The sequence below is a fragment of the Mauremys reevesii genome, linkage group 3, assembly GCF_016161935.1.
Source record: "Mauremys reevesii isolate NIE-2019 linkage group 3, ASM1616193v1, whole genome shotgun sequence".
NCBI lineage: Eukaryota > Metazoa > Chordata > Testudines > Geoemydidae > Mauremys > Mauremys reevesii.
The window spans coordinates 180,338,045-180,626,402 of NC_052625.1; the positions used below are offsets into that span (position 1 = coordinate 180,338,045).

General features: G+C 42.0%; 5 protein-coding genes across 23 annotated transcripts in view; 3 read left to right on the forward strand and 2 right to left on the reverse strand.

The window, feature by feature from the left end:
• Positions 1–23,130: 23,130 nt before the first annotated feature.
• Positions 23,131–38,452, forward strand: SLC66A3 (solute carrier family 66 member 3). Its single transcript, XM_039531629.1, has 7 exons — positions 23,131–23,293; positions 29,308–29,390; positions 29,466–29,535; positions 31,448–31,505; positions 32,437–32,557; positions 34,532–34,573; positions 36,529–38,452. The coding sequence occupies exons 1-7, from the start codon at positions 23,154–23,156 to the stop codon at positions 36,615–36,617; spliced, it is 603 nt and encodes a 200-aa protein (XP_039387563.1). The 5' UTR covers positions 23,131–23,153; the 3' UTR covers positions 36,618–38,452.
• A 6,834-nt stretch (positions 38,453–45,286) lies between these two features.
• On the reverse strand, positions 45,287–221,938 carry ROCK2 (Rho associated coiled-coil containing protein kinase 2). 5 transcript variants are annotated; one of them, XM_039529811.1, is made up of 35 exons: positions 221,130–221,938; positions 137,652–137,733; positions 132,007–132,107; positions 122,057–122,194; positions 120,397–120,657; positions 111,266–111,410; positions 104,088–104,226; positions 102,135–102,226; positions 101,111–101,270; positions 100,441–100,504; positions 99,912–99,923; positions 97,111–97,199; positions 96,517–96,565; positions 95,460–95,595; positions 95,230–95,321; positions 94,699–94,945; positions 94,338–94,444; positions 93,088–93,247; positions 87,946–88,106; positions 87,079–87,263; positions 85,667–85,736; positions 84,663–84,766; positions 84,367–84,553; positions 79,958–80,051; positions 79,751–79,845; positions 78,771–78,950; positions 78,329–78,497; positions 77,728–77,904; positions 73,901–73,971; positions 72,446–72,534; positions 69,430–69,508; positions 68,908–69,169; positions 67,944–68,157; positions 48,600–48,699; positions 45,287–46,749 (listed from the first exon to the last, which is right to left on the reverse strand). In XM_039529811.1, exons 1-34 carry the CDS (start codon positions 221,274–221,276, stop codon positions 48,612–48,614), a joined length of 4,446 nt encoding a protein of 1,481 aa, XP_039385745.1. In that variant the 5' UTR covers positions 221,277–221,938; the 3' UTR covers positions 45,287–46,749; positions 48,600–48,611. The 5 variants fall into 5 exon arrangements, with proteins under 5 accessions (XP_039385745.1, XP_039385749.1, XP_039385748.1 ...); XM_039529815.1 differs by lacking the exon at positions 221,130–221,938 and adding an exon at positions 179,775–179,793; XM_039529812.1 differs by lacking the exon at positions 45,287–46,749 and adding an exon at positions 50,771–50,839 and having other exon boundaries at positions 48,645–48,699; positions 221,130–221,937.
• Positions 221,939–253,172: 31,234 nt separating this feature from the next.
• E2F6 (E2F transcription factor 6) lies at positions 253,173–270,693 on the reverse strand. 8 transcript variants are annotated; one of them, XM_039529845.1, is made up of 9 exons: positions 270,566–270,620; positions 268,438–268,492; positions 262,365–262,503; positions 261,946–262,080; positions 260,485–260,701; positions 259,905–260,063; positions 259,062–259,176; positions 256,534–256,681; positions 253,173–253,934 (listed from the first exon to the last, which is right to left on the reverse strand). In XM_039529845.1, exons 4-9 carry the CDS (start codon positions 261,965–261,967, stop codon positions 253,930–253,932), a joined length of 666 nt encoding a protein of 221 aa, XP_039385779.1. In that variant the 5' UTR covers positions 261,968–262,080; positions 262,365–262,503; positions 268,438–268,492; positions 270,566–270,620; the 3' UTR covers positions 253,173–253,929. The 8 variants fall into 8 exon arrangements, with proteins under 8 accessions (XP_039385779.1, XP_039385781.1, XP_039385780.1 ...); XM_039529847.1 differs by lacking the exon at positions 270,566–270,620 and adding an exon at positions 270,242–270,289; XM_039529846.1 differs by lacking the exon at positions 270,566–270,620 and adding an exon at positions 270,059–270,110.
• A 42-nt stretch (positions 270,694–270,735) lies between these two features.
• GREB1 (growth regulating estrogen receptor binding 1) overlaps positions 270,736–288,358 on the forward strand; it is a 191,611-nt gene continuing 173,988 nt past the window's right edge. For all 8 annotated transcript variants that reach the window (XR_005596082.1, XR_005596083.1, XM_039529835.1 and 5 more), the window contains exon 1: positions 270,736–270,909. The gene's annotated coding sequence lies outside the window, so the exon portion shown is untranslated. The remainder of the gene's footprint in view (positions 270,910–288,358) is intronic.
• Positions 273,250–275,548, forward strand: LOC120401183 (golgin subfamily A member 3-like). Its single transcript, XM_039530838.1, is given in 2 exon segments — positions 273,250–274,992; positions 274,995–275,548. Coding segments are annotated over 2 exon segments (2,232 nt in total). The 5' UTR covers positions 273,250–273,314.

Sequence of the window (288,358 nt, forward strand, 5' to 3'; positions counted from 1 at the left end):
TTTGAAATTATATTTTTAAGCCTATCTAGTTGTAAATGTAACAAAAGTTTTTCTAAGAGCTTGATTATGTTACACTTATTCATACAGTCCCCTTGAGGTTAATAACTACATCCTTATTCAGAGAAGTTTGTGCCAATGTCCTCTCAGCAGCTGAGACTAGCAAGAAATAAAAATACTTTGAAATTTCACACTTATGCCTTCATGTCATAGGTATGCTCACAAATCACTGAAATCCTCTTTCAGCATATTTTACAATGGTTTGGCTAACAAATAGTGATCCTAATTCTGCAGTCTTTACACAGGCAAGGCTCCCATTGAACTGCCAGATGGGGTCTTCTACTAAGTACTTGTACTGATTGAAGCATGTTTATGCAGTACAAAGCAAGGTCCTAATCCTGCAAACATTTATGTACAGAATTCTACTGTGCATAGGCCTATTGATTTCAATGGGGCTACTTAACCTTAAGCGCATGAAGTACATCAGTAAGCGTTAGCAGGACCAGGGCCGTCACTGTGTTACCATTGCAAAAAACCCTGGGTAAAAGCAACAGCAGTTTTACAGAAAATCTTTGTAAGCATATCTGGGATTGTGCCAAAGCATACAGGGATTTTCAACTTAATCATGAAAGTGCACAGCTTTAGAATTAACAGTGCCATGCACTGTTGCCAGATTACAATATTCCAGAACTTTGTTGCCCAGATTCGATGTGTGATTATGTTAATACCTTGACTTTCTGATTAAGATAATTGAAAAGGGGATTGAAAATGGCTTTAAAATGCTGGTAAGTGGCAATTAAATATTAATAGCTTATTTCTTCCCCAAAGGTACTGAGCACTCACAACTCCTGTTGAAATCAATGCAGGCTACAAGCACTCAGCATCTTTGAAAAATCAGGTCATAAACCCATTTCACTAACAAATGTCTGCAAGGGGAAATTGATTGCTTAGAAAATAAAACAAATAAAGGACAGTACAGCCTTGATAATCTGAGCGATGCATGGACATTTTGAATAGATCTGGATAATCAAAACTCTAGAAAATTACCAGCCAGTAAATAAAAATCAGAGTCAAACAATATCCTACCTCACCCACATATTATCAGCCCTCATCACATCCTTCCTTTTGCAAAAGCCTGGTAAGATAAGATGGGTTTTGCAGCTGTTTTCTGTTGGATCACAGAAATCCTCTTGGGAACTGCTACCCGATGTGCCAAGACTACTTCTGTCCCCTGCTTTCCCTGCCAGCTTGGGACCTCAGCACCCTGTCTTGCTGAGCCAGACACTCTCGTCTGCTCCAACAAAGACCCAGGGTCTGAATTACTTGCCCCAAAACTGCAGGTGTACGTGAAAGCAGCTAACAGAAGTGTGCTTGTCTTTAGCACTCAGATGCTCAACACCCAATGGGGTCATAGAATCATAGAATCTCAGGGTTGGAAGGGACCTCAGGAGGTCATCTAGTCCAACCCCCTGCTCAAAGCAGGACCAAACCCAACTAAATCATCCCAGCCAGGGCTTTGTCAAGCCTGACCTTAAAAACCTGTAAGGAAGGAGATTCCACCACCTCCCTAGGTAACCCATTCCAGTTCTTCACCACCCTACTAGTGAAAAAGTTTTTCCTAATGTCCAACCTAAACCTCCCCCTCTGCAACTTGAGACCATTACTCCTTGTTCTGTCATCTTCTACCACTGAGAACAGTCTAGATCCATCCTCTTTGGAACCCCCTTTCAGGTAGTTGAAAGCAGCTATCAAATCCCCCCTCATTCTTCTCTTCTGCAGGCTAAACAATCCCAGTTCCCTCAGCCTCTCCTCATAAGTCATGTGCTCCAGCCCCCTAATCATTTTTGTTGCCCTCCGCTGGACTCTCTCCAATTTATCCACATCCTTCTTGTAGTGTGGGGCCCAAAACTGGACACAGTACTCCAAATGAGGCCTCACCAGTGCTGAGTAGAGGGGAATGATCACATCCCTCGATCTGCTGGAAATGCCCCTACTTATACAACCCAAAATGCCATTAGCCTTCTTGGCAACAAGGGCACACTGTTGACTCATATTCAGCTTTTCATCCACCGTAACCCCTAGGTCCTTTTCTGCAGAACTGCTGCCCAGCCATTCGGTCCCTAGTCTGTAGCAGTGCATGGGATTCTTTTGTCCCAAGTGCAGGACTCTGCACTTGTCCTTGTTGAACCTCATCATATTTCTTTTGGCCCAATCCTCTAATTTGTCTAGGTCCCTCTGTATCCTATCCCTACCCTCCAGCGTATCAACCACTCCTCCCAGTTTAGTGTCATCTGCAAACTTGCTAAGGGTGCAGTCCACACCATCCTCCAGATCGTTAATGAAGATATTGAATAAAACCGGCCCCAGCACCGACCCTTGGGGCACTCCACTTGATACTGGCTGCCAACTAGACATGGAACCATTGATCACTACCCATTGAGCCCGACCATCTAGCCAGTTTTCTATCCACCTTACCGTCCATTCATCCAGCCCATACTTCTTTAACTTGGTCTAAACCCAAATAAATCCGTTTTACCCTTATAAAGCTTATACAGGGTAAACTCATAAATTGTTCGCCGTCTATAACACTGATAGAGAGATCTGCACAGCTGTTTGCTCCCCCAAGTAGTAATACATACCCTGAGTTAATTAATAAGTAAGAAGTGATTAAATACAGAAGGTAGGATTTAAGTGGTTCCAAGTAGTAACAGACAGAACAAGGTAAGTCACCAAGCAAAATGAAATAAAATGTGCAAATCTATATCTAATCAAACTGAATACAGATAATCTCACCCTCAGAGATGCTTCAGTAAGTTTTTTCCTCAGACCGGACACCTTCCAGGCCTGGGCACAATTCTTTCCCCTGGTACAGCTCTTGTTCCAGCTCCGGTGTTAGTTAGGGGATTCTTCATGATGGCTCCTCTCCTCCCTTTGTTCTGTTCCACCCCGTTATATAAGGCGGGAATCCTTTTGTCCCTCTCTGGCTTCCACCTCACCTCTCCCTTCTCAATGGAAAGACACCAGGTTAAAGATTGATTCCAGTTCAGGTGCAAGACTTCAAGACTTCATTCCTCCCATCCTGACTCACAGGAAGGCTGCCTGCAAACAGAGCCATCCGGTCAATTGCCCTGGTTAATGGGAGTCATCAAGATTCCAAAGCACCATTAATGACCCACACTTTGCATAATTACAATTGGCCCTCAGAGTTATATTTCATATTTCTAGTTTCAGATACAAGAGTGTTACAGTTATATACATAGGATGACCACACTCAGTAGATTATAAGCTTTGTAATGATACCTTACAAGAGACCTTTTGCATGAAGCATATTCCCGTTACATTATATTCACTCATTAGCATATTTTTATAAAATCATATAGGCTGTAATGTCACAGCAGCTTACTCTGAAACGTCAGCAGACGCGGGCTATTTCAGGCCAGCTGGGACTCCAGATTCTAAAGCTGAGAGCCCCTTGCAGAGAATCCCCTGCCAGCAGCCCCCTCTTCTTTAATGTGAGGATGCTCCTAGTTGAGCCCCTATGCTGAGCTCAATGGCAACAATATCACAAAGGAAGAGTGGTGCTCTCTAAGGTAGGCAGGTGCTAAGTCATAAATCCTAAAATCAAAGCTAGCACCTAAGGCTAACCAAAAGGCAGCCAGAGCTAATCAAGGAGCTCTTGTGCAACATGTCCGCAGTGAGATGTCTTTATCAAGAAGGCTTAATCAAGAAGGCTGTCGCATTCTATACCAGTTTCAGGGTTCAAATTTATCTGAGGCATAGTTCCACATACTCTGCAGTGGTTCAGTCTAAAGGTGAGAAAAGCATGGATGATGGATCCACACACTAGAGAAATGATTGCAACCGCCAAGCTAGATGGAGAAAAGCAGTCTTGGCTCCTGCTGCTATCTGGTCATTTTAGGGTATGTCTACACCAGAAATTAAGGTATATTTGGAATGTGGTAGACATACCAATGCTAGCTTTAATCTAGCTAATGTGGTAACTATAGCAGTGAAGACATGGTGCCTAAGACTCCGGCATCAACCAGCAATCTGAGAATATACCCAGAGTCCCTGGTGGGCTTGTAGTGGGGCAGCTAATCCATGAGGTCACATCATTATTACCAATGTTACCTGAGCCAGCTAGATTAAAACTAATGCAGGTATGCACTTGCAGTGTAGATGTACGCTAAGAGTAGCTGGGGATCTAACCAAAACTGCAGACTGAGTTAACGACTGAGAAAAGACAGACACAAACTCTCATCACAAGGGCAGATATAATCCTCACCCTATCCACCATTTGCTTCCCTGAATCCAAAAGCATCATTTCTGTCACATCTCAAGTAAACATTATACTCCTGGGTGAATTCTGTGCCAAATTTTTTTTAAAAATTCTGCACACAATATTTTAAATTTTGCATATTTTATTTGTCAAAATAAGTCAATATAATCATGCCAGTTTCAATTATTTTGGTAATTTATTTCAAAATACCCATCAGCAAGTATGTCTGTAACAATATAGACAAAAAAAATTAAAAGATTCAGGGGATTATATTTTTTTTTGGACAAATAGATTCCTTACTAGGCATATTAATACAAAACTCTGAGTAATAACTCATTGAAACTACAATACAGAAACATATTTTCCACACCCCTCTAAAGCAGTACAAAGGCTTGGAGGAGTCAGGAGAAATGGAGGAGCTGAGGCCTTGGAAGAATCCCCTGCCAGCAGCCCCCTCTTCCTTAATGTGAGGATGCTCCCCCATGCAGACCCTGGCACATCTACCCCTGTTCCTGTGTGTCTCTGCACCCCCTATCTGCTGTCCCCAGGTGTCCGTGAATCCTGCTTCCTCCATCCCTGTGTTGCCCGGTAGCACTCCTCCCAGTCAGCCCCTGGCTCAGTGCTGTCAGCCCACTAGCTCCTGAGATTGTGCTCCAGTTTGTACCTCCAATAGCCCTTCTGAACCCCAGTTTGTGACCACCACCACCACCAGAAGCCCTGTGGTGTGTCCCACTCTGTCCTAACCTGGCTTGGTGGGCAGGGCAGGGTGTTGTGATGAAGGCAGCCTGCTGCTGGCTGTTCTGGTGCCACAGTGGCTTCTGGTGGATGAAAGGTAGAACTGCAGCACTTCTCAGGCAGAATGTATTTTCTGTGGGGAAAAAATTCTGCCCCAGACATGAATTCTGCGCATGCACAAGGGGCACACAATTCCCCCAAGAGTAACTTTAGCTAGCTAGCCCTCATTCATAGTAATGGAGATTGCTATATATTGAAGATCAGACTAGATTATCATAATGACCCGTTCTGGCCTTAAAATGTATACATATAATCAATAGAAATTCAATGTGATTAATAGATCTTGAAGAAATGACACTGATGGAGATAAATGAGATTTGAATATTAGATGCCGAATTGTATTGTAAATTTTTGTAAGTGTTCTTATGGTATATAGTTATGTTCTTCAGTTTTATAAGCTTTGCTGTATTTGTTGCCAGATCCAAAACAAGAGATTAAACATGTTAAGACCATTCATTTTTCATATTTCCTACAGTTAGAGAACATGTACCAGTAAGAATATTACTCTCATTCTTCAGCTTGATAAAGTGTTTTCCCTGGTGGATTTTGGAGCACTTTAACATTAGTGCTAACTGAATGCACTCGGTAGATTCTAATGCTCCAAAAATTACATATTTTGTGTGTTCTCATTTGAAGCCCTGCTCATCAAATGTAAAGAAAACATCAATGTGAAATCTACAGTATTTATACAGCAAAACACCAAAGGTATTTGGTATTATCACTTTGATAAAGTCAGGAATATAATTCTCAAAGGGGTTTTGTTAATTTTTTTAAAACACTAAAAAGATTTAGTTTGTGGGGTTTATCTCCCATATAGTTCAAAATATAGTGAAACTGATGATGACGTAAATCCAATCATGTAGCTTAGAAATGCTTACATTTAAATTCCACATTTTCTGCCTTTTAAACATATTATAAAATAAAACTTCATTGTGTAGAAGTCATTTCAGTAGGTCAATAAGGGCACCAGTCCTGCATGAACAATAAAAAGGTAATAAGATTCCTGAAATAAAACACACACAAAAGTTACATATGAACAATTAGATGCCGATCTATAATAGAACTGGGCTGGGCTTTATATATAGATAGCTATTCTGGTTTGCCTCCCACTTATATACAGTAATGTGTATACAGCATAAAGATCTGAATCAACAATCACCCTCAGTCAGGCACACTAACTCAAATAGTCATGCCAAGACCAATACATGTTTTTAAATTAGTGGTAATTTGCCATAACCTCTTAAGAGGTGGGCAGGCCCAAACATCCTCGTTCCACCCAGATCCAAGCAGTACAACTTTCCTAAGGGTTTCTAACATAAAAGCTCTATTGACTCCTTAAAGAGACGTGAACAGTAACTCTTGCTCTTATGAAATGTACGTGGATCAGCTGGCTGAATTCCTTGAATCCTGACTTTCTTTCAAGGATCTCACAAGCTCTGCATCTGCAACTGTGGAATTGTATAGTTCTGTAAATCACAGCTCTCTCTTTCCCAGAGAAAACAAATGGCAGACACGCTTCATCTGACTTTTATCTTAACTCTCAAAATCTCTCAGGAAAGTTATAAGCATCCACAAAACCACCCACAGAAGTTGTGTATGAAAGTTACGTAAAAATTGGGGTGAGATCCTTGCTTCAATACAGCCCCTTTGCGCTACTTTAGTGATGCAAAATGGTTGCAGAGTTCACTTCCTCAGCTTCCAGGAGAATGCTCTCGAGTAGGGGAATCCCCCAGGTGGCATAAATGGATTGATACACAACATTAAAATGTAGTGTTGGAACCCAGAGAAGAAAATATTAAACCAATTATCCTGGGAGACAGCTTAATTCAGCAGAGGAGATACAGAATCAGGACACCTGGGTTCTCTTCCTGGGTTTGCTACTGAACTCCTATGTGACCTTAGGCAAGTCACTGAAACTCTCCCTGCCTCTGGTTTCCCATCTATCGACTCCCTGATTATCTGCCTTTGTAATACAACTACTTTGTCAGGTCTATGAAATTAAAGGTGCTGCTATATAAGTAATATAGGTAATAATTACTGATGTAATTGAGAAACAAAGACAATCCAACCCAACAATTTATTTTACGAACATCAGTGACTGTTATAATGTTTATTAATAGCTATAAGATGGTTATTTTTCTTAGAATCTACATGAAGTGAAAATGTTGACAAGAATCCCCGTGAAGTAAAATTGCTGTATTACACAATGCCTTGGCACTAGCAGTATTCTACCAGTTAGAGACAAGCCAGCCACAGAACCACAGACCCAAACACCCTCAGTTGGATTCAAACCCAACTTCTGTAGCAGGCTTTTGCTATTCAGTTTTGTGAGAGAGTTCTCCAGGTGAAGGAGAAGCAATTACGTGACCCTTGGGGTAAGTTTGTTGGCTGTACTGTGTTTGTGGTGTGATTGCTGCTTGACTGAAATACACTGTGTGGTCTGTTTGTTTAGGGGACCAGGTGCTGAGCCTAGTGGCCCGCTAGGCAAGGCTCAGAGCTTCTGTCAAGGCTGATTCCCCACTCTGGCACTTCAAGTGCAGAAGGTGGGGGCCTGCAAGGATTCTACAAATTAATACTGGCCACTCCAGGCTTGTGTTAAACTCCCAAGGTTACAGTTTTTCTTTGACCTTGGCTTGGTAGATGCTGCCAACACCCAAGTGCAGAACCCCTTTGAGAGCCCAGGAAGGCACACTTGGGAATTCATTCCTGTGGGGTACCCTCGAGCCCTTTCAGCCCCCCTCCAGGGAAGAGCTGAGAAAGAAAAAGGAAATCAGCTGTAGGCCCCAGCTAATTAAACAACATGTGCACAAACCTCTTCAGGCAATGATCGATGATCTCTCTCCTGCCATCCATCTCCATCCTCCTCTGAGACAGAGGCTAGGGACCCATTCTTATCCATCCTGGCTAATAGCCCATTTATGGACTTAGCCCATGAATTTATTGAAGAAGAACTTCCTTTTATTTTTTTTAAACCTGCTGCCTTAATTTCATTTTTCTTGTATTATGGGAATAAGTAAATAACTTTTCCTATCCCACTTTCTCAACATCACTCATGATTTATATACCCTATCATGTCCCCCCTTAGTTCTCTTTCCAAAACTGAAGAGAGTCCCTCTTTAATCTCTTTTCATATCATACCCTCTCTAAACCCCTAATCATTTTTTTAGTTCTTTTCTTTCTTTTTTTCTTTGCTAGAATATCTTTTTTCCAATGTGCATTACTTTACATTTATCCACATTAAATTTCATTTGCCATTTGTTGCCAATCACTTAGTTTTTGTGATCTTTTTGAAGTTCTTCTCTGCTTCTTTCTTAACTTACTATCTTCTTTCTCCAGATCATTTATGAATAAATTGAATAGGATTGGTCCTAGGATGACCCTTCCTTTGTTCCCTGTCCTTTAACCAGTTCTCAATCCATGAAAGGACCTTTCCTTTTATCCCATGAGTGTCCACATGTTTGTTGACCCTTCAGAAAACTAATAGATTAGTAAGACACACGATTTTTTTTTTACAACCATGAACCTATTTTGCTCAGAGTTTATGTTTTTTTATGTGTCTGACAATTTTATCTTTTATATTGTTTCAACTAATTTGACAGGTTACAAACCTTAGTTAATAGTTCCGCAACTTCACATTTGAGTTCTTTCAGAACTCTTGGGTGAATGCCATCTGGTCCCGGTGACTCTTAAGACACAAAAATCCAATTCTGTTCTTAAAAAAGGTAATTTTTATTACTAAAAAAAAAAAATACATCTGAGAACTCAAGCTGTGCTGTTGAGGAAGATGAAAGTCCCAGGGAAGGGAGAAACATCCAACTAGAACAGGTGCAAATGATCCCATTATTGGGACCCTCCTTCCAGATGTCATCACGGTATCCTCTCGCACTGAGGATACCTCTCTGGGGGAGGGAACTCCAGTAATTAGAAAGAGACAGATATTAGTAATGGGCAATTCAATCATTAGAAACATAGATAGCTGGGTTTGTGATGACCAGGAGAATTGAATGGTGACTTGCCTCCCTGGTGAGAAAGTTGCAGATCTCTCAAGACATCTAGATAGACTTATGTGTATTGCTGGGGAGCAGCTGTGGTCATGGTACATGTAGGTACTCATGATATAGGAAAGAATAATAGAGAGGTCCTGGAGGCCAAATTTAGGCTGCTAAGTAAGAGATTGAAGTCCAGGATCTCCATAGTAGCATTCTATGAAATGCTTCCAGTTCCATGTGCAGGGCCACTTACACAGGCAGAACTACACGGTCTCAATGCGTGGATGAGACAATGGTGTAGGGAGGAGCAGTTTAGATTTATTAGGAAGTGGGGAAACTTTTGGGAAAGGGGAGCCCATACAGGAAGGATGGGCTCCACCTAAACCAAAATGGAACCAGATTGCTGGCACTTAACATTAAAAAGCTTGTTGAGCAGTTTTTAAACTAAGAGCTGGGGGAAAGCCGACAGGTGTGGAGAAGCACATGGTTCGGACAGAGACATCCCTTAGGGGAGGATCTATTAATGGAGATTCTCCATGTCCTAGTAAGGAGGAGAGGATGGACGATGATAAAACAGGGGTAGGATCTGATGAGAAACAGTCAAATGAAAAAGAGTCCCATTCAATTACATGACGTAATTGCAGACAGCTAAAAAGTGAAAAGTTTTTGAAGTGCTTATATACAAATGCTAGAAGTCTAAATAATAAGATGGATGAACTCGAGTGCATCATATTAAATGAGGATATTGATACAATAGGCATCACAGAAACTTGGTGGAATGAGGATAATCAATGGGACACAGTAATACCAGGGTACAAAATATATCGGAGGACAGAACAGATCGTGCTGGTGGGGGAGTGGCACTATATGTGAAAGAAAGCATAGAATCAAATGAAGTAAAAATCTTAAATGAACCAAACTGTACCACAGAATCTCTATGGTCTAATTCCATGCTCTAATAATAAGAATATAGCAGTAGGGATAGATTACCGACCACCTGACCAGAATGGTGATAGTGACTGTGTAATGTTTAGGGAGATTAGAGGGGCAATAAAAATAAAAAACTCAATAATAAAGGGGGATTTCAACTATCCCCATATTGACTGGATACATATCACCTCAGGATGGGATGCAGAGATAAAGTTTCTTGACACCTTAAATGACTGCTTCTTGGAGTAGCTAGTCCTGGAACACACAAGAGGAGAGGCAATTCTTGATTTAGTTCTAAGTGGAGAACAGGATCTAGTCCAAGAGGTGACTATAGTTGGACCGCTTGATAATAGTGACCATATAATTACACTTAACATCACTGTGGCGGGGAAAACACCACAGCAGCCCAACACTGTAATATTTAATTTCAAAAAGGGGAACTACACAAAAATGAGGAAGTTAAACTGAAATTAAAAGCTACAGCCCAAAAAGTGAAATTCCTGCAAGCTGCATGGAAACCGTTTAAAAGACACCATAATAGAGGCTCAACTTAAATGTATACCCCAAATTAAAAAACATAGTAAGAGAACCAAAGAAGTGCCACCCTGGCTAAACAACAAAGTAAAAGAAGCAGTAAGAGACAAAAAGGCATCCTTTAAAAAGTGGAAGTTTAATCCTAGTGAGGAAAATGGAAAGGTACATAAACTCTGGCAAATGACATGTAAAAATATAGTTAGGAAGGCCAAAAAAGAATTTTAAGAACAGCTAGCCAAAGACTGAAAAAGGAATAGCAAAAAAAATTGTTTAAGTGCATCAGAAGCAGGAAGCCTGCTAAACAACCAGTGAGGCCACTGGACAATTGAGACGCTAAAGGAGCACTCCAGGATGATAAGGCCATTGCGGAGAAACTAAATTAATTCTTTGCATTGGTCTTCGTGGCTGAGAATGTGAGGGAGATTCCCAAACCTGAGCCATTCTTTTTAGGTGACAAATCTGAGGAACTGTCCCAAATTGAGATGTCATTAGAGGAGGTTTTGGAACAAATGGATAAACTAAGCAGTAATAAGTCACCAGGACCAGATAGTATTCACCCAAGAGTTCTGAAGGAACTCAAATGTGAAATTGCAGAACTACTAACCTTAGTTTGTAACCTATAATTTAAATCTGCTTCTGTACCAAATGACTAGAGGATAGCTAATGTAATGCCAATTTTGAAAAAGGACTCCAGATGTGATCCCAGCAATTTCAGGCTGAGACACCTAACTTCAGTAACAGGCAAACTGGTTGAAACTATAGCAATGAACAGACTTATCAAGATACATAGTTGAACATTATTTGTTGGTGAAGAGTCAACATGTTTTTTTGTAAAGGGAAATCATGCCTCACCAATCTACTAGAAGTCATTGAAGGAGGTCAACAAGCATGTGCACAAGGGGGATCCAGTGGATATAGTGTACTTAGATTTTCAGAAAGTCTTTGACAAGGTCCCTCATCAAAAGCTCTTAAGGAAAGTAAGCTGTCATGGGGTAAGAGGGAAGGTCCTCTCATGGATTGGTAACTGGCTAAAAGATAGAAACAAAGGGTAGGAATAAATGGTCAGTTCTCAGAATGGAGAGAGGTAAATAGTGGTGTCCCCCAGGGGTCTGTACTTGGCCCAGTCCTATACAACATATTCATAAATGATCTCGAAAAAAAGGTAAACAGTGAGGTGGCAAAATTTGCAGATGATACAAAACTACTCAATATAGTAAAGTCCCAATCAGACTGCGAAGAAGGATCTCACAAAACTGGGTGACTGGGCAACAAAATGGCAGATTAAATTCAATGTTGATAAATGCAAAGTAATACACACTGGAAAACATAATCCCAACTATACATATAAAACGATGGGATCTAAATTAGCTGTTACCCCTCAAGAAAGAGCTCTTGAATCATTGTGGACAGTTCTCTGAAAACACCCACTCAATGTGCAGCGGCAGTCAAAAAAGCGAACAGAATGTTGAAAATCATTAAGAAAGGGATAGATAGTAAGACAGAAATAATATCATATTGCCTCTATATAAATCCATGATATGCCCACATCCTGAATACTGTGTGCACATGTGGTCGGTCCATTTCAGAGAAAATATATAGGAATTGGATTAGATTCAGAAAATGGCAACAAAAATGATTAGGGGTATGGAATGGCTGCCATATGAGGAAAGATTAATAAAATGGGGACTTTTCAGCTTGGAAAAGAGACAACTAGGGGGGAATATGATAGAGGTCTATAAAATCATGACTGGTGCAGAGAAAGTAAATAAGGAAGTGTTATTTACTCCTTCTCATAACACAAGAACTAAGGGTCTCCAAATGGAATTAATAGGCAGCAGGTTTAAAACAAACAAAGGAAGTATTTTTTCACGCAACGCACAGCCAACCTGTGGAACTCCTTACCAGAGGATGTTGCAAAGGCCAAGACTATAACAGGGTTCAAAAAAGAACTAGATAAGTTATTGGAGGATAGGGGAACCAATGGCTATTAGCCAGAATGGGCAGGGATGGTGCCCCTAGCCTCTGTTTGCCAGAAGCTGGGAATGGGAGACAGGGGACGGATCACTTGACAATTACCTGTTCTGTTCATTCCCTCTGTGACACCTGGCATTGGCCACTGTCGGAAGACAGGATGCTGGGCTAGATTGAACTTTGGTCTGATCCAAAATGGCTGTTTTTATGAATGGCAAATGAACTTTCTACATAAAAGGGACAATGTCCGAATTTAATATGAAAACCCATTTAAAGGGGTTCAGTGCAAACTACTCACCTTATGTGTCTTATCTCTATTTTTTAATCCTGTGATGTTTTTCTATGTTAGGATCTTAATAACCTACTTCTTAGCTAGCTCAGCTAACCATATTATTTTAAATAACATGCCAATCCCCAGAGTGGCTTACAGATGCCAATACAACTGCTCTGCTGTTACTGAATAAGCTAGTTCACAAAGCAAATACTGAGTCAACAAGTTGTATTTTTGCTTACAGTACTTCCATTCAAAATTCTGTGAAGCTTCTATTCAGCCTAACATTCAGCAGGCCTTTTGTAAGCACAGCAATATTCTCGTTCTGCCTCTAAAAACTATACGGCACATAGTACACGTAAAACCACTTAACTGGCATGCAGCCATCGACATTTTTCTTTCACAGTATCATCTACATATGGAACAAATAGGAATCTGCAGGACAAGCCACCAAATGCAAAGGATGCCAAGTAAAAAAGCATTTGGAAGACTATTAAAAAGTGGAGAACTAAAATAAATCATGTGCCCAAGACTCCTGGTTTTCCAGGAATGTCTCGTTTTAGGTGTTCTGACTTTCCAGTAGGGAGAGCAAAAAATGTTCGTTTTGTTTTGTTTTGCAGTTTTTGCTAAACCCTAGCTGGCCTGAGATAATGGTTATTTGCCTGCCGGGCCTGCCCACTTCCCCTGCCTCCTCTAGCTCTGCTGTCACACAGCTGCACTCCCAGTGACTGCAGTGCAGCTTCTGCCCTCTGCCAAGGGTTGTCAGCAGGCAGGGAGTGAATAGCAGCTGCCCTGTCAGATCTGCTTCTCCCCACCCCCAACTAAAGGCCAACACTTCAAAAGGTATGTGTTTAGGGCCCCAGAGCTCATCTGATCCTGTTATGCTGAGAGATGCTTGGCTCACAAACCTCTGTGAGATTGGGTCAGTGTGAACATTCACTTCAATTAACATAAAACTGTTAATCAGAAGCCCCCACAAATAAGACAAAAAACGGGGGTTGTGATCTCACCCAGGAGCTTAGACTGAGTGGTTGGAGAGGTTGTGCTGAGAATTGTTCTCTGTTTATGTGCCTGAGGGAAGGCAAAAGATTAGAGAAGACAGAACACACAACAGAGAGCAGACAAGAACAGAGAGAGAGAGAGAGAGAGAGAGGTGCAGAGGCAAAAAGCAAGAAAGCCAAGCAGCAGCCTGTGAGTACTGCATTACTTTGGGAAAAGCCAGAGAGAGAGAGAGAGAGAGATTTCGGGCCTGGCCTCTGGTGCTGGCTAAACAGGCTTGAGGCTGTAAGCCAGGGGTAGGCAACCTATGGCACGTGTGCCAAAGGCGGAATGCAAGCTGATTTTCAGTGGCACTCACACTGCCTGGGTCCTGGCCACCGGTCCAGGGGGCTCTGCATTTTAAACTTAATTTTAAATTAAGCTTCTTAAACATTTTTTAAAAACCTTATTTACTTTACATACAACAATAGTTTACTTATATATTATAGACTTATAGAAAGGGACCTTCTAAAAACATTAAAATGTATTACTGGCATGCAAAACCTTAAATCAGAGTGAATAAATGAAGACTCGGCACGCCACTTCTGAAAGGTTGCCGACCCCTGCTGTAAGCTAAGAAACTGCTCCTTTTTTCTTGTTTTTTTCCTGCATTTGGAGAAGCAGTACTTTGTACATTCCTTGTACGTAAACAAGAATGCATCAATTTCCACTTCCAACTGGCACATCACCAGGGCCCTGAAATTTGACTAGCTGCTTGGGTTGAAAAGGGGACAATACCATCAGTAGGAGATCATCATTCACATGCTTGGAGGCAGTATTGCCATACCCAAGCACTTAAAAAGGCAGACTCCCAAAAAGCATGAGATTGGCTTTAAAAATGGGTTTTTTTTTAAATAATATTTAAATAATTTTATATTTGCTTCTAGCTTTTAAGACATAGCATGCTTGTTTTCAAACTTTTCTCCACAACCATGAGGGGTAGAACGTTACTCTTGTTTTAAAATGAAAGTTGAGAGTCTCACATACTGACACAGCTCTACATGCTTTAAGAACCACCAGATATTGAAAGAGTTACCAGCACTGCAACAGGGAGTAGACTGTCACCACAAAGCCATCTGCTCCACAAGACGGGCAGAGACAGCAGCAGCAACTTCACCCACAGCTGCTAGAGTGGAGGAGGGAAGAAACTGCCCTGCCCAGACCAAATACCTCCACATTGCCCTGCCATATAACACTACCAGCCCTGTCCCAACTAGCTCAATTTACACTGGAAGAGCAAATTGGCCAAACCACCACAGCCAGGTGGAGTTGGGGTAAGGGGCCTCTTACCTATTGTGCCTTTCCTCTTCAGGTAGCTGGTGCATGTGTGGATGGGACTGATAGGGCCTCCTCTGCTCAGCCTGCTATACAGTGCTTTATTTGTAATGAAAGAGGTGCCAGGGCTGAAGCAAATTTTTTTTTTTACTTTCATAACAGATGCAGCAAGCCCAGAGGTGCCAGAGGTACTCAGCTACACGTAAGCAGGAGAATGGTCCTGCTATTGGGGGGAACTTTCCTGGCTTCTCCACTACCCTGGTGAAATGGGCTAGAGAAAAGATCTGAGTCCTCGCTTCCACTTCCTTTACCCAGAGGCCTCCCTGCCCTTGAGGACTCTCCTGTCTGGCAGAGTCCTCGTAACCCCAACAAGGCTGGGCCCAGGATTCCTGGGGGGCTCAACCCCCAACCCTGCTGTGGTCACCTAGGACAGGGGCTAGGGTGTCCCCACTCTGGGGTACTCTCTCTGCACTGGCCTCCTCCCTGACCCACTGATCATTTCATACAATTTAAAGCAAATACAAGTTGTTTAACAATTAATTAAAAAAAAAGAATAAGGAAAAATGGGAAAGGTTAAAGGAAAACATCACCCTGCTCTGTGGCAGGGAATATTACAAACAGTGTCTCTGGACATTAGGCACTTCACACTCTGTTCCTTGTAAGTCCCAGGTCTCCTTCTCAGGGCCTGGCAGTGCTGAAGGGATGCTGCAGGTTGGACACTTGGCCACACACCTCTGGGTTTTGCACCGTCGGGTTAAGATCCCCCTTGACTGGGGGTATCTTTCTGCACTGGGCCCTTTGCCCAAGGTCCCCCCTTGGCTGGTCCCAGTTGCTCACCACACCTGGCTCTGTGGCTGGAGCTCTGCTCCCAGCACAGGATCTGCTCTCTCCCTGGGCTGTCTCTGGGTCTGTGGCTGCAGCTCTGCTCCCAGCACAGGATCTGCTTTCCCTGGGCTCTCTCTCCGGCCCCTCTGGATCTGGCACAGCTCTGCTCCCCAGCTCAGCTTGGGCCCCTGCTTTCTCCTTAGTTCAGCCCCACTCTGTCTGACCCAGACAATTCCAGCTCATATGGAGGCCAGGACCCCCCCTGGCCTCCTGACTCCCTATTAGCCTGCCCACCCTGTCAATCAGGCACCAAGGCTGACCTAGAGAATTGGCCTCTCCCCATTCTTTTAGTGCTGGGAGCTAGCCAACCAAAACACCCCCACTGAATGTTAGTAAGGGGGCAACAGTCCCCTTACATACAGATTGTCTTGGATTTTTCCTCTTTTGGGTAGCAGATGTATGGGCTGGGGGCCACCACAGCTGCTCCCGATGGACCATGTGTTTGGACAGCAGGAAAGGAGGGAGCTTCCAGCTGCTACTGTTGCTCCTGCTGCAGCAGGCAGGCTGGGATTTCTTCCACTGCTAGTATTGCTCTCTGGCAAGCTGAGGTGGAGGGTTTGACTGGTGCTGTTCCTGCTCTTTGGGACACACCCCAGCCCGTGGTGCAGAGGGCCCTGTGTGTGGGAGAAGGATCTCCTGGCACCCCAGCAGATAGTCCTGCTTACTTGACACCATATCGGCAGAGGGCTCTCTGAGGTGGGCTTGGTGAGGCATCACTCACAGAATCCTGTGAGGAATGGCAGAGTCTGAGGCTTCCCTTCTCCCAGGCTAGAGATCCGCCAACCTGAAGAAAGGAGAGGAGGCTGAGAAGGAAAGAAGCCCCGCCACCCTAAAGACCACCAGTGCATGACCCCTGCCTGCCACCCCAGCAATAGATGGGTCTTGGGTGGGAGTTTCCAACACCATCCCCTCAGGCAGAGGACACTATGTTTGAAGGAGGTGCTTCTTTCTCTGTTATCCCAGCAAACTCCCCTGCTAGGATAACAGGAGCCCCTCTCCCCCAAGTCCTCAGCTCTCACTGAACTCAATGCCTTCCAAGGTGCACTCATCACTGCACAGGATAGGGGTCTGCAGCGGAGATTCATTACACTAGTGATGAATCTGTACCACTTTGCAACAGGAGGCTGTGCAGCTGAAGCTCATTCACCCTTGTCTCTGACAGGCTTCAGGTGGGAATTCTAGGCCAGTCCTACTCCCCACTGAAGTCAGTGGCAAAACTTCCATTTGACTTCCATTGAAGTATGATCAGGCCCTTGTACCTTAAAACGTTATGCCTCGGGACAAGTGAAGCTGCTTACATGAAAATGGTGCACTCAAAGGGCCAGCAGAGCCTGGGTCAGAAACTATTGGCACATGACAGCAAACCTGGGAAAAGTCCTGACTCTCTATAGACCCAGTCACATGAGAGGCAACTACTGCTCTCTGGTGCATGTGTGGCTTCTATTTAAACACCCGGGGGAACCAGATACAAGCATTCAATGACAGAATGTGGCTCTGAATTTGTAGTTTGAATAAGGTAATAACTATATATTTTGCACAGATTTCAGGCCAATATTCTTTATTTTCACCCACTTGCAAAATTAAAGGCTGTTTTTTAAAATTGGAGCCCTCTCCGTTACCATGCTAGGTTAAGAGAACAAATGGAAATAAAAAGCAGGTTTGAGTTCCTGGTGAAAAAAAATTGTGACTCAGATCATCATTCTGGTTTAGGATACACTAAAGATAATTCTAGGCCATTATCAGAAAAATGGTTTGCTATTGAAAGCTTATTTTCTTTTTTCTATTTAAGATCGCAATTAGCATTGAAGAATGCTCTTGGCTTTCTTATTTCTAGTGCAGTAGTGTTTAACTATGGGCCATCTGCTACAAAACAGGCAATCTGCCCGCTGAAGATTAGAAAAATGTAAAGACTTGAAACATAAATTGTAATTTAAAGGGATACTCTCCTTTTCTGCAAAGTATTGATTGGGAGAATCCTATATTTGGTACAAAGTAGAACAATTTGGCCAGAATGGCAGGCAATCCAGACTCAATGACATGAACAAAAACTCATTGTCATATTAGAATTTGAATTAAAAATGTTTTGTCCTACAGTAGAGCAGTCTGGTTTTGTGATGTGTGGTGTTCTATCTAAGCTCCCAGCACAGCTTAGAAAAGTGACCTGCAAACAGATGCAAAGCAATGTCATTATATAAACAGGACAAGGAAAGGCAGTAAATCATTTTACTTGTTTGATTTCCTGTCCTGGAAGACAAAAGGTATATTTTTAAAAAATCTGCAGAACTGACACATTAATCTGTTTTAAAGGTAAATGGATACAAGAACTCATATAATAGATTCAAATAAAAATATGCTGGTGAAGGTGTATATATAATTTAATGAGTTCAATTCACATCCTTGATCACTTTATGTTTGGTAGACTTCACAGCAGCATTGGATAGTATCAATCACGGTATCCTTTGACATGATATTTTTGAGACCAGAAGCTGCATTTTTAGGGTGAGGCAGATGATACCTTAAATGTCTTCCTGCCATCCTCAGAATATCTGAAACGCTACAGACATGGCACTATGGGCCTGGTTTTCAAAACTGCTGAGAGGACTTCAACTGAAGCTGTGGGTGTTCTGAAAATCAGATCTATAATAAACATTACCACCAGGTTGAGACTTCAACAAGAAATATCTGGAATAATTGATTAATAGTTTTCATTTATTTCAAGGTTTGACTTCTTAAATTCTTTATTTGCTCCTGATCAATTTCTGTCCTCAACAAAGTAGCATGTATTCATACAGACAGGAAGTTCAAACCCATTACCTTTTTCAAGATCTCCAAATTCACTTCTCAGAATGCTCTGTAATTAAAGAGTTTTCTTTCTTATTTTTTATGCATTTATAGTTTACACCCTTACAAAAAGTTATCTGTACAGATTTATATTTTTTCCGCGTTTAATGACCATTTTACTTAGGCAGAGCTGTGACATCCTGGCCCAAATAGAGTGTGCTTCTCTTTTTTACCACTGACCTACGAGTGTGGTTGGGTGATTTACATGTTAAGTTCTTGGAATGTTGTTGCTTTACATCATCAACACCATACAAGTTAAGGTAACTGGGATGGATGCAAGAAATCTGTCTGTCCATCCTATTTCAGGGCCAATTGAAAAACCCTTGTGAAACAAACAAAATACCCATGTAAATTGGTAAGCTCTTTGGGACAAGGAGCATCTTATTGTTCTGTGTTTATACAGCACCTAGCACAATCAGGTCCTGGCACATGATGGGGGTGTGATGAAGTGGGGGGTTTTCTTGGGTTTTCTGTGTTTTCCAGTGGGTTGCATGCAGAGGGAGGGGGACTCAGTGTCCCCGGGTGTTACTGGTTTAACGAGGTGAGGGGAGAGGGAGTTTGTTACAGAGGACCAGAGAGGGAACTTGGGCACCTGGCCGATGGGCTAGAGGATGGCGACCCCAGCGACTGGTGACCCGGAGGCCCAGCTCAGGAGTCACAGCTGGTTCTGGCCAGTGGGAGGACAATGGGCTGCGGAGAGAGGACCTCGGTGACCTGACCAGCCGGTTCCAGCCAGAGGGGCCAGAGGGGGGCTGAGAGGAGAGGAGACCCAGGCCATCCTGTTTACCACCCTGTTTACGACCTGGAGAGAAGACAATGGACAGAGGGGGCTTGGAGCCGGGGATATCGGAGGCCCAGCTGGGAAGCAGGGGGGCTCTGGGCTGGAGAGGGGGAGCAGGCAGAGCCCACCTGGCTGCAGGGAGACTGGGATGTGCTGTGCTGAGGGAGGCCAGGCCTGAGGCCCTGAAAGTTTCCTGTGCTGTGTTCAACTCTCAATAAACCCTCCTGTTTTATGCTGGCTGAGAGTCGCTTTGGTCTAGAGAACAGGGTTGCATCAACCCCTTCGGGGGTGAAGAGGCCCGGGGGGTCCAGAGCACGTGGACTCCCTGAGGGGGTCCATGGCAGAGACGGACGTGCTAAGGCTCAGAGAGGTGCGGCTCCAGGAGGTGGAGGGGCCTGACCCCGAGAGTGGACCCCTGAGAAGGGCTGTCTCACTGAAAGGGGAACCCCCCACAGACCGCAGGTGGCCATGAGTGAACACTATCTGTGAGTCTGTGACAGGGGGCTCCTAGTCCTATGCTAATATAAATAAATAATAATAATAATAATAATAATAATGCTAAACAAATGTGAATAGGTTTTGGCAACAAGATAAAAAGGAAATGTTACTTATGCAGATAGATCCTCACTACCAAGGGAACATTCTCCAACAAAATCTGGTTTAGTGGGACCAATCTGACACTTTGGTAATTTAGGACACGTGCAGTGATCAGAGAAAAAGGACCCTAGATCTAACTGGGTAATTACAGTAGGCGCACAACCTCTGGTGGGTCACTCTAGCTGTAACAAGTTGAGAGAGACAGGAGGGCTTAAAAAAAGCTGCACTTTTTAACACTGGGGTAACTAACACAAGCAAGCGATCCTGAGGCAAAAACCGTGAAGAGCAGGCACTGCAGTTTTACAAGATAAACTCACTGAGGCTAGCTCTCTATCCCTCCTTGGGGTTGACCATGGCAAGTTTACCTCATGATAAAATTTAAGTGCCCTGAGGTAAAACAAAACAAACCCACAAACCCCACAGCTTTTTTAGCAGTGAAAACAAACCTCGAACAGTAACAGCTCAACAACTCTAGGAGTTGAGGTTTAACTTTTTGAACTTCCTTTCTACCTGTTCCAAAGTGATACTAATGTCAAGCTTGACATTAGTGATATCTTCACTGCAAAAGGTTTGTTTTTACATTGAGCTAGCTACTTTAATGTAAAATCCCAGTGAAGCAAGGCTGTGTACTCGTCACCTTTAGGTAGCTAGTTAAGATCAATCTTATAGCTCATCCACACACACTCCTGGTGTTTACCCCATAACTACCACAGTGCCTTGTCTCGGCTGGATTTTACAGCGAGACGGATACCTGGTGTATTACTTAAACCAATTTAAACCAATATAACTGCCAATGTTTATTGTTCCCAAAGTCACCTATCCTGGCTTCCCCAGGATCATCCCTTTTTTTAAAGCAGCTGTCTCTGGAAATATGGAAGGGTGCTCAGTACACACTGCCAGCTGTCCAGTTTTCTGGGCTCAGGATCACCCCAGATGGCCCAATTTTATTGTACCTTAGAGGTGGCAACCCTATCTTGTGCGCAGAGACCTCACGACAGGCACATTGCATACAGTGAACCTATAACAGAGTCTCGTAGGCAGGACATGCTATTGGGCTAGGCAGACTGACCTCAGGCAAACAGAACCAACCTGGGCTGTTACCTCCTGCTGCCCTGGGTTTGCCTCCTTCATTCTCCTAAGAACAATCTGAATCTCTCCCAGCATATCTTCAGGGGCTCCATGGTGCTGAGTTGTAGCCCCAAGGCTGGCCTTGCCCTGTTTGTGTGCTCAGGGCTTGCCGTGCTCACTGCTTACAGCCTCCCCCAGCTTCTAAACAGGAGTTTGGTGCCAGCTGCTTTTTTGCTGTTGGAACAGTCAGAGGCTGGAAGGAGCCTGGGCCCCAGCCACACAGAAGCACAAACTACTCTCCCTCCAGTGCATTACCCACCCCTATCCGTGCTGGAGCTGAGTGTCAGGGCAGCCAGTGCAACGTCTCCCCCTCCCGCAATCTGTGGTAGGAGCCAGGGCTCTCTAGTGCAAACTCCCCACCCCGCCATTTGTGCTGGGGCTTCAAGCCAGGGCTCTCCAGTGCACCATCCTCCCCCTCCCCATCCATGCTGGGGCTGGGACTAGGGTGACCAGGTGTCCAGTTTTCAACCAGAACATCCGGTTGAAAAGGGATCCTGGCAGCTCTGGTCAGTACTGCTGACCAGGCCGTTGACTGCGGCTAGGGTGACCAGATGACAAGAACAAAATATCGGGATGCATGGGAGGGGAGCCGCCACTGAAGCAACACAAAAAAAAACAAAAACGGAATGCAAAATATCGGGACAAATGGCGTCCCAACCATACATCGGTCGTGACATGGGACAAACAACTAAATATTGGGACAGTCTCAATTTTATTGGGACATCTGGTCACCCTAACTGTGGCACTGGCAGGCTCCCTGCTAGCCTCTGCTCCACACAGCTCCCGGGAAGCAGCGGCCAATGGGAGCTGTGGAGGAGGCGCCTACAGACGGGTCAGCATGCAGAGCCACCTGGTCATGCCTCCGCCTAGGAGGCCAGAGGAAGGACATGTCACTACTTCTGGGAGCTGTTTGAGATAAGCACCACCCAGAGCCTGCACCCCTAACTCCCCCCGCCCTCCAAACCCCTCATCCCTGGCCCCACATCAGAGCCCCCCCCCCCACACACCCTAATCCCTCCTCCAGCCCAGAGCCACCTCCTACACTGAGCCCCGCATTTCTGTCCCCACCCTGGAACCCATACTCCAACCCCCTGCCTCAGCCCAGAGCCCCCTCCTATACTCCGAACCCCTCAGCTCCACCCCTCAGCCCGGAGCCTCCTCTTGCACCCCAAACCCCTCATCCCTGGTCTCACCCCAGAGCCCACACCCCCAGCCAGAGCCCTCATCCTCTCTCCTATCCCAACCCCCTGCCCTATCCCGGAGCCCCCTCCCACACTGAACCCCTCATTTCTGACCCCACCCCAGAGCCTGCACCCCTAGCTGGAGCCCTCACCCGCTCCCAGTGAAAGTGAGTGATGTGGGTGGAGAGCGAGCGACAAAGGTGGGGGGTGGCGGGAGGGGGGCCTCGGAAAGGGGGCAGGGCTGGGGTGTTCCCTTTGTGCAAGGAAAATTGGCAACCCTAGGTGGGAGGGGAGCCCTCAGGGCCCTCCAGCGCAACGTCCTCGCCCGCATCTGTCCCAGAGAGCTCCACTGTGCCACAGCCCCTCCCACCCACTCCGTGCCAGGGCTGGGGCTCCCAGTCCCACAGCCCCCTCCCCGAGGCAGTGCCGCCCCCAGTCCCACACAGCCCCGCCAGGCATTACCGTCCCCAGTCTCACAGCCCCGGGAGTGCCGGGGCCCCTCTCCACTCTGGGCCCTGCTGCTGCTCCGCTCCCGTTCCGGATTTGCGGCGTGGCTCCCCGCCCCGGCCGGGCTCGGGCTGGCCCCGCGGCGCCTGCCAGCGGAAGGGACGGGACGGGACGGGAAGGGAGGCGCCCCGGGGACCGAGCGCGACGCGGCGCGATGGAGGCGCTGCTGGGCCTGGCCAACTGGAGCACGCTGCTCGTGTGCATGGTGATCAAGCTGCCGCAGCTGGTGGCCGTGCTGGCTGCCCGCTCCGCGCGCGGCGTCAGCCTGGAGAGCCTGGTGCTGGAGCTGAGCGGGTAAGACGGAGCCGGGGGGCCAGGCCCTGCCTTTGCTGCCGGCCTGGGCCCGAGGGACTCCTTAGCACGGGGAGCTCGCCCGCCCGCTCCCCTGGGGCCCGGCCGGCTTCACACGCCGGCCCCGGCCTCAGGACGGGTTGCTCCTCAGGCTGAAGTTTACTGAGGGCGGGTCCTGGCTGTGAGCACAAGGAGGGATGCGTGCCCAGCTCATGAACCCTTGTGGAAAAGGCGGCGCCTTCCCGTAGCCCACCGAGAACTAGCATCGCTCCCCACAGCTTCAACGTGCAGCAACTTCCCAGCCCCCCTGGCGGGCAGCCAGGGGTCCCCAGCCCCGGCGGAGAAACGCTGCACCTTCACCACCAGGATCACCGCAGCAGCGAGCCCTGGGCTTCAGGCCAACAGAACGGGCTGGTACCTCGTGTACTTTCAGCAAATGTTTTAGAAGTTTCCATTCTCCAGAAAGCATGTTTTAAGTGACATGGGATAGTCCTTGACCTTGGTTTCATTCTTAAAATAGGCCCCAGCACAGGAGGCTGGCTGCCCTAAGCTTGCCCGACTTCAATTGGAAATGGAATGCTGCTTTCTCAAATTAAAAATCCTTACTTGTAGGAAGACAAGAATATTCAAACAATTAACCTTTTATGAAATACACTATTTGCTATATAAAGATCCAATAGACGTTGTATGTGTGTGCTTAAAAGTAAACCTATTTTGGCCCAGGCTCATATGACTTACCTTAAATGTTAGTCAACAGTTAGTGCTCAGGGCTAGCAGTTTTGAACTCCTGGTAATGCCAAGATTCCCCCAGGGAATGGTAATCAATCAAGGTTATTGATTCATCCTTGCAGGCTTATTTTAAAAAGCCTTGACTTGAAAAGCTATGTATTTATGGAGTTACTGTATGTAACTTGACCTTCCTACTGTTGTCCCCTTTATCCACTATCCCCCACTCACTCAATTATCTTTCTCCAACAGCTGTTGCATCCTGTCTTAATTTAGACTGTAAACTCTTTGGAGCAGAAACTGTCTTTTTTATTTGTGTTTACACAGCACAATGAGGCCCCCAATCCTGACTGGGACCTCTGGGTGCTACTGTCTTACAAATAATAAGCAGAGAATTGTATGCTCCCTTTTTGCAATAAGTTTGCTCAACTTTGTAAAGTGCATGCAGCTGCTCTAGTGCTATTCTCATCACAAGCACTTGCAAGAAGTAATAATGATTTCTAAGCTGACAGACTCAGTCATACAGGTGCTACTGCTCTTTACTGGCAGTGCTTTATATAGAAGGAGCTCATGCACTGATGTTCAGATCTGCTGAACTAGAGTCACAACTTTTGGATTATGTTTGAGAGTAAAGTCATTGGTAAACGGCAGCCTACATAAAGATCTCTGAACCAAGCCTCCACCTTCAATCCAATCATTCTTAGAAACTCACTTCTGCTATGAAACCTACAAGAATAAAATATTTTATTATTATTAAAGTTCAGAGTAGGACTGGAGTGTTAAGCAACTCTTAAAGAGGAATCTTAAAAAAGCTGATCTTATATATGTAACCCTGCCCAACTACACCCTATTCTACCCTCTCAGCTGTTCTCATCCTCATTTGTGTGGTGTCTGAACTCTGGATTGTGAACTCCTTGTGACAGGATCTGTCTCTATCTCTTGTGAGAGGCATCAGCCACTGCTTCAGTTGCACTACAAATAATAAAGGACATTGTTTGCCTCCTTTGCAATTTAGACCTGTCTACACTAGCCTCAGTTGTCTCCAGAATTGGCCACTTCATATGTCTTGGGTGGCACCAATTTGCAGCATCTGTCCCTAAGTGGCTAGCTGAGAATTCCATAATAGAATAACTGTTATTTGGATGTAAATCATAAAGACAGCATTCAGTAAAATATTTACCAGCATGTTGTAGGCTTGAATGGAAGAATGGTGCTGTTATTAAGACAGAAGGCTTGGTGTCACAAGACCACAGTTCAGTTCATTGCTCTCTCTCTGGCTTCACCTGTAGCTTTGTGCAACCTGATTTCTCTCCTCAGTTTTCTTATCTAGAATGGGGATAAAATTCCTTACCTATCTCACAGGAGCATTTAAAGAGTATTGTGTAGAAGGAGCTGTGGGAATGCAAAGTATTATGCAGTTGCAGCTATTAAAACAAATTATAGTAAAAAAAACCAAACCTATTTTAAATATGTTGAATAAAAAGGAACCAACTAACATTTCAAATATTCAAAACACGGGTTTGTACAATACACTCTTTTAGAACTGACAGTGGTATTGTATCCTATCTTGTGGTTGGTTATAACTGAATGCACCCAAGTTATTTTTAATCAGATGCACCATATTAGCATGCTGAATTGTATTTTGTGCGTTACAGGATGAGTGTTGTTGCATTGCTTGAATTAATGACTGTTCACTCACCTGCTACCATTTCTTCCTACCCAAAGGAATTAAGAAGAGGCATTGTTTGACTTGAGCTGTATACTGGGTCATTATATAAATAGTATTATCTGCTTGCTGTGTCATAAGTAACCATACTACTTAAACAGGCTTCTCCCCACCCCAGAGGTGTCATATTTAGTCCTCTTAAAGAAAAACACAATGCCTATCAAAGAAACAGTTCAACTGTTAAGCTCTAGTAACAGTGCAGTAAATTAATCCTTACTTGTTAGGAACCCCTCCTATAAATAGGTTTGTTTCTAACCAAAACAAAATTGTGTGTGTTCCTGCATGTCAGTGCATGGTAGAGAGAAAATCTATGAGTGACTTTCATTTGCAAAGTATGACTGTTCCCCTTGTGTGAAGTTGCTAGGAACAGCTGACTGCATATACATTGCCAACTCTCCCAACTTTGCTAGAAATGTAGTTTTAGTTTGAAGAGTAACTATATAAAAATGGCATCTTTTCTCTTCACACATCTTGGTCTGTTCAGGGTCACAGCTGCTGACTGGTCCAGTTTTGCAAAGCTGTAAGCACGCATGTAACTTTATGCACTTGCACAATCCTTGTTGACTTCATGCTACACACTCACTTCAGTATCCCCAGGATCAGGGTCTTTCTGGAGGAGTAAGCACTGCTTTTTACTCATTAGCTCTGCAGATCTAATATAGCTAAGAACAAGTAAGTTAATTACATACCAATTGCAGGATCAAATTTATGTCCTCTCACCCCTTTCTCCTAGCATATGACTAAGAGATTGTTTGACCTACAGAATTATTACTGGTACTGATGCATGAATTATATGGAAACAGCCTATCTAGCTAGCCCTGGGTGAGTAAGCAGGACTGGCAATTAGAAAATATCATTTATTTGTGAACTGAGCAGATATGATCAGCAAGTCAGAAACGCACACAAAGCTACACAATGCTATCTCACAGCATTACTTTTCAGAATAGAACCTTGCATTAGGTGTCAATACCAATGAGACAGTGGTGCCAAAATTTAAAACTTTATGTGTACAAGGAATACATGCTGTTGTGTGGTATTAAGGTTTTATGGGCAACATTTGGGATTGGCCTGGAGAAGCCACACATGCAAGTGAGTTCAAACAAATGCCAATACATTTTATACCACATACCACCACAACATAGATTCTGCTCCTTTCATGTGTTTTACAGGAAAATTATTTTGGGAGTGTTTTAAACAGTTTTTTATTTTGAAAGTTCATTGGCATTGTTTCTTGTGCCCTTCTACCTATAAAGTCACCTGATTTAATTACCTTGACTCTAGTTGTACTGAACTCACCTCAGTACTAGAATACTCTAGCTTAGCAGTTCTCAAACTTTAGCAACCCAAGGACCCCCATTTTAATTTAAAAATTTGTGCAGACCCCCCCAAACCTCCCCTGCTCAGCCCCAGGCCCTGCCCCCTCCCAGCACCTCCTGCATGCCCCTGAACAGTTGTTCTGTGGCATGCAGGAGGCACTGAGAGGGAGGAGGAGTTGATCAGCAGGGCCACCGGCCCTGGACATAATTCCGTCCCCTCCCGAGCACATCCCATCCCTGCTCCTCCCTCTCCCTCCCAGTGCCTCCTGTACATCAGGGAACAGCTGTTCCCCCAGTGTGCGGGAGGCACTGAGAGGGAGGGGGAGGAGTTGATCAGCAGGGCCCACAGACCCCCTGGAGTACCCTTGCAGACCCCCAGGGGTCCACAGACTCCAGTTTGAGATACGCTGCTCTGGCTGTATGTGGGGCCCCTCCGTATGCCCGACTCTCTGAATGTCGTTATCATGCAAGAGTATATGACACAAATACTCCAGAAAGTTGCCCTAGAGCAGGGGTCGGCAACCTTTCAGAAGTGGTGTGCCGAGTCTTCATTTATTTACTATGGGCTAGTCTACACTTACCAGCCGGGTCGACGCGGTGAGTTCGACTTCTCGGAGTTCGAACTATCGCGTCTAATCTGGACGCGATAGTTCAAACTCCAGAAGCGCCGCGGTCGACTCCGGTACTCCACCACTGCAAAAGGCGGTGGCGGAGTCGACCTTGGAGCCGCGGACTTCGATTCCGCGGTGTCTGGACGGGTGAGTAGTTCGAACTAGGGTACTTCGAATTCAGCTACGCTATTCATGTAGCTGAACTTGCGTACCCTAGTTCGACCCCTGCCCTTAGTGTAGACCTGCCCTATGATTAAAGGTTTCGTGTGCCAGTAATACATTTTAACATGTTTAGGTCTCTTTCTATAAGTCTATAATATATAAGTAAACTATTGTTGTATGTAAAGTAAATAAGGTTTTTAAAATGCTTAAGAAGCTTCATTTAAAATTAAATTAAAATGCAGAGCCCCCCAGAGCGGTGGCCAGGACCTGGGCAGTGTGAGTGCCACTGAAAATCAGCTCACGTGCCACCTTTGGCACACATGCCATAGGTTGCCTACGCCTGCCCTAGTGTCTAATAAACTTTCAGCTGGAGTTCAGGTGTTAGTGTTAAGTCTTAAATGGTTTAGGATCCAGTTACCCAGGGAACTGCCTCTCTCCCTGCTCCATACTGCTACATTTGAGATCAGTAGGTACTGAAGCTGGAGCTCTGTCCTACAGTACCTCTCCTTGACTATGGTATTTGATTTCTTCTTGGTGGGCCAGAGTTTAGATTTTTACAGGAGGCTGGGGAGTTAATATGATATTTTTTTGTGAAAGTTTAACCTGGAGTCAGGGAAAACTTTCTGACAAAGATCTGTTATGGTATGGTGTAGTCTCACAAGGGACTACAGGGGGGAGGGATAGCTCAGTGGTTTGAGCATTGGCCTGCTAAACCCAGGCTTGTGAGTTCAATCCTTGAGGAGGCCACTTAGGGATCTGGGGCAAAAATTGGTCCTGCTAGTGAAGGCAGGGGGCTGGACTCAATGACCTTTCAAGGTCCCTTCCAGTTCTAGGAGATTGGTATGTCTCCAATTATTACCTTAAATACCATTGCTTGGAACTTTTAAAACTAGATTTTTTACCACACTCATAAAGATCCAGTAGGAAACAAAATGCACAATCCTGCACTGACAGTGAGACACTCTGGATGGTTTAGTATATATTTTCCACTTCAAGGTACTAGGATTCTGCAGTTATTCAGCTTTTTTAAACAATTTTTATTACCTCTTTTTAAATTTGGATCATCATAGGTAGGATTATTATAATAAATTGAGAAATCAGAATTATTCCAAAGGCAGGTCAAGGAAGATTTCTCATAGATTGGGGTTTAAAGACCTGAAAACTTCTTTTCCTTCTCTTGTAAATAGCAACTGTTTGAACTAAACTTTTCAGACAAGGTCATTGAGACCTTTGTGCGAAAGCATTGGCCAATCTGTACATGTTGTCAGTTCACGTATATATTGAAATAGACTGCAAGATCTTCAGGCCTAGGACTTTGTCTTCCTGAATGTACAGTTTGCACAATGGGACCTGGATTCTGCTTGTGGCATTTGGGCATTCCCACAACAGACAGGTTTTTAAAATGAAATTGTCAATGAACCTATCTTGTTATAGTCTCTGTGGGCAAACAAACTGTTCAATTTTGTTCTCTTTTAGTTTCCTTGTGTTTCTAAGATACCAGAGTTACTACAGTTACCCCCTAGAGACTTATCTGGAGTACCCCATCCTAATTGCACAAGGTAATACTTTTGTCTTGTTTTATATTCTACCTTGTCCCTGACTTCCTAGCTGTAATGACTGAACTTTTCTTTCAGATGTCATTCTCCTGCTCTTTGTTCTGCATTACAGTGGCAACATGAAGCAAGCTTTGCCTTACATAGTCATGTATCCTTTGATGTCTACTTGTTTCTGTTTACACAGCACTTCGAGCAGTTCTTAGACAGAAGACTAAGCATTTTATCTCCTATTGCCATTGAAAACCATATTCAGCCACCTTTTAACGTGCATTTCTTATTTGCATGCAACTTTCTTAGATCCCAGTAAAACCCTTTATCCAGCATAAACTACATTGGTAACTGATTTTACTGGCCCCACAACTGAGGAGGAATGAGACTAATTCATAATTTACATTTGTGTCAGATACGTACAATGGAAAATATTAAGCTTCTTGTAACTCTTTTACACACATTACGTCAACAGTGACTTTTAGAAGCTCCTTTGAAAAGATGTACAGCTTTGGGTTTACATTTGGCACTGGACGCTTTGGAGCAGGGCTTGAGAAAATTATCAGACAGCCACCAGAGATAATGAGGGTGGGGGAACCACCGGCAGTAGTGACTGCTGAGAAGGTGACGACCCTGCCATTCCTGCTGCTGCAGAAGGGGAGAGGGCTGGGATTTACACCAGCATACTGTCTTTGGGCTCCATCTTTCCTAACAGCTTCAGTCTGCAGGTATGTGTTAAATGTGAAACTCCACCTGCTCTATCTTCTGGAGGGCAGAAAGAGAGGTGGTTTGGTCCTGGGTTTTTATTATCTTATCTTCCCCGCCAAGAGCTCCAAGTCTTCTGGCTGTTGCTGTTAGGGAAGCTCTGTAGTGCTCCTCCCTCAGAGTCTCCTGGCAGGATCATGCAGGGCAGCGGATGGGTGGGTTTCTTCTACCCTGCACCTCCCATTTTTGTTGTTGTTTGGCTCCTCCTCACACGTGGGTAACCAGTGCTGCCACTTGCTGCTGCTTTAAGGATGGACATTATTCTTGACAATTTCACTACTATTCCTAGGGTTTTGAATAGCAGCAGTAAAACAGTATTGTTAATTTCACCCTGCTGCTACCTGCAGACTTGTGCTATTGCAACATTATATTAAAATTTGTAATAAATAAATTACAACACAGTGGATTTTTAAGATGCTGCTACTGATAGAGCAACTTATTTGAATTTTACAAAACTGCTATAAAATATTGAAAATTATGGTCCTGAACCTTAACCAGGTACACCTCTACCCCGATATAACGTGACCCGATATAACACGAATTCGGATATAATGCGGTAAAGCAGCGCTCCGGGGGGAGGGGGAGCTGCGCGCTCCAGCGGATCAAAGCAAGTTCGATATAACACGGTAAGATTTTTTGGCTCCCGAGGACAGCGTTATATCGAGGTAGAGGTGTATGTGACTTTATTCACATGAATAGCCTGATTGATTTCAACAGGACTACCAATGTGTTTAAAGTTAAGCATGTGCCTAAATGTTTACAGAATCAAAGTTCCAGGTTTGTGACTGAAGTAATTATTCCAGAAGAGTGACTTTTATTCCAGAGTAATGTCCACACAGGGAGCTATTCTACAATTGCTATTACAGACTAGTTTATTCTTAAATAGTTATTCCAGTCAATTTCCTAGAGTTGACAAGGCGTTGGTGAAAATCCAGCCCTCAGTTCCAACATCCCCCAGGGAAGGGGAGTGTATGAGGACTGCTCTGTTGTCCCCAGGACCCTGCCACAAGGGCTCCATCTTTTGAATTAGCCTCTGGGAGGTACAGTGATTGCTAGTGAAGTGCTGACATGCTTCACACCTCTGCTTACTTCTAGAGCTATCCTGGGACCACTGCTGATCCGATTAACTTTGTTTTACTCAAAACTGTTTTACAACATTATATTTTCTCTATAGAACCTGTTTCAGCAAGAGTATCTTCTATTTTCAGTGAGATTAGGAAAACATAGCTAATATCCTGACCTACAGATTCTTAAGTGTTCAGGTGCCCACATAACTCTAAGCATTATGAAACTTAACCCAAGGTAAGATTTGTGGGAGGATGGTACTTCCTAACTCTGCAGAAATGGATAATAGACCTGGCCATGGTAAGTAGTAGCTCTTAAGTTGCAAGTGTCCCCATATATATGTCATCCCTTTCATAGCTCCATTTATCAGTGAAAAACAATTTTAATTCTTTTTATATACAGTAGAATCCCATTTATCTGAGCTGCCTTTATCCGGCTCTCCGTATAATCACCAGCACACGCAGAGGAATATGGGAAATTGATGCTTCAGCCCGGCTGGCAGGGCTCAGGCTGACAGCTTGTTAAAAGCTCATGTTAGTTTTCTTGTTAATAAATGAACGAAACATTGTTTACAAGAAATAAGGGTTTATGTATTTTGTAAGTAGATAAGATGCTTTTCCCAGAGGGGTCAGCTAGTTTAAAAGCAACTCTGCATCTTAAAATAATGGATAGAAAGCTCTTTGCCCATTCTCCTGTTTATCTGAATTTTTGATTATCCGATCTGGCCCCAGTCCTAGTTAGATCAGGTAAACAGGGTTCCACTGTATTTTATAATTTATTCTGGAAGGTGTTTTGAAAATGAACTCTTATGAGCTGTGAATGAGCAGTTTCCAAGTACTGCTTTGTCTCTCATCTCTATTAATAGTTTGAGAACATTCCACTACCCCACGGAGCACACTTAGTTTAAAAGTAACTTTTGTTTTAAGTTGCAGTCACCAAATGCAGTAATTGTTACAGTTCACGTTTTATATTTCTCTTAGAGCCTGTACCACAAAACTAGACCAATTGGTTTCTGGTCAGTTTCACTTTGTTTCATAGTTTCTTAGTAAGATTCTGTAATGTTTGGGATGCAACCAATGAAGGCATTTTTTTTAAATGTCAAAAGTATTTCTACTTTAAAAAAAAAAAGAAAAAAATAAAGTATACATTTTAGGCCTAAGCTAAATACTTTCTTATTAGATGGAACTAGAAACAGCTGTCCTTTTCTTTTTTTTGGTATCCTTTTCTGCAGAATTTGTGTACGTTAATCAGTGCAGCAAGTAAATTTGCTCAGCTGCGGTGTCTGTGGCAGACAAGAGATTCCGGACAAGTGAGTGCCCTGACCTGGAGTATGTCTGCATACACATGTGCAAGTAAGCAACATGAATTGGGTTTTGTATAATAAAGTGACCGCCGCAAAGCCATTACTGTTCCTAACGTATCTGTATCTGCAGCAAGAGGCCTTGTCAAACCCATAGTAAATCTGAATCTTCCCCAGGGTAGCTTTCTATATTACACTGGACCCTCGCTAGAACATGCGTCTATATAGCGCAAATTCGCATATAATGTGGTTGCGGCCATGGATCCCAAATTTAATTACATCTCTACCTCGATATAACACTGTCCTTGGGAGCCAAAAAATCTTACCGCGTTATAGATGAAACCGTGTGATATTGAACGTGCTTTGATCCACCGGAGTGAGCAGCCCCGCCCCCCAGAGCGCTGCTTTACCGCGTTATATCCAAATTCGTGTCATATTGGGTGGCGTTATATCGAGGTAGTGGTGTATTTTAATTGCAATTCATTTTAATGTGGTCCCTGCTTTAATGTGGTACCGTGCATGGATCCCAAATCCTGCGTTCTAGCGAGGGTCCAGTGTATTGTCTGAAAGTAAGGATGAAATCCTGACCCTATTGAAACCAAAGGGAGTTTTGCCATTGACTTCAACCTAGTCAGGATATTGCCCTACGTTTAATTGTTTGACCAGATTTGAATGTTATCTTTCTTTAAGAGAACAGGTTCTTTTATGCATGATATTTCATCTCTGTTACTTTTATGCAGAAAGGGTCTCAGTCCTTAAAAATATTGAAAATCCAGGCTCGAAAAATATCAAATTTGTAGCTGATATGCATTGCAATTGTCTTCTTATTTTGTCCTCACAACTTAACATCCTAGTACTTTCCATTAGTTAATTACTGTAATACCAGATAATTGACAGTATTGGAACATCACTGATCAAACATAATATGGAGCCAAAAATCACACTTTTTTCTTCATTTAAATAAATGATTTACATATAATTCTGTATTTCATTAGAAAGAAGCTCTCGTCTTAAAGGATCAAATGAAAGGATCTCAAGCCATTTCCCACCAATAATCTTAAACACATAGCACTAATTCAGGAAAACATTTAGAAACATTTGTTAAACATTAAGTCATGTCATGTCATGAACAGGAATGAACTTAAGCATGTTCCTAAATCCAGGCAATAACTTCTATAGGGTTCTGGTGTGTAGGCTAGTTATTCTAGCCAACTCCTGGTAGCAGTTCATACAAAAGGGCCTGCTACAACTGTTAATTAGAATTGTCTTTTGCAATTATGTCTTGTATTTAACTCTTTTAGAAAATTACTGCTATAGCTTCTGATCTTTACTCAATTTGTTTTTAACTTACTAAAATATTTTATAATAGAGATATTGTGTCAGATCACTCCCATTGTGAGACATGATATTGATCAAAAGATTAAGGCCAGAAGAGACCATTAAGATCATCTAGTCTGACCTCAAGCATTATACAGGCCCATGGAATTTCACTCAAATTCCTGCAGTGGAGGGAATTAATCTTGTGTATAGCGTGAGAGAGACATGGACAGAGACATATGGGCATATATAAATTCTCCAATACTGTAAACTGGTGAAATTTTGCTCTAGTTTTTAACTGGCAATTTGATATAGAAATTCATAGCCAGCTGACAGACTGAGATCAGCCACCAAAAGAGAGAAGAAAATGGTAAATAAGAAGTAAGAGAAGCAATAAGCTTTTGCCACGGCTTACTTGGTGGCAACATTTTTCCATTTGAAAATTTAGAAAAGTTCCAACTATATCATCATTTTGTTTTATTACTTTCAAATGAACTCTTAAAAAGAAAAGAAAAAGCGAGCTCAGGGTTGGGGCTTCATTGTTGAGGCTAAAGTAAGTGGGGGGTACGTTTAAGATGTGGATATTTGTGTGGTATTTTTTTGCTTGATTTTTCTCTTAACTGCAAAGCAGAGGTTTCATTGTTTTTAGTAGTTAGATGCATCAGCAGATCTTCCCTGGCATATTAACCACAATTCCTTTAATTTACAGCAAGAATAGTTACAACTGTAATGACCACAAATGATCTTATGGGTGAGTAATATATGAAATTGTCTTCATTTCTTCACTGCCTCGCTATCCAAAGATAACAGCAGCCTGTCCTGTTTTGTGAGCAGTTATCCGGTTCTCAGTAGAATAAACTATGTAGCTGAGTGGTTTATTCCAGCAAGGGAACTGGATTACTGCTGAGAAAACAGCACAGGGCTATTATTACGGCTAGGAATTTAACACCCATGGGGAAGACGATGGGAAGAAAAATCGATATGTGTTCATCATAGAGAATGTTGGCAGTTTAAAAGGCAGCTTCTCCTCAGAGAAAAAAATAGATAAAAAATTTTGCTTAATTATGGAAACGCCTGCGTAAAGGAAAAACAAAAATCCCTTTTCTGTTGGAACACATGGTAATTGAGTAGTGACTTTTCCCAAATGGATAAGATATCAGAAACAGCTGCTTCTCTCTCACTGGTAGACTTGTGTATTTAAAAAAACCCACCCTTATTCAAGAACTGTAAAACTATTTAAATTATTTGTACTAGTTTAACATTTGAAGGAAGTACATGAATAATGAAACTTACATTTGGCTGAAAGTAATGTAGATTGCTGTCATGCTGTCACCAACAAGTGTAGTCAAGTAAGAGATTGGCTGACAACACATGGAATTCAGATACCATGTGATGGGCACGTTAGACAGAATAAATTCATTATAAAAAAGGGATGTTTAAAATCAGCCTTTTACCGTGGGGGGAGGGGGAGATGGACACGACAAAAAACAGTGCATTTGGGAAAGTGACCCTGCCTGTTGTTGGCATTTCAACTGCTCAAAGTAGTACAATCCAAAATGTCAGTGGAAAATGACTAAATTTTCACATGGTAGAAAGCAGTTTTAGACAATGGAAATGAGTAAGTCAGTATTTTCAGTGTTTTACCAGAATGAGCAAAGGAAAACTGCTCCATCCTATTAACCAGAGTGAATTTTAAAAGGACATTAGTACCCATAAACTGCACCAAAATGTAGCGCAATGAAAAACAGATGGGAGCAGTGACATTTGGACTTAAAACAAAAATGTGGCCTGTCAACTGTTTGAGGGTTGAAAGCTCACACTGTTTTTTCCCTTATTGTTCTTGGTTACTCCATATTTAGTGGCATGCGGTATAGTGTATTTATAAATAGCACCAGCTCTTAGAAAAGTTTTTTTTTGTATATTTCAGTATATTGTTTAATTTCCTAAAATGGAACAAATGGGACAGATACACATGTGCAGTGTTGGGTGAACAAAGAAACTGCTTCTTTGATTTTTCAAATAGTTTTTGTAGCCTTACTTCAAAAAAAAAAATCTTAAGGTAATCAAGACATTGAGAAAATCTCATTGTTTCTTTCAAGTTTGTGTCAGATTTTTGCCTATTAAACTCTGTCAATTACCAATAAATGCTTACTGTTAGAAAAAAAATACCTCAAGCCTGAACTTAGACAGTTATTTAAATAGAATATTACATATGTTTATATGCTCCTGTTAGATGCAGGTGATGAAAAAAAATAAATATACATTGTGTGAATTTAAACCAGATTTATTAAGCTTGCCATACAGGGCAAGTTCATTTTTAATATCAAAGTGATTCAAAGAAGCAGATTTACATTAAGGAATATAGATGTATTTATTTTTAAAATAATTCTGGGTATTACTTAACAAATCACCATTCAGCAGGTGAGGATACAGCTGCCAAATTCATTTCCCCTCTCTCCTCCCCCACCCTCCCCAACAAAACACAAACCTAGAAATTATTTTCAGAATTTTTGATGTCTGACAAACAGGTTCCTTAACACAGTATTTTGAGGCAGTCCATTAAGGAGTTGTGGAAGGTAAACTGTTCAGATTGTACATTAGTAAAACTTTGTGAACAAGTTATTGTATCCTGTGGAAATGGCAGCAGTTAATGTTAGCATTCATGCTTATGACATTTTATTAATTGAATGTTTTTCTCCTTCTTAGTTCTAGTCCGTTTCATAATCATGCTGGTTCTTAATATATGGGTCACAGCCACAATATTGCGTTACCGGAAGACTGAAAAGACTGATTAGATGACAGCTTCTCTCCAGCTGCAACATATGTCAAACACTTTGGACCAAAAAATACAGTAGAACCTGAACAAGAAACCTCCATGTCCAGGCAGCCTTCTGTATGCCACCTGCCTCATATTATCCCTTAAAAGATTAAGTACAACATTGCTTATGTTTTATTACAATTACTACTACTTAACAAAGCATATTTTATTAGAAGTCAATTTTATTGGTCATTTAAGACAGGTTTCAGTGGTACCTGATATTTTCTCTGGGCTTTTTTCTTCTTCTTCTTCCATATTTTGTACTATGTAGATTCCTCTGGTTTTTATTCCTGGCGGAATTCTGTGCCTAAAAATTCTGTGCACAATATTTTAAAATTCTGCATATTTTATTTGTTAAAACAACATTATATAATCACGCCGGTTTCAATTATTTTGGTAATTTATTTCAAAATACCTGTCAGCAACTATGTCGGTACCAATACAGATGACAAAAAAGATTCCCCCAGGAGTAGAGAGTTAAAAAACCCCTATGACAACCCAGTTTCTGTTTCTCTGCCCCCTCCACCCCTGAGCCCAGCCACAGGGCCAGACACCCCACACAACTCCCCCCAGCCCAGACATCTGCACTCCTCCCCACCAGAGCCCAGTGGGGGCACCCACCAGCCCAGACACCATACCCCCCACCCCCAAGAGCCAGAAACCCACACCGCCTCCCCACCAGGGCCAGGGCACCACCCTGGTCCAGACACCTGCACTCCCTATCCCCCCAGGGCCCAGCTGCAGGGCCAGACACGCACGCCCCAGACACTCACATCTCTCCCCCCAGAGTCCAGTCGCAGGGCCCCCAATCCAGACACCCACACTCCCTACCCTCCAGAGATCCAGAGGGAGAAACAGCTTGATGCTGGGTTCCAGACTCATACAAGAAACTCCATACACCACCTCCTTCCTTCAGGGCTTGCTGGGAACTGCAGCTGCTGAGAACCCTCCAGCTCCATTCCCGTCCCCCCGGCAGTGGCTTAATGAAAGTGCAAGATAACTAAGGACCACCCATCCTGGGCTTAAATTCTGAGTCCAACCCTGGGTTCTCCCCCAGCTCAGGATTAGTCCCTTGACCCTTCCTCCCCACCAAACTCAAAGAGTCAGCAAGCAAACTTACTTCCACTGCTCTCCTGGCCCAGAGCTTTCCCAGCTCCTTGACTGGAACACTGGCCTGTCTGGATTTACCTTCTCGCTTGGCTCAAACTCAGTGGGTAATTTTTTTCTGTTGCTCTCTGGCCCTGAGCTTTTTCCAGCTCTCTTCCATCATCAGCTCTTCACTACTGCTTCCTTGGGGAACTGCAGCAGCTCACTCTCACTGTAGGGACCTTCTACCAGATCCCAGCTGCCCCTTATTGTCTCCTTTTCCAAACTTCTGCCAGACCCATTTTATAGACCAGGTGTCTCCTCTCCAGTCCCATTAGAAGGCAGTTATCCAGGCACAGGTGGATTAGGCCTGCTCCTTTTTAAAGGGCCAGTACTCCAGCTCAAGGAGCCCGCTACAGTCTTAGCGAACATACAGCTCAGGCACTAGAGGCTTCTGCTTTAAGATCCCAATGATGCCAGGTTCGATCTCCACTGCTGATGACTCACCTCGGTGCAGGACATTACACCACCATAGGCAAACTGTCTCTCATATGGGCTCACCTACTTTCTAATAGAATCTGACGTAACTCCTTCTGTTATGTGGTTCTGCAAGTTTTCTGGGTTGTAAGATGCAAATGATGTACTTGAGGTTTTACTTTTACATTCCACTCATAACGTGCTTTGGAGCAAAATATCAGGTTTATTAAAAGAGAGATGTTTGCGTAATTATTAGCAGTGACTTGTGACATTTGTCTGTTGGGAATTAATACTACAATGTTTCCAACCAGCAATTGTTATATATTATTCTGACATGTAGCTTGCCTTCTTTTCTCCCAAAATTACGTTCTTCAGGTAAAAAAAGCATCCTCTTTTCAAAAGAGCTTCTACACCGTTATTGATTTAGTCTATTGATCACTAGGGGATGAAGGCCTGGTCCCATGGCAAAACTTCCATTTAATTCAACAAGATCAGGATTTCACCCCAGTGTGTGAAATCATAGGCATTAATCCAGCAATTAGATCCACAGAAGTAGACCCATGTACCTTCAATGTGAGCCTGAGGGTCTGCTTCCATAGATCAGATTGCAGGATCAGGACCCCCAGTTCCATAAATTACAGTAACTTCATAATATTAAAGTATTTTTGCCAACCCTACAGGTATTTTTAATGCCTTTCATTATATTTCAAAATCAATTACTTGGCATTGACTTAATGGAGCAAATGCAAAGGTAGATTTTTAGCTTTAAACAGTCTGTACAAATTTTCAAAAGTTTCTCTGTTGGCTGTGCAAAGTGTGACTATTTAAAAAAGTATTTAAAAAATCTTTTCCTACTAAGTAAAAACTGCATAAAACCCACTTAAATGTGTAAAGAAGCATCAGTTTTTCTGTTCTATAGTAGCACATGAAAAATGTCATTTTCAGCTATTTTTGTTAATATTAGATATCTTACACTGGATTTTTAATAATATGTCCCATTTTTGCAATAAAAAAAGCAACTTTTATGACATTTGTCTTGATCTTGCCATCATACACACACGGAAAACTGAACATTTATTATACATACATATTTATCTACATGTTTAACACCTCAGTGTTGGAAGCATCATGCTGTGTCTTTTTTCCTTCAACAGCGGTGCATTAGAGAGCTCCCACAATCAGATGTCTTGGAACTTCCACCACTAGCTCACTATGATATGGGATGATTTGGGGATTAGTAATGGATTATTTGTAGAGGCATGTGTTTTTCTGGGGAACAACTTCCTCCACCTCCATAATGAAGAGAAGTATCTCCTAGTTCAGTGTGGGTCATGGGTCCCCCTTAGGGAGCTACAAAGGGTTCATGGGGGAGCCATGAGTGTTTGGAAGGAAAAATTGAATCAATATGCCTGTTTTTGTCTTTTTTAAAATAATTTTTCTAATTAAGAGACTACACTAGTCCGTCCCTTCAGACATTTTAATCAGGCCCTCCAGCTCCTCCAGGGAAGAGGGGTCAGGGGCTTGCCCCGCTCCATGCAGCTCCCATTGGTTGGCAACCGCAGCCAATGGGAGCTGCAGGGGCAGCGCACCACGCTGCCTGGCCTCACCTCTGCGTAGGAGCCGGAGGGTGGACATGCCGCTGCTTCCGGGAGCTACTTGAGGTAAACGCCACCCAGAGCCTGCACCTCAATCCCTTCCCACACCCCAACACCCTGCCCCAGCTCTGATCCCCGTCCCACCCTCTGAACCCCTCAGTCCCAGCCCGGAGCCGCCTCCTGCACCCCAGAGCTCGCACCCCCAGCTGGAGCCCTCACCTCCCCCACATACCTCAACCCCCTGCCGCAGCCCAGAGCCCCCTCCCACACCCTGAACTCCTCATTTCTGGCCCCACCCCAGAGCCCGTACCCCCAGCCAGAGCCAGAGCCCTCACCCCCTCCTGCACCCTAACCCCAAATTTTTGTGAGCATTCATTGCACACCATACAATTTCCATACCCAGATGTGGCCCTCAGGCCAAAAAGTTTGCCCACCCCTGAAATATAAATATACTAAATATGAAAGAGAAAAACAGGGTGGGGATTCATTAAACTGTCTTTGGAGATGCCATATTGATCAACATGTTATTAATGACCAACTATTAACACATTTGTCTGGATTGTATTCCCTGCAGTTGAACATGAATCTCCAGCTACCAATTAAATTCAAAACCCATTCTTGGGAATAATTGACTCTGTTCCAAATAAATATCTCAGCTCAAGAAAATCTCTTAGAGTTGTGAAGTCATGACATGCTGAAAGCCAAGTTTGCAAATCTACCCAACCAGAAGTTCTGTTTCTGTTAAAGAAGTGTATGAAGAAAACAGGCCCATTCTGCTTACAAAAATCTTAGGCCATGTCCAAACATGACAAAGAATCCGTATTTTCAAATTATAGTCTTAAAAACCCAATTTAGATTGGATTATATAATCACACAAACTATGTAGATGAATAAGGTCACAAAACCATCCAAACTCTAATGTCCTGAGTCAGTTAAAAAAAAACAAAAAACAAACCTGTATTTGACTGTGGAAGCCTCCAAGTTTTAAAATATCTGTAAGGGAGTTACAGACTATTCTCCTTGAGCCACACAATGTCCCAAGATATCTTCTCCTTCCCTGACCACTGTGGCAATAGTGATTGCTGAGTACTGAGACTCTTTTCCAAGCAGGGAGATGAGCTCTAAAGAAGATAGAAAAAAGCATTCCCACAGGACAGAACAGGCTTTCTGCAGGATATCACAGATTCACATTTGAGGAATTTCACCTGATAAAACTTACTTATCCACTGTTAAGATCAACTCCTAGGTTCTTTGATACATCACAATCAGTCCAAGATTTGAAAAAGTTCCAGAGCTGGATGCGACTGCAAGTTGAGAGGAGCCTCCATTTAACTAGTCCTCTGCACAAGGCATGATTGCAATCCCCTTTTTCAGAAGGAACATTACTATCCAGTCATTCTTCCTGCCAGTGCATATGGAGCTAAAGAAAAAAAATGTATTGAAGATTTGGAGCCACTAGACTGAATGTCACTTACTTCTTGTGAAGGACCATGAAGATATGGAAGTCAGTGGAAGCGAGGTAGTCTTCCAGCTCCACCATTATGCTTGCTATGCTGGTAACTACCATTTTAATTATTTTCTTTGTTATGTGCTGTTCCATCTCCTCCCAGTTTCTTGAGAGCTACATGTAACAACAGATTCCTGTAAATCTAAGCAGGTAAACTGGAATTTGCTGCTTTAATCTCTAAGAGCTTATCTACATGTTGTTGCAGAGTACGCCTGAGGAGTATTTTTTGTAGAGTACACAAATGTGTTGCCCTAATTACCCAGTGTAGACCCAATTATGTTAATGTGAACTAGGTATCTGTTAGAGCACACCAGTAGTATTTACGTGGGGGACTTAGAGCACTCTACCTATCACACTCCTCTACAGCACTTTGCTGTACTATGTAGACAAACTTTAGCAGGTGACACATGGTGTTAATAATCCCCCCACTTTTGTCCCCAGGGACACTGGACTTTAGAATGCAAAGAGGTAGCTCCAAATATATGAAGCACCTCCATAAATTGGAGGTATTGAGAGTTCGCCAAGATAATCAGTGTGACAGGCTGACATTCCTGCAATATCCTGAATAAACCTTACTGAATTGAGTTGTTTATATAACGAGCTTTAATACTTTTGGGGTTCATTGTATTAAAAATGCAATTGCATATGTGTTATTGTGGAATTATATATATTTAAATTCTGTAGGAGACTGACTAATGCAATCTCTGGCAAGTATTAGGAACTTCCAAGGGCTTTTTGAAATAATACATGTGAAGCAGATTTCCTAGGAAATACCTGAGTGTAAGGGAATGCAAATGACCCACTTTGAATACCCCCTTTTGAAACTGTGCCCTGAGGATGAAAATTAATTACCTGGTCCTGGAAACTCCAGATCAAAAGTCCCCTGAACAGAATAAAGGGTGAACAAAACTTATGAGTGTGCTTGTTCTGAGCTGAAGCTGTGATGAACTTGTGATCACAAAAGAAACCCCTTAGGTGAGGTTTGGAAGGACTGCTCCAGCAAGAGCCCATGTTAGGGTAGAGCTGATCTCTGGTAAGATTAGTAGCATGTCTGTAGGTTCTTTTACTGTTTACTCAGTAGTGGTTTTACCTTAAAGAATCAAATAAAAGTTATTTTGTGGTAATTTATAATTGCTGACACTCTCGCATCAGTCTCTCAAGAGAAAGCAAACAGGTGCACTTGGGCAGCCTGCTGGGATTAATACAGTGAAAGCCAGGAACACTGCAGCCTGGAAATACCCCAGTCAGAAGAGAGACAAGCAGGTCTCCACCCAAGACGGGCAATGACCGGGGTGTTAGGAGCCTGAAAGTGGGTGCGCTTGCTTGACCATTGAGGGGAGTTACACGTGCTGTTGTCCTGAATTGTGACAATCAAGATTCCCTGTATTCTGTAGACTGCTGGCTGCCAGTATTTACCCAAGGCCAAAAGAAACATTTCCAGAAAACCTGCCAATTACTTGCCTCTACTCAAATCAGGAAGAAGAATAGCCAGCCACTGGAGCTCACACAGGGAATCTGAGGGTACATCTAGACTGCAGTTACTAGGCATGATCGCCGCTTGAGGCAACATACCTGAGCTAGCTGTAATCTAACTAACCGAGGTCCTGGAGCAGCGCAGCCATGGCAGTACAAGCTTCAGTGTGGGCTAGCCCTATGACAAACTACCAGGGTTATAAATGGGTTTAAGCACCCTGCACGGACTTAGCTCTTCTGGGACCCAAACTAGCTAGATTAACATTAGTGCGGGTATGTTGGCTGGAGCTGCAGTCAGACCTGTGATTACAGTACAGACATACCCTCAGTGGGACTGGTCTTTAATTTCAGACTACCCAGGTCCTTTTATTCCCAACAATGTTCTTGAGAGCCTGATGTAGGAGTTCACCAGAAAGAATTTAAACAATGGCAAAACAAACTTTCCAAACAAATATTGTGAACAAATATAACCTACCATAGCTCCACTTTACATTATGCCAATGGCAGTAGCCTTTATTAAATAAATAAGCGACTGCTGTATGTTGTGTCTTAATCACTTAATCTTGTTCATAGAGAAATGCTTTTAAAAGAAAGTCAAGTTTGCAACGACTGTCAGAATTAGTAGAACAAACAACATGGTCTTGGCAAGTACTTTTGAAACTAACTAAAGGATGAGCTATCCCAATTCTGAATAAAACAGATGCTACATGGGCTATGGAGAAGTGTGATTGTGAACAGAATGTACAAAGCAAGCTTCCAAAGGAAAAGGAAGCTGATATGCAAGTACGTCTACAGTGATTGTAATTAAAATCTTTATAATTTTGCATGTCAGTTTACATTTTTAGCAGGCATCCTAGTTTTCCATGATAAAAAACAAAATTCTCCAATAAAAAAACCCCAAATCTATTTTTTTGCAGTTAAAATGAAATGCTGAACTTCAGTTTCCCTAGCCACAATACATATAGGTAGCAGTTGAACACAATGTTTTACTGATATACAGTAGAACCCTGTTTATCCAAACCTCCACTACCCAGCTGTCCGTATTAACCAAACCATCAGCTGCCTGATGTTGTCAGCCCCTGGTGGTTCTGTTAATACAGAGAGCTGGATAATGGAGACTTAGATAAATGGAGTTCACTCTATGTTTTTATTTTTTCACAAAATGTAAAAACTAAAGAGTCTTTGTAAAAATGTAAATACCACATTTTTCCATGGCAAACGGATTTCTAAGATCCCTGATAATTAGTGTTATTCCTTAGTACAGGGAATAATTTGGGAGTTCCACAGTAACATCAGTTACTTGCAAGGGCAAAACTAAGTACAATTTACTGTCTATGTAACAAACAACTATTGTGTACTGTACATGCAAACACATACACATCTCAAAGATGAGGCTGGTAATCACAGTATATTCTCTCTTTGGAGGATGGATATTTCACAAATGATTTTTAAGGTTAAACTATAAAAATACTATCTCTCAGAGGCCATATTATCCCCTCCTATATGAAAAGCCACATGAAGTAACTTCTTATGAGGAAATCCCCAGGATGATTTCTTTGTGGAGATTCCCTGTAACAGGATGCTTGGAGTGGGGTATTGTTCCTTCCACAGAAAAGCCACTCCAAACTTGGCAGATCCCTAGGGATTCTTGGGAGGCTGGGGCCATCCACGTGGAGACATTGCAGTGGCTGTGGCCTCAAGCAGCTCCTAGGCCTTGCTTACCATGTTGTCATGGGAGCTGTGCTGCCAGGGACCTCCTTCTGGTCTTAGATAGATTTCTTTACACTTTCCCCTTAAATGACAGATTTCATTTTCACACGATCATGACAATTGCTGCCTTTTATGTATAAATATTACAATTAATTACCAGCTTTGTCAACATCAGGAACTATTTTACCTTACTCAGATAGTTTATTTTATATATATATATATATATTCTCCAATTCAGAACAGGATAGAACTTCCCACAATGTAACAAAATCTTTTATATAAAATATTTATGCTTTCAGTGAATGGAAACAGTTTTATTGTATACATTTTAAAATTTTTGTTTTGTATGCAAATATGCATTACCTAAAATATGCTTTATTTCAGTAAATCACAACAAGCAGGGAAAGGATACACAGCTTTTACTGTGCATTGGGCTAATACTTTAACTAAAATGATATATACATTTTAGTTTTAAGTTTAAGAATGCACAAACATTTTAGGTTGAGAATGCATAAATATAAAACTGAATGCAGACTGGGTCAGTTACATTTTATTATCGCTAATACAATGTAGCTACATTCATTTTCAATACTTCTGTGGTTCTAAGTCCACTCTTCATGATAGTGTTATACAAGTCATGGTCCTATCCTTTGAACATCTCAACACTGTTCCCAAAGAAAAGATCAAGTGAAATGTCTTCCTTCCTTGAAATGTTAGATCATATTTTTAATTATCACACTACCACACAATATATAAATATATATATATATAAAAAAAGAGACCAAGTAGGAGGCTAAATATTTTGTTTGTTTGTTTTACTGTCAATATGTTTAACATAGCATCCTGTAGTTGTATAAAACATGCATTTTCTGGGATAATTATGAACACAGCATGAACGAGCCCACATAAATTATAATTTTGTACAAGTCCAAGATAAAAAAAAAAATCAGATTAAGTGCCTCTGAGGCCCTTTATTCCCAGCTATAAGTTCTCAAAACACACTACTGAAATATTTTTCTATGCCTAGGCTATGTGCTAGAGAACTGGATTCAAAAATTTAAAATACATCTACAGTCTGTTTTAGTTTTCTTTAAAGTTTGTGACAGTCCTTGGATATTGTACTGTGAAAATGTAAAAATAGTCACAGACTTTTTTTTCCAGAAATAAAAACACATGTAGGAGAGTACGCAAAACAAGGCAAAATGAAGTTTCATAGCACTTAATAAGGGTAATATAAAGTCAATGACTAATATTGAGGTTTGTAAAAAGGACTGGATGAAAAGTTACATGTACACATGAAAGTTATATTAGTTTCAATACTATCAGTAATTGTTTCTGTAACCAATACTCCCTCCCACCCCAAAACCAATCAATATACATTCAAAATAGGCTGACATTGATATAATTGTGTGTAAAAATAGTGCACTATTTTTTCTGCCACAAAGCAAATTTGTATCCTAAGAGCTGGTAAACATTCTTTTTTCCTTAAATACAGAGAATGGGCATAGACCTTGAAAAAATTAAATTAAGGCATTCAGATAGGTAAAATAGGACTGCCCATTATGAAATAATTGAAATGAGTATGTACTTCAAACATCTCATTATACTAGCTGCTCAACAATGACATGCAGCTTTTGATAAACATGTATGAAAGATATTAACTTCAACATTATGGCTTTACACAAGTGCATAGTTGCAACTGCAGTAAGTAATGGTATCTGATTAATATGCATAAAAAAATAAAGTGGAAAGTTTTTTTAAAACCCTTTTGCAGTATTACAGTACAATATATATACACAGTATAATGGTCACTTCTTAAGGATGCAGTCTATACCACTGTGGTGGATCTTTCCCGCCTTCTTTTCCGGCAAACATGCTGGTGGCATCTCTCTATCAAAGTTGAAAGATGGATTTCTTCAGTTTTAATTTTCACTCTTCTTAGTTCTTTTGTGAAATGTAGTGTGTGTGTCTTGCCAAGATAAACTTTTTTGGAACAAGACTCTAAAAGGTTACCTAAAGTATCCTTATACTATTACCAACAGTCCTCATTTGATCAGTTACCCCAAGGGATTATAAAAAACCCCTCAGAGATTAGTAATTTATATTGCAGCAAAAAATTGTAAACCTCTGATATATATAGCACAGTCTCTCAGGAAAATATATATATTTTAATAAATTTTGGGATATCATGTTTCAGTCTTGTTTTAATGAGAAGAAAATTATCACCTTGAATAGTGACTGCATTCACAGAAGGCAGTTAGCTGAAAAAGAAGAAAGGTTTGGTCAGTAAAGGCAATGGACCTTCCTCTTCTGAAAAGAGAAATTTGCTCCAAATTTTTATTTTAAATATGCACTTCTGCACACTTGCAACAAATGCTATTTATTTGCACTAAATAGCATTATGTTATTTAAAACCACTGTATCCTATGCACTACAATTTCAAACTTATTCTGAGATTAAGACAATTACATTTTACTGATACTAATAATTCAGTTAGTTGAGCATTCTCCTGAGGGAATTCTGCACCAAAAAATACAAATTCTGTGCAAAATATTTTAAAATTCTGCTTATGTTATTTGTCAATAAATAATTGTGGATGCTTCAGCATGGCAGCTGAGAGCACAGGCCACAGGCTGCATGGAAGAAGGAAGCCACCCTGCAGCTCCCCTCCCCCGCCAGGACACATACTCAGCGGAGAGGCTGCACCTAACCATGACACAGCGCAAGGGCTGGACCTGCTCCAGAAACACCTTGGAGCCCTGCCCCGCCACGCCTGGCACACTGGGTGTGGGCAGGCAGGCTCAGACCAGCAGGATCCAAGTGTGGAGGGGCTTAGTGTGGGGGGATCCAAGCCTGGGGTTGAGAGGATTCTGTGTGGGGCAATCTGGGTGAACATGGCTCAATGGTGGGGTCCAGGTCCCTGAATATACAGGGGCTCATTGGGGAGAGGGGTTCCGAGTGCAGGGACAATGGGACTCTGCAGGAGGGGTCCAGATGAAGGTAGCTGGGGCTCGGCAGAGGGAGTCTGGCACTCGTGTGGGGGAAGGGGTCTGAGTGTAGGGGGCTCATCGGGGGGTCCGGATGTTGAGGGAGTGGAGCTTGGTGGGGTGGGGGTCTGGATGGTTCATTGGGATGGTCCAGGTGCACAGGGAGTGGGGCTCATTGGGGTGGAGTTTCAAGTGTGTAGGGCTCAGCAGGGAGTGGTCTGGATGCGGGGGCCTGGGACTTGGTGGGGAGTCCAGATGTGTGTGGGGGAGGATGTGAGGTTCAGAAGGGGGTCTGGGTATGGGGGGCGGGAGTCCAGACACATGGGAGTTGGGTGGATGGGAGAGCAGCTCCGCATACAGTGACCCCGCCCCCCATAGTTAAGAAGCAATGGGGGCAGGAAGCAGGGCAGAGGGGTGTGGGGCTGGGGGAGGTTTGCAAACTAATTAGATCATTTTCAGTTAAACTAGTTTTACTTAATTATAAATAGAACTGCTTTATATTTACAATAGCATTCAAGGAATTCAGCTCGGTGCATTAGCAATGCAATTTTACTTAGAATTTTTTCAAGTGCATTGTTAGAAACCCAAAAAGCACAACACTACAGAGCAAAGCCAAGTCATAAATCTGTATTTCATTGCACTAGTAGGAAATACACAATGCAAAGCTCTTGTTTCAAGTCTGCTAGACATAGACAAGTCACTTTACACTTTAAAAAGGCATTTTTACTGCAAACCGACATATCTTCAGTGAGTCAAAGATTAAAATGTGACAATTATTTTTACATCTCAAAAATGGTTTGTTTGCAGAGGTTAGCAGTACTACCACTCCTATAAGTATATTCTCTGACAGTAGCAGTTATCTTTTTTCCCACTCAACTGGGGCAGATAGACATGATTTCTGAACAGAAAACTATAATTAAACTCACGTATGTAAAAGGCAAATACACATTTTTAGTTAAAGTGACTCCTCTGAAAATTGATCTTTTCCAAACTGAATGAAATCTCATTTTTGAATGCATATTAAAAATGAGATCTCTCATACTTTTTCTGCTTTGAAAAACAAAACCCAACTAGCATGCTCTATTCAAAAGGCAAACAATGCATTCCTCACTACTTTGATTTACCCTTTTACATCTTCAGAAATCAAAAACATCGTCATCACCATCAACATCATCAACATCATCAAATGACCAATCCCAGTCTTTAAATGCCAAATCAAGCAATCTGCAATAGGAGGTTTTGATGTTTAAAATGGACTACTCTTTATTAAAATATTCTAAAGTCCAATGTTATTAAAATTATCACTATCTATTACAATACTGCCTTGTGTACACAGTCTTCTGATTTAACATTTCATGACGTGGCATAACAAAAAGTGGGTTATAAATGAGGATTAATCTTTAGACAAAAGTTTTCATTTCTCTATACATAGTCCATGGCCATGCTAAATGTGTGTCTGTGTGTGTAATCTGTTTTAATCAACTAGATCAATTTAGTGCTCATGTAGATCAGTATATTTTATACACTGGAAATTTAACACATAAATCACTAGATTCCATTTTACTAATTCATATGACTCTTTCAGACTAAAGTCAGGAACCCTTATTTTTGTAACATTTCATAGAGTTGTTTTAAAAAAAAAACTAAAGCTTCACAAGGGCTAACTGCCATCTTGTCTTGATGTTGCAGTTCTTGACTGAGCTGCAATTTTATGCTCATCTGCTAAACCTTCCATGAAACAATATGTGAGCCACTAACAATTGTTTCAGCTCATCTAAAGAGCTGATATTTTATGCAAATCAAGTTTAATTAATACTAAAGCACTAAAGGGATTGGTCTGTCTGGATTTGCAAACAAATTAATGTAGATTTTACCATCCAGCATTTAGGACTTCATCGAAAGCCCAATAAAGTCAATAGGGGTCTTTCCATTGACTTCAATGGATATTGCATCAGGCCTTTAAACATGACAAAGCGAGGATGGAGGAAAAATACTGACCTAAATAAGTGCGTAAATGAATCCCCTCTGGCATAGTGTTTAAAATGAAGCACGTATTTATTCTAATTAGTTTACGTGTATTAAATATGATGGGTTTTGAGTTTTGTTTTTAATTTCTTTAACTTTCAAAATATGATGACTCACTGAAGTTTTGATATTTATTTATTCTATGAGCTGTAAGTGCTGTCATTCCTGATATAAGAACAGGAGTACTTGTGGCACCTTACTTATAGCAAATATTAGATATCAAGAAGAAAATAAGTTGTCATTTATGTGGGGAAGCTCAGGTTAATCTTCCTTGCCACGATTCAGTGTCTCAATGAAACTGATAATCAGAAACTACACGTAGTGTATGTGGAAATGGTTTGCTTTCTTTTAAATTGTTAAAAAGAACAGCTGTGAGAAACTTAAAGAAACTATCTGGACATTCAAGTCTTATGAGGGAAGAATCTTCATTCTTAATGAAGAATACAAAAGAAAAATATACATTCCATATTGTAAACTCTTGCAGTAAGAACCTTTACAGAAACACACGTCAAACACAAACTGGCCAAAGCATTCACACTAATTCACAAAAAAATGTGTTGACTATCTGATAAAACACATCAAAAATAAATCTGAACTGAATTGATTTGACAAAGAAGCACGCAATAGTAAGATGGATGTGATGACCTCTCAGGCCTTTTCCATCTATGACTCCCATGATTTTACAACATAATTCAATACTAAATACATTAACTAAAAGCCATAATCTGGACAGTGCAGTTGCAGGAATAAAATGTGTAAAAGAAAAAAAAGATACGCAGAATACATTTTGTTGTTGTTACTCTGACATACTTCAGATTTCCCACAGTATATTTAATTATGATATCCTGGCCAAATTCATCCCTGGTGCAGCTCTGCTGAAGTCAGAGTTGCACCAGGGATTAATTTGAGCAATTATGCAGTTACCTTAGGTGAAAATAGCACCAGACTTAATTTTTTTAAAAAACCACATCTGTATTAGGATACAGAAACACTGTATACAGGTTATGAAGGAGAAAGATTTAAAACAGCAATACACAAGCAATATATAAAATCCAAAAATGACAAATATGTTTAACATATGTGCCTGTCATTCAGAAAATACATATACTTATATAAATTTTTTTTTTCAAAAACTGGATTACCAAATGTGATTGATTGATATATATATAAATAACTTTCAAAATATTGTCATTTACAGATTTTAAGTGAATTCTCATGGTTAGTATGGTCAGCATGCTCACAGGATGAGACACAGGTCCCTATTACTTACTGTTGCTATGGCAAAATACACAGTATAGAAAAAAATCAGTGAAGAATGATTCGAAGGACAGGGCCAGAGCTAAAAAAAATTAGTAATAAAATGTAGAAGTAAATATTATTACATGTACTATGTTACATGAAGATTTTGTTAAAAAAATCATGACGATGAAAGTAGACTGTTACATACAACGTGAAAATCTTAACTGAAAATTGATGTTGACAAGTCAAAGTCTATGGTTTGCTTCTTTAGAGCTCAGTAATACAGCCTGGAATAAAAAACAGTTACCTACCTTTTGTTATTGTTGTTCTTCGAGATGTGTTGATCATGTCAATTCCAAATAGGTGTGTGTGCACCACATGCATGATCACTGGAAGGTTTTCTCCTAGCGGTACCCATCAGGTTGGCTGTGGAGCCCGCTGGAGTGGCACCCTTATGCCAGTGAATATAGGTCCCTGCTGACCCGCTGCCTCTTCAGTTCCTTCTTGCCAGATACTCCGACAGAGGAGAGGCGGGTGGGCCTTGGAATGGACATGAGCAACACATCTCGAAGAACAGTTATGAAAGGTAGGTAACTGTTTTTTCTTCGAGTGATTGCTCATGTCAATTCCAAGTAGGTGACTCCCAAGCAGTACCCCCAGAGGAGGGGTCGGAGTTCTCCAAGCTGCCGATTGTAGCATGGCTCTACCAAACACAGCTTCATCTCTAGCCTGCTGAGTGATGGTGTAGTGCGATATAAAGGGGTGAACAGACAACCATGTCTCCGCCCTGCAGATGTCCTGAATGGGGACTTGCACCAGGAATGCTGCAGATGAAGCCTGTGCTCTTGTGGAGTGTGCTGTCAATGCTGGGGCCGGAATCTTTGCTAGGTCATAGTACGTTCTGATGTAGGCCATGACAGAAGAAGAGATTCTCTGAGACAAAACAGGGAGACCCTTCATTCTTTCGGCAATAGCGATGAAGAGTTGCGCCGACTTCTTAAATGGCTTTGTTTGCTCGATGTAAAAGGCTAAGCCTGTCAACATCCAGGGAATGGAGCATGCGTTCCCTGTAGTTGGTGTGTAGCTTAGGATAGAACACTGGCAGAAAGATGTCCTGATTCATGTAAAATTGCAAAACTACCTTTGGGAGGAAAGCTGGGTGCGGCGGCAATTGTACCTTGTCCTTATAAATCATGGTATAAGGGGGCTCGGACATCAAAGCCTTGAGCTCAGACACCCCCCTGGCTGATGTTATAGTCACTAGGAATGCCACTTTCCAAGACAGGTAGAGCAACAAGCACGTTGCTAGGGGCTCAAATGGAGGGCACATGAGCCTTGAGAGCACCAGGTTAAGACCCCATGGAGGGATTAGTTGTTTTACTTGGGGGTACAGTCCGTCCAGCCCCTTGAGGAAACGGCCCACCACAGGGTTAGCAAACACTGAGCGTCCCATTGAGCTCTGATGGAAGGCCAAGATTGCTGCCACATGCATCTTTACTGACGAAACTGCCAGCCCCTGTTGCTTCAGGTAAAGCAAGTAGTCCAAGATAAAGGGAATCGAGGACTGCAACCTTTATGGAGGGACCAAATGGAAAATCTCTTACACTTTGCCAGATAAGTGGCATGAGTGGAAAGCTTCCTGCTGCTGTGGAGACCCTCCCTAACCAAGTCTGAGCAGGTAAGTTCTGGCGGAGTCAGCCATGGAGTTTCCATGCTGTGCGATGGAGAGACTCTAGGTTGGGGTGCTGGAGGCGGCGGCCATGGCCCTGTGTGATCAAGTCTGGAACCAAGGGCAAAGTCATGGACGTATCCAATGACAGGTCCAGCAGCGTGGTGAACCAGTGCTGACATGGCCATGCTGGTACGAGGCCTCCAACTGTATCAAGTGCACAGCTTGAGGGCTTCCTGGCACAGGGTAGAGGAGCGAGCACCACCCTGTCTGTTTATATAAAACATCGCTGTGGTATTTTCTGTCAGTACAGATACACATCTGCCCTGTAGATGGGTTTGAAACATCTGGCAAGAGAGGCGAACCGCTCGCAGCTCCCTGATGTTGATGTGCAGTGAAAGTTCTGCCTGGGACCAGAGGCCTCGTGTCCTGTCACCCAGGTGTGCCCCCCCATCCCATCACTGACGCATCTGTGACTGGAGACAGCGACAGCTGAGGCGTGGAGAAGGGCATTCCTGCACATACCGCTTGTGGGTTGAGCCACCATTGGAGAGATTCAAGAACCCTAGGAGTAAAAGGGACCAGTCTGTCTATGTGGTCTTGGTTTGGCCTGTAAACTCGGGCTAGCCATGCCTGAAGAGGATATAGCCACAACCTGGCACACTGTACCACATCCATGCAGGCAGTCATATCCCCGAGCAACTTTAGACAAGTTTGTGGCGTCATAGTGGGGAAATCTCTCAAGAGCCTCTATGACAGTGCTCATGGTGAGGAAACGAGCTTCCGGGCGGAAAAACCTTGGCCTGAGTCGAGTCCAGGAGGGCTCCGATGAACTCTATTCCTCTGTGTAGGGTTTATAGTAGACTTTTCCACATTTAGAATGAGACCGAGCCTGAGGAATGTCATGTGCACCAGGGTTACATGGTACTCCATTCCTACCCCGTCTCCTGTTATAGTCTTGCCTCAGCTGAGAGGGGTAGAAGCAAGGCGGGGGCTGAGCCTTAAAATGCTTTCTTTGTGGGGCTGGCATATGAAGCCCCAAAGACTTTAAGGTCTCTCTAGAGTCCTTGAAACTATGGAGCCTAGAGTTCGTCTGCTCAGCGAAAAGACCCGCACCATTGAATGGCAGGTCCTGGATAGTCTGTTGGACCACCGGGGGGAGGCCAAGACCTGTAGCTACAAGCTGTACCACATGACAATGGCCGTGGACATTGTACAGGTGGCCGAGTCTGCAGAGTCTAATGCAGCCTGCAAGGAAGTCCTTGCAATAGTCCTGCCTTCCTCCAGAGCCGCCCCAAAGTCAGAGTGGGAGTCAGATGGAAGTAGCTCCTTAAAGTTGGACAGGGAATTCCAAGAGTTAAAACTGTAGCAGCTAAGAATTGCCTGCTGATTGGCGATTCAAAGCTGGAGCCCCCCGGTGTAATAGACCTTACGTCCAAAGAGGTCCAGCTTCTTTGCCTCTTTAAAGTTTGGACTGGGGCCCTGGTGACCCTGCCTTTCTTTTGCATTGGCTGCAGACACGACCAGCAGGCCCAGCTGAGGGTGGGTGAAAAGATATTCAACCCCCCTTAGAAGGTACAAAGTACTTCCTTTCCACCCCTTTAGCCGCGGGGAAAAATGGAAGCAGGTGTGTGCCAGAGGGACTTGGTAGTAGTGTGGATGGTCTTGATCAATGGCAAGGCCATGCTGGAAAGACCTTCTGGCGTCAGAATGTCCACCATAGGGTCCATTTCTTCTGACACCTCCTCTGTTTGCAGGCCCAGATTTTGGGCTACTCTTCTGAGCAGCTCCTGGTGGGCTCTATTGTCCAAAGCTGGTAAGGAGGTAGATGAGCTCACTAGTGCCTCGTCCAGGGAGGAGGATGAAGAAGCCCTCATAGGCATGGGGTCCTCCTGACCTTCCAACTCACGGAGGTCCTCCCATGCAGGAGCTTCCTGTGCAGTGGCAGATGCGGTGCCGGATGCGAATTTGGTGCTAGGTCCAGTGCCGGCCCAGGTGCTGGGCTTGGAACCCCTTGGAGGTTCCCTCGCCATGGAAACAGATGGAGGTCCCCATCTGTCCAAGGCGACTGAAAGGGACCTGGGGCTTGATGATATGCCCATGGGGTTCAAAACGGTCACTGAGCAGGTGCCTTCCACTATGGTGGCCAGGGCATCATCGGAAGTTGCTGCATCTCATTATGCCTGGAGTGACGAGACCGGTGCCGGCAGCATCTGGAAACATCTGACTCCAGCTCCGACTCTGAGGACGAGTCTGATCTCAGTCTCCACAGCGGTGCCATGAGGGATGGTGCTGGTGATCGGTGCCAAGGCGAGGACGACTGGTGCTGTAGCATGGCCCGTTTGCCCTTGGATAGTCTAGGCCCCCCTGCAACGTGCTGGAGCTGCCAGTATTTTGGCTCTGCCAGCTCCGGGGAGTGCTCTCTCTGAGGTCCCTGGCAGTCTCGAACATGTCAGGAGTGGACAGCATGTCCAATTCCCCAATTTGGCTCTCCCGTCATGGGAAGTTCAACGGGACTGGACTCTACAGTTCCCCCTGGGCAGCCGGAATCAATGGTACCGGCTGTCCTTGAGCAGGAGCTGAGTGTCCCGACGTGGGACGCACTTTGCAGGCACCCTCATGTTCCACAGCTCAGACAGTTGGCGAGCGCTCCTTTTTGGCTCTTCTCCGCTTCTTATGCGGCACTTGCGAGTGAGATCGGTGCCAAGTAGTCGCCAAACTTGTCTTCAGTGCCAGAGAGTGTTGGTGCTGCGGGTTTCTGGATCCAGAGTTCTTCACTGGCACCACAGCCTCCCTTACTGAGGCCAGAGTGCTCTGCACTGAAGTGCTGGGCTTGGATCCTGATGTGGTCTGAGCTGGCTGGGGACAGACAGCCAACTCCATAAGGAGGAGCTTAAGTCTAAAGTCTCTCTCCTTATTAGCCCTTGGGCAGAAGCTCCTGCAGATCTTGCACTTGTTGGTCTGGTGGGCTTCTCTCAAGCACTTTAAGCATGAGTCATGAAGATCTCCTCCAGGCACAGGCTTCTGGCAAGACCGGCAGGGTTTGAAGCCTTGAGACCGAGGCATGCCCCGGTCCCCAGAGGGGAGTAAGAAAATGGGGAGTGGGGGGGGGGGGGAGAACCCCCAACAGAAACTTATCTGCTAACTAACTAACTAAAACACTAGAAAACCTACACTAAGTAGAACTATATACAATACAAGAACAAGTGTTCGTTGGACAAGAGCTTGCCCAAGGCAAGAGAACAAAGTAGCTCCAACGACCGTCACTGGTGGTAAGAAGGAACTGAAGAGGCAGCGGGTCAGCAGAGACCTATATTCACCACCATAAGGGCGCCACTCCAGGGGGCTCCACAGCCAACCCGATGGGTACCGCTAGGGGAAAACTTTCTGATGATTGTGCACGCGGCACGCACACACCTACTTGGAATTGACTTAACATTCTTCTGCAAATGATTGCTCGACTACAATTAATATGCACATAAGTCATCCTGCTTTGCTCCTGAACAGTCAGAAGACAGTACTGGCAGGATTCATGATTCAATCTGATTACAAACTTCTGCTTCCTGATTGGTTCAGGATTTTTTTTTTTTTTACTTCTAACTTTGTCTACCATTTAGAATGTAAATCTAAATACCATGGAATTTATTTCATGACTACAATGGAAAGCATTCTAGGTATTCTGAAAGTATGCCAGAATGTAACGAAGTCTTCCTGGGATGAACATCAAGATTTATTGCCACTCAAGTTATATACTGTTTTAAGCTTCACCTGTGTCAATATTTACTTCTCACGTCAATAAAGCTTGATGTTCACTTCAACATAATCAATATCAGTTTAATAAATTGGGCAAATATGGACTAGACATGACCATCAGAAGGCTACTAAAATGTTCAGGTTTAGTGAAGGGTTTTTGGGGCATAGTTTTCTAACTGTTAGCTTTAAGGACTTGGGAGGAAAATTCATTTACAAACATGTTTTACTAGAGATACTCAACTGATTATAAATACATGAAAATCCTACCGACATCAACTTTGGAAAAGCTAGTGCTTTAGCAGAGGATATTCTTCCAAGGACTTTTCTCTATTAGAATAATTCCTTAGTGGATGGTTTGCAACTGACGTACTCTATGTATTTTGCTGATATACTCATACAGTTTGACTGGCTTTGCAATAATAATACAAATTTAACTCTGAAATAGGACTACTGGAGCTTACCTTTTGTATCATCACTGATGGGTCTAAAAGTAAATTATTTACAAGTTGTTACCATGGTTATGATTTTGTTGTTTTGGGGTGCAAGAATGGTCCTGGCACCACACTCAGCCAAAGAACTGAAAAGCAAGTCAGTGACCATTCATTTGAAAGAAACAAGTTGGTTAAGAGTGGGGGAAACTCAGTTACTGCAAGAGCAGGCAAGGTTTAATCCTCTGATAGCTATTACCGTAAAAGTTTTTTGGGGACTATAAGACTTAACAAATTTTGTCCCTTTTCTTTTTACAAGTATCAATGTCTCTGTAACAAATCCACTTGCTGTATATGGGCATAAATCATGATTTTTTTCTCCCCTGTTATACAAGTAAAATTTAATGTGAACTTTTCCTATAAATAATGGACAGCAGAGAGAATCCCATACAATAGGGCTACAAGATGTTACACATAGTTATCTAGGATTGTAAAATAAAATTGTGTTTCAGAAATACAATGTGATCTATATATAAAGATCAGTGAGGTGCATACACAAAAAAGGGTAGAGTTAAGAGTTAACATTCAACTGTAACTTTTATATTTCCTGACTTTAGTGTTTTATTTTAAACCGTCAACGTTCTATTCAATCTTAATGTTCTATTAACACAGGGGTTTCTTGTACAGTATTATATACAAGTAAGTTCCAGAAGCTTTTTCTCAGAATATAATTTGCATATCAGTAACGTAAAGCTGAAGAGAATGAATATGGGTGTATAACCCAATCAGATAGGGCAGCTCTCATTCCACTACCTCCTATCAGAGGACAGTCTGTGTTAATGGGAGTTGTGGTTTTCAGAGAAACAAACACCTTTGTTAGTACAGGTTGAAAATACATCAGAATTATTCAACTGTGATGACCCAGAGAACCACACAGTGACTTGCCTGTCTGGAGAGATCTGCAACCTTCACACGAGACATCTAGATAGGCTTATATGTAGTGCTGGGCAGGAGCCAATGGTCATGGTACGTGTAGGTACCAATGACATAGGGAAGGATAGGAGAAAGGTCCTAGAGGCCAAATTTAGGCTGCTAGGTAAGAGACTGAAGTCCATGACCTCCATGGTAACATTCTCTGAAATGCTTCCAGTTCCACGCGCATGGCCAGTTAGACAGGCAGAACTGGAGGGTCTCAATGCATGGATGAGACGATGGTGTAGGGAGGAGGGGTACAGATTTATTAGAAACTGGGGAAACGTTTGGGAAAAGGGGAGCCTATACAGGAAGGATTGGCTCCGCCTAAACCAAAATGGAACCAGATTGCTGGCACTTAACATTAAAAAGGTCGTAAAGCAGTTTTTAAACGAAGGGCTGGGGGAAAGCCGACAGGTGCAGAGGAGCACGTGGTTCGGACATCCTTTAGGGGAGGATCTATAAATGGAGATCCTCTGTGTCCTAATAAGAGGAGAGAATGGAAAATGATAAAATACAGGTAAGATCTGATGAGAAACATCAAATGAAAAAAAGTCCCATTCAATTACATCATCTAATGGCAGGAAGCTAAACAGTCACAAGTGCTTATATACCAATGCTAAAAGTCTAAATAATAAGATTGGTGCCTCGTATTAAATGAGGATATTGACATAATAGATATCACAGAAACTTGGTGGAATGAGGATAATCAATGGGACACAGTAATACCCTCTGAAAAGTAATACCAGGGTATAAAGTACATTGGAAGGACAGAACAGGTCGTGCTGGTGGGGGAGTGGCACTATATGTGAAAGAAAGAGTAGAATCAAATGAAATAAAAATCCTAAATGAACCAAACTGTACCACAGAATCTCTATGGATAGTAATTCCATGCTTGAATAATAAGTATATAGCAGTAGAGATATATTACAGACCACCTGACCAGGATGGTGCTAGTGACTATGAAACACTCAGGGAGATTAGAGAGGCTATTAAAATAAAAAACTCAATAATAAGGGGGGATTTCAACTATCCCCATATTGAGTGGGTACATATCACGTCAGGACGGGATGCAGAGATAAAGTTTCTTGACACCTTAAATGACTGCTTCTTGGAGTAGCTAGTCCTGGAACACACAAGAAGAGAGGAATAAATCAAGAATTGCCTAAGTGCAGAACAGGATCAGGTCTAAGAGGTGAATATAGCTGGACCGTTTGGTAATAGTGACAATAATATAATTAAATTTAACATCCCTGTGGCAGTGACAACATCACAACGGCCCTACATTGTAGCATTTAATTTCAGAAAGGGACACTACATAAAAATGAGGAGGTTAGTTACACTGAAATTAAAAGGTACAGCACCAAAAGTGAAATTCCTGCAAGCTGCATGGAAACTTTTTAAAGACACTATAATAGAGGCTCAACTTAAATGTATACCCCACATTAAAAAAACATAGTAAGAGAACCAAAATAGGAACCACCGTGGCTAAACAACAAAGTAAAAGAAGCAGTGAGAGGCAAAAAGGCATCCTTTAAAAAGTGGAAGTTAAATCCTAATGAGAAAAATAGAAAGGGGCATAAACTCTGGCAAATGAAGGATAAAAATGTAATTAGGAAGGCCAAAAAAGAATCTGAAGAACAGCTAGCCAAAGACTCAAAAAGCAGTAGCAAAAAAAATTTTTAAGTACATCAGAAGCAGTGGGGCAACTGGATGATCGAGATGATAAAGGAGCACTCAAGGACAATAAGGCACTGAGGAGAAACTAAATGAATTATTTGCATCAGTCTTCATGGTTGAGGATGTGAGGGAGATTCCCAAACCCAAGCCATTATTTTTAGATGACAAATCTGAGGAATTGTCCCAGATTGAGATGTCATTGGAGGATAGCTAATGTGATGCCAATTTTTAAAAAGGGCTCCAGAGGAAACCCTGGCAATTACAGGCCAGGAAGCCTGACTTCAGTACCAGGTAAACTGGTTGAAACTATAGTAAAGAACAAAATTGTTGGACACATAGATGAACATAATTTGTTGGGGGAATAGTCAACATTGTTTTTGTAAAGGGAAATGATGCCTCACCAATCTACTAGAATTCTTTGAAGCGGTCAACAAGCATGTGGACAAAGGGGATCCAGTGGATGTAGTATATTTAGATTTTCAGAAAGCCTTTGACAAGGTCCCTCACCAAAGGCTCTTAAGCAAAGTAAGCAGTCATGGGATGAGAAGGAAGGTTCTCTCATGGATTGGTAACTGATTAAATGTAGGAAACAAAGGGTAGGAATAAATGGTCAGTTTTCAGAATGGACAGAGATAAATAGTGGTGTCCCCTAGGGGTCTGTACTGGGCCTAGTCCTATTTCAGATATTCATAAATGATCTGGAAAAAGGGGTAAACTGTGAGGTGGCAAAATTCGCAGATGATACAAAACTACTCAAGATAGTTAAGTCCCAGGCAGACTGAGAAGAGCGATAAAAGGATCTTTCAAAACCAGATGAATGGGCAAAAAATTGGCAGATGAAATTCAATGTTGATAAATGCAAAGTAATGCACACGGGAAAACAATCCCAACTATACATATAAAATGATGGGGTCTAAATTAGCTGTTACTCCTCAAGAAAGATCTTGGAATCATTGTGGATAGTTCTCTGAAAACATCCACTCAATGTGCAGCGGCGGTCAAAAAAGCGAACAGAATATTGGGAATCATTAAGAAAGGGGTAGCTAATAAGACAGGAAATATCATATTGCCTCTATTTAAATCCATGGTACGCCCACATCTTAAATACTGAGTGCAGATGTGGTCGCCCCATCTCAAAAAAAATATATTGGACTTGGAAAAGGTTCAGAAAAGGGAAACAAAAATTATTAGGGGTATGGAACAGCTGCTGTATGAGGAGAGATTAATAAAATGGGGACTTTTCAACTTGGAAAAGAGACAACTAGGAGGGATATGATAGAGGTCTATAAAATCATGACTGGTGTGGAGAAAGTAAATAAGGAAGTGTTATTTATTCCTTCTCATAGCAGAAGAACTAGGAGCCACCAAATGAAATTAATAGGCAGCAGATTTAAAACAAATAAAAGGAAGTATTTTTTCACAGAACGCAGAGTCAGCCTGTGGAACTCCTTGCCAGAGGATGTTGTGAAGGCCAAGACTATAACAGGGTTCAAAAAATAACTAGATAAATTCATGGAGGATAGATCCATCAATGGCTATTAGCCAGGATGGGCAGGGATGGTGTCCCTAGACACTGTTTGCCAGAAGCTGGGAATGGGCAACAGAGAGAGTTGGATCACTTGATGATTACCTGTTCTGTTCATTCTCTCTGAGGCACCTGACATTGGCCACTGTCGGAAGAAAGGATATTGGTCTAGATGGACCTTTGGTCTGACCCAGCATGGCTGTTCTTATGCTAGTGAAAAATGGCATTAAAAATTTAATTGTATTAAAATTAACCTATAATCTGATTAGGTCTGAAATCTGAGATAATTTAAAACTGGTATATCACAGAGGGAAAAATCAGTCTGTGGCTGATTTAATTAATTAATTTAGATCTACCATTCCAGTCCTAAAATTCAAAGGGTTAAATTAAACAATTATACTGTGTTGTCTCATCACATTCCAAAATACTACGGGGCCAATTTTAGCTATATATTCACGTATCACTACCTATCTTCTTAAGACAGATTCTTGTAGTTCTGTATGCTTGCTCAGCTGCTGATTTTACAAGTTACATAGATGATAACACACATCTGAGATAAGGAAAGGGCCCAATCTGAACAGTTCAGGCCTTCCTTAGTGTTCTGTAGCATTTGCTAACAAGCAAAGAGGATTATGGACATTAGAAGTATAATAAGTGTATTGTTATTGCATGGCATCACTAAAGGGTAGAGAAGTTAAGGTGGTTTGTGCGCCTGAACTATGTATTTCCGTACTTTAAAATACCTGGATTCCTTTTAAGTGTAACCTTGACTCTGAATTTTGCATGTGTAATGCTTGGTTTTGTGATAATTGCAACAGCTCTCTAATGTTTTTTACTCTTAAATTACTCTATATCACCTCAAACTTTAACTCAATTTTAAACATTTTTTTTAACTGGGAATATATGTAGGGCCTGACCCAAATCCCAGTGAAGTAAATGGAAAGATACCAATCATAGAATATCAGGGTTGGAAGGGACCTCAGGAGCTCATCTAGTCCAACCCCTGCTCAAAGCAGGACCAATCCCCAGACAGATTTTTGCCCCTAAATGGCCCCAAGGATTGAACTCATAACCCTGGGTTTAGCAGGCCAACGCTCAAACCACTGAGCTATCCCTTCTCTCCAGGAATAGCTTCTCTTAAACATGTAACTTACCTCCATTTTCCTGCAGCCCAGCTGAACACACACAAAATGTTAAGTGTAAGAACTGGGTTTTCAGTAGAAATACCAGACAGGCAGTAAGTTGCCTGCACTTTCCCACTAAGGCCTTCAATATTTTGGTATAGTTGAAGTTCTAAATCACACAATATAAATATATGAAGTTCTATTTCTAGAAGGTTGGGGTGGAGTGGAATCTTCAAAATCTTCAAAAAAGTAACTGTACTGCTGGAGCATTTTTAGTCCAGGAAAACTGCTAATTAGACTGTGATTCTAATAAGCTATTGGATAGCAAAGTAGTAAGTACCTTTAGAACTAACCTAAAAGGATATTAAAAATGAGATTAGTTTATTGTTTTGCTTTTGGAGTAAATTTATCTTTAGTGCATTCAGCATTAAAAACTAAGAGAGAGAGAGAAGGAAATATGGCTTTTCCTGCCTCTACACTGGATTTCAGCAGGTAGCTCCCATGATCTGAAACTAACAGACTTCTCCATCTCCCTCAAAGATAGATGGGGTAGAGAGAGAAATCATGTGTACATGATTAATCTGTGTGCCTGTGACAGAAATAAGAAGACCAACAGAAAGAGGCTAGAACCATCAGTGAAAGAAAAATTAGTACAGTAACTCCACACTTAAAGTCGTCCCGGTAAACGTTGTTTCGTTGCTGATCAACTAAAGAACATGCTCGTTTAAAGTTGCGCAATGCTCTCTTATAACATTGTGTGGCAGCCGCCTGCTTTGTCCACTGCTTGGATGTTGAAGTGATGTCTGCCTTTCAGTTTACACATTGGAACCAATACCAGAACTGACGTATCCGTGCTCCTCTGCACCACTTCCTCCTGCTGAGGTGGTTTACTTGGGTCTAAATCTTCAGAACCCATGCACAAAGACTCTCCCAACTTTGAAGAATGCAGACAGAGAAGGATCTCTTGTCTTTAGGGAAGCTTTCAGAAAAGATTTGTTTCTATGCTTGTGAGAAGCCCCTTGCACTCATGAGAAGCCTTCCCCTTAGGCTTGGAAGTCTTAGCTTTGACCCTGGAGCTTGTGCTGAGAGGAGCACAGTCTTGTTGACTGGGGCCAATGTACTTCGGGGGCAGAGGGGAGGCATGGTGTGCATTTCCATGGCCCAGATCTGATCGGGGTCTCATAGTCTTCTCCATAAGATATTTTCTAAACCTTAGCTCTCAACTTTCATGAGTTCTGAGAGGGAGGAAGAGGCCAATATTGCACTTAGATGAGATGTGAACCCCACCTAGGCAGTAAAGGCAGCGTTGGTGTTCGTCACCCATTGAAAAGGAGTGGCAGCAGAAAATGCAATTCTTGAACCCTGGGACTCTGGGCATAATCCTAACTTCCCTGGGAGGATTTCCAGGAGGCAGGGAAAAATAACTAACTACACTAGTAGTTAACACTAAAAGAATAAAATACCAAAACTATTTACAATATATTTATAGACCAAAGGAGTCAAGGGAAGAAGCTGTGGACACAGAAGATTCTAACTTAGGCCATGCAGCAGTAAGAAGGAACTAGAGAGGTGCCAGTCTGCCCTGCCCCTTATGCCCTCGGTTCAGAACATGAAAAGAACTGTGCATGTGCAGCCCAATGGACACAGTTTAATAAAAATCTCCAGACTGAGGTGCATGGTGCACATCTGTACCCACATCTGAAATATACATAGGGACCATTCATTTGAAGAAACAGTAATGGGTCTTGGAATGTAATTATAAATGAAGAATCATCATCGAGCAGGTGTGTTTCTAGTGCAGTCCCACAAGGATCTCCTTCTTGGCCCTATGCCATTTAACATTTTATCAGTGATCTGGAAAAAAACAAAATCCTCACTGATGAAGTTTGCAGATAACACAAAAATTGGAGAAGTGGTAAATAATAAAGAGGAGAGATCACTGATACACAGCAATCTGGATCACTTGGTAAACTGGGTACACGAAAACATATGAGTTTTAATATGCCTAAATATAAATGTATACATCTAGGAACAAAGAATGTAGGCTACACTTACAGACAAGGGGGACTCTATCCTGGGAAGCAGACTCTGAAAAAGATTTTAGGCTGGAGGATAGTTACCTGAACATGAGCTCCCAGTACATTACCACAGCCAAAAGGGCTAATGCAATTCTTGGACGCATAAACAGGGGAATCTAGAGTAGGCATAGAGAGGTTATTTTACTTCTGTAATTGGCACTGGTGCAACTGCTGCTGGACCACTGTGTCCAGTTCTGGTGTCCTCAATTCAGACGGATGTTGATAAACTGAAGATGGTTCAGAGAAGAGCCACGAGAACATGTAAACAATTAGAAAACGTATCTTATAGTGACAGACTCTAGGAGTTCAATCTATTTAGCTTAACAAAGAGAAGTTTAAGGAGTGACCTGATCAGTCTATAAGTACCTACATGGGGAACAAATATTTAATAATGGGCTCTTCAGTGTAGCAGAGAAAGGTATAACACGATCCAGTGCTTGGAAGTTGAAGCTAGACAAATTGAGATTGGAAATAATGCTCAAGAATTATTTTGGGGAAGTTCTATGGCCCTGTGTTATCCAGGAGGTCAGAGTAGATGATCACAATGGTCCCTTCTGGCCTATCAATCTATGAGCAGTCTTCAAATATATTAAGGCTATTATAAAGAGAATGATGATCAATTGTTTTCTATGTCCACTGAAGATAGGACAAATAGTAATCAGCTTAATCTCCAGCAAAGGAGATTTAGGTTAGATATTAGGAGAAAAATCTCTAATTATAAGGATAGTTAAGCACTTGAATATGCTTCTGTGAGAGGCTGTGGAATTCCTGTCACTGGAGGTTTTTAAGAAGAGGTTAGACCAACACCTGTCAGGGATGGTCTAGGTATACTTGATTCCTGCCTCAGCACGGAGGGTTGTACTAGATGACCACTTAAGGTCCATTTCAGCCTTATGGCTCTATAAGTCTACAAGACATTAGTGACTTCCTGGCATCTGTGTCCTACCATCACTATGCTGCTTAGCAGGGTCTTTTATTCTGAAAAGCACATTTGTTGAAAACACCTCTTTGTTATCTATCATGGTTATCAATTGATAAAAAAGGATGGGGAGTCCTGCTGCTCTTTATCAGAAACTTCTCTTTGTTCCCACAAAGAACTCTGAGAACTTGGCTGAGTTCTGTGCTCTTTGAGTCAGAAGAATCTTTTATATTTATATCAGCCCTTGTGTTCTGGAGAAGGACAATAAAAGAAAGTACAGTCCCTACTGAGGAGTATGTTCTCTTGTTCTCTGGAAGGAACACTTCTGAAGTGTCAAGACTCCAAGTTTTTCAGCAATTAGATGCTAGAGATGAAGAGACCATCCCTTTAAGTGGGACTCCTTTCTCAGGGCACTGAAGATGCAGGAGACTGGCTCTTGCAGTGCTATATCTGGAGGAGAGGGAACTGTGGTGGGAAACAGCTTGACAACTCCATTTATTCTGCACTAAGAGTGATATAAAGAGTAAGGGATATAGAAATTTTTCCATGCAACTGTCCAATGGACGGGCTGACATAGTTGGTGGGAAATGGACCAACTACCACCCTTGAATCCTAAAGATTCACTGCCCCCAAACTGTGGCAAAACTTTAGGATGGCTGGGGGTGAGTGGGTAAATAATAGTACTTGTGCCTGGAAACACAGGATGAAAAGTAGCCTAAAGAGAAATATCTTCTGTGTCTTTTAGAAAGTTATGTAAGATTGACACTGAGGGTTCTGAGGACAGGAACAGTCCTGATGCCAATTCTTCCTCACATGTAGATGGACAATAGAGAAGGTAGAAGTAGCCTATTTACTTAAACACTGGGTGAGCTTTAACAGGAATACCCAGCACTTTACATGTTCAAAGGGCTCTTGTAACAGTGACAGACACACACACACACACACACCATTGTTAAGGTTGCAAAGTCAAGCACTCAAAAGTTAAGCAATTCCAGAATTAAGGTTGCCTTAAATTCAGCCCTCTTGTGAACTGGCATTATTATAGGGACTTGAATTACACAAATACATGCTCTTTTTTCCCCACAGAACTCCTGCCTCATTCAGTGCACAGACAATGAATCAGTGTTGTGTAATGAATGAGGTTGTTGTCTGTCAGATCCTTACTTCATTTTTTTGCAGAAGTTGGAATGTGTGGGGTGAATGAGGCAGATGACTCCAAGAAGAGAAAGGATGGTTTCATGGTGAAGGCAGCTGAACCCTGCCCTGGAGAAAATGAATTCTATCCTTGCCTCTGCCAGAAACTTCCTATGTGATGACGGGCAAGTCACTTATACCAAATTTTTCACAGATGATCATTAATTGTGTTCTCCTCATTTTCTGGCTTCTTCAAACCATACCTCAAGGTTTCAGGTTGGGAAGTGCACATTGCAACTTTTAAAGTAAGTGTGTCTGTGTGTCTACTGTCCTAGATTTTTCAAAAAAGCAAACTGAAAAAACACAAATTCCATCCGGTGGAATCACACTGACACCCACAATGGTAATTAGCAGGGTTGGAACCTTTAGATCCACTGCACAGATCTCTGTCATTTGACCTAACAGAGCAACTGATAAGAGTCATATGTTGTCATCCTCTAGAACTAGAGTAGAGGGCGGAGAGAGACTTTTGCCGGTGGGTTTTCACAGATATTTGTAGACAGCACAGGAATGGCGAGATTCTGGAATCTCTGATTCCATTACCCCTTGCCCCAATCTCCTCACTTAGCCAGCCTGTCTTTACAGCCCTGGATTGCTCAAGCCAATCCCTGTCTCCTTACCCAGCCAGTCCTAAACTCACCCTCCAGGCTCCATATCCAAGTCCCAGTCTCCCCCTCCCCACCATGACTCCCAGTCTCTCAGCTCAACCAGTCCTATCTCACGTCCTGAGGCTCACTGTCACTGTCTCATTGTCCAACTAGTCCCAGTCTCCCCTCCTACTGTGCACTGGCATCCCTGTCCCTAACTTTGTTTCCATCTTGGCTCCCAGTCTCCTTCCCTGGCCAATACCAGTCTTCCCCACCAGACTGCCAGTTCATTTCCAGCCCCAACTATCCCCCAGCCTCTCCTTCCCACATAGCTCCTTGCCCCAATCTACTCCTTCTACTCCCCCACCTCTCCTCTGAGGTCTGGCTCTTGTCCCCTCTGCATTCAAGTCAGATTGCTCCTCCCCTACACTAACTAGTTTCTGGGTGCCTCCACAGAAGCAATGAGAACACAGAAGAACCACAATGGCCTATAGGAGCACCTGCAGGGAAAATCTTACTCAGCATCTGCAGCCCTGAGATGCAGCATGGTCAGTGCACACAGAATCTTTAGAGAATTTAGATGCCAAACTCTAACAAGTCTCTACTGAGCATGTGTAAACTAAGAATTCTCAAAGGCTTGTAAATTCGCCAAATTTAGGTCTCCCCCAGAACAGCAAAAAGCACGTTCCTGACACAAAGGCAACCAACATTGACAGATTTAAATTCCCTGCTCCAAAGCATGGAGGCACTATTACCTCTTAATGAAATACCTGTAAGAACTTTTTTAACATGAGCAAAACAACATATTTTCCCCCAATCTCACTCTCTGAAACAGATGAACTATTTTTGCTTCAATGTTCCCAAGACACTTGGCATAGGAAATTTCAGCCCAAATGGTTAAAGTTTCACAAAGTTAAAAGCAACTGAAAACAGGATCTTATACTGTGAAGCGTCAAACAACCTTACACGTAGGTGAGTGCTACCAGTTCTGCCTATTATATAAACACATACAGTAGATTTAATTCAGAGATAGGCTCATTTAAATAAGGAAATGAAACATGCTTTTTCACACAGCTTTCTTAATATTTTGTATACTGGAATTCACAAAAGATGGTCTCACATTTCATTAGTCATAGTATAAATACAAAAGGAAACAAAACAAACAAACAAACAAAAGATATCTTTGTGAATTGCCCATAACACTTATATAATACAAAGTATCACAGTGGGAAACTGTTTAAAATCATCATTCTTTAATAGCAATTTTTGTGTTACCTCGGTTTGTTTGGAGGAAGCTGTCGGCTTGGCCGTCTCATAGACTGATTTGGCTGTACCTTCATGGAAGTTCTAGGAGAAGATCGAGCAAAGGGGTCGGGTGCTGGAGGCTTTTTTGGAATTTTTTTCACCAATCGGCTCACCCATTTCTGTTGTTCCTCTGTAGAATTAGCTAACAGTAGTAGATTCTTTGCAGTTGAAATATCATAATATACTGTAAGATAAATTTAAAAACAAAATCTCATTATTAAATTTTTTTACATGAGCTCACCTTAAAAATTAATGACCAGATCCTTGGGTTCTCATAAATTGCACAGAGTAGAAGTCAAGTGGTGCTATACAAACCCACTATAAAGCTAACACTTGGGCTGTCATGATCACGATGCTACTTTGGGTATAGATTATGCCACAGCACCTTTAACATTTCCGCCAGAGGAGCCTTTCCAATCTATCCACAGGCTGCACTCCCTTCTTATTTCTTCCATTTGGAGGATAAGGGGATGATTATTCTCCATGTTACTAAGGAAGCAGGTATACAAGGAAACAAACATATCCTGTTACAGCCATTTCATATGCCCATAAGAGATATTGAGCATAGAGAACTGTGGAACTCAGCCCAGAGGGAGTAACTTTTCTGAGTGTCATAATCTGTATTGCAACATACACTGACTTCTCTGTCCCATACCGAAATGCAACACAATCCACTGAGTAAGTAGCCGTTTTGGATAGCCCTTCCCTATGATGTTGACAGCACTGAAAGTATGTGGCATACATGTCCCTGTGCTGGCTGAATGTCACTGTATTGCAGTGAGCTGGTCTTCCCTAACAGAATCCTGATATGCACCCAAGGATCTGTCACTCCAGCAGTTGCTACCTTTTACCTTGAGCTCATCTGAGATCACATCATTATGAGAAACCTGTATCTGAATTATTCCCTGTAGTTAATTGGCAACCATATATTTACCTTTGCAAGGTGCTATAATCTCTTCCTTTTTATCCATGTGATCTTTGTGACATTTGATATGGCAGCGGCGGCACTCTAGAGCAGGAGGAGGTTTAAACATGTGCCACAGTGGCTTCATACAAGCCTCACAGTTGGTTGGAAAATGATACAGAGTGGGTATAAATTCATGTCCCTTGTGGCAAATGTAATTTGATTTCTCCCCCATAGGCTCCACAGGAAATTCTGGTTCCTTCTTGCTTTCTCCTTCATTAGCATACAGAATCTAGAGTTAAAGCAAAATAACCACAACATTCATACACAACGGGTGTAGGTAAAGGGCAATTATTTAGTTAGCAAAAATTCAGGAATACAAATTAGAGTAGGTTAGAATAGATTTTCTGACAATTTATATGATCTACTTTTCTCACTTGTACTTGTCTTCTTTAATAAAAAAATTAAAATATTTTGAAGCATCTTGCATTTATTTGCATAAAGAATTTTACCAGTTTGTTTTTCTAAAAATACTAATTTATAACTACATACCTGGAATATCCTAGGAATCTCTTTGGAATCTGCTCTGTACACATCGGTCTGTGTGACTGGCCGGACGTGGAACAATTTGCTGTAGAAGCAGATTTCAAAGAAATAAAATAATAATAATAAAAAATTGATATTAGAGTATTATCTAATTATTAAATGTACTGATTTAATATATACAATTAATTACAGAATTGTATTGTATTGTACCTTAGTTAATAAGGTACATCAGTGTGATGTAAAGATTGCCAACAAACAAAATTCTAAATCCACTTTATTCAACTCCTATTCCCAACTCTACATATCAATCCCCAACCCTTATCAATCCCCAACCACATAGCAACAAGAGCCAAATTAAATCTGAATAGCTGCATTCTGCACTTGTTAAGCAGAATGTTAGGAACCACTAAAAAGGATTAGATAATAGGACTGAAAAAGTCATATTGCCTCTGTATACATTGACGGTACACCCACACCTAGAATACTGTGCAGTTCTGGTCACTGATCTCAAAACGATGTATTAGAATGGGAAAAGATAGAGAGAAGGGCAACAAAAATGATTAGGGGTATGGAACAGCTTCCATATGAGGAGAGATTAAAAAGACCGGGATTTTTCAGCTTGGAAAGAGGCGATATGATAGAGGTCTATAAAATCTTGACTGGCATGGAGAAAGTGAATAACAAAGTGTTATTTACTCCTTCACATAACACAAGAACCAGGGGTCACACAATGAAATTAATAGGCAGCAGGTTTAAAACAAACAAAAGGAGTATTTCTTCACATAATGGACAGTCAATCTGTGGAACTTGTTGCCAGGGGAGGCGGTGAAGGCCAAAAATATAATGAGGTTCAAAAAATAAATAGGTAAGTTCATGGAACATAGGTCCATCAATGGCTATTAGCCAAGATGATCAAGGATGTAACCCTATGCTAATGTAACGCCAATATTTAAAAAGGGCTCTAGGGGTGATCCCGGCAATTACAGACCGGTAAGTCTAACGTCAGTACCGGGCAAATTAGTTGAAACAATAGTTTAAAGAATAAAAGAATAAAATTGTCAGACACATAGAAAAACAAACTCTTGAGCAATAGTCAACATGGTTTCTGTAAAGGGAAATCGTGTCTTACTAATCTATTAGAGTTCTTTGAAGGGGGTCAACAAACATGTGGACAAGGGGGATCCGGTGGACATAGTGTACTTAGATTTCCAGAAAGCCTTTGACAAGGTCCCTCACCAAAGGCTCTTACGTAAATTAAGCTGTCATGGGATAAAAGGAAAGGTCCTTTCATGGATTGAGAACTGGTTAAAGGACAGGGAACAAAGGGTAGGAATTAATGGTAAATTCTCAGAATGGAGAGGGGTAACTAGTGGTGTTCCCCAAGGGTCAGTCCTAGGACCAATCCTATTCAATTTATTCATAAATGATCTGGAGAAAGGGGTAAACAGTGAGGTGGCAAAGTTTGCAGATGATACTAAACTACTCAAGATAGTTAAGACCAAAGCAGATTGTGAAGAACTTCAAAAAGATCTCACAAAACTAAGTGATTGGGCAACAAAATGGCAAATGAAATTTAATGTGGATAAATGTAAAGTAATGCACATTGGAAAAAATAACCCCAACTATACATACAACATGATGGGGGCTAATTTAGCTACAACGAGTCAGGAAAAGATCTTGGAGTTATCGTGGATAGTTCTCTGAAGATGTCACGCAGTGTGCAGAGGCGGTCAAAAAAGCAAACAGGATGTTAGGAATAATTAAAAAGGGGATAGAGAATAAGACTGATAATATATTATTGACATTATATAAATCCATGGTACCCACATCTCGAATACTGTGTACAGATGTGGTCTCCTCACCTCAAAAAGATATTCTAGCACTAGAAAAGGTTCAGAAAAGAGCAACTAAAATGATTAGGGGTTTAGAGAGGGTCCCATATGAGGAAAGATTAAAGAGGCTAGGACTCTTCAGTTTGGAAAAGAGAAGACTAAGGGGGGACATGATAGAGGTATATAAAATCATGAGTGATGTTGAGAAAGTGGATAAGGAAAAGTTATTTACTTATTCCCATAATACAAGAACTAGGGGTCACCAAATGAAATTAATAGGCAGCAGGTTTAAAACAAATAAAAGGAAGTTCTTCTTCACGCAGAGCACAGTCAACTTGTGGAACTCCTTACCTGAGGAGGTTGTGAAGGCTAGGACTATAACAATGTTTAAAAGGGGACTGGATAAATTCATGGTGGCTAAGTCCATAAATGGCTATTAGCCAGGATGGGTAAGAACGGTGTCCCTAGCCTCTGTTCGTCAGAGGATGGAGATGGATGGCAGGAGAGAGATCACTTGATCATTGCCTGTTAGGTTCACTCCCTCAGGGGCACCTGGCATTGGCCACTGTCGGTAGACAGATACTGGGCTAGATGGACCTTTGGTCTGACCCGGTACGGCCTTTCTTATGTTCTTATGTTCTTATTATGCTCTGAGTGTTGCTTGCTTCTGTCTGTCAGAAGCTGGGAATGGACAACAGGGGATGAATCAATCAATGATTGCCTGTTCTCTTAACTCCTTATGAAGGATCTGGCATTGGCCATTGTTGGAAGATAGGATACTGGGCTAGATGAACCATTGGTCTGACCCAGTAAGGCCATCCTTATGTTTATGTACCGCACTTGTAACCACAGCTGAGTGTGTGATACAGTTTCCCCACTCTGTGCCAAACTGTAGAGGACATGAGTTGTTACAGCCCCCAGCTATAAAGTTTTGGCTCTTTAATTCAAGCTATAGCTCCTCAAGCTCTTAGTTCTGGAGGTCTCTAGATCAGTGCCCAGTGTGTCAGCCAAGAGGGCAGTGAGACACACTGAGTGACCTCAAACTGTAGTTTAAATAACATATGACAGCAGAGTCATTATCAGCTCTCAAAAATATTTTCTAAAGTTGTTTTCTTTTCAAGCCATCTGCTAATGTTCACCTGAAAGTTAACCAAGTAATGTATACCATAATCTCCTGTAATAATACTTACTCAATATCTAACACCATGTAGGGGTTAGAATGTTCTTTATCTTGTTCACTATCATAGAACAGAATCTTCTTACTGCTTACAATTACATACTGTTAAAAAAGATACACAGGTATTAACATAGCAACAAAGAATCCTGTGGCACCTTATAGACTAACAGACGTTTTGCAGCATGAGCTTTCGTGGGTGAATACCCACTTCTTCGGATGCAAGGTATTAACATAGTTCTTAAAATACAGGCTTTATCTCAAGTATTTATTTCTGTCAAGTCAAATACTTCCATAACATTATTTCATAATTTTATTATTAATAGTCAATAACAGCATGGTAGTTTGGGTCTACACTTTGAGCACAAAGAAAGTCATACTTTACATCACAATGACATAAAATTGTGATATTTGGTAACAAATAACCTTTATATTTTTAAACACCTATTTTAAAAAGATGAAAGGAATGGAACGCAATAGAACTGCTAACAGGATACAAAGCCTTTGGTTTCTATGTTAATAGCTTAATTTTGACTCTGATTGGTTCTGTACACAGTGAACAGGTGTCCTCTTCACAAAAATCACCACTGTTAGCACATTTGTTGGTAGTCTCAATAAAGGAGCCAAAGACTGAGTAGATAAGAGAAAACCTCCCACCCAAAAAGTTGTCCAGAATAGGCACGTTGGTAAAGTAGGCAGAAAGAGCTGACCCCACCATCACCTATGCTATAAAAGTTCTGTGTTTTAAAAAAAGACATCATGGAAGCTTGAAATACACCACAGACTGAAACACCAGCAGTTCAGGGAAGACATCCAGTTCTTTATCTCCTACCTATCCTAGTGTGTTGTTGGGATCAGCACCTAGATCAGGGGTCAGCAACCTTTCAGAAGTGGTGTGCCGAGTCTTCATTTATTCACTCTAATTTAAGGTTTCGTGTGCCAGTAATACATTTTAACCTTGTTAGAAGGTCTCTTTCTATAATACATAACTAAAACTATTGTTGTATGTAAAGTAAATAAGGTTTCAAAATGTTTAAGAAGCTTCATTTAAAATTAAATTAAAATGCAGAGCCCCCTGGACCGGTGGTCAGGACCCGGGCAGTGTGAGTGCCACAACAATCAGCTCGCGTGCTGCTGGTAAGAAGAGGGAAGCACCTGAACTCACCTCTTCCTCCCTTATCAAGGGTATCTGCCCTTGGATTATGTCAGTTCATAGATTTAGGATCCTGTTCAGACTCCTCACTGCTAGATAACCAAACAGTAAGCCGCAGATGTGTAAAAAATATCTACTCCCACCTGTACCCTGACCTAACAGACTCAGACTTATCAGTAGTGATCTGTGCATGTACTATCTACAAGACTGATTAGAGAACATATATTTAGAAAAGAAGTCACACATCTTTAAAAAGATGCAACTAATACAAAATCCAGCAAATCTGTTAAGTAGAGGTCAACGATTTATATTTCTCACCTTTTTCACCCATCCAAATTTCTTAGTGTTATTTCGGACAGGTAGTGATAACCAACCCTCTAATCTCGATTCTGCAAATAAATATTAAGTAAGTATTTAAACAACACACATTCATCTGAGACCACCCTGCATATAAAATAGCCCTTTTTAAAAAAAGAATAAGGCAGACATACAAATACCATAACCTGATAAGCAAAATGCCTTGCAACAATTATCACAGCAGATTTTTCAGGGACAAAAAGCTGTATTGCACAGCCAATACTAGCAAATAATGCCACTCAAAAACTAGTAATTCAAACTAAAAAAAAAGAGTCAATGTCTCACTATAAAAGTATACTATCACACATGCATTCTCTTTAGTAAAAATAAGACAAAGACATTTATGATTTTTAATGCCTATAATTATTTAACTATCAGCTTCCAGCCACTAAAATTGCTTGTGTGAAAACATTAGTACACAATACACAACACTCAGTTTTAGGGGAAAAAAAACTTCTAAATATGAATACACATAGGCAAATACATATTTTAAAGCCTGTATATTAAAGTTTGTAATTAATACACACTACATATATACTTTTATTATACAAGTTTAATATTTGAGGAAATGTATTGATTTTCTGTGGGAGTTGTAGTGGGTTATAAATAAAATTAACAATTTTCCTGAGTAACAGCAATAGCTAAATCACAAGAGTTTTGACGTTATAATTAGAACTTCTTGCTCTACATCTTTCCTCAGAACCTGGGTAAATCACTACAGCTTTCTCACCAGTAACAAGAAGTCAACCTTTGGCTAACCCTTTTGCCTTTACTGCATTCAGTATACTCTCATTGAGCCGCTTAATAAGAAATAACTTTTGCTGCTAGTTTCACACAATAGGAATATTTTAAACCACCTTTTCTCTGAAGATTTCAAAGTGGCTTTACATACATTAAGCCTCAACATCTCAACTGTAATTTAATATTTGTTTTGTGGTAAAAAGCCAAAGATCAATCAGGATCATGCTCCCACTGTGCTAGGCACTGTATCAACACACAAGATCCCCCTGCCCCTGCTTACAAACTAGTTGAAGATAAGAATGTGTCTTATTTGGGAGGTAAGTAGTATTAAGCAGAACTGCTTACCTGCAATAATTGCTTTCTGATTATCTATATCAGAAGAGATCAGCATACTTGTAGATCTCTGCCTCTGCACAGGAACTCTACATTCAGAGTTCTAACGCATTTGATTTTAACAGGGGCATCTTATTCCAGCAGCCTATGCATGGAATGTAAAATGCCCTGGCCCTGTAACCACCAGTTCCTTTTAAGCAGGTGGTGAAATCATTCCTATGTGTACAAATGGGAACTGAATAACAAAGAGATAAACTTTACAGAACCCTCAACATCGTGGAGAGAAAGGTGGGAGAGAGGTTATCTAGTGTGATGTATACATTATCATCAGAGTATATTGGTTTGTTTGCTGGTACCCTTAATGAGGATGCATATTTTAATACACACACCAAGTACATGGGAAGCACTGCACATATATTTTGCCCCATATGTCTGGCTTGTTAGGTAGCAATGAAACAATTTAAATCTTCAGCAATCAGCTTAGTGATGGATAACTCATGCCTCTAGCACAGGGGTCGGCAACCTTTCGGAAGTGGTGTGCCGAGTTTTCATTTATTCATTCTAATTTAAGGTTCCGCGTGCCGGTAATACATTTCAATGTTTTTAGAAGGTCTCTTTCTATAAGTTTATAATATATAAACTGAACTATTGTTGTATGTAAAGTAAATAAGGTTTTTAAAATGTTTAAGAAGCTTCATTTAAAATTAAATTAAAATGCAGAGCCCCCTGGACTGGTGGTCAAGACCCGGGCAATGTGAGTGCCACTGAAAATCAGCTCACGTGCCGCCTTCGGCACCCGTGCCATAGGTTGCCTACCCCTGCTCTAGCATCAGATGTGGCTCTTCACGGCCCTATATATGACTTTTAATAGTCTCAGTGGGTTTGCCTGGAGCTACTCTCACTCTGCCTGATATCAGACAGAACAAGCAGAATGCTACTGAAAAGAATACTCCACCGTATGAAAAGAACGTATTTACTAAGAAGAAACATTCACATACTACTCTCCGACCTCTAAGAATTCAGCTAGAGGCGGGGGGGGGGGGGGGAGAAAGAGGTGATTCCTCCCATTTTACTGCTTCTGGGGGTTATTCTCTACTAAGAGAACAGAAGAAGTGACATGCAGTTGTCCCTTACCCACTGTCAGTGCAGCTGCATAGTTTAAATACTCTTCATTGGATTTGCTGCTAAAACTGGCTCCACCCCAATAATGGCTAAATGCTCTCCCTCCATAAGTTTTTCCACATACAGGGACAGGAGAAAAGCCGCTGCTGAAAAATATTCAGCCACCTCCAGGGAAAGGAATTGGGAAGAGAAGCTGGGTTTGGCTAGGTCCCAACAAGAACTGCTCAAGGTGTTTAAAAAATCTCTGTCAGTGGAGCTGCATAAGCATTCACCTGCTTCTGTTGTTGTGTATCCCTATAGCATGTTTCCCAGTAGCAGAAATATGAGAATCTAGTCTCTTTCCCCTCAAACTGCATCCTTCGTCTGGGGGCAGGGACAAGAGAGAAGAGAACATATTTCCTAGGAAATCCTCCTGCTGGCAGCTTAGATTTGCCTGTATACTCAATGGACATGAACCATGTTTTATCTCAACAGGGAAATGTCCCAGCTCTGCCTTCTTATCAGAAAGGCAACAGATGTGATTTACTGAAGTCAGTAAGTAATTAAACTTTTCTTAAACCCGCCTAATTTGGCCTGAACTCTGAAAGCCCTACTGATCTGACATGGGTCCCAGGATAAAAGTATAGTGATTATAACAGCAGCTAGAAAGAGACCAAAATCTAGTTTGTGTTTCTTTTATAAGGAGCACCAGAACATAGAGAATCTACTTTCGTCCTTACCTTCGTGTGCTGACAATATTCCAAACTAATATTTACCCTATGTTGAGAGTTAATCAAATAAACAGCTCCATAATCAAATAAATCTTTAGTCAAATATTAGATGTCACTATGGTAAAAAAAACCCCTCACTTTAGTACTAGAGCGCTGATCCATAGAGTATGAGTATATTCACATACAATTAGTTCAAAATACATAATATATGTTTATAAAAAGAGCTATCTTTCACCAAAGCTGTAAATAATTATTTTCTTCTTGCTGCTGGAAAAGTAAATTTTGATAACTTGCTACTGCCTTTTATGCTGACAAGGATCCATAATGAACACACAAATCTTATGTATTAGGGACCAATTTTTCAAAAACAGCCTCCAAGTTTTTTGTGTCTTAGTCATGTGACATCCAACTTTACGCAAAGAATTTGGGCAGGCCAAAATTGGATTTGCACAGGCAAGTAGTATCTGTATTCACAAAGTGAATGGCTAGATATTCAATTATTTAACTGAAGTAGTTAACTGCTCAACCGGAACAAATAGATAAGGCTTTGGATACCCAAAAACTTTGAGGTGCATAAAGTTAAGCACAGACACTGGATAGAGATTACTTTGGACATAGGGCAATAAAATCACCTTACAAAATATTTCTACAAAATGATTGTTTTTAAACTATAAGTCTGATTTGGTTGCAAACATTGAACATTTAGAAAAAAACAGGCCAACTCTTTGTTCATGCAACATTCTCTTTAGTATGTTCTGGATTACAACTTGTACTTCCAGTGCTTTTGACAAAATTATATTAATGGTGTTAGTTATAAAAAAAGGCCAAAAGGACAAAGTTAAAACAAAACGTAAGTGCACCAAATGGTTTCAGGGATGTCACCTGTGCTATCAGGTTCTGAAGGGATGTGTACACAAGACAATGGTTCTTCCTCTGAGTCAGAATCAGAGTCGAGAAGCATGTGAGAACTGGAAGGCTTAGTGGCAATACTGACAGAGGTAGAAGAATGCTGGTAGGTAAGAGACATGGACTCCATAGTGTGGGATTGAGTGATATGGACTAAACACCCAGCACAAAGGAGGAAAAAGGACAGGAGAGTTAAAACAGAATCACTAAAAACAGAATATTAGTTTTTACATTTTATCATTTAATACAGTATTTACAAAATGAACATATCAATTAAGAGAAAAAATAGTTCGAATGAGAAACAAAATGTAATCTTTTAATTCTTAAACAATTGAAATGAACTTTTTAAAAACAATTTAAGAAGAAAGAACTAAGTGTAGTCAAAATAAATATAGTGTATCAGTTAGTGCATGGATATTAAATGCTATCAGATTACTGAAAAGGTACAAGGAATTACAGAAAAAGCAAGGAAGTCATGGAAGCATAAGAATGCCGTTTAATACTTTGATTTCCATGAAAAAAAAACAACACTATGAAACTGATAAAGACAGGAATATTAATAAAAAAAAAATCATACCAGGGAATCCATCGTCTGCCTCAGCATCCCCAGGTCCACTGCCTATGCTGCTGCAGTCTAGGCCAATATGTATTGACTGGAGCTGTGAGCGAAGTTGTTCAATGTCGCTATCCTTGCTGTCAAGTGTCATCTGCAGTTCGATTCGTATCTGGCTCTCCTCTGCTATTTGCTGTGAAAATAATTTGAAAAGGTTTGCCTTTTAGTATTACTGTTGTACTCTATAATTTCTTATTTATAGTACTTTCTTGGTGGAATGAGGACTTTACAACCAATCTTGAAATACACAACTATTTAATTTCTTTAGCTGCGTCATCCCTAAGATATGGAAAATGTATGCATAATAAATATGACATCTTGGAATAATTTGAAACTCTGTTTCAATTGCTTAAACAAATTTAAGAACATTTTTACTGCTATTTATTGCTGCAAATTCACTTCTTACTGCCTGCATTTCATTGATCTCCTTCTGATATTTAATCATCATCTGAGTTAACTTTTCACGTTCAGATTTCAGTTCCATATGCAGTTTCCTATTCTCCTTTTCTTTCCTCCGCACATCAGTGTCAGCTCCACGTTTGACTGGATCTTTCCGATTCATGATCTCAGCTAACTTGTTTACCGCCTTAAAACAAAACAAAACACAGAACACACAATAAAGCCTCCACAGGTAAACAACAGGTACAAATACTGTCCTCTCTCCGACCCATGATTAGCCTCTATTAAAATACTTTACCCATGAATACAAACATATTTGTGCATTTCCATCTAAATAAAATAATTTAATTCTGTGGATGAATCAAGTATTGTAAAAATGATAATGAACATTTCACTCTGGAACAAAGTACTTTAGTTCTTTTACATACTTTCTTTAGATAGCCCAGTTAGTTAGAAGCCAAATACAACTCTGAATTGGAATGTCTAATATGCCTCTAGGATGCCTAGAGCACAATGCAGGAGCACAAAATCTGACACAAAGTCTAGTATCCAAACTTTGGCAAAGTTTATTACCAGATGCTTCAGGGAAAGATGAAAAACACAGAGGAAGGTAATTCAGAGTTGCTAACAATATAATTTCAATCAAACTAAGTCATAAGCAAAGTACATGTCAAAACTACCTCCTCTGAATCAAACTAAAGGATTTATCAGGATTAGGGATTTATACTGGGCTAAATCACAGTTGGACAAACTGTTTTATTCAAGCACCATGTATCTACATTACAGGTCTGCACCCAAGATGTGCAAGTTTCCCTAAAGTAATCTGGTTTAGGGAAAAGCTCTGAGGATATAAAAATTGCGTCCAGGCTTCAATGAGTGCATACAGCTGGTTTATAACTGAAAGCAATCATTCCATTTAAAAATCCACTGCATGAACTGTATATTATTCCAATTATCATGATCATCTGCTCATTCTTTTATACTTACCTGGGTTTTCAGTGTTCTCTCATTCAACAACTGCTTCTCAAACTGAGTTTTAATAATTGTTGTATTTGTTTCTTCCTCTTTTAGCCTTGCAATTTCTGCAACAAGGTAATAAGAAATCTGTAATGGCTAATTAGAGAATTAAGTGGTACACTTTTTGAGAACGGAAGCATTTTCAAATTAAATTCAAGTTGTGCAGCGAACACTCACGTTCTTGGACTTCTTTCAGTTTATTATTCAGTTCCTCTTTCTCATTAGCAAGATTAGCCACATCACTAGTTAGTGTCCTATTGGCTTCCTCCAGCTTAAAAAAAAAATTAAGTATATGTTACCACACAACAAAAAGTAATGCAACAGATTTATTTGATTACTTAAAAGGAAAATACATCAGAATGAGACCATGGTAAAAGAATAGAGGATTTGGCGTAGGAAGAGAAATGGGAGGCACAGAGGAGAGAGTGACCAAGCAAAGGTATGTGAGCGACCGGGGGCATGGAGGAGAGAGAGAGGAGCTAAATGAAAAATGTTGTAAAGATTGGGAGATATGAACAGGAAGAGTCTGCCATCAAAATCAAGACACTAACAAGCTCAGGACTTGGCAGAATACATGAAAAATTACAGCCATCTGGAGGCGGGAGACTTCTAAAGAGAGAATGTGCAGGTTTAAGTGCTATATGGAGTTGAGAAACTTGGGACTGAAGAGGGGGAAAGGAGCTCACTGCAGCAAATATTTAGAATGAAAAGGAACTAAAGAAGAGTCTGCTGAACGGGAGAGCAGGAATATAAGCCGAGTCAGAGAAGCACGAGCACAGAGCTGAAGATAATCATATACCGACGTGTATTTCTTGCAAGACAGAGCAGGCATTCCATAGACAATTGAAGGAGAGGGTTAAGTTTAAGGGTACGTCTACACTACGGGATTATTCCAAATTTACATAAACCGGTTTAGCAAAACAGATTGTATAAAATCGAGTGTGCGCGGCCACACTAAACACATTAAATCGGTGGTGTGCGTCCACGGTCCGAGGCTAGCGTCGATTTCTGGAGCGTTGCACTGTGGGTAGCTATTCCGTAGCTATCCCATAGTTCCTGCAGCCTCCCCCACCCCTTGGAATTTCCGGGTTGAGATCCCAGTGCCTGATGGGGAAAAATCATTGTCGCGGGTGGTTCTGGGTAAATGTTGTCAGTCACTCCTTCCTCTGGGAAAGCAACGGCAGACAAGCATTTCGCGCCTTTTTTCCCTGGATTGCCCTGGCAGACGCCATAGCATGGCAATCATGGAGCCTGTTTTGCCTTTTGTGACTGTCACCGTATGTGTACTAGATGCCGCTGACAGAGGCGATTCAGCAGCGCTACACAGCAGCATGCTTTTGCATGACAGCAGAGATGGTTATCAGCCATACTGTACCATCTACCATGCCATAAATTGGCAATAAGATGATCATGGTTACCAGTCCTTTTGCACTGCACCATCTGCTGCTGTTATAAGTGCCCCTGGCTGAGATCAGCCGGGGGCGCAAAAGCCAAAATTGGGAATGACTCCCTGAGTCAATCCCTCCTTTTTGGTATCTAAAAATAGAATCAGTCCTGCCTACAATATGGGGCAAGTGTACTAGAGAACCAGTGTGTCATAGAACCAGAGAGCACAGCTGCTCTGTGTCAGATCCCGCAGAAATTATGAGCTGTATGCTATTCACAGGGGGTCCTCCTGCAACAACCCCACCTGTTGATTCCGTTCTCCCCCAGCCTTCCTGGGCTACCGTAGCAGTGTCCCCCCACTTGTGTGATGAAGTAATAAAGAATGCAGGAATAAGACACAGTGACTTGTTAGTGAGAAATGAGTGGAAGGCAGCCTCCAGCTGCTATGATAGTCCAGACAGGACATTAAGCAGTGTGGGGGAGAGGAGCCCAGCATCCCACTGCTAGTCCAGGGACAATTGAATCTTTTCTTTACACATGAAGGGCGGGGGCTGATGGAGCTCAGCCCCCTGTTGCTATGATGAAGACGGTTACCAGCCATACTGCACCATCTACCAGAAAAAATCAGGAGTTTTTTACACAGGCGCCCATGGTCGACCTCACTGGATGCTAGTCGGCATGGTTACCAGTCCTTTTGCACTGCCCCATGTGCCAAAAGGCTGATGATGACGATGGATATCAGCCATATTGCACCATCAGCCACCCCTGGCAGGGCGGGGAGTGAGGATGTTGGTGTCGACTGCTGCAGCATCGCATCTATCTGCAGCATTCAGTAAAGATAGGGTGACATGTAAAAGAGTCAAGAGAGGATTTTTCCCTTTCACTTCGGGGGGGGGGGGGGGGCATAAATTGCCGAGCTATGCCCTGAACCACCGCGGACACTGTGTTTGACCCTAGAAGCATTTGGAGCTCAGCCAGGAATGCAAATGCTTTTCGGAGACTGCAGGAACTGTGAGATTGCTTGAGTCCTCCAGTCCCCGCTCCCTCCCTCCATGAGCGTCCATTTGATTCTTTGGCTTTCCATTACGCTTGTCACGCAGCAGTGCGCTGAGTCCCTGCTATGGCGTCTGTGTGGAGAATTTTTAAAAATGATTTTGAATTTCGTCTTCTGTAACGGAGCTCTGATAGAACACATTTGCCTGCCCTTACTGCGATCACATCCGCATGGTCCATGCTGGAGCTCTTTTTTTATTTTGATTTTTAACTGCATCGCCACACGTGCTGATCGGAGCTCCACGCTGGGCAAACAGGAAATATTCAAAAGTTCGCGGGGCTTTTCCTGTCTACCTGGCCACTGCATCCGAGTTCAGATTGCTGTCTAGAGCGGTCAGTGGTGCACTGTGGGATACCACCTGGAGGCCAATACTGTCGATCTGCGGCCACACTAACCCTAATCCGATATGGTAATTCCGATACTAGTGCTACTCCTCTCGTTAGGGAGGAGTACAGAAATCGATTTAAAGAGCCCTTAAACCGGTTTAAACGCGTAGTGTAGACCAGGCCTAAGATTGGTAGGGACAGAAGAGCATATGGTTATGAATAATCAGGGTTAATTCAGATTTCAGAGATGTGGAGGAGGAGGCAGATTTTAGATAATGATCTGTGAGAGCTGGAGAGAGGTGATGGAACTGAAGTACAGAAGGTTTGTGTAAATATGAAGGGCAGGTGAGGGGAAAGGAGAGACCCATGTGAGGGACACAGTGGAGGTGAAGATCCAGAAGATATGTGTGGAAGCCCAGGGGTTGAAACTGAAGAAACATTTCAAGGAAGGAAAAGAGGTAGTTATCAAGTTTATTCCATCCAGTTAATGATGGAAAATGCAGACCACATGCCTACTGATTAACAGAGATTAAGTGGGTCATAGCTCCACATTTTGGGATGGGACTAAGAATTAATGAGACACTGCAAGAAAGCCCGTTCTTAATTGAGAGTGCTGGCAGCTCCAGCTGCTTCTTGCTTTCTAGAGGGCCCGAAGGGCAGAGAGGGTGACCTACACCTATATGTTTAGCACATTAGGATCAGAAGATATAGAATTGGCAGGCCTGGATCTTTTCTCTGGAACTAGCTAATAGATCTGAATTCTTCCTAGGTTTTAGCCTACATTTTAGTCACTGGTATTTTTAGTAAAAGTCATGGACAGGTCACAGACAGTAAACAAAAATTAACGGCCTGTGACCTGTCCATGACTTGTACTATATACCCCTAAAAAAAACTTGGGCCAGGGGGCTGTAGGTGCTCGGGGGGGGAAGGAGAAGCAGCCCAGGGGCGCCACGGGTGCTGGGCGGGAGGGTTGGTGGGGCTGCTAGGCTCCTTGCACGGCTCCAATGATAACTGCATGAGCAGTGCCTGCAGGCAGGGGCAGCGCACAGAGCCCTCTGACCTCTCCGCCTAGGAGCTGCAGGGACATGCTGGCCGCTTCCACGGAGCCCTGCCAAGGTAAGCACCGCCCCGCATCCCAACCCCCTGCCACAGCCCTGAGCCCCTCCCAAACCCAAACTACTGTTGCTGTAGGGGATGGGGACATGGTGACCCGAGAGTGCCCGAGCAGCGGCCAGTGTGGCTGGCCAAGAGGCTGCCCAAGCTGCTCGGGCAGCCCTGGAGCCAACCACTGCAGAAACCCTCCAGCCACAAACCCCTCCTAGCCAAAGGAACCATCTCCTAGGACGTCATGTTTCAGAACGACTACGAATTTTTATGGCTGAACTACACACATCTGAAAAAGTATGATTTAGAATGGAAAATGTGACAATCTTGATTATAGCAACATAAACTGTACCATCATGCACAGATTTTTATATACAACTGAATATACATACATTCTCAGTTTTGTTTCGATAGGTCCAAAGTATGGAAATAACTATTTTTGCATCCAGATGTGAAAAATATGTAAACGGAAAATGTTTCTCAGTATTTGTAATGATTTCTAAATTTCAACTAAACAATATTAACCATGTAATGGCTTTTAAAAAAAGAAATTCATGATCTCATACTGCTTTCCTCTAGTCCACTTTAATAAAAATCCAAAAATCTTTCAAGCTGCGTATTTCTGTAAGCCTCCATATGTATCTTTGTTATAATGATTAAAGAACTTTTAGCATGCACAAAAATATACCACAGGAATTATGATGCAGATTACTCACAGATCCTATGGTAGCATCTTTCTCAGTAAGTTCTTGCTTATGCCTAGCCATCATCTCTTTAATCTCCAATTCTTTCATGATCTTCTCTTTTTCCAAATCAGAGTACTGTTCTTCAGCAATGGAGCGAGCAAGTTGCTCTGAATCAGCTTTTGTCAAAGTTATCTCAAGTTGTGCAGCCAAGGAGTCTCTGCAAATTATTGAAAAATAATTAGTTCAGAAACTAAATGAAAACCTTTTCCAACTGAAGTAAATATCCTGATTTTCTGTATGTATACAAATAAGTGGCAAACCCTCACCTCTCATCTTGTAACTCCTGTATCTTTTGCTGCATTTCTTTACAAAGTTTGGTCTTTTCTTCACATTCCTCTTTAAGCTCACGAACTTGGGTCTTGTACAAAGTCTAGAATTTTAAACAAAGAAAAGGAAAGAAAAAGGACTTGCATATTCTAGCTTATGGGGTATCTGAATGAATGAGACAAGACCATGTTAAATCAAAAATCCTTTAATACAGCAAGAGGCCAAGCACTGCAGTCTTGTCTCTCCTAGACCTGACTTAAGGCAGCAATACTTCCCAAAACTGTTTCTTTCACCTTCAATGCATGCACCCTCTCAAAGAGCCTCCATCATCGTCACCCTCCTGAAACCCAGCTAGTGGGAAAAAGCGAAACCATTGAAATCCCCCACAGCCACCAATACATTCCTCCATAAATGTGGTGTGCTGTCCTTACACTATGATTAGAAGTTCAAAAGTATGTATGCATGTACAATTTATAAACCCACATACATACGTACATGCTTTTTCAAAGTGTTTTTTTTGTATTGCAACATAACTCATTAAATATAGTTTAGAAATTTGTTTTAGAGAGGTTTTGAAAAAGCACTCCTTCCAAATCTATAACTATTAAGACAATTCTGCATAAGCTATCATGTCCATTTGATGGAAACATAACTAACAATCAAGAATTATTTATTTGTTCACATACAAAGTTGATCTCCCACAGAAATACATCTTTTTATAAAGATTTTTAGTATTTTAAGCTGGCAAATAAGTCATTTAATTGCATGACAAATTGAATCCTTTTCTTTCTGTTTATGCATTGTTGTGACAGATCCTACTTTTCCACAAGTATCTGCAGGGTAGTTTATGTGAACAAATTTCAGACTACATGAATGTTTGCAAACTGTTCATTAAAAAGTATTTGCTAGTCACTATCTGAGATGCAACTGTTCATCTAACTTAGATGGTACTGTTTCTGCTCCTTAAAGACTGGATTGGTAAAACAAAAACTAAAATACATACTGAGAAATATTGTTCAGCTTCAAGCTGGTCTTGTAGCTCTTTCATTTGTCCATCTGCATCCTGACGTTCTCTGTAAAGTCATAAAACAGTGCTCGTAAGCAAAATTTGTGAAGATATTCCAAACAACTACATAAGCACAGAAGGCTGTGTGCATGCACACACATCTGTAAAACTCTCTTATATCTTAGCGTCCCCTGATCAAAGTATGGTCTTCTATACCAAATCCTGAGGGATCCTCAGTCCCCCAAGGTCTCTCTTGTTCCCCTATTCTGCCTGGACAGCTATGAATACTATGCTCTCTTCCGAGCTGGAAAGGTTAGTGAAAAGCCGTTTAAACTGACAATACCGTTACATGGGCTAGCCAACAAGAGACATTATTAAAGCAAATAGTCATTGGCCTTTTCTCTCATCTCCATGCAGGACATCAATAAAGTGACAATCCGAGCTCCAGAACCTCAGGCAGTCTGAGTCACAAGACAGACTTTGAACCTTAATTTATTGCTCTTCATAGTGTAGATTTTTTTAAACACACCCATTATTAAAGCAACTCATTCAATCACTTGTCAGCAAATATGAATGATAATAGTAATACTTTGCACTTCTTCCATCAGAGGACCTCAAGAGTGCTTTACCAATGGTACTGAATTAGACCAAAAGAGCCTCCACGTAACTGTCATTTTACAGATGGAACAAAAATGAGATCTTTCTAACACCTATATTAGTCTTGCCTTTTCGGCCACAAGACCATTCTTGCTCCAGAAAACATGAATTGATAATTACAGAGAACAACAAATCTCATATGAAACAAACTCCCTTTCCCATTTTTTTTTAGTATAATAAAATATTTCTTTGAATTAGTGGTAACTGATTAGTGTTTGTAAGTCACACTGAAGATGAAGTTACTAAGTGCTAAGACTATCGTCTCATTTTTAGCTGCAAATTTACAGGTGTGCTATCATTTTAGTCTGATTCCAATGTAGACTCTCAGGGAAAGCTAATTCTAATCAGCTTTTAATTTATATCAAATCCTAACATGTTCCTTTATGCCTTCACACAATCTATTTTTTGGAAAACAGCATTTCAGAGTAGCTTTCTATTGAATCTACAGGTGTAACTCATGTAGTCAGGATTTTCTTTTTTTTTTGTAAGGTCTTTGGGGAAGCAACCATCTCTTAGTATGTGTTTGTACAGAGCCTATTACAATAAGGCCCCAATCTCTGCCAGGACCATTAGATACTACTACAGTATAAACAACAGCAAACAACAATCAGGAGTGTCTATGATACGGTTGATTTTGTATAGTCAGGATTTTATATACACATGGCTCTCAAATTTTGCATAAGATAGATAAAAAAGCAATTGAATTTTTAAAATTAAAGAATTAAATAAATCTGTGATGCTGCTCTACTTACTTGCGGAGTTCATTATTTTGCTTTTCCAAGCTCAGTTTGATTTCCAGGAGATGGTTATTCTCTTGTTTTAGCTGTTTCTCTGACATTTTCAATGTGTTGACTTGTTGTGTTTGCATCTTCAGGTCATTCTGCGTGAGGCAGCGCTTTTGTGTTTCCTGTTCTATTTTTAATGTCAAGTTTTTAACCTGAAAAATAAATAAATGTCTCTCTCTTTCTCTTTTTTTTTTTGGGGGGGGGGGGGTGTTACATCAGAGGAATTTTACAGACATGTACAGTAAGAACAATATTTACACTTTCACTGATTCTCTATTGTTTTTATTGTATTAACTATGAACTACTGTATAGCACAAACATGTCTTTTTTGGATGTAAAGATTATTCTATAGCTAAAATTATCTCTAAGTACAATAAGCAAGTTTTTCACCCTCATATTAGAGAATTTTACATTCCACATATCAAATTTTTCTGTTTGTCACAATGTTGAAAAACTTCAGAAAATGAAACTTTACACTGTAAGGAAGCCTTCCTGCAACCTACAGAAGTGAATGAGGAGATATACTTACTATTATTTTCATTTGTTAAGATTTACAGATACTGCCCATAATCAGGGAGAGGGGAGATAGCTCAGTGGTTTGAGCATTGGCCTGCTAAACCCAGGGTTGTGAGTTCAATCCTTGAGGAGGCCATTTAGGGATCTGGGGCAAAAATCTGTCAGAGGATTAGTCCTGCTTTGAGCAGGGGATTGGACTAGATGACCTCCTGAGGTCCCTTCCAACCCTTGATATTCTATGAATACTTTTAAAACTGGAACAAATTTTACAATATCCAAAAGATTCCAATTCAGACTACTTATATAATTGCTACTTACATCTTCATTTAGTTTATCCTTTTGTTTAAGCAACTCATTTATTTTCTGTTGAGACTGTTTGAGATCACAGTCCAACATAGAACACCGCTTTTCAATTTCTAACAAGCCGTTTTCTACTTTTTGCTTTGAAGCTCTCTCCTCCAACAGCTTCTTTTCCATTTCTGTGAAATAAGAGAATTTAAATGTGAAGTCAGTAAGAGTTGTAGGTGCTCAGCCCTACTGAAAATAAGGACACTTATTTAGGTGCCTAGCTATGGCCAAAATTTTAAACTTGGGTGCCTAGAATTTAACATACTTTGGATTCCTGTGGGATGAAAGGTACTAGATGGCATGACTGAAACTGATGATAAAATTATGAGACACACAAAGGACCAACTTCTGTTGGTGAGAGAGATACGCTTTTGCGCTTATATAGAGCTCTTCTTCAGGTCTGGGCCACACAGGCAGTGCCCCTGACAATTTCAAATCACAGTTCAAAAGCATGGAGGTACTAGAGCTGTTCAAAAAAACACTCACTAGACTATTTTTAACATGAGCAGTAAGCACAATGGTGAGTCAATAATACCAGGTGGTTCAGCTGGTGCATCAGCTGGCTGAACAACTTGAACTTTTGCCATCCTATTCTACGTACCATTCCTGTGAAAATCTACCCAAATTTGGCCACATAATAAGCCTTTGAAAAATCACAGCTCATATATACTCAGTAGAGACTTCAATTTTGGCAGCTAAAATCTCCAAAAGAGTCCATCCTGAATGAGTGTGCTTGAGCATCTCACAGTTCCTAATATAAATCAGACTGCATATGCTCCATCCCCACAGAGCAACTGAGCATGCTCCAGCTCAGGACTACAAAGGAGATGCCAGACTTCCCTGGAATGGCTTTTCCCAGCTACTCTGGTCCAGGTTGGGGCTGGACACTGGAACTGAGATCAGGGAGCCTGTCTCTCCTGAACTCTCAGTCATAGGTGCTGAAAAAAAATAGTGGGTGCTCAGCACTCACCAGCCACAGCTGTTTGCCACCCCCCGCTCATCAGCTGATGGGGGGGCAGTGCTGCTGCCAAATAGCTGATGGAGGCAGGTGTCACCATCAAACAGCTGTTTGGCAGCTCAGGGAGGGGCTTGGGGGAGGATGGAGAGTGGACGGGGCCCTTGGGGAGGGGGCCGACTGGGGGATGGGAAGAGGCAGAGTGAGGACAGGGACTTGGGGGAGAGGGCAGAGCAACAGCAGGAAGAGGCAGAGTGAAGGCAGGGCATGGGGGAAGGGACAGAGTGGAGGCAGGGCCACAGGATGGAGCACCCCCGGGGAAAAGGAAAAGTCAGCGCCTGTGCCCTCAGTTATTCCCCTGCTGGTACCCAGGCAGCATGGAGGAGGAAAACGATCAATTTGAAAAAAAATGATCAATTTGAATGCAAAAGGGACAAAAGCCAGATGCCAATGCTCTGGCGGAAGAGTCTAAAACATCAACCACCACCCTGAGAGCATGCTTTGCCACATTTTGTCCCTCAGTCAAAATAGCATTTGCCAGCCTTCTTTTTATCATCTGGCAAATCCTGAACATACAGAATCATCTTCTCCCATAAATGGAACTGATAATAGGCCATCATCACATGGCAATGAACCACCTTAATAACAAGGGAAGACGGAAAAAAACACCTCTCCCCCAAAGGTATCAATCTTTTCCCCTCCCTGTCAGCTAGACTGGAGAGGACCTAAGTCTGTTTTTGGTAGCAGCCACAACCAGCAAACTGGGCACAGGATCGATGAAAAGAAGAAAACCCCTAATGAGGGATCCAATACAATTTGCCAGCTTTTTTGGAAACAGGCTGACAGGAAGCAGGAGCAGACCAAACAAGCTTAGCAAGCTGTAAAAGACCATCCGGAATTGACAGCGATAACCTATTCCTGGAGGTAGTCCCAAGTATGTTGAATACTGGATGGGAGGTTTCCTCCACAGCCACAGAAGGTAGGTTCAGTGTGGACTCCATGCAATGCACCAGGTCATGAAACTGCAAAGCATTCTCAGAAGGGGAAGAAGCAAAAGTCACATCTACCTCAGGTGACAAATCAAGATCAAAGTCATTTGCTCTTGTTCAAAAACAGGCACTATCTCTTCATCCTCTTGTTCAGCCAGAGCTGCCAGATCAAAGGACTGCTGAGCCACTGCATCCTTATCAGAAGAAAAATCACTTCTCCATCCAAAAGGAGGATGATTCAAAAAATTCTGTAGTGGAACCCAATTGGGCAATGGAAACAAGAACTGCCCATAGGAGGAAGAGCAAAGGAGATAGGGAACACACATGAAGAGGCATGAACTGGAATGATTCAGGTTTCTTAATTCTTCCTTTATCCTCCTCTAAATGAGGACCTGATCTTGGATCACTAAGGAACACTTCTGAGAGAACAATGGAACTGGAAAGTGGAGAGAGATAAAAGGTGAGAAAGATCTGCTAGGGGATCCTGTAGACTTAGGAGAGGAAGCAGAGATGTATACTGAGAAATACTCTCTTCTGCTCTTCTCTTTTTTCAAGTGAAGAAGATACAGACTGCACAACTGATGATGCATGTCTCTTCCTCACTGCCATCTTTCAGGTATCTAAAAGGGTGTCATAAGGAGGAGGGAGAAAACTTGTTCACCTTAGCGTATAAGGATAGAACAAGAAGCAATGGGCTTAAATTGCAGCAAGGGAGGTTTAGGTTGGACATTAAGAAAAAGTTCCTAACTGTCAGGGTGGTTAAACACTCGAATAAATTGCCTAGGGAGGTTGTGGAATCTCCATCTCTGGAGATATTTAAGAGTAGGTTAGATAAATGTCTATCAGGGATGGTCTAGACAGTATTTGGTCCTGCCATGAGGGCAGGGTACTGGACTCGATGATCTCTCGAGGTCCCTTCCAGTCCTAGAATCTATCAATCTGGCTCGCTCAGATCCAAGGAATGCTAAGACAAGGGAAGGTGCATCCCAGTCACCACTGTAGAAGTCCTTTTCGGATCACAGACTCTTTGAAGCCTGTCCCACAGACCTAGGAAGTACCATATCCAGATAAATACTCAACTCTGCAGCTCTGGTCTTCAAAGTTGAACCCAGAACTGCTCTGGATTTTAGAGTTGGAACCACAGAGGCCACATCAGAGTCAGACCGATCCAATAAGTCTAATGTACAGGATCTGGCACCGCTAACAGTGACCATCTTCTTCACCTTCTTTCTTGGAACTGATGGAGCCAGAGCCAAGGGTCTAGGATCCTTAGAAAGCAGACAGCCATTTTCCCACCAACAATGCTTCAAAGCCTTGACAACTTTAACAGAAGGATCTGGAGTTAGAATTGATGAAGAGCCCGACATCCTGGAACTTTTAGGCAGCTTGCTTACTGGAGAAAGCCACAGGCACCAAACCTAGTCTCTTAGGCTTCACATCTGATGACCACCCAAGAACCAGAGGGTTTAGCAGCTAGAAGGTACTTAAAGGAAGTACTTGCATCTATTCTGCCCCTCTTTGAACGCTCTGGGCATGAACGTCCAGCAAATGAAACACACAGAAGGAGAATGACCTTCCCCCAAGGACTTCAGGCACCTAATATGGTTGCCCGACACTGGGAAGACCCATGAGCATCAAGCATGTCTTTTAAATCCCATTTATTTTTCTTTGGTTCTGCCATAACACGGAACCAAACCTACCAACTCTACAAAAGCATCTACACTTATTACTATACTTAAATTACACTACACACTAAAAACACCACCACAAAAACTATCAAATGTACTATCAATGGAGAAAAAACCCTGGATCTGAATGGATCAGAGCAGTTAATTTCCATTTAGCATAGCAGTTGAAAGAAACTGAGGTGGTAGAGGACCCCCAGCACTCCCTTATATGGCCTCGTGCTCAGAATGTTCAAAAACATTGAGGGGAAGTATAGGAGAGGGCGCACAACTGCTCCAATGAATACTGCTTGGAGAAGGTTCTAACGTTAGGCACCACCAGGCAGTGAAATACCCATAAGTGGGAATACACAGAGCCATTCGAAGAGGTTAATGTACATGACACGCAGTGACTGCCTGGACTAAAATCCTTGTATTTATCTCCAGAATAGCTACCAATAGGGCAGTGCAAGAATCCTTAAATCAGGCCTGCACAACATACAGCCCGCAGGCCGCATGTGGCCCTTGGAGGCTCACTGTGCGGTCCGCGGGGGGATTCTAAATCCTGCGCACAGGGCGCTCTGCGGGCAGCCCAGAGCCCTTTGAATCCCGGCCCGCGGCTGGGATTTAAAGGGCTCAGGGCTCCCCGTGGCTGTGGGCAGCCCAGAGTCCTTTGAATCCTGGCCGCGGCTGGGATATAAAGGGCTCAGGGCTCCTGCCACTACGGGCAGCCCAGAGCCCTTTGAATCCTGGCCGCAGCTCCGGCAGCCAGGCTGAGGCTGGGATTTAAAGTGCTTGGGCTCCCCTCAGCGGCAGGAGCTCTGGGCCCTTTAAATCCCTGCCCCAGCCCCGCAAAGCTCCAGGTTCCCCTAGCCGCCGGAGCCCCGGGCCCTTTAATTTGCCCCTGAGGGCTCCCAGCCACCTCTTCAGCTGGGAGCCCCTGGCTGATTTAAAATAAAGTATCACCTCCCCACCTCCAACCTTCCTTTTTGGCCCACAGCTGTTTTGGTGGGGCGGTGCTGGGGAAGGAGGGTTTGTTTCCGCAAGGCTGGGCGGCGCTGGGGTGGGGTGTTTCCACGGGGCCAGGAGGTGCTGGGGGGTGGGGGTGGGGGTGTTTCCGCAGGGCCGGGGGGTTTCGGCCCTCAGCTGTTGTCTTTGGAGTAATGTGGCCCTCGCCGCTTTACGAGTTGTGCAGGCCTGCCTTAAATTGTTCCACCAATGTACCTTAACCCTAACATGCAGGAGAGGATCATTCAAACAGCATCCACATTCAAACCTTGGCCACTCTTGGGATGGTCAACGTAGGGGAAAAACTGTGCCAAATGTGATTACTTTACGTGATCTGAACAACTCTAGAATTTTTAATGTATATACAAAACTCCTGAATCAGCTTCCTAATGTGATTCAGAAGTGTATAATCTTATAAATTTCAACTTCACAATTAGCATTATAAAACTTATATTATCTAGGTTACATAGTTTTAAAATTAAGATTGTATGCATACCTTTCATGGCTTCAGACTTGGCTTCTTCAATAGATTCATAGATTTTATTTTTGTCTGCTAATCGTGCTTTTGTGGCTTTATGTTCAGCTTCTTCTTGTTCTAGGTTCTGCTGCATAACCTTGAGTTTATATGTCATGTCTATTTCCATGTTGCTCTTCTCCTGTTGAAGTTAGAGGAAAAAGGAAATTGACTTCCTTGACAAAACAATTATTCTTGACTGCAAACTAAGGCTAAAATAGTTATGAATAGTAGTACTATGGAGCATGGACTAAAAGGCAATACACTGACAGAAGAAGACATAGTCCATGTTCCAAGGAGCTTACAAATTAAGACATCTGTCCTGCAATTGATTTAGTGTGGGCAGAAAAAGGCACTGCATGGCTGCAATGGTACTCCTGTGTAGAAAATTACTGGATTGAGGCCTAAAAAGGGAGTACTATGTCAAGTTAAATATGGTTCAAAATGTAGAATTTGTGAAAGCAAGGTTTTATAAAACTTAATATCAATAGAAAAGTTTTCATAGATTTGATTAAATGCTATGAATAAGTTTAATATAGTAAAAATAAATTTGTACAGAACTGTAGCTTTACATGGTACTTTACAGAGAAAGAAAATAACATGGTTCCTGACTAGCAGACTTTATAATCTAAGTGAGAAAAACATAGAACATACAAATAGAGAAAATGTGGCAAATGTTAAAGCAAATAACATAGTGCAAATCGCATCCTAGAATGCAGCAAGTAAAAAAGCTCTACACTTCAGCAAGTTCTGATTTTTAATGGGGACTAAAACAACCTTGTGCACAATACAGCCTACACAATAGAGCATCCCTATAACATCTAATCTGCTATGGGCAATCTTTTAATATGTTGCACAGGGAGCTTTCTAAGCAATCTGTGTAACACACCAAGAATGAATTCCTCTAATACATCGGGGTCCACAGACTACATCTAAGATTTCCGAAGGGGTCCACACCTCCATTCAAAAATTTGTAGGGGGTCACAAATGAAAAAAAGACTGAAAACCACTAGTCTAAGATATTCCTCTATCTTAAAAATACATTTATGCATTTCCTACACAGGCTGAAAATTATTTAAAGAGAAAATTTAGGGAAAAAAAGTTACCAATTCAAGTAAGTACCATGGAGCTTCAATCTGACTCAAGTTTAGTTTCCATTAATACTATCATTTTATATTCTACCTTTTATACTGCAAACCAAGTGTACATTCTACTTTAACATGTGTAGTTACCTTTTCCAAATCTGTGAACTTCTCTTGTAATTGTCTCTTCTCCACTTCTGCTTTGGCTAATGTACTCTTTCCATTTTTTACTTCTTCTTCTAGGCTAGATATTCGACCTAAAAATGTCCAAAATATCAACCAGTCAGAAAAAAAGTTAGCTACAAAAGTTAGAACAAATACATTCACATGTAACAGGTGATTCAGACGTGTTAGCAACATTTTACATCTACTGATAAAATTTTATTAAGGAAAGATACAATTGACTTGGCCAATGTATTAAAATTAGTTACAATTCCCAGATCAAATAATTACACTATACTCTTTTGTATTTCTGAAACATGAATCAATGTAGACATATTTACTGTAATACCTTGTAGATCGCTGATAATCTCTGACCCATGACTTCGATCTCTTCTTTCAGATTCTAGGGCTGACTGAAGATTGATGAAGTCCTTCTCAAGTTTGAGTTTAGCATTCTCCAGCATGCAGTTTTTATCTTGTAATTCTCGATTATTAGCTTCCAACTGCTGGATTTGCTTTGTACTTTCGGTCTGGTTCTTCCTTAACCTGGCTGCAGTATCAGACTCCGTGCGTAGTAAAGCATTGGCTTCATCCAGCTATTGATTAATGAATGCAGATTTTAAACAACTAAAATGCAAGATGACCATCTCCATTACAAATTAATCAACAATTTATGGACTGAAGGAAAAAGAAAAGTATGGAAATGTTTTCTAACATTACATTAGAAAACCAACACTTCATATTAAAAAGCAACTTCTGTAACTACTTGCAATTTTCTTCTGCTAAGTAGGAAGCCTGAACTTCAATAGCCCATTATAACAATGACTTTACATTAACACACACACACACACACACACACACACAGAGAAATATAACTTGCCTGTCTTTGTAGCTGATTGATTTTCTCATTTGATATCTGAGAGTTCTGATTTCTCCTTTTTAAATCTTCAAGCTGGTCTTTCAAACTGTTAACTATAATAAAATAATCATATGTTACCTCCATCACACACTGATTCACAATTTTTAAACAGATCTTACCAACAAAACAACAGTTCTGTTATCTTATGTTAAAATCCCCGTGTACCACGTTTAAGGTTCTGTTCCACATACCATCATTTTCCAGATTGCGTTTTTTATCTGCTTCATGTTCTGCTTTCCGCTGGTATTCTGCATTCTTGTGCTGAAGAAGAGCCTTCTCTCTTTCTAATTGCCTTAATGCAGATTCTACATTCTTCCTTGATGTTACCTGGAGATAATTATAGTTAAGTTCAAATAAAATACACAGAACCATGGTATTACTTTAAAGATATAAAGGATAACTCATGGATTCCAATTAACTTACAAATACACAAAAATGTATTCCATCTGCTTGCTGTATACACACACTGTAATACTTAACAGCTGTGTTTGTATATAACTGCAGAACAATACACAATTGGCAAATAACTGTACAGTCATAAAATTCTATTTCTAAGGAATCTGGATAGTCAGGAGATCAGCAATGGACGTGAGGCCGGTTCAAATCCACTCCAGACTGGCAGTGCCTGAAAGCTGTTATCATATGAAGGCTCTGTTGATGGTCTAAGTTAAATGACTGTGGGGGCTTATGTCTAGTTTCCAGTGACCAAGTATGCAATGAACAAGCATCATCAGCAAAACTGGCAGACTCATCAGCAAAACCAATGATTAAATGGGCATGACAACTAAGCTATATTCATCCCCTCCAGAGGTGGTTCCTGAACAAGAGTTGAGGCACAAGGATGGGGCAGTAGAGAGATGCTTGAACTGCCACTACCTGTTATCTGCTCTATGGAGGGAGTATTTCAGCCTTCAACACTATCAACCCTGCATCTTTAACTGGAATTCAATTCACACACATTTTATTTAAATGCTATTTCTCTACAAATTATTAACTAAGGCACAGGACATAGTAAACATGATTCTGGAATCAATTAAATAATGTAAGAATCACTCTACCCTCCTCTTGCCAAGATATTGCAATAGTGGCAGCACATTTATGCTAAGGTATACTGTGAGAACATAAACTCATGTTCTTGTGCCACAGTTCCATTATTACTTAAAAGTTGGTGTATCCTGAGAAAAGTAAACACACCTAACACATATAAGAACACAAGCTATAAGTACAACAGAAAATACACTGATTTACCTCTTCATCTAGTTCTTTCACGGTCTTCTCTAAACGAGCATTAACAGACCTGAAAAATATGAAAACAAATATTAGAAAAAAGGTAAACATTGGTTATAATGAAAAACAGAACAATGCGGATGTGTCTTGTGAATCCTGCTTTAAGCAACCACACAAGCACTGAGAAAAAAAATAATTTGTCCAGTAGAGGTGGTCTTCTCTAAAGATGAAACAAAATGGTGGTCAGGGATGCAACTCCATGCTCTGGGTATCCCTAAACCTCCGACTGCCAGAAGCTGGGACTGGACTACATGGGATGGATCACTCAGTAATTGCCCTGTTTTGCTCATTCCATCTCATGCATATGTCACTGACCACTGTCGGAAGACAGGCTACTGGGTTAGATGGACCATTGGTCTGACCCAGCATGGCCACTGTTATCTTCTAAAGGTAGTGGTAATCATATGGGGCTAACAAATTGGCTGTATAAAATGGGATCTCCTTAGAGGAGCTGGGGTCCCTTAAGTATACTTTTAATTGTATTTTAAGTTTTTAAAATGGAAAATTAAAAAAGGTTTGGCATAAATATGCCAAATATAAACCGCTATCTCTTACCTGCACTTCTGTTCTAGTTCATCTTTGGCTTGTATTTCATTACTGAGTTGTTCTTCTAACTTGCTCAGTTTTTTCTGAAACTGTGCAAACTGTCAGAAAAAGTATGGTCCACATATAAAATACTAGCACATAAAAATGCGTGTAGTTCAGTTAAATAGCCAAGACAGATGAGCGATGAAAATCAATATAATCTTTCAATTTAATCTTTCAAAATTATTTCTCAGCCAGTCACCACCACTGGATTATTGGGAATTAAAGTTACATCTCTGCAAGATATTAATGCTCATGAAGATTCTTCATGAAGATATCCATAGAAACAAAACTTGTTGCATACAGTAGTAAAATAAATCTAGCCATCACAGTATTATGTGCTGCATATGGTGAGCCACAAAAGCTCCACAGGAATAGAATGTTGTTTCTGGCCCTCTCCTTTATTCTCTCTAAACCCAACCTTCGAGAGCAGATTCTTTGGATTAGTCGCTCAAAATAAATAAATAAAATAAAAAAAATCTATCAGGCATATGACCAAAATGGATGACATTTTAAGAATGCCTCTAACCATGCTCAGGTAGAACACATCATGAAAGAAGGTGAGAATTTCTTAGTCTAACACTTGCACAGAACCTAACTTGTCCCCATTACATTTTGGAAAAACACCATATTGCCAATTCCCAGCATTCTAAAACCGTAAGTCAATACACAAAAATTCATGAGACTGGGTTAAAAATCATACATTTGGGAGTTTTTAATTGCCTTCTGGGCTTCTGAGTCTATAGGGTTCATGTTTTCAAACTTTTTTCTGCAACCATGAGGGGCAAAAACATTTTAAAAAAAAGCAAAATTTGAGATGGCAACAATTATATGACTCGAGGAGCTGGGGCATTAAGAAAAACATGAAATATTGTGAGATTCGTGATAAAAATTACAAGAGTTGGCAACACAAATATAGCATTTTATCAGTCCTTTGTATTTTACAAATCAGAAATATAGAAAATAAAAGATTTGCTATTGAAATGTACAATTGAAGTTACTATGTCACATAGGGTCAGTCCTGGGGCCAGTTTTGTTCAACATCTTTATTAATGATCTGGATGATGGGATGGATTGCAGCCTTAGCAAGTCTGCAGATGACACTAAGCTGTGGGGAGAGATAGATAAACTGGAGGGCAGGGATAGGGTCCAGAGTGACTTAGACAAATTGGAGGATTGGGCCAAAAGAAATTTGATGAGGTTCAACAAGGACAAGTGCAGAGTCCTGCACTTAGGGCGGAAGAATCCCATGCACCGCTACAGGCTGGGGACCAATTGGCTAACCAGCAGTTCTGCAGAAAAGGACCTAGGGATTACAGTGGATGAGAAGCTGGATGAGTCAGCAGTGTGCCCTTGTTGCCAAGAAGGCTAATAGCATTAGTAGGAGCATTGCTAGCAGAACGAGGGAAGTGATTATTCCCCTCTATTCGGCACTGGTGAGGCCACATCTGGAGTATTGCATCCAGTTCTGGGACCCCACTATAGAAAAGATGGGGACAAATTGGAGAGAGTCCAGCGGAGGGCAACGAAAATGATCAGGGGGCTGGGGCACGTGACTTATGAAGAGAAACTGAGGGAATTGGGCTTGTTTAGTCTGCAGAAGAGAAGAGTGAGGAGGGATTTGATAGCAGCCTGAAGGGAGGTTCCAAAGAGGATGGAGCTAGGCTGTTCTCATTGTTGGCAGAAGACAGAACAAGGAGCAATGGTCTCAAGTTGCAGTGGGGATGGTCTAGGCTGGATATTAGGAAACGTTGTTTCACTAGGAGGGTGGTCAAACACTGGAATGGGTTATCTAGGGAGGTGGTGGAATCTCCATCCTTAGAAGTTTTTAAGGCCCGCCTTGACAAAGCTCTAGCTGGGATGATTTAGCTAGTGTTGGTCCTGCTTTGAGCAGGGGGTTGGACTAAATGACCTCCTGAGGTCACTTCCAACCCTGATATTCTATGATTATATGCTTGGCTCTAAAACCACTGGAAGAATTCAGCAGATACTGCATGCAATTTTAAATGGCAATAGCTTCCTTTTAAAGAACACTAGAAACTCCTAAGCTGCACAGTATGATGGAAAGGAAGTACAGAAGCACAGGATGTATTTATTTTCATGTTTGCATGAGCTTTTTCCTCAGCTGTTTTTAAAGGTTTAAAAATTAGCAAACCCTCACAATTTTTAATTAATGGCACAATCCCCTTGATTTACTAAGAGAGGGCTAAGATCAATAGTGGTTAATATATTTATTTATTTTGATATACACAAAAATCCTATCAGACTTTCTGCCATCTTAGTGCATGAACTCAGTTGGCAATCCACAAATACTGAATAAACCTTCCTGCTTCAAACACTCACTCCCCTACTGAGGGTCAGTTTTATGCTTATAACCATTCCTTCACCAGTACTGTGTGAAAATTTACTTTTCCAGCCCTGGACAAATTAGCGATGAATCACTTAGATGTGGAGCCAAAATCTACAACGTTCCCTGGAGCAAAATCTTTTGTGGTGAATAAAGCCTTACACATTTATTTGCAAAATAAATTCTGGTTGCCAAATAGGAATTAAAGGTAACTATAGTATAAATCTGAATGAATATTAACCTCATTTCACTGATAACTAACTGTACGCTCTCTTCTTAAAAGCAATTTACAAGTTCTTTTATTCATAAACAAATTAATCTATTGTTAACAGTTTACTGGGATAAACCTTTAAGATATTACTTAATGCTGACAAAAAAACCCAACTATCTTAATTTCTTTCATGATTCAAAATAATGCACCTACCTCTTTGCTGTCCTATAAAAAGAAGAAAACATTTTTTTAATTGTGAGCATTAAAAAGGAAAAGTACAGGAAACATTTCCTACAATTTTTTTTTTAAATGGTCTCACCATGCTTACTAAAATTTCAGACTTAGAATATTTTATACTTTGAAGGTTATCATGGAATCTAATCATGTTTTAATTACAAAATGTTAAAGAATTTACAAATATTTGTTTTATTACATTTTCAATGGTTGCAGAAATTTATACAAATGTTAATACAACTTTTTTTTCATTTCTAAATGAAACTAATACTATATAAACACAATCCTTTCATCTAAAATTTATACTGCACAATTTCATGTAGTAGTTTGACATTTTCATGTTTACAGATGGAATCTCTGTCAGTAATTATACAGAAATATTCTAACATTAAGTAATACAAACTAGCTATTCATAACTGGATATTGTTTAAATCCACTGTGCAAGTCTTAACAGACATAGCAAAATAATGTAAACATACATTAATGTTTATTTTTAAAAAGTACTTACCTCATTTTTCCTGGATTGCATGGATTCATTTTCTCTGCAAGACTGAGGAGAGTCACTTAGCAACCTGTCGGAAAAAACCCAACTCTTATTCAAGTTTTCAACAACTCTAGCAACCATGCCAATCAACTCATTTTAATCAATTCTCTCAAGTCTTAATCTCTGCTAGGCTATTCTCTGAATGAAGCTATTTTTATTCAGTACGAGTTTTCATTTGAATGTTCTCTTGGCCAAAGTGAATGTTCTGACTTTTTCAGTTCAATACAAGTTTCTAATGTTTAAATGAATACTTACAATAGTTCTGTAATTATTTAGATACAATACACATGACTAAATAATGCAAATTCAACATAAATAGTAATGAAAAGAAACAGCCTTAACACAATGTATGCCCTAGTTGTACACTTTTTTCTAAAATTAGCTAACCCAAAAATCCAGTATATATGCTAGAGCACAACAGCAATTTTATAAGTTACTACATAAAAATTAGAAACATCCAAAAAATGGCATATTTTGATAAATCCAACTTAAACTCCACATTTCAAATATTCAACAAGAGACAGAACTGTGCCAAGTGTAAAATTAGATGTGTGTTTAATGCAAAAGGAGAGGAATGTAATAAAATATTTTTCAACTATATTTGACAAGATGCACATTAAAATACATCACATACAGATTATCTCGATAGTAGGTAAATCCTATAAAAGGCAGCTGGTTTCCCACAAAGGCTTTGGGGATTGGAAAGGTTTCCACATCTCCTTTGTCATCCTCAACGTCATCAAAATTACTGCTGTCTATGTCACTGCTAAGCTCAGGTACAACAGGAGCAGCAGCTACAAGGGAAAAAATAGTCAGCTTCACGGTAAGAGTCAATATCCTGTGATGGATATATCAACACACTATATAATGAAAGGTAGATATGGCATACAGTAATTTCATGATTTAATTTATATTATTTATCACATAGCAGATCCATTAATATCTCTAGATTAATAAAATAATTTTCTTTCTATACCCACATCTGACAAAGTAAATATTTTGAAATGATCTGTTACCACGCAATACAAAATAATAAAAAAAAATCAGTTTGCTGAGGCAGACAGTTTTTACTGCACAAAACATACATTTTCTAAAGCATCCGGATTTAGGTCAGATATTTAACCCCAATTTTATCTTAACTATATTAAGAAGCTTCAATAAGTGCATCTGATTACAGAAGTTTTGACCAAATGGTAAACTGAAAGAAGCTACATTTTTGCCAGGGGCAATCAAGTTCTATGAATTTAAACTATTCTAAGTGGTAAGTTAGATTGTACTCATACAAACTTATACAACTTCAGAGGTAAGTAAGTTAGGAAAGTACAACTGATTATGTAGTCATTTGTTAAAATAAAATCAGCAAACTCTGTTGTTCAAACAAATGCTCTCTCTATATATTTACAGCATGGCAAAAAGAGAAAAAGGGGTATTTATGAACCCATATTGACATATATTTTACTATAAACAAGAAAAATAGTAAGAAAAACAGTTTGAGACACAAGACCCCTTGAGAGAGAAAAAAAATTACTTCACTTAACAGTTTTGTACAGTAAGCAATATTTTAAGTGTTTTACATTTTTCATTTCATACAGTTAATCAACAGTAGCTATTTATGCAAATATTGAACACGTTAAAAATATAAACTACAGTTCACTTACTCTCTCGAATGTTATCCCAGTTCCATTGATCGCTCTTAAAGAAAGGGTGCTGTTTAATTTCTTCTACCCCACTTCTCCCAAGTCGCACCTCCCTAAACATAGCAATTAACCCAATTTCACATTAGAAAAATCAGTACTCCATTTTTGTTAAGTAACTTGTGACTTGCACTTAAGTGCACAAAGACTTTAAACAAAATTAAGGTTCAAAGAGATGTGGGCAGTCAATGTAATTCAGGCTAACTTTGATTAAAATCAACTCATCTGTCGTTTCTCATATTAAAAATGCTCCCAGTTTCTTAGCAGGCACTCTCTCTGCACGTACTAAAATGGCTAGAATTCTGAATCTGCCACGTGTGGAGTAAAACATTTTTCCATCTAGATTTTGTGTAGAAAGGGAGCACACAGGCACAAGTTTTAAATAAAAAAAATTAACTGCAAACTTAGAAAGTCTGCCAAACCACATGACAAACCTTAGGACGCAAATGAAGGGAAGTCTGGCTTAGTACACAGAACGGTTATTCAAAATCCCAGTGAAATAAATATTTCAAAACTTCTATCCTCCTCCCCTAAAAAATAACCCTTACATGCCTTTTGCTTACATTTGCAACTAAGTCACCAGGTGGCAAGTTTTAGAAGGGACAACAAACTTATTCTTTATATAAGACTATCTTTTAAGATAGCTCTCAGAACATAAAAACAACTTATGGACTTGAACAAATAAGTCACATGATAGATGCTCATTCCTTCTTGTCACTTTAAGTGCTTCAGTAGTGATCATGTATACAGAAAGAGGGCATCTGTTTTAAATAAATCCCCCAAGCACATATTTAATATAAACAGGAAGATGTACACACGCGGGGGAAGTACTCCTGGACACTTTTATATTATTAAACTCTTCTCATATATCTCCTCTCCACCTTGTAGTCATCCTAGGTCTTGAACAAGACAAATCCCTACTAAAGCAGCTCTTTCATGAATGGTATTTCTTTAGCTGCATGCAATCTTGCTCAACAGACCACACAGTCCCTCTTTGAAATACAGAACTAGTATATACCACCAGATACATATTTCTTTATTTAGGTGTTGTTTTTTAAATCAATCATTCTACACGGTCAGTTACTGGGCTAGATTCTCCACTGTGACCAAGTTCTGTTCAGCACTAGGGAGTATGAGGGCACCAGGGAATTAGTTATCCTTCCGATTCTGTATTGTGTAGCTCTTGTGGTCATTACAGCATCTCCTAGACTGTCCTAGTACATGGCACTGGAGGATGAGCATAACAAAGCATAGGTGAGAGGGAGGTGGAGGTGGCTGGGGAGCAAGAACAAGCTACATCAGCTTAATACCAATGAGGAGTTCTACTACACAAGAGGAAATCTCATCTAGCAGTTTACATCCAGAATCATTCCCCTTTCTGGGGAATTAGCTATACTTGTAAATTGTTACCTCAAAATGGATTTTAAAAAGCATATGAATCTCTTCTAAGAAAACTGGAATAACTCTCTGCATAAAATTCTCTATTTGTGATAATGTATTTATTTTTATTATTATTTACTGAGCGCTAACGACATGCTCAGTGCTTAATGAATACAAGACAAGTTGGTCCCTGCCTCAAGGAACTTACAATGTATTTCAAACATTGTTACTGTATTTTGGATCTTGTTTGCATGGCACTAGGGAAAATTTTCTTTGCGGCAATTTTGAATTCTTAGGAAGAGTGTGGACAATGTAGTTGTTGTTACAGAAGTACTCATAAAAACACTACTTTTAGTTAAACATAACATAGAGCTTGCAAAACAGCCAGCCACTAGAAAGCAGGAGATAATGTTAATTTCTCACAAAATGAGAATGATTTAGATAGCACAATTAAGGGAAAGGAATCCATTGTTCTAGGATACCGTGTGTTTGCACCCACTATAAGAGAGATTGTACAAATGTAGTAGACGCACCTACCTGTCAGTTAAAAAGTCACAGATGAGGTTCTTTGCATGCTTAGAGATTTCCACATCATCTGGGAAACTTAATGAATTCTTGTGATCCATGATTTTACTATACGTTCCTACCAAGGAGTCTGCATAAAATGGAGTGTCCCCTAAAATAAAACATGCATAAATGTTAAGATTTTAAATTTAAAATTTAAGTATTTTAAGATAAACAGAGAAAGAGGAAAGCAGACCTATAAATTATAAAGTTCAGGCTTATTCTGAAAAGTGGCTCTATAAAAACGGGATTGGTTGATCCATGTTCACTGTATCTCTTTTTTTTTAAATCACATGTACTCTGTTAACAACAAAAACTTTTTTCACCCTAAATGCCCGCACTACAAACTAAGCCTATGCCCAGGGGAATCAAGCTAGGATATTTCTACCATAATTACTGAAGTTTCTGCACACCAAAACAGATCTGTCATACTCATACAGTGTCTTTCAATTATGCCATCAGTGACACCTTTGTAAAACCACTAATTTCAAGGGACTTGGATAGGAGTAATTGATTGGAACCATTAAAACACTTCGGTTGATGCATATTATGGAATAGAATTCACAATTAATTCTTAGTGGGGTCAGTTCTTCACTTCTAACAAGAACAAACAGGACTCAAAATGTATTTGTCACCAAAGTGATCAGCTAACACTCTGAATATGCGAAAGAACAGATCCATTGACCAAGAAGTGGCCATTTTTACATAATTCTCTTTCAGAGTTGAAACACACTTTAATGAAAAAGAAACCTGAGGAATATGTTTAGTGACCAAGTTACCTATTTTGTCCATCAGCAGAAAAACATTCAGCAGAAAAAAAAGCATTCTGATTTAACAGACTCAATAAATTATCAGCAATTAGAACATTTTCACCAGGTGGAAAGTGTATTAGTCTCCACAAACTAATACACAGATGCCATTTTGCTCTTGAGGAGGATATAAAAGAGAAAGACCAACACAAGTAGGCTTCAAGAAAGAGAACAAGTTAATTGACACTAATGTACATGCTAAACTCTCAGACTCTGCTGTGACCTCCCAACTAGTCCTCGTTTGGTTCCTACAGAAATCAGATGCACAGATTCCATGGTCTACCAATGCTCCCTCCTCCTTCACTCTAAAAGGGTCTTCTCTCCTCTTTTCTCTTCAGCACCATCATAAAAGGCTCCTATCAAGACCATTCATCACCACCCTAGTATCCCCTCAACTAAGGCAATCCCTCTCTTGGCAGCCCAATTTTCTGCTTTCCAACTAGTACTTCAGCTTTGCATCTAATGTACAATAAAATGTAATACAATTTCATTTGCTGTAGCACCTTTCATATAAACTGTAACCCAAAATGCTCTACAGCCTTATTTTAAATATAAATTAAAATTGATGAACTCAGAAGCAGAACTATTAAGAAATAAAGCCAAGAGAGAACAGATATTTTCAGCTGAAATTTGAAATAAGGAAATCAACAAGGCCAGAAGATTCAACAGCTGTTCCTGACTGCAAGAGCTGCAAAGGATTTTTTTTTTAAACACAAAGTGTCCACAAGTGTCTTTTTATTAACAGAAGGAATGGAGGGCAATAGAAAGAAGGATTGTTTGACAAACTAAAGAAAGTCTGCTGCAGTGTTCCCTCTAATTTTTCCTTACCCACTTGCAGAATGAATTTTGTTATGTGCACCAATATGGAGGTGATGTGTGACATGTCACCTTCATATTGGGGCACATAACAAAATTCTTGGGGTGGGGGTGGGGCCGAGGGGTTCAGCGTGTGGGAGGGGGCTCAGGGATGGGTCCGGGGATAAGGGGCTCAGGGCTGGGGTGCAGGCTCTGGGGTGGGGCTGGGGATGAAGGGTTTGGGGTGCAAGAGAGTGCTCCAGGGCTACGGCAGGGAGAGAGGACTCCCCGCAGTTCTCTCTCCTCATAGCATCTGCGGGGGTGGGGGTGCAGCAGGTTGGGGGCTAGGTGAGAGGCACCTCTTCCCTAGCCGCAGCAGGTCCAGGGCTGGGTTGGGGCTGAGGGAGGGGCACCCCTCCCCTTGCTGTGGCAGGTCCCGGCTGGGCAGGTTCCCGGACCGCCTGCGCAGCACTAAATAGGCTGCTGCACTGCCGCACAGTTTACAGAGAACTTAGGTCTACTGAGGTATTTAAAACGGAAAAGGTAATTTTGAACTGGATCCTAAAATTAATGAGGTAGCACTGGAGTGGTTTTAAGATGGGGATGATATAAGCTGAACTTTGTGTGCGTGAGAAGGCAAGCAGCTATAGTCTGCATATCCTTGACGGGACTTGGTGGTGAAAAGAAGCAATCTGCAACAGTCCAAGTAAGAAGAGAGGAAAGCATGGATGCGGACTTCAGTGAAGTTGGACTTTAGTCAGTATTGTACATGGGTAATGTTGCTGAAATGTTGGGAAGAACATTTACAAATATAGATGCAGGAGGAGTAAATTAGAGAGAAGCAAGATATCAATTATATGTATTGTCGGGTTCAAGTCAAAGAGGCAGATTGATGATGCTCTTATTTAAGAGAAAACACTTATATGTGTAAACATTTAGTTGAATGAAGTTGAGCCACAACTCAGTATAAGGAGAGAGCATGCACAAGCAGGAGTCATTGAAAGGTATCAAAAGGTAGACGTAGTTGAGTATCATGACTGTAAAGTAGTTAAAGGCTGAAATAAGATGTCTGAGGAGAAAGTAGATGGAAAAAGCAAACTGACAACCAAACTATTGTGAGATACAAAGGAGCAGGAACGATGGTGTAGAGAGATGGAGCAGTCATCAGCAACCAAAAAAGACTGGTTATACAAACAACAGTGGATCCAGGACACGAGGGGGAAAGAGAGGCTCATGTAACTTCCATATGAAGGTAATGCTGGGAGACAAAATGATTCACACTATCAAAGCCTTAACTAAGGTCATGAAGAATGAACAGAGAAAAGGAAATATCAGCAGTAAGGGCGGAGGAACTATAACCAGGTTAAAACCTAAACAGAAACAGTTATCTCATTCCCAGGAGAGGAGATGGGAGAACGGGAAAAAATCTAAGGGGAAAAAGGAGTTCAGAAGAGCTGGCAGTTTATCAAGGAGACAATACTGAAGGAAGAACTGCAAACTATCCTGATATGAAGGAAAGATATTATGCAGTATAGCTGCATCAGGAGCTCTTCAAAAGGGAATCCTACAAGAAACAGAAACATAGACACATTGCCAAGGATGATCACAAAAGAATAGCACAAGCATGTAGGGACAAAATACAGAAAGGCTAAGGCACAAAATGAGTTACACCTAACAAGGGACATGTAAGGCAATAAAAGAGAAAAATAAAAGAAAGTGAAGGTCTACTACATAGCAGGGAAGAAGAAATAATAATGGACACCATCAAGAAGGCTGAGACATTTAATGCCTATTTTGTTTCAGTCTTCTCTAAGAAAGAGAATTGTATCCAAATGCTTAATACGATTAATATTAACAAAGGGTGGGGAGGGACACAAACCATAGGGAAATGAAAAGTTAAAGAATATTTAGGTAAGTCAGATATATTCAAGTGGGCAGACTTTAATAAAATTCACACTAAGAGGTTCAAGCCTTAAGGTAATAGCTGAAGCAATCCCGGAACCATTAGTGATTGCCTTGGAGTGCTCATAGGGTATGTCTACACTGCAATTAGACACTTGCAGCTGGCCCTTGTCAGTTGACTCGGGCTCCCGGGACTTGGGCTGTGAGGCTGTTTAATTGTGGTGTAGACGTTCTGGCTTGAGCTGCAGTCCGAGCTCTGGGACCCTCCGACCCTTCAAGGCCCTGGACTCTGGGTTCCAGCCCAAGCCCAGATGTCTACACCGAAATTAAACAGCCCCACAAGCCAGAGTCAGCTGGCATGGGCCAGGTGCAGGTTTTCAATTGCAGTGGAGACATAACCATAGAGGAAGGGTGAGGTCCCAGAGGACTGGAGAAGGACAAACATAGTACCTATCTTCAAAAAGGAGAAGAGGACCCAGGTAATAATAGACCAGTCAGACTAACTCTGATACCTGGAAAGATACTGGAGCAAATTATTAAACAATTTATAAGCACCTAGACCAGTGGTCCCCAACCTTTTTGTCTGGTGGGCACCAGACAAAGGACCGTGGCGGTGGTGGAGCACCCACCGAAATGCCGCCGAATTTCTGCGGCATTTCGGCGGCGACGCCTCTCGATGACGTCACTTGTCGGCAACAAGTGGCGTCATCGAGAGGTGTTGCCGCCGAAATGCCACCAAAATTCGGGGGCGACACCTCTTGACGACGACGCTTGTCGCCGGCAAGCGGCGTCATCGAGAGGCATCGCCGCCGAAATGCCACAGAAATTTGGCGGCATTTCGGCGGGTGCTCCACCGCCAGCCAGGACGCGGGCGCATTTAGATGCGCCCATGGGTGCCATGGCGCCCGCAGGCACCACGTTGGGGATCCCTGACCTAGAGGATAATAAGGTGATAAGTAATAGCCAACATGGATTGGTCAAGAACAAATCATACCAACCCAACCTAGTTTCCTTCTTTGATAGGGCTAGTGGATGGATGGGATTTTAGTAAAGCTTTTGACACCATCCCATATTACAGTCTTATAAGCAACTAAAATGATTAGGGGTTTGGAGAGGGTCCCATATGAGGAAAGATTAAAGAGGCTAGGATTTTTCAGCTTGGAAAAGAGGAGACTAAGGGGGGATATGATAGAGGTATATAAATCATGAGTGATGTGGAGAAAGTGGATAAGGAAAAGTTATTTACTTATTCCCATAATACAAGAACTAGGGGTCACCAAATGAAATTAATAGGCAGCAGGTTTAAAACAAATAAAAGGAAGTTCTTCTTCACGCAGCGCACAGTCAACTTGTGGAACTCTTTACCTGAGGAGGTTGTGAAGGCTAGGACTATAACAGAGTTTAAAAGAGAACTGGATAAATTCATGATGGTTAAGTCCATAAATGGCAATTAGCCAGGATGGGTAAGGAATGGTGTCCCTAGCCTCTGTTTGTCAGAGGATGGAGATGGATGGTAGAAGAGAGATCACTTGATCATTGCCTGTTAGGTTCACTCCCTCTTGGGCATCTGGCATTGGCCGCTGTCGGTAGACAGGATACTGGGCTAGGTGGACCTTTGGTCTGACCCGGTACGGCCGTTCTTATGTTCTAAGCAAACTAGGGAAATGTGGTCTAGATCAAATTGTTGAAACGTGGGTGCACAACTGGTTGAAAGACCAAGATATCAGTGGTTTCCTGTCACACTGGGAGGACTTATCTAGTGGGATCCTACAGGGTGTATTCTGGTCTAGTACTATTCAATAGTTTCATTAATGAATTGGAGAAAGGAGTGAAGAGGATGCTTATAAATCTGCAGAAGACACCATGCTAGGAAGGGTTGCAAGCACTTTTGAATTCTAATCCTGTCCTCCAAACAACCTGGATAAATTGGATAATTGGTCTGAAACCAACAAGATGAAATTCAATAAAGACAATTCGAAGTACTACACTTAGGAAGGAATAATCAAATGCACAAATACAAAATGGGAAATAATTGGCTAGGCAGTTGTACTGCAGAAAAGGATCTCAGGGAACTGAATACAAGTCAACAACGTGATGCAGCTATGAAAAAAAGGCTAATATCATTCTTGGATGCATTAACAGGAGTGTCATACGGAAGACATGGGAGGTAACTGTCCTGCTCTACTTAGCGCAGATAAGGCCTCAGACGACTACTGTGTCCAGTTTTGGGTGCCACACTTAAAGAAGGATTTGGACAAATTCGAGAGTGTCCAGAGGAGAGCAGCAAAAATGATAAAAGGTTTATAAAACCTGACTTATGAGGAAAGGGTAAAAAAAAAACTGGCATGTTTTCTTCTTCAGAAAATAAGCCTTTGAGGAATCTGATAACAGTTTTCAAATACGTTATGGGCTGTTATATAAAGGATGGTGATCAATTGTTCTCCATGTCCACTGAAGGTAGGACAAGAAGTAATCAGCTTAATCTGCAGCAAGGGAGATTTAGGTTAGATATTAGGAAAAACTCTCTCACTATCAGGGTGGTTAAGTACTAGAATTGGTTACCAAGGGATGTTGTTGAAACCCAGCCATTAGAGGATTTTAATAACAGGTTAGACAAATGCCTGTCATGGATGGTCTAGGTATACTTGGTCCTGCCTCTGTGAAGGAGAATCTTGAGGTCCCTTTCAACCCTATATTTCTATGGTTCCAAAAGACACACTGAAACAAACAGGAAAGAAGCAAAGAAAAGACTAGCATGCAGAAGCTAATTAGCATATAACAAAATTCATTCTGCAAGTGGGTAAGGAAATGAGGTGTGTGTGTGGGGGGGGGAATTAATAGAGATGGAGAAATGTGGTAATTAGAAGCATCACACACAAGATGGGCCATAGGAGAGGAAAATATATACAAAGCATGAAGTATCATTAATTCTCCCAAATGAAACCCCACATTAAAGAAAAAAAAAGAGCTAGTGAGCCCCTCAACGATAAAAGCTCAGACTGTCAAAATACTGGTGTTCCCCACATTTCATTTGATAGTGTACTGGAGGAGAGGAAAGAGGTCCCAACCACAAAATAGAAATGAAAATGACGTTCTATCATGGCACTACAGGACAGACTTAACACATTAACTATTAAAGTACATTGATTAAATTGTTCCTGGGATGCAACTTACTAATTAGCCTTCATTAGTCAAATTCTCTTCTTCCTCAGAGGAACTAACATTTCAATGACTGCAGACTTGGGAGGAGCTTTCCTGCCCCCAGAACCTTAGAAACATAATTGTTCCTGCAGTGTTCCCAGAACATGCTGGTATGGATAGTGAGTAATCATGCTCAGTTCCAGACTCCTCACCAGTGCTCGGATACTAGACTACAAGGCTGGTTTACAACCTGGGATGGCTAGGGTCCTCTATAATGGCTCTAATATTCAAATACATTACATGTCCTAATGGTCCAGTGCTTTACAATGGAAAATCCTGACTGGAGAGTACAAGAATTAGCCAAAGGCAGAAGCAATCACAGCCTGAACTGTCTTGATGTACCCATATGTCTTACTTGTTGCTATATAAGGATAATTGAATCATAAAAGCGCTTGAATAGAAGTTTCCAGAAAGGGGGAATTAATGAATTAAATTATTACTCACCAACAAGCATCTCAAAGAGAAAAACTCCTACAGACCACCAATCGCACTCCCGTCCATAGCAGCCATCACCTCCTTGTGACTTCAAGACTTCAGGCGATATGTAGTCAGGTGTTCCAACAGCTGTATCACAGCGAACCATACCAGTCTATGTAATTGCAAAAAATTGCAAGTAATAATCCATTTAATTGAAACAATACAATAAACAGAGTACTTCACCAAAATTAAAATTAACCCATTTATGTTATTTTGAGAAAAACATGTCCCAAAGTAAGTAGTTTGGGAAACATTTAAGGCCTCCAAAAGTTCCTATTCCAGAAGTGGTTTCTGACAAAATGACTATTCTTGGTAACTCCTATTCTTTTTTAAAGCATATCTTTCAAGATTGAAAAAAAAATTTAAAAGGAAATTCAAATGACTTCAATGGGTTTTGGATTAGGCCCTAAAAGAGCAGACTGATACAGACAACTTTTTTTTGGTTAGGCACTAAGTCCAGTTGGGGTCTGAGTTTTTTTGTCTTGTTTTGTTTGTATTTTAATGCTTGAGACCAATATAAATTAAAGGAAAAGCTATTTTGGAAGAATGGGACGGTTAAGCGCTACAAGAAAATACATTTTTTAAAGCCAAGCACAGGTTTTATCCCTAAAAACACCTGCTAGTACCTCATTAATTTAGCAACATAAAGGCCCTGACTATCCATACTCCTTGCTCCTAGATGAACAATCAATAAAAGTAGAGTCAATGTCAGGTCTGCTAGTACACTGGTTCAAAGTGATACGAGTTCAACTTCCCTAAATTCAAGCTTCAACTAGGTTTATTCCAGCGAGTCCAGATTTGCTGTGGCCCGCCAAGCTCCCCGCGCCCTTCCTGCCCCCCCAGAGTTATTTTCTTCTTCGAGTGCTTGTTCGTGTTGATTCCAGCCAGATGACTTCCAAGCTCTACTCCGGAGGTGGAGTCGGAGTTAAGGAATTGCTGATTGGAGCACCACTCTGCTGAAAGTTGCATCATCTCTAGCGTGCTGTGTGATGGCATAGTGAGAGGTGAACGTATGCACTGAGGACCAAGTAGCTGCCCTATAGATTTCCTGTATCGGGACCTGGGCCAGGAACGCAGCTGATGAGGCTTGTGCCCTTGTGGAATGAGCCTCCACTCCAGAAGTCTATGCCACTCATCCTGGAGTACCTTCTGCACCTCAACCAACAAGGCCTGGCAGCATCATCCAGCAAGGTACACCTTGCTGCTATCTCGGCCTTCCGTCCGGGCACGTTTGGATGCTCCAAATTCACTAACCCTATGGTAGGATGTTTCCTTAAGGGACTGTTATGGATATATCCTCGGGTTAGACAGTCTCTTCCAGCATGGGAACTGGATCCTCTCCAGATTAATAACAGATTTCAGAGGAGCAGCCGTGTTAGTCTGTATCAGCAAAAAGAACAGGAGTACTTGTGGCACCTTAGAGACTAACAAATTTATTTGAGCATAAGCTTTCATGGGCTACAGCCCACTTCATCGGACACATAGAATGGAACATATAGTGAGGAGATATATATACATACAGAGAACATGAAAACGCGAGAGTTGCCCAACCAACTTAGCCTCATTCTATGCATCTGATGAAGTGGGCTGTAGCCCACAAAAGCTTATGCTCAAATAAATTTGTTAGTCTCTCAGGTGCCACAAGTACTCCTGTTCTTTTTCCAGATTAATGGGATCCCCAATTCGAACCGCTGGTGACTTGCTCCCTTCTCTACTTCTCATGGAAGGTAGCCTTCCTGGTCACCATCACATCAGCCAGGAGAGTATCAGAGTTAAAGGCCTTTACCTCCGATACATCCTACATGGTCTTCCACAAGGACAAGGTGCAACTCAGACCTCACACGGCCTTTCTCCCTAAGGTAGTGTCACAATTCCATAGTAGCCAAGACATTTTTCTATCTGTCTTCTATCCCAAGCCCCACAACAGTACCCAAGAGCAAAGGCTGCAGTCATTGGATGTTTGGTGGGTTTTAGCATTCTACATCAAGTGCACAAAGCTGTTCAGAAGGTCGAACCAGCTGTTCATGGCAGTGGCAGACCGAATGAAAGGACTCCTGGTCTCATCTCAAAGATTATCTTCCTGGATCATGGCCTGTATCTGCATGTTATGAGTGGCTAAGGTCCCAGCCCCTCCTCTTAAGGCTCATTCCACAAGGGCACAGGCTTCATCAGCTGCGTTCCTGGCCCAGGTCCTGATACAGGAAATCCGTAGGGCAGCATGCACACCCGACTGGAATCGACGTGAACAAGCATTCGAAGAAGAACAGTAAGATTCCTCCTTTCCATCCCCCACAAATCCATGCTGCTATTTTTCTGGGCTCTTTACATAAATGAACTGTTAATACACACTACTGGTAAAGAAACTCAAGGCTAAAAAGAAAAATAGGTGCTAGAGAGGCATGTTTTACAGAAGTCATCCTGCCAACATCAATATATTTTTACAACTGGGACATCCCCAGGATTTGGAGACATTCCAGAACTATGTCCCTGTGTCTGATTCTACAGCTTCTTATATAAAATATTTCCTCCATTCCATTCAGTCTGAGACCATCTAAGCCTATAAAGACTTAAACTTTAAAGTATTTTTTAAAAAAAACCACCCTAACTTCTAGGGGTCAGATAGTAGTTCAGTCTTGATTCCCAATCCAATCCTGGAGTTTCTGCTACAATTACTTACACGAATGCAAACACTTCAGACTTTAGAAAGGAATTAAAAGTCTTATTATAGTTCAATTTCCTTAGTAGAAAAACATATGAGTAATCTTATGGTTACTATTTTTGTACCCCCCAAAGAAATTACTGATAGGTCCCCTCAACTTTGTGGGTCAGTATAATTTCATACATATTACTGTTTTACTATTAGCTCTGATTAACAATAGAGCTTTACAATGCTCTCAGCAGTCTTTGTTCACCAATCCTTTAAAATATACTACTGAACTAGTATTCTTTTGGTTCAAAATCAGGAGCCCTTTAAAAATAAACATAGCATAAAAAATGGTTACTGACCTTCCATAACTGTTGCTCTTCAAGATGTGATGCTCACGTCCATTCCACATTAGGTGTGTGCACGCTGCGTGCACCATTGCTGGAGATTTTTCCCTCAGTGGTATCCATCGGGTCAGCTCCAGTGCCTTCTGGTGCCCCACACTTATGCGCCAGTATAAGGGGCGCCGCCAACCCCGCACCGTCTCAGTTTCTTCTTGCCAGTTAACTCTGACAGAGGGGTAGGAGGGTGGGTGATGGAATGAATATGAGCAATACATCTCAAAGAACAATAGTTACAGAAGGTCAGTAACCGTTTTCTCTTCTTCGAGTGCCTGCTCACATCCATTCCACATTTGGTGTCTCACGAGCAGTACCCAAAGCAGTGGGCTCAGAGTTCATGCAGAAGAGGACTGCAACTCTGCTCTGCTGAACCTCACGTCATCACGAGACTGTTGGGTGATGGAGTTGTGGGATGAGAAGGTATGCATTGATGACCAGGTTGCAGTCCTGCAGATGTCTTAGATTGGATTGCTTTCAGCAATTCCAAATACAGGAGGTTATCCAGGATGATATTCTCTGGGCTGAAACTGGTAGGCCTTTCATCATCTCTGCGATTGCCACAAAAGAGTTGTGTGAATCTGTGAAACGGTTTAGTCTTCTCAAGGTAGAAGGCAAGGAGATGCCTAACATCCAATGAGTGAAGCCACTGATCTTCTGAATTCTTGTGAGGCTTCGCAAAGAAGACTGGCAGTAAAATGGCCTGGTTGCTATGGAACAGCAAAACTTTGGCAGGAAGGCTGCATGGGGGTGCAGCTGGACCTTCTTCTTGAAGAACAAGGTGTACGGTGGTTCTGATGTCAGGGCCCTGATTTCAGAGACCCATCTGGCTGAAGTAAACACTACCAGGAAGGTGACCTTCCAGGAGAGAAGCAACAGAGAGCACAATGCTAGCGGCTCAAAGGGAGGACCCATGAGTTTTGATTGGATAAGTCTAGCAGTGTGCCAAATCAGTGTTGGTGCGGCCATGCCAGGGCTATAAGAATAACTCTCACCTTGTCTTGATTGATTTTCAGAAGCGCCTTGTGAACCAGAGGAACTGGTAGAAATACGTAGAATAAGAGCTCTGTCCATGGAAGCAGGAAGGCATGGGAGTCCAGGCTGTGCCCAATGCAGCGAGCAAAACTGATGGCATTTCCAGTTCTGCTTGGCTGCAAACTGGTCAACCTAGAGAGATTCCCCACCTTTGAAAGATGAACCTGATGACCACTGGGTGAAGGGACCACTCATGGTCAGAGGAGAAATATCTGCTGAGGTAGTCTGCCAGGGCATTCCAGGCTTCCAGAAGATGAGAAGCATTGAGGTGGATGGAGTCCTTCATGCAGAAGTCCCATAGACAGATGGCCTCCTGACAGAAGGCGGAGGAGCATGCTCCTTCCTGCTTACTGATGGAGAACATGGCTATGGTGCTGTCAGTACCTGCATTAAAAATTAAAAAAAAAAAAAAAAAACTACCTTGCCTACAATCTGGGGAAGGAACACTTGGCAAGCCAAGCAGATGGCTCTGAGCTTCCAGACATTTATGTGCAAGGAGAGTTCTTCCTGGGACCACAGGCCCTGAGTTAATCAAGGTGGGCTCCCCAACGTAGGTCTGAAGCGTCCAAAACTAAGGACACTGATGGCTGGAGGGTGACAAAGGGAACGTCCGCCATTACCATCCGGGGGTCCTTCCATCAGTCAAGGGAGGCAAGGACTGGGGCTTGAACAGCAAGCACAGAGTCCAAGTAGTGACTGTTCAGAGAGTACATTGAAGCTAACCACGTCTGCAGAGGCCTGAGGCACAGCCTTGCGTGCCATAGCATGTAAGTGCACGTGGCCATGTGCCCCAGTAGCTTGAGGAAAACCCAAGATGTTGTGATCAGTTAAGCCATAACCTTGGATATCAGGTCTGACAAAGTCTGGAATCGCACCCTTGGAAGAAAGGCTCTGGCCTGAGTTGGGTCAAGCACTGCCATGATAAACTCTATTCTCTGTACTGTAATGAGTCGACTTCTGTTTGTTTACTAACAGGCCCAGTGCTTGGAAGGTGGCTTGGACCAGGCTGATGCTTTTCTTTACTTGAGCCTCTGAATGACCCTCAATCAGCCAGTTGTTGAGATATGGGTAGACTTGAGCGCTTCGCCTTCTGAGAAAGGCAGCTACCACTACCATGCCTGTCGTAAAAACCCAGGAGGCTGAGGACTGGCCAAAAGGGAAAATGGTGAATTGGTAAGGAGTCTGGTTTATAATAAATCTGACAAATCTTCTGTGGCCATGGAAGATAGAAATGTGAAAATAAGCGTCCTTCAAGTTGAGGGCCCCTGGATCCAGGGAGGGAATGACTGAGGCCAGGGAGACCGTGCGGAACCTTAGTTTCTTGAGATAATTATTGAGGTGATGCAGGTCTAGGATGGGGAAAAAGCCCCCCTGGGCCTTTGGAATTAGGAAATATCGGGAGTAAAACTTTTTCCCACTCAATTTTCGAGGTAGCCCTTCCATAGCCCCCACTGGAAAGAGGATCTGCAGCTCCTGGAGTAGGAGTTGCTTGTGAGAAGGGTCACTAAAGAGGGACAGGGATGAGGGGAGGGATAGAGGAGTGGATGAAAACTGCAGAGTATAACCATACACCACTGTACTTAGCACCCAGTGGCCTGATGTGATGTGGGACCATGCCAAACTGAAGTGACAGTCAGTCCAAAAACACAGGAGGGGCAAGGATCCGAGGTGGAAACTGGTATAGCGCCCTCAGGCACACCTTCTAAAAGCCTGCTTGGGTCCAACAGAGTAGCTATGCGACCCGGCAGCGAGGTTGAGGTGGATGGGAGCAACTGATGGCGCTTGTAACCTCTGCCCTTTCTTTTGTACAGGTCCTGTCTCAGTGGTGGAGCCAAGCAATGGGCTGGCTGTTGAAGCCATACCTCTCCAAAGTGGGAGAGAGAAAAGACGAGGTCTGCCACAGGGCTCTGACCAGACTCATTACCACCTTGTTAATGGGTAGGGCCACCTTAAATGGTGCTGCTGCATCTAGAATGTCAATGAGGCTGAGAGAGAATTCCGAGAGCTCCTCAGTCTCTAGCCCCAGATTAGCTGCTACCCGCTTCAGAAACTCCTGATGGGCTCTAAAGTCACCTTGCGGCAGTGAGCCACTCGGTCCCAATATGTCCTTGTCTGGTGGGGAGGAGGAAGAAGAGGCCTCTACTGGAAGGCGAGGGTTTTTTTCTCATCTTCAGTTTTAATTACCGACATGTGGCCCACGTCTTGTACATCAGTACTGGGAGTTGGTGTCCAGTGCCAAGCAGAGTGAAGCGGGATCCCACCCCTCAGAAGCAGCCGAGTAGGACAGGTGAGAAGACGGACACGGTACTGAGGGAAACCCCCATGGGTTCCTGAATGGCCACTGCATAGGCCAATGTTTCCCAAACTGGGGTCGTCGCTTGTGTAAGGAAAACCCCTGGCGGGCTGGGATGGTTTGCTTACTTGCCGTGTCCGCAGGTCCGGCTGATTGCAGCTCCCACTGGCCGCGATTCGCCGCTCCAGGCCAATGGGGGCTGTGGGAAGCGGTGGCCAGCATATCCCTCGGCCTGCACCGCTTCCCACAAGCCCCCATTGGCCTGGAGCTGCGAATCGCGGCCAGTGGGAGCCGCGATTGGCCGGATCTGAGGACGTGGCAGGTAAACAAACCGGCCCGGCCCGCCAGGGGCTTTCCCTACACAAGCGGCGTCCCAAGTTTGGGAAACACTGGCATAGGCCATTGTCCATCTGGCCAGGTGCTGGTGGGGGGACCTGCACTGAGGTCCAGCAGCACATAGGGCAGGTACCAGTGGTGGCTCTTGCGCTGGGTGTAGGGTTCCACCTAAGACTCAGACAACGAGTCCTCTGGAGGTGACCAAGGGGAATGGATCTCCTCACTTCCGCCATCTGGTGCCGAAGGTCCGGAGACCAGTGGCTGAGGCAAGAGGAGTTAGTCCAGCAACCATCAGGGGCGGTAAGAAGGAACTGAGTGGGTATGGGGCCAGTGGCGCTCCGTATACCGCCACATAGAGGGTGCTGGAGTCAACACGATCGATACCACTGAGGGAAAAATCTCCAGCAATAGTCCATGCTGTGCGCATGCACCTAACATGGTATGGGTATGAGCAAGCACTTGAAGAAGAAAAAGAAGTTAAGGGTTCATATTAAGCAGATCAAATACTATTTTTACCTTATTTCAATTAAAAGTAAAACGAGGCCCATTATCACATTAAGGTTAGTCTCAGACGACTAAACAAATTTGGCTTACTGCAAGCAAAGTGTCAGTCAGGGTTCTGAATATCTATACAGGGAAAGGATCAGAGAATCTGTTCAGAGAATGGGAACCTGGAAAGCCTTATAGAATTTGTACAATGAAAGATGCAAAGCCTGAAGGCATAAGCCACCTAATATGTAGCCTAATAATATCAGTTTAGATAGGGTGGTCCAATCGGACATTTACAGCTACAAGGTTCCATTATATTTTATTTATTTATTTGGATTTAACATTTAAAAGAACACTTATTCAAAAGCACCCTGAAAATAATTAGACTTACAGTAACAACCTGGCAACATATATAACTAATATAAAAATAAATTAACTCTGCCAGTCAGCAGCCTTACATAATCAAATTAAGTGTACATAAGCTATGCCAGTCCCAGGATATTAGAGAGATGAGGTGGGTGAGGTAATATCTTTTAGTGGACCAACTGCTGAAGTTGGTCCAATAGAAGATATTACCTCAGTCATCTTGTCTCCCAAATAATCAAATTAAGATAGACAACCCATCTACCTGTGGAATAGAATCACTGTGGCATTAACAAAATGAAGTAACTAAATGATGCTAGATATGAAGACTATTATATTTATCAATAAGCTTATAAAATACCATATGAGGAAAAAAGACACCAGGATTTCAGAGTACATTTGCAGTTACTATAAAAGGGTATTACTCAAAAATATATTTAAAAAAAAATACTGGAGAAAAGAAGTTAAATAGGTTGCAAAGGAAGTAGAACATATTTTGTATGTATACACAAATTGTATATGCAAATATACGCAAATTCTAGCACAACATAGCAGAAGAAAGCAGTAAAGTAGTATCCTTCAGGCCAAAATAAACTTCTGTTAAGTCAAAGCTGATAAAACAAAGGAACACCAATATTAAAATATTAGAGAGACATTTTTAAACGAAGGGTAATGAACATAACACTTGTGCATTCACACAAAGTTCATGACAACTTACAGTACCTTTGTAGAGTAAAACACAACGGGAGGAGGGGAAATATGTGTAATTACAGAGTAATTTCACGGTTTACTTTTTACTCTTCACTTAACAAGAACAAAGTGTAAACTGAAAAATACAGAAGATTTTAAAAGTCTGCTTTAAAATGTTATTAGTAGTCCAAATAAGGCTTTTTTATAGCCATATGAGTTTATCTTGAAACTATCACATTAAAGAATGTGGTCCATTAGGCAGTACATTTTAACATGTGGACAATGAAAAAATAGAATATTTTGAATACTAGCAATAAGCAGTCGCAATCAGTGCATCACACTTCATTAGTCACTTTACTTTAATCTAAATTTTTAAGTTGAAAACCACTAGGGGGTGCTGTCGGAGCAATTGTATATAGTAATGAATATATGGGACTATGTAAATTGTTACCCCATCAGTAACAATTTCATTTATACCAAAGTGTCAGTTTATAAACTGCTCCAAGATTACTAATGTTGAAATTAGGAGTTGTCTCATGAGCAGTTCAAACATTTGGCTAAAGGATGAACACAGAGAAATTCATAAACATACATGCTCCCAGAAATAACAAAAAGTAGGTCTCTTTCCTTTGTCGCCATCCCAGAATAGTTTATTATGAGCCAATGTTACAAAACACAGAATGTCCCTCCCTCTACTTAAAATTAGATAGCAAAGAATATTCTGCCAATCAAGAAGCTCAATTAGCTGAACATTCCTTTATTCCTTACATCCCTGAGTAATTTACAGTAAAATAAAACCTGAACATTCTCTATCTTTGTGGTAGATAAAATATTTAATTTGCATACTTACTTCATCCATTTTCATACAGGTGCCAAAATCTGCCAACTTTAGATGCCCATGTTTATCCAAAAGCATATTGTCAGGCTTCACATCTCTGTGTATCAAGCCCATGGAGTGAATTGCATCCAGAGCAAGGACAACTTCAGCTGTGTAAAATTTGGCCCATTTTTCAGGCACATCATAATTGCTCATAAGGTTTACAAGATCTCCACCCGGCATATATTCCATTACCATGTACAAGTATCGGTCATCTTGAAAGGCACAAAAGAGCTAAAGCAGAAAAGAAGGAAAATTACTCGAGGGATGTTTGAAAAAGCAACTATTTTTCTATTATGGTTTCATGAAACTCTGTTCTTAGATAATCAGAGATTTTCAAGATTGTTGTAAGGCAAGTTCAATTTTTTTTAAAGTTTCTAATAAAGACTTTGCTTAATTTAACAGTAATCTAACATCTGCTAAACCTTAAAACTGCCTTATCTCACAATCTTAAAAAACTACTAATTTCTTATTTATTCCATTTATTAAGTGCATCTCATTCTGTTTCTCAGCATGAAACCCAGTGTAATGAGGCATCACTGAAATGTCAGCTCCCTCTGAAATACAAGTACAATTCAGAGTACTGGAAATAGCTAAACAGAGGCTGGTGTCTCTAAAATTGCTTTGAAATTTCATTTTTGTATTATGTTATAGCTCCTAAATATTTACATAATTATTATTTGGAACTCATTACTGCTGTTTTCCTCTAACATCACCAAGCAAAAGTAGAAATGATAAATGCAGGTTAATGTGTCTGTGAAGCGGAGATGCATGAAGTGATTAACTTTACAAATAATTAAATATAGCTTGGTATATATTACAGTTAATATTTTAGGTTACTAGTATATTGAAAGTAAGTTTATTTTAGAGGGTTTCACTGAATGCACTCTAGGACTTTCACCTCTAGATCCCATCCATTTGAAAACAGCCCAAGTAAGGCCATGCCATTATTATGAAATTGGTCAGTGGCCAGTATCAAAATGAGATGGCTGTATTTACCTTTTACATACAGAGAATCACATCTACACACTTGAAAATGTTTTAAATTATAACTATTTAATTCTTAAATTAAAAGTGCCAAGAATTTTTTCCTGCATTTAGGTTTTCATTGTTACAGATTATTGAGGTACACGGGTGCATAAATAGATACTTTATACTTAAATCCACTTTCCTCCTCCCTAATATATTACATAATGACACAATGCAATGTTTGTGACCTCATGATTGAGCCACATTACAAACACTAATAAAATTAATCTGGCAGAATAGATTGGTAGAAAAAATTTCAGTTCGCTCACATATTTTTGTAACTGCAATCTGACTCACAATTTTCCCTTTACACAAAAATTATTACAATTTCAAGTAGAGTACACATTTGAGGCTGTTTGAAAATTCCAATTCATTTTATACTGCAGCTGAAGTGATCAAGCTAAAAGTTAACCTATCAATATGGACAAATATAAACTAAAAAAAAAATCACTGATCCTGATTCTCAACTCAGTTGCACTGGTGTGATTTCTAAATTGAGATCAGAATCTGACCCATTATTTGAATTTATATGCATATTCAAAACTGACCCCAAAATTAAATACATTTAACTTAAATTTAAAAACTACAGAAAAACACTCCTTACTTGAACCACCCAGGGACTGTTGGCAAAGGCCATGATATCTCTTTCTTCCCAGAAAAAGGCTGAATCCGATCTTTTTATCATTTCAAATTTACTAAGAAGCTTCATTGCATAAACCTTCTGTGACGTTTTATGGCGAACCTGTTGGTTAAAAATGAGAGAAAAAATTGTGTTTTTAAAAACAGAGCTTTAAAAAGCAAAGTAAAGCTAATTTCTTACCTGCTAATTGTTTTCTGTGATGGTGGCAAGTCCCCTACATCAGGTGGTCACTAATCCAGATTTCTATGTCTGCAATTTCTAGGCAGTCAGGAAATCTGTAACTAGTTGAGAACTTCCAAAGCCAGAGGAAAAAACCTTATACTTACTTCTAGCCATTCTGCCAGAGTTTGTTAATCAAATAGGGTAATTTAGAGGGTGTCTATACTGGAGAAATATGAAAGAAACAAACAGGCAAGAGTAATTTGTTCTTCACTGATATGCTGCCACCTTTATAAACAATGGGTTGGCACGGCAGTGACCTGACCTTACTCAAGAGAGACCCTGTCTTTAATGAGACATGCACCAAGCTTGAGATTCAACTGGGAGGTTGGTACTGAGAGAGATTTCTTTTGAAACTGCTCCTTGAGTACAGAACATCCAAATAGTCTAGAGCTCTTAATAAGAATGGAGATAAGATCGAAGTTAGCTGAAATGCTCCTCCCTCCCAAAAGACTCACTGGTTTAAGACAGACAACCCCAGGAAGCCAGCATCTAGTCAGATGGATTCCTATGTCAACTGATTGAGACTATTACTGCAACAAAGCACTTGGAGAGAGGTTCCTGAAATTAGTCTTAGAACTTTGGAATTTCCCAAAATTCAACCGCAACAGTCTATCTACTCCAGCAAGAATGACCGCTAGCAGGAAAAGGGCATGAAAATGACTGACAGATGACAGAGATATAACCATATACTAGTGACAGCCACATCCTTGAATTAGCACTGCTCAGATCAAACTTCACAATGCTTTTTGAAAAGGTATCCAGATCTAGAACAGGCTAAAAATAAGATGTAATTACTGAAATATACTTTTACTGCAAATTCACACATGTAAATGGTGACACTGAAATCTAGCAATCATTGACGAGTCATTTTCATCCACCCATTTAGAACACACATGGCTCACACTGAGACAACAAAATAAACCAATACCTGAAAGCCATCAGGGCATGTGGAACAAGGGTAGAGGAAAAACATATTTTTACATCTTAAAGAATAATGGTTGCAATCCCTCGTACATTTTTATTCTAACAAGTTTAATTGCAGATTTTAATATTCACAAATGTCTCTTTTTTAATAATATTGAGCTTTTTGTTTCAATAGTACTTGGGGCAGTGAGTTCAAAGCTTAATTATACATTGTTCAAAATATATTGCCTTTCATTTTATCTTTTTTAATAATATTGAGCTTTTTGTTTCAATAGTACTTGGGGCAGTGAGTTCAAAGCTTAATTATACATTGTTCAAAATATATTGCCTTTCATTTTAAAATGTGTTGATTTTTAACTTTATAAGATATCATCTTGTTGTTCTACTACAATAAAAGGTAAATAAGAACACCTGAATGACCTTTTCTATAGATCGCATTATTTTATATATCCTTGTCACATCTTATATAAACTGTCTCAATATTTCCATGTCTGTAATCATTTTACTTGCCCTTCTCTAGACCTCTTCTAATTCTGTTATATTCTTTTTGAAATGGAACAGCAAGAACTGCATTCAAACATCTCATCTATCAATAATAATATGGTAACATTACAGTGTTAGTCTCTATCCCAGTAGTCTCCAAACTTTTTTGATTGTGCACCCCTATCAGTAAAAAAATTGAGCACGCACTCCCTGCTGCGCCGGCTCTACCATTTTTGCCAAAGCAACAAAAAAACAAAACAAAAAAACCACGCTCCTCCTGCTGCGCACCACCAAGGATCCTCTTGCGCACCCCCTGGGGTGCACCCACCCCACTTTGGAGACCGCTGCTCTATCCTATTCCTAAAGCAAGCTAACATTTGGGTTTTTTTGTTGTTTTTTTTAAGCCAATGCTGAGGAAATGCTTTCATTGAACTATTCACAGTTATACCCTAAACATTTTCCTGAGTTATTGCAACTAATTTAGAACCCAATATTTACGAGTAACTCCACTTGTTCCTTCCAGCGTGTTACTTTACATTTGTCTACATTTAATTTCACCTGCTTGTCTTGCCCAATTGTCTAACTTTGTTAGGCTCTTCGGAAGTTCCTCATAACATTAGTCTTGAGTAGCCTAAATTGTGTCATTTGAAATTTTACCGCCCCAATGTTCACCCTCTTTTCCAGTTCATTAAAGTATTAAAACAACGTCTCACTACAAATCCTTTGGGCAATCCACTTTAGTCTCCTTCAATTGACCATTTATTCCTATTTGTGCTCCTAATCAGTTCCTCAATCCATTAAGGCTCAAACTGAATAAATGGTCTAAAACTTGAATTACAGTCTAAATGAGAACTTGTATCACAAAATCTGGAATAGTTCTGGAAAACTCTACAGTAGGCAGAGTTTGGACACACAACCTGTGGAGATATCTGATAATTCCTGTGACATAAAAGAGACTAACTGGCACTTTAAGGACCCACTAAAGGCTTTTAGTGTTCTTAAAGGGATAGATTCAGACATTATGACACAATATAGTATTGAAGTGAAACAAATATTCAAAGGACAGATGTCTGAATTCTCCTAAAGCTTCTTTTGATGACTAAAACAGATATCTGAATCATACAGAATACAAATGTATTGCATCTTAGATATATGCATGCATCTCCCTTTTTGGTTTTACAAAAGGGATTCAGCTTTCTTTTACATAGTAAATAACCTAAATTGGTAAAACCAGTATCAGAAGGTTAGAGATTTGATTGGTGTATTCCAGGACAGACTATTTAGTAAAATCAACTAGAAAACTATTGATCAGTTAGTGACCAATTAAGTTATGAAATTAAACATTGTTTATTTTAAGGATGTATCGATTTGCATAACAGCATATATCTTATGGTCCTATTGATCTCATAATAAAGTCTTTAAAATGTGCACAGCCTCTTGCCTCGCCTGTAACCATGGAAACCTCAAACAACCACCTCATTCTGAGCAGAAAAATAATCAAGACACAAGACACTCTGGAAAGCAGCCAAAACATGTCTAGAAACATCATTAGGTATGTATACACTATGTTCTTGAATACATGAGCTTTGTGCTGCCTAGACAGGTATGCACATTTTAGGGATCAGCCTCTTAAACAGCCTGTTACTAGGCAACAATTTTCTAGATGGTTAGCCCATGGGAACGGTAGATTTAAAGAAATTACCCATATGCTGCAATACCTCTGAAGTATATACAATTTAAGGCACTAAGGAAATGTCCTCACATAAGATTACTTGGAGAACTAATTCTTTTCCCATTCCAAATATCAAAATAATGCATAGAACTGCTGAATGCACTGAAAGCTGTATTACATACACCAGAGCTTCCATAAATCCTTTTGCTCAATTGCAGAAGAAATATTGGCACAGAGGCCCTCAGAGAAAAACCTACTCATCAGAGGAATTGGGACAAAGCTTCCTAGGGTCAGCCCTAAGTCATGCCACCAGTTTATGATCCCTAAGCAATCACTCCCTACTGGGGAATCAGAGTAGCAGTTCTGCGGTTGGTGTGGCATGCACAGCAGACTTTATGCCAAAGGAAAGTTTCCTGCCACTAGAGAAATTCTCCACTGGCCAGTTACAGGCAGAAACCAAATCCTACGTAGCATATGTGGAGTGCAAAGCAGTGCCAATGGAGACAAGAATCTGTGTCACTGACTGGGCTGGGGGTGTCAAATTATCAGGTGGCTAAAAACATTTCCTGAGAAAACTGCAGAATACATCCATTATCTTGGTCAGCACTGAGGAACAGAAGTACCTCAAGACAATGAATAACTGTGGCAATGACATATCCATAGATTTGCTGTGTCCTGAGCAGGCCATGTGTGTGAAAGGACCTAGGGGAGATCTTTCTTGTAGTATCAATATGGCCATCAGTGAAGCAACTAATTTACAGGCATCTAAGATGAAGAATTATCAAGCCATTTAATCAAAGCAGTGTGTATGTGTGAGCATGTATATATGTATGTTCACTGCGGTGCTAACGTTTGTCTAGGCACCCGTGAAATTGTCTTATGCTGTAAACTGCATCCAACTGCACTGAAATGAGATGCCAAAGTTGAAAGGAAACTTATATCAAAATATAGGGGGAAAAGCTGTCAAATTTCCTTCATGTTGCCACCATGCACTAAAGCTAGTTTGATTCATGTATGCTTTCTTAAAGCATCACAATTACTCTATAGCCTGGTCCCTGCTTTATTAATGAAATGTAAAACAAATTAATGGTGTTTTAAAAGACAAGTCTCCCCAAGACACATTCTGCTACCACATAAGAGGTGCACTGAAGACCCTCCCAATCACTATATCAAAAGGCAATCTGCATATTGAGGAAATGTTGCAGCTGTTCTAAATAGCTTTCTCCTTGCATCAAATCTAGTACTGATAATGGTGCCAAGTCTTGTCATGGAGAGATAAACTTAAAATCCTAGGGTGCAGAAAGGTTTTGAAAGTAACATAAAATTAGGGTGACCAGACAGCAAATGTAAAAAATCGGGATGGTGGTGAGGGGTAATAGGAGCCTATATAAGAAAAAGACCCGAAAATTGAGACTGTCCCTATAAAATCGGGACATCTGGTCACCCTACCTAAAATATCACAAGATGTGCTGCTGATGCAATAAAGAGGTAAACTTAGTTAAAGCTGCTATGAGATGGAGCCAGAGTTAGTCTCCTAACAGAAGATGTTTCAGCTTGTAGAGACAAAAGACACATCTGCTCCTTTTATCTAGGCTAGCATTGAAGCATGCACCCCGCCAGCAGGCAGAGCAGATGCTATAGACAATGCACTACATGTTTAATGATAACAATTAAGTGGTAGCCCATTTACACACATCTTGACCAGTGTGGTCTTCAGGAACTCCATAAGACTGCAGAGATTTAACAGTGAAATTGTACAATACAGATCTGCTATGCAGAAACACTGACTACCCAAAGGTATGGTAAATGGACCTAACATACTCTGCAACTAGGGGTAGGCCTTTCCCTACTGTGTACGCAGGGAGCTCTTACGGTAAAGGATTATGCCAGTCAGCAATATTGCTGGACCGTAATCCAGTACTTTGTGATAAGGCACAAGAAAAGAAACACAGGAAACCACTTATATTTGAATTTCAATCAATAAGATTTTCCCCCAAGAGAAAACAATATGCAAAACACATACTGAATACACATTACCCTCCTTCGTATAAACTATTGGCCATAATCTAAACATGTAATAGTCACTACTCCTCACTCAGTGCATAATAACAAAAACTGGCAGTTGAAGATGCATGCATCCTATTCACCCTCCCATCATCTGACTTCTACATTCTGAGCTTGCTCATCAGCTATTGGTCTCTCTACACCCAAAGCTAGAATCCAAGAGTGGAGTTTTATTACTTTTGGAGTATCAGAAAATTGTTTTTCCACCAAAGTCAGAGATGGAGACCAATTGGCTCTGGGCTCACTCTGAATGGCTGACATCTGAGTACAGGAGAAGGGTATTTGTTAATCTATGCACAAGACTAAATGCCACAAAATGTGTTGTCCCCAGCTGAGTAGGCAGAACATGGAAATTGGGGAAACTAATCCCCATTAGCTCTCCTTTCTTGGGGAGCTTTCACATAGGAGCTGCAAATTTGGGGGGAATTGGCTTTCACTGCAGGATGACCCTTCTGCTAGACAGGTTAATGTGCCATCTTTTTGGCTTGCTTTAGTACAGAAATATTTATGATGCAGAACGGTATGCACTGTTCAGAGAAAATGTAAATGTTTTGGCTTTTGTTGATTTAATTCAGATCTTCAATCTTATTTTACTCATGGTGGAGAAATTAAAAACACTCTCACTATTCAACTTGGAAAAGAGATGGCAGAGGGGGAATGAGATAGAGATCTACAAAATCCAGAATGATGTGGAGACAGTGAATAAAGAAGTGTTTACCCTTTCACATAATACAAGAATCAGAAGTCACCCAATGAAATTAATAGGCAACAAGTTTAAAAACAAACAAACAAACGTAATTCTTCACACAACTCACAGTAAACCTGTGAAACTCATTGCCAGGAGATGTTGTGAAGGCCAAAAGTATAACGGAGTTCAAAAAAAGAATTAGGTAAGTTCATGGAGGACAGGTCCATCAATGGCTATTAGCAAAGATGCTCAGGGATGCAACCCCATGTTCTGGGTGTCCCTAAACCTCTGACTGCTAAACGCTGGGACTGGATGACGGAACGGATCACTGGATAAAATGCCCTGCTCTGTTCGTTCCTTCTGAAGCATCTGGCATAGGCTACTGACACAAGACAAGATACTAGACTAGATGAACCACTGGTCTGACCTAATGTGGCCATTCTTATGTTATTATGGTGCCCTCTGTTTTTAGAGCCTGCCAAAGCAAATTCCTATCTTGGTTGTAAACTGAACTATACGTTTTAATTATTGCAAATCATCATCCATGACTGTTTGAAAAGACTTATGATAATATTCTGAATGCAACAGAAAGTGATGGGGCTTAGAGTTCAACAATTTCAACTTGTATTGAATCTTCTGAAGTCAAAATGTCTATGTATGCCCTCATCATGACTAATGTTAGCACAGAGCCACGAATAGTATTTTTCAGTTCATTGCTATTCTAGATTCAGCAATAGGAGCACAGAACATTATGGTTTTTATAGATTATACAAGGCTAATAACTACAAAATTGAGTGATTTTTAAAAAATTAGATATATAGCATTCATAGACTTTTTGGCAGTTTATAAACACCCTTATAGTAGAGCAAATACAAAGTCTAAATTATATCATTTAAAAATAATGACTTGAGATGTATTATTTTAAGTTAGAATGAAATTATAAAAAGATCTATGTAAATCTGAGTGTGTCAAAATTCCCTCCCTTCACCTTCAAACAATTATTTTAGGCCTTCTTCTGGTGAGTTTGCTGAAACCAATGCCAGGTCAAAAATACATGTATTTTTATCTGCACATATTATGAATATTAACACAGATTATAACATTCATTTCCCTCTTCCTCCTGTCTGATGGAGGAAGGACTGTACTCCACACATGCCCATTTGCACTCTGGCTTTCTCTGCTAGCCCATGAACCAAGTACATATCTACAGCACCTCTCCTAAGCACTTCCCGTTTCTACGGTCAAGCAAAACAAAAAAATCTCTATTAGAAGTATTGCAAAATAGCACTTGATATGGGAATCGGTAGTGGAAGACAGACTGAATGGAGGCGTACTGGGAGAGTTTCCTCCTTATAAAATTATTTGCAGCAGCTCCTCTTCTGTCAAGTGGGCCTTAAGATGTAGTTTCTCTCCTTCTACCACTGAGCGCAGACAGATTACTCAATACCTATAGTGCATCTTTAAAGATCTGATGATAGTCATCCCTGCAATGCCTATATTTTGTGGGCTCTCCGTTAACTCTGCTGAATCCAAGCAGAGCTCACCTAGAGGTAGAGTGTGTAAGAGCTGCACTCTCACATTGTCACACAGGGATGACCTGGCCAAAAAATCATTGCTTTTTCCACACTGCTCACATGAATCACGTCCAAACTTGCAAGTTACCCATTAGTAAGGCTGCAATTTAGTCACAGAGGTCCTGGAAGTCACGGAATCCATGACTTCCAGCAGCCTCCATTACTTCAGCTTGCAGTGGGCAGGAGCTGCAAGGTCCCCTTGCCGCCCGCTGGGGCAGCAAGCAACCCCCATCTCCCTGCCACCAGGGGCATCGTGCAGAGGAACCCCAAGTTCCCAGCGGGTGGCAGCAGGAGAACCCCTGAGCTCCCGGCCGCCAGAGGTGGCAGGGAACCCCCGAGCTCCCGACCACAAGAGGTGGCAAACAGTTCTGGGCTGCTGCAGAGGAACCCAAGCTCCTGGCCCCCATGGGTGAGCTCCCAGCCCCTGCGGGCAGTGGGGGATGCCCAGAGCTGCACGCAACAAGGGTACCCCGCAGCCCCCAGCTGCTAGAGGCAGCTCCTAGTCCCTGCAGCTGCCCTGCTTGAAGTAGTGTGGGGATCCGCAGATCCCCATTTTGTCATGGATATTTTTAGTAAAAGTTAGAGACAGGTCACTGGCTCCGTGAATTTTTCTGTTTTGCCCGTGACCTGTCCATGACTTTTACTAAAAATATCCGTGACAAAATCTTAGCCGTACCCAGGAGTCATACAAATGTTGTTACAGTTGCTATTTTCTCTCTCCCATTTATCTTCCAAACTATTATTTCACTTTGGAAAGCATTTTTGGCATATTCTGCATGTAAGACATTATCCAAAAAACTTTATTCTATTTAAACTGCGACACAATTTTTTTTAGTTACAGTAATTTTAATGAGGAATCCAGTATCTAATTAAGACAGCAATACATGTATTACTAAGTATAGAGATAGGGGATGAAAACTTTTTCTAATTATTTTAACCAGGCCAAATGTGTATTTACTGGTCAAGACATATCAAATCTACAATATTTCTCTTTGAAAATTAACCCAGCTTGCTGCAGGGGAAACCAGCAATACAAACAACAAAAGTTGTCACGAACCTTATGTATGTGCCCTGTTTTTCCTTCAACATTCTGTTTGTTAAAATACTCTGGATAGTTTTCTTGGCTCTGTTTTTATTATTTCACCAGCCTTGGGAACTGCTAGCAGTTTTATAAATGGACTGTAAGTGTCTAATTTCATTGCAGCTTCTCTAAGTATTTCTACATCCTTTCTTGAAGTGTTATTTTGTAACTACTTACAGCAATGCTTCTTGGCAAAGAGCAAACATTCTTTTTTTCCCCTCTTCTTCATAGGAAAAAAAAAACAACTATCACAAAGCTGTGAAATGTAAAGGCACTTTCCAACACAGATCCCAGCTGGTCCTACATCTATTATATTTACAACAAATTTTTAAAATGAGAAGTCTGTGAAAACATATGTATAAAATTTAAAGTAGGTATTTTATATATATTTTACACACACACACACACTTACTTTTAATTTTAAAATTGTTGATTTATCCTACAACAGCACTTGGCAGCCTTGGCCACATCAAAATCAATTGCAAAGGAAACTATTGATGACCCAAATCAGCAGATGGAGTGTTCTGTAATCTCATCTTTACATAAATTCCTAAATAGGTATTTACATTGGGTAATATACCTTGAAAACAAACTATTTGGATTTTTAAATTGGAAACAAAAATTAATAATAGAAATTTGGACTAAAAACCTTGTATGTAAATAATATTAATTGAATGCATTATAAAACTGTTGTCCCATGTACCAAGAGCAAGAGAGAACTGTGGGGAAAACATTCTTGTTGCACTATTGACAGTTTACCAACAAAGGAGGTTTCCTGATACTATTACACGATAGTTACCATTTGTGGCCAAGAAAAAACATACTTGGCACAAGCTAAATACTTTGAAGCTGCCCTAGGTAAGGGAAACAGCTTTTCAATTCTTTCCCTTGCAACGCACAATTATGGTTAACTATTTTAGAGGTCTCATTTTATGATCTTCAGTACACTACTAAGCTTCAGCTCAAGAAAGAGTGTTAAGGATATATTGTGAACATTTAATTCCCTTGGATTTCTTTATGCCACAAAGTTTATATTTAACAAGGAATTTGATACTAAATTACAACAAGCAAAGAATTAAAAAAAACTATATCCATGTTTGAAAATGTGCATACTTTCTATTAAAAGTGTGGCACTAACAGAGTATCTAGTTGGTGCAATAAATCTAGCTGACAAGTAGTAATCAGATGATGAGTAGACATTCTTACCAACTGTACTTCTCCAAAAGCACCTCTTCCAATCACCTTAACAACATCATAGTCTTCAGCTTTCATTTGTAAAGCTCGAATTTTTTCCACAATTTTCTCATCTAAAACAAGTTTAAAGAATGATGTCATAAAGACAGATCTGTAGCAGTGTGCGAATAGCTCTGGTAATATTTGTCATCCAGACAATAAAAACAAGCCATTTAAAAACAAATGTTAAAATTTTCAACTAACTTCTACATTGTCTTTAAACCATTTGCTCAGAATTAAAAGCCATAATTGCAGTCTTTTTGTATTTCTTCGTAAGAGATGATAATTCAACTGTTTATCTGTGAAAATTAGTACTATTCTGATTTCAGTTGTATTTTACCTAATGCCTTAAAAACATACACTTTTCAAGCCTCCAGAAACATTTTTGCAGTTAAAGACCCAATATGACAATCTTAAACCTTTCAAACTTTCACTCCTTTGCCACCTGCTGTGCTGCCACCATCCACTAACATTTTTTGATAAGGGTGGAATATTAAAGTACACCTCTACCCATAGGCGGCAGGTTTGTATAATTTTTGGTGGGGCCCAAAATGGTGGTGCCCCCCCGCTCCCGCCCTGTAAGCCGATATAAAATGAAGCTACAACGCGTCAGTGCCACAAGATTACAAGGGTCAATTAAAAGTGGAAAGTCAGAAGCAGCGCTTGCCTACTTCAATATACAGTATTATATTTTGTTGCATCTGTTGTGATGAAGTGGGAATGTTCTTAATATTTTCTCTGAATACTGTGTGGGTGCCTCAGTTTCCCCTGCAAGATGCCAACTGAAGGTGTTGGGGACAAAGAGATCAGGTGGCCTCCTTGTCCAGAAGAGACACAGAGGCCAGAGGAGGGAGTGTCAGTTTGGAGCTGGCTGGGGAAATTGGGAGAGACCCAGAACTTGGTTCTGGGCTCCCCACCCCCCAAGATGGACCTGACAGAGGGGTTCTGTTTTCTGTACCAACAAGCTCTGTTTAAACTGTGTTCCCGTCATCTAATAAACCTTCTGTTTTACTGTCTGGCTGAGAGTCACATCTGACTGCAGAGTTGGGGTGCAGCGACCTCTGGTTGCCCCAGGACCAGCCTGGGCAGACTCACTTTGGAAAGTGCATGACATGGAAGGGCATGCTGAATGCTCCCAGGTCAGACCCAGGAAGGTGTAAGCTTCTTGCCCTGGAGACAGTATGCTCCGAGAGAGGAGGCTCCCCCAGAGTCCTGACTGGCTTTGTATGGAGATGTTCCAAAGCATCACAGCATCCCCTTCCACACCGTGCACTTCCCAGAAGTCCGCACAGGCATTGACACTCCCTCCTCCGGCCTTTGTCTCTTTTCCAGGCATTAGGAGGCCACCTGATCTCTCTGTTCTCCAACACCTTCAGTTGGCACCTTGCAGGGGAAACTGATTTGGGAGAAATGAAGTAAAAGCTGCCCAAACCGAGCTTGAGCACTCCTGAATTTTGAGGTGTTCAAATCTGGAAGGCAGGTGCTCGGGGTGGGAGAGGGCTGTGGGCTCCATGGGGGAGCATGGCAGCAACTGTCTGGAGCTGCATGGAGCCAGATACGCTGGTCTGAGTGGCACAGTAAGCAGTTTGGGGGTTGGAGAAGAGGTAGGGAGTTCCGGGGGCAGTCAAGGTACAAAGAGCAGGGGAGTTGGATGGGGCAGAGGTTCAAGGGGCAGTCAGGGGACTGGCAGCTATTGGTTAGGCATGGGAGTCTAAGAGGTTTATCTGGGGACAGGTAGGGGTGCGGTCCTGGGGGAAGTTGGGTGGGGTCTCAGGAGGGGGCAGTTGGGGACAAGGAGAAGAGAGGCTTAGATAGGGGCTGAGGTCCCAAGGGGCAGTTAGGGGCAGGAGTCTCGGGAGGGGGTAATTGGGGAACAAGGACCAGTGGGGCTTAGATAGGGGTGGAGGTTCTGGGGGCAGTTGGGGCAGGGGTCTGGGGAGGGCAATCAGCAGACAGAGGCTGGGATTCAAAGGGCTCTGGGCTGCTGGCAGCGGGGATCCCAGAGCCCTTTAAATCCCAGCCCCGGCTGGGAGTCAGAGGACTCTGGGCTGCCTGCAACCGCAGGCAGCCCAGGGCCTTTTAAATCCCAGCCGGGGCGGGAATCGGAGGGCTCTGGGCTGCCCGCTGCGGGGAGCCCAGAACCCTTTAAATCTCAGCCTGCTGGGATTTAAAGGGCTCTGGGCAGCCTGCAACCGCGGGGAGCCCGCAGCCCTTAAAAAATCAGCCGCGGCAGGGAATTAAAGGGCTCTGGGCTGCCGGCAACCGGGGAGCTGAGACGCTTTAAATCCCAGCCGCGGCCGGGACTCAGCGGGCTCGGCGCTGCCCGCTGCGGCGGGGAGCCCAGACCCCTTTAAATCTCAGCCGCGGCTGGGATTTAAAGGGCTCTGGGCTGCCTGCACCCGCGGGGAGCACAGAGCTTTTAAAATCCCAGCCGCGGCCGGGAATCAGAGGGCTCTGGGCTTCCCGCTGCGGGGGGGAGCCCAGAGCCCTTTAAATCCCAGCCACGGCCGGGAATCAGAGGGCTCTGGGCTGTCTGCTGCGGCAGGCAGCCCAGAGCCTTTTAAATCCCAGCCGCCGCCGGGAATCAGAGGGCACTGGGCTGCCTGCAACCGCGGTGAGCCCTGAGCCCTTTAAATCTCAGCCGCGGCTGGGATTTAAAGGGCTCTGGGCTGCCTGCACTCGCGGGGAGCACAGAGCTTTTAAAATCCCAGCCGCGGCCGGGAATCAGAGGGCTCTGGGCTGCCTGCAACCGCGGGGAGCCCAGAGCCCTTTAAATCTCTGCCGCGGCTGGGATTTAAGGGCTCTGGGCTGCCTGCAACCGCGGGAGCCCAGAGTTTTAAATCCCAGCCGCGGCCGGTAATCAGAGGGCTCTGGGCTTCCCGCTGCCGCCGGCAGCCCAGAGCCCTTTTATTCCCGGCCGCGGCTGGGATTTAAAGGGCTCTGGGCTTCCCGCTGCAGCGGGGAGCGCAGAGCCCTTTAAATCTCAGCCGGGGCTGGGATTTAAAGGGCTCTGGGCTGCCTGCAAACGCGGGAGCCCAGAGTTTTTAAATCCCAGCCGCCGCTGGGAATCAGAGGGCTCTGGGCTGCCTGCAACCGCGGGGAGCCCAGAGCCTTTTAAATCTCAGCCGCTGCTGGGATTTAAAGGGCTCTGGGCTGCCTGCAACCGCGGGGAGCCCAGAGCCTTTTAAATCCCAGCCGCGGCCGGGAATCAGAGGGCTCTGGGCTTCCGTCTGCAGAAGGCAGCCCAGAGCCCTCTTATTCCCGGCCGCGGCTGGGATTTAAAGGGCTCTGGGCTGCCTGCAAACGCGGGGAGCCCAGAGCCTTTTAAATCCCAGCCGCCGCTGGGAATCAGAGGGCTCTGGGCTGCCTGCAACCGCGGGGAGCCCAGAGCCTTTTAAATCTCAGCCGCTGCTGGGATTTAAAGGGCTCTGGGCTGCCTGCTGTGGCGGGCAGCCCAGAGCCTTTTAAATCCCAGCCGCAGCCGGGAATCAGAGGGCTCTGGGCTGCCTGCAACCACGGGGAGCCCAGAGCCTTTTAAATCCCAGCCGCAGCCGGGAATCAGAGGGCTCTGGGCTTCCCGCTGCAGCAGGCAGCCCAGAGCCCTCTGATTCCCGGCCGCGGCTGGGATTTAAAGGGCTCTAGGCAGCCCTGGTGGCGGCGGCGGCAGCCGCGGGGGGGCGCTCCAAGCAGGGGAGAAAAAACATTGGTGGGGCAGAGCCCCTGCTTGGGATTGATTCATGGGGCTAAAGCCCCAGAGCCCCATATAAGTCGGCGCCTATGCCTCTACCTCGATATAATGCAACCTGATATAACACTAATTTGGATATAACACGGTAAAGCAGTACTCGGGGGGGGGGGAGCTGTGCACTCCAGTGGATCAAAGCAAGTTCAATATAACGCGGTTTCACCTATAACGCGGTAAGATTTTTTAGCTCCCGAGGACAGCGTTATATTGAGGTAGAGGTGTATCTAGCACATTCAGCAGCATAGCAGGTACAATCTGCTAGGATGTACCTGTGAGGTTCAATAGCCATCAAGTGGTTAAGCATACTACTGAATATGTTTCTTTCACAACAGGACCAGAGAACAGTCTCTGGTCCAGGAACCCTTTGTGGTTCTTTTTTGGGGTTGCCCCTTTCCAGTCCTTCCTTAAGCAGGAATCCCCAGCTCTTCTTTTTAGAATGGGGCTGTACTACTTTCTCCCTACCCGGGAGTCTCCCCAGCTCTCCTCCATGGAGCTGGGTTCTGTTAGTCAGATTTTTCTAGGAGCTCTCAGGTCTCCTCTCCGGAAATGAGTTCTATATTAGGCAACTGGGGGGCCTTTACCAGCTTCTGCCCCAGCTAGTCCCTTTTTCTTAATTAGCATTCATGTTGCTCCGCAAGCCAGCCTTTCATTGCTAGTATCTCCTGGCATCTGTTCTGCCGTGAGAGAGGAGGCCACCTTTATGCTAGTCCCTTTCTCCCAGGTCATTCTCAATTGGTTGTGTGAGAGGGGAGCCTTGCTCTACCCTCTCTGCAAAGCTCCAAGCCATAAGTCCTTAAAGAAACAGTAATGTGATTTTCTCCTGAATGCTTCTTACCCCCAGGACTGCTTCCTCTCTCCAAGTGTCTCCCAGATCCTTGTATATATAATCAGATCTTTCAATCTCTTAAAGGGCCAGGCCACATAATGGGGTAGGCAGACCATTAGACCATACTACCCTTAAGGGACAGATAACCAAAGGAATTTTTGCTCCCCAGACCAGAGTTATGGTTCCTCCTTTTATTCCCTGGCTTATGCATGCTTTTACAGGACACTTTAACATTTGAAAGGAGTGGGTATCCCCTGATTAGTTGCAAATTCCCTCCCCCACCACCAAACAAGCTTGAGTTCTAGTTTAGAAATCAGTTTTAACTAAGCTAGTTATAAAAACTGCATCAGCTAACACAGCTTTGTCTATACAGCAGCTCCAATTGGTTTTAAAACAAGACTGAATTTTGGGGAAAATTTTCCTTGCATAGACAACAGCTATGTTTTGACATGGCTTAACAGAGTCGTATTAAATTTGTTATTTACATGGCAAATATGCACCTAAAACAAACATTGCAACTAAACGACCATACTTTAAAATCCATTTAAGATGTGGTAGACGGACTTTTCTGAATTAAAAGTATAGTTTTATTAAAAATTTACATGACAGTGTATGCCATTTTGAGTAATTACATACTTATTTTCTGCAGATTACAATAGAACCTCACTAACTGCAAGACTTGTGAATTAATGAATTTTGAAATTGGTACTTAAGCAAAAGATAAAATAAAGTAAGGATAATGGATCATAAAAATACTCATTTGACTAGTATTGTTTTAATTATTGATAATATTTTAGTATTGATCAGTATACTAATAAATACTTTGCAATACATTTGTAAGAGTAATTAAATTTTAGTAATGAAACATCACAACAGCAATGTGCTCTCAAGTATCTACTGAGAAGGGAATGCTGTTTTTAGAGTGCAGGCTCTGTTTTGTGGTGATTAGCAAAGTGCACATAAGTAATGTATAGTATTTCTTCACATTCAGCTTCCAAGACTGTTATAGTGCAATCATGACAACAAACATGTTTAAGTGCAACTTACATCTATTTAAGAAATTATCTATGTTCTTGTTTTTCCTCAGTGCTGGAAAATCCAGATCAAGGACCAAAGAATTCAGGCCATCCTGTAAAGAAATAAAAATAACTTAATTGTAAACATGCTTCTAGAATTTCAAAATTAACCTCTGTCTTAAAACTATTGTAATAAGTATGGTTCTATATTACTCAAGCACAGACTACAATTCCATTATGCAAATAGTTATCTTAATGAACACAGAAGGATTGCACAGGTACAAGGCAGCAGCATGTGTTTTAGAATTCTCCCTCACTGAAGATACCATTTCACTGGATTTCTGATCTTGAATCCGGACTCCCTAGGACAAGACAAGCCAGAACTTCCCTACATCTTAAAACGTTTTCGTTCTTTGAGGCACAGTAAGGCAATCCTCATTCTGATATCAATTGCCAATGCCTCTGTACAGTATGCCTCTGTTTCAGTAACTTTTATGAATGGGAAGCAAAGAGTTCCCCAAAATCGAAGTATAATAGAAGTCCAAAGAATATTTATAGAACAGAAAGAGTCTATTAAAAAAAGTTTAGTTGTTGAAAATATTACTTTCCCTTATCAACACAGACGGGAAGTAGGACAGGTGATTGAGAATCTAGTCCAATGACATCTTCAGAGAAGGAAAAATGAAAAATTTATCCTCTAAATAAACCATATTAACTGGATTCCTCCTCTTAGAAACCAAAGCTCAAAAGGCTGTCTCTCAAAATACATAAATTGTCCAATCATGAAGAAACAAAGAAACCGCTAAAGGGAGTTTCATGTATTCAGAAGAATCAGAGGTCATCCAAATCCCCCATCTACAGAAGCAGGCAGGAGAGCTGAGGGGAAATGCTTATCAGGTGGGAAACAGCCAAAAGGTAGAACCAATATGGTCCTCAAGATAAGCATAATGAAAGATTTGTGCTACAACATAGATACATATAAAAAAGAACACACATTCCTTCTCATTAGCATAAATTCAAGAGTTAGGCCAGATTTTTGGTCCAGAAAATGTGATTATTAGGGCTGTCCAGTGATTAAAAATTTAATCATACGATTAATCGTGCTGTTAAACAATAAGAGAATACCATTTTATTTAAATATTTTGGATGTTTTCTACATTTTCTAATACATTGATTTCAATTACAACACAGAATACAAAGTGCACAGTGCTCACTTTATATTTATTTTTATTACAAATATTTGCACTGTAAAACATAAAAAAAATAGTATTTTTCAATTCACCTAATACTAGTACTATAATGCAATGACTTTATCATGAAAAAAATTATGTACACTCCAGAGCAGTGGTGGGCAACCTGTGGGCCGTGAGACTGTTTATATTGACCGTCTGCAGGCACGGCCACCTGCAGTTCCCAATGGCAGCAGTTCGCCGCCCACCACTGCTCTGGAGAATACCAGCACCAGAACCACTATCTTGTGTTTAAATGTACTGACAACAAACTTGTTAAATTCCAAAATTTTACCAAACTGGTATTTCTTCAAGGAAAAAGGAGTTTGTACAAAACTGACCTGCTATGTCAAAAGAACATAGGGGAAATTAAGCTACAATACCCATCTGGTAAAGTGAAGAAACAGACTGACAGAGTCAGAAGGGTACCCAGAAGTCACCTACTACAAGACAGGCTCAACAAAGAGAGTAACAGAACGCCACTAGCCATCACCTACAGCGCTCAACTAAAACCTCTCCAGTGCATCATCAAAGATCTACAACCTATCCTGAAGGACGACCCCTCACTCTCAAAGACCTTGCTGGAGAGGCCAGTCCTCGCTTACAGAAGCCCCCCCAACCTGAAGCAAATACTCACCAGCAACTACACGCCACACAATAAAAACACCAACCCCGGAACAAACGCTGCAACAAACCCCGGTGCCAACTCTGTCCACTTATCTATTCAAGGGACACCATCATAGGACCTAATCACATCAGCCACACCATCAGGGGCTCATTCAACTGCACATCTACCAACGTGATATATGCCATCATGTGCCAGCAATGCCCCTCTGCCACATACATTGGCCAAACCGGACAGTCTCTGCGCAAAAGAATAAATGGACACAAATCTGATAGTAGGAATCATAACATTAGAAAACCAGTAGGAGAACACTTCAATCTCCCTGGTCACTCAATAACAGACCTAAAAGTGGCAATTCTTCAACAAAAAAACTTCAAAAACAGACTCTGACGTGAAACTGCAGAACTGGAATTAATTTGCAAACTGGACACCTTCAGATTAGGCCTGAATAAAGACAGAGTGGTTGGGTCATTACAAAATCTAAACCTAGTTTCCCCCTACTGTTACACCTTCTTGTCAACTGTCTGAAATGGGCCACTCTCATTACCACTTCAAAAGTTATTTTTCCTCCCTTGGTATCCTGCTGTCAACTGAATTGTCTCGTTAGACTAACCTCACACTGGGTAAGGCAATTCACATCTTTTCATGTATTTATACCTGCTCCTGTATTTTCTACTCCATGCATCTGATGAAGTGGGCTCTAGCCCACAAAAGTTTGTGCCCGAATAAATTTGTTAGTCTCTAAGATGCCACAAGGACTCCTCGTTGTTTTTGCTGATACAGACTATCACGGCTACCACTCTGAAACAAACTACGTTTAACATACTAAATAGGTTAGATATGAATTAGCAAATTCTCACCCTAAGTGATAAATAGGTTGGCAGATTCTTAAAGCACAAGCTGCCTTTCCTTTGCAGCTTGGATTTCCCAGGTTTTCATACACAGGCTAGAAATCCCTTTAGTCTGGGATCATCACTTCCCCCAGTTCAGTCTTTGTTCCTCAGGTGTTTCCAGGTGTTGTTGTTGTAGGGAGAGTGAGGTACCATCATGATGTCATTTCCCCCTTTTATATCTTCTCACTTGCTGGAAAGCTCTTTTGCTGTGACCTGGGTCAAACAGTTCCCATTGTGTAGTGCTACCTCTGAGAGGTTTCTATCATACACAATTCCTTGTGCTTGTGTGCATTTCTTCAATAAGCCATTAAACATTGTTTGGCCTTTTTACTGTTATACCTGAAAGGCTGCTTGTGTGTGTTTTCACATGTTTCAGTAACACATACATGGTCAAACTTCATAACAATGACAGCACATACAATCCAATGAGATATTAATGTTTAGCAGCTCAAGACTTTTAGACTAATACCTCACAACACATACTTTGTACAAAATCTATCCTAATTATATGACAGTGGTGAATAAAGGGGAGCCAGGGTGTCACACCAGTTTCCCCAAAGGAAGAGGAGAGAACTCCTGATCTGTTTGCTTGCTCCTAACACACTGTTAAAAGCTGTCACCGCTATCTTCCAGAAGTCTGACACCATGATGTACTTTTTGAAGGAACTGCAGACACAACTGAAGCCATACTCTTAGATGTAGTCTCCTTGTGAAAAACTTATGAGAAGCCTTAACTGACCATAAATATACCACCACAAACATGCAGATTTCAATTCTGTAATTTCTACCTTTATAAATTTACTATCATAGGAATTGCTATACCAGATCATACCCTTAATACATCCAGTCTAGCATTCTATCTCCAATAGTGGCCAGCATCAGATGGTTCAGAGGAAGGCACAAGAACCCCTGTAGTTGGCAGCATGTGGTATGTTCACTAAAAATTTAGATAATCCACTTACGTAAGTTTTTCCGAACATTACTCACAAACACCTCACAGACACTATTTGTAATCTGGCACAATAACTCACTCACTTATACGAATCAACATTAACCATGTACAGAACTATCTGCAATGTAGTTTATAAAACAAACCACCTTAAACTACTCAGCAAAACAAACAACCAATACACAGTCAGATTTAAGGCTGTTCAGAATGCATAATGTGAAAGGGAGACAGGTGAGGCTAAGAAGTGGAACTGATGATCTAAGTGCAGGTGGGGGACTGTCACTACCATTTTATAGAATCCAGCACAATGGGGCCCCAACTGCAATTGTGTACCACAGTGATTGGCTACTAAGGACTACCAACAATACAAATAATAGGGCTACAATTCCATAAGGAGGTTCTGATGCTGTAAACCTCAACCATCATCTGATTTTGTCATCCCTCAGAACCCCTCAGTTGACTACAGATCCATAATTGAGCCTGAATTTATCTTAGATACAGATCAGGGATGTTAGTTACTATATGTACCTGCATAGACTCAATAGTAAAACCGGTTCTTTTCCCAAACACCAACAGTCCTCCTAACTCCACTGCTCCCTGTATGGACCCATATCTCCTACTTGCTCTCCATTTATTGTCACTGTCCCAGTTCATGGTAACTGCACCTGTATTTCCCTTCAGTGGTCCACCAAAGGCACCCACTCGCAGGTTTCCAACTCCCCAGTCATTGCCTCTCCTTCGTGGAGATTGGCATCTCACTCTCATTTGACTGGGGTATTTGTAGCCTACACTGTTCCCTGGCTTCACTGTGTTATTCCCAGCAGAGACAGGCTGGGTTGCTCAAGCATACCTGCTTGCTTTCTCTTCAGGAGACAATTAAAAGGCTGAATTGCTACAATTATAAGTTACCCACAAAGCACTTCTTATACAAGCAGGGGCAGCTCTAGACATTTTGCCGCCCCAAGCAGGGCGGCATGCCGCGGGGGGCGCTCGGCCGGTCGCCGGGAGGGCGGCAGGCAGCTCTGGTGGACCTCCCGCAGGCGTGCCTGCGGAGGGTCCGTTGGTCCCACCGTCTGCTGGTCCCGTGGCTTTGGTGGACCTCCCGCAGGCACGCCTGCGGGAGGTCCACCGGAGTCGCCTGCCACCCTACCAGCGACCGGCAGAGCGCCCCCCCGTGGCATGCCACCCCACGCACGTGCTTGGCATGCTGGTGCCTGGAGCCGCCCCTATATACAAGCCTATTTTATCCTTAAGGTAAAAGCATGACAGAGAAAACATATCAAAAACAATAAAAGAACCTGCACTCATGCTAATAAGCTTACCAGAGAACATCCCAACTTTACCATGGGCTCTGGCAGAAGCAGTCCTTCAAACCTCACCCAAGGATTTTCCTTTGTGATCACAAGTTCATCACAGCTCCAGCTCAGAACAAGCACACAGTCTTATGGGGCTTCAGTAGCCCCAGTCTTTCCATCCTACCCTAAGGATTGGGGCCCTCCGTGGACCAGAGGTCTTGTCCGTTTGCTGGATCAGGAAGAAGGCCCTGAGTCACATTAAAACCAGGCTATTTATCCAAAAATCCTCTCTTTGTCTGTTGGTTCCTGGAGAATCGAGTTTGCACTAGCATATGCATACCCCTCCAGGGGTTGGCTTCAAAGGGCTGATAACAGAGAAAGTATATTAGCAAACCCCTCCAACTCGAGAAGGTACATTTAATTCCATAACAACACATACACAATTAAATTTTTAATACAATGGGCCCCCAAAGATATTAACCCTAATTCAATAAGGTTTAACTTAAGAAGTTTCTCTTAATTCCATAAGGTTTAACCAGGATATTGTCAGTCTGTCACAGTCACTGTAATTTGTTGGTTTTTTTTAAACTACTACTCCAGAATCTGTACAAGTTGGAAGAGAACTGAAAATTCCAAAGGCTCTTATGTAAATTAAGCTGTCATGGGATAAAAAAGGAGTCCTCATGGATTGAGAAAACTGTTTAAAGGACAGACAACAAACAAAGGGATTAATGGTAATTCTCAGAATCAGAATGGAGAGGGTAACTGTGTTCCCAAGGTCAGTCCTACCAATCCTATTCAATTTATTCAATTATGATCTGGAAGAGAAAGGAGTGGTGGTAAGTGAGGTGGCAAATGATACTGAACTGCTCAAGATAGTTAAAGATAGAAGAAGACAGAGAAGCAGAAAAAAAAGAACTTCAAAAGACAACAAACAAACAAATGGCAAAAAAATGAAAAATGGAATATGATATTTAATGTGGATAAATGTAAAAAATAAACTAAAAAAAAATACAAACTATGATGGGGCTGCTACATAGCTACACTAATTAAAAAAAAGAAGAGTTAAAAAAGATCTAGTTGTTTGAATGATAAGATCAGTGTGCAGGTCAACGAAAAAAGCAGAGCGATCAAAAAAAGGAAAAAGGATAGAGAATCAGACTGAGAATACTAGATTATATTTATTATATATATAAATCCATGGTTATATAATCTGTGTACAGTGTACATCTCGTGTCTCAAAAAGATAAAATAGCACTAGAAACTCAAAAAAAAAAGAAAAAGAAAAACTAAAATAATTTAGGGAGAGGGAAGGTCCCTGGGAGAGGAAAGAGGAAAGAGGGGAGGACTTGGAAAAAAGAAAAAGAGAAGAGGGGACATGAGTGGTATATAAAATCATGAGTGATGTTTGAGAAAGTGGATAAAAAAGTATTATTTATTTCACATAATATAAGGAAAACTTATCACCAAAATGAAATTAATAAAATTGATATAAACAAAGTAAAAAAAAAAAAAACAAATAGTTTCTTCAAAATTCAAATAGCAACTTGAACTCTTTACCTGGAGGAGGCTGTGGGCTAGTTTTAAAGGACTAGGTTTAAAAGGGACTAAAAAGACTATAAAAATGTTTAATGGCAATGGCTATTAGCATGGTGGGGGGCCATGGTGGTCCCCTAGCCTGTGTGGTGGATGGAGATGGATGGCAGGAGAGAGAGATGGAGGAGAGAGATGGATGAGATATCATTTCACTCACTTGCATTGGGGCACCACCCTGTGCCACTGTGCATACTGCCAGAGATGGATACTGGATGTCTTGGACTGCTGGTCTTTCTTACTTACTTCTGGCTATTTACAAACTGCAAGGTCTTTTTGCATTATATTTTTTTTAAATGAATGGATTAGTATGTTCAATCTATATCCTATTTATAGATACGGGGGGGGGAAAAGGCATCAAATTATACATTTTAGTGACACTGTACCAGAAGGTCCACACAATTGTAACAGTTAAATGTAAGTTATCAACATCACACTGTGACATTTTAACAATGTCTTACGGTGATGGGGTGTACCAGGCCCTTTCAGGTCCTCCAGACAGCCCTGCGCTCCTACAACACTCCACCCCAGAAAAAAGGCAGTAGAGTGGGGTCCTCCTCGCGACCTAAAGAGGCTCAAGGAAGGACCCTGTTCCTGAGTGACTGAGGAAACTGCAGCAGCTGGACAGAGCAGTAGCTGGCTGGGACACAGGAGGAGTGGAAGGTACAGACACTGCGGAGAAACCCTGCCTTAGCAGAGGTAGACTCTGAAGCTCTCCAGGCACAGAGGCCTGGGAGAAAGAACCCCGACAAGAGCGAGAAACTTGTTATAAGCTCACCAAGTAAAGAAGCCTGTGAGAAAGAACCCTGAGAGAAGAGGGCAGAGATTATTACTGAATCTCTAGGCAAGGAGGCCTGGGAGAGACGCTGCTTAAATGAAGAACAGGCAGAGGCTGTTGAGACAGAGTGGGAAGCAACCCAGGCAATGCAGCAATAGACAAAAGTGAAGGAAGCACCAGGTGACTGCTAGTTGTAGGGTCCCTGGGTTGGGGTAATGGGCGGGCCTGGGTCCCCCAACAGGCAGAGTGGCCAAGGAGACAAGTTTTGGTTGGCAATCAAGAAGGGGGCAAGTGCTTAAACAGGCCCAGAGACAGGACTCAGGACTTCGGGAAGGGGCCAACCTTTTGTTGGACTATGCTACCCTGGAAGGGGTTTGTTTTCCATTTGTTTCACGAACAGACTGCATGTGACTCGGCTTTAGGGCTGAGTCACTGAAAACCCATCTAAAAAGAGAAACTGCCAGCAGAGGGCACCAAAAAAACAGGCATGCACCGGGCCAGCAAGAGGCGCTCGTGAGTGGCCACACCTTTACACTTATGTCAAGGAGCCTTCTCTTCAACCCACCAATTCCTATATTTTATGAAGATTGTAAAATTGTATCGCTTTAATTATGGCAAATGTACAATGATTAGCTCTTTCTTCTCCCAGCTTTCCACAAATTCTGTTCATAAAAATTTAAACAGCTTTTACATGTAGCTGCCAATGAACAGTCATAGAAATTGAGATGAAAATTATGCCACCTAGGTCCATCCTAGATCACTAGAAATCTTACTAATTTCGGATGTCTATCATCCACAAAGTGCAACAACAAAATCAGGCCTGGTGAAAACAAGCAGCATTTCAAAGTCTAAAGTTTATCTTTGAAGTTGCATGTTTGTTTTAGGTGATATTTATAATTTTTTTTAAATAAAAGTAGAAGCTAAAAACAAACCCAAAGGCCAATATTTCTGTGTGTTTGCTTTATTCCTGGGAGAAGTGGTAGAAAGAGTCTTGTAAAAGTTCTTTCAAAGGAAGCAAATATTAAGGTTCACAAAAACATTAAACAAATATGAGGCATTTCAAATACGTTTTATTGTATGAAAGACCTCTCTATATTTTAATACTTGACCAACAGATGTTTTAAGCTCTAAACTGTTGCTGAAAGGCATCTTTCACCTAAGAGCATTAAATTTGTATTACATTTATGAACATTGATGAACATGCCTGGGTCAAAAGATTATACAGTAAAACAGACCATCCAAACTGAAGATAAGTAATCCAGGAAATGACATCCTCTGTCTAGGCCTCATAGATAAGTCATTCCTACCAGGAAATATGTTATTAAAGTGATTTCACTGTTCACTTCCTCTTTCTGTTATTACAAAAGGTTTAAAGCCATCAGAACTAAAAATAGCAGGAACCAAATACACACATTGTTGGCAAAAGCAAAGGCAAGCCCAGTCCTATCAAAAAAGATCTACTTGTGTAAATTCGCTTAAACACTCTTTATATTGCATTTCTCCAGCAGACAAATCTAAATTAAAAGGTTTTTTTCAGCATTCTCCTGCATCAGAAGAGAGGATTTCCCAGAACAGATAGCCCCTAGGAATCCACTTTGAAAGCAGCCCTCAATTTTGCCTTCTAAGCAGGCATCTTGTACAGTCTGAAGACCTAAATAAATGGAGGAAAAACTAAGTAAGGGAAAGCCTTGGAAACAAAAGAAAGAGCTAAATATATGTGTTGTTCACTCTGACAAAGACAACTGGGGAGAAAACAGAAGCCACAAAACAGCCAGTCAAATTCTCTGCTACTGTATATTTCAAGTAATCTCATTGAAATCAGCGTAGAATCTGGCCCCACCTGTGTTGGCACTTAATTCTAAAGTTATAATGGCTGGTTGAGCCTGTTTGGGGTTTATGCCTACATCAACCCTGTTCAGCTGAATGGCCCGGCCTACTCAGATTTAGGCCCCGTCACACTATGAGCAATAATGTCCCTCCAAAAAAAACAAAAAACAAACACACACACACACACACACACTATTTGGGCAAACATCAAACTCAGCGGAGAAAGATTAAATACATATTAGCAGGTGAATGTAGATTGGCTTCAATTTAAACTGGTTGAATTTATACTGCATAAAAAAAATATGAGGTAAACAAAAACAGATTCCATACTCCCACATCCCTAACTTGAATTGTGGACACGACAGAAAACAATACCAGGAACCAGAAAAGGTTGGGAAAAAAATAGAACTGTAAAGAAAGTGTTAGTGAGAAATGACATCTTTTATATATTTTTGCCTTTGTTTGTGGAAGACAATTTTAAACCAAGAATTAGACTTCTGCATTATTTTCACCATAATGAATCTAACTTTATGAACAAAGAATTTTGTCTGTTAAGTGGTATACTGCCCCAAGGGAAAAAAAAATCATATAATAGTTTACCTGATTAAACCAGAACAAGAGTTGGCGGATGCCAAAACATCTTTTCATAGTGCCATCATGTACAATACCAATTACATTTTTAGTGTTTTCAATTCATAACTAATCTAGAAAACAAAATCATCTAGGTGACTTAGAAGCACAACTACTGAAATTATAAACTCCTAAAAATAGAATATGCATTTTTAAAATGTATGTATACTTGAACTAACAATCCAATGGCTTTTTAACTGATTAAAACCTTATAATATTTCCCGGTATGGATTTATACATGAGACCATAACATACCCAACAGACTTTTCAATGGTTTTGGACCTGCTGGAGTGATTTCTTCTCTCCATGTTGTGGCAACTACTATTAGAAAGCAGGCTAACAGCCATATAGCAGCAACAGGACAGGAAAGGTGGTCGAGTATTTGTGGGACCCTGAGCTCTAGAATTAATTTCACAACTTGGCTCACCAAAACCTGATTTTAAATTACTATCAGGACACTTTGGAAGACTCATTTGTTCTTCTAGGACAGGGGTGGGCTCCGGGGCCCCCATCTGGCCCTAAAGATATTTTAATCAGGCCCTCGAGCTCCTGCTGGGGAGCGGGGTCAGGGGCTTGCCCCGCCACGCGGCTCCCGCAACTCCCATTGGCTGGCAACTGCGGTCAATGAGAACTGCAGGGGCGGCGCCTGCGGATGAGGCAGTGCGCCATGCCTCTGAGTAGGAGGTGGAGGGGCATGTGCTGCTGCTTCTGGAAGCTACTTGAGGTAAGTGCCACCCGGAGCCTGCACCCCTGACCCCTTCCCATGCCCCAATCCCCTGCCCCAGCCCTGATCCTCATCCCATGGTCCAAACCCCTCGATCCCAGCCCGGAGCCTCCTCCTGCACCCCAAAGCCCACACCCCAGTCGGAGCCCTCATCCCCTCCTACACCCCAACCCCCAATTTCGGGAGCATTCATGGCCCACCACACAATTTCCATATTCAGATGTGGACCTCGAGGCAAAAAGTTTGCCCACCCCTGTTTTAAGATTTTCCTGAAGCAAAATAGTAAGTAGAGGTACGTGAAGGAAATGATGGAGGGGGCTCTAATTCCAGCAACATGTACTGTTGGGAGGTTTTATTGTTTTGGAAGACTATTTGAAATGTTAATAATTGTTTACAGATTACATTATTTGAGTTTTAACTGTATGGAATCTGGTAGTTTAGACTTGTGACTAAAAATAAATGTATTTAAATATATCTGAATGTAGTCATCATCTACAAGTAAATATATATTTAGACATTTAAACCATGTAACGTAGATACACCTCTTCCCCAATATAATGCGGTCCTTGGGAGCCAAAAAATCTCACTGCCTTATAGGTGAGACTGTGTTATATTGGATACAGGACGGTACGCTGTGCCGGACTGGACCGGCTTCCCCAGTGGTAATTTAAAGGGCCCAGTGCTCCAGTCGCTGCGAGGAGCCCTGGGCCCTTTAAATCACCGCCAGAGCTCCAGCAGCGGGACTCAGGCAGTGCTTTAAAGGGCCTGGGGCTCCCTGCAGTGGCCAGAGCCTCTGGCCCTTTAAATCCCTGCCTGAGCCCAGCTGCCGGAGCCGGCAGCTGGGCTCGGGCGGGGACTTAAAGGGCCCGGTGCCCCACATGAATTCGGATATAACACGGTAAAACAGCGGGGCTCGGGCCGCGCTTTAAAGGGCCCGGGGCTCCCCGCTGCTTTACCATGTTATATCCAAATTTGTATTATATCGGGTCGCGTTATAACGTGGCGTTATATATGGTTCTTCTCACAGATTTTGCAATTGGACAATATTTAAAACATTTTTTCAGGGATTTGTATTTATTTATTTGACTATTGGGGAAAAACATCTTGATTACCATTTATAGGGGGAGGGATAGCTCAGTGGTTTGAGCATTGGCCTGCTAAACCCAGGGTTGTGAGTTCAATCCTTGAGGGGGCCACTTAGGGATCTGGGGCAAAAATTGGTCCTGCTAGTGAAGGCAAGGGGCTGGACTCGATGACCTTTCAAGGTCTCTTCCAATTCTAGGAGATTGGTATATCTCCAATTATTACGTTTATAGTACAGTAGCACATACGTTCACCACTCAGGGATTAGCATCCTCTTAGGCAGTGTAGACAGAGAGATACAGCCTCTGCCCTAAAGAGCTTACAACTTAGTTTAAAATGGAATTTAACAGGTGAACAAAGTAAACAAACTGGAGGAGAGGGGCGAGAAGAAAGAGAAGCAACAGTAGATTCATAACTTACTTGTTGAACACAGTTTTTATAGATAATTCATATTTCCCATATTACAGTGTTAGTTAGCAATAAAGACTCTAAAAAATTATATACATACTTTAGCCAGAAATACTTCTATTAAATATTATTTCCAATTCTATTAAATGTCACCATTTGTCTCCTCCCACAGCTCATCTGCTGCCATTTTTGTCCTCAGACTCCAGTAATATATAACAAATTCTATGTCTACTTTTGCTGTGACAGTGCAATCACAGAAGATCCAGTCATCTAGTATAACCTGTCCTGAGCCAAATGTCACTATATTTATAAATTCCTTAGTCGGTTTTAATTTTTGATTTAGCATTGCCTTCAAAAGAGTAGACAAGCATAAAGATGCACTCAGTCCTAAATTAAAATCTTAAATAAATAAGTAAACAGTATTATGGGTAATTTATTTCCTGTTAATTTGGTTTCTCCAAGGTTTCCAATAGCATATCATACAACAGACTTCAGCAGATGGACACAGGAAAGCTGATTATTACTCTCCCACATAGGTAACTGGCTGTATTAACTCTGTTGAAGGCTTCCCAAACAACCAAACTGAATTTACTAATTTAATTTACAAAAAAATACATAAATTAAAAAAATTTTAAAAAATCAAAACTAGAAGTAGAGTTGGAAAAAGAGAAACTAATGTTCAGGTTTCAAGTTGTACAAAGTATTCCTTTCCAATGCTGACAAGTCAGAAGATATTGATAATTTTTTTTTAAATTTTAACTGATCCACCAGTTTAGTAAAGCTTTCTGACAATGGTCCAGAATATAGCAAGTGAATACGGAAAGTTTCAGATTACAGACTACAATGCAATTTTAGTCCCTACTAATATTGGTAGAACGAGACTAGAGTTTTAATTGGAACGTTTCCCAGATAAACTGTAAACTTAAGTAAACCATTATGGTCTAAACAATTAGCTTAGAGTACTATGAATAAATACATTTTACAAGAAGCAAAAGAGTGTAGTTTAAACAAAAGTATATGCCACTACCTGTTTTAAATTAGAAAATGAACAGATTAGCAGCAGCAGGAAATAAAAAACACATTTTATTTCTGCACTAACATGGAAGCATTATCAGCTAAGAAGCAGAAAATTCCTTTAATCCTCAGAACTTTACAATAATTATGACACATTTACTGATAGAAACATGTATAAGATTTTGTTTACAAGCTTTTAGAAAGGAACTTGGTTTACAAAGTATGTTTTAACAATTCTATTTAAATGAATGTCTCACTTTTTTGAGTAACTGTATCAAAAGTAATTACACTTTTCATAAATATAAATCACACTTAATATTTCAAATTTTCCATTTAAAATAGAAACCACATATACCTTGCAAATGTCAAGTGTCATATTGTAAGAAAGTGTTTTTTGAAAAGATAAAAGTGCATTCACAAAGATTCTCATTTTATACTAAGCATCTACTACATTAGTAATTTAAGGAAAATTAACTGGGACTACATTACATCCCTTGGTTCAACATGTTTTCAAGAAAGTATCAAACTTCCCTAGGAATCTTAGTCCTGCAGTTAGATTTACTGCTAATTTTCTCTCCCAAGCAGAAAAAGCATACATTATTCAAGTACATGCTTGTGAATATATGTTTAACAATACATATTCCTATAAAATACATATTCAGACATTTTAAAAAGATATTTTCTCTTACTAGAGAAGTCCGACAGACATATTTTATATGCTAAACTCCACATCGGGACTGCTCCAGTTGTAAGTATAACAGAAACACTCCAGCATCTGAATCCTTCTGACACATGCTGCAATGTAACATCCTAGGCCTAAGGAACAGAGGAGACCTTCTGCAGAATACTACTTCTGCTCCAGTACCAATGGACGGCACATTTTTGGGGACTGACAATACTGATCCCTGTTTCCTAAGTAAAAACCAGAAGGACTTCGCGAAGAGATAACCTCCAAGCAGGGCCGGCTTTAGGCTGATTCCCCCGAATCGGGCCCCGTGCCTAAGAGGGCCCTGCGCCCAGTGGCCTTTTTAATTTTTAGTCACCCGGCGGCACCCCGGGTCTTCGGCGGCACTTCGACAGCTTGTCCTTCACTCGCTCCAGGTCTTCGCGAAGGACCCACCGCCGAAGTGCCGCCGAAGACCCGGAGCAAGTGAAGGACCCGCTGCCGAAGACTCGGAGTGCTGCCCAGTGAGTACAAGCCCCGCGAATTGGGCCCCGCACTTCCTAAAGCCGGCCCTGCCTCCAAGGAAGTCAAATTGGCATTTCCAACAGTCAATAGCTTCAGGCAAGGCAATTAAGAGGACATTGATCCTGACCTTCATCTTTGAGCCTACTGGAGTTAGAAAGGGAAGAGAACACATCACATCATATAACAATCCCACTAAAAAAAAGGGTTCACTTTTCCATGGCCTCCTTTCTGGAGCAAAAAAGATCTAACTTCCTCTTGTTGTTTGAAACAAATCAATCTGTGGAATCTCCCATTACTGGAACACTGCCTGAAAAGCTCTGCTGTTAAACTCCCACTCCTTCAGAGACAGGATCAGCTATTCATCTTGGACATTAAGTTGCCTTCAATGAGGAAAGCACTGTTAGGGGCCAGTTTTCTACCTAATAAAGGATTCAAAAGGCTTATTCTCAGCTTATTCTCAGCTGTAAATTGTCCAGACACCCTGAGAGGAATTGCTCTCTCTTTCTTGTTAAATCTAGTAGAGGAGTAGAATCGACAAAAGAGCTGCTTGCCCTCTGTTAATTTCTGTAGGCTTAACTCCGACAACTAGATAAAGCCAGCAGCTTTTCTTTACCCCTTGCTTTGATTATTGCTTTATCCAGTGGCTAACCAAAACTTTTCCCTTTGCATTTGGACAAGTCCATTAGACGCATTGCCCAAAACAGCAGTCAAAGTTGTCTTGAAAATACGGATGTTCCCATACATTTAGCCACGAAGAACAGGGCATGTATGAGACACTGGAAACAAAAGCTGCAGGCAATGGAAGTTAAACATGGGGTAGATTTAAGGTCTTTAACTTTCCCTGAAGAGTCCTCCAATTAGAAGCCAGTCCATGCCAAAGTAGAAGAAACCACAGAGGTGCAGAGGGTCACAGAAGATCACTTCTTCTGAGGGAGGTTCCAATTCTTCTATTTGTGGTTGATATTATAGGGGTGGGTGACCTATTTGTTCACTAAAGAGCCCCAATTTGGAAGAGATTAGCAGTCTGCCTTTGACCTGACTACAGCATAAAACTTCTAGGGGCTGGGGGGGGGGGTTTGTTTTGGGGAGGGGAGAATTATGTCTTTTTATAATTGCTGGGTTGCTCCCATTCTGAATTAATTCCATAATTGATCATGGGAGTGGAGAATTTCCTATATTGTCAGATGCATATTTTGCTCAAGATTATGAAGTTGCTGGAAGTAAAACAGACACACATTCTCAAATCTGCCTCAGGAGAGATTTAGATCCCAGCAGAATTTATACACCCAACATAACCACAGCAGTGTCAATAGCAAATTATACAGAAGGCACTAATGAGCATTGGTGGAAAGTTTCCTATGAAACACTCAAGAACTCCCAAAGAAGGGCAAGAACAGGAGTGCCAATTAAGGCTGCTTAAAAAAAAAACAGACTAGAATTTCAAAACGCATCTACACATACACACACCCACCCCTTTCCAATCATAAACTTGAGAGAATTATGTAACCTAGCAATAAAAAGTGTATTTGTTCATGCTAAACACATTTGAAACAGTGCTACCTATCCAGTCTGGCTTCTGGATAGCTGCTGCCTCAATTCTCCTCACACAGGTTGAATCTCCCAACATTTCAACCTGGTTTAGTTGCTACAGTGACTTCACCCCTCTTGCTAAATCATAAAAGAAAACTCCACTCTTTCCAGATAGACCCCAAGTCCAAAACACAAACAAAACAAAGTCTTGCACCCCAGTGTCAAACTGGGCACAGGCCTTCCCTCCATACTTGAACACACTGTGGCATTGATGGGACTGCCTTTTCTGTGCTCCTGATGTTCCTTTTGTTGGTGCCCACAAAGTGGTGAGGAGGAGAAGGAAGCAGTCTGACTCAGGTGTAGAGGGAAACCAGGGACACAGGCAGGGGGTTAGACACAATAGCAGCAGGGGTGGGGGGAGGAGGGAGAGGAGACAGAAGCAAAAGGGACAGGTTGTATGAGATGTACTACTAAGGGAGATGGGCAGAAGAAATGCTAGCCATTAGAGCATTCTTCCTTCCAGAATATGGACTTGAATTTATGATTACCAAGTCTCAACATTTTTCTGCTAACTGTGAAATCTATTTGCATAGACTCTCTCAACACACAATAGGGGCTGATGTGAAGAATAACAGCCTACTACTGCTATAATTTACTCCGTTAGCTCTAGTTGCAGAGGTCAGTGCTATGGATTTAAGAGTTCCAACGCTACTCATAACCCACGTGAGAGTCAATATCACTTTATATGGCAGAATGTGTGTTTTTTCAAAGGTTAGGGAAATACATTAAAAAATAGTTTAAAAGAACATTAAGATTTCAAAGTCAGGAACTCAACATTTAGGAAATGCCAGAATTAAGATTACCTGTGCAATTAAGGCTCCCTGTGCATAATTTTTTGTCATGCAGTCTTTAATTACATAATCAGAAACTATTCTTTTCACAGCACTCCAGCCTCATTCAGTGCACAGGATGGATAGTGCTCCTGAAATGAATCTGAACTGTATAGCAAAATGAAGCTGTTGTCTGTTGGACCCCTGCTTTATTTATTACAGAAACTGAAAGATGCCGTCAATGAGGCAGTCTCATGATTATCTGGATTCTATCCCTGCCTCTGCCAAAGAGTTCTTATGTAACACTAGGCAAGTCACTTAAACCAAACTTTTTATGGGCCATTCTATGCGTGTTCCTCATTTCTAGATACCACACCAGGGCCTGATTTGAAGATGTGCTGAGCTCTCCCAACTGTAACTGAAGTCAATGGGAGTTATGCTTTCAACATCTGAAATGCTACATCATGCTAAGTACTTTGACAAAATTAAGCCTTAGAGACCCCAAGCTGGGCACCCAAAATTAACTAACACTCTTTACAGTTTTGGCCTTAACTCTGGGCGTCAGTTTCTCATCTGTAAAATGGGGGAAATACTACCATTTCACTTCTGAGGGGTGTTGTGAAATAATTTCATTAATGTTCATGACATATTCAGATACTATAGTGATAAACCCAATAGAAAAATCCATGAGGGAATTGATTTTTAGCATCTGATCCCACTTTAGGTTGCTATAAAATACTGTATGTTGCTGTCCTCTCATATAAAAGACCAGACGAAGATTGTAATATTTTACAATGTCAACTTACGTGAACTTTAAGTACCTTATTTTAAAATATTGGGGGGTATTTAGATCTACATTGTTATTATGGAAATAAAACTGCAAATCTACATTTGAACCTAGTTGGAGATAGATTTGTATTGTTCCTTTATGAAGAGCATGTCTAGCAAATGACAGTTAATTATGGGGGATCCTTCCACAATTATCCCCCATTTTTAAGTGTTAGGTAAACAAATATTTGGTGAACTACACTATTGTGACCAGCTCAACTTATCATACCATTGATTTTTTTCTTAAAATGATACACAGTTCAATGAAGTATTGTAAAAATAATCTCTGAAGAGGCAGAAATGAATAGGAATAAAGGCTTTGTGAGTAATGCTGCATTTTTAAGCCAACTGCAATGACTCCAACCTTTATAATGTTACACACACAACTTCATAAAAAGAACATTAAGACTGCATACTCAAAATTTAGGAAATGTCAGAATTACAGTTGCCTGTGAAATCTTATTTTGGCCCCCTTGTGCATATGTATTCTGACAGTCTTTAATTACATGATTGCAGACTATTTTTCCCCACAGGAATCCCCATCCTGTGCTCTGAATGAGGTAGGATGGATGATATCCACTGAAAAAAGAGGTTACTTACTTGCATAGTAACTGAAGTTATTCAAGATGTGTTGTCTCTACATGTATATATATGTATTCCACTGTGGATAAATATGCATTCACTCCATGTACCTGAGAATAGAAGATTTTTGCAAGCAGTGTCCATTGATCCACACCTGTGCTGCTCTTCTCCTGGTATAAAGGGTGGTGCAGACAGACTGCCTCTCCAGTTCCTTCTCTACCATGAATGATGAGTGAAGAATCCAAACCAGAGGAGGAGGAGGGCAGGGAGAGGAAGACAGATAGGGATCACACATCTTGAAGAACTCCAGTTATCATACAAGGTAAATAATGTCTCTTTCTTCTTCCTCCCTATGTGTACTCCACTGTGGGTGACTGAAAAGCTGTAATCATTGAAGAGGAGGATGTGAGGACCCATGCAGTACAGATGAATGAAGGACCACCAATCCAAAAGATGCATCAGTTGCAGAGGCTTGGACCCATGTGCAATGTTTTGTGAATGTACGTACAGAGCACCATATTGTAGTTTCACAGATGTCAACTAGTGGCATTTCATAAATCGAGGCTGCTGAAGCTACCTTGGCTCCGGTAGAATGGTCCTTCACACCTTTCAGAGGAGGGTATCAGCTTACTAACAACAGAGGAGGATGCAACCTGAAATCCAAAAGTCTCTGAGCAGAGATTGCTTGTCCCTTCATCTGTTCTGCCAATGAAACGTACAGTCTGGGTCAGGGGTCCCCAACGCCGTGCCCGCGGGCGCCATGGTGCCCGCCGGGGCGTCTAAGTGCATCCGCATACTGGCTGGCGGAGAAGCATCCGCCAAAATGCCAGCAACAAGCAGCATCATTCAGAGGCATCACCGCCAAGTACGCTGCTTGTTGGCGGTATTTCAGCGGCGATGCCTGCTGACGTTGCCGCTTGTCGGCGGCATTTCGGCGGATGCTCGTCCATAACCAAGGTCCTCCGTGGCTCGTCATCTGGAGCCCGCCAGACGAAAAAGATTGGGGAGCACTAGTCTAGGTGATTTCCTAAATGACTGTTCTTTGTACGTAGAATGCCAACACTTGGTGAACATCCGGGGAATGGAGTCTCCTCTCCTCATTAGTGGTACATGGCTTCAGAAAAAAGACAGGTAGGTATATTGTCTTGTTTAGGTGAAAGGATGAGATTATTTTGGGGGTGAATTTTTGATTTTCTCAACAAAACCTTATCCTTATGGGAAAACTGTGTAGGATGGATCACCCATAAGGGCTCCCAGTTCTCCAACACTTCTAGCCAAAGTGACAGCCACTAGAAAGGTGACCTTCACAGATAAATGGAACAGCAAGCAGATCACTAACGGTTCAATGGTGACTTGATTAACGCTGACAGCACCAAGTTAAGATCCTGTGTCAGAGCAGGTTTAGTTACTGGAGGGAAGATTCTAACTACACCCTTTAGGAAACATACAGTCACTGGATAGGTGATAATGGAATCATTGAATAATTGTCAACTGAAGGGTAGCAGGTGCTAATCACCTCAATGTGCACTTGTAGAGAGCCATAGGAAAGATCTGCAGTCTTCTAGACTATGTGCTCACTTTGAATATAGTGGTAATGTTTGATTTTTCTGGGGGGCATCTGGAGATGTTGAGCTCAAATAGAAAATCTCTTCTGCTTAGCCAAAAAACACTTTGTGGTGGATTCCTTCCTACTGCATGTTAAGGATGGCTTGAACTACTATTGAATGTCCACTTTAGATTTGATCTCCATTCAAATACCAACCTGAGAGATGGAGGGAGTCCGAATTGGGATGTCTGATCTTGCCCTTTTCCTGTGTCGAGAGGTCTGAGAAAGACCAGAGATTGATGGATGGATGGGTTGACAGCTGAAGAAGGTGTTGTAAAATCAAAACTGTCTGGGCCACCTGGGAGCAATGAGGATGATCACCGCCCCATTCTGCTAGATCTTCTTGAGAACTGAAGGTAAGAAAGACATGGGGGCGGAAAGGCATACAATATTAAGGGTCCCTCCCACAAGATTAGGAGGGCATCCCCTTTGGAGTCCTAACCTTGCACTTCTCTGAAGCAGTATATTTTGGATTTCCTGTTTTCTTGTGACTCAAACAGGTCTCAAGAGGGGAATGCACATTGCCTGTGTATGTTCTTTACCACAGAATCGTGAAACTCTCGTTTGTGGTTGATCATGAAGTGTCTTAAGACTGTCCACTGATGTACTGTGTAATCCCAAAATGTGTACTGCTGATAAAGTGATCTGGTGATGAAAACACCAGTTCCACAGACTGACTGATGCGCTATTTAGAGGGGTGTACATCTCATTCCCCTTTGCTTGTTAATGTAGAACACGGTTGTCATGTTGTCGGACATCACCTGAATATATTAGGATTGTATGAGCAGTAAGAATTACTTCCAGGCCTTTGGGACAGCTGTGGACTCTAGGAGGTTTATGTGCATCCTGGTCTCTTGCCATTAGGTAGTAACTGCCCTGGACATGTAAAACACAAGTGATATTATATTTACACTAAAGTTATACATTTGTAAGTCAGCTATTTCAACACATAACCAATAGCCATTGACCAAGAGACTGTGTTAGCTATATCAACTGCAGCCTGTAGAGATGTTCTAGCCACCAATCTACCCTCCTCAATAAGAGTCTGAAATTGTGCTCTATCCTCTGGAGGGACAGCTCCTCTCTGAATTCTGAAATCCATATCAGATTCCTCTGAAGAGGAAAATGTGTACTCCAGTTCCAATGGTAGTGCCCTCAATGCTCTAACAAGTACATGGAATAGGGGATCGATCTCTCTCATAGTATTCATGCTCCAACACCGATAGGATCTCCCTTGTAAGGGCTGGATCCAATAGAAGGGTGGGATTCTGGGTCCAGAAGGATGAAGATATCCTCCAGAGTGGTGATTCTTTCAGTCCTCATTGGAATGAAGAGTTTTCTCCCTGTGTACTTTCAGAGCTGGTGTAGAAACGCTCTTGAAAGCTGGTGTTTCCTTACGTGCTTATGTCGATACCAGCAGTGCATGGCGTTTCCTGGTGTCTTCTGTCAGTACCGATAGTTATCCCAGCCTTGCCTCATGTCGCTCTTTGCTTGGTACCAACAGCGCCGATGTGGGTTGGTATTGTGATCCCTATGGGCTCTTGAGCTTCCCGGAACGAGGCACGAATGGTCACCCAACTTTGGTGTTAGTGAAGATCTGTCCTCTTAGAGGTGGATTTCTCTTTAGGCTTTTGAAAGGACTTTCTATCCTCATGGGAAGAGAAGTCCTTAGCTCTACCTTTTTTCGCCCCGTATCAGAGTAGCTGTGCTGGATGGTGTATTCTTTGACACCTCTGCCCAATATACAGGAGGGTCTGTCCAGCCTGGATAATACTGGGGCCTCATAACACCCTCCATAAGACGTTTCCAAAGTTTCAATTCCCAAGTTCGCCGGTTTGGCTGGGGAAGGAGCAGTACATACTGCACTGATCAGAGACATAAGCTTCTTCAAGCAGGATAGGCACCTCTGAGTCATCGCTGACTGGCAGGAGAAAGTTCTTGAAGCCCAGTGTACTGGGCATAATCTGAGTCCCATGGGGGGGGGAGGTGAGGGGTGTGTGTGTGTGTGTGTGTGTGTGTGTGTGTGTGTGTGTGTGTGTGTGTGTGTGTGTGTGTGTGTGTGTGTGTGTGTGTGTGTGTGTGTGTGTGTGAGTGTGTGAGAGTGTGAGAGTGTGTGAGAGAGAGAGAGAGAGAGAGTGTGAAGGGGGTTATCCCCAGACTACTAACTAAATGATATCTAAACACCTATACAATTTTTATATTTACAAGTGTGCCAGTCTGTACCCTTATGTTCACCACTTTTCAAACTATCATAAATCTTATACAAAGTTTGCCTTGTGAGGTATCATTTGAAAACTCACAATCTGCTGAACATTATCAAATTGACTATCAGCTACTTAAGCAGCCATGCTTTGGTAGAAAGAAAGATGAGAGCAAGAAATTTACGTCTTGGCAATGGAAGAGCTGGTAGTTCCCATGTAAACAGACTTGCTGTCACCCGAACCTCAGCTGGAGATGATTTTCAGAGGAGGAAGAGATATAAAAATGAGTAACAAAGGCCCCAAATCACTTTTCTCCCCTCATTTCTACTCACGACATCAACATTTGAAAGACAAACGAAGCATCATTGAACTAGGGGAGGGGTCCTGGCTGAAGAGAACCAGCCAGATTCCTGTAAGCATGTGGAAACCTTTTTACTTTAAATTCACCTAGCTTGCTAAATTAAGTATTAGCTTCTGTTTTACCTTTTATTTCTTTGTAACTAATTTTGACTTTTATGCCTCATTACTAAAAAGTTAAGATTTTTTTCATGTTAGTAAAAGTCATGGACAGGTCACAGGCAATAAACAAAAAATCATGGAAACCCACGACCTTTCTATGACTTTTATGAAAAAATACCTTAGGGGTAAGGGGGACAAGACTAACAGTGGGAGCCCGGTCGGGGACTGACCGCCGGCCCTGGGCTGCTGCTCCAGCCCCAGGCCGTTGCCCTTGCAAGCAGGGACTGACCACTCTGGCAGCGGGGAACACTGGTACGGCAGCCCCAGGCTGCTGACACCTGCTCCAGTCCTGCCACTGTGGCAGGCTGAAGCCAAAGAAGTCACAGACATCTAGTAAAGTCACAAAATCCATGACAGACTTGTAACCTTACTCATTACTTGTAATCACTTAATATCCATCTTTCTGTAGTTGTTAAACTTGTTTTATTGTTTTATCTAAACCAGTCTTTGTGTGTGTTTGGGAACCTTCATTTGGGATTATAAGATCTGTGTATATCATTTTCATTTAATAAAATGACACTTTCTATGAGCTTGTATTGTCCAGAAGGAAAGATCTGGCCAGTGCAAGATGCACATTTCTGAGGCTGGGAATTTGCCGGTGTCACTCTGCAATATAATTCAGGAGTGGCTAGCTAAGAGCACGCATATGCTTGAGGCTGTGTGAGAGCAGGCCAAGAGTAGTGGTTCTCACAGTGAAGCAGTGTGAAAAGCACCCAGGTTGGAGAACTGAGGGGACACAGCTGTCCAACAGTCCACACTGTACCCTGGGTAATGTCACAACAATATTTACAGGTTGAAGTCAGAGGATCAGCTCTGTGGACACTGGAGGGTCTCAGACCATGTGGCGATAGAAAGTAACTGGAGAGGTGATTGATCTGCACCGCCTCTTATGCCCTTGGTCTGGGGCACAAGGCGAAGAAGAGAGCAGGTGCCAATCAATGGACACTGCTAGCAAAAATTTTCTAGTCTCAGGAACATGGAGCGCATGCATACCCACATTAGCATACATGCTGGGATCAGCACTGAACGAAGAATGGTAGTAGCTATACCACATTATTTTTTATCTAAATTGTGTGTGGTGCCATGCCTCATTCACTGCAAACAATCCAAACCCTGCACTGAATACAGCATATACTTCTCTTTGGATATTTTGTGAAAGTAGTCCATTTCAGGTAACTCAATGTTCTTGAGCTGATTGAAATCACTATCACTGCACTCTCTGAAATACCATGACTAATCACCAATTTTACATCTGGTTAAACCATACTCTCGTTTAAAAAGCTATTTATTGTGATAATACTGTATATAGTAATTCTGAAGCAAAACTGGAATACTTGATGTGTCATTTGCATGAACAATACCCAGAATGCTCTTCCATCCTAATTATTTTTCAGCAGTGCTGGAGTCTGAGCTCTTGGAACAAATTAAACATTTGGGTGTACTTGTGTATGCACCAAAATATTCCCTGTATGTTTTTAAGCAGTGATATTTAAAACAATAGTAGGATAACTGGAGCATTTAATGAAGGCTCAACATCAAAATAAAATTCCCAGCCTTTTACTGCTCAGGTTGAAAACTGAATAATCTGTTTAACATATTGTTAAAAGAGAAAAATTCAGATATAAAATTTAAATACTTGTTTTTACATTTAAAAAGGGAAACTGCACAATACACATTATTATTATTTTTAAGGTTAGTTACACAACTTTATCACCTTAGAACTAACTAGCACTGCTTTAAAAGTTTACTAATAAACTCAGATGCTAAATAAGATGGGTCTCTCATCACTTACACAACTTGGACTGTGTTGCTAACATTTATGAAAGCAGAAGTAGTGGGCTGATACCATATTTCTTGCTTCACAGTAAAAAACATGGTGAAATAGCCTCATACTCAAACCACATTCCAGAAGCCTTTCCTCCTCCCCCACCTCCCTATGTTGAAAGTGAACTGCAAAAAAAAAAAAAAAGGGGGGGGGGATTTTCTGTACACACACATACACTCTCTCTCTCTCTCTCTCGCTCTCTCTCTCCAGCTATATGGGTTGCACTTCCATGTTAAAACCACTTAACTTTTTTCAACAAAAAAAACAAAAAACAAAAAAAAAGAGACGTACCACTACAATTTCTGGATCAAACCTGATTTAAAAATATTTTCCCCCATTGTACTTTTGGGGAGAGTAGACATAAATTTCATCACTTCTTTATTGTCCCAGAAGAAAATCCCAGCTCCTTTATTGCTAACCACAAGCAGCAGACTCAGCAGGGGAAGCTTGCTGCAGAAAGCAGCATTCACTTCCCTCCCGTGACAAATCTGTGACTGAGGAAGTGATGGAGAAATGTTACAGTTTACCTCGAAAGTCACAAGTAAAATTTAGAAAACTACCGCAGAGCCCACCATTTAAAGGTAAAAAGCTAAAGTACTATATAGCCAATAAATATAAAGGAGTCATACCCTACTGTATGCAATAATTCATATTTTGTAAAACCTTTTTCTAGTTTCTGATATCACCTTGTCCTACAAACTAATGCAATTCTATATTTATGACCACATCTCTTCATTTAGAAAGCCATAACTCTCAGTGGAAATTCTTTTCACTAGACACTCAAAATAGGAGTCATAGAAACATTAATCCTTGCTTTAGCTGACTCACTATCTGAAAATACAATTCAAATTTCTTCTAAAGTATGCATCGATTTTTTATGCATGCTCAAACACTAGTGTTTCTTAAATCTGTAAAATTAAAAATCTTGATCAAATCAAGGGGTTATTTTTAGTAAAAATAATCAAAAATTGTGAACTGATTAAGAATAATAAGGAATTGTACATATTTAAACTTCACTAACCAGATCAATCTAATCCCTTATTCTGCCTTCCTTGCAATAGAAATTAATTTATAAACTATAGTACAATCATATTATGGTACTACTGTCATTTCCTCTGCTTCTTGAGAGAATGTATGATAAATGCTTCTTGAGAGAATTGTGATAATCTGGGTATGATTTGAATAATAAAAGGTCTTTTAAAAAAAAAAGTGTTAAAAATTATGAGAATGCATTACCATTTAGGATTACCGTATTTGAACATTCAAAAAAGAGGACACTCCATATAGGGGGGAGAGAGGGGGCCTGTAACCTTCGCTTGTTGCAGCTGCCCTCTCGGGCGTTTTTAGATATTTAAATATGGTTACCATACATCCGCATTTTCCCAGGAGGAATTTTTAAATTTTGAACATTTCTCCCGGACAGTGATTTAAGAACCAAAAAGTCTGAAATGTGCAGGAAAATATGGACGTATGGTAACCCTACCTAAAGTTCTTTTTTTAAAAGATGGGCCTGAACTAGAAATGAGCTCCGTTTCACATGTGTGGTCCCAGCTGCTTCCTGCCCCCCTCATTGAAGCAGGTGTGCAGGGTTACTGCCCTGGGAACTGCAGGGCACCAATGGGGCAGGGCTAGCTGGAGGCAGGGGGTGCGGGGCTGGCTGGAGGTAGGGCAGGGGGTGCAGCAGGGGCTGGCTGGAGACAGGGCCAGGGGTGCAGCAGAGGCTGGCTGGAGGCAGGGCCAGGGGTGCAGCAGAGGCTGGCTGGAGGCAGGGCCAGGGGTGCAGCAGAGGCTGGCTGGAGGCAGGGCCAGGGGTGCAGCAGAGGCTGGAGACAGAGCAGGAGATGTGGGGTTGGCTGGATGTGGGCAGGGAGTGCGGCAGGGCTGGAGACAGGGGCTGGCTGCAGGCAGGGTGGCAGGTACTCATGGGGAGAGCAGCTCGGGGCAGCAGCGCATGGAGCAGCCCATGCCGAACAGCAGGACTCAGCCCAGGCCAGCAGAGCAGCCGGGGACACACCAGGCAGCAGCAGCAGCAGCGGGAGCCCCAGGGCCAGGGGAGCAGCACAGGAACAGGGCCCGGCGGCGGCCCACATGGCCCACAGCATTGCCCTCCCAGCCAGGGTGGGGCTGGAAGAGGAATTACATCACTTCCTGGCCGACCGGAGCCCATCAAAGCCGCAGCGCCCCCTCGCACAGCAGGGGGAAGCGAGTTACATGTTTAACCGGGGCCGGGCGAGCATCTCAGACATGCAGCTCCTGCGGGTAACTCTAGGATTATCATGCCTCCCTATTATCCCGGACATGTTCGGCTTTTTTGGAAATTCCTCCTGGACGGCGATTTGAGAACCAAAAAGCTGGACATTAACTTTCATTAATGACTTGGAGAACAGAGTGAAGAGTATGCTTATAAAATGTGCAGATGACACCAGCCTAGGACAAATTGCAAGCACTTTGGAAGACAGGATTAGAATTCAAAATGACCTTGACAAATTAGAGAATTGGTCTGAAATCAACAAGATGAGATTAAATAAAGACAAGTTCACACTTGGGAAGCAAAAAGCAAATGTGTAACTACAAAATGGAGAATAACTGCTTAGGTGATAATACTGCTGAAAAGGATCTGGGAGTTATAGTGGATCACAAACAGAATTTGAGTCAACAATGTGATGAAATTGCAAAAAAGGCAAATATCCTGGGTAATGTCATATTCAAAACATGAGAGGTAACTTTCCCACTCTATGTGGCACTGGCAAGGCCTGAGTTGGAGTACCATATCCAATTCTGGCCACCACACTTTAGGAAAAATGTGGAGTAACTGGAGAGTCAAGAGGAGAGCAACAAAAATGATTAAAGCAGGGCTTTGGAGCTGTGCTCCGGCTCCACTCCAGCTCCAGGCAAAAACCTGCAGCTCCACTGCTCTGGAGCTGCTCCGTGCTCCAGCTCCGCGGTCCGCTCCAAAGCCCTGGATTAAAGGGTTTAGAAAACCTGACCTCTGAGGAAAGGTTAAAAGAATTGGGCATGTTTAGTCTGGAGAAAAGAAGACTGAGGGGGAATCTGATAACAGTCTTCAAATATATCATAGGAATAGAGCAGCGATTCTCAAACTGGGGTCCGCCAGTCATGTCTGGGACCGCCGGCCTCGCTGATCAACTCCTCCCACTACCTCCCAGTGCCTCCTGCACGCCACAGAACAGCTGTTCAGCAGCATGCAGGAGATGCTGGCAGGAGGGGGAGGAGTGGGGCTGGGGTGCGCTTGGGGGAGGGGCGAAAAGAGGTGGGGAAGAGGAGGGGCAGGAGTGGAGTGGGGGTTGGAAGAGGTGGGGCGGGAGTGGGGCCTTGGGGGAAGGGGTGGAGTGGGGGCAGGACCTAGGCTTGGGCACTCCTGGGGAAAATTAGGGATTCGTGAAAAATTTTTAATCAAAGGTGGGGTCCTCAGGTTGCTAAAGTTTGAGAACCACTGGAATAGAGTGATCAATTGTTCTCCATGACCACTGAAGATAGGACAAAGAAGTTATTGGTTTGATGGGCAGCAAAGGAGATTTAGGTTAGATATTTGGAAAAACTTTCTAACAACAAGGGTAGTAACCTCGGGAATAGACTTCCAAGGGAGGCCGTGGAACCTCATCATTAGAGCTGTTTAAGAACAGGTTAGACAAACACCTATCCAGGATGATCTAGGTTTATTTGGTCCTACCTCAGCACAGAGGGCTAGACTTGATGATCTCTTGAGGTCCCTTCCAACCCTACATGTCTATGATTTCTACCCTGTTTTAAAGTTACCTTAAAGCCCAAGCATTGTGGCAGCAAAGGAGAGTGGAAGAAACTAGAAGTCCTTATATGTTAATAGGAATCAGCCTCACTAAGTTTTCAAACCAACAGAAACTACTGTTGAAGTCATTCCAGATTATTTTAGGACAATGACTGAGGGTTTTGCTTATTTGGAGCAGAGTCTGATCATTTTAGTTTAGAAATGTGAATTAATTTTCTGAAATTATTTATTTTTTCAGTTTATATATTCATTCAGTATAAAACAGTCTATCTTTTGCTCCAGGCATTCCTTGACATTTTAAAAATAGTTATACAAACAACTACTCATGGAGCATAAATCATAACTCAGCAACTAAATATCTATTTCCAATCCTTATGACCTAGCACCAGAGTCCTACTAGTCTCTCTCAAGTAAGGAAAAGCAAACGTGCCTTGCAGTGTGCTCCAAAAGTCAAAACAGTAGGACTATGTTATATCAGTGGGCTCAAGTTCCAAAGCTGAAAATCCAGCAAACACCACACCCCACCCACCCTAAACCAACCTTGATATCCACCCAAACTTAGCTGCCATAACCATTCAGTGGCCTTACATACATAATTATTAAAAAACAAAAAACAAAACAAAACCAAAAAAAAAGATTTTACCAAATACAAGCACTGTCAACATGAAATTTTCTCAATCTTCCACTTGCTGTGTGGCAATGGGTGGAAGAGAAAAGAGAATCTGTCCACCCCTAAGAACTATTGCTACAATAGTCTACTGTGCTGAATACGTGACTAGTTAAGAAAGCGAATTCCTTCACGGTTTTTCATTTCCTGATCATACTTAAACTGAAAAGAGTTGCATAAACAGTCTTCTTATTTTCAGCAGATTATCTGCATCATTCACCTAGTGAGAGACAAGAACTGCCTTAACATAGCAATTATTCTGCAGATATTATGCAAAGTAGAGTCCAATATACACAACGGAAATATTGCAGTTGTCCAGAACACTCAAATTACAAAATCAAAATCAATTTCTTTAACAGTGAGATGCCGGAGTATCACTGTATATATATTAAGCTCTGTCACTCCCAAGACCTTTAGATGTGAAGATATGTCCTGTGGCTGTTGTTAAATTGCATTATTCTAAAATAAAATCACTTTCTGATCAACTCTGCATGCATTATAACACCTTGCAACTAACTGCAAGTGTATTCATCAAACTAGTAGTCAATCTAATGCAATCATCCAACTGTCTCAGGAAGATTCATTCTGTCACAGCACTGTCCAAAGAGCAAACTACAGATCAAGAATGGTCAACCACATGGATTCAAAAAGACCCTTCAAATGGTTGATACATCATAAACTGTGTTATACAGCCACTTCAGAGTATGATATGAACTTGTGCTTCACTTACAGACCCATCCTCTTCACTGGATAGGGAGGTGGGCCAAAGCTGATACAATGGGGTTGGGAGGAAGGTGAAAGACAAAGTAGGATTTGTACGAAAGTACAATTCCCAGGACTGCTCAGAGGTCAAACAAGGAGTATCCCACTAGCTTATATGAAGGCCATGCTCCGTTATAAAAAGGAGATTACCAAAATGTTTAAAGTCCACGTGGAAACTTAGCTGCTCCATTCTTTGTGCTTTGAGGACCTCTAGCTCAACCTCAATATTGAGGTTGCAACATTTTGTATACTTCATTTCAGTAATGGCTGCACAGCATGCAAAGGTCAACAGTGATTAATTTCCATAAACTAAAAGGAGGCAAAAGAATTAATCTATCATTTATCAAGCATTCAACTCTCTACTAGCTATGGGTTTCAGGCAATATGTAGAGAGCAGGTTACAAGATGGATGAGGAAGAGGCTTCACACCAGCAGACCTTTCACACCACAATTCAGAGCAATTAATCAGATGGGAGTATTTAAGAAAGTCAACAGAACTAAAAGTATCAGAAACAATCCAAAACATTCACCAGCCTTGGTTGAAATTTGTCAGCTCGGTCAGGAAGAAAAAGAAAGTTCCTATGTAGTCTCGATTCATTAGTGACCACAGAACAGAAAATGTCTAAATTTCTTATTTCATTAGTATTACATCTATTGCTATGGCAGCTCAGTACTTCATTGATAAAAATTAAGAGATGGAAATTACATGTCATCTGCAATTGAGGACTCACGTGGGGATGGAACGGGCAGCGGGGCAGGAAGTCTCTGGGGAGAAGTTGGGGGATGTTTGGGGGCTTGGCACAGCCCTGCATCGCTGGTGCACAGTGACCTGTGGAGCTGTTAGTAGAGCTTTGCAAATCCATGGATATCCACGAACAATTTTTGCGGATCGCAAATCGGATGCAGATACAAATTTTTGTATCCATGCAGTCTAGACATAACTAGAAAACAAAGGAGCCAGTTTCTCCTTAATCAGAAGCCATCTACAATGATTATCTCAACTTGATATGTCTCTGGTTTTTCTGGGTTACTGTAGCCAGGCCCCAGTTCCAGCCCACCCATTGCAAGCCACCAAAGACTCATCTTCAGCACACGAGGAAAACCTTTAATCTGCAACAGACTTCATTTATTAGGGTGAGATGTTTACCTACCTAAAACTAGATGAAGGAGAGACTGGCTGTGTTCTAGGGACCTCTTTCTGTTCCACCAACTAGACTGAGAAAACCTCTGACTTTTCAGATGACTGTAAAATCTGCTTTCATTTTTTAATGTGCTTTCCATAGCCAATCATTAAATATAGTAGAATGCAATTGACCTGAGGCAGACTGATATGAATACCTCTAAAGACTCCTCTCAGACAAATAATTTTTATAAAGCCTCATCAAATATACTCACTGAAAGACAGATTTGAGAAAGTCTTTCTAAAGGAGTAAAAGTCAGATTTTACATTATCTGAACTGAGATGAAAAACAGCATGACTAAGAATTTCAAAAGGAATGCATGTTATGTTTGTTATTTTGTGTGTCTATGTCAAGATGGAAAAGAAAATTAACTTTTTTCTTTAAAACTTTTTCCTCAGTAAACTGGGACCTGGAAAAGCAAAGCAAAGACATCTGTATTTCGGAATCTGAGCTATAAAGCAATACTGCTAACAACATTACCCCAAACTGAATAGTTTATAGGACTCAAACACAGTCATTACCATTGATCCAGATACAGAAAGAATGAGAAACATACACCATAGTTTGGTAAATGGAGAGTCCACAATGTCATTAAAATTATTAACCAATGAGGAACCACTACCCAAACTGCCTGCCAGGGCAACTCCAGTGTGGATTTCACCACTGTCCCAGGTTCTTCAAACCGGAGGGCAGGCATGAGGCAATACCCTCACTACAGTCTCAGGCCTGCCCAGGGACCCTGGCTGGAAGCCAGAGACCCAACCCATTCCACTCCTCCACACAGGAGAGATGAAATATGGGGAACTACATACTGCACAAAACAGGGAGGTGTACTCCTCCCCATGCCATATCATACTCAGGGCTCATGCCCAAGCAGGATGTGCAGGGACCTCACATTGGATCCTTTTTAACCCACTGGATTTCAACTACACCGAAATCCACCACCTTGAGACATGCAATTTAACACCCCAAAACACGCCTCTGGGATGCCAGATGGAAGGTGAATCCTCCCCCACCCCAGTAGTTTGCCAATTCTGACATATGAGAAAAATCTCTTCCAGACCCCAAACCAAATTTGGCAATTAGCCTAGCCCGACATCATAAGAGATCCAGAATACAACATAGAGGTGGGAAAGGACAGAATTTGGAACAGAAACCAAAACAGTTACTCACTAGTAGCCAACAGAAACACCGCTCCCTTGCAGGTGACAGCCAACCAACCAGATGCCTGCTGTTCCATGGCAGCCAAAGTGGGCAGGATAGATGCCAGCACTGTATCTGGATGCCATGAGAGACAGCACACCACACATACAGCATGGGAGGGGAGGAAGAGACAAGAAAGCAGCAGCTCCTTCCCCCTCTATCATACACACACACAGAGCAGGCCATTGGCAGAGGAAGGGGGAAACCTGGGGGAGTGTGCGTAACACTGTTTCAGCCACTCCCACTTGATATATTTCCCTCTCCCTGTTTTGGAGGGGAGAGGTGTCCCCACTGCTCCAAGATCCATCAAATCACACCCTGGCTAGAGAGGTGAACATTTCCTGAAGTACCTGGAAGTTCCTTGGAAATCTTTGTTTGCAAACTCTCCAGGCCTGGAACTATTTCATATGGTTTGAATGGGCCATATAAGGGAGTATTGTGAGGGAGGGCACAATACCCCTAAAGAAAATGGTTACATATCAGATTAATCACTGAATTAAGGGACATAATTAACTTTAACCTTGTCTCCCTTCGACACTGACACACACGTGTGCACAGACTAAGGAAACTTTGCCCACAGCCCTCAACACCTAAGATTACCTTAACTGAAAAGATAAACAGGGAAATTTATTTCTTGCTATATTTTTCAATTTTGACATACAGTACTTTGGCTGTAGTTAGTTTTCCTATTTTCCTCCTGCACAACTAGTAAGGCTCTGATTAGGAAGGTATCTGAGTAGTTCCACTGACTTCCATGAAACTATACGTGTGCTTACAGTTATGTGCATATGTACTTCCTGAATCATTGCATAAGTCAATTTCTCCTGTTTGTGTTCCCTAATCTTTCAACAGAGGGAAGAAAACCTTAAAAAAAAAAAAAGTCTCCCCTCAGCTCTCTCCTACAATACTTTCCCAGATCTTCCAACTTTTCCTCCATTCAAAAGAGGACTTGCATAGAAAGTTGCCTTTACCACATCAATAGAAGTCACAGATGCAGAATCCCTACTCTTCTAATATCAAGCACAGCCTTGATTTTGGGATTTGAGAAGAACTGATTTTTCAGTTCCCTGGTAGTTCCAAAAAAAAGTAATTGGTTCAGGTTGAAATGAAATTGACATTTTTCGCTGAATGGAAAAGTCAGAATTTCATTCCATTTCAAATAAAACTCTTGGATATCAATCAAAAGACCCTACTGTATTCCTGTGAACTTGCTGTCATTTCAAACCATCTCAGTAGCTTAAAAAAATGTTTAAATGGACAATATTAACATCAAGTGTTCGACTGCAATGCTAGATGAAATACATGACTGCAATGCCAAATCAGAACAGTACACCTCTACAAAATTTTAGCTACATTATATTAAGTTGACATGTTAACTTCATTCTACGGAGAGCATCAAATTACATTTTTAATTATCCATGGGTCAGGGCTACCATATTAAGACCATACACTATGCTTGATCCACATCAGATATCCCACTGGTTAACACTTCCCCAATCTTTTTTTTTAGAAGATCACTGGCCTTATTTAGCCAACTGAGCCAACACTCATTTTAGCTATTTTTCACTTTCTCCAATCAACAAAATGCCACAACTTTACTGTCTAAATCTGGCTTGAGGGGATGAGAGGGAGAATCATCCTTAAAATAAGCATCTTATTTACAGGTTAGGTGTCTCTGAAGGGTTTTTTTGTTTTTGTTTTTTTTAAATAGTTAAGTCTATTTAATGTCTTGGTAATATGACTGTAATTGTTTTGACAAGGTGCATGATAAACTGGAGAGCCAAACTCTAAAGCAACTTCGTTAATTCTCACATAATGTGACAGATTTTAAAAATCCATTGCTTTGAATGATATTGCTACTTTATTTTGATTTGAAAATATCAAGCTTGTGACGCTAATCTCATTTTCAGTAAGCTTTAAAGACATTTCTTGTTTCAGTAGCTGAAAAATGAAAATTTTCAAGTAAGCAGCACTGCTGAGTGAAATTCAAAGCATAAACAACGTGCTGAGAGACTCAGTAAATGAATGCACATTTGACAGAAGTGTTATTGAGGACTGTCATAAGGCTCTGCACATTTGGGGAGCGGAGAGGGAAGGGTGCCCCCGGCAGCCCAGAGCAGGCTTGATACACCCTGTCACACAGTCCTCAAGACACTCAGCTAAGCCAGACAGTCAGGGACTCCAGCCCCCTAGGCAGAGAAGAGCAAACAAACAGTCTATAGGTAGGGTCTCCAGCATGGGGTGGAAAGCAGGGGACTCTGGGCCCACGCTACTCCACCAGATTCCAACCCAGGGACCTGTGAAGCCAGCAACCTCCTTGTCTGGGATTCAAGTATTGGCTCCCAATATATTCCCCTTGGTCACTTCCAACCTTTAAGTTCACTTCAGACCTGCCTTCAATGGGCAGCAGCTTGGTGTCCCCACAGCCAGTGGGAGGTATTTTTTTTTTTTTTTTTTTTTAATAATTGAAGGTATACCTATCTCCTAGAACTGTAAGGGACCTTGAAAGGTCATCGAGTCCAGCCCCCTGCCTTCACTAGCAGGACCAAGTACTGATTTTTGCCCCAGATCCCTAAGTGGCCTCCTCAAGGATTGAACTCACAACCCTGGGTTTAGCAGGCCAATGCTCAAACCACTGAGCTATCCCTCCCCCCACTCTCCACAGTGTAATCAGGAATACCCACCTCGGTAGTCTGAAGGGCTGACAGTTCTTCAGCAGGAGCCAGCAGCACACATACATCATCCTCCTCAGCCAGCTCAGACTGAGCTGACTCAGCTTCCTTTTATTTGCTCCCTGCCCCTGGAGCAGGTGCAGCAGTAACGAGAGAGTAGGGGTCTCTTGGGCCCAACGTGACTGGTTAACTCCCATTTGCCTGGTGTGGGGTTGACAAAATATCCTTGAGATGGGTTGTATTAACTTTGCTAGATGCCTCTTGGTTAAAAGCTCTTTTACCCTGTTCTTCTTATGGAAACAATGGCTATTTGGTGAGCTGAATTGAGAGATGAGATTTTGGAACACTGACTCTTAACAGAAGGTGACTGAGCAGCCTTATGTTATATGCAGCTCATTGTGTATCACTGGTATTTACATGGTTTTGGAATTCAGTTCATACTGTTTTAGGGTTATTTGAATTATTTTTTGAAAGGTTGGGGGGGAGAGGAGAGAGCCGGGTGGGGCTGGAATTTTATATTGAAGAAGTTGTATCTGTGCAACTTTGTTTCACCTCCTGTAGTTTTTATTCGATAGCATCAGCTCTATACTCAAGGTACCCAGTTATTTTCTTTTAACAAAAGCTTATTTAAAAGATGACATCAGACACATTACTCCTCTGTTACTGCACTCTCTTTTATTGAGAGCTTCACACTCAAATACATTCCCCCATCCCTACCCACACCCAAAGAATATTTGAAGTGCCAACACAAACAATTCATAGCACACACTGCTCATATTTCAGCTAGATGGGGGGATAAAATTTGATTTTTTTAAATAATTTCCTGATTTAAATTAAATACGTTTTCTTTTTAAAAATAAACCTGTTTAAGAACAAATGGATATCACCGGTCATCAACAAGTTTAGACAGTAGGCACAAAAAACTGGTTTAAGACTGAAATTGGTATATTTATGGAGGAGATGATATGATGAGACTGCCTACAACGGCATGTAATCCATCTGTGACTGCTAGTAGCAAATATCCCCAAGGGCCGAAGATGCGACACTAGACAGGGAGGGCACTGAGTTACTACTGAAAATTCTTTCCCAGGTATCTGACTAGGAGGTCTTGCTGATATGCCCAGGGTCCAACTGATGGCCATATTTGGGATTAGGAAATAATTTTCTCCCAGGTCAGATTAGCAGAGACCTAGGGGGGGCGGGGGCCAAGGTTGCTCTCCTCTGCAGCACGGGTCACTTGCACGTTTAAACTAGAGTAAATGAAAGATCCCCTGTAACGAAGTCTTTAAATCATGATTTGAGAACTACAGTAACTCAGCCAGAGGAAAAAGAACGAGGAGTACTTGTGGCACCTTAAAGACTAACAAATTTATTTGGGCATAAGGTTTCATGGGCTAAAACCCACTTTATCAGATGCATGCAGTGGAAAATACAGTAAGAAGATATACCGTATTTACACACAGAGAACATGAAAAAATGGGTGTTGCCATACCAGCTATAACGAGACTAATCAATTAAGGTGGGCTATTATCAGCAGGAGGAAAGAAAAAAAAACTTCTGTAGTGATAATCAGGATAGCCCATTTCCAACAGTTGACAAGAAAGTGTGAGTAACAGTGGGGGGGGGGGGAGAATTACACAAAGTAAAACTATTTCCCCATGCTAATGACCATCCACTCCCAGTCTTTATTCAAGCCTAATTTAATGGTGTCCAGTTTGCAAATTAATTCCAATTCAGCAATTTCGCGTTGGAGTCTGTTTTTGAAGTTGTTTTTTTTGTTGAAGAATGGCTACTTTTAAATCAGTAATTGAGTGTCCAGGGAGGTTGAAGTGTTCTCTGACTGGTTTTTCCACGTTATAATTCTTGATGTCTGATTTGTGTCCATTTATTCTTTTGCATAGAGACTGTCCGGTTTGGCCAATGTACATGGTAGCGGGGCATTGCTGGCACATGATGGCATATATCACATTAGTAGATCACATTGTGCAGGTGAACAAGCCTCTGATGGTGTGGCTGATGTGATTAGGTCCAATGATGGTGTCCCTTGAATAGATATGTGGACAGAGTTAGCAACGGGCTTTGTTGCAAGGATAGGTTCCTGGGTTACTGTTTTTGTTGTGTGGTTGCTGGTGAGTATTTACTTCAGGTTGGGGGACTGTCTGTCAGTGAGGACTGGCCTGTCTCCCAAGATCTGTTAGAGTGATGGATCGTCCTTCAGGATAGGTTGTAGATCCTCATAGATGCTTGGGAGAGGTTTTAGCTGGGAACTGAAGGTGACTGCTACTGGCATTCTGTTACTTTATTTGTTGGGCCGGTCCTGTAGTAGGTGGCTTCTGGATACTCTTCTGGCTCTGTCAATCTGTTTCTTCACTTCAGCAGGTGGGTACTGTAGTTGTAAGAATGCTTGATAGAGATCTTGTAGGTGTTTGTCTGAGGGACTGGAGCAAATGCGGTTGTATCTTAGAGCTTGGCTGTAGACAATGGATCGTGTGATGTGGTCTGGAAGAAAGCTGGAAGCATGTAGGGAAGTATAGCGATCAGTAGGTTTCCAGGATTGGGTGGTGTTTATGGGACCATCGCTTATTAGCACTCTAGTGTCCAGGAAATGGATCTCTTGTGTGGACTGGTCCAGGCTGAGGTTGATGGTGGGATGGAAATTGTTGAAAGCATGGTGGAATTCCTCAAGGGCTTCTTTTCCATCGATCCAGATGATGAAGCTGTCGTCAATGTAGCACAAGTAGAGTAGGGGCATTAGGGGACGAGAGCTGAGGAAGCGTTGTTCTAAGTCAGCCATAAAAATGTTGGCATATTGTGGGGCCATGCAGGTACCCACAGCAGTGCTGCTGACTTGAAGGTATACATTGTCCCCAAATGTGAAATAGTTGTGGCCTGCAATGTGCACGAGGTCGACTAGATCAGTGGTCCCAAACTGTAACAACCTGTGAACTCCTTATTCAAAGTTACACAAGCTACGAAAGTGAGAGCTTGGAAGTGTGTTGCCATTTTCATAATGTAATAAAAATCCTGTCGCGATAAATGATAATTAATAATAAATCATGTGTAATAAGCATGTTATAAAAACAACATTTATGTTTCCAAGATCACTGCTTTTATAATTTATACCCAGGTCAAGGAGAATATCCCTGGAAATATTCATTTTTAGGAGGGGGTTCACGAGACTTGACATTTTAGTGAAAGGGGTTCACAGGTTGTTAAAGTTTGGGAACCACTGCTCTGAGTAAACTGCCTTGTTGAGTAGATCAGCAAGTTGAAACAGCAGCTGCTCCCAAGAAGCTCCCTCCATCCATGAGCCCTGTTCTGGCATCCCTCTCACCATGGAGATGGGGTAAGTGGGGTATAGGACCAGGGGAGAGCGAGATACCCTGACATTAGCCTCCCTCTCTCCCCCAGCTGCACAGCAAGCAGGAGGCTCCCGGGAGCAGCTCCAAGGCAGAGTGCAGGAGCAGCACATGGCAGTGGGGGGGTGGGACCAGCTGACAAAGCAGGCGACCGATGTTATAAGGGAGCATTGCACAACTTTAAATGAGCATGTTCCCTAATTGATCAGCAACTAACAATGAAACAACATTAACTGGGACAACTTTAAGTGAGGAGTTACTGCACTTCAGTAACAACCACTTTTCTTTAGTTTCAATTAAGAAAGGATGATCAAAACTAGTTCTCCCCCAACATAGCCACTGAATTCAGTGGCTGATTGTTTTGAGCTATTTATTCAAGACTGGCCTATCCTGATGACAATTTTTGTAGAAAATCCTGACAAAATAAATGCAATTATCATAGCCAAAGCAGTCAACATTGGACTGAGGAGAAACCATAATAAATTGAAGGGTTAAAGGGTGAATCATTCAAGCAGGATATGTTTTTGCTGCTGAAGTTTTAAAAGAAAGTCAAACCATTGAAATGGGGGAAGTCCCTGATTAAGCTCCTGGAACAAGTTTTGACAGCAGAAGCCTCTTGTGCAGGTGGTAAGAAAATATTTTCTTTATTTGGACTAGTGTGACACCCTGACACCCCAATATTCAACACCGTCATGTTATTAGGATATGTTTTGTACAAAGTATGCCTTGTGAGGTATCAGTCTAAAAGACTTGATCTGCTAGACATTAATATCTCATTGGACTGTGTTATCGTCGTATGTGAAATTATGAAGTTTGTATATATGTATGTGTTACTGAAACATGTTGCGAGGTTGAAAGCAACCACAAACCGCCTTTTAGGTGCATTAGTAAAAAGGCCAAACAATGCTAATGGCATATTGAGAAAATGCACACAAGGATTACCCCAGGAACTGTGTACAACAGAAACGTCTCAGAGATAACGCTACACAATGGGAACTGTTTGACCCAGATCACAGCAAAAGAGCTTTCCAGCAAGTGGGAAGAAGATATAAAAGGGGGACGTCACTCTCCCTGCAACAATACACCTGGAAACACCTGAGGGTGGGAAGTGATGGTCCCAGCCTGTGTATGAAAACCTGGGAAAGCCAAGGCAACTTGTGCCTTAAGAGACTGCCAGCCTGTTTATCACTCAAGGTGAGAACTTGCTAATTTATATCCTACCTATTTAGTGGATTAAGCTCAGTTTGCAGTTTTGTTTATTTTCTAAGGTAATCTGCTTTGATCTGTTGGCTATCCCTTATAATCACTTAAAATCTACCTCTTATACTTAATAAACTTGTTTTTGTTTTAAATCCAGTTTGTGTAATTCATAACGGGGGGTGGGGGAAGCTCTGCATCTCTCTCCACAGTGAAGGAGAGGGCGAATTTCAATTAGCTCACACTCTACAGTTCTGGTGCAGAGCAAGACAATACAATTTTGGGTTTACTCTCCAGCAGGGGAGTGCACTTGAGTGCTGGGCAATTCCTTAGCTGAAAGCCTTCCCATGCAGTACTGATCTCAGTTTCTGTCTCTCTGCAGTTGGGTGTGTCCCTACCTGTGTGTGCACTAGAGGAGGTTTGAGAACCTGGCACAGCAGGACATGGTGAGGGAGCCCAGGCTGGTGGAACAGGCAGGCTCAGTGGGACCCCGGGTGGCACCCGAGGGAGGTGCAGGGGGGACACAACACGACTCAACTAGTTCATCCAAAGTTGAGAAACTGAGTGGGAGGAGAAACGGCAGAAAACTTTTTTTCCCTCTTCTGATCTATGAAAAAAAGTGAAGTGGGAGAGGATGAAATCTGCTAGTTGTAGAAACTTGAAGAATATGATGGCCAGAAATAATCAGTTCAATTCATTAACTACAGTTAATAATTCCTCTCTTTTAGAATCTGAATAAATATATGTTAAACTACATAACTATTTAAATGTGTGTGCATGTATGTAGAGTGTATCCTCTTTGTTAACAAGTACTATCAAATTTATCATAAAGGCTATATTTAGTTGCAAATCAACATGTTTAAATGGTTATGCCAACTAATGAGTCTCTCTTCTGAAAGATAACTAAGTACAAATGCAAAACAAAATTAAAATTTATTTAAATAAGGTTTCCTTGCTGATTTAAATCAATCCACCCTGTAGCTTAAATAAAAGATGATGAGAGGACAGACAGTCTCATCCTTCAAAAAGAGAACGCATTTAACCTTGTCCTTTTGTGAAAAGTCAAAGTTTTTTTCTCCTCATGAGAGAATTTTATTTGGATTTAAATGAAGTAGCACAAAATGTTTCTCCCAGGCTCTGGCCACCCTTCCCTTCAATTAAAAAAAAGCCCTACAAAAGTCAGAACAGCAGCATATTTTGTCCTCTTCCTTCCTTCCCTCTCTCCCTCCCATCCTGGCAAATGATGACCTGGCCTGTCAGCTCTTGACTTGTCTACAGCAGTGCAGTGTACTTGGAAATGTAGCATTCAGCTCTTAGGAAACTCCAACTGGTACAGAATATTACAGCACATCTCCTCAGGAATACTAATTACTACTGCAAATACGTCATACTTGTCCTCCACTCCCTACAATGGCTTCTCATAGATTGAATATCAAATAAAGTTGAAGGCCTCAGTCCTTACTTCAAGGTGCAAAATGGTCCAAGTCTAGGAAATCTAGGAGATGGACTAAAGCTCCAGAATGAAGACAGGGTTTGACAACTTTGCTCCTCTGGCACAACAGAATTGTTTACATTAAAGGATACAACTCATCTATGCAGGAGACGGAGCTTTCTCAGGGACAGTCCAAGACTCTGGAATGAACTCCCACAGGAACTAAGGACCATCACAAACCTCATTATCTTTCACTTTGAATGTGATAGCTGGAGTCACATTGCTTAATGCACTACTCTGGAAGGCACCCAGACAACACAGTGATGAGGACAGTATACGAATTTACATAGAACAGAATTCATTTCCCAATATAAAAGGGTGCATCTACCCTTCTGTGCCCCCTGCTGGCCAAACATGGCTCTGCAAAGGCCTGCCTTGGTTTCCCCTTCATTCAGGCGCCTCATTAACTTCACAATCACTTGCGTTGACTAACAACATCCCTTCTCGGGGGTCCGGCTTACTAACATGAAATCAACTCAAAAATAAAGTCTCTTCTGCCCTGTCTCCACTGGACGCAGCAACTTATCCATGAGATCTACCTTTTTAAAATTCGTTTCACCCCAGTCCCAAGGGTCTGTCATCCTGTTCTCCCTGCACTTCTTAGAACAGAGTTTGGCCTTCTCAGTCTTCTCCGCAGGCTTCCTTCCCTGCTGGTATCTTCCCTCTGGCTGACTAAGAAGGCTCCTGCAGGGCCTTGATTCTCTGTGGTATTTGCAAAGCACCTGCCAACATGCAGCACCTTCCCTGACTGGTCACCTGACTCAGTCACATGACTTTCATTTTCCCCACTTGGAGAGGTGAGTTAGCTGTGTCATAGGTGGACTGAGGCCCATGTCTTCTTAAGGGGCCAGTCATCCTGGGACACCAAAATTATGAGGTTAGTCCTACAGGTCTTGAGAATCTTGATTTCATGTTCTTTATTTATTTTGTGTTCAAGTTTTCCAGAACACTTACAGAATGTCAACAGGAGTTTGTTGCAATAGGTTACAAGAAGGCAACTCGTCCAGAGTTTCATCTCTGCTTGCCAGTCTCTTGAAATGACACCCATTTAGATTGAAGTTTAGTAAAAGGGGGGAAATTAGGAGATTAAAAATTGGTTTTAACTTCAAAATTGAGAAACTTTAGGCTTAGATTGCTCTTCAAGAACTAGGTTAACCAAAGTAAAGCAGCACAGATTGAAGCTGGCAAAATGTACACCAAGCTAATTAAAGTATTTTGCTTTCAACATTTGATTAAATAAAATGCATCAGGTGGAATATTTCTCAATCAATTAAGAGTGTGTGCTAAATCTTGCTCAAAATTACTGACTGCATGAGAAAAGGGGTATGATGTCAGGAATACATATACATTACTCTCATTAAGCCTTATTAAATAAAAATAGGAATTACTGTTTTTTGGAAGTAAAGTATTAAAAATCAAGGATTAAATCAAAGGGACTGTATTAGTCAAGAGATTACTAATAGAGGTAAAAGACCATCTAATCTAAATCACCAGTTAGATTCTAATTGATGTCAGTAGTTACCAGAAGTTGTTACTACCAATTCCTCTTCAACAGCCACATACATAAAGCAAGTTGCTGATCAAAATTCAGTTTCCATTGTACAAAATATCCATTTTTTTTAAAAAAGCCCACAACTTTTATACCAGCAAACTCAGAAGAAAGATTAGCAATTAAATGTCATGGCATGGAGACTGACCTATCCCTCTGACTGCTGCAAGTGGTCTCCCAAGAACTGGGTTGATGCATACAGATGTGGAAGCTTCAATTATCTTTGCCTGCACTGTTCTGATTCTGTGGAAGAAAAGAGCACTTGTCTCCAATGCACACATTACTTTTTTTGTAAAGGGATTATATTTTTTAATGAATATACTATCCTGCACATATGTAGAGCTCTAATAAATTGATTTTTTTAATCCTAGAGTTACCACACTATTAGCACCACTGTAATATTCTAATTACATTCTAATTCTAACTTCACATATTGAGTCTGTAAGAATGTATACAGTACATGCTGGTTATCTGGTGCTGTTTCTGCTTGTCCATTACAGTCGCTGTATTCTAGAAAGCATAAAACGTGTCTAGTGTAGAACAACTGATTGACAGTTAGATTGTATAGTTGATTCTATTTGCTACTTTATATTTATTCTTCAATCAAAATAAACAGAAGACAATGTTTTCTGCTGAAATAAAAGGAGAAGGAATCCTATTAGTAAGACTGGAGAATTTACATTTTCAGTGCAAGGGCATATAAAAACAAATGTTATTGCATGACAACATTTACAAAAAATGTGCTTGTTTTAGGAATAATTTTACATCTTAAATTAAAAATTATACAGCTTCTCAAAACAGACTCCTGTATTTGCATATTCCACAGTCCATTACATCCAAAGCAAAGTGTTCTAAATTTAAATGTTTGATTAGGAAATTCTGCTTTTGACCACTATAAACTGAGTCTATTTTAAGTACAGTGCACTGTAATGTATTTCATAAAAAAACAGAACAATCCACTTTCTGTACATGATTTTTCTTTTAGGTCCTTATGGTACCCTAATCTGATCCTTCCTTTTCTCCTCAATCTGCCATTGTCTACATCTCTTCTAGTCTTCCACCTTTTTGTCATTCCTTAACTCTCCCAATCTCATGAAAAATATACTGAATCAGGAAGAAGAGCTTAAAGCAATTTGCCTGTTTCTGTTTCCATCTTTCCAGCCAACATACTTGTACACTGTCAGAATATCCTCTCTCCATTCTCCAAATCTATCAACATGATAATTTGTGAGAGAAGAGATGCTGTCTAGATAGACACATGGTTAGTTGGATCACAGCACCAAAGAGAGTGCAATACCTGAATGAAATACCAGAAAACCAGCTTCTGTTACACCAGTGGTGAGCAACCTGCGGCCTGCATGCGGCCCATCAGGGTAATCCACTGGCACGCCGCAAGACAGTTTGTTTACCGTTGGCTTTCAACACTGGTTCTCCATTTGTAAGGTAACTCCCTTCTCTTCCTGTGCCAATATATATTTATGCCTGTATCTGCAATTTTCACTACATGCATCTGAAGAAGTAGGTTTTTACCCACGAAAGCTTATGCCCAAATAAATCTGTTAGTCTTTAAAAAGTGCCACCAGACTTCTCATTGTTTTTGTGGATACAGACTAACATGGCTACCCCTCTAATACTTGGTACCATGCAAGGCACTGAATTTAGCTGTATGAAGTGGAAATCCATCAACTTCATGAAAAAACTTGCACAGATACAGACAGACTTCATCTTCCTTTCCAAGTGTAAACGGATGGATATCATACCAAATGGACAGAAGGTAAAAAATCCATTGCAATCGACATAATACACTGACTATGGTGAGACATTATGCCACACTCTCAAAAAACTGATGAACCACCTCATCAGCATCCTGTACAGCAAACAGGAGACTGTCATACAAAACCAACTTTCCACACAAACTTCCATGTGGCTGGACTTCACAAAAACGAGACAAACCATTTACAACACACACTTTACTTCCCTACAGAGGAAAAAGGACAGTAAACTATCTAAACTCCTACATGCCACAAGGGGCTACAACAGTGGTACACTTCACTCACCCAACAATATTGATAATCTATCCAACCACACACTTGGCCCGGCAGAAGAGTCTGTCCTATCTCGGGAACTCTCTTTCTGCCCCACCACCCTCACACACGATACAGTTCTGCAGTGATCTGGAAGCCTACTTTTGCCGTCTCCGACTCAAGGAATATTTTCAACACACCACTGAACAGTGCACTGACCTACAGGAACCCTCCTACCAACACTACAAGAAGAAGAATTCTGTATGGACTCCTCCTGACAATCGGAATGACAGAACACAACGCCATCCACAGCCTCAGAAACAACTCTGACATTATAATCCAAAGGGCTGACAAACGAGGTGCTGTAGTCATCGTGAACAGGTTGGATTATGAACAAGAGGCTGCCAGACAAGTCTCCAACACCACATTCTACCGGCCACTATCCTCTGATCCCACTGAGGAGTACCAAAAGAAACTATACCATCTGCTCAAGAAACTCCCTGCTACCGCACGGGAACAAATCCACACAGACACACCCCTAGAGCCCCGACCAGGGGTATTCTAGCTATAAGATCCATAAACCTGGAAATCCTGGACACCCCACCATCTCAGGCACTGACACGCTTACAGCAGGATTATTTGGCTATTTGGACTCTCTCCTCAGACCCAACGCTACCAGCACTCCTAGCTATCTTCAAGACACCACCGACTTCCTGAGGAAACTACAATGCATTGGTGATCTTCCTGAAAACACCATTGTAGCGGAGTGATTACCCGCTCCTGCCCTTCGGGGCTTAAAACAGCCCAGGAGAGGGCTGCGGCTGGGGCAAGAAGCCTGGACTGATTGGAAGAAAGCAGGCTCAGCTGTGGACAGGTCCCAATCAGGCCCAGCTGGCCCCTATAAAAGGCTGTGAGTCAGGAGCCCAAACAGTCTCTCTCTGGCTGTAGAGGGAGATGGGCCTGGCCTAGACATAGGGTACCGGAGTGGAGCAGGGCTGGGGAAAGGCAGAGGAGCTGGAGAGCTCCTGCCTGGAAAGCCCCAGGCTGCGGCCTAGGGTAAGGCCAAGAGGTACTGGGGGTTGCAGGGGGCACCCCAGGGATAGGCAAAGGCAGCAGGTCCAAACCCCTTTGCCTAGGATGAGTGGCTGATACAGCAGTCTGCCCCAGTGAATGGGGGCTAGATGGAGACTGGGCAGTAGCCAAAACTGAGGCAAAGTGGGGATAGTGGGTAGGGGGTTCCCAGGGAGGGGATACCCAGATTGGTGGGGTACTGCCAGGGGGCAGCACCCCAGTTAAAAGGGCACTGGGGTCCAGGGAGGGACACGGGGGGCCTAGAGGACAGGCGGATCACTGGCCTGCAGAGGGCGCTCCTGGCTGGAAGTGAGCTAATTCCCGAGGACGACCAGCAGGAGGCACCCGCAGGGGTGAGTCCGCTCCTCTACAACCATCCTGGCCACCATGGATGTAGAACCTCTTTACAACAATATTCCACACGAGGATGGACTACAAGCTGTCAGGAACAGTATCCCTGATGAGGCCAGAGCACACCTGGTGGCTGAGCTTTATGACTTTGTCCTCATCCACAACCATTTCAGATTTGGGGACAACTTATACCTTCAAGTCAACGGAACTGCTATGGTACCCGCATGGCCCCATAGTATGCCAACATTTTTATGGCTGACTTAAAACAACGCTTCCTCAACTCTCGTCCCCTAGTGCCCCCCTCCTCTACTTACACTACATTGATGACATATTCATCATATGGATCCACGGGAAGGAGGCCCTTGAAGAATTCTACCTGGATTTCAACAATTTCCACCCCACCATCAACCTCAGCCTGGACCAGTCCACACAAGAGATCCACTTCCTGGACACTACAGTGATGGTCACAAACACCATCCTATACCGGAAACCTACTGACCGCTATACTTACCTACATGCCTTCAGCTTCCATCCAGGATACGTCACACAATCCATTGTCTACAGCCAAGCTCTATGATACAACTGCATTTGCCCCAATCCTTCAGACAGAGACAAACACCTACAAGATCTCTATCAAGCATTCTTACAACTACAATATCCACTTGGGGAAGTGAGGAAACTGATTGACAGAGTGAGACGGGTACGCAGAAGTCACCTACTACAGGACAGAGCCAACAAAGAAAACAACAGAACACCACTGGCCATCACGTACAATCCCTAGCTCAAACCTCTCCAACGCATCATAAACAATCTACAGACTATCCTGGAAAACGACTCCCACCCTCACCGGCCAATCCTCACTTACAGACAGCCCCCAAAACTTGAAGCAAATACTCACCAGCAACTACACAGGAACCAATCCCCGTAACAATCCCCGTTGCCTTCTCTGTCCCCATATCTACTCTACCACCACCATCATAGGACTCAACACCAGCCATACCTGCACATCTACTATTGCTCATTCACCTGCACATCTACTAATGTGACATATGCCATCATGTGCCCCTCTGCCATGTACATTGGCCAAACCGGACAGTCTCTACACAAAAGAATAAATGGACACAAATCAGACATCAAGAATTATAACGTTCAAAAACCAGTCGGAGAACACTTCAGTCTCCCTGGACACTCAATAACAGATTTAAAAGTAGCCATTCTTCAACAAAAAAAACCTTCAAAAACAGACTTCTAAGAGAAACTGAAGAGCTACAATTCATTTGCAAACTTAACACCATCAATTTGGGCTTGAATAGGGACTAGGAGTTGCTGGCTCACTACAAAAGCAATTTTTCCTCTCTTGGTATTGATACCTCCTTTTCAATTATTGAGTGTGGATCACATCCACCCTGACTGAATTGGCCTTCAACATTGGTTCTCCACTTGTAAGTTAACTCCCTTCTCTTCCTGTGCCAATATATATATTTATGCCTGTATCTGTAATTTTCACTCCATGCATCTGAAGAAGTGAGGGTTTTTTTTTTTACCTACAAGAGCTTATGCCCAAATAAATCTGTTAGTCTTGAAAGTGCCACCGGACTCCTCATTGCTTTTGTGGATACAGACTAACAGAGCTACCCCTCTGATACTTTGTTTACCGTGACCATCCACAGGCACGGCCGCCTGCAGCAACCAGTGGCCACGGTTCGTTGTTTCCGGACAATGGGAGCTGCGGGCGGTCATGCCTGCAGATGGTCAGTGTAAACAAACTGTCTCATGGCCTGCCAGAGGACTACCCTGATGGGCCACAGGTAGCCCACCACTGTGTTACACCCTGGGTCCAGGACATCTGCTCCACCTTTAGTTTTCCCTCATATAGCATGACATAGATGTACTATATAGGGATGTAAAAGGTTAAACAGTTAAACGGTAAGCATAGGTTTACCGTTAACTGGACCTTAACCATTAACCCTGGCCAGGCCAGCCAGAGCAGCCCCGGCCACGTCAGGCTGGGCCGGACAGAGGGACCCCAGAGCCCCTGGGTGGGCTGGAGTGGTCCCAGCCCCAGCAGTACCCCCAGCCCCTGCAGCCCCGCGCCAGCGTGCCGGAGGAACCCCAGCCCCAGCCGTGCCAGGCCAGTCAAGGGAACCGTGGTTAACGATTAACCATTTAAACAATTTTAATCATTTAACCGATTAACTGTTTTAACCGATATTTACATCCCTATACTATACTAATCTCAACTACAACCAAAGAACTGAGAAACAAGGTGAGGAAATCCAGTGAAACAGCAAGAATGAAGTCCCTAGGTATAGAGAAGAAAAACTGTTTATTTCAAAATAGTGATAAGGAAGAGGAGGGATCCAAGACAACTGACTCTTACACAATTACGTGAATACAAAACGTCCAAACTTTAAGACCCAAACTTCAGGAAAACAATTAAAGCATACACTTTTATTGGATAATAGGTCTCAGTTGTTGCTTCTCAACTGTTGCTTAAATTACTCCTTCATGCTCTAAACAGTGGTAAGGAAGATTAAAAAAAACAGAAATTGTATAAAATATCTATTATAAAATGAATAGCTATTAGAAGTATCACACAAATCAAGAAGATGACATATACCAAAAGGTCACATCTTTGCATATAGTCAATTTTGCCATCGACTGCTGTCTAAATTCTCAATCCTGCGAACACACAGACAAGAATGTGCCTGACTTTAAATATATGAGTAGTCCCAATGAAGTAGACAGGACTACTTTCATGGTTAAAGTTAAGCATATTTGCAAGTGTCTGCAGGACTAGGGCTTAATAAGGATACTTAAACAGGAATTTGTAATGAGAAATATGGTAGAACCCACAGAGAAGCAATAGGAAGCGCCTGTATGACAGAATGAACCACCTCCCCTCTCTTTAACGTTTTTCAAGCTCATATTCTAAAGTGGATACAGAACGAAAGTTTAGGGAACACATAGAAAGTAGAATATTTTATATTTGTTCCCATTTTTACATTGATGTTTGTTTTTAAAAAGTAACATTTATTAAAAAGAATTTGTTAAACTCCTTGAATTTTCTTAGTATACATATTTCTGAGAATGACTATTTCCTCTGGTATGTCTGACCACAAGATCCTGTATCTATAGACAGTGAAGCTTTGTCATCGCATGAACTCTGATACTTCAAAAATATTTTGTCTTTGTATTTTTATCTGTGTGTTTTTTTTATTAAAACAGTGCTCAGAATTGCTCAATGTTTAATGCCAAGCTACAAATAGGAAATAAATTAATGTAAAACAGATTGCGGTACAACTGAAAAAGCTCTCTAATTCCCTCTATACAGCATACTTGACATACTTTGGAAAGATTATTAAAGTGAGGAATTGAGAGTACCAGTTCCACTTTAGCTTTAGTAAATGCTTCATTATATTTCCCACCACTGCTGCTTAAAAAGACAAAAGATATCACTGAGGTAACCAAAATGTTCCCTTAATAATTTAAATATTCTATCCACTCAAAATGAACTATTCTTTTACCATCCATAAAAAAGTAATCCAAACACCATATCTAAAAGTGAATTTTCAATAAAACTTTGGAAATAGTTAAATCAGACTTGCGGTTTTTTGGTATGCGCATCCATCTTTCCCTTTAAGGGCCTAGAAATAGGCTCTCTCATTTGCGTCTTTGAATTCTAAATCAATACTCACTATAACAGCATTCCTGTAGATGGTCCTGCATTGGCACGAAATGGAGCTAATATTGGTGCATCCTCATGCAGTAAAATACCAAAGCAAGCTGCAATGGAATTAGCCCCATTTTCTGCTAGTTCAATGTGCCTACATTAGGGGGTCTACACTAGACTGGACCTAAGGCTATGGCTACACTGGCGCTTTACAACATTGCAACTTTCTCGCTCGGGGGTGCGAAAAAACACCCCCGCGAGCGCAGCAAGTTACAGAGCTGTAAAGCGCCAGTGTAAACAGTGCCCCAGTAACTACATAACTCAAACCACCAAAAAAGAAAATCAACCTTCTGTTGGTGGCATCTGACTCAGATGATGAAAATGAACATGCATCAGTGTGCATTGAAGTATGTCCTCTGGAAAGCTGGCCAAAGCATGAAGGGGCATATGAATGTTTAACATAGCTGGCATGTAAATATTTTGCAATACTGGCTACAAAAGTGCCATGCGAACGCCTGTTCTCACTTTCACTGACATTGTAAATAAGAAGCGAGCAGCATTATCTCCCGTAAATGTAAACACACTTGTTTTTCTTAGCAATTGGCTGAACAAGAAGTAGGACTGAGTGGACTTGCAGGCTCTAAAGTTTTACACTGTTTTGGTTTTGAGTGTAGTTATATAAAAAAAATTCTACATTTGTAAGTTGTACTTTCACGATAAAGAGATTGCACTACAGCACTTGTATGAGGTGAATTGAAAACTATTGTTTCTTTTATCTTTTTACAGTACAAATATCTGTAATCAAAAATAACAAAGTGAGCATTGCACTTTGTATTCCGTGTTATAACTGACATCAATTTATTTGAAAATGCAGAAAACATCCAAAAATATTTAAATAAATGGTATTCTATTATTAACAGTACAATTAAAACTGTAATTAATCGCAATTATTATTTTTAATCTCATGATTAATCATGATTAATTTTTAATCATTTGACAGCCTTAGTATATAGGCATCTTTAATATCCCTAAAATTTAGGTGCTACCTTTAACATTAGTAGTTTAAAAACCAGAACAGGAGAAACATTTAGAGTGATTTAACAAATATTTTTATAACAAGTCTGAGGATTTCCAAACTCAGTTTCATGCACATGCAATTTTGTAAGGGCTTTTTCAGAACTCTGAAATACTAAACTTTTTTTTTTTTTTTAAACTTGAAAACCTTCTGGCTTCTCTGTAATAATTTATTAAACTTTTGCAACTTCTGTAATACTTTGAGAGGCAAGTACATTTTGTCAACGTTGTATGTATTTTTAATAAATTGGCTTTTATACCAAAAATGAAACACTCATCTTTACCAAAATATACTAGCCTCCCAAAAGAGATTCAGTAGAAGTTGGCAATGACTATTTATCAAGAATAATAAGAAGGGCTTCAATATATTATTTTTTTTAAGTCATGAACCTAACTGTTCTTTCTCTCCTAAATTTGTAAGGCATTAAACCACAAAGTAGCCAATCTGGTCCATTACAAAAATAAAAACTTACATATACATACGGTGGAGCTTTTGGTCTATATTCTTCTGCATTCATATACCTTGTCTGTTTTCAAAGATGTGTGCTCATGACTATACGCCCAATCAGATTGACAGTTCCATTCACCATCTGGGTTCTATGCCTTTGATAGAATCTATATTGCTTCCTTATGTAGGCTTGGAGATCTCACACACACCTTTTTTTGTGTATGACACAGCACATTTTCTGTCCTTGCGAGCATGTATTATTTTCTTTTAAGGTATTGGACATGTTTTAGGATTAGTCCAATTGCTCTCTGCTCCAACTAGTTTATACTGCTTCAGTATTCACTTCTGCTCCACTGTCCCAGAGTCATTTGACACAAGTAAGCTTCTGTCTGCAATTAATCATCCCTTTCTAGTTCTAGGAGTCATCTCTGCAAAAAAAAAGAGGGTTTTATATACTCCTCCACTCTAAGGATGATCTTAAATCTCATGCTAGTATTTTCATTCATGTCTAGGAGCTGGGATAAACTGTTCCAGAAAGATAGCAGGAAATTCTGAAGGTCCTTTGTACGGCTCATATGAAAAGATTGTTATACAAGACAAGCAATTTCAGGAACTTCATAAGAAGTTCTACAGGTTTTTCATAGAATTCCAAGGCCACAAGGGACCATTTTGATTAACTAGTCCAGCGGTTCTGAACCCACGGCCCACGGGCTTCATGCAACCCAGTTAGCATATAGCTGCAGCCCAGCTATGAGTTAAAGGCTGCCAGGCCGCGGGGTTCAGCATGCCCAGCCCAAATGGGGTCTGGGGATTGGGCTGCCGGCCAATTCCACAGGGTCTGGGGCTGCCGGCCAGCCCCATGTGGCGGGATTCCAGGGCTGCCAACCAGCCCCATGGGGTCAAGGCCCAGGCTGCCACCTGGCTGCACAACCAGATCCAGGGTCGGGGCTGCCGGCCCCCCACCCAGGGCTCTGCTCCTGGTCCCACTCTGTGGAGGGGTCTCTGGATGGGAGGCGCTGGGCATAGGGGTATGTGAGGGGCAATGGGGGGGCACGCTGTGGTTCTCAACCTGCGGCCCAGGTAACACATTATGGGTCTACAATGACAAATAGGTTGAGAACCACTGATCTAGTCTGATCTATTGCATAACACAGGCCATAGAACTTCACCAAAATAATTCCTAGAACATATATTTTAGAAAAACATCCAATCTTGATTTTAAAATGCCCAGTGATGGAGAATCCACCACAACCCTAGATAAGGTATCCCAATGGTTAATTATCCTCACTGTTGAAAACTCACATCTTATTTCCAGACTGAATCTGTCTAGCTTCAACTTCCATCCACTAGATCATTTTACAACTTCGTCTACTAGATTGAAGAGCCCATTATTAAATATTTTTACCCCATGTACGTATCTACAGACTGGGATCATCACCCCTTAAACCTCTTTATTAAGCTAAACAGATTGAGCTCCTTGGGAATGTCCACAATGCAAATTAAAAAAAAACAAAAACATGGCACTGAGTCTCAGAGACCAGATCAACTCGGGCTCAGGTTGCGGGGCTAAAAACTGTAGTGTAGACATTTGGGCTCCAAGGACCCATCCCCTCATGGGGTTTCAGAGCCCAGGCTCCAGCCCAAACCCAAACATCTATTCTGCAATTTTTAGCCCCACAACTTGAGCTAAAGTCAGCTGACCCAGGCCAGCTGCAGCCATGCCACAGGTCTGTTATTGCAGTGTAGATATGTACTTTGAGTCTATCACTACAAGGCGTTTTCTTTAATCCTTTAATCATTTTCATGGCTGATCTCAGAACTTTCTCCAATTTATCAACATCCTTCTTGAATTGTGGACACCAGAACTGGACACAATATTCCAGCACAAGTCCCACCAGTGCCAAATACAGAGATAAAATAACTTTTCTCCTCCTACAGATTCCCCTGTTTATGCATTCAACAATCACATTAACCCTTTTGGCCACAGCATTACACAGGAAGCTCATGTTCAGCTGATTATCCACCACAACCTTCAAATCTTTTTTCAAAGTCACAGCTTCCCAGGATAAAGTCCCCGATCCTATAAGTATGGCCTACATTCTTTGTTCCTACATCATATACATTTAGCTGTATTAAAATGCATATTGTTTGCTTGCACTCAGTTTACCAAGTGATCCAGATCACTCTGTATCAGTGACCTGTCTGCTTCATTATTTATCACTCCCACAATTTTTGGGCCATCTGCAAATTCTATCAGCAATAATTTTATGTTTTCATAAAGTTCATTGATAAAAATGTTAAACAGTGTGGGGCCAAGAACCAATCCCCATGAGATCCCCTTAGAAACAGACCCACTCAGTGATGATTCCCTGAATACAATCACACACTGAGACCTATCAGTCAACCAACTTTTAATCCATTTACTATGACATGTTAATTGTATATTGTTCTGGGTTTTTTAATCAAAACTTCATGCAGTAACAAGTCAAATGCCTTATAGACATCTAACTAGATTACATTAACACAATTAACTTTATTAAACAAACTTGTAATCTCATCAAAAAAGATAGTAGACTGTTATAGTTTAATGTATCTTCAATCATCTTTCTTGAGATAAAGATACAACAACAAAAGGCATTCTAGCACTGCAGGTTGTGAGCTGGGTGCTGTGACTTTTCTTCCATTATAGAACAGAAACAGTTTTGAAGGTTTTAGTACTGGACTGAAGCAACTACCAACAAAAACTCATCTGAGTTATTAGATTACTCAGAAAGCGACATGTATGCATGACTTTAACACAGTCAAGTTTAAAAAAAAATCATACTTTTGTCTAAAATTTACTTTACTTATTGTTATAAGTAATTCCTAAGGTTATCATAACTAAAGGCAAATAAAGAAACATATTTTTCATTTTGTTTACTCCCTTCATAGTCAATTTCGTCTGTTGATTTTGTGGGTTTTTTCCACAGGGAAACTGTGATATAAGGAATATGTATCTTTAAATGGAAAAAAATGTGATTGTAAAAGCAAAAAAATAGAAGGCAGGAATGGAGAGACAGATGTAGAATCTGAAACTACTTTAATTGACAAAAAAAAAGGTTTAGATGTCAAACTGTGTCCCTTTAAGTGCAAAATATTAGCATTCCCAAGGGAAAATACAATCACATCTAAACTTCTTTTTATTTTGGCCATAGATGCTCCCTAGTAGCAAAGACTTATTAGTCTGTCCACAGGCAAGCATATCAGTTCCCAAAAAGGCACAGGAATCAATAATTTATTCAAGTGTGTGGTTGAGTACTAGAGCTCCTACATTTAAAGAGCAAACTTATTTGCATCGAGTACACTGTGGTTAGTCCATGTGCATCGAACTGGTTATTTAGGGGTATAAGAATGCAGACATATCTCCTGAAAGAGCACAGCTTAGTCTCCTATGGACCATCCTTCAGTTTATCCCAGTTTCTAGGTTTTTTCCCCCCTCAGTCTCCATTCAGGCTGAGCAACAGGCCAAATAAAGCATATCTGGAGCCTCTATGAAATCATCACTGCTACTATCCCCCTCACCCAATTCCAAGACTCAAAGATTCAGTATGCAACTATCTTTACTTCACCCACCTCAAAACTTCCCTGCCATGCCAGATGTGTGTGACCAAAACTGGAGTATTTCTGGAAAGAGTTATGGCATCAGTGAATAGAGATAACTGAGTTTCCTTTAAAACAGGAGTACACTTGTTTGTACTCCATTTCCCCAGAACGCTCCAAGAACTGATACAGAGTTTTCAATTAACTCAAAGGAGCTCACATGCCCCATTACAGAGCAATGGAATATGAGCAGTATCCTAGCATTTCAGGTTTTTCCTGGTGAAGTGATGCCCTCCTGAGCTGGGGCTCCCTGCAGCTGCATATTCAGCAGCACTGCCTAGCCACCATAGGTTCCCTGTAAATACCAAACAGCAATAGGCACCATACTACCTTTCATTGAGAATATATACATAATTAGCCAAGTGTACCTCATCATCCCAGGAAGTAGAATTGAGGAGGAATTTAGCAAAGAAATAGGACAGGTACATAATCCTTCATCTTTTCCTGTCATTCAGTGATGTTTCCAAAGTAACTGATATAACAGGCCAGTTCTCAGTTTTGTTTTTGAGGCTATGGCTATACTAGAGAGCTTAAAATGGTGCAGCTCCAATGCAGCCGCTCTAAGCCACTGGGAGAGAGCTCTCACATTGGTTTAACTACTCCAGCCCCCGTGAGCTACAGTAGCTATATCAGCAGGAGAACCTCTCCCGCCAACATAACACTGTCCACACCTGTGCTTATGTCGGTGTAACTTATGTTGCTTAGAAGGGTGCTTTATTCACACTCCTGAACAACATAAATTATGTCAACATATGTTGTAGTGTAAACATAGCCTTAGCTTGCGGTGAGTCAGCATTTTAAATGCAAAATCAAATCAGCAATTTGACCTTGAGGTAAGGACAAAGAAACTAACTTCATATTTAACCAAAGTAATTATTTCTGGCAACCAATGAAATGGGGCCATTTTTTGTGAGTGGGGGGAGGGGGAAAGAGGGGTCAGATAATATAAGAGGCACACTTACATTTATTAGGAACTGGGCAAACTTTTGGGAAAGGGGGAGCCTATACAGGAAGGATGGGCTCCATCAAAACCAAAGTGGAACCGGTTTGCTGGCACGTAAAATTAAGAAGGTCGTAGAGCAGTTTTTAAACCAAGGGCTGGGGAGGGGGAAAGGCCAACACGTGCAGAGGAGCAAGTGGTTCAGATAGAAACATCCCTTAGGGGGAAGATCTATTAATGGAGATTCTCTATATTCTAATAAGGAAGAGAAGATGGAACATGATAAAATATGGGAAGGATCTGATGAGAAACAGTCAAATGAAAAGGAGTTCCATTCACATAACATTATATATGTTATTACATCACATAATGGCAAACAGCTAAAGAGTGACAATTTTTTTAAGTGCTCATATACACAAATGCTAGAAGTCCAAATACTAAGATGGCTGAACTTGAATGCCTCATATTAAATAAGGATATTTATAATATAGGCATCACAGAAACTTGGTGGAATGAGGATAATCAATGGGACAGCAAATACCAGGGTACAAAATATATCAGAAGGACAGAATAGGTCATGCTGGTGAAAGAGTAGCACTATATGTGAAAGAAAGTGTAGAATCAAATGAAGTAAAAATCTTAAATGAACCAAACTGTACCACAGAATCTCTATGGATAGTAATGCCATGCTTGAATACTAAGAATATAGCAGTAGGGATATACTACCGACCACCTGACTAGGATGGTGATAGTGACTGTGAAATGCTCAGGAAGATTAGAGAGGCTATACAAAAAACAAAAACAAAAACAAACAAACAAAAAAAACCCTCAATAATAATGGAGGATTTCAACTACCCCCACATTGACTGGGTATGTGTCACCTCAGGACGGGATGCAGAGTTAAAGTTTCTTGACACCTTAAATGACTGCTTCTTGGAGCAGTCCCTGTAAGCTGCGCGGCTACACAGCAGGGTCTCAAGGGCCACACAGGTGGGGAGAGGCGCCTCTGCTCCAGCCCCAGAGCTGCCGCGACCAGGGAGATGCGCCTCCCCCCCTGGCCCCGGAGCTTCCCCAGCAGGGAGAGGTGCCTCTCCCCCAGCCCCAAGCTGCTGCAGTGGAAGAGGTCTGTGGAGGGAGTCCTCTCTCCCCACCGCAGTCCCTGGATGTTGTGAAGGCCAAGACTATAACAGGGTTAAAAAACCAACTAGATAAATTCATGGAGGATAGATCCACCAATGGCTATTAGCCAGGATGGGCAAGGATGCAGAACCATGCTCTGAAGTGTCCTTAGCCTCTGTTTGCCAGAAGCAGGGAATGGACAACACGTGATGGATCGCTTGATGATTACCTGTTCTGTTTATGCCCTCTGAAGTACCTGGCATTGGCCACTGTCAGAAGACAGGATACTGGGCTAGATGTACCATTGGTCTGACCCTATATGGCCATTCTTATGTTCAAAATTCTTTAAATAAAAAGCTTCCTAATCTTCCTTTTCCGTATCAAAAACTTCTGTTGTCAGGAGATTTCCCTCTCTTTTTTTCTGCCTCTCTCAGCCAGTAAAAACCCAGAAGGTACCACAAGCTAGTTAACTCTTGTTGAAATCCTCTATACCAGCAGTTTGTCAAACTGTGCCATACGTATCACAGTGGATTGTGACCTGGCTGAAAGCATAGTATCAGGAGAAGAATCCATCACAACTATGCTGATACACCAACTAATTTTGAGTTTTAGACATGGTCCACTACGTCAAACTTTTAACAACCACTGCCCTAAACTGCAATACATATTTTTAAAACAAAATAATTAAACTCTGGTCCTGACAGCATATTAACATGCATACATATGCATATTAAATCAGTAGAAATCCAGATAAAACAGGTCCCCTTCACTGGGATTTTAGGCAGCCTCTTCCTATCTTAAAAATAAGCCTCTGGTTCCTACCTCCCATATACTTGTCCACATTCTAACCCACAGCAAAGTCTGGCCTGTTCTGACAGAGCTGATACTAGCCTGATAATCTAGCAAAAACTGACCTAACAGATTGGAAATGTATGTTTCAAAGCCCAACCCTCTGCTATACCCAAACTGCATTCTGTTTTTTATATTCTAAGAGACATCACTTTCCCCAATACTTGATATATAATCAACCATATTTTGAAGGGGGGGGGAAGTGATCCTCACTTGATCCCTCACATACTTCCAATGTCATTGCACCAGGTCCAGTAAAACAATCCCCACAGTATCAATATTGCTAATGCATTTTCCTCTTCTATGAAACAAATAATGTTAGGACAGAATCTCCCCAGTATTGTTCATCTCTAACAAAAAAATACAATAGTAAAAATAATCCTCATTTGATTCTGTACTACATAACATTCTCTGTTTTGTATTAAAACACTCCAAGGACAGCAGATTTCCCTTACTCCAAGAAAACAGAGGTGGGGAGAGAGCAATAATGCACATGAACTTTATTTCTGGATTTTTTTGCCCTAGGAATCAGGCTTGGCAGCAAGATAGAAAAAAATTAGGTGTCACATCCTGGGGTAGAATGCACAAATAAGGCTTTCTGCTTCTCCAATCCTGCACCCCAGCACAGTACTTTATCTTGGAAAATGTCCAATAGTTTGCATATAATGTAATCTTAAACGTCAGCATCCGTTCTGTGCAACATGTTGACAGTCAGAACTATAAACTTTATTTGTACATTACTTAATTGGTAGGATGCTCACGTTTGGATGGGTTGTTTGTTTTGTTTGTTTTTTTTAAGTACAGTGGGAACTCACTAATTTGCACTTGTGACGGAAGACTCATTGTGGATTATCTGATTTCATAAATGAGGAGGTTGGAGTGATTTAAATTGCTTATTTTAATCATAACTTAAATCAGCAAGCAGTAAACTTTAATTTAAATAATCTATTTAATATTATTTTGCATTTGTTCTTTTTAGTTATTTTCCTAAAGAAAGCTTGATTCTCATTGGTTGGTTACCATTAAAACATGTTAATTTGCAAGTAAACATCTACTTTATACTATCTTTGGTTCTTCTTTTTACTAACCAGGGAGATATACACTATCTACATACATTTATTTAAATCATTATATAAAACTTGACATTTATTCAGATTTTTATTTTCTACATTTTTGATACAAAAATGGTAAATTATAGATTTTTTTTTTACATGTGATGGACACTGAAATTCAATTCAAAATGCACAAAAACAGTATTTTAAAATTGTTCTTTAATTAAATAAAAATGTTTTTCTTATGTATCCAGAACATTTCAAAATACATCTTGCATTTAAAATTATCTGATTTATTAAACAAAAGAAATATTTATAGTATTGAACTGATTGTTTCTGGTCACCATGTCCTTCAAGTTCTTAGAACTAGTGTATTTCATTCTCTCCTACCTAGTTTTTATTTCTTTCATTCCTCTTTCAATGTAGGAGTTTAAATAGCAATATGAGTGAACCTAACTACCTAGTATTAAATAAGGATACTGATATAATAGACATCACAGAAACTTGGTGGAACAATGATAATCAATGGGACACGGTAATACCAGAGTACAAAATATACAGGAATGACAGAGTAGGTTGCACTGGTGGGGGAGTGGCACTATACGTGATAGAAATCATACCGTCAATTATAGTAAATATCTTAAATAAATCAAACTATACCACACAATCTCTATGGACAGAAATTCCATGCTCGCAAAATAAAAGAGTACAGCAATGGGAGTATACTACTGACCATCTGACCAAGATGGTGATGGTATTGGTGATTGTGAAATCCTCAGGAAGATTAAAAAGGCTACAACAACAGAAAACTCAATAATAATGAGGGATTTCAACTATCCCCATATTGACTGGGAACATTTCACCTCAGAACAGCATGCAGAGATAATTTCTAACATCATAAATGACTGATTTTTTGGAGCAACTAGTCCTGGAACCCACAACAGAAGAGGTAATTCTTGATGTAATTCTAAGTGGCGCACAGGTCCAAGAGGTGAATAAAGATGAACTGCTAGATAATAGCATCACAATGTAAATAAATTTAACATCCTTGCAGGCGGCAAACATACCAAAGAAACCCACCACAGTGGTCTTTAACTTCAAAAACGGGGAACTGCACAAAAATGAGGAGACTACTTAAATGGAAATTAAAAGGAACAGTCACCTGAGTGAAATGCCTGCAAACTGCATGGAAGCTATTTAAAAACACCATAATAGACGCTCAAATTAAATGTACACCCTAAATAAAAAAAAAAACAGTAATAGGACCCAAAAAATGCCACCACGGCTAAACACCAGAGTAAAGGAGGCGGTTAGAGGCAAAAAGGCATCTTTTAAAAATTGGAAGTCAAATATAACAGAGGAAAATAGAGAGGAGCATAGATTCTGGCAAGTCAATTGTAAAAGTATAATTACGCAGGCCAAAAAAGCACTGGAAAAGCAATTAGCAAATGATTTTTAAAAATTGATGTTAATTTTTGTAAGTGCATCAGAAACAGGAAGCCTGAAAAACAATCAGTGGGGCCATTGGATGACTGAGATGCTAAAGGAGCCCTCCAAGAAGATAAGGCCATTGCAAAGAAGCTCAATGAATTCTTTGCACCAGTCTTCACGGCTGAGGATGTGAGGGAGATTCCCACACTTAAGGCATTCTTTTCAGGTTATAATTCTGATGAACTGTCCCACAGTGAGGTGTCAATAGAGGAGCTTTTGGAGCAAAATGATGAATTCAACAGTAATAAGTCACCAGGACCAGATGGTATTCACCCAAGAGTTCTGAAGGAACTCAAATATGAAATTGCAAAATTGCTAACTGTAGTATGTAACCTATTAAGTCAGCCGCTGTACCAGATGACTGGAGGATAGCTAATGAGGCACCAATTTTTAAAAAAGGCTCCAGAGGCAATGCTGGCAATTACAAGCCAGTAAGTCTAACTTCTAAACAGACAAATTGGTTGAAACTATACTAAAGAATAGAATTATCAGCCACACAGATGAACATGATATGTTGGGGAAGAGTCAACATGGCTTTTTTAAAGGGAAATTATGCCTCACAATCTATTAGAATTCTTTCGAGTGAGGGCCTCCAACAAACATGGAGAAGGGTGATCAAGTGGATATAGCATACTTGGACTTTCAGAAAGCCTTTAACAAAAGCTATTAAGCAAATTAGAGAGATAAAGAGGGTGAGGTAATATCTTTTATTTGACCAACTTCTGACGGTGAGAGAGAGAAACTTTCAAACCACACAGAGTATCAGAGGGGTAGCCGTGTTAGTCTGGATCTGTAAAAGCAGCAAAGAGTCCTGTGGCACTTTATAGACCAACAGACGTATTGGAGCATGAGCTTTCGTGGGTGAATACCCACTTTGTCGGATACATGTAGTGGAAATTTCCAGGGGCAGGTATATATATGCAAGCAAGAAGCAGGCTAGAGATAACGAGGTTAGTTCAAATCAGGGAGGATGAGGCCCTCTTCTAGCAGTTGAAGTGTGAAAACCAAGAGAGGAGAAACTGCTTTTGTAGTTGGCTAGCCATTCACAGTCTTTGTTTAATCCTCAGCTGATGGTGTCAAATTTGCAGATGAACTGAAGCTCAGCAGTTCCTCTTTGAAGTCTGGTCCTGAAGGTTTTTTTGCTGCAGGATGGCTACCTTTAAATCTGCTATTGTGTGTCCAGGGAGGTTGAAGTGTTCTCCTACAGGTTTTTGTATATTGCCATTCCTAATATCTGATTTGTGTCCATTTATCCTTTTCCGTAGGGACTGTCCAGTTTGGCTGATGTACATAGCAGAGGGGCATTGCTGGCATATGATGGCGTATATTACATTGGTGGATGTGCAGGTGAATGAACCGGTGATGGTGTGGGCTGATCTTGTTAGGTCCTGTGATGGTGTCGCTAGTGTAGATATGTGGGCAGAGTTGGCATCGAGATTTGTTGCATGGATTGGTTCCTGAGTTAGAGTTACTATGGTGCGGTGTGCAGTTACTGGTGAGAATATGCTTCAGGTTGGCAGGTTGTCTGTGGGCGAGGACTGGCCTGCCACCCAAGGCCTGTGAAAGTGAGGGATCATTGTCCAGGATGGGTTGTAGATCCCTGATGATGCATTGGAGGGGTGTTAGCTGGGGACTGTATGTGATGGCCAGTGGAGTTCTGCTCCAATACGTCTGGTAGTCTATAAGGTGCCACAGGACTCTTTGAAACCACACAGAGTTCATCTTCAAGTCTGGGAAAGGAACTCCCAGTGTCAGAGCAAAATGCAAGGTGGAACACACTGTTTAGCATATTTTAAGCGACCATTCAAGCTACACCTCTACCTCTACTTCTTGGCTGTCCTCGGGAGCCAAGAAATCTTACCGCGTTATAGGTGAAACCGCGTTATATCGAACTTGCTTTGATCCACTGGAGTGCGCAGCCCAGCCCCCCCGGAGCACTGCTTTACCGCATTATATCCAAATTCGTGTTATATCGGGTTGCGCTATATCGAGGTAGAGGTGTACAGTGGCCCATTAACATCTCTGAAGTCACAGAACAAAAAGAGAGGTTAATGAGTTAAAGATTATTGTAATAAACCATAAAATCCAGTATCTCTGTTCAGTCAATGATTTTGGTATCTAGCAGAATAATGAATTTAACTCCCACGCTTGACTTTTTAAAGTACTGTGCTGGTTTCCTTTAAGAATGAGGACTGATGGGGTGTTTTATCCAGGACTTTGGAGCTGTGCTCCAGCTCCGCTCCAGCTCCAGGCAAAAACCTGCAGCTCCACTGCTCTGGAGCTGCTCCGCACTCCAGCTCCGGACTTCGCTCCAAAGCCCTGGTTTTATCTTTTATCAATTTCCTGTGTGAGTTCATTCGAGAGAGCAGTTTATTGTAGTCATCAACTGTGATGTTAACGAGACAAATCAACAATTCTCTGACACCACCTACTATAAAGAATTCAAAGAAGACCCCACATCACAATTTACCCAGTAACTTAAAGATATCATTATATCCTTCCCCAAACCACTCCAAGAGAAAGTCTACAAACTCATCCCCCATGAACTCATCCAAGGACCTTCTACATTCTTCATAAGATACATAAACAAGAAAACCCAGGCAGACATACCATACCTGGCCACAGCATTGTTAGTGAAGGAATACTGGGACTCACAGAAACCATCCTCAAACCACTCACCACACAAACAGGCAGCTTCCTCCAGGACACAAATGACTTCCCTTCCACAAATATCTTTGAGGCAATGGACAACCCTCAGATATCTACCCCAAAAATATTGCCAAACTCATTAATTTCATCTTCACCCATAACAATTTTACATTCAACAACATACACTTTGTCCAAACATGGGAACAGGCCTGGGTATTAGGATGAAATAGGGAGGAACTGGTTGAGAATAAGAAAGTGGAAGGCAGTTTAGGTGAAAGAGATCATGAAATGATAATGTTCATGATTGGAAGGAACGGTAGGAGGGGAAAACAGCATAATGAAGATAATGGATTTCAAGAGGGCAGACTTCAGTAATTGGTAGGTAAGATCCCATGGGAAGCAAGGCTAAGGGGAAAAACAGTTCAAAACCACTGGCAGTTTTTCAAAGAGACATTATTAAGGACACAAGTGCAAACTGTCCCACTTCATGCCAAAGATAGGAAGTATGGCAAGAGACCACACAGGCTTAACCAGGAGATCTTCAATTATCTGAAGCACAAAAGAGTCCTACAAAAAAAAGTGGAAACTAAGTTAAATTACAAAGAATGAATATAAACAAATAACGTAAGAATGTAGGGATAAAATCAGAAAGGCCAAGTCACAAAATGAGATTAAACTAGCTAGAGACATAATGAGTAACAAGAAAACATTCTACAAATACATTAGAAGCAAGAGAGAAGGGTGAAAGAGATAGGGTAGGCCCATTACTCAATTGGGGGGGGGGAGACAATAACAGAAAATGTGGAAATGGCAGAGGTGCTTAATGACTTCCTTGTTTCGGTTTTCACCAAGAAGGTTGGTGATGATTGGACATCTAACATAGTGAATGCCAGTGAAAATGAGGTAGGATCAGAGGCTAAAATAGGAAAAGAACACAATAAAAATTACTTAGACAAATTAGATGTCTTCGAGTCACCAGGGCTGATGAAAAGCAACCTAGAATACTCAAGTAGCTCACTGAGGAGATATCTGAGCTATTAACGATTTTTTTTTTTAAAAGCCATGGAAGACAGGAGTCCAGAAGACTGGAAAAGGGCAAATATAGTGCCAATTTATAAAAAGGGAAATAAGGACAACCTGGGGAATTACAGACCAGTCAGCTTAACGTCTGTACCCAGAAAGATAATGGAGCAAATAATTAAACAATCAATTTGCAAACATCTAGAAGATAATAAGGTGATAAGTAACAGTCAGCATGGATTTGTCACGAACAAATCATGTCAAACCAACCCAATAGCTTTCTTTGACAGGGTAACAAGCCTTGTGGATGCATAAGGTGGGTGCATAACTGGTTGGAAAACTGTTCCCAGAGAGTAGTAATCAGTGGTTCACAGTCATGTGGAAGGGCATAACGAGTGGGGTCCCGGAGGGATCAGTTCTGGGTCTGGTTCTGTTCAATATCTTTATCAATGATTTTGATTAAAATTCAGAATGACTTGGACAAACTGGAAAAATGGTCTGAAGTAAAGAGGATGAAATGCAATAAGGACAAATACAATGTACTCCACTTAGGAAGGATCAATCAGTTGCATACATACAAAATGGGAAATCACTGCATAGGAAGTAGTACTGCAGAAAGGGATTTGGGGGATCATAGTGGATCACAAGCTAAATAGAAGTCAACTGGTAACACTGTCACAAAAAAAAAAAAAAAAACCACATTCTCCGATGTATTAACAAGAGTACTGTAACCAAGATACAAGAAGTAATTCTACTGGTCTACTCCGGGCTGATTAGGCCTCAACTGGAGTATTGTGTTCAGTTCTGGGCACCACATTTCAGGAAAGATGTGGATAAATTGGAGAAAGTCCAGAAAGGAGTAAACACAAAAAATTATAATGGTCTAGAAAACATGACGTATGGGGGAAAATTGAAAAACCTGGGTTTGTTTAGTCTGGAGAAGAGAAGACAGAGGGGACCTGAAACAGTTTTCAAGTACATAAAGGTTGTTACAAGGAGGAGGGAGAAAAGTTGTTCTCCTTAACCTCTGAGGATAGGACAAGAAGCAATGGGCTTAAATTGCAGGAAAGGCAGTTTAGTCTGGACATTAGGAAAAACTTCCTAAATGTCTCAGTGGTTAAACACTGGACTAAATTGCCTAGGGAGGTAGTGGAATCTGCACCATTGGAGATTTTTAAGCGCAAGTTAGACAAACACCTGTCACGGATGGTCTAAATAATACTTAGTCTTGCCATGAGGGCAGGGGACTAGATTAGATTAATAGATTTTAGGACTGGAAGGGACCTTGACAGGTCATCGAGTCCAGTCCCCCTGCCCTCATGGCAGGGCCAAATACTGTCTAGACCATCCTGGATAGACATTTATCTAACCTACTCTTAAATATCTCCAGAGATGGAGATTCCACAACCTCCCTAAGCAATTTATTCCTAATGTCCAACCTAAAGCTCCCTTGCTGCAGTTTAAGCCCACTGATTCTTGTTCTATCCTTATAGGCTAAGGTGAACAAGTTGTTTTCTCCCTCCTCCTTATGACAACCTTTTAGATACCTGAAAACTGCTATCATGTCCCCTCTCAGTCTTCTCTTTTCCAAACTAAACAAACCCAATTCTTTCACCCTTCCTTCATAGTCATGTTCTCAAGACTTTTAATCATTTTTGTTGCTCTTCTCTGGACCCTCTCCAATTTCTCCACGTCTTTCTTGAAATGCGATGCCCAGAACTGGACACAATACTCCAGTTGAAGCCTAACCAGTGCAGAGTAGAGCGGAAGAATGACTTCTAATGTCTTGCTCACAACACACCTGTTAATGCATCCCAGAATCATGTTTGCTTTTTTTTGCAACAGCATCACACTGTGACTCATATTTAGCTTGTGGTCCACTATAACCCCTAGATCCCTTTCTGCCGTACTCCTTCCTAGACAGTCTCTTCCCATTCTGTATGTGTAAAACTGATGGTTCCTTCCTAAGTGGAGCACTTTCATTTGTCTTTGTTAAACTTCATCCTGTTTACCTCAGAACATTTCTCCAATTTGTCCAGATCATTTTGAATTATGACCCTATCCTTCAAAGCAGTTGCAATCCCTCCCAGTTTGGTATCATCTGCAAACTTAATAAGCGTACTTTCTATGCCAATATCTAAGTCATTGATGAAGGTATTGAACAGACCCCGTCCCAAAACAGACCCCTGCGGAACCCCTCTTGTTATACCTTTCCAGCAGGATTGGGAACCATTAATAACTACTCTCTGAGTATGGTTATCCAGCCAGTTATGCACCCACCTTATAGATGACCTCTCGGGGTCCTTTCCAGTCATATGATTCTATCATTCTGTGGCTTCCCAATATGCCAATCTCTTCACAGGCTGACTTGAAGAAGAATGTCTGGACAAACATACCACAAAACCAATGATATATCTGAGAGACATTGTCGATATTTTCATCCTCTGGACAGAGAGCTTAAACTCCCTCATAGATTTCCACAACCACCACCACCCCTCCACAGAACTCTCTCTAGAACACTCCCACACTAGCATCAACTTCCTGCTCACCACAATCACCTTAAACAATGGAACCTTAGAGACAGACAGCCATATACAAGAAATGCACAAAGATCCATTGACAACCCCAAACACACCAAGAAAGCTGTTATCTATAGCCTGGCACTCAGATACCACAGAATATGCTTCAAGGAGAAAGTCTGCGATATACACCTTAACATGCTTAAAACAATCTTCACCAAACAAGACCACCAAACAAGAAGAGTAGATAACATTATGGAACAGGCCACCTAAATACTCTGAGAGAACCTGCTTCGATACAAAAATAAAAACCCCTCTAACACCTTTAGAACACATATGGGATATCATCAAACAACTACTACCCATATTTGATGGGGACCCCATCCTGAAAAAAATCTTCCCTGAACCCCCACTTCTGACCTTCAAACAACCCCCCAGTCTCTCCAAGCTCATCATCAGAAGCAAGCTCCCCATAGACCAGGCTATACCAACTCAAAGAGGCACCAGACCCTGCCAGAACAACATATACAAAACCCGCAGACATATTTCCACTGCTACAATGATCAACACCCTCCATAACATACCTTTTAACATCCATGGATCCTACACGTGCCTACTACTACTGTGGTATATCTGATCCAGCACACTAAATGCCCCAATAACAACTATTTGGGTGAAACCAGACAATCACTACACCCTCGAATGAACTCACACAGGAAGATGATAAAAGACAAAAACACCCAATCACAAAGTGATCACTCTATATCTGACCTATTAGTCCTCAACCTCAAAGGAAACATGCACAACACTTTAAAAAGACGAGCCTGGGAGCTTAAATTCATTACTCTGCTAGACATCAAAAATCATGTACTGAACAGAGACACTGGATTTATGGCTTATTACAACAATCTGTAACCCATTAAACTCCCTCTTTTTGTCCTATGACTGCAGAAGTGTAACAGGCCACTCTACCTGGAAAGGTCCCTTACAATACATTCTAACTACTAATGCTAAACAATGTGATCCACCTTACATTTTCCCGTGACACTGGGAGTTCCTTTCCCAGACCTGAAGAAGCTTAAAAGTTTCTCTCTCTCACTGACAGAAGTTGGTCTAATAAAACATTACCTCACCCACCTTTTCTTTCTAATATCCTGGGACCAACAAGACTACAACTACACTGCACTTAAGCAAGCGAAGCAGTCATGGGATAAGAGGAAAGGTCCTCTCACAGATCAGTAAGTGGTTAAAAGATAAGAAACAAAGGATAAAAATAAATGGTTAGTTTTCACAGTGGAGAGAGGTAAATAGGGGTCCCCCAAGGATCTGTACTGAGACCAGTGCTATTCAACATATTCATAAACAATCTGGAAAAAAGTGTGAACAGTGAGGTGGAAAAGTTTTCAGGCAACACAAAATTACTCAGGATAATTAAGTTCAAAGTACACTGCAAAGAGTTAGAAAGGAGTCTCACAAAACTGGGTGACTGGCAACAAAATGGCAGATGAATTTCAACGTTGATAAATACAATGTAATGCACACTGGAAAACATAATCCCAACTAGACATACAAAATGATGGGGTCTACATTAGCTTTCACCACTGAAGGAAGCTCTTGGAGTCATTGTGGATAGTTCTCTGAAAACACTGGCTCAATGTGGAGTGATAGTCAAAAAAACGTAACAGAACGTTAGGTACCATTATGAAAGAGATCGATAATAAAAAGAAAATACCATACTGCTGCTATATAAATCCATTGTATGCCCCAATCTTGAATACTGCATGCAGTTCTGGTCACCCCATCTTGAAAAAAGATGAATTGGATAAGATACAGAGAAGGGGAACAAAAATGGTTAGGGGTATGGAACACTTTCCATACAAGGAGATATTAAAAAGACAGGGATTGTTCAGCTTGGAAAAGAGACAACCAAGGAGAGATATTATAGATAGGGCCCTACCAAATATATGGCTGTGAAAAATGCATCATGGACCATGAAATCTGATCTCCCCTGTGAAATCTTGTCTGACCTGTGAAATCCAGCTAGTGGAGGGCCTGGGGGTTGTTACCATGCACCAGTCTCCAGATGTTAGTCCTGGCCAGGCTGAGGAGGGACAGGACTTCCTCTTCCCCCGCAGGGGCCCTCCCGGGGTGGGGTCAGACCCATTTCCGGGTACTTCAGGTAGCTCTGCGACTGCTGGTTGGGAGCCCAGCTCTGAAGGAAGCGCCGCCGCCACCAGCAGCAGCACAAAAGTAAGGGTGGCAATACTGCGACCCCCACCCCCTACAGCCACCGTTTGGATTAGAACCCCCATGGTTACAACACCATGAAATTTCAGATTTAAATATCTGAAACCATGAAATTTATGATTTTTAAAATCCTATGACCATGAAATTGACCAAAATGGAGTGTGAATTTGTTAGGGCCCTAATTATTGAGGTCTAAAAAATCATTAATTGTATGGAGAAAGTAAGTGTTATTTACTCCTTCACATAGCACACGAACCAGTGGTCACCCAATGAAATTAATAGGCAGCAGGTTTAAAATAAACATAAGGAATTTCTTCTTCATACAACGCACAGTCAACCTGTGAAACTCATTGCCAGAGGATGCTGAAAACGCCAAAAGTATAACTGAGTTAAAAAAATTAGGTAAGTTCAGATGGATAGGTCCATCAATGGCTATTGATTAAGATGGTCAGTGATGCAACCCATGCTCTGGATGTCCCTAAACCTCTGACTGCTAGAAGCTGGGACTGGATTACAGGGGTTGGGTCACGCAATAAACTACCCTGTTCTGTTCATTGCCTCTGAAGCATCTTGCCCCAGCCACTGTCAGAAGATAGGATACGGAGATAGATGGACCATTAGTCTGACCCAGTATCACCCTCTCTTGTTCTTATGTTTAAAACAAGCTTTTCTGCGTTTTCAACTCGCAACTGGTTTGTTAAACTGAAATGAAGAAAATATGTTCTCTCTACACCTGCAGAAGAAGCCTACTGCTGTCCAAAACGGGTTTAGTACTTCAACAAACTCTGGTTCCAGGTGCTAAGCCTATGACTTCCACCAGTTCAGTGGTTTGACTTTCTTTAAAACTCCAGCAGCAAACACATACTTCCTTTTGTGTTATTGTTATTTAACTTAAATGAATTGAATACATTATAGTACAACCAAAGGTTGTCAATTTCAAAAGAAAAATGTGTTCAATTTAAATACAAAAAAAAAATCTGACAAACAAAAAAATCATCTATTTTTATCCATGCTGTAGATCAGCAAAGAAATGTAATTAAAATAAACTGCATCCCCAAATGTATCTTAGGTAACATAGCTCTACTCAAGGCATGGCATAGTCAACCAAAAGCTAGATCTAAATTCTTTAACAAGGCATCATGGATTCTGTGTTGTTCTGATATAGTAAACTAAGCCTGAGAGCAAATTAATGTACATTTTAAAAAAATATTAGTTTATTGAATAAGAAAATGACATTACATTCATATAACATCAGTTTATTTTGCAGTCTCCACATTTTCAGTTTGTCGTGTTACAGGTTTTTAGTATTGATAATACATAACTGCACTGTTGGCTAGACACTTTGGCAGCTAAGTAGGAAATAACTGGAGCTCCTGCCACCCCAAAAAAACATGAAAAGCACACATGGCATAAGTACAGTAAGTGGATATTTCTGCTAAAATGAATAGCAGTGAAATAGTTAATGCTGACATTTAAATTATCTTCTTTGGGTTTCAGAGATAACACATCATTAAGATAGACTAAGGGATTCACACCTCTCAAAGCTGTTGTTTCAGGCTACCAAAACACTCAGGCAGACAGTATTGCATAACTCAGTTTATATTTTGAAGATTTTCTTTGCAAACATAACAGCTAGAAACAAGCTTGAGTTCTGGAAGAAAATTCTGTATCAATGGGTGGTTTTTGCAGCAAGTTCAGGGAACGCAGAATACAAAGGCTTTGTGGTTTTAGTTTTTTAGGCTAACAATTCATAACATAAGTAAATTCAGTCCCGAAGTCTCCTCACAATAGCACATTGAACCGTTGCTAAGGAGTGGCATAGTAACTGTGGCTTTCTAGGAAAATATTATTGGGGTTTGCATATTTTCACTTTGCTAGACAGTAAAGTGCCATATTTTTGTATGGTAGAATTCTATTTCTAGTTCACCCCCTGGTCTGTTTCAAGTGACTATCACACTGATATGGGTGTCGCTCAAAAAAATGTTTTCATAATGGTCTGAGGTTCTACGAGAAACTATTAACTAAAGAACAACAAAGAAGTAAACGTTGGTGACTATACTACAAGAATAAGTTGTCAGCATCACCTTGATACATGAGTAATTCAAGGAGGAGTTGTCTTCAGTCACAGAAGGAGAAAAGGGAGAGTCAGTAACCTACAGTCCAAATTTATACATGCCTAAATAAATTACCAAGCCAAACTGACTTGTCACTTATTAAGATATTTAAGTTAAGGCCCTGATCCACATGGGTGAATCCATTGCAAGATCAGGACCCTAAAATTAGTGGGTTGTATGTATACAATGTTCATTAAAATGCTCTCCTTATTTTCACTAAGCCAGCAGCTTTAAACATTTGATTACCTTTGATTCATTACACTGATTCATTTTTCTTAGCTATCACTTTTCACTGTCAATGTGAATGATTCCATCCCAAAGCACTTTCTTTACAAACTGAAGATATAGTCCACAAAAAAATTGCATTAAGTGAACATTAAAGTTCCACACTAAAGAATTCAAAAGTTGACTGTGTGCGCAACATTAATTCTGCTCCCTTGGACAGAACTGCTATGATAGGGTTGTATTACACAATCACACCTAATTTCTGAGAAATAATACTTTTAAAAAGCTCGAGTTACAAGATTATTATTTAAGTTGAAAAGTTAAGCACTCAAAAGTTAGGAAAAAGGTAAAAATATATATATATCGTGTACAACTATAACAACCTCATCATCATAGGAAGGCAGTGGGAATCTAGCTCTCTTTCTCCCCTGCCAAAGCAGTAGCAGGAGCTCCTTCCCCATGTGGTGCCCACAGAGATTGGGGAGAGAGGGTGTTGAGGGAAAAGAAGGACCACTAAGGCTATATGCTATATTTTGGGGGGAGGGGTTGGGAGGAGCTTAGGTCAGCTATCCTCTCCCTTCCAGAGAGGATGTCCACTCCCAGGATTCCCATCCCAGTGCAGTGTCTAATGCTGCTGCAGTATGGGTCCAGGCTTATATCAGAATGTTCACGTTCAGTTATTATTCTGGCAACACCACAAGCAACAGAAGAGAAATTACAATTTTCTCTTTCAGCCAAACCCTGAACAAATTTCATGGGTGGGAGGGAGGTTGGCTCAGGGTTTTCTCCCTGCCAAATTTCAAAGGATTGTTTCCCCCTCCCAAAAAATGGAAATGGTAGAGAATCTCAAAAAAAAAATTGCAAGAATTTTTCATATGGGAAAGCATTAGACAACCTAAATATAGTGGGAACTGGTATTAACCCCCTCCTCCTACCCCCAAGATGTTTATATTAATGTGCAGTAACTTGAAGATATTGCAATTCTCTGTTTTCCTGTTATGTTAACCAGAGATCATTACAGCATCAAAACAGCACTAAACTGTCAGTCACCAATTAAATAGGCATAAATCACCTTCTCTCTCTCTCTCTCTCTCTATGGTAAATTATGTTTTCTGTGTGAAAGAGACATGGAGTTCAATATAGTAATAGCAATAGCCAAATCAAAATTGGAATGATTTTCATTTTAGTTGCATGTCATTTTACGCAAAAATATTTTGAATATGTAAATTATTTCAGTAACTGTCACAACAGCACATGAACATAGAAAAAGAGAGTGTTAGAGCTGCTTCCAACAAGCACCTGTAATTGAATAAGGCCTGCCTACACTAGAGAATTCTGTCCAAAATTTCTCAAAATAGCAACAATGTTGTTAGTAAAATTCCAGCCATGGCATAGATTGATTAGTGGCCACTGCCACCATTTTAAGCACTGTGTCACATAACCTTGCTCATGGCAGTTCTAATGAATATAGTGCTTGGAACAGGGCAAGCAGCTGACATCCCATCTACACTAGGACTCCAAACAATGGTGGGATTTTTTTTTAAACATTTCCCTAGTGTAGGGAAGGCCTGACACACAGTACATGTGACTTAGAAACTAAACACTAACTTCAGTGTTTTGTTTACACAGTTACAGACTAATTGAAAAGGTTTATTCCTTATAAAGGTTGCCAGAATAAACACAGTACTCTTGTTCTTAACTAAAGCTGTATGCCACTGAAAAAAGTATTTTAAATAAATCTGTTACTAAAAACATTTGGTGGTTTTTTATAACAGCTTAAGTAAAGTTTGAGTAAGAATATAAAATTTAATCCATTATTTTTTTTCTTTACCATGTAATCTATTTCTTAGGACTCAATCATTTACATTCTTAAAATATACACACAGCTTCTCCATGTAAGTGATATGGTCACAGTTACTTTCTACAGATGAAACACTGGCAAGCCCCAATATGTATTAAGAGAACAGTGGAGATAAGTCTTTTTTTTTTTTTTAAATGTAACCAAAGTTTTGAATTTAATAGACTGGAAACCTTCAGCTAACAATGAGACCAATTATTTATGATACAGATTGTATTTATAATAGGTTAGTAGCTAACAAAAGAATATTCCATTATTCAAAACATGAAGTTATATTTACTATAGACAGTTTTTTTATGAAAACATACATTCATCCTCCACTTGGTGGGAGGAAGGTTAAGCATAAGCAAGACACCCTACATTTATTTCAATCTACATTTTTTAAATTAAAAAAAAAAAAAAGTTAATTCACAAAACTGTATAGTTCATTTTCCCTTAAATCACTGCAGCTACGGATAAGAGAAAGGGTGCTAATTAAGGACCCAATTTTGTACACTGATTCATGCTGATCTTTACAGCAGACAGTCCCTATGCGGAAGTTAATGGGACTGCACAAGGGTCCACCCACATGGATGAGTTTGCAGCAACAAGACCTAAAGAAGTAGAACTTCTTAGAACATTTTTGCCAAAATGAAAAGTTTTGTTTCTGTTCCAATGCAGAACAGAAACAGATTTTCAAACCAAGAAATCTGCAATGAAACAGAATTGTCATCCTCCGGTCAGCTCTACTAGGAAGACTACCATTAAGACTGTTTGCAAATGATGAACAAGCAACAAAAGTCAAGCAGTTCTACTGCTATAAAAGCTCATATTTTCAGCTACTTTTGCTCCTTAATCAAACTTCTGGAATTATAAAGATTTTAAAAAGAAAAAAAAAAAGCAGGTGGGGAGGGATTTTGGATCAATAAACCAGAATTATTTAGGAACCCTGATGTTGACTAAGGGCTAGTCTACACTAGAAGTGCTACATTGGCACAGCTGCACTGCTGTAGCGCATCTGGTGAGACGCTCTATGTAATAATCCAACTCCACAAGAGGCAGTAGAGAGCTTCTCCTGGGGACTGTCCACACTGGTGCTTAAGTCAGTGTAATTTACGCCACTCAGGGGGTGGGCTTATTCACACACCAGAGTCATGTAAGTTATACTGAAGTAAGTGGTAATGTAGACTTGGCCTAATTCTTGCAAGTTCTATTCACTTTCTTACCAAGAACTGCATGAAACAAATGGCCTCTCCACAGACAAAGGATCATTTGGCCTTCCCACTAGTTTATTGCCCTAACTCTTCAGATCAGAACTAGTGGCATGTTGACTGAGCTCTTCCCGGTGTTTGACTGTGCAAATTAACAAATGATGGACTAATATTACTCATTCAAAATTATGTAGAGGTAAATTCATGCCAATCAAACAGCTTTTCTATTAGAAGAGAAAATGGGAATCGATTCTAAAGTTTTACTTATTAAAGACCCTCTCCTGCAAACTGATCCATGGGACAGACTCTTATGACAACATGAAGGCCCTAAATCAATGTGGCTCTGCTAATGCAGATCAGCTTTTGGAATTGGGGCCTGAATTAACAGAGCTGGAATACAGTTGGTATTTATTTAATTGATGACAGTACTAAATATAGACATAGCTGGCATTCTTTTCCCTTACCTACTCTCAGAAAATATATATCACATCTATGCTTGATATAGGTCCTAGGATTTACCAGAAAATATTTGTTTTGGGGCTGTCTCCCATCCCCCTATTCAATATATTTAAACAAATGTAAATATATGTTTATAAATCAACTTCATTTTAAGAAAGTGAATTTTAATTAAATAGGCAATTTGTTTTTAACTCTTTAAATTTTGAAGGCATGAATATACCAAGATATTTAACACTCAGCTACTACTATTACTGTTCTCTTAGCTTCTCATTTACACTGGATTTGTCTTTGGCATCTGTTAAAGTCTAGACTGTATTGTTTAGGTGTTAGCTAATAAAGACTACACTAAAATATTAGAATATTATCAAGTTGAGATAATCATTGTAGATGGCTTCTGATTAAGGAGAAACTGGCTCCTTTGTTTTCTAGTTATGTCTAGACTGCATGGATACAAAAATTTGTATCTGCATCCGATTTGCGATCCGCAAAAATTGTTCGTGGATATCCATGGATTTGCAAAGCTCTACTAACAGCTCCACAGGTCACTGTGCACCAGCGATGCAGGGCTGTGCCAAGCCCCCAAACATCCCCCAACTTCTCCCCAGAGACTTCCTGCCTCGCTGCCCGTTCCATCCCCACGTGTGTCCTCAATTGCAGATGACATGTAATTTCCATCTCTTAATTTTTATCAATGAAGTACTGAGCTGCCATAGCAATAGATGTAATACTAATGAAATAAGAAATTTAGACATTTTCTGTTCTGTGGTCACTAATGAATCGAGACTACATAGGAACTTTCTTTTTCTTCCTGACCGAGCTGACAAATTTCAACCAAGGCTGGTGAATGTTTTGGATTGTTTCTGATACTTTTAGTTCTGTTGACTTTCTTAAATACTCCCATCTGATTAATTGCTCTGAATTGTGGTGTGAAAGGTCTGCTGGTGTGAAGCCTCTTCCTCATCCATCTTGTAACCTGCTCTCTACATATTGCCTGAAACCCATAGCTAGTAGAGAGTTGAATGCTTGATAAATGATAGATTAATTCTTTTGCCTCCTTTTAGTTTATGGAAATTAATCACTGTTGACCTTTGCATGCTGTGCAGCCATTACTGAAATGAAGTATACAAAATGTTGCAACCTCAATATTGAGGTTGAGCTAGAGGTCCTCAAAGCACAAAGAATGGAGCAGCTAAGTTTCCACGTGGACTTTAAACATTTTGGTAATCTCCTTTTTATAACGGAGCATGGCCTTCATATAAGCTAGTGGGATACTCCTTGTTTGACCTCTGAGCAGTCCTGGGAATTGTACTTTCGTACAAATCCTACTTTGTCTTTCACCTTCCTCCCAACCCCATTGTATCAGCTTTGGCCCACCTCCCTATCCAGTGAAGAGGATGGGTCTGTAAGTGAAGCACAAGTTCATATCATACTCTGAAGTGGCTGTATAACACAGTTTATGATGTATCAACCATTTGAAGGGTCTTTTTGAATCCATGTGGTTGACCATTCTTGATCTGTAGTTTGCTCTTTGGACAGTGCTGTGACAGAATGAATCTTCCTGAGACAGTTGGATGATTGCATTAGATTGACTACTAGTTTGATGAATACACTTGCAGTTAGTTGCAAGGTGTTATAATGCATGCAGAGTTGATCAGAAAGTGATTTTATTTTAGAATAATGCAATTTAACAACAGCCACAGGACATATCTTCACATCTAAAGGTCTTGGGAGTGACAGAGTTTAATATATATACAGTGATACTCCGGCATCTCACTGTTAAAGAAATTGATTTTGATTTTGTAATTTGAGTGTTCTGGACAACTGCAATATTTCCGTTGTGTATATTGGACTCTACTTTGCATAATATCTGCAGAATAATTGCTATGTTAAGGCAGTTCTTGTCTCTCACTAGGTGAATGATGCAGATAATCTGCTGAAAATAAGAAGACTGTTTATGCAACTCTTTTCAGTTTAAGTATGATCAGGAAATGAAAAACCGTGAAGGAATTCGCTTTCTTAACTAGTCACGTATTCAGCACAGTAGACTATTGTAGCAATAGTTCTTAGGGGTGGATAGATTCTCTTTTCTCTTCCACCCATTGCCACACAGCAAGTGGAAGACTGAGAAAATTTCATGTTGACAGTGCTTGTATTTGGTAAAATCTTTTTTTTTTTGTTTTTTGTTTTTTAATAATTATGTATACCAAAGGCCACTGAATGGTTATGGCAGCTAAGTTTGGGTGGATATCGAGGTTGGTTTAGGGTGGGTGGGGTGTGGTGTTTGTTGGATTTTCAGCTTTGGAACTTGAGCCCACTGATATAACATAGTCCTACTGTTTTGACTTTTGGAGCACACTGCAAGGCACATTTGCTTTTCCCTACTTGAGAGAGACTAGTAGGACTCTGGTGCTAGGTCATAAGGATTGGAAATAGATATTTAGTTGCTGAGTTATGATTTATGCTCCATGAGTAGTTGTTTGTATAACTATTTTTAAAATGTCAAGGAATGCCTGGAGCAAAAGATAGACTGTTTTATACTGAATGAATATATAAACTGAAAAAATAAATAATTTCAGAAAATTAATTCACATTTCTAAACTAAAATGATCAGACTCTGCTCCAAATAAGCAAAACCCTCAGTCATTGTCCTAAAATAATCTGGAATGACTTCAACAGTAGTTTCTGTTGGTTTGAAAACTTAAAGTGAGGCTGATTCCTATTAACATATAAGGACTTCTAGTTTCTTCCACTCTCCTTTGCTGCCACAATGCTTGGGCTTTAAGGTAACTTTAAAACAGGGTAGAAATCATAGACATGTAGGGTTGGAAGGGACCTCAAGAGATCATCAAGTCTAGCCCTCTGTGCTGAGGCAGGACCAAATAAACCTAGATCATCCTGGATAGGTGTTTGTCTAACCTGTTCTTAAACAGCTCTAATGATGAGGTTCCACGGCCTCCCTTGGAAGTCTATTCCCGAGGTTACTACCCTTGTTGTTAGAAAGTTTTTCCAAATATCTAACCTAAATCTCCTTTGCTGCCCATCAAGCCAATAACTTCTTTGTCCTATCTTCAGTGGTCATGGAGAACAATCGATCACTCTATTCCAGTGGTTCTCAAACTTTAGTAACCTGAGGACCCCACCTTTGATTAAAAAATTTTCACGGACCCCTAATTTTCCCCAGGGGTGCCCAAGCCTAGGCCCTGCCCCCACTCCACCCCTTCCCCCAAGGCCCCACTCCCGCCCCACCTCTTCCAACCCCCACTCTACTCCTGCCCCTCCTCTTCCCCACCTCTTTTCGCCCCTCCCCCAAGCGCACCCCAGCCCCACTCCTCCCCCTCCTGCCAGCATCTCCTGCATGCTGCTGAACAGCTGTTCTGTGGCGTGCAGGAGGCTCTGGAAGGAGTTGATCAGCGAGGCCGGCGGTCCCAGACATGACTGGTGGACCCCAGTTTGAGAATCGCTGCTCTATTCCTATGATATATTTGAAGACTGTTATCAGATTCCCCCTCAGTCTTCTTTTCTCCAGACTAAACATGCCCAATTCTTTTAACCTTTCCTCAGAGGTCAGGTTTTCTAAACCCTTTAATCCAGGGCTTTGGAGCGGACCGCGGAGCTGGAGCGCGGAGCAGCTCCAGAGCAGTGGAGCTGCAGGTTTTTGCCTGGAGCTGGAGTGGAGCCGGAGCACAGCTCCAAAGCCCTGCTTTAATCATTTTTGTTGCTCTCCTCTTGACTCTCCAGTTACTCCACATTTTTCCTAAAGTGTGGTGGCCAGAATTGGATATGGTACTCCAACTCAGGCCTTGCCAGTGCCACATAGAGTGGGAAAGTTACCTCTCATGTTTTGAATATGACATTACCCAGGATATTTGCCTTTTTTGCAATTTCATCACATTGTTGACTCAAATCCTGTTTGTGATCCACTATAACTCCCAGATCCTTTTCAGCAGTATTATCACCTAAGCAGTTATTCTCCATTTTGTAGTTACACATTTGCTTTTTGCTTCCCAAGTGTGAACTTGTCTTTATTTAATCTCATCTTGTTGATTTCAGACCAATTCTTTAATTTGTCAAGGTCATTTTGAATTCTAATCCTGTCTTCCAAAGTGCTTGCAGTTTGTCCTAGGTTGGTGTCATCTGCACATTTTATAAGCACACTCTTCACTCTGTTCTCCAAGTCATTAATGAAAGTGTTGAATATTGACATACCCAGGACAGAGCCAGCGGGACCCCACTAGATACTTCTTTCCAGCTTGACAATGAACTATTGATAACTACTCTGAGTGTTGATCTTTCAACCAGTTATGCACCCCTCTTATAGTAATTTAATGTAGATCACATTTTCCTAATTTGCTTATGAGAATGTCATGTGAAACTGTGTCAAAAGCCTTATACTAAATGTTGATTAACAAGTTAGTTTAAATTGCTAAGTTCTATCATGAAATTGTTCAGATTGCAGTTAAGGGTCAGATGACAAGATTTATTGGTTAGATGCACAAAATACAAGATCAAAATGATAGTTTCTTCTGTTTCTCCCGATCTCTCAGTCCAAATCTATCTCCATGTTAACAATATTCATAGACCGTAAACTATTTGGGGCAAGGACCATCTTTTTGTTCTGTCTTTGTACAGCGCCAGAGTCCTGGTCTTTGACTATGGCTCCTAGGTACTATAGTAATACAAATTATAGTTTCTCTCAAATCATTTCTGGGGTGGCCTTTGGCATTATCCCACATGATCCTAGTCTTTCCTTTTGTCCATTCTGCTTTCATTTCCTCTTCTTGCGTTGTTTTTGTTGGTGACCTACTATAAATCCCAGTCTTAGGTGGCACTTTGCTGTGGAACTTCACTCTCCAAAAATGCTTTACTCTGCCAACAGCTAGTATTTGACTCACATAGATCTTTGGTTGAAATTCAGAGTTATCTATGTTACAGCCATTTAGTTTTGTGTAAATGGTTAGTAGTAGTTCCTCTCAGGCAATCAAATCCCTTTGTTTTTTTGCAGCAGGGTTTTGTTGGTTGTTTTTCCCACCCCCTTGGTTAAAGAGGCAATGGTTATAGGATTACCATATGTCCGTATTTTCCCAGACATGTCCAGCTTTTTGGTTCTCAAATCGCCGTCCAGGAGGAATTTCCAAAAAGCCGAACATGTCCGGGATAATAGGAAGGCATGATAAGCCTAGAGTTACCCGCAGGAGCTGCGTGTCTGAGATGCTCGCCCGGCCCCGGCTAATGTGTGCTAAACTGAGAGAGTTGAATCAGGGGAGGAACCTAGCTTCAACCCTTCAGTCTACACTGCCTTGTCTGCACTAGACTTTTAGAACATGTTAAGTATTAGTAAACAGTTATCAATACACTTTTAAATCCTAATGAAGACAAACCCATTGAGTGATACAACTGTTACATAAATGAAGTGTATAATACTGGTGTATAACAAAGCATGAGTTAAATGGACTAAGAACTATCTGACAGATGTAAAAACACAGCTATCAATGGGGAATCGTCATTGAATAGGGGTATCTCTAGTAGAGTTCTAAAGGGATCAGTACTACGCCTGACACTATTCAACATTTTTATCAATGATCTGGAAGTAAATATAAAATCACTTCCAATAAATTTGAGAATGACATAGACTGACAGAATGGTAAACAATGAGGAGACCTACAGAGCAATCTGCATCGCTTAATAAGCTGGGCCCATTCAAACAAAACATGTTTAATACACCCAAACATTAGGTCATACATCTAAAGGGGAAAAATGCAGGCCGTACCTACAGAATAGATGACTATGTCCTGGAAAACAGTGATTCTGAAAAAGAATTAGGGGTCACAGTGGACAAGCAACTCAACATGAGCTCCCACTGAAGAGTGATGCTGTGGCAAAAAGAACTAATGCAATCTTTAGATATACAAGAGGAGTAGTAAGTAGGAATAGGAAAGTAATTTATGTCTGTCTATTATCAGAGGGGTAGCCGTGTTAGTCTGTATTCACAAAAATAATGAGGAGTCCGGTGGCACCATAAAGATTAACAGATTTATTTCAGCATAAACTTTCACGGGTAAAAAACCCACTTCTTCAGATTCAGGTTTTTTTACCCATGAAAGCTTATGCCCAAATAAATCCACTAGCCTTTAAGGTGCCACTGAATTCCTTGGGGTTTTTATGCCTGTCTATGGCATCACTGAATCCAATACTAAAATACTGCATACATTTCTGGGGTGCATATTTTAAAAAGGACCTTGAAAAATTGGAGTGGGTGCAGACAAGAGGCACAGCAATAATTTGATGGCTGGAGAAAATGCCTTAAACATGAGACTTAAAGAGCTCAATGTATTCAGTTTACCACAAAGACGACAAAGGTGACTTAATTGCAGTATGTAAGTATCTTCCCAGGGAAAAAATATGGGGTACTATAAGACTCCTCAGTATTGCCAAGAAAGGCATAACAAGAACCAACGGCTGGAAGCTAAAGCCAGACCAATTAGAAGTAAGGCACATTTAACAAACAAACAGTGAGGGTGATTAACCATTAGAACAAACTATTAAGGGAAATGGTGAATTCTCCATCTCTTGATATTTTCAAATCAAAACTGGATGTCTTTGTGGAAGATATGCTACCATCAAACAAGATACTGAGCTCAATAAAAGGTAGCTGGTTGAAATGTAACGGCCTCTTATATACAGAAGGCCAGACTAGATGGCCTTAAACTCTATGCATCTGTGCACTGGGCTCCTTAGACTCTACCGATCAATATTTAGCTATGTTCCAGACTGCACAGAGCAAAAATCTCTTCATTTAGTAATTACTGAATAGTATAGCCTGTGCTAAGCAGTGGGACTGATATCCAGAGAAAGATAATTCTTACCTCATCTTTTCAATTCTTTCAAATTTGCACCATGTGCTGCAGATTAAAACAATTATTTTTCCCTCTCTACAGCTTACCGAAAATAAAATACTCTCACAAAATGCAGATCAGCAGCTGTTTTATGACTTATTAGATGTACTGTATTAGGAAACAGATTCCATTCTATAGTTTATGTTTTAAACTCTTCCTATTCAGACAATGATCAGTTACCATTTCATCAACCTAAAAATAATGTAACATTCTTTTTTGTAATGTAACTAGTCTTTTAAAGACTGTTTCCTCATCTCCAATATCTGCCACTGTATTTCCACTTTAAGTACATTTCTACTTTCAGCACAAATTGCCCTAACTCAGCTGTTTATAAAGAAACCTTCCTCTCTACTTAAACGTGAGGTTTCCATATGCAGTACATCATATTCAATCTAGGAGAAAACAAGCATGGAACACCGGGCCAAACTTCACAAAGCTACACTATCAAGCTCTAAGAGTGGAAATATCTGTAGGAAAATTACTACAGCTTTCACATACAACACAAAAATTCTTTAATAACTGATTATTTCAGATGTATGAAACTGAGATGATCAAATTTTACTGTTTTGTGTATAAGCATTATACCATTTCATCCATTGTTATTCATTCCAAACAATATTTAAATTGTATCTATTCTAGAAAGAGGGTGTGTATGAGACAAAATTATGCCCTTTACTATAAAAATAAGCCCTAATAGTCTACTCAATAAACCTCTTACCTTGTTCTGGTGATGTCTCATTTATTGCATAAGCTGATCTAACTACATTATACTGGTGTAAGGTTACAAAATGTATAAACTAGCTAAACTATTGTCAAGCAGACACTGGTCTTAATTTTGCATCATGCAATTTTTATTCAAGATCACATTAAGAACTGCACTTTTACAATATCTACACTCCCAAGTCCAAGGACAAAAAATAATGAGTTTAAAAGCTGAAAATAAAGTGTGAAGAAGAAAAAAAAAATCAGCCAGCATTAAGTATTAACCTGATGAGTTTTTCAGATCTGCTGTACTATTTTAAACTACTCTTTCTGGCCATAGGTCAAAGTTTTCCGAATGAAATACCGACATGAAAATGCTGGGAGTGAAGCCCGGAGGCAGCTCTCTTTGCTTTGGCCTAGGTTAAACCCTATCAGAGCCCAGCGAAATCAGTAGCACTATTTCCCACCCTCTCCACCAAGTATCATGGATGACAGTACACCGGCTCTGAGTATCCATGACAGGAATAGCACAACTAGAGGCATGAAAAGAACTTAATACACATTACAGGAGATCCCTGCATCCTCCCCCTCACCACCCCCAGCAAGACACACACGCACACTGTTCACTCAGTTCCTGTACTTTCGCCAAACAGGACTGAGTCATTTTTTGCAAATGACTCCCATGGCCTCTCAGAATAAGTGCCTGCAATGAACAACTCTTGGAACAGGGAAGAAAAAAAAATCCAAACCTTTCACTCAGGCTGCAGGCACTAGGACTTCTCTGCCTCAGAACACTGTTCTGACAGAGAAGATCTGATGCCTGGTAAAAGCACTGAGACTCCCCCTCACCATCTTTCTAGGGCTTACATGGTCAAATGGGGAGATCATACTCCCTTTCCACTCCTTCTTAGAGGCATGGGTTTCCCCGGAGAGGAAACAGCACTTCAAACTCAAATAGGGGAAAAAATGCTATATTACAAAAGGCAGAGAGACATTTATTCACCCTAACGGGAAATAAGTGTCCCTGTTATACCCTCAAGATACATTTCTTTCCTAGGCGTGTTCTTTTCCTGCACTGTTTCTACATCATGCTCCGGGCCGCAAATCTCATCTTTAACTTCAGAGTAATTGAGTGTGGTTTAGTTTGGGGGCACCGAGGAGGAGGTAACACATACCTGGACACTACATAGGTGGGAAACGTATTTGCTTCCAAGTCTCAAAATAATCTTAAAACTCCATGCTTAATACCAGATTGAGTAAATTAAGTGCAAATAAAGCTAATGGAAAAGAGCTCTCTGCCCCCATCCAAAGGCATTTCCCTCATCATCCAAGAAAGGAGCCCTCTCAGCCAACCCCCAGACAGTCAAGCAGGAAGCACTCCACAGCCTCCCCCCTCCCCCAAACACACATAGGCAAAGTTCACTGGGGGGGGGGGGGGAAGAGTAGTTCTCTACCATCCCATCCCGCTCCTGCCCAACGCCAGCCAGCCATCAAGAGCACATTTTCACCATCATGGCCTTCCCTCATGATCCCAAGGGGGGAATCGCACCAACACCCTCCCAAATTCATTCAAAGGGAGAACACTCGCCATCCCTTTCAAAGACATCAAGTGATTGCTCCCCCAACCCACCCATCGATAATTACTCTCTCTCTCTTCCCATCCCCCCCAAACACACACACACAACCCCTCAGCCAAGGGGGCTGTGAGTATGCTCCCCGCTGAGAGGGGACATCTACCAAAAACCCGTCCACGTTTGAGTGAACCGTTGCCCTCCGAACAAGCCCAGGGGAGCGCTGTTTATCACCCCGCCCAGCCAGTCCGACCATCGATCCATCCATCCCTGGGAGGCGGAGGCTCCCGCGGCCCCTATTGTGCCTGGGGTGGGTCTAACTCACCAGCAAACTTTCCACATTGACTGGGGACCGAGGGTCTCGGATCATGGACTCCAGCTTCCTCTGGCGGCTCGTGGTCACCCCCTCCCCGGGCTGCAGGGGCGCAGGCGGGGGGGGAGCGGACATCTTCGCAGTCTGAAGCTGGCTCATCCTCCCCCTCCCCGCGGGGCTGGGCGAGCGGCCGGGCAGGAGGAGATCACGCTGAAGCCGGCCCCGGTATCCGCTCCGGGGCCTAGCGCTGCGGAGAAGCTGGGGGCTCCCGGCCGGGCCTGGGCCCTGTCTCAGGAACAGGGCGGGGAGCAGAGGGGACGCTCCCCGACTGGGCGCTGCTGAGGCTGCTCCGCCCCTGGGCACCTCTCAGCTGCAAAGGCATGAACGGCGCGGAGCGGCGGCCGGGGCGGGGGGAGAGAGATTCCCGCGGCGGCCCCGACTCCCCCACCCCGCTCAGGACAGCTCTGGGCGGGCACCGAGTCACTGCCGGGTCCCCGGCACCGGCCTGGCCATTGCACCAACCAAACACCCGCCGCGGCGGAGGGAAAGCGGCGGGCGGCGCTCGAGGCCGGCTCCCCTCCTCCGGCGGCGGCTGGGCGGGAGAAGCGGCTCCCGGCCGCGGCGTGAGACTCGCTGCTGCCCCTCTCTCGCCGTGTCACTCAGTCCATGGGGCGGCCGCCGCCCGCAGCGAGTCACTGTCCCTGCCGCTGCCTCCCGCCGCCCCCATTCTCCGGCTCCCGCCCCTCAGCCTGACACCCAGCAGCCGGCCTCCCTTACCCACAAGCCTCCGCTCCGAGCGGCCGGACACGGCGCCCCGCGCAGAGGACACATAGCTCCGCGCTCGCTCATTGCCTAACTATACCCCTCAGCTCAGCTGGCGGGGCGGGGGGTGGCGCCGAGCGGCGGCCCGGGGACGGCGCTGGGTCACCCCCAAAAGCGGGCACTGAGCAGCTTGCCCGGCCGCCTCCGGCTGCCCTCAGCCCGGCCAAAATAGCAGGGTGACCCGCCCTGTCGTCATCGCCTCCTCCTGAGTCAGCGTGTGAGGAAGGCGGCGAACCCAGCACGTGGAGGGGTTGGTGAGGGGGGCACAAGCTTCCCGTCCTCAGTGGTGTGTATATGTATGTACCAACTGGGCCTATAAAGCCCTAGACGTGTTGTATGATAATTGGGTGGTGACTCCAAACCAACTCCCCCCCACACACACACACACAAGGTGCAGCTCAAGAGCCCACTGTGCACCTGGTGCCATCCCTGCAAGGGGTTGACCTGGAGCTGACGGCTCCCAAACTTCATGGATGTTAAGAACGCAAGAGCAGATATAGTGGGTTGGACCAGTGGTCCACCTAGCCCAGTATCCTGTTTTCCTACAGTGACCAGTATCCGATGCTTCAGAAGGAATGAACAGAACAGGTAATTATCAAGTGATCCATCCTCTGTCACCCACTTTCAGTTCCTAGCAAACAGGCTAACGACACTCAGAGCATGCGGTTACATCGCTGACCATCTTGACTAGTAACCATTGATGGACCTGTCTTCTGTGAACTTATCTAATTCTTTTTTTAACCCATACTTTTGGCCTTCACAATATCCCATCGTAGCAAGTTCCACAGGCTGACCATGTGTTGTGTGAAGAAGTACTTCCATTTGTTTGCTTTAAAGCTGTTGCCTATCAATTTCATCAGGTAACCCTTAGTTCTTGTGTTATGTGAAGGGATAAATAACACTTCCCTATGAATTTGTTCATACCGGTCATGATTTTATAGACCTCTCTCATATCTCCCGTTAGTCATCTCTTTTCTAAAATGAACAGTCTCAATCTTTAATCTCTGTTCAAATGGAAGTTCATCCCTAGCGTAGAACGAATGCTATGTTCAAGAAACTCCAACTAGTACAAAAGTCAGCAGCGCATATCCTCAGTAACACAGGCTATTGTGAGTGCATCAAACCTGTCCTCTCTCTATGCTGGCTTCCCATCTAAATTTCAATCAAGTTTAAGGTTTCAGTCCTGATCTTCAAAGCACTGTGCGGCCTAGGCCCACAATACCTAAATGACTGTTAAAGCTCTGGGAGGGGCATGAGCAGGAATTTAAATATGAACACTTTTGGGGGGCACAGAAGCTCGCTGTCTCCCTTTCCCCACCACCCTCCCCTCCCCCCAGCCCTGGCAGCCAAGCTCCTCTCACCCCCTGCCCTGCCCCGCCGCTCCTCACCCCCCTCTTCCCTGAGCGCGCCGCGTCCCCACTCCTCCACTCATCTCCCAGTGCTTCCCACCCAGCTGCTGCTGCCAAACAGTTGTTTGGCAGGGTTAGCATGCTGGGGGGAGGAGCGGAAACATGGCGTGCTCAGGGGAGGAGGAGGGGCTGGGGTGGGGAATTGGGGAAGGAGTTGGAATAGAGGCAGGGAGGGGGCAGGGACCTTGGGAAGGGGTTGGAATGGGGATGGGGGCCTCATGGAAGGGGTAGAGTGGGGGCGGGGCCGGGAGTAGAGGAGGGGGTCGAGCACCCAGGGGAAAGAGGGGAAGTCAGCGCCTATGCAGAGGCCTGAGAAGTTCTGTGCCCCCAGTGATTACTGAGAGGAGATGCCTCTGCTTGCCCCCCCCCCCCTCCCCGGCACAAGCCCCTGCTCTGGGACAAAAACCAGAGTTGATAACTTTGTTCATCTGGCACAGTGGAACTGTCAACAATATGGCCATGGCTACACTAGAGAGCTTACAGAGGCGCAGTTTAAACTAATGCAGCTACACTGCTATAAACTCTGTTCAGCCGCTCTAAGCCAATGGGAGAGAGCTCTCCCATCAGCTTAATTATTCCAATCCCCGCAAGTGACAGTAGCTATGTCAGCGGGAAAAGCTGCCCTGCCGACATAGTGCTGTCTGCACCAGTGCTTAAGTCAGCGTAAGTTATGTCGCTCAGTGGGGTGACTAATTCACACCCCTAAGCCATATAATTTATCTCGACTTAAGCTGTAGTGTAGCTGTAGTGTAAATCTCTTCTATGTGAGAGACGGAACCTTCTCCAGAGTTATCTGAGACTGTGGAATGAACTTATGAACTAAGAACTATCACAATCCTCACCACTTTCCATTTCCATGTGCAAGGCACATTTCTTTTACCTTGCCTTCTCTATTATAAATTCCTAGCAACAGGTATATGTAACCAAAACACACAAAATAAACCTTATCAAAACAAGATACTCCTCTCCATACACTTCTTCCACAAGGGAAGGATAAGAGAACAAATGTGACAGATGTGTAATCATGTTGCTTAATGCAGTATTGGAAGGTTCTTAAATACTACAATAATGAGCATAGTATAAAAATCTAAAGAGAATAGAGTAGGCTGAGCCAGAATGTGCTGGGAACTGAACAACCACAAACTGGGGGGAAGTTTGGGACAGCTGGCCTATTTTTTATTTGTATTGTGTTAGCATCTTGAGCAGGGGCGGCTCTATGTATTTTGCCGCCCCAAGCACGGCAGTCAGGCGACTTTAGGTGGCATGCCTGCTGGAGGTCCGCCGGTAATGTGGATTTGGTGGCATGCCTGCAGGAGGTCCGCCAGTCCCAAGCCTGCAGCGTACCTGCTGCCAAAGCCTCTGGACTGGCAGACCTCCCGCTGGCATGCCACCAAAGGCAGCCTGACTGCCACCCTCACGGCAACCGGCAGGCTGCCCCCCACAGCTTGCCGCCCCAGGCACACGCTGCACTGGTGTCTGGAGCCGTCCCTGATCTTGAGGCCACCAATCGAGGATTGTCCCCATTGCACTAGGTAGGCACTGCATACACATAAAATGACAGCCCATGCCCCTCTCAATCTATGTATAAGATGAGAGAAAACAAATAGAGAGGGGAGCACAAGATAACAGTAAGATGATTGTGATCAATCATATAAGCGGTGGTCACAGCAGACCAAGTGCCTAATCATCATGGCATAGGTGGGTTTTAAAAGTGGTTGTGGGCTTGCAGATTTTTACAGGGAGCTTCTCCCCATGTATAAGAGTGAGTGTGGGAGAAAGCACGAAGGTGAAATTTGACAGATGGGCACTCCAGGCTGGCATCCTGGACATAGCAAAGGCAAGGGTTGTTGTTTCCATAGTGTGTTAGATAAGAGATTAAAGTAAGGGATGGAATAGTTGGTGAGGAGCCTTAAAATTGAAGACCAGTAGCTTGTGTTTGATGTACTATAAGGGGAAGCAATGGACAGGTACAAAGAGGGAGGTGATGTGGCAAGTTAGAAAGATGATTTTTGCAGCAGCATTTTGTATGAATTTAAGATGGCATTAGACGAGAAAAGAAAAGAAGAGGTTATAGTCAGAAAGCAAGATAATGAGGGCCTGGGAAAGAATTTTAGCTATGTGGGTAGAAAGGAAATATTGGATCTTACAGATGATGTGTAGGAAGAAGTGGTAAGATTTAGACACAGCCTGGATGCATTAGATCTAGAGGAAGGGACAAAATAAAGACTAAGCTGATATTCCTGTCATGATTGTCAGTGGTCACAGTGACTGAGAAAGGTCGAAGAACTTAGTGGGGAAAGATCAAGAGTCTAGTTTTGGTCATGCTGAGCTTAGTTGACAGCTGGGTATCCATGAAATGATGTCAGGAAGACAGGCTAATATTTTAATTTAGACAGAAGGAGACAGGCCCAGAATGGACAAGTAGATCTGTGAGTCACTTGCATGGTTTTGAATAAGATCACCCTATACAATATTCTAAGTCAGAGCCCTGGAGCCAAACAATCCCAGATTATGGGGAAGTTCAGATCTGAATTTCACAGATAGATTCTATAGTAATCTGATCCAAACTCTGAATCTCTCACACACAAAAACCTCTGAACTTTGTAGAAGATCAAAATCCAAATCTCATGGTTCAAGCCCGTATGTAATTGTAACACCTTTATAATATTGTGAAAGAGCTCCTTGACGAAATCCGTGAAAAAATATTTATTGAAATTTATTATTATTTATTATTTAATAATATATTAGAGTAATGCCCACTCCACAATTAGGCTCCGGAGCCATTGTTCTGGGTACTGTTCAGATACACATGAGAACATATAGTCTCTAGCTCAAAGAGCTTTAAATCTAATCTGAGACAAGACACAACAAGTAGGTGTGACAAGTAGGACTGAAGGGGTTGGAGGGATAATGGGGTAACAATAATAAGTTACCTAGGTTAGCTATTCAATAAATCATCTGAAAGATTTTTTAATAAATAAATCTGCCATTCCCAACTACTACACAGCCTAGTCATAATTGGTTGGCTGACTTCCTGTAGGCATCACATCAGAAATGTATTTTAAGAAGGGATTTAAAATTAGTTGAACAAAAGACTAAAAAATGTATTGTAGGGAACAAGTCTGTAATAGCTAGTCTAGAGCAGGAGTCGGCAACCTTTCAGAAGTGGTGTGCCAAGTCTTCATTTATTCACTCTAAGGTTTCGTGTGCCAGTAATACATTTTAACATTTCTAGAAGGTCTCTTTCTATAAGTCTATAATATATAACTTAAACTATTGTTGTATGTAAAGTAAATAAAGTTTTTTAAATGTTTAAGAAACTTAATTTAAAATTAAATTAAAATGCAGAACTCCCCGGACCGGTGGCCAGGACCCGGGCAGTGTGAGTGCCACTGAAAATAATCTTGTGTGCCGCCTTTGGCACAAGTGCCATAGATTGCCTACCCCTGGTCTAGAGCATCAAAAGCCTGATCCAGAGCCCATTAAACTCAATGGGAATATTTCTATTGACTTCAGTGGCCTTTGAATTGTGCCCCAGACTGAGAGTCAAGAGCCTGGACTGTATTCTGAGCATTCACAGGGTATGTCTACACAGCAAGCTGCAGCCCACAGCAGTGAGTCTCAGAGCCTGGGTCTATAGACTCAGGTTGCAGAGCGCACATTATGGCACTAAAAATAACTGTGTATCTGTTCAGGCTCAGGTTGGCTTTTGAAGCCCAACCCCCTCACTAGGCTTCAGGACCCAAGCCCAAATGTCTACACAGATATTTTTAGCCCCGTAGTGTGAACCCAAATCTGTAGACCCAGGCTGTGAGACTCGCTGCCACAGGCTGCTGCTTGCTATGTAGACATACCCACCTTGACAAGTTGTATATCTGTGCCTCTGTTTCCTTAGACTTATTAATTTTTGTAAAGAACTTTGAGAGCTACAGATTCAAAGCACTTTATAAATGCTAAGTCTTCTTATCACTTCCTCTAACTTTTATGATTCTGTAAAAAGCGACAAAGAGTTCTGTGGCACCTTATAGACTAACAGAAGTATTGGAGCATAAGCTTTCATGGGTGAATAGCTTATAGGGTGACCAGACAGCAAATGTAAAAAATTGGGATGGGGTGAGGGGTAATAGGAGCCTATATAAGAAAAAGACCCAAAAATCGGGACTGTCCCTATAAAATCAGGACATCTGGTCACCCTAATAGCTTATGCTCCAATACTTCTGTTAGTTTATAAGGTGCCACAAGACTCTCTGTCACTTTTTACAGACCCAGACTAACACGGCTACCCCTCTGATTTTATGATTCTGTGACATTTAAGGTAACATTTAAATTCATCATAACAAAGAAATTCTTAGCAAAGCGTGACAAAGCCCCTTTTGAATATAGTTTAGTTCTAGTCTGAAAAGTGACTGTGTAGAAACGGTACCTTCTTGAAGTTCTTACTCAATACATCTGTTCCATCTGCCTTCAGGTCATATCTGTTTACTGACAAAATAAATTGCAGAGCCAATATAGCAATGGTAGAGAGATCTGAAATCTCTTCTGGCTCACGAATCATCAACAAAATCATCACCGAAGTTCCAACTGCAGAATCTTTACTCTTGGTTATAAGTGACAGAAAGGACATAGTTTGACTGTCAGATCCCAGCATGAGTTTTCAGGGCTGGCAATCAGAAATTTTTTCTTTTGACATGTAAGTGGAGCAAATTTGATATGAATATAATTAAGAAAAAAGTATATTCTGCTTTTCTACATTTCTAACTAAAATAATAAGACTTATTAGGTATATAGTGCTTTTCAGCCATAGATCTCAAAATACTTTACAAAGGAGGAAAGCATTATCCCCATTTTAGAGGTGGGGAAACTGAGGCACAAGGAGGCAAAGTGACTTGTCCAAGGTCACCCAGGTGACAGAGTTGGGAATAGAATCTAGGTCTTCTAAGTTCCAGTCCAGTGCTCTAAATGGACACAGGGAAAACCAATTTGGCCTAAAATTTAGATTTTATAAAAACAAACTTTTACAAATAAAGTAGAAATGTTTGTCATGAAACATTTTTTCAAATATTTAAAAACATTCACCTGCAGTACTTGAAACCCAAACATTGCAGCACTGAGAAACTGAAAGTGAAACCAGTTGTAACAAAACTGAAACTGACTTCACTAATTTTCATTGTTCACACTAAGATAAATATGAAAAAGTAAACAAAGAGCATAGGGATAAGTAAATAGACTTTTAAAAGTTATTTTACTTTTACTAATCTAAGGTGTTGTTAGTAAACTAGAAAAAGACATTTCTTTACAATATATTATAAGTCAACAGTATCCTTTTAAGGACAGCAACTTATGCAGTCTTGTCATGTCCCACAAAACCAAGTCAATATAGAAAGAAACTATATATTTAATTAATAGTTTGCAATGCATTTTACATAGATACAGAATTATACAAATAATTGAAGAAGAGGGAATGCATCTCCCCAGAATGAAAGAGAGGGAGGGGAAGAAACTAACAGAAGAAGAAAGCAGAAGTGAAGGAGAAAGGTGATCCATAGTGTGTTCAGCAAATGCAGAACATGTAAAGTGGAAGTGTGATACAGACATGAATTAGTGATCATACAATAACATCTATATAACTATCTATAATTTCAGTTTTTCTGGGCTAGCAGTTCTCAGCATTCCCAACCTAGAATCCCCATGGATGCCCACACTGAGCTGCCCATGAAAACAGTACATCCACTGCTAACAAAGCCAGGCCTTGTGCTCACTATGCCCTTTCCAATAAGCATGCATACACCTAGCCCTGATTTCCTTAATTTGGGGGCTCAGAAAGGATGGTGTTAAGTGCAGTAATTAATAGGTCAGATACCCCTATGAGTGGAGATAGGTAGAGGATCAGATTGTCAGCCACTGTTGGTAACACTGAGAATTAAAAGTGGATTCCAGTGGTGTGGCAAGTGGTGCTGCAGATTTGAACACAGGTTAAGAGAAAGAACATTCCTTGGTCAAAGCTAAATGCTAATACCCATGTCTTGAGAAATATGCCTGGTCAAAGCCTATGTTTTATCTTTCTTACAAAAATTAACACTTCCAGCAGTACAGTGCCCTAAACATCAACTGGGTTATTCTCCTTGACCTGTATCTTATGTTTTATTGAGGCTGCAAACAATAAAACAACCTTTGCATGTAATTTTCCTGAAATTTAGCAGAAACATTATTGTTGGTATGAAGTAGAGTATGAACTTTTAACTCTTTTTTCCATGCAATTTTAAATACTTTTGCAATAGTTTTATTGCAAAATTATATATACATACTATTTGCTTGTTTACATTGATAATACATTGGTAAGGGGGTAGGTAGCCAATCCTTAGCTCAGTAGGTCTTCTTACGTGCATATTTGTAAGATCAAGATCTAACTATGCAGTTGGCAGAACATAGGTTTTTTTAATAGCATACTGCAATTTAATACTGTCAGGTTTCAATCAGTATCATCACACCTCTGTTTTAATTTAAAATTTGCCTAATTGGCAGCTGATTTTCTCTTTTCTAAATAGATCATTAATCAAGTAGCAGTGATCTGTGAATAATTACTGGGAGGTAACTATCTAGGAAAGAACAATTCTGGCATTATCCTGTTTCTGGCAGTTTTGGAGTCTGATTCACTGCAATTATAGATTAGTTCATTCTTATAACTTTTTGTAGGGTGAAATCCAAGGATTTCAAAGTTCTTTGAAAACATTAATGAATTAAGCTTCACAATACCTCTATGCAGTAGAGTAGTGTTAGTATATTTATTTAATATATGGGGAAACTGAGGCACAGAAATGTTAAGTGACTTGCCCCAGATCACAGAGGAAGTCTGAATTAAGACATCATTCCCCTTCAACCAATACTGAAAAATGAGTAGTGGCAATAAAGCAAGCAAAAACAAGAAAACAAAAAGCTAAACCAAATAAATATTCTTTGTATTGTGCCGCAAAAGCTGCCAAACGCAATCCATGTTGGATTACCAAGGCTAATGAAGTCGAAAACTGAGGGCCCCCTATGCTCATGGAGAGTTCAGTCCTAGGAACTAATAGCTATTAAATGCTGTGATGGAGAATAGGGTAAGAGGTGGTTTCTCAGATAACCAGGTCCCAGACCATTCAGGGGTTTAAAGACTATTACCAACATTCTTTATCCAGAAATAAGTCATTTAAATTTACTTCATTAGCATAACAGATTATTTTTGTTTTAGATACATAAATACTAAATGCAGAAAAATCAGAAATAAAGGTTTGTTTCTTATTTTCCCTTTGGCACATGTTGGTATTTTAATTCATTTTCATGGTTAATGAGTTACCTTTCCCAAATCTATTTTACACATGACAGGTAATAAAACCACAAACACATAAAGGAAGGAATATGCTATGGGCCTCCATATTCTGGATGGTAATAAGGAGCTCAGTATGTTAAAATGATTAAGTTAAAAAATTAGCCAAAGTCATAGTTAAATCGGTCATTTTCCTATTCCAGTGTTGAATGTTATAGCTGGGTAGGATCTGAAGAAACAATTTCTTGATGCTGTATCATTTCATTAGTTTATACAGCATCTGTTGCTTTGCAACAAGGTGCATTAAATACAACATAATTTTCAAAACCCATACATTTCCAAAGCAACCCTCAGTAAGAGTGCCACTACCATATCAATCACTAACACAGGCCAGATATAAAAATATTAAACCACGCAAATCAAATATATAATTAAATACAAACCAAAACAATCAAATACATGTTAAACAAAATAAATTAGCTTTATACTTTAAACTATATAGATAAAAGAGGACATTGACCTCCAGGATCTGGAACAGGTATGATTTATTATTATTTCTTCTTACTGTTTCTAGTAGCACCCACAATGTGCCATATCCTGCTATGCGGAAGTTTACAATCTATAAAGACAAATGCCAAAGGATAGATGAAAGGAAGTAAAGCACACAAAGTGGTCTAGGTGATGACTGGACATTTCTTGATAATGCAAGGCTTGTTCTCTCTGTGCATTTGATTTAATTAGATATATAAAATATCCCCAGCTGCCTCTCAACATTGCCACTGCTGGCTTCTTTGGGGCACTGGGAAGGTAGCAAAAATGTATACCTGGGTTACTTGAAAAGGATCCATGGTGCTGGTCAGTGGCAGATTTAGAGTTAGTGGGGCCCTGTGCGCAGCTTCATTTTTGGGGGCCCCCTCAGGACCCACCCAAGAAAAAGAACATTCTCTCTTATCTGCCCCCTGTTTTTCATTCTTTTTTTTCTTCATCCTCCTCCTATATTGTGAGTAATAGGAAGTAAATGAAAATAAAGTGAGGTACCTTGATTGGGGAAGGGGGTTGGGGTGCAGTAGGGAGTGTGGGGGGTGGGCTCTTGGCTGGAGCAGGGGGTTGGGGTGTGGGAGGTGGGTGAAATCTCTGTGAGGAAGTTTGGGTGTGGGATGCAGGCTTTGGGCTGGGGGGCAAGAGGGCTGGTGCTTACTTCAGGTGGCAAGGCTCCCAAAGCAACCAGCACACACACCCCTCTGGCAGCAGCTCCTAGGTGGGGGGATCAGGGGAATCTCCACATGGTGCTGCCCACAGGCATCGACCCCGCAGTTCCCATTGGCCACAGTTCTCAGCCAATGGGAGCTGCGGAGTCGGTGCTCAGGGCAGGGGCAGCGTGCGCGCGCACACACACACAGGCCGCAGGGACATGCCGGCGACTTTCCGAAGCGAAGCGGTGCGGAGGGAGGGAGGCAAAGCAGCCAGGGAGCCACCTTAGCTCTGTTGCTGGCACGTCTCTGCGTACCTCTTTGGGTGCGGGGACAGCAGGTCACCGTGCACTGCCCCTCCCCACCATGACCAGGGGCACACAGAGACGTGCCAGCAGCCAGCTGCTTCTGGGAGTGGCATGGAGCCACTGGCCATGGCATGCAGGAAGCCTGCCTGTCTGAACCCTGCGGCCTAGACTCAGTCAGGTTGTTAGATATTTGTCCTGCATTTTGGGCGCCCACATGTCGTTGGGGGTCCCATGCCACTGCACAGTTTGTTTCATGGTAAATCCTCTTCTGGTGCTGATGTGCCAGATTCTGTGCTGCACCTCTCAGGAGGAAGGCACATTCTGGAGAGTGGGGTTAGGGATAGCTTTAAGTCAGAGTTTCTGAAAAGTTTGAGTGTCTACATGGCTTTAGAGATAAGAATTTACTCACTGCAGGGAATGATGCCATCTATATTTAAACAGACCAGTCAGACTGCAATTCAGTCGACAGAGAAAGAAAGAGAGAGATGGAATAACCAAGATCCTGTTTTTCTTTTTATGTGGATTTCTGAGTCTGATTTTCTTTCTCAGTTCTCACTTTCTTTAGTTTTAGTGCTTTCTTTGTTTTGCCTCTTTCTTCCTTCAGCACACTTACACTTCCCTTACACTGTTCCTATGGCCAGAGCCTGAACAATCAATCTTGACAATTGTTACTAAATATGACTGTCAAGAATTTCCTGGCTGAATAGTTTTTTTGTCAGAAAATGAGAATTCATCTTAAGCTAAATGTTTCACAGAAATGTATTGATTTCTATGAACTTCCACCAAACCCAGGCAAGGTTCTGATGGTTTTCTGCCTGATTTCTTGCCAGCTCGCGGGATGAGCTGTTGGGGATCCCAAGCTTCTAGGCAGCTCTACCATAGGGATGCCTTGGCTTTCAGGATTTATGTCCCTGAGGCAATCCCACAATACAAACTGCTCCAGGGTTAGAGCTCTTGGTTCACTATCAGTCTGCTAGCCACATCTTAGCTATGAGCCTTGAAACTTGGGTTCTCAGACTCAATTGCATTTAAAAATTTTGGAAATGAAATGTTTTGATTATTTTGAAATGAAATTATTCAGATTTTCTCTTCCATAGGAAATATCAGAATTTAGACTTTTCATTCTGAAATGATACATTTTTTTTTCAGAATTTTAGAATTCCTCCTTGAACAGAAATTCCAACTTTCAACCAGGTTAAAAAGCTATTCTTCATCTTAGGTTTGGGGGGAGAGGAGGCTGCCTGATCTAAATCATATGTATTAATCTGTTTGACACATTAATGTGGGTTTGACCCATCTATGCAGCTGGAACAAACTGTTAAAAACTGTTTAATAAACTCTGCTGTTTTGCCTGTGTTCACAAGGTCTGTTTTCCCAGTCCTGATTGATTCCTATTTCCTCCTCAGTGAAGTGCCCCTGCAGCAACCATACCTTTCTCCTGCTCTTTTCAACTGCCTAATTCTAACTGCTTCTCCAAAATGAAACTAAATCTTTCAGGATCTTCTGATTCCAACATTTCTGGCTGCAGATTTAAAACTGATAACATAAATACTCTTGTCACTCAGTATATAGCTAACCTATGGAACTCACTGCCACAAGATATAATTGAGACAAAGAGCTTAGTAGGATTCAATAAAAGGGTTAGACATAGGTAGTGTATAGAAATTGGATAATGTCCCTCTAAGTAGTTTGTGACCTCTCTGGTGGCCCTTATTATCTTTTATGTTTTAAAAGCCACTAGAATCCTGCCAGAGTCCAATGTGTATTTGGACCCAACAATTTCTTCATATTATATATGTTGTGTAAAGAGCAAAAAACACAACCTATATGTGGTCCTGCCTTAGCACAGGGGACTGGACTTGATGCCCTCCTGAGGAACCCTTCCAGCCCTACATTTCTATGATTCTATGATAATCAGAAGAGTTATATTAGATAAGAAAGATTTATATCCCTTACAAAACATGTTACAGACATAAGCCAACCATTAGATAATGGAGGCTAGGAAGAAATGTTTCCAATGGACAATTCATTCCATAATTGTTGACTGCTAGGGTTTCTTTCTTCTTAAGTATCAAGTACTATCTGCTATCAGAAAAAATACTGGACTAGATGGAGCCAGTGATCCCATAGGTATGGCAATTCCTATGTTCCATAAGGGCACTAAACCAAAATTTATGTCCAGGATAATACACACAATGAAGATATCGGGCTAGTTTAAAGCAGTGATCAGAAAAGCAAAAAGGAAGTAAATTATATGAAAAGTGTTACAATATTGTACAAAACAATGGCATGCCCTCATCTGCAGGACTGAGATCATCTTGCCACAAGAAAGATGTACTGGAGCTTCAGAGAAGGGAAGGAAAACTGATTAGAACTAATCAAGGTTTACATACAACCAGAGATTATTTAGCCTGGAGAGGAGACAATTTTGAGATTGTTCAAATTATGAGAGTTATACTGAAAATGAATCAGATGCTGCATTGTTCCTGCCTCCTGATATAGGAATAGGAGACATGAAATTAAACTAAGATAGTCAATGTAAAATAAACAAAAGGAAATACATATATGCACAGCCTTTGGAATTCATTGCTGCCTAAGGCTATCAACACAAATACTGAAACAGGAATTTTAAAGAACTGAGTTACTTTATTAGAGAGACAAGGTGGGTGCGGTAATATCTTTTATTGGACCAACTTCTGTTGGTGAGAGACAAGCTTTCAAACTTACACAAAGCTCTTCTTCAGGTCTGAGAAACTAACTCAGAGTGCCTACTAAAAACAAGGTGGAACAAATTGTTTAGCATAAGTATATTAGTTAACACATTTTTCTCACTATATAAGTTCCCATTAATAATATCTACAGCTTTGCAAGTGAATATGGCCAGTCAGGTCTTATGCTTCAGGACATAAGATATCAGCCACTGCTACTGGCAGATTACTCTTTTCTTTGTACCACTGGTCTGTCTTGTGTGCAAGTTCCTACTTTGTGCTATACCTGTTATTTATGTTCTAATATAGTGCTAGTAAAAGACTGACAATAGGGGAGCTTGAACTCACTCTTTGTCCAGATAGCAGGCATTGCATAGGCAGCCAAGTAATCTTTCTGGCACTACATATGGAATATCTGCCACTGAAAAAAGTTCAGAAATTATTTCCAGGGAAAGTAGATGAGTTTTCAGGTTCCTCCATTTACTGACTTTTCAAATGAGATTGCGAACAAAGATACTAATTTTAATGGTGATTTTTGTGTTTGATGCACTGGACTTAGATCCCTGGTTAATTTGTTATAGGATGCCATGCACTTGCCAAATGGTAACGGTCAATGGAGACAATAAGGGCTGGTATAGGGTCAATCAACGCTCTTGGGAGCATTTCAGGTGCCTTGAACAGAATTCTTTTCCTGGGGACCCTGGCACCACTCTAAGGCAGACTTGCCATTTTAAGGCAGTCTTTTCTTGGGTAGCAATGCACTAGTATGCCATCCACCATGGCATTTCCTTCAGGAAGCACATTGTTGGGACTTCTTTTACCAGCAGATTCACTTCAGGGAGTCAGGCATAGTGCTCTCTCCCCACTTAAAATCGCCTTCAGAGGACCCAACACTGGGGTTCCTCTCTAAGGCCTGGTCCACACTAGGACTTTAATTCGAATTTAGCAGCGTTAATTCAAATTAATCGTGCACCCTTCCACACCAGGAAGCCATTTAATTCGACCTAGAGGGCTCTTTAGTTCGAATTCGGTACTCCACCCCGACGAGGGGAGTAGCGCTAAATTCGACATGGCTATGTCGAATTAGGCTAGGTGTGGATGCAAATCGAACTTACTAGCTCCGGGAGCTATCCCACACTGCACCACTCTGTTGACGCTCTGGACAGCAGTCCGAGCTCAGATGTTCTGATCAGCCATACAGGAAAAGCACCGGGAAAATTTGAATTCCTTTTCCTGTCTGGCCAGTTTGAATCTCATTTCCTGTGTGGACGTCGTGGCGAGCTCAGCAGCACTGGCAGCGATGCAGAGCTCTCCAGCAGAGGAGTCCATGCAATCTCAGAGTAGAAAGAGGGCCCCAGCCTGGACTGACCGCGGAGTCTTGGATCTGATCGCTGTGTGGGGCGATGAGTTCAGGCTTCGAGCTGCGCCCAAAAACGGAATGCAAAGACCTACGAGAAGGTCTCCAAAGCCATGGCACTCAGAGGATACAGCCGGGATGAAACGCAGTGCCGCGTGAAAATCAAGGACCTGAGACAAGGCTACCAAAAAATCAAAGCGGCAAACGGATGCTCCGGAGCCCAGCTCCAGACATGCCGCTTCTACGAGGCACTGCATGCCATTCTCAGTGGGTCTGCCACCACTGCCCCACCAGTGACCGTGGACTCTGAGGATGGGATAGTGTCGACGGGCAGTTTCTCGGCGATGTTCGCTGATGGGGAAGATGAGGAAGGGTTTGGGGAGGACGAGGCAGGCGACAGCGCTTACAATACTGCTTTACCCGACAGCCAGGATCTCTTCATCACCCTCACAGAGATCCCCTACCAACCCTCCCCGGCCGTTAACCCGGACTCCGAATCAGGGGAAGGATCAGTCGGTAAGTGCTATAAACATGTAAACATTTATTTTTTAACAAAACAGGAATAAAAACTATATAAAAAGAAGGTCAATGCATATAGGGATCGAACAAAAATCCTCTTGGGACAGTTCAACAAAGCTCTCTGAGAGGTACTCGAAAAGCCTCCGCAGGAGGTTCCTGGAGAGAGGTGCTTTGTTGGGTGCTCCGTGGAAGCACACTCTTCCGCGCCAGGCCATCAGGAGGTATAATGGGAGCATCGCCTTGACCAGCATGGCAGCATAGGGCCCTGGTCTGTGCAGGGATTCACGCAGCATTCGCTCTCTGTTTCTCCTGCAGACCCGCCTCAGGGTGATCTCGCTCGGCGACTGCTGCATCTAATTAGGGGAATTACTGTAATGTTACTATTGTGAATGCTTGACTTTTCCTTTGCATAACAATGACCGTCGTTTAACAGCCACGTGTTGTAGGCTGCAGAGGAAAAGCATACAGGGATCTTTCCCGGGGACAGCCGAGAGGGGCTGGAACAGGGTCAGACTTTATGCTTTCCTGATTGCCTGCAGCAGGAGGGCACTGCTATCCATTAACTGTTAAGCAGCCTAAAGTTTACGGCTTACCAGGCCTGGCTGCTACACGGATTCTGCTGTCCTGCCCCGCTTGTCCGATCTCCAGTGCAAGACCCCAGGCAATGAAAGCGAATGCCGAAAATTCGAACTTGTCCTGAGAGCACATGAGATTAGGTGCCCTGTATGGTCTTGTTCACAGAAACTGAGTAGACTGTGTTCAGTGTTCGCAAACATGTATCTTTGGAAGGAAATCACTTCCTTTTTCCCATCACACAGCTGCGGCTCTTTCCCGAACTGCCCCGGCATCCCCCTCACAGAGGCTGGCGCAGATTAGGCGGCGAAAGAAAAAGACTCGGGACGAGATGTTCGCTGAACTGATGGCCTGTTCCAGAGCCGAGGCGGCCCAGCAGAGCCAGTGGAGGGAGACCCTCTCTCAGCAGCAGCGCTCACACAGCGAACGGGAGGACAGGTGGCGGCAGGAAGACCAGCAGGCGACTCAAATGCTGCTTAGACTAATGAGGGAGCAAACGGACACGCTCCGGCGCCTTGTGGATGTTCTGCAGGACCGCTGGCAGGAGCAGAGAGCCCCCCTGAACTGTATCTGCAACCGCCCTCCCCCGCCACAAAGTCCTGTCCCCCCCTCACCCAAAATCACAAGAAGGAGGGGCGCTAGGGGCCGTGAAAACTGTCACTCCACCCCAGCAGAGCGCTCATGTACCAAACAGCTCTCATTCCCTAAAGTATGAGAATTGCTTGCCTTCCTGGCACACCCGATCCCAAATCCCAGTTTCATCCCCCAACTGTGTAGTTGAGTATTAAAAATAGTTTGCTGTTCATTACTGTTTCCGTCATGTTTCTTTGCAGAAGACTTTGTGTGAAGGGGGGGAGGGGTTTGTTAATTGCATAGGACAGCCACCATTAACAGGGTACAGACATGGGGGCAGGATCAACAGCAGGTCACACACAGAGTGCAGTCACTAGGCACCCGGGTCACTCTGCGAGGTGTCTGCTGCCCCAGGTCAGTCTGGGAGGTGTATGTTGCCCCAGGGTCCGAGCGCCTGGCATCCACAAATGGCAAGGCAGGCTGCCCTTACCATGCCCTTCCACCCTAGCCATGAACCTCTCCGATGCCCTGAGCCCCAGCCAGAGCCATCATCCCCCCACACCTACTCACCCTTCCCACACACCCCTCACCCCTTCCTGCAAACCCACCCCTTCCTGCACACCCTCCGGTAACCGTCCTCCCCTCACAAGGACCGCTGTAGGAGCAGGAGCATGTCAGTCCTCGAGTGTAGAAGCGGTCTGTACATCACTGCACACCGTACCCACCACAGTCTGCGTCCCTGTTGGAACCCTTGAACGAGAATTCGTTAGTAAAGAAAACTTTAATTAAAAATGTTCCAATAACTTTATTTTTAAACGTCTGTTGGAAGGGGGGAAACCTGGTGAACGGGGTATGTAACCGCTGAAAAAAGTCAATAGTAACTGAAACAGGGGCAGGTTCAGCTTCTCTGTAAAGAGACTGGACAGTCATAGGTTACCCTGCTCTCTGAGGAACCTAGCTTTCAAAGCCTCCCGGATGCACAGCGCTTCCCACTGGGCTCTTCTAATGGCACGGGTGTCTGGCTGAGCGTAATCAGCAGCCAGGCGATTTGCCTCAACCTCCCATCCCGCCATAAAGGTCTCCCCCTTGCTCTCACAGAGATTGTGGAGCACACAGCAAGCTGCAATAACAATGGGGATATTGGTTTCGCTGAGATCCGAGCGAGTCAGTAAGCTCCTCCATCTCCCTTGAGACGTCGAAAGCACACTCCACCACCATTCTGCACTTGCTCAGCCGGTAGTTGAAGAGCTCCTTGTCACTGTCCAGGGCGCCTGTATAGGGCTTCATGAGCCAGGGCATTAGCGGGTAGGCTGGGTCCCCGAGGATCACTGTAGGCATCTCCACATCCCCAACAGTTATTTTGTGGTCCGGGAAGAAACTACCTTCCTGCAGGCGTCTAAACAGACCAGAGTTCCTGAACACACGCGTCATGAACCTTGCCGGCCACCCGACGTAGATGTTGGTAAAACGTCCCCTATGGTCCACCAGTGCTTGCAGCACCATTGAAAAGTAACCCTTTCGGTTAATATACTGGCTGGCCTGGTGGGCCGGTCCCAGGATAGGGATGTGAGTGCCATCTATAGCCCCACCGCAGTTTGGGAATCCCATCGCGGCGAAGCCATCTATGACGACCTGGACGTTTCCCAGGGTCACCACCTTCGAGAGCAGTAGGTCAACGATTGCGTGGGCTACTTGCATCACAGCAACCCCCACGGTAGATTTGCCCACGCCAAAGTGGTTCGCTACTGACCGGTAGCTGTCTGGCGTGGCAAGTTTCCAGAGGGCTATGGCCACTCGCTTCTGCACACTCAGGGCTGCTCGCATCCGGGTGTCCTGGCGCTTCAGGGCAGGGGCCAGCAAGTCACAGAGTTCAAGGAAAGTGCCCTTACGCATCCTGAAGTTTCGCAGCCACTGTGATTCATCCCAGACCTGCAGCACTATGCGGTCCCACCAGTCCGTGCTTGTTTCCCGGGCCCAGAATCGCCGTCCCATAGCATGAACGTGACCCATTGCCACCATAATCTCCACGGCGCGGCGTACCGTGCTTTGTGAGAGGTCTGTGCCACTCTGACACTTCATGTCCTCACCGCGCTGCCGGAGCCTCCTCGCCCGATTTCTCAGCAGCTGACTGTGGAAGAGGTGTTCGATAAGGTGCGAGGAGTTGACAACGGCCATAAGTGCAGCGATGATCGCAGCGGGCTCCATGCTCACAATGCTGTGGCGTCCGCGCTGTCACTGACCAGAAAAGTACGCTAACAGAGTTCCCGCCAGAGCTTTCAAGGAGAGAGGGCAGGAGTGACGGTTGAATGACGACAGTTACCCAAAACCACCCTCGACACATTTTTCCCCCAGAAGGCATTGGGGGCTCTACCCAGCATTCCAATGGGAAGCGGGGACTGCGGGAACTGTGGGATAGCTGCCCAGAATGCACAGCTTCCAATGTCGACGCTTGCCCCATTAGTGTGGACTCACAAAGTCGAATTAGTGTCCTTAGTGTGGATACACAAATTCGAATTCATCAGGTCGAATCCACAAATTCGACCTAAGTTAAATCGAACTACTCTTGTAGTGTAGACATACCCTAAATGGGGTTGGACTACCTAGACTTTCCTATTCTGGCAACAGAACTGTGAATCTCAGTCTACTGTCCGTATTATAAAATACCTCTATCCTAACAGTATTGCCATTAGCACTTCACTGGACTCTTTACTGCCTGAGAGACAAGACTTTACTCGCTAGAGAAAACAAGCTCTGTAGCAACCCATTTCCAAGTGCCACTCCCAATTCTCCAAATGCCCCTTTCAAGTGCCACCCTACTCTGTCATTCTCAGTACCAATTGCCATTCTGATTCAGGCACGCTGGTGAACAGTTGTTTCTGATTTAATATTTGGGTTTAGTGAAAGAACATCACTTTTACTTAAACTGAGATAAAAAATATTAATTAAATGCAAACCAGATAACTTGCCCAACTTGTGATATCAGAGGTAGGAAAAAGAAGAGGGTTTGTTTGCTGTTTTATCACATTTTCTTTCCACATGTGAAGATAGCTCTGCAGATTTCCCCTCCTTGTCCCACAAAAATTGCTCCTGCTTTTCAGTGTTGGGTGTAGGGTCTGTTAATTGCTGCTGCAGAGGTAGAAGAGGGAGCATGCAGTGCTTTCAGCCCAGTCCTACGTAAACAGTTATTGTGGTCTTGTTTTTATTTCCAGGCAACAGATGCCAGAAATATATATATAGAATATGGAGCACATAAGGACAGCCCCTTTCTCTCCTCCTTGTAGATTCTAATAATATTAAGACACAACAGCATACATATGGAGGCTAGACTTTCTCCATATACAATGGTACAGTATGTATAACACCGGACATGGAAATTTATTTGGAAGACTCCATTAAGTGACCATTTTAATTATGTGAAATTTTATACAGCTCTCCCCCCCCCCCGACAAACTTTTATAAAGCGGAGAAGTGGAATGTTTCAGGAGACTGAATATGCAGTAAATCTCTGATAAAGTGTGGGAGACTTTCATAATGGGGAAAACAAAAACATATAATCACCATTCATTTTTCTTACTTGAAATGTTCTGTACTATTTATTATTTACGCAGGGCCACTGGTGTTCCTGGCACTTTAAAGACAGATCAAAAACAGGCTCATGCACTGAGGCGCTTACTACTTAAAGGCCAAACTGGGCAAAGTACAGAGTGCCTTCGATACCCAATCCTGTTCCACTGAAGTCAGTAGGAGTTCTACAGCTGTCTTCAATGGGAATCAAGATGGTAATTGAAGTCAAAGCCTGGAGGGTACACATGTTGCAGGAGCAGACCCCAACTTAGATGAAGGGAAGGAAGGGATGACAAAAAGTCTGATCTGAAGAGGTGCTTTACAGCTGTAACTCCCATTGACCGAGGCCCAAAACAGGGGTGGGGTGGGGAAAGCGGCTGCATTGGAAGGATGAGAGTACTGAACTGTATATCCTTTGTAGTTACTGTTATTTGAATTGGAGTTTAGCACAGTATATCCTTTGCTGGATACTCAGAGAACAGAGGGAGAACATGTGCTAGGCAGTAGAAGTTATCTGAGTTAATCACAGAGCATGAAGGTACAGAATACTGTATGGTAAAGTCATTACAGAATAGGTTCACAGTTTCATAGACTCCAAAGCCAGAAGGGACCATTGTGATCATCTACCTCCTGCATAACACAGGCCATAGAACTTCCCCAGAAAAATTCCTAGAACAGATGTTTTAGAAAAACATCCGATCTTGATGGACCAGTGATGGAGACTCCACCACAACCCTTATTAAATTATTCTAAAAACTAATTACCCTATTAAAAATTAGGCATTATTTCCAGTCTGAATCTGTCTAGCTTCAACTTCCAGCCATTGGTTCCTGTTATATGTTTCTCTGCTACATTGAAGAGCCCATTATCAAATTGGTTCCCCCTGTAGGTACTTATAGATGGCAATCAAGTTACCCCTTAATTTTCTCTTTATTAAGCTAAATAGATTGAGTTCTTTGAATCTATCACTATAAGGTATGTTTTATAATTGTTTAATCATCCTCATGGCTCTTCTGTGAACCTGCTCCAGTTTGTCAACATCCTTCTTGAAGTGTGAGCATTAGAACTGGACACAGTATTCCAGCAGCTATTGCACCAGTGCCAAATAACCTCTCTATTCCTACTCCAGCTCCCCTGTTTATGCATCCCAAGATTGCATTAGCTCTTTTTGCCACAGTATTGCACTGGGAGCTCATGTTCAATTGATTATCCGCCACTCAAATATTCAACTCAAATTTTTTTTTTTTAGAGTCACTGCTTCTGAGGATAGAGTCCTCCATTCCGTAACTGTGGCCTACATTGTTTGTTCCTAGATGTATACATTTCCATTTAGCAGTATTAAAACACATATTGTTTGCTTGCACCCAGTTTACTGAGCGATCCAGATTGCTCTGAGTCAGTGTTCTGTCCTCTTCAATATTTACCACTTTCCCAATTTTTGTATCATCTGCAAACTTTATCATTGATAATTTTATGTTTTCTTCCAGGTCATTGATATAAATGTTAAATAACATGGCCAAGAACTGATCCCTGTGGGACACGATGAAAACACAGCTGCTTGATAATAATTCCTTGTTTACAATTATATTTTGAGGTCTATCAGTTAGCCAGTTTTTAATCTTTGTGTGCCATGTTAATTTTATATTTTCTAGTTTTTTTAGACAAAAAGTACTAAGTACCAAGTCAAATGCCTTTGAGAAGTCACACTTACCTTTATCAACCAAACTTGTAATCTCATAAAAAAGATATCAAGTCAGTTTGACAGGCTCCATTTTCCATAAACCCATGTTGATATACATTAATTATATTACCGTCCTTTAATTCTTTATTAATTGAGTTCTGTATCATCTGCTTCGTTATCTTGTCCAGGATGGATGCCAGGCTGATAGGCTATAATTACTCAGGTCATCCCATTTACCTTGTTTTAATAAAATTGGCTAACATCAGCTTTCTTCCAGTCTTCTAGAACTTCCTTAGTGCTCCAAGACTTATTGGAAATCAACAGAGAGATTCTCAGCCAACTCCTTTAAAACTCTTGGATACAAGTTATCTGGACCTGCTGATTTAGCAGTTTCTGTTTAACATCCTCCTGAGCTACTAATGGAATGGAAAGTGTTATCTTTGCCATGTATAGACTATATCCTCTTTCTCCTCCTCCCCAAATACAGAACAGAAATATTTATTGAATATTTTTGCCTTTTCTGCATTACTATTGATAATTCTACATTTCCATCTAGTAATGGACCATTACCAGGATTCTTTTTGTTGATATTTAATAAAGTAAATCAGAGCTCCAAACTAAATGGTTCTCTTGTGTTGTTTTTTATAAACGTGTTAATCTAGTCACAGTAAACAATTTATTAGGATTGAGTCTGCCATCCTTACTAAGGCAAACCTCCTAATGACTTTGAGAGGGATTTTCCCCACCTAAGGATTGCTGGACTAGGATCATTTTGTTTTACTTCAAAAGTGCTAACTTCAGCTGCGCGTAGGGTACGTCTACACTACGGGATTATTCCGAATTTACATAAACCGGTTTTGTAAAACAGATTGTATAAAATCGAGTGTGCGCGGCCACACTAAACACATTAAATCGGTGGTGTGCGTCCACGGTCCGAGGCTAGCGTCGATTTCTGGAGCATTGCACTGTGGGTAGCTATTCCGTAGCTATCCCATAGTTCCCGCAGCCTCCCCCCCTTTGAATTTCCGGGTTGAGATCCCAGTGCCTGATGCGGCAAAAATCATTGTCGCGGGTGGTTCTGGGTAAATGTCGTCAGTCACTCCTTCCGCTGGGAAAGCAACGGCAGACAAGCATTTCATGCCTTTTTTTCCCTGGATTGCCCTGGAAGATGCCATAGCATGGCAATCATGGAGCCTGTTTCGCCTTTTGTGACTGTCACCGTATGTGTACTAGATGCCGCTCACAGAGGCGATTCAGCAGTGGCACACAGCTGCATGCTTTGCTTTTGCATGATAGCAGCGATGGTTATCAGCCATATTGTACCATCTACCATACCATAAATTGGTAATAAGATGGGCATGGCTACCAGTCCTTTTGCACTGTTCCATTTGCTGCTGTCATAAGTGCCCCTGGCTGCTCTTAGCCAGGGGCGCAAAGTTAAAATTGGGAATGACTCCCTGAGTCAATCCCTCCTTTTTGGTATCTAAAAATAGAATCAGTCCTGCCTAGAATATGGGCAAGTGTACTAGAGAACCACTGTATCAGAGAACCAGAGAGCACAGCTGCTCTGTGTCAGATCCTGCATAGATTATGAGCTGTATGCTATTCACAGGGGGTGCTCCTGCAACAACCCTACCTGTTCATTCCATTCTTCCCCAGCCTTCCTGGGCTACCATAGCATTGTCCCCACACTTGTGTGATGAAGTAATAAAGAATGCAGGAATACTTGTTAGTGAGAAATGAGTGGAAGGCAGCCTCCTGTTGCTATGATAGTCCACATAGGACATTAAGGAGTGTGGAGGAGAGGAGCCCAGCATCCTGCTGCTAGTCCAGGGGCAATTGAATCTTTTCTTTACACATGAAGGGTGGGGGCTGATGAAGCTCAGCCCCCTGTTGCTATGATGATGATGATCAGCCGCCATATTGTACCATCTACCAGGAAAAATTAGGGCCAGGCGCCCTTGATCGACCTGACCGATGCTAGTACGCATGGTTACCAGGCCTTTTGCACTGCCCCATGTGCCAATAGGCTGATGATGACAATGGGTATCAGTCTTATTGTACCATCAGTCACCCATGGCAGGGGGGGGGAGCAAGGATGTTGGTGTTGAGTGCTGCACCATCGCGTCTATCTGCAGCATTCAGTAAAGATAGGGTGACATGTAAAAGAGTCAAGACAGGATTGTTTTCCCTTTCACTTCTGGGGTGGGTGGGGTGCGTAAATTGCCTAGCTATGCCCTGACCCACCGGACACTGTTTTTGACCCTAGAAGCATTTGGAGCTCAGCCAAGAATGCAAATGCTTTTCAGAGACTGCAGGAACTGTGGGATAGCTTGAGTCCTCCAGTCCATGAGCGTCCATTTGATTTTTTGGCTTTCCGTTACGCTTGCCACGCAGCAGTGCGCTGAGTCCCTGCTATGGCGTCTGTCTGGAGATATTTAAAAAATGATTTTGAATTTCGTCTTCTGTAACGGAGCGCTGATAGAACAGATTTGCCTGCCCTTACAGCGATCACGTCCGCATCGTCCATGCTGGAGCTCTTTTTTTATTTTGATTTCGGACTGCATCGCCACCCGTGCTGATCGGAGCTCCACGCTGGGCAAACAGGAAATATTCAAAAGTTCGCGGGGCTTTTCCTGTCTACCTGACCACTGCATCCGAGTTCAGAGTGCAGTCCAGAGCGGTCACTGGTGCACTGTGGGATAGCTCCCGGAGGCCAATGTCGTCGATCAGCGTCCACACTAACCCTAATCCGATATGTTAATACCGATACTAGCGTTACTCCTCTCGTTAGGGAGGAGTACAGAAACCGGTTTAAAGAGCCATTAAAATCGATATAAGGTGCCTCCTAGTGTGGACGGTTGTGGCGTTAAATCGGTTTTACGCTCCTAAAACCGGTTTAAACGCCTAGTGTAGACCAGGCTTAAGAATGCACATCTTCAGCTCCAGTAACTTCTCACTTTGAGCACGTTGTATACTTATTCCTGTAGTGAAGCCACAATCTTTAATGGTTTGAGACTACATCAGGCACTTGCCTCAAAAGCAATCTCCTGCCATTGAATGGAGAAACCATGTCAGATACACAGTTCCAGTAGAAATACACCATTATTCCTGAGATTCACAGCTTCAAGATCAAATCACTCTGTCAGGCTTACAGAATCTTGCTGAAAATAGTTTATTTCTTAGCATTCTTTGTTACCACCATTAATTGCAGGGAATTTAACTTGGCATATAGCAATTGTGGTGATTGGCATCAGTGTAAAACTCAAAAATAGAAAAAAGCCTGAGTCTTACAGGCTTCAGTTCTATGCATGCTTCTTCAGCAAAGCGGATGGAACTACAGTATGCCTGTTATTTTCTTTTGTTAGTGCCTGAAGGCCCACAAAGAGGAAGCTCTGCTACCACTGATGATGACTAATGGAAATTTTGGTTCAAGCCTTAAGAGACAGACCTCACACTGACAGTCAGTTCAATGGTTTTTATAGTGCCTAACATCGTAGATGAGTACTGTCATGGCTTCTGGATGATCAGGAAGGTTTGGTGGAGCATTTCCTTATTGGGAGATAAATATAAAGAAAAAAAAATATCCTGTCAACTCATTTGCAGTATTTACTTGACACTTTTGAATAGATATTAGAAAACAAAGCTAGAGTACAGCTTACAACTCTCAGAACCAGAATTTCAGAAAATAACTATCAGTTTATAGCACGACAGTTCATGTGTCTAATACTAAAAGCCCTGGTTTTACTACATCCCTGTCTCTCTCCTAACCCAATTAAATCCTTCTTCATGACAGATGCCACTGAAAAATCTCTCACTTTTCCAGGATTTGCATGCGTCTAGTAAGATGGTATGTCTTCCAAGGGCTAGAACAGCTCTTTGTATGTGTGTGCTTGGGCTAAAGCTCTCCATATGAGTTAGGAAGGTAGAAACTAAGGTCCAAATAGTTCTTTAAAAAAAAAGTACTGAACTATGCCATTTTTTTCTTTTCAAAAGATGTCACTTTAATTTAGATGAGGAAAATAGCTACAAATATAATTACCTCACTTCAATGCCTTGCAAGTAAAAAGACCTCCTGTTCCACTTTTATAGTATACACAGTTGAAGGGAGGATCTCTCTTAGAAAGTTTAGTGAAGTTTAGAAAACTATGTACACAACATAGAAACAATACAGTATCTATACCATAGTGTGTCATTTAGGCCTCAACATATTTTAAAATATATATATTACTGGCTGAGACATGAGATGTGAGACCAAAAAGAATAGCAGATCATGGCTTAGGGAACAGTACATACCTTTTTAACAGTGTCATATCTGGGCACCTTCATTTCAGATGTAAATAGTTTAAAACTGATTCAAGCTACTAAGAAACTGAGACCTTGTTCATACTCAGGATTAGCCACAATTCAACATTTGGCAACTGGCACCCAGCATAACTACACCACTGTAAACTGCAAGTGTAGACTAACTAAGCCATGATTTATACCAGTTGACCTCAACCCTTCTTGTTAGTGGGATAAACTCCTTGCAAACACAGTTTATGCAAAATGTAGAGCTTGTATCCTTAAAGGGACCTTCCAAAACTCTCTCTCCCTACCAAGTCCTACTGGTGAATAAAAGTGTTGAAACATTCAAAACTCTGCAGTAGTTATCTTCTCTCTCATTATACCATATAAGGTCTGAATTGGCTAGTTATGTGGCTTGCTCTAATTACGGAGTCAGAAGCAGGACATTTTATAATAATAAATTCTGGTTATGGCTATCACTGACTACTTCAATTAGAGATATTCAATCATTCTAATTTAGGCAAGAGTAAAAAAAAAACCACACATACCTGTTCCTAATGTATTGAAAGCAGAGTACCTGGAGACAGTTGAGGGAGCAACATTATGCAGGCACGCATGTTGCAAAATGGTTTATTTTTATATAAAAAGACTAAAGTAATTTCAATAACCACTTTACACACAAAAAAATCAAATAGATGCATTGTATTATATATACTCACAGGAGTAAAGTCTTATTTCCTCTATTAAGGTATCCCATCACATTTACTTTTTATGAGAGTTTCTAATACTCAAGATGAGCATAATTGAGCATCTATTCCTGCACTCTCAAGTCTAAGCTTATTCAACTAGCTAGCTACCTCCATGATCATCTGCAATATGTTAAGGTCTTCCATTAGCACAACTAGATAATGTTACAAAGATTCAAGTAAAAAAAGGTACTGTTTAACCAATAGAGGTTAGAGTGCACATTATTTTTAAATATTTAATATGCATTATTAAAGGCAGTATACAGGGACAAGTCTAGTCCATTGTAAAAACGAATTAAGAGTAGTTTCATATTTACATCTGGCCCCAGGCTTCCCTCACAATTTTGTTGTTTTACCACATTTTCTTATCTGTTGCTGTGTGAAAGACCCACTAAAAGGTGAAAAAAGGAAATTATCTACAAAATGCTGTTAAATGCATGACAAAAAGAAAAAACTTCCTAAACTTCCCTTTAATAGTGATCTTCAGTGTTACTTGTAACAGGTAAAGATATTGACAAGTGTGTAAGAGGGTGTCCCTTTAATATATGCTACAGCTCATTATTCCATGTTACAGGACTGCACAGCTCCAGTTCAAGACCCTATCCTAATGCACAAAATGTAGGTTACCTCACTCTTGTGCTAATAAAATCTTAAGTGTTTATTTCACAGTAAACAGTCTATTGTTCAAACTGTTGAAATAATCCTAGAAAAGGCTAATTAAATTACTGCTTATTCCATCCAAAAGCAAACAAGTCTGCCACCTAGAGGGAGAGACGTTTTGCCAGTTGTCATCACAGGTCTCGCATCTCAAACAATTTAATCTAAGGTCTACTGATCAACTTCTCGAGAAAGCATATCTTCCTCCAAACCCACATAATGATCTTTCTACTCACAGATGCTTTAGGATTTCTTGCCTCATTTAGTACTTGCTTGCTCCGGACCCTTTACAAGCTTCTTCCCAATCCATCTTATAACCAAGCCAGCAAGCGTACCTCAATTTTTTTCTAAACCTTAGATGAATCCTAAGTAATGCTTCTATTGAAGCCCATGGTACAGTTCACTGTTCTAAAGGAAGACAAAGTAGGAAAGATAATGAGATCCCAATAGTGCTGAAGTCCCATTTGGAATTCACTAAGCCATCTCCCTAGATCTGGAAGTTGTTAGATCACATACAAAACATCTGAGTGCTGCTTGAAACAAGTACTGGTCTGCTTAATAGGTTGTCCAGTGGGTGAACTATATATAGCTGGATTAATTTGGGGTCTTTATTTAGTCGCATTGAAGCTATTTAGAGTTGGCTACTCTCTGCTGTTTAACAAAATGAAAGCTGACTTGTTTTAAACAATAGCTGTATAAAACATCAGTATTTAAAATTTCTGATTATCTGAAGTCTCCAATTAGCATTGGCTTTACTGGACTTAACTACAGGAAAGTATTTCAGCAGTTAGAACATAGTGGTAGTTCTATTTTTGACCTCTCTCTGAATTGAGAAACTGATTACTCTAAGTCTATCATAGTTGGAAGTTTAAAATTATGCATGGGCAAATTAAAGAAAAATCTTGATATGCAAGCACAATCTGTCCTATATCAAAACAGGGAGTCCCACACTTATGTTGTTGATAGCACAGATGAACTAACTCATTTGGAAAACTAGTCCCAGAGGGACAGTAGTGTAAAACATTTTGTACCTTGTTAAACATTTTAGGAAAAAAAGGGAAACTGCAGCTACAGCTGAAAGAACAGTTCCAAGTTAGGCAACTTTTTGCATGGTAAAAATTATGAAAAGACAGCTCTACTATTTTGAAGCAGTACATTACAGTTAAGGTCAAGACATATGCAACAACCATTAATGACAGATTTACACATCAATCACCGGGTATGTAGCACTGTCAAGATGCCTCAATACTACAACTTCTGGTGTTAGATGGTATGTCATTAGCGTGCCTGTACAATAAAATGTTTCAATTAAGGCTGTGAAGTGATTAAAAAATTAATCACACGATTAATTGCAATAATAGAATACCATTTATTTAAATATTTTTGATGTTTTCTACATTTTCAAATATATTGATTTCAAGTGCAACACAGAATACAAAGTGTACAGTACTCGCTTTATTTTTGATTACAAGTATTTGCACTGTAGAAAAGAACTAGTATTTTTCAGTTCACATAATGCAAGTACTATAGTGCAATCTCTATCATGAAAGTTGAACTTACAAGTATAGAATTATGTACAAAGAAAACTGCATTCAAAAATAAAACAATGTAAAATGCAAGTCCACTCAGTCCTACTTCTTGTTCAGCCAATCGCTCAAACAGGTTTGTTAACATTTGCAGGAGATAATGCTGCCCGCTTCTTGTTTACAATGTCACCTGAAAGTGAGAACAGGTCTTCTCATGGCACTGTTGTAGCCGGCATAGCAAGATATTTGCTTGCCAGATGCGCTAAAGATTCATATGCCCCTTCGTGCTTCAATCACCATTGCAGAGGACATGTGTCCATGCTGATGATGGATTCCGCTCGATAACAATCCAAAGCAGTGCAGACTGATGCATGTTCATTTTCATTATCTGAGTCAGATGTCACCAGCAGAAGGCTGATTTTTTTCTTTTTTTTCCCCGGTTCGGGTTCATAGAATCATAGAATCATAGAATTCAAGATCAGAAGGGACCATTATGATCATCTAGTCTGACCTCCTGCAAGATGCAGGCCACATAAGCCGATCCACCCACTCCTTAGCAAGTGAACCCTGCCCCATGCTTCGGAGGAAGGCGAAAAACCTCCAGGGCCATAGCCAATCTTCCCTGGAGGAAAATTCCTTCCCGACCCCAAATATGGCGGTCAGCTGAACCCCGAGCATGCGGGCAAGACTCTCCAGCCAAACCCTCTGGAAAAGGTTACATCATACCAGGCACATAATTGACCTATTGACTAAGCCCGTTATCCTATCATACCATCCCCTCCATAAACTTATCTAGCTTAATCTTAAAGTCGTGGAGGTCCTTCGCCCCCACTGTTTCCCTCGGTAGACTGTTCCAGTATTGCACTCCCCTGATGGTTAGAAACCTTCGTCTAATTTCAAGCCTGAATTTCCTGACTGACAGTTTATATCCGTCTCCTCGTGTCCACATTAGCACTGAGCTGAAATAATTCTTCTCCTTCCTGGTATTTATCACTCTGATATATTTAAAGAGTGTAATCATATCTCCTCTCATCCTTCTTTTGGTTAAGGAAAACAAACCGAGCTCCTCAAGTCTCCTTTCATACGAAAGGCCTTCCATTCCTCGGATCATTCTAGTGGCCCTTCTTTGTACCTGTTCTAGTTTGAATTCATCCTTCTTAAACATGGGAGACCAAAACTGCACACAATACTCCAAATGAGGTCTCACCAGCGCCTTATATAACGGGACTAGCACCTCCTTATCCCTACTAGAAATACCTCGCCTAATGCAACCCAAGACCGCATTAGCTTTTTTAACGGCCACATCACATTGCCTACTCATAGTCATCTTGCGATCAACCAGGACTCCTAGGTCCTTCTCCTCCTCCGTTACTTCCAACTGGTGTGTCCCCAGCTTATAACTAAAGTTCTTGTTAGACATCCCTAAATGCATAACCTTACACTTCTCACTATTGAATTTCATCCTGTTACTAATACTCCAGTTTACAAGGTCATCTAAATCTCCCTGGAGAATATCCCGATCCTCTTCCGAATTGACAATACCCCCCAACTTGGTGTCATCCGCAAACTTTATCAGCCCACTCCTACTCTTGGTTCCCAGGTCAGCAATAAATAGATTGAATAAAATCGGACCCAAAACCGAGCCTTGAGGAACTCCACTGGTAACCCCCCTCCAACCGGACAGTTCCCCCTTCAATACTACCCTCTGCAGTCTCCCCTTTAACCAGCTCCTTATCCACCTCTGGAGTTCTGTAGTTTCCGCATCGGAGTGTTGCTCTTTTAAGACTTCTGAAAGCATGCTCCACACCTCGTCCCTCTGATTTTGAAAGGCACTTCAGATTCTTAAACCTGGGATCAAGTGCTGTAGCTATCTTTAGAAATCTCACATTGGTACCTTCTTTGTATTTTGTCAAATCTGCACTGAAAGTGTTCTTAAAACGAATATGTGCTGAGTCATCATCCGAGACTGCTATAACATGAAATATATGGCAGAAGTGGGAAAAACAGAGCATGGGACATACAATTCTCTCCAAAGGCGTTCAGTCACAAATTTAATTAATGCATTATTTTTTTAATGAGTGTCATCAGCATGGAAGCATGTCTTCTGGAATGGTGACTAAAGCATGAAGGGGCATACGAATATTTAGCATATCTGGCATGTAAATACTTTGCAATGCCGGCTACAGAAGTGCCACGAGAAAACTGGTTCTCACTTTCTGATGACATTGTAAATAAGAAGCGGACAGTATTATCTCCTGTAAATGTAAACAAACTTGTTTGTCTTAGTGATTGGCTGAACAAGTAGGACAGAGTGGACTTGTAGCCTCTTAAGTTTTACATTGTTTTGTTTTTGAGTGCAGTTATGAACAAAAAAAAAATCTACATTTGTAAGTTGCACTTTCACAATAAAGAGATTGCACTACAGTACTTGTATGAGGTGAACTGAAAAATAATATTTCTTTCATCATTTTTACAGTGCAAATATTTGTAATAAAAATAATATACTTCGATCTCAATTACAACACAGAATACAATATATATAAAAATGTAGAAAAACATCCAAAATATTTAATAAATTTCAACTGGTATTCTATTGTTTAACAGTGCGATTAAAATGATTAATAGTAATTTTTTAAATCATGACTAATTTGAGAGTTAATCACGTAAGTTAATTGCGATTAATCAACAGATCCAGTTTCAATATATTATGCTTGTCAATTTACAAGTTGTTTTTACACAACAGTTTCATACTGTTCATAAATGTCACCTAATGAATTTCTACTGTTTAAAGAGAAAGCCAAGATGAAGTTCAACTAACACTGTTAGACTGACCACTTTTTATATTTACAAGTTTATTTCAGTTTTTGCTGTACAAAGGCAGAAGTGCAATTCGTTTTGTCAATCTCCATCAGTGACTATCTAAACAGCATACAGATATATACACAAACGCCATGCCTTTAACTTCATCGTTCACACTAGAGTTACATGCTGAGTTGGAGGCAAACAGCATCCACACAGTGCAAGGCATAGCTTCAGTTTTTCATGTTTACTTGTCTTATACTCCTTATGGGTAAGAAAAGCCTTCCAATACTCCAGTTCTTGATTCTAATATTATATTTAACAATTCTGTTTAGTGACAGTGCAGCTTCAGAATTGAAAGTGCATTTCTTTATTATCTATATTCTTGCAGGACCATGTTTTGGTGTTTTGTTCCAGATGCAGCTTTAAAGAATCTTCATTTTTTGAAGTAATTTCTTGTCCATATTTACTATCATTCAAATTATTTAATAAAAACAGTAAAAACAAGGCCATTTTCCCCAAACACTGCAGATTATGCACAAGTGTAGAAACAAAGCTCCTAAAAATGGCTCCTTGATTTGCCTTCTTTTAGACTGAAGCAATTGAAGATAATTGTGTGAAAGCACTCAACAACTGAATTATTCCCATTTTAAGTCTGAAAAACATTTGAGAGTATTACAAGTTTAGCATAGTCATAGTTCCAAGTGGCTCTCTTAGGGAATTCTGCAGCCCAGATATTCACGATAATCTGCTCAGGACTTGGCGTTCTAATGGTTCTTCTTAGAAGATCTCACTCTAGAAGGGAAGTGAAAAAAAGATAACCAAACATTTATTCTCTTTCAGGGAACATTCATATTTATGAAAGCCAAGGTATGGTAGAATTAAAAAAAAGTACTGCATCTACACATGATCTTATTGTGCTATACACTGATCTAGAAATTTTACACATATGCCCTTTAAAAATTCAGGTGTAAGACTTCCAGGTTACCAAATGACACTATAAAATGGTTCTACTGCCCCATACCATTAAGATCACTCCTTTGATACTGAAAAACAAAGGGTGGGGAAGCGCTAGGACAGTGGTACTTGAACCAGTGAAATAAAAAAAAAGATGTGATCAAGTGACATGAAAGAGCATGTAAATCTTGATAGGCACAAAAACAAGGAAGTGGGGGGAAAAAAAAAACAAACTAGGCAGATACAAGAAGTGTTATTCTTTAAAGCTGATCCTACATTTGAACAGTTTATAGAGACGAGCAGTAGTTACACAAGAATTGCTAACATGAAGAATGCATGTCTGCTTATGTAAGTAAAATAATGAACTAATTCATGCTGTGCTTTACACTTAAACTGCTAATAGAGATTTCCCAAACTTTACTGAGAAATGCTTGATGCAGAAAAAAAATATGTCATATTCAAAGCTTTCAAAATATTTAGTCTCATCACACCAGTTATTAGATCATTTTGCAAGATAGATAAATGGAGGTAGAGATTACATGATTTGCCCAACACCACACTGAATGAGCAGCAGAGGAGGGAATTAAACCCAGAAATCCTTACTGCTAGTCCTTTTGTTCTAATAGGACGCATTGCTAAGTATTGCCATGGTTGAAATCAGAAGTGTACTTTAGAATCCTCTCTCACATTTAAAAAAATTTGAATGCCTGATTAATAATTTAAGTTATCTTGTAATAGAAATACTCCACAATTCCTCTTTTCCTTGGCACTCTAAGAAGAAATCCGAGACTAATGTATGTAGAAAGGTACAAGACATGAGAATTTTGAGGGAAGTTAGTGATTGTATTGAGCATTGCTGTGGCAAGTAAACAGGAACAGGTCATCCACAGTTTTATACCCACACTAGTCACAGAAATCCTGGGCTCCTTTATTTTTAAAAATATTTTCACTCCCTGTGGAAGACAATTAACTTTCTATAACTACATACTGTAAGTTACAAATCTATGTCCTCTTTACAATGACTTTTGGAAAGGGTTAACTCATCCCTCTAGTATTAGCTCCACTAAACACAGGAGGTACTTTATAAGGAAAAACTATTGCATTAGGATTATGTCAACACACAGACTGTCAGAAATGGACTAATCACTCACATCACCATGTTGCTATTCCACAAGCGGCACAAAAACAAAAATCTAAGTGTACACCGGGGAAGGGCAACTACTACTTTTCAAGTAGCATTGCCGAAAATAAGTCACCTTAACTACTCCCCAGACCATCAAACTACATATCCTGTTTTGTTTCCTTCCAGACAGCAGTAACCTGCATATATGACTGGTTATCTTGCATCTCTACTGATGAAGACAGACATATATGCTCTCACTTGAAGTGAACTATTGAGTTAGTTGTCAAGTTTTACTGTTTTGCCAACTGTGTAAGATTCTGTAGCAGGGCATTTTACATCTAATCACAGAACAACAGGGCACCAGATTATATTATACAGTAGTGTTACACAAATCAAAAATATGTAAATGTAACAAATAGAGCAGAGCAAATAATTGATTTTTTTCAGTTCACCCAGAGTTCCATAAATAAATAAATAAATAAAATTAAATTAAACACATTAGTTTGAGTCAAAATGAATCCAAAGATTCTAAAAAGTTTCAGCGAATCAAGAAGTCCATTCTGGGATGAACAAAACATGTTTGACCCGAAATGCTAATATTGCTGGAAACAAAGAGGGCTAGATTCACTAAACATCACGAAGAGGAGGAGCCTTCCTTATAACTTTTGCCCGGTAGTTAGGGGACTCACACCACCAGGCTATGTTCACTGTCTCTCTCTCTCTCTCTCCGACTCAAGTATTTTATACAAAGTGGAGCAGCTTCAACAGGAGAAGAGAGACTTGCCCCAGAACACAACATAGCTTGGTGGTTAGGACATGATCCTGCGAGGCAGAAGACCCAATCCAAATCTTGCCTCATATCAAACAATGGAGATACTGAACCCAGGCCTTCCACATCCCTGGTGAGTGCCCTAAGCATTGGGCTAAAAGTTATAAGGAGGAACCCACTGTCAGCAGTTTTCTGAATGGGACCTACCTTCCCCCTTGTGAAGCTATCCCAAAACTTTTTTGGACTAAACTATTCAATTAATGTGTGTCAAATTTGAAAACAGTTTCAGGTCAACAAAAAACATATTTTTCAACAAAAAACTATTCATCCAAAAGATTTTGCCCAGCTCTAGTAACAAGGGTTAAAGTTGGTTCTGAAATATTTTTTGTATGCTGAGAATTTAGCCCACTTTAAAAATTACACAAGTTTCAGGGGGATTAGAAGTGTTTATCCTGCTCAATTTGTCAGAATGATACAATACATATTTCACAGTTGTTTGTCTTATGTTGATAAATGCCTTTCTTCCATTTAAATTTCTCACATACCTTCATCAAGAGGTACTGATGATTTAGTTTCTGATGTCGGAGTATCCATATCTTCAAAAGTTTTGGCACCCGGGTTATCTTGCTCCACTTCACATAAATATACATCAATGGGTCCCTTTGTGCTCTTTATACGTACTTCTATACAATCCTGTAAAACAGATTTAATATAGTCAAAATCAGAAGAAATTTATAGATTAAGCCAAACTAATTTTTACTTCAAGTATTTTGCATGTATTTTAACACAAATTAACATACAAGAACAAGCCCAGATATAGGAGGGACATTTTAACTTTAACAGACTTTAATTAAGCCAATTTAAAGGTTCCTTAGTTCTTGGTAAATCAATAGGTTTACCTATGAAGCTGCCATATTGAATGACATTGATTAAATAATGTAATTAAGCAACTGAACATTTCTGTGCATTAGAATAGTTTTGTTTTGATAAGGGTCTATCCAATGTGAAGAACTACTTTTTTAGTTGGTCGTGTTCAACAGGCCATGTTGACAAAATGACTGGATTTTATTACACTGTTAAAAACCAAGGTAGCAAAAGTGATGAGTTTAGGGTCAATGTGACAATTGAATAGCTCTAAACAATCAGTGTTGGCACAAATTTTACTGCTAGCACAATCAGTAAGGCAGAACAAATTTCATAAATTGCTATATCAACCCCCCCAGTAGATAATATCAGCAATGCAATGGGCTTTCAAGAACCAAAAGGCAGAGGACACCAAATCACCCCAAGACATTAATCAAAAAAAAGAATTAGGTGTAAACATTATAGGGAAACAAGTTCCAGAACTATTTTTTCTCCAAAGAGACAAGTGCATTGTAATAGAAAAAAATCAAATATGCATGAAAATTTTACAGTATGTTGTTCTAGCTTTCTAAACAATTACAGTCAGGGCTGTTAGCACCTCTTAGTAAGGTTGCCTGAAACTTTCCATTATTAGCCCGTTTTCAGTTGCTTATAAACCTGTGCCTAACCAACCATTTAGGCTGAAAATTTCCATGTTAGGCATCTACCTTGGGAGGAATCATTTTGGAAAATTTCAGCCAAAGCAGTTTACAGCTGTTTCCAAGAATGAAAGTAGGGAAAAAACACACTGCCAGAAATTTTTAATATAACCAAAGCAATATGTTCTTTGGAAAGCTGTAGCTCCCCGATGCTAAGCAAGTTAGTGAGACCAAGCTTGTCAGAGATCATCACTAACTGTGTTCCTCTTTTTTGATTGCCTGACTTGACACCCTGGGATCTGATTTTCTTAAGTGCTGCACACTCACAGCTGCAACCGAAGTCAACAGGAGCTGTGCTTTGAACATAAAGATCTATATAGTGTTAAGTTAAATCAGGTCTAGGAATCTCAAATTGGGTAGTAATGTATGCTTGTAAACTTGATCTCTGTGCCTCAGTTCTCCATCTGTAAAATGGGGGGTGTTAATCATGACTCCTCATCTCAAGATGTGTTAAAATAAATTAATTTGTGAAGCGTTCAGGCAATTTAGCAATGAGCATCTTAGAAAAGCCCAGAAAAATTAATAATTCTGTTTCCAGAGCAAGGTTTAAGTGAATACCATCTATCCTTTGCACTGACTGAGGTAGATACACTGTGGACAAAAATAGTATGTGATCATACAATTAAAGATCATAATGCTTATGCACAAGGGGACCAAATTCAAGGAACCATAAAGGTGACATTTCTTAACAATGCTTGATTTTGCCATCTTAATCTTTTTTTAAACATAGTTTTGTGTACAAGTTAGAAAATTAAAGAAGTAGAGTATTTCTCCTACTCTGGCTTCAAATGCTCCTTTCTTACCCCTTTTCACTGTTAAAAACAGATGCATCTTTCATATAGTCTATTCTATTCAGAACTTGGAATAAAGAATTTTCAGATGAAATCAGCAAACACACACATGCCCAAAGTCACAATATTTTTGCAGTTTGTAACAAAAATAAACCAAGTCTTTTTTTTAGGCCAGAAGGAACCATTATGATCATCTAGTCTGACTTCCTATATAACAGGACAGTAAATGACCAGAGTGAGATGCCAGGCACGTCTCACTAGCAAATATAATAATCCTCTCCTGACAAAATTCTAGAATGATCTCACTTGCCTAGATTTTACAATCTATTTATACGTAGGAGTTTGTACTAAACCCTGTAAAGTACTGTATAAGCTTATTTATTCAATTCCCCCTCAAACTCAAGTACCGAATGAGGTAGCTTGGGCATCAGTTACAGATGCTCCTCCATCCCCAGCAAAAGTGAAGTGGTAATCTATGATATAGTATTTTCCTAGTCTAGGCAATAAGAGTCACCATCTTAAAAGCGAAAACACTGTCCCCACACATTTTTACACCAAACATTATAGCAAGTAGCTTTGTTTCATGAAACGTATCAGAGAAGAATGCCAGTATTATATAATACCAATATTAATTTCTGTAAGTGAAAAATCAACTGCTCTTCTTGCAAACTCTAATTCTAAAAATGCAATTGCCTTAGAGTGATGAAAAGCAATACTTACTTCTTTAGGAGCTGGTATTTCTAGTTTTGTTTCTTCTGGAGCTTTGATTGCCATAACAATCTGTTCTTGAAAGGCCTTAATGCTATGAATATCTTGATACGTCACATAAGCTAGTGTACACATAAGTCAAGGATTCTATAAGGAAATCTGTTAACTGTTTAAAGAAGAAAGTATGGCTGTTAACATGTGATATAATTACTTTCTGATCTCTTTCAAGGAATGGACAAGTTTCACTGATTATTGTCTGAAAATGAATTTATTTAAGCACCAGATTTTTTTCTAGTTAGCCTTCTGCCTAGAGGCAAGCATAGAATGAGAATCTTAGGTGATAAACACCAAATGTGAAAATTGGGAATAACTCATGTCTCAATTACAAAACTACTTTTCATTTGTCAAAGCTTGCCTATGAGATAGGACTACTAAATGTAAATATTCATAATTACTACAGTGACAGTGTTCAAGACTGCTCCAACTTTTACCCTCTGCAGTTTATTCTATATAGACATATATCTGCAAATGTAAGTTTCTTTGGGACCAGTAATTCCAAGTATTACTTGCCCCATACTAAAGCATGAGGAAAAAGGCAATGAATCATAGAATATCAGGGTTGGAAGGGACCTCAGGACCTCATCTAGTCCAACCCCCTGCTCAAAGCAGGACCAATCCTCAGACAGATTTTTTCCCCAGATCCCTAAATAGCCCCCTCAGGGACTGAACTCACAAGCCTGTGTTAAAATTGGTCCTGAGCTATCCCTCCCACCTCTTACTTACCATTCTAAATTTCCATCACTAACTGCTTGGTGCCAATAGCCTAAGTAACTGGTGCAGCAGTTAAAAGGATATTTTGTATTTTCTGTGTCATCCGTTAATTCAAACAACTGGTGAGCACAGTCTTTAATTAATTCATCCAGAGCTTCTTCCATTGCTGATAAATCAGAAAGTTCATCTCTAAGCTTTTGTTGCTCTGATGCCTTTCCAGCAATCTGATCGAGATCAGATCCTCTAAAAGAATATGAAAGTTATGAAGAACATTATTTAAAGCTTATATTTATAAATAAAGTCTATAGTGTAATACAAAATACTTAAACATTTTCTAATTTTTAAAAAAGAGCATAGCTAAAATGTTGAAAGCTTTTTGGTCAAACTATTATTTTTAGTTTCTTGTAGTCAGTTAAAAAAAATCTTCACAATTGCTTCATTTCCTGATATTAGAAAGTTAAAAGCATACTATAATTACAGACTGTACTAATTATACAGTGCAATTTAAGATGGCCATACCATCTCATTTATGAAAGTTACTGCGAAACACTAATGAAGCTAAAACACATGTTCACAATTAGGTCAAAGTTAGATCAAACTACATCACACAAAGCATCCGTATTATTTTTGCAAACGTAGGTTAGAAATTTCAAAGCCAACTCACACCCACTGGATAAGGTTCTTAGATCTTTTCTGAATTAGGTGGATTCCATCCAACACATTGGTGATGTCATATACTCTTCGTTTTCGTACCCCCAGAGTTGTTGCTACTTCATTCAAATCAAGAACACCATCTGGAGCAGTTTTGACAAGATCCATGAATTTTCGGGTCAGGTAAACCAGGGATGCATCAAAACGAGGCTTTGTGACTTTCAGGGTTTCTGTAAAGGTTTGACATCATCTCATTTAGTATTAACCCTTGCAGATCTGTTCAAAGCATTGTCATAATTTTCCAATATACAATGCTTATAAAAAGTGTTACATTAGCACAGGAGGTTGAAGTTTTGTTCTATATCAGTACAAGACGTAAAGAAAGCTGTCCATCTAATATGCCTTAATTAATTTGCAGAAGTTTTATCTAGAAAGCTAAAAGGTATCTCCACGCCTTTTAAATTCTTGACATTAGACTTCCAACAAGGATATCAACTGTGATATGAACATATGTATAAGTAATTTTACAAACTGGTGGGTTACTAAACAGCCATGATAGCTTTTGTTTAAAATAGCCCTGTTGCCAATTACGAGCCTGTAATCAAGAGATAAAAAGACTGTCTGAATGGCACCTACCTATGCCATCTGGTCCCTCACTTAAATATAACAAAATTAAAAGTTACTTATTATGTCTGCATATAGGAGCCATTTAACAAGTTCACAAAGGAAAATGTAAACTAGACCACCCAGTTTTCAAACAGCTGTAATTATATGAATATCAATTACCACAATTTACTTAAATTCAATTACTGGCTAATTTGCTCCTCCATTTCATTTAATCAAAACATCAGGAACAAAACCTTTTTTAAGAACTCCATCTGCCTTTTGATCTTTAAGAAAGATTAATTCAGACATTGACCACAGAAAACTATTTAATCAACAGAAAGTTTTCTTTTTTTCTCCCTTTCATGACAATTAAGAAAAGGTGCTAATAACTTGTAGGGGAAAGTTACCCCTTTGGGAGAAAGCATTAAAAAAAAAAAAGCTGTCTCTTCCAGGTGATTTTTTTTTCTAGGGGAAGTGGAATTAATTTGGAAATGTTTGGCTTCTGACTGAGAGAAAGGTTGTTTAAACTAAGGTTATGTCTACACTGCAGATGACCGTCAGCACAGCTATACTGGTCAGGGGTCACACTTATGCCAGAAGTCTGTAGTGTAGATGCAGCCATACCAGCAAAATTGCACTTAACCAATATGTAGCACAGCTTTGCTTGTATAGCTGTGTCCACAATAGGAGTGCTTTGCTGGCATAGTATACTAGTACTTCTATACCAGTGAACCACTCCTAGTGTACACTCAGCATACGCAAACTATTAAGATGATTTCTGATCCTTGGATAAAGTTTATAGAAATATGGTTTAAAAACAATTCAGTTATTAATCACATAAATGTTTCCAAGCAGAACTTGTTTTTACCCTTAAAGTTTTGTTTAGACATCAAAGGTGCAGAGCTCGAGGATATTGCACATGCAGCTATCAAAAGTTCTGAAGACTTACACAGAGAAACTGCTCGGTACCCTTATACTTTGGCCATTTCTCTGCCTTTAATTCCTGCAATTTAACCGGAAATGTTTTATTCGAATGTGAAATATTAGAGTACATATTCCATTCAAATACTGCATGTTTTGAACCCCAGGATGCATAACACCTTACAAGACTGAGAACCAGACAACTGAGGAGTCCCAGCAGAAAGCTTGCTAGGCTCATCAGAACCATTCTAATAAACTAAATCCCCAATCCTGTAATTGGATCCATGCAGGAAGACTCTCACTGAGTTCAACAGGAGACTCTATGGGTCCAAGAGTCCTTTGAGAGTATATGGAATCAAGACCTACCTCAGTCTATCTGTAAAACACTAAAGGTGCTCCACAGGCCTAAGAAGCTCTCTTACTGGTTCTCTCTATAGTTCAGAAGTTTCAAATATTGTACCACTACAGGGTGTACTCCAGTCCAGGTTTTACAGCCCAAGAGCACCTGAAATTTGATAAAACAAACAAAACACTAAAACCTATGGGCCAAATTCTCCACAGTTCACTAACTTCAATTGAGTTGCATGGCATGAAAGTCATAGCAGAATTTGTCCCATATATTCCTTAATTTGCACTATTAACAGAATCAGGGACAGAAATTGGTAGTTTAAGACTATGCCTGCTGCAGGTCTGACTTAATAAATCTTAAGATTTTTTAATTGAAAATTTCCAGCATTAATGAGACACATCTGTCCTTAGTTTGCATGACATCTTCATAGTATGTTATTTATTCCATTCCTGTAAGGTTGTGTACCTTATATATCAGAATGGCAGAGATCCAATCACCACAGCAAATCAAACTAAACAGACAAAAATTTTTTAAGTACAGCAGAAGCAGGAAGCCTGCCAAACAATCAGTGGGGTCACCGGACAATCAAGGTGCTAAGGGAGCACTCAAGGAAGATAAGGCCATTGTGGAGAAACTAAATGAATTATTTGCATCAGTCTTTACTGCAGAGGATGTGACAGAGATTCCCACACCTTCTTTTTAGGTGACAAATCTGAGGAACTGTCCCAGGCTGATGTGTCAACAGAGGAGGTTCTGGAACAAATTGATAATTTAAATGGTAATAAGCCCCCAGGGCCAGATGGTATTCACACAAGAGTTTTGAAGGAACTCAAATTTGAAACTGCAGAACTACTAACTGAGGTATGTAACCTATCACTTAAATCAGCTTCTGCACCAGATGACTGGAGGATAGTGAATGTGACACCAATTTTTAGAAAAGGCTCCAGAGTCAATCCTTATAATTATAGGCAACTTCGGTACCAGGCAAATTGGTTGAAACAACAGTAAGGAACAGAATTGTGAGGCACATGGATGAACATGATTTGTTGGGGGAAGAGTCAACATGGCTTTTGTAAAGGGAAATCACGTCTCACCCATCTATTAGAATTCTTTGAGGGGAGGTCAACAAACACATGGACAAGGGTGATCCAGTGGCTATAGTGTACTTGAACTTTCACAAAGCCTTTGATAAAGTCCACCACTAAAGGTTCTTAAAGAAATTAAGCAGTCGAAGGCCCTCTCATGGATCAGTAACTGGTTAAAAGATAGGAAACAAAGTGTAGGAATAAATGGCCAGTTTTCACAATGAAGACAGGTAGTGGGGTGCACCAGGGATCTGTACTGGAACTAGTGCTGTTCAACATATTCATAAATGATCTGGAAAAAGGAGTAAACAGTGAGGTGGCAAATTTGACAGATGATACAAAATTACTTAAGATAGTTAAGTCCAAAGCAGACTGCAAAGAGTGACAAAGAGATCTCACAAAACTGGGTGACTGGGCAACAAGATGCATTTATCAACACTGAATTTCAAAGTAATGCACATTGGAAAACAATCTCAAATATACATATAAAATGATGGGGTCTAAATTAGCTATTACCATTCAGGAAAGATCTTGGAGTCATTGTGGATAGTTCTCTGAAAACATCCACTCAATGTGCAGCAGCAGTCAAAAAAATTACAGAATGTTAGGAACCACCAGGAAAGGGTTAGATAGTAAGACAGAAAATATCATAATGTCACTATATAAAACCGTGGTATGCCTACACCTGGAATACTTCATGCAGTTCTGGTTGCCCCATTTCAAAAAGATATTAGAGCTGGAAAAGGTACAGAGAAAAGCAACAAAAATTATTAGGGATATGGAACAGCTTCCATACAAGGAGATATTAATAAGACAGACTTTTCAGCCTGGAAAAGAAATGACTTAGGGGGACATGATGGAAATCTATAAAATCATGAATAGTGTGGAGAAGGTGAATAAGGAAGTGTTATTTATTCCTTCACATAACACAAGAACCAGGGGTCGTCCAATGAAATTAATAGGGAACAGATTGATACCAGTCAGCTCTGTGTTCTTGGGGAACCAGGGCGCAGTATCCAGCCTGTTTGACTCATGAAAGACACCCCCCTTCTCCCACCAGCCTCTGCTTGAACCAAAACTGATCGGAGAAAAGACTTGCAGAGAGCAGTAAAGGGTGTTGGGAGACACACCTAGACCCCTCCTGACCAGGGTGACAAGAACAAAGGCAACTCCCCATGACTCATCTGCATGAAAGATGGGAGAGGTATCTCCATTAGCATACAGAATGGAGAACAGAGAACCATACTGAACTCTGGGACCAGAAAAAAACAGGGAAGCATTGCATCATGGCGGATCTCTGCTCCAGATGTTAATGAACCTACGCCTGCACACACCCAGCTCAGCAGTTATCAGACCAATTCTAGTAATGAATCCTTGATTGATATCCAAAATACTGATGCTGCCTAATTGCACTGTGAGCTCCCTGGAAGAAAACCCCATCCATAGCCAAGAATGATCAGCTCCTATTGTCTAGCCTAAAGAAAACCCCTGAGTCAGCAGTTTACCCATTAACAAATCTAGTGTTCTCCCTTGAACCATTGTTGTTTCTCTACCTATATTTAAGTGTTCTGATGCATGAATCAACTCTGCATCAGTTCCACTGGGATTTCATCTCCTGACTGATCGTGCTGGGGGCTGTGCCAGTCTCCAGCACTCAGGACTCTGAGCTACCAACATCACCTGAGAACCCTGAGCAGTTCAAGCTTCACGAAGCGGTGAGATCTCTCTCTGTTTTTTTTTCTACCTCAGGTATTAACCTTTAATAATGTAACTGTTATATTGGTTTAGGCTCTCATTGTGTAGTTATTATTATTCAATAAATAATTTTTATGGTTAAGCTGGTTGCTTCTCTCTTTCTCTCTGAACTTTTCCGTTTTGTGTTTCTAGCTTCCCCATTTACTCTTCAGCAACGCCAAAGATCCATGCAGCACCCAAAAATACTGTGGGGTTTGCTCATCAAGTGGATTACTACCAGTACAATTGTGATGTGAAAGTGGGGATAGGGACGTGCTGAACCTGTGACATACGAGGGTGGCAGCTTGGAAGTGCTGCTTGACCCAGTCCGCTGAGTACAGGGGCATATAAGTAACAGGAAGTGCTGTTTGATCCAGCCTGCTAAGGCTTTCTCTACTCCAGTGCGATACTTGTGGAATATAAGAGTGACAGCTTGAAAGTGCTGCTCGGCCCAGCCTATTGAGCCCAGAAGCATATGCGGGGACGGCTCTTGAAACTGCTGCTTGACCCAGTCCAGGGACATACAAGGGGTCAGCTTGAAAGTGCTGACTGACCTGGTCTGCTCAGACTTGCTCCATACGAAAACACACGTGACACAAGCAGTACATTTATAGAATTACAGAAACCCCCTCCCCAGAAGAGTAACCCTAATAAATGAGCATACGTCAAAGTAAAGGGCAAATCTGGTAACAACATTTAAAACAAACAAAAGGAAATATTACATTACACAATACAGCCAACCTGTGGAACTCATTGCCAGGGGATGATGTGAAGGCCAAAACTATAATAGGGTTAAAAAAAGAATTAGATACATTCATAGAGGACAGATCCATCAAGGGCTATTAGTGAGGAGTGGGCAAACTTTTTGGCCCGAGGACCAAATTCTGGGTATGGAAATTGTATGGTGGGCCATGAATACTCATGAAATTGGGGATGGGGTGAGGGCTCCCGCTGGGGATGTGGGCTCTTGGGTGGGGCTGGGGGTGAGGGGTTGGGGGTGCAGGAGAGTGCGCCGGGCTGGGACCGAGGGGTTTGGAGGGTGGGAGGTGGATCTAGGTGGCATTTACCTCAAAAGCAGCTCCTGGAAGCAGCGGCATGTCCCTACTCCGGCTCCTACGCAGAGGTATGGCCAGGTGGCTCTGTGCACTGCCCCGTCTGCGAGCGCCACTCCTGCAACTCCCACTGGCCATAGTTCCCGGCCAATGGGAGCTGTGAGGGCAGCGCTTTGTGGGCAGTATGTGGAGCCCCATCTGCCCCATGCGTAGGAGCCAGAGAGGGGACATGCCGCTGCTTTTGGGAGTCACGGCACACGCGGAGCAGGGAAAGCCCCAGACCCTGCTCCCCGGCAGGAGCTTGAGAGATGGATTAAAACGCCTGAAGGGCTGGATGCGGACCCTGGGCCATAGTTTGCCCCACCCTTCTATTAGTTGTGGGTGTCCCTAGCCTCTCACTGCCAAAGGCGGGGAGTGGATGGCAGGGGTTGGGTCACTCCAAGCTTGCCTATTCTGTTCATTCCCTTTGAAGCACTTGGCATTTGCCACTGTCAGGATACTAGGCTAGGTGGACCATTGGTCTGACCCAGCATGGCCATTCTTTATGTTCTTAAATCGGCTAGATGATTTATTAATTGGGAGTTTGCATCATTTCATATTAATAACTAGTGAAAACTGCCTCTAAACAGGCTCAAAGTTCACTCAATCTTATGTTTATCTGGAGAAATTCGGAATACTGTTTTGAAACATGCAAGACTTAAAGCCATGTATACATTAATGGGATATCTGCTACAAAGAGTAAGCAGTGCATGTAACAAAGTTTTCAAAATAAAGCATTCATCATAGTTTCATATCCTAACTACACAGTTTCATATCGTAACTACACAGAACCCGTTTATCCCACCCTCCTTTAACTAGCTCTCCCCATTTACTGAACCAGAACTCCAGGGCCAGAAACAGGCGAACGCTACTATGGCTGGCTAGATGGCGCTGCAGCATCGCATTTTCCCATTCTTTGGTTTATCTGGAATTTTGATTATATGATAGGGCAGTTTGATCCCAATTAGACTGGATAAACGGGGTTCTACTGCAGATCATATTTGGTCATCCCTTTCTATCAGGCCTTATATGCCTGTAGCCCCATTTCCCTGCTCCATTCCAGCATGTCTTCTGTAAGGCCAATTAACCATTTCTATACCTATGGCCCTACCAAACTCATGGCCATGAAAAACGCATCATGGACGACGAAATCTGATCTGGTCTTTTGTATGCTTTTACCCTATGCTATACAGATTTCATGGGGGAAACCAGCGTTTCTCAAATTGGGAGTCCTGACCCAAAAGGGAGTTGCAAGGAGAGAGCTGGGAGGGGGGGGGGTTCCCAAGGTTATTTTTTGGGGGGGAGGGGTGTCACAGTATTGCCACCCTTATTTCTGCACTGCCTTCAGAGCTGGGTAACTGGAGAATGGTGGCTGTTGGCCAGGCACCCAGCTGTGAAGGTAGCGCCCTGCCAGCAGCAGCACAGAAGTAATGCGGCTGGCAATATCATACCATGCCATGCCACCCTTACTTATGTGCTACTGCCTTCAGAGCTCGACAGCCGAAGAGTGGCGGCTGCTGACAGAGGGTCCAGCAGTAAAGGTGGCAATATCATACCATGCCATCTTTACTTCTGCACTGCTGCTGGTGGCGCCTCCCACTTCAGAGCTGGGCTCCCGGCCAGCAGCCACCACTCTCCAGCTGCCCAGCTCTGAAGGCAGTGCCACCACCAGCAGCTGCGCAGATGTAAGGGTAGCAGTACTGCAACTCCCCCCACAATAACCTTGTGATCCCCGCCACAACTCCTTTTTGGGTCAGGACCCCTACAATTACACCACCATGACATTTCAGATTTAAATAGCTAAAATCATGAAATTTACAATTCTAAAAGTCCTATGACTGTGAAATTGACCAAAATGGACCAGGAATTTGGTTGGGCCCTACTTATACCCCATCACTATAAGGAGATGGAAAGTGAAAAACAAAACGGTCAGTGATGGGCTGATTATTACTGCTTGATCAACTGCCTGATTTTGCTCCATGCCATCCCTCCCTCTGTTTTATACAGATTATAAACAAAAAAGGAGGCAAGTATGTATACAGTGCCTGGCATTCTTTGGGTAAATACATGAAGTAAGTTTGTGAAGAGAGCAGCAGTTTATTCAAACTCCTCCTCTAACCGCATATACCTTGAGAAAAAGAAACATCTCACATCTCTAAATCTGAAGTTCAGGAACTTACTTCTCATTGTCACAAACTGTACCTCATCTTCCATATTAAGGTTGATTTTTGGTGGCTAAAAAACCAAAAACAAAACAAAAAAAAAGGTGAGTACAAGACATGAAATATACATATGGCAAACAGGAAGCTATCCTGAGTAAAGGTTAGCTTTCCGCCTGCAGAATGGAAGCTTTCATTAAATAAGTTGTCTTAAGTCTTCAGACAGACTCAGTGTTTTTTCTACTGTTCATAGCTTTGCGTAAGTATAACCAAGGGAAAATTTAATCTCTGGTTAGATTTCACTCCTGGGACTGAAAACTCTGTAGGGTGAAACTGATAACTGGGCTCGTTTTCATTGTGCTCTGGCTCAAACCTTTCCCAATCAATAGCAGACACAGGCACTTGAGCCATGTAGGATTAACATAAAGACTTATGGAAGGGGTAGTAAAGACACCCCACAAAACTCAACTCCTAGCACAACTGCAGATATCAGGAGTGATAAAGGACTGGTTATCCACACACGTAGTTGCTATGAGGCACACAGGTGGGGGAGAGAATGTTCCTGCTTAGCTGGGCCAGGGGATCACTCTTCACATAGTCATTGCATAGAAAGCATTAATGGATGCCTTGATCATCTCTCCCTTCACTTCTTGATGGCCCATTACATAGATTATATAATTTAAAATATAAGTCAATATAATTACAATGCAAATAGTCTGACTTCAACTCATAGGCTGGTAGACTATGCTAGTAGCAGAATTTGTATTAACCCTGGATGTTTTCTGAGCAATGGCATTGCAACAGAGATCCTGGAAGGCCTTCCTCTTTTTCCTGCTACTTCTCTTGAAGTAATGCCACAAAACAAGAGCGTTAATCAAAATTTACCCAGTGAAACACCTAAAATTTCCAGCTACCAACCCATGAAAAATTCAGAAAAGGAAGCTATCAAGTCAAATTTAGCCCAAGTTTTAGGATTTATAAAAATAAGTTTTAAAAACTCCACATCAGTTGAAACAGATACAGCTTTTTTATTTCCGAATGAACAGATTTTCTTTTTAAATCACACTCCCGGGTAACCCACTACATCACCAGCGCAGCAGAACCTGAGTGTAAACCCGGGGAGAAAGAAGCGGTTTATCTGCAGCAGCGGCTAAGGCGCCCGGAGAGCGCAGAGCACTCAGCAGCGGGCAGCCGCCCTACCCCTTTACGTCATTTAAGCCGCACACCCAAGAAAAGCATCTTTTTGGGCAACTCTGATTTTTAAAGCCGCCGCCGCATCCTTCCTTTCCCAGGGGCCCGGGGGTGTGTGTGGGGGGGTCATTTACGGCGCGTGGAGAAAGCCGGACACTGCCCCCATCTCAGGTGTCCCCCGCGCTCTCTGCAGGTCGGGGAGCAGGAGAGCGACTGGGCCGGGGCGCCGCGCAGCCACCAGCCGCTTCCCGCCCTCACTCACCCGCAGCGTGTCCGGGTACAGCGGCCGCAGACTCTTCCCCTTGGCGGGGGTGGCCATATTAGCTCGGCCCCTCTCCTCCCCGCCCAGCGGTCGGCGTCAAGCCTCTCGCGGCCCGGGGCGCTGCTTACAGGCCGCCGCCCACCTAGGGCGGCGAGTCCATGTCCGGGCAAGCGCCGCCCCCCGTCACACCTCTGGGAGGAGCGGGCAGGGCCCGGCTGCGTTGCGATCCGCTCCCCACGCCGGCGGCCTCTGGGCGGGAAAAGCGACTCCCGGCGGCGGCGTGAGGCTCCCCGTGTCACTCAGTCCATGGCGCGGCCGCCTCGCGCAGCGAGTCACTGCCTCCCGCCACAGGCCCCATTCTGCCTCCCTTACCCACAAGCCTCCGCGAACGGGAGACACAGGCTGCACAAGCCCCGCCCCTTCCTTGCGGCGCTCGTGAGTGGCGGGCCGGTGAATTCCGAGAGGGAGCTTTTTGTGACGTCACTACCGTCTCGCCCGCCCCGCGGTGGAGGCGCTCGCCTCAGGCTGGGGGGCCGTTGCCCGTCTCTCTCCCTTCCCCTGCGTGGGGCCGACGCCCTAGGGAATCTCGGGCCGTTCTCTTTTAGGAAGGGCGAGAGGAGGCAATGGAGGAAAACACCCGTAACCCAAATCCCGCCGGGGCCAAGCCCTGCAGCCCGACACCCGTGGTAGAAGCACCTGAAACCGGAGAGAGGGTCTCGAGGCCCCAGGAGTTGTGCCGTGCCCCACCTGCTCCCACCTCACGAAACCGTTGGGTCCCCCCAGGGCTCTAGGCCTGGAGAAAGCCCCTTCCCAGGCGCCGCCATCGCCCCTCTGTGTGGGAGCCCAAACAAAGCCCTTTCTTGCGGGGGCACCGTCACCTTCCCCCAGACACTCCCCTCCCCTCATGGCTCAGCGGGGAGAGAGAGATCTGTGGAGGGACTGGTGTCAGGAGTCAGCAGGTGGTTTCCAGTATGTGTGGTCAGGAGCTCAGCGTGCTCAGAATCATGAATCGTACGAACGTAGGCCTGGAAGGGATCTCGGTAGGTCAGCTAGTCCGGTCCCCTGCACTGAGGCAGAACTAAGTGTTACCTAGACCACTGGTGCCCAACCTTATTACATAGGAGGGGCACGTAAACATAAGGACAACCTTGTGTGAGCCAAACAGATTCTACATATTTTGATAGGATTTAAAGTCACATGTATTGATTTATATTTTAAGTTCAGCTTGTTTTGTATGCATTTAGGTTGTTTCTATGTACAGTATTGGGTATTTACACAATTGTGTAAACTAAAATGATGTAAACGTGATGACAAAATGCTAATGAATCGGCTGTTAGTATATTTTGTAGAAGCAGGCTGGGAGCCTTAGGAAATGCTCTGGTTGGCTGTTCATGGCTTGCAGGCTGTAAGTTGGGCACCCCGATCTAGACCATCCCTGACAGGTATTTGTCTAACTTGTTCTTAAAAACCTCAAATGAGGGAGATTCCACAACCTCCCCAGGCAGGGGTGGTCCAGGCACCAGCATGCCAAGCACGTGCTTGGGGCAGCAAGCCATGGGGGGTGCTCTGCCGGTCGCCGCTAGGGTGGCAGGCAGGGTGCCTTCGGCAGCATGCCTGCGGAGGGTCCGCTGGTCCCGCAGCTTCGGCGGAAGAAGCCGTGAGACCAGCGGACCCTCCATGCTTGGGGCGACAAAATGTCTAGAGCCGCCCCTGTCCCCAGGTAATTTTTTCCAGTGCTTAACTACCCTTACAGTTAGGAAGTTTTTCCTAATCTCTACCCCAAATCTCCCTGCTGTAATTTAGTCCATTACTTCTTGACCTGTCCTCAGTGGATAAGGAGATCACCATCCTATTTATGACAACCTTTTATGCACTTGAAGATTATGTCCCTCCGAGTCTTCTCTTCCCCAGACTAAACAAACCCATTTTTTTCAGTCTTTCCTTGAGGTCATGTTTTCTAGAACTTAGTAATGTTGTTGCTCTCCTCTGGACTTTCTCCAATTGCCCACATTTTTCTTGAAGTGTGGTGTCCCGAACTTGACAGAATACTCCAGTTGAGGCCTTATCAGTGCTGAATAGAGTGGAAGAGTTACTTCTTGCTTACAACATTCATGCTAATACATCCCAGAATGATATTTCCTTTTTTTTCCCCCAACAGGTGTTACATTGTTAGACTGTATTTAGTTTGTGATCTACTATCCTTTTCTGCAATACTCCTTCCTAGGCAGTCATTTCCCATTTTGTATTTGTGCAGTTGAGTATTCCTTCCAAAGTGGAGTACTTTGCACTTGTCATTATTGAAGAATCTCTCCCCCTGGTCCTGAGGTGTGAGTGGGAGGCTTTCCAACAACAGCAGCTTGTGCAGCCTGCCTGAACAAACCCTGTAGCTCCCCTCCTCCCCCCCAATAGCTCCTGCCCCTGCTTCAAATCATTTCCCCTCTCTCATATCTCCTTTCTTCCATCCCATTCCTCTGACTACATAAATGCAGTCTCTTTAGGGATTCCAGCCATGGGCTCACCACCTAGACAACTGGACTTTATAATGAGAGGTTACTGAAAACTAGATTAATCATATGTAAAGTTCTTCCAATCCCAAAGGACCAGCCAATTCACCAGGTCAATATATGTAACCCTTCTGCCGGGCCGAAACGATAGCAGCAAGGGCCGGGTTCAATACATAGGGGTCCCTTCCCCACAACATAATGCAAACCAGCTCGAGCCCCCACCCAGTGACCTGGGAAAATCTTACACACACCCCTGGGCGCCTCAAGGAGGCAATACTTCCCCTCTCGCAAGCACAGACTCTTGGTGTGGCAGAAAAGGTTTAATTACATAAGATAAACAACAACAAGCATTAAATCTGGAAAATACCTTAACTAGAGATCATGGGTCAAACCGTGAGCAAAGACCCACCCCAGCAAATTGGGCCGTGTCCTTCTTTCTGGGCTCTTGAGTCCAGCAAACCCCCCCCCCCAAATCACCCACAGTCCCAAAAGTCCCACAATCCAAAAGTCTCTGTCCCGGGTCAGTGCAGCCTCAGAGTTCAAGAGTCTCTTTGCAGAGGTCCCCCTCCCCAGCCTGGGTAGAAAAGGGGCACTGTGGGAATAGAATGTGAGATGCTGAGATTGTTTAGGCTTCTGGGCTGGGAATTGTGTGTGAAGGGCTGGCCTTGGGCTCGTTCTCATTGGCCAGCTAATTGTGAACAGGATGATATGATAATTACCCTATGGGTTACAGCTGTGGCTGTGTGGGTTTAATTAATTAATTAGCAATTGTGATTGCTTACCATATTGTATATAAGAGCATGCTGGGAATGAATAAATGCATATGCATACACACACACGCTCTCTCTCTCTGCTTGGGATCACATTATATGCTGAACTTTGTTCCTGCTCTTCTGCGATGCAACAAATGGTGGAGAAGCTGCGGGCCATAGTCAGCGAATATGGGAACCGCTGCGTCAGCAGAGGAGAAGATGGTGCATGAATATCTGATTATAATATTTGATAAAACTGTTTGGGAGCGGCTGGGCTGTGAGTTTTGGAAATCGGTGGCTCAGGGCGATAAGGAGGCTTTCTCCCTGAGTCCAGTATGGCTCACCGCGCAGAGAAGACTGGAGGAGTTTGAGGATGAGAGAGAACAACTGCAGAAAATGGCTGATTTTGCAGTAACACTGGAACAAGAACTGGAACAGGTTAAATTGATTCTGCATCAGCGAGATCTGCAGTTTGAATCTTTACAGCAAGAGCATCTAGTGCTCATGAAGCAGCTCACCTTAACCCAAGAATCATTGCACACCAAAGAGCAGTCCCTAAATGACCTACAGACTCAATATGATGAGCTGGTGGCCAGGTTAGAGGAATTCCAGGGTGATGTTATTTCCAAGGATGACACGATCCAATATTTGCAGAATGAGAAGATTGTCCTAGAGGTAGCTCTGCAGGCAGCAAAAGCAAGCAAAGAAGAACTTGATGAAGGAGCAAACTTCTTAGGTGAAAGTACTGAGGCAGCATCAGAAATCTTGGCACAATTGAGCCAGGTGGAAAATCTGCAACAGGAAAGTGCCAGCCTGAAGAAACAGACCCAAAAAGTAAAGGAGCAGTTCCTACAGCAAAAGGTAATGGTGGAAGCTTATCGAAGAGATGCAAGTTCACAGGACCAGCTGATTAGTGAATTGAAATCTACAAAGAAGCGGCTGGATTCGGAAGTGAAAGAATTAAAACAGGAGCTACTGAAACTTCAAGGTGAAAAGCAGTCCATTGATGTTGAACGCTCAAGACTGCAGAAGGAAGTATCCCAGGTTCACCAGCAGATGGTGGAGTTAGAAAGCCACCTCCAGTCAGTGCAAAAAGAACGGGATGACATGGAGATACAGCTACAGTCTTTGCAGATTGATAAAGAACAAATAACATCTCTTGCTGAGGTGAATGAGGTATTAAAACTACAGGTAGAACACATGCAAGAGGAAGCCGAAAAGGCCATCACTGAACAGAAACAAAAAATGAAGCGTCTGGGGTTAGATCTGATCAGTGCACAGAAAGAAATGAAGGCAAAACATAAAGCCTATGAGAACGCAGTTGGCATCCTTAGCCGCCGGCTGCAGGAAGCCCTCATTGCAAAGGAATCTTCTGAACTGGAGCTGAGCAAACTAAAAGCACAAATCGCTGATGGAGGAAATAACCAGGCTTCCCATGAAAGGATTCAAGCTTTGGAGATAGAGCTGCAGGCTGTTAGCCACAGTAAGATGATGTTGGAGAAAGAGCTGCAAGAAGTAATTTCACTCACCAGCCAGGAGCTTGAGGAGTACAGGGAAAAAGTGATTGAACTTGAGGATGAGCTTCAGGAATCTAGAGAACTCAGGAGGAAGATAAAATGTTTAGAAGAAATAAACAAGAAGTTGGCCCTCGAACTAGAACATGAACGGGGGAAGCTCACTGGTCTTGGTCAGTCTAACACTGCTTTGCGAGAGCACAGCAACATCCCCGAAACAGTATTAGCAGAGAGAGAGGCAGACCTGGTGCAGCTGAATTTCCGGGTTCAAGCAGTCCTAAAGCGTAAAGAGGAGGAGGATCAGCAAATGAGGCAACTTATTCAAGCTTTACAGACTGCCTTAGAAAGAGAAAAGTCAAAATTAATAACCTTGGGGAGCAGGTTGCGGCAGCCAGGGTGGGTGCAGCGCATGACCGTCGTCATTATAGAGCTGCTGTTCTTGAGTTGAGTGAAATTAAGAAAGAGCTACAAGCCAAAGAACTGCTTATCCAAGCCCTTCAGGCTGAAGCAGACAAACTACAAGCTATTATTGAACGTGTTCACGCCTCTCTGAAGGTGCTCCTCTCAAGACAGAAAGGGGGGATTTGCAGTGAGCGGGCAGACGCCTTGGATAAGACGCCTGCTGCTCGGTTGCTGAAAGCTCTTTACGTGCTTAATTGGTTATATCCTGGTAAAAACAGCCAGGTGCCCCCCGCGATTAAACATGTCAGCGGGATGACTGGGGAAGAGCAGGGTGCGGCCCCCCGACCCTCGGTCAAATGGTTTGATTTTCAGCAGCAAATATGGAAAGGACCAGTTGACTTGCTAACATGGGGCAGGGGTTATGCGTGTGTTGCCACTGATGCAGGTCCCAGGTGGATACCGGCGAAGTGGGTCTGGCCTTGGCTGCGTCTTCCGGAGCGACGGTAGGCAGATGCGGAGGAGCCTTACGAGACGCGCCCAGGCGCCGCAGAACCAGAGCCCCTGGAGGAGAACTGTTTGTTAGCTCTGTCAGGACTTTTCCTGTTTGATCCTCCGTGAATGAGTTACTTGTTTGAAATGATTTTTGCTGTGCCTGAAAGAAATTTTGTGTTGGCTGTATAGCATTTAGTGTATGTCTTGTGTTTTTGTTATGTTTCGTGTTGTTTGTCTTCTGGCCAGAATTGTTGTTGTGTTATGTGGTTTGATGTGTCTAGGACCTCCCCCCACCCTCAGTGTCAGTTTGATCGCCTGACATCTGAGGGATATTTAATAGCACAAGCTGGTGTGCAACAGAGAGGGGGGAATCCTGCAGAATTTACATCATTTGTTTGTTGTGTCTTGTTTTTGTTTGTTCGGTGTTTTGGGGTTATATGTTAAGGATCATATACATAGCTAAATAGTGCTAAGATACTTTGGTTCAGTTTACAGTATATGTCCATTATTCAGAGTTTGGACCATTCTGTTTACTGTTCTGCACTACAAAATAGAGTAACTTTTGAAAACAGGTATAAAGTTTTAATTTTGGCTTGTGATAGATTGTGGTGCTATGTTGTTATAAGTTGGAAATGTTTGGCGAATGTTTTTATCTTGTTTTCCTTTTTCCTCTTCTTTTGATTGTGAATAAAGGGGGGAGATGTGGGAATAGAATGTGAGATGCTGAGATTGTTTAGGCTTCTGGGCTGGGAATTGTGTGTGAAGGGCTGGCCTTGGGCTCGTTCTCATTGGCCAGCTAATTGTGAACAGGATGATATGATAATTACCCTATGGGTTACAGCTGTGGCTGTGTGGGTTTAATTAATTAATTAGCAATTGTGATTGCTTACCATATTGTATATAAGAGCATGCTGGGAATGAATAAACGCATATGCATACACACACACGCTCTCTCTCTCTGCTTGGGATCACATTATATGCTGAACTTTGTTCCTGCTCTTCTGCGATGCAACAGGGCACCTTACGTGGTTCGGGGCCAACTGCCCTGCCTCTTCGTGGGGTTCTGCTTCCACCAGCCGTCCCCGCAACCGCTCAGCTCCGCTGGCTCTGTGGGCTGCTCTGCTCTGCCAGCTGCTCGGGTCCACCAGCTGTCCTGTGATCTGCTCCGGCCGTCCTCGCGAGCTGTTTGGCTCCACTCACCCAGGGCTGCACAAACTGCTCCACTCCGCTCTGCCAGCTGCTCTGCTCCACGGTATTGCTTCAGGCTCCCCCACTCATTAGCACAATACTCAGTGCTCTCAGCTCAGCAAGTCCAGCTCAGCAAGTCCAGCTCTTTAGTGATTTCAGCACTTAGAGATTCCAGCTCATAGTAGGGGAGCCCCAGTGAGTTCAGCTCAGTAACCTGTATCTAGATTCTTAAGGGAATCAAACATTAACTCTGACATTTCACAGTGGAGAGAGGCACAGGTGGAACTGGTGCTTCTGGCTCACACAAAGAGCCTGCACCACCCAGTACAGATATCTGTCCCCAGCCTCTCTCTTTCCAATGGGTTTTGGAACCCATGTGCCCCATCTAGCAAGCGCTATCCAGCTGACAATGAAACCCCCCATCACAAGACAATTTTGTAGTTCCCCATTTACCCAATCAGGGTGACAACATTTCATTCCTCCTGCCCCAATAACAACGAAATTGGGGCTCCCACAGCTGCGAAAATAACCATCCCATGCTGCTTTGCGGTATGCTAAGTGGGGTGGGAGTGCCCATGCAAATAACCGAAATACCAATGCAACACTTTCCGCACTCCCCATAATTTACCACCAGATGTCAGGGTGGGGCTCATCCTGACTCTGCTTACATCCTCCCCCCAGCCGAGAATTTGTCGTCCCGATAAATCACATTCCCTACTGTACCAACTTACTGGCCCCCGTCAAACGGCCTCAGATAGCCCACTTTAGCTTCCACAAGCCTGTGTGCTAAATGTATTGGCTCCTCACTAGTCACCCCAGGTGCATCATAAGTTAACCGTTTCACTGGTCTTATTACCCTGTCTTGCCTATTGAGAATCTCTGTTGCTGTGGCAGTGGGGACATCCTCTTGAGTAACGGATGGGGAAGTTTCCTGTGAGTTCCCCTCGGATACTGGCATAGGCCCCTGCATTTCTAGTTTTAACAGTGGAGGGTCGAAGGTGCTTGGGACATCTTCCATCTGTATGTCGCCACTGTCCAATAATCTGTGTAGGTTATCACACGGGGGTTCCACCAGTGGCTCAGGAGTGTCAGGGATGGGCCTAAATACTTCTGCCATAGGGTTTAGGGTGGAAGAGGAGGTACTCTCTTTTGATTCAGCTGATTGAGACTGCAATCTTGTCTTCATCCTAGGATACACCATGGTGGTGTCTTCCTCCTCAGACTCACTCTCAGATGTGCTGAGTAGGGGTAGGTTAGCTGCAGGAGGCCGCCTGTCCACGTTGGAAGGTGGCTTTAGTACAGCACCTTCGTTCTGCCCAGTTGCCCTGTTGTGGCCCATCTCATAAGGGCTGCCTACCAATTCCCCCACCGGGAGCAAAAGGTTTCTATGCACGGTCTTTGCCCTGGACCCTCTTCAGGTTTGTTCTTGTAGACCGGCAGATCTCCTAGCTTTTCCATCACCAAGTACGATATTGCCTTCCATCTGTCAGCTATCTTGTGTTTGCCAGCAATACCCAAATTTCGCAGCAGGACTCTGTCCCCTGGCTGGAGCTCTTGCAGGCGTACCCTAGCATCATATCGATGTTTGTTGCGGTCTGCATTCTTCTGAGCTGCAGATGCAGCTAAGTGATAAGCATCCCGCAGCTTTTCTCGTAGTCGGGATACATATTGCTGATGAGTTTCATAGCTATCTCCATCCTTGGATACGCCAAAGCACAGGTCTATGGGTAATCTTGGTTCTCGCCCAAACATCAAGAAATATGGGGTGACTCCCGTAGCGTCGTTCTTGGTGGCGTTGTAGGCGTGCACCAGAAATGCAACATGTTGGCTCCAGGTTGCCTTCTGCTCTGGCCGCAAAGTCCCTAACATATCTAACAGAGTTCGGTTGAACCTCTCTGGCTGAGGGTCACCCTGCGGGTGATACGGCGTTGTCCTTGACTTTTTAATTCCTGCTATCCTTAGCACCTCCTTTAGAAGGTGACTCTCAAAGTCTCGTCCCTGATCCGAGTGTATCCGGGCTGGGAATCCATAAACTGAGAAATATTTTTCCCACAGTACTCGTGCGACAGTGGTGGCCCTCTGATCATGTGTGGGATATGCCTGCGCATATCGCGTATAATGGTCGGTCACTACTAGAATGTTCCCAATATTCCTCTTGTCCACTTCTAAAGACAAGAAATCAATGCAAACCAGCTCCAGAGGTTTGTTGCTGGTGATGTTCTTCAGATAAGCAGCCCTCGTGGGCAGAGTTTTCCTTTGGACACATCGAGCGCAGGTCTCACATTTTCTGCGAACATCTTCAGCCATCCGGGGCTAATAGAACCTACTGCGGATAAGTTCCAGGGTCCTCTCCATCCCTAAATGTCCAAAGTCATCATGCAGGGCCCTCATGGCCAGGCCTCTGTACTCTTTCGGCAGCACTAGTTGGTTCCGTTGCCTTTGTAGAGGGTCTGTGGTCACACGGTGTAGCAGTCCCTGAATCAGTTTTAGCTTGGTCCATTCTCTCAACAGTAGTTTGCCCTCTGGGGTAGGTGGAACAACCGCAGCTGGGCCTCGCCTCTCCCTTTTGGCAAGTAGCGTATCACGAATGGAAATATCTTGCAGCTGGGCTTCCTGCCAGTCAGCCGCATTGAGCACGGGCAGGGGAGATTGGTCCAAAGCAATATAGTTCACTGAAGCAGAAGGCACGCATTCAGGGGGCAGGCCCAAAGCTTCAGCAACGCATCCATGAAGGCTCTCATGGGTCTCCGGCTCTCGGCGACTCACAATGCAAATAGCTCTCACTCCATCCGTGGGTATCACAGCAACTCCTGGTGCTTGTGGACGCCTGGACAATGCATCTGCATCTACATTGCTTCTCCCTGATCGGTATTGAATGCTGAAGTCATAGCTAGCCAAAGCAGCCACCCATCTTTGCCCTGTAACATCCAGTTTAGCACTTGTTAACACATAAGTCAGTGGGTTGTTGTCTGTCCACACCTGGAACTGAGCACCATACAAGTAGTCTCGAAATTTCTCAGTGATGGCCCATTTCAAGGCCAAGAACTCCAGCTTGTGGGTGGGATAGCGGGTTTCACTATCAGACAGTCCTCGGCTGGCAAAGGCTACAGGCTTACGCTTGCCTTCCACCTCCTGGTACAGTACTGCTCCCAGACCCTCCAAACTGGCATCAGTATGCAGGATAAATGGCTTGCTTGGGTCAGCAAAGACTAGGACAGGGGCATGAGTTAGGCAAGTAATGATTTCTCGGAAAGCCCTTTCACATCTCTCATTCCACCGTGGCCCAAAGGGTTCAAAGGGGCCATAGTGTCTCTGCACAGAAGGCCCTTTATTCTTGGTCTTAGATTTGTTCTTGCTGGACTGATATCCCCTGGTAAGATCATTGAGGGGTTTTACAACTGTAGCATAGTTTTTCACGAATCTGCGGTAGTAACCACTAAACCCAAGGAAAGTCTTGAGTTCTCTGTAGTTGCTTGGACGGGGCCATGTAGTGAGTGCTTCTATTTTATCAGGATCAGTACTCACACCCTCTTGGGACACGATGTGGCCCACATACTTCACCGAGGTCCTGCAGAATTGGCATTTGTCAATGGAAAGCTTCAAACCATACTCCTCCAACCTATCAAGCACTTTAAGAAGTCTTTCCTCATGCTCTTCCAAAGTTCTTCCAAACACAATTAAGTCATCTAAATAAACTAACACTTGCAGTAAATTCATGTCTCCCACAACTTTCTCCATAAGACGTTGAAATGTGGCAGGTGCTCCAGAAATCCCTTGGGGCATGCGTTCGAACTGATAAAACCCTAATGGGCAGATGAAGGCTGTCTTCTCCTTATCTTCTTCACCCAGAGGGATCTGGTAGTATCCACTCCGAAGATCCAACACAGAGAACCACTGGCTTCCCAGCAAACAGTCTAAGACATCTTGGACTCGAGGCATTGTGTACTGATCAACCACAGTACGGCGGTTCAGGGTGCGGTAGTCAATACACATCCTGATTTTCCCATTCTTTTTACGTACCACCACAATGGGCGAGGCGTATGAGCTGCGGGACTCTGTAATGATGCCGTTTGCAACCAGCTCTTGAAGATGTTGTCGCACATCTTCCATCTCGGAGAGAGCAAGCCTCCTAGATCTCTCTCTGAAAGGTCGCGAGTCATGTAGTCTGATGTTGTGCTCTACTCCTTTTGCGCATCCCACATCCCACTCATGCAGTGAGAACACCTTGGGTCTTTCACAAAGTTTCCTCCTCAGGCGATCTTTCCACTCCTCGGACAATGGTGAATCTCCAAAGTCAAACTTTGCTGGGTCTATTGTCGGAACTTGAGTCTCGCACTGGGGTTTCACAATTGATTCAGGCTCAAAGAGGTCTGCTATCTTTTGTCCTTGCTTCACAACAACATCTCTACTTGTTTCATTGGCAATCAGTATAGTCACCTTTTCCTGGGCTTCAGCAGGTAGGGTTATGACTCCACAGGGGACCAGCACTCCTTCCGGGAGCTCTCCTTCAACTGGCTGCTCTATCATTGCTAGTGCCCCTTTACTGCCTTTCAGCCTGGTACTCATGACAAGCACTTCTTGCTCTGTCCTTGCGGGCACTACTAAGGGGGTTGTGCCCATGTACTTCAGTGCCCCAATCGGTAGCTCAGATGTCTCCTTTTTAGCACTCTCAATTTTCCTATAGGCTTCAGCACAAAGCGTATGGATCATCAGGGTACTCAGGTACTGGTCCCCAGCCCGTCGTCTGCAGTAATCCGCGAGCACCTTGAAGAGACTGGAGTTGGTCCCTATCAGCACAGACACATCAGAGGTCCCTTTAGGGTCAGGGCATATTAAGGCAGCTGTGTCTACCTCTTCCCTTACCCCAGCAACCTCCTCTGGAAATTCCAGGTGCACTATGACATACCCTTGGTAGGGGTATTCATCCATGCTGAGGCCACACAGACCAATGCCAGTCAGTGGCTGTATAGGCAGGTGCCTAAGCATCTGTTGGTAGAATGACTGAAATATAATAGTCACTTGAGATCCAGTGTCAAGCACGGCTTTACACTCCGCCCCTTCAATCCTCACCATGACCTCTGCTCGCGGCCCTATCAGTCCTGCAGGGATCCCAGCTGGACAGTCTCTTTTGGGGGAATCTTCAAATCCTGTAGGTCTAGGTGGTCTCCGTCCCCAGACCTTCTGGCCGCTACTGGGTCTCTCCCAACTGCTCCTCAGCTTTTCATACACTAAGGAGGGGTTCTCTTCCTTATGGCAGTTAGCAGCACTGTGCCCATCCTGACCACACCGGTAGCAAAATAATTGCCCTTTCCCCCTTCGCCGGGGTGGGACAGTGGCTCTAGATACTGACTTCTCCATCGTCACAGTCTGAGGCTCCTTATTCCTGGAAACCTTAGCTCGGTCAATGATGCTTTGCAGCTCAGCTATCCGTTTTGTCAGGACCTGCATTTGTTGGGCAAGTTCCTCTGTGGTGCTCACCATCAGTACACTGGCCATTTGCAGTGGTGTTGTGCTGCCTGGTTCCAATGTTTGGACTTCCCAACACTCGCTAGCAGTCTGCCTTTCTTCCTCTTCCCTGACCTCCTTTATCAGCTGGGAGTAACTTGGGGGATGTTCCTGCCGTTCTCTTAGTCGGAGATGAAGTAGGATCGGGTTCTGATACTGAGTCCCTCTTACAACTTGAGCCAGTCTGGTCTGATCCATCTGCTCAGCAGTCACTGCTCCCCTCATAACAGCTCTTTGAAGCAGTCTTTCCAGCCTCTGTATATAGGCTGAAATTTTCTCACCCCTTTGCTGTCGGGAATCAAGGAATTTACAGTAACTGTCTTCAGGGCTCTCTACGCTCCCAAAGGTATTATCCAGGGCCTTTAGGCAGCCCTGCACGCTAACCCCAGGGTCAATTAGCTTCAGGGTGCGAATTACATCTAGTGCTGGGCCACTAAGGCTCTTTATTAGACATCTTCGCTTTTCTAAATCGGGTACGGCCCACTCCCGCAGCATTTCAGTGGTATGCTCCAACCAGGGCTCAAACTCCTCTTTCCCATCAAATAACCTTAACTTACGACACAAGTTTGACGTAGCATATGCCAGCACAATCTTTTCCAATATATGCCCCAGTGCTTTTGCCCAATCATAGGCTGCGGCTGCCGCCCCTGAGCTAGAGGCTGCAGGACTGGGGCCCATCAGACCCGACATATTAGCCATTATACCAACAGTAATTTCCTCAAAATATAAACACAATTATTTCCCAATACAGTGGAACACTCAACATGTGCTTGCGAGGGGTACTGACCCAGGGATCCCGGATGAGCCCCCAAAAATGTAACCCTTCTGCCGGGCCGAAACGATAGCAGCAAGGGCCGGGTTCAATACATAGGGGTCCCTTCCCCACAACATAATGCAAACCAGCTCGAGCCCCCACCCAGTGACCTGGGAAAATCTTACACACACCCCTGGGCGCCTCAAGGAGGCAATACTTCCCCTCTCGCAAGCACAGACTCTTGGTGTAGCAGAAAAGGTTTAATTACATAAGATAAACAACAACAAGCATTAAATCTGGAAAATACCTTAACTAGAGATCATGGGTCAAACCGTGAGCAAAGACCCACCCCAGCAAATTGGGCCGTGTCCTTCTTTCTGGGCCCTTGAGTCCAGCAACCCCCCCAAATCACCCACAGTCCCAAAAGTCCCACAATCCAAAAGTCTCTGTCCCGGGTCAGTGCAGCCCCAGAGTTCAAGAGTCTCTTTGCAGAGGTCCCCCACCCCAGCCTGGGTAGAAAAGGGGCACCTTACGTGGTTCGGGGCCAACTGCCCTGCCTCTTCGTGGGGTTCTGCTTCCACCAGCCGTCCCCGCAACCGCTCAGCTCCGCTGGCTCTGTGGGCTGCTCATCTCTGCCAGCTGCTCGGGTCCACCAGCTGTCCTGTGATCTGCTCCGGCCGTCCTCGCGAGCTGTTTGGCTCCACTCACCCAGGGCTGCACAAACTGCTCCACTCCGCTCTGCCAGCTGCTCTGCTCCACGGTATTGCTTCAGGCTCCCCCACTCATTAGCACAATACTCAGTGCTCTCAGCTCAGCAAGTCCAGCTCAGCAAGTCCAGCTCTTTAGTGATTTCAGCTCTTAGAGATTCCAGCTCATAGTAGGGGAGCCCCAGTGAGTTCAGCTCAGTAACCTGTATCTAGATTCTTAAGGGAATCAAACATTAACTCTAACATTCCACAGTGGAGAGAGGCACAGGTGGAACTGGTGCTTCTGGCTCACACAAAGAGCCTGCACCACCCAGTACAGATATCTGTCCCCAGCCTCTCTCTTTCCAATGGGTTTTGGAACCCATGTGCCCCATCTAGCAAGCGCTATCCAGCTGACAATGAAACCCCCCATCACAAGACAATTTTGTAGTTCCCCATTTACCCAATCAGGGTGACAACATTTCATTCCTCCTGCCCCAATAACAACGAAATTGGGGCTCCCACAGCTGCGAAAATAACCATCCCATGCTGCTTTGCGGTATGCTAAGTGGGGTGGGAGTGCCCATGCAAATAACCGAAATACCAATGCAACACTTTCCGCACTCCCCATAATTTACCACCAGATGTCAGGGTGGGGCTCATCCTGACTCTGCTTACAATATAATTAAGATTTTACCCAAAAATCACACTTGGAACCAATCCTTTAGTAACTAAAAACTAAAGGTTTAATAATATAAAAAGAAAAATGTTATTGAATGGTTAAAAGATTATATACATTACAGTTGATTTTCTGAGATTGCAGGTCAGAATCATAGCAGTGATGTAAATCTGCTAGCTTGTAAAAAGTCTATGGCTTGCCCAGACTGGTTGGAGGGGTCATTCAGTCCCTTTGTTCAAAGCTTCCTTGTTAGAAATGCAGTCCAAGGATGTGAAGCAGATGATGAAGACAAAGAAGTGATGTCACAGTCTCCCCTTATACTTTCAGCCCAGGTGCATGGAAAATTGCTGGCAAAAGATGGAGTCTTAGGTCACACATCCTCTTCATGTGTCCTTACATGCCATGATGAGTCACTGGGCCTCAGTGCTTTGTGAAACATCTCCAGGAAAAGCTCATTGGATGTGTTTAGTGTCTTCAATGGCCCATCAACTCATGGCTGTCTAATCCTGATGTAAATCTGTCTAGTGGGTATCACCCAGGAACACAACACGTTTGAGATACCAATACATTTGTATTTGTGGGTGCTGGAGCTGGGACTGTGCGCCCTTCCTCCACGGCTTGTGGAGGGGGCTGCAGCAAGGGCCCTGCGCCCCTGCTCCGCAGTTTCCAAGGACTGTGACCCCCACCCCCCAGCTGTGGCCAGGGGTAGAGCCAGGACTGTGTGTCCCTTGCCCTGCAGCTGTGGTCAGTTCCAGAGTGGGAGCTGTGCTCACCCGGGGGGGCGTAGGGGCTCGACCTGTCAGTCCCCCTCGTGGGATCCCAGCTGTCATTCCTCCCCCTACCTAGCCCTGAACCCCCAGTTATTTTTAGTGAAACTCACAGGCAGGTCACAGGCTCCTGTGAATTTTTGTTTATTGCCCAGACCTGTCCCTGACTTTTACTAAAAATAACCATGACAAAATCGTAACCTGAATTATAGCTTTTCTATTGATACTTACAAGAAGTAATACTTTGTATCAGACTTAGTGCAATTGTGCCATAATGATGATATATTAGTGATTGTAATAGTAGTGATACATTTGTGATGATACATTAGTGTACAGCTGGTTATCATTCCTTCTATACAGTATCACATGAGCTGCTTCATGCTGATTGAGCTCTGTGGTGATACCCTTATTCTAGTGTTCTTCAGTTATCTCCCTGTCTGCTACAACCTAGCTAGGGAACACCAAAAGATACTTTTTTCTGTAACACCAAAACCTCCATCCTCCTTTAAATACCTCCATAAACGTACTTGCGCACGCCTGCCAGAATGGGACTGACCCTCTCCAACTGGAGTAGATGGCTGGAGGCACACTAAATATTGGGCATTATAGCTGAATGCCCAATAGAAGGGCTTTGCACATTTATTTATAGAACTGAGATACTGAGGGGACACCATTAGATGATTGACTGGCAGGCAGACATTCATAATTTCATAGGTTATTAAGTGAGAAGGGAACATTGTGATCATCTAGTCTAACCTCCTGCATGACACAGGCCATAGGATCACCCTGGGTTAATCATAGACTCATAGGGTTAGAAGGGACCACAAGGGTCATCTAGTCTAACCCCCTGCCAAGATTCAGGATTTGTTGTGTCTAAACCATCCAAGACAGGTGGCTAGCCAGCCTCCTTTTGAAAACCTCCACTGAAGAAGCTTCCACAACTTACTGAGGCATCTGTTCCAGTGTCCTACTCTTCTTACAGTTAGGAAGTTTTTCCTGAGATTTAATCTAAATCTGCTATGCTGTAGTGCAGTGGTTCTCAAACTTTTGTATTGGTAACCCCTTTCACATAGCAAGCCTGAGTGTGACCCCCCACCATGAATTAAACACACTTTTTTATATATTTAGCACCATTATAAATGCTGGAGGCAAAGTGGGGTTTGGGGTGGAGGCTGACAGCTTGTGACCCCCCATGTAATAACCTCACAACCCCTTGAGGGGTCCCAACCCCCAGTTTGAGCATCCTTGCTATAGCGTGAACCCATTGCCTCTTGTCCTGCCCTTTGTGGCAAAAGAGAACAACTTTGTTGTCTGAACTAGATTGTTGTCCAAACTAGAGCATGTCTTTTAGAAAAATATCCAATCTTGATTTTAAAATTTCCAGTGATGGAGAACTGACAACAACCCTTTGAAAGCTGTTCCAATGATTAATTGTGGTTAATTACCCTAATTGTTTAAAATGTATGCCTTATTTCTACTCTGTCTAATTTGTCTAGCTTCAGCTTCCAGCCATTGGATCCTGTTATATCTTTGTCTCCTAGATTGATGAGCTGTCTTATCAAATTTCTGTTCCCCATGTAGCGACTTACATGTCACTCCTTAACCTTCTCTTTGTTAAGATAAACAGATTGAGCTCCTTGAGTCCATCATTATAAGGCATATTTTCCAATTCTTTAATCATGCTCATGACTATTCTCTGAACCGCTGCAATTTTTCAACATCCTTCTTGATTTGTGGACACCAGAATTGGACAGAGGATTGCACCAGTAGCAGTTGCACAAGAACCAAATACAAAGGTAATATAACCTCCTACTCCTATTTAAGATTCCCCAGTTTATACATTCAAGCATAGCATTAGCCCTTTGGGCCACAGCATCACACTGAGAGCTCATGTTCAGCTGATTATCCACCAGGAACCCCCAAGTCTTTTTCAGAATCACCAGGATAGAGTCTCCTATCCTGTAAGTATGGCCTACAATCATTGTTCCTAGATGTATGACTTTACATTTGGAAGTATTTAAACACATTTTATTTGCTTGTGCCTGATTTACTAAGCGATCCAGATTGCCCTGTATCAGTGACCTGTCCTCTCTTTATTATTTGCCACTCTCCCAGTCTTTGGGTCTTCTGCAAACTTTATCAACAATGATTTTATGTTTTCTTCCAGGTCATTGTTAAAGGCATTAAATTACGTAGGACCAAGTACTGACTCCCTTGAGGCCTCCACTAGAAACACCACTGCTCAGTGATGATTCCGTTAAAAATTACATTTTGAGACTTACCAGCTACGAAGTTTTTAATCCATTCAGTGTGGGCCATGTTGATTTTATATCATTCCAGTTTCTTAATCAAAATGTCATGTGATACCAAGTCAAATGCCTTAGAGAAATCAAAATATATTTGTGATGAGGTGTACCAGGCATTTGCTGCTCCCTGCTGGAGGCCCTGCTGTCTTGGTACACCCTACCTGAAGAAGGTATCCTTTTGGAAAAAAAAAAGCAGTGAGTTTAGTCTTCCAAGAGCTACCTAGAAAGGTCAGCCAGGATCAGCTGCTGGCAGAGCCAAGAAGAATTGATCTTCCAGCAGCTAGAAGGGCTGGAAGGAAGCAGAACCCAATCAGGCTCAAGCAGGCAAGATAACAAGGGCTGGCTGCTTCCAGGATCATGTTTGGGTGAAGCTGGGACAGGGGAAGTATGATTTCCCTATCTCAATCCAAGCAATGTGGCCTGGTCAGGGTCTAACTCTGACACACCTTTTGGTTGAACTAGCAATGGAATGTTAGGGAATTTAAAGCCCAGGTGGCCATCTTGAGTTAAATGTTATTTTATTGCTGAAAAATTAAGGTGAGTTTATCTTAATAAGATGCTCCTTTGACTCAGAGGAGCCTGTGATAATATTACATCTACTTTTGTACCTTTATCAACCAAATTTGTAATCCCATCAGAAAAAGATATCAGGGTAGTTTGACAGATCTGTTTTCCATAAACCCATGTTTATTGGAATTAATTACATTACTTTCCTTTAATTAATCAAGTTCCATATCAACCATTCCATTATTTTGCTTGTGATCCATTTTACCCTTTTAAAATATTGGTACAACATTTGCTTTCTTCCAGTCTTCTGGAACTTCCCCAGTGTTTCAAGACTTATCAAAACCAACAGACTAGAGAGTTCCTCTGCCAATTCTTTCAAAACTCCTGAATGCAAGTTATTTGGACATGCTGATTTCAAAATGTATGTCTGTAG

Bases quoted from the DNA above. Each gene is read 5' to 3' on its own strand.
- SLC66A3 (XM_039531629.1), top strand. From the start codon at position 23,154: ATGGAGGCGCTGCTGGGCCTGGCCAACTGGAGCACGCTGCTCGTGTGC. The intron at 29,391-29,465 runs GTAATACTTTTG...CTTTTCTTTCAG, and splicing joins CCCCATCCTAATTGCACAAG to ATGTCATTCTCCTGCTCTTT. The intron at 34,574-36,528 runs GTGAGTAATATA...TCTCCTTCTTAG, and splicing joins GACCACAAATGATCTTATGG to TTCTAGTCCGTTTCATAATC.
- E2F6 (XM_039529843.1), bottom strand. From the start codon at position 269,926: ATGGCCACCCCCGCCAAGGGGAAGAGTCTGCGGCCGCTGTACCCGGAC. The intron at 260,702-268,437 runs GTAAGTTCCTGA...AAACCTTTACAG, and splicing joins ACAGTTTGTGACAATGAGAA to AAACCCTGAAAGTCACAAAG. The intron at 260,064-260,484 runs GTGAGTTGGCTT...ATATTCTTTTAG, and splicing joins AAGAACCTTATCCAGTGGGT to AGGATCTGATCTCGATCAGA.
- ROCK2 (XM_039529811.1), bottom strand. From the start codon at position 221,276: ATGAGCCAGCTTCAGACTGCGAAGATGTCCGCTCCCCCCCCGCCTGCG. The intron at 78,498-78,770 runs GTAAGAAGTGAA...TTATTTTCACAG, and splicing joins AGATCAATGAAATGCAGGCA to CAAATAGCAGAGGAGAGCCA. The intron at 69,170-69,429 runs GTATGTAGTTAT...CTTTAACTCTAG, and splicing joins AGATTCCTAGGATATTCCAG to ATTCTGTATGCTAATGAAGG.